At 37.2% G+C, this 288,358-nt stretch overlaps 1 protein-coding gene across 3 annotated transcripts; it reads left to right on the top strand.

Annotated features, from left to right (window-relative positions):
• The first annotated feature begins 177,652 nt into the window (after positions 1–177,652).
• Positions 177,653–287,986, top strand: LOC113544987 (leucine-rich repeat and fibronectin type-III domain-containing protein 2). Of its 3 annotated transcripts, XM_026944082.3 has the most exons (6): positions 177,653–178,080; positions 209,390–209,559; positions 253,447–253,529; positions 278,333–279,728; positions 285,484–285,757; positions 285,960–286,205. In XM_026944082.3, exons 4-6 carry the CDS (start codon positions 278,353–278,355, stop codon positions 286,062–286,064), a joined length of 1,755 nt encoding a protein of 584 aa, XP_026799883.1. In that variant the 5' UTR covers positions 177,653–178,080; positions 209,390–209,559; positions 253,447–253,529; positions 278,333–278,352; the 3' UTR covers positions 286,065–286,205. The 3 variants fall into 3 exon arrangements, with proteins under 3 accessions (XP_026799883.1, XP_026799881.1, XP_026799882.1); XM_026944080.3 differs by having other exon boundaries at positions 285,484–287,986; XM_026944081.3 differs by lacking the exon at positions 209,390–209,559 and having other exon boundaries at positions 285,484–287,986.
• Positions 287,987–288,358: the final 372 nt, after the last annotated feature.

The following is a 288,358-nucleotide window of genomic DNA, read 5'->3' as shown; positions in this document are numbered from 1 at the left end:
AATAACATAAAACATGAAAAATTACAAAAAAGATACTATTATTACATAAGATATTCTTGTATGTTTTTCTCTCATAGCCTCTAGTCTGGTATTGCCTCTATTTGTTCTTATCTTTATTGTTACGTTTTTATTATATTTATTAACTCACTGTCACTTTATTTCACATGACACAGTATGCATCTACCTTACTGACTGACTTACAGGTAAGTGTGTCTTGTTAGTATTTCATGTCTGTATTGTCATATGTAATGTCTGCGATTGTTTGCTGCTATAAAAAACAGTTTTAGTCAGGGATCAATAAAGTACTCTATCTATCTATCTATCTTCTCATCCTCCTGGCCTTCCAATTTCATTTTCCATGTATATTGTTCTTCCTACTATGCTGTGTATTCTTAAGAAGAAATATTCCTCATCTACAGGCTGTGGCTGAGCAAATGATAGTAGTGGAACATGTAGTGGAAATCTACTATTACTCAGTAGTCAACCACTTCTAAGACTTTTTTAATTTATAATATAAATAATATAAATGGCTGGGGTTCACAACAGTCTCAATGACATTCTTAGTCCATGACCTAGTGAACTAGCATAACATTAGTCCGTGTTCTTATGCACAAACTTACACACAGGAGCACAAGTAGGATATGAAAATTTTTTCCAAACTTACAGGATTTTTATGAATACCAAATTTCTTGTCTAAATGCTTCTACGAATGATTTACAAATAAATATATTCATATCCAGCTTGATAAATGAGGCAGAATATTTTTAATGAGGTTAATCTATTTATTACATTTGAATTTTATTCAAATAATACAGTTTAGATGTGGGCATGGATAAACTACATTGGTGCAGAATGTGCAGTGAAAGCTTACTGCGTCGATCTTGTGCCAGTAACAGAATGTCAAGACTGCATTATCCATTTAGAAGATTTAGAGGATGAGTACCTTATCTTGTAAATGAGTAGAATGTAAGTCATTTCCAATTAAATATCCAAGTCTGAATTAATCTGCATTTTATAAAGAGGGCAGTGGTGACTTTTGACTTGTTCTGAGTATAACAGATTCTTGCTTTGATAATTTGTATTTCATAATTACATTAGACATTGAGTGTGTGTGTGTGTGTGTGTGTGTGTGTGCGTGTGTGTGTTTGTGGGAGGGGGGGTTGGGGGGGTTCTGAGCGAGAGCGAGAGAGAGAGAGAGTCTCAAGTCTCAAAGATTATTGCAACTTAACCAAACCTAGTGCGATAATTACAGGTGAAGCTGTGCATTTGCGTAAATGACATTGTAAATGTGGGTCTCACTTGGAAAACATTATTAGCCTAGGTCCAGTGGAAAATTACTACAACAGCAATGAATAGAAGAAAAAATGTTAAAGACTCTGCGTTGTTGGATATTAGTACCATTAGATATTAGATATTAAAATATGACCTTCTAGGACAGTCCGATCAAGTCACTTCCATGTCAGGTTTTATGATGTGTTTGAGATTCTGAGTCAAATACGTTATTTATAATTGATTTTGACTTTTATTAAGTTTTTATTTCTGGCTGGTATAGTCACAATACTTATTCCATTACACTCAAAGATACTTCATTCCTTTTAAACATACCAAACTATTGTTATTGATGAGTAAATCAAACAGCCCAATTAACAGTAACGATGAAAACTAAAGTGTCACTCAGTCACACAGTGCAGTATGTGTGAAGGTGTGAATGTTTCACACCAGGTATTGATATATGTAGCAGGGAATTGTCCTAATGTACTATGAAAATAAGGAAGAGTTATGCACATGACTTAAACTTGGGAGTTACCTTTCAATAGTGCATAAAACAATCAACAGTGATAGAAATTGTGGAGTGAGGAAGCAAATATTTTCTGTGAAATGTAATATGATGTAACATAAAAGTAAGAGAAAACTTTAAAGAAATGAAAAATAATTCAAAAGAATAATACTATGATATATGAATAAGAAGATGGCAACTAATAACAACATGGTTTCCACCTTCATTTTTCTGCACCTTATAAAAAAGCACTTGATCCAGCACATCCTATTAATTTGCATTATGTTTTTTTATATTGTGCTTTGTCAGTTAATTGTGCACACAACCACAAGATGCTAAACTGAGGTCATGAAATCATAATGCAAGTGTGGGATGTTGGATATTTTTCATGATTTCTGTTAGCTATTTTGAGTTTGAATTAATAAAACAATGCTTTTTTGTGCTGTTTATAGGTTTTCCTGCTGTATTTATTAATACATGTAAAAAAAAAAACATAGTGTAGTGTGCACCTCCTTCTTTATGATTCTAAAAAAAACAAGAATATTTAGTCTTGAAAAGTGTTTAATTTATGCATTTTTAATGTCAGACAGTATAACGAAACAATCGCATATTGATTATAAATTTAGTTCATTATTGAGTTAGCTGTTTTTAGTCTAGCCTATATCACTCTAGTTGCTTGTATTAATCAAAATTAGTCCTTATTCTGCTCTGGGTAAGAGTGTCTGCAAAATGACTAAATGCAGATGAAATGTAAATAATAAGACTCATCGCTCCATGATAAATGATGACAAAGCTTCCTTCTCTTTTCTCATGGCAGCAAAATACCACAAGATTCACTGAACTGCATAAATGATGCCACATTATAAACCCCAAGCAATTCAGAAATAAAAAAAATGCCTGTGAGGCATGGTTATGAAAAATGGTTGTATTGAAACAGTTGTGTGTAGCAGAACTGCAGTTGATATCCAGTAGTTATTGTGATCATTTTGATCTCTTGCCAGTGATCATAATCAGCTCACACTGAGCGAGGCTACTTAACAACAAGCCGTGCTGTTTCTGCTCGTCTGAGGTCAGATATGATGTTTTGCTGATGATGAGAATGATGAGCACTGTGATGGACAATTCCTGACAATGGCAGAAAGTAACTGGAGCAATGGCATCTCAGGAACAGCAAATGGAGCACAGATGGACTGTGCCTGGCAGCCACACACTCAATTAGATGCCGCTTTTGGGATGAAGGAAAATGGTTCTCATTCTCATAGTGAAATATAAGAGTTTGAGCATTGAGCGTGTAATTTTTGATACCTGTATGACCATAGCAGCCTAGAGGTATGAATCACTTTACATTGCTACTAAAAAAATGAAGCACCAGGTCATTTTCAGCACTCATCCTGAAAATCTGCTACACTGATGATGAGAAGCAGATGTGTCGTCATAGGCTGATGACAATAATGTGTAGCTTGAGGTTTGCTCTCTATAGCACTGCCAGTTAACACCTTGCCTTGCTGTTATAAACACACTCTTGCACATATGGTGTACCCTTTATGCTGTAAAATTGTTAGTGTTTACCACAGAGATATTACAATAGCCATTTTACCCCTTTTGTGCATAACTTATGTATATTCTTTAGATTTTCTTTCTTTTTTTACTTAAAATGGCATGATATAATTTTGATTCTGTCTAAATATCAAAAATTAAAAAGGAAAGGGATTGTTCAGGAGTTAATAAAAGGCTAAAACAGTAGGTCTGAAATAGTCTGAAATCTGAAATGTCCAAAAATTGTAAAACTCAGACGTAAAATATTTAAGGAAGACAAAAAAAAAACAACAACAACAAAACAACAAAACAACAACAACAACAAAATCTGAACATACAAAATTACACAGTTTGGGACTGTTGCATGAAGCAAAGAGGTAAAAAAAAAAGGTTAAAAAAGTGGACTCTGGCACAATTTTTTTTTTACTTAATTATTTTTTGTTATTTATTTTTTATATTAAGTAGAAAGTTAGTAAAACTTGAGAACAATAAAAAGTCTAGAGAGCTACAGAAGGTGATTTACATCTTATACTTTCCTAAAATATAAAAAGAGCCTTAACTGACTGTCCATGAGTGTGGACACTATGCACGAAAGGGTAAAGGGGTAAAAAATGGCTAACATCATTCTATATATGGCTTGGTAAACATAATAAGTAATAACAAAATCTTTAATGAAGGCAACATAATAATTCCTTTTCTACCTTGTTTGATAGATATTTAATCTTTACTCATGCATTATATATACTGTATATTATATATTACTCTGTGTTTACCAATAAGGTTGAATGCATGCTACATAGGCCTTCTGCAAACATGTTCTGGACAGGTTAAACATACAATATTATGCTTATTATTATAACCACAAATTTTTCCCATCTCGGCTTAAGTGGTTTCCACAGAAAAAAAAAAAAAATCTTCAAATCTCTTGTGAAGTTATTCCCAGGTTAAACATTAAGTGCTGCTAGAGGATGCAGACTAGAGTGAGTGAAGGGCGTGAAAAGCCTTTCTCTCTCTGTGTATGTGTGTGTGTGTGTGTGTGTGTGTGTGTGTGTGTGTGTGTGTGGTAGGAAAGGGGGTTAGAAAGAGCGTCCTGACACTCAAAAGCACTTGGAGTAATTTACATTTACAGGAACCTCTGGGTATTAGCTGCTCTGAAACACACTGTGAGCTTAAGATATACTTTGTCTCCTTTCAGCAAAGCAAACAGTCTCTCTGGAGTATGGAAACTGCCTCGGTTCTCTGGATTTATTTATTTTATTTTGTAGAATAGTAGAGTTTCCTGTAATGCAAGGGAGTTTTGTTGATCACAGTTTAAAAGGATGAATCACTGATTGTTGGAGGTGTGATGTTAAGCTTTGTGCCATAATCCTACACACCAACTCAGCAGGGGAATCTGTCTGTCTGTCTGTCTGTCTGTCTCTGTCTCTCTCATACACACACACACTTACACTTTTTCACACTGAACAGACTTGAACATTGAGAAACACAAGTGTGGCACTCAATATTCTCCTGCCACCTTGCATGTCAGTTTAAACCTGTGATTTATTTATTTATTTTTTTTATCTTCATGCTTCGTAGCCCTCCAACTCAATGTTGTGTGAATTCTGTTGAAGCAACAGCCATGTGACAGGAGCACAAGCTTTGAAACATTGGTCCCAAAACAATGACTACTGACACCTCATAGTAGACTGCTGCTCCATGCATGATTCATGAATGCAATCACAAAACATGGTTACATATTATGGGCTATATTCAGTGAGTTAAATGTGTGTATTGAGATTTTAATACCAAAATTGCACATGTCTGTAATCAGACCTCAGATGTAAATATGGACATAAGTGCTATTCAGGCAGTTGCACAAGAGTTGTGCATGTGGGATGGAGTTTAAGAAAGACATGTGTCTCAGTTACACATGATTCTGACCTTGGACTGTATGAAATACATAAATATGACATGACTAATTAATAATATTGTCCCTTTAAAGTCCACAAAAATGTTTCACATTAAGGATATCAGGTGAAAGCAGCATTTCAATCAGAGACACTGCTTATGGATCAAATTTGTACGGACACAATTATGAACAACCCTTGCTTAAAGGAAATCAAAAACATAGCAGATGAGTATGCTTTCTTTTGAGAGCATCAAATGAACAAAAACATTATTTTATTATATAAAAGTGTAATAAAGAATTGTGCATACACTATGATTTCATGACCTAGATTTAGCATCTCATGGCTACATTTAGTTGCCCACACAATTAACTGTGCACACAATGTTTTTTTTTTTAAGCGAAATAATAGAATGTGCTGGATCAATTGCCATTTTATAAGCTGTCAAATATTATTTGTGGAAGCCATATTATAAATATTATGAATGGGGAGCCCAGGAAATCAACGTAAGCAGCTGTGTAGCCTGTCTTTGAAAACAGGAACCTTAGCACAAGTATGTTTATTGAGTTAAGCTCTGTACAGATTGACATAAATGTCATGGACACAGATACCGTTCTGTGTCAGCTGGAGTTTAATGTTGTTTCAGCTATAAAAAAAGAGTCCTCACTGACCAGCATCCAATTTACAGCATCTCTTTTTGGACTTTAATGCTTGTGATTATTACTTCGCAGTAGTCTGTCTTATTCTCTGTCTCTCCTGCCACTGAGGACTGTAATGAGAGAGATGGGTGACCCACTGTGATGAGCCATGACATTTAGAAAGACTTTACAAGGAAGCTTTTGCATCGTTAGGCACATTTCACAACTGGTGCTATCAATTATGAAATGGCACTGACATCAATTTCAAAGAGATGATATCACACTGTGTGGGAAGTCTCATCATGTTGCATCTTAGCAGCTTTTTTCCTCTTGAGGGTCTCATTGAAAGTCGTTGCTGTTTTCTATAAAGTATTTCTTCTGCCATAAATGGGACACAGACATGTCCGTCTGCACTTTTTCTCTTTCATCACTGACATCTGATCCACAGCTAATCATTGTCTGATCTCTCTGAAATGGTGGAACTGGTAGAGATGGCAACACTGAAACTCAATTATGGCAGAAGATGGAGTTTGCTCTCTTTAAACAGAGTTCTGGTTTAATAACAAACAACAATTTGAAAGGAATCATTTGAAAGGATAGCTATCGCCCTATATGCTACATCCATTGTTAAATGACATTTAAAAAAAAAACTGCTTATTTTTGCCTTAGTTTGTGGAATGTTTTGTCCCTGTGTTGTCCGTTGCAGAGTGCATAATATAATACCAAACATGGCCACAGACCCCTTACATGCATGTTGCCCATTTTACACTATGACAGTGTGAATCAATGGTTTCTCATCCAATGTCAATTTTCAACACCATTTGATATGGTCAGGGATATGTGGTACATTTTTGAGCAGATAGCACTGGTACTAGAAAAGTAGAAAAGTTGTACAGTGAAAATTACAATAGAGTGGTCAGGGACACGTGAAGCTGCAGCACCCAGTACATTTCAATAGAAAAAAAAAAAAAAAAAAAAAAGAAAAATGATAATAATGAGTTCAAATTAAGGCAATGTAATCTTGCTATAGATCTTATCTTGCTTTAGGCTATTTTTTATTTATAGATTTTCTAACTCCGCATTAACTTATCACATTAACATTGTTCTTTTTGTATGCTACAATCACACTTTACTACTGTACTTCCTTACACGTAACTACTGTAGTTACCTACTAGTTTTCACAAACGGTATCATGTCATAAAAGAGAGTTTCGAATCCAGTCAAATCAGCTTTTCTACATATCCACAGTAACTTTTTGGATAGTATAGAGATTCACACTTGAGTTGAAGTTGATCCTGAATGAAAGTCCACTTCTGAAGTCTACATAAACAGGCCTAAGGGGATTTTTTTAAATAAAATTATTGCTACCATACACTACTCATGCATACTATTTGTAACTACCTTTATTAAAACGTGCAGGTGTTATAGACCATGGAGGTTGTTCTTCAATGTAGTCTTCATTGTTGTATAAATAACTTTAACTGCAAACAGTACACAGACTGAATGGAAAAGGTTAGAATTTCTTCCTTTTGTGTAAGCACATGTAATACCATCGGCAATTCGCTACTCAGAGACCACATGTGAACTTTTTATTTGGGCTCGTAGTCAGTCAGTAGCATAAAACATTAAAACTTTTTTTCAAAACAAACTACTTTGCAGCTTTCTAGCTTATACGGAAAGCTTGGCCTTTGTCACGCTTGCTCAGCTCAGTGCTCAGGGAGAAATCTGGATGTTGTTTTATTTCCCACATGGATTCTTGCCAGATAATGTCTTGTCCAATATTCCAAGCAAAAAACATTAAGCAGCCAGAGCAGGTCTGTCACAGCCCAGGCCATCTCTCCTCTTAGCTGGGATTTTCAGTGCTTTTCCACACCAGTCCTCTAACTACTTGCCCAGCTAATAACTCCCCACCTGTTCTACCTGCCAGTCATTGCGAAGTCTTGCCATTCTCACAGAGTGTACTGCCAAACTTTATCCTTTATTCTTTCTCTATAGATGTGTTTTTGTTGGGTTTGTTAATAAACGTCAGCATCTCTGTTCAAGCCCTCACGTTTGTGACTTGCTTATCTATTCAAGATCATATCTGTAAGTCCTGTAATATATTAAAGTATATCCTTCAGTTATAGTGAAGGGTTCTTGATCTACATATTACTTACTTAGGCGGACTTAATTTTTTTTTTCTTGGCCTGTTTTACTTGTTACTTGATAAAAAAAAACCTTTAAAAATGTTGGCATTACTTGAGTTATGTACTGTGTATGTATTGTGTATGTGTATGGTACTGTGTACCAGTGTGTATAGGTCCACTTGACCTGCACTGCATATAAGCTGCACAATTTCTAAAGCTGGTGTGGCTTTTATAACACTTTGGTACTTTCAGAACATTCCTGTATGCTTTAAAAGCTTAGATTCATGTATCTCAGGATCCCTTCATTTGGGGACACAGATAACTGCCGAGCTACACTCCTGAGCTGCCGTTGATCCAGACCTCCCCCCCTTCACTCTGGACCTGTCCACCGGCAATGCTTCATACTGCCACGAAAACGCTTCAGCTGTTTTCCATGGACTACACCAACACACACTGTGCTCACACACACGCACACTACAGTGTAAACCCATATGAGGATGGGTTCTCTGTTGAGCCTGGTTCCTCTCAAGGTTTCTTCCTATCACCATCTCAGGGAGTTTTTCCTTGCCACCGTCGCCCTGCTTGCTCATCAGAGACGGCACACACACACTTCACTTTACTTTTGTTTGTGTAAAGCTGCTTTGAGACAATGACCGTTGTAAAAAGCGCTATACAAATAAAAATGAATTGAATTGAATTGAATAACAAAACCAGGTTTATTGTGGTTTGTGTTTAATTATTGATCCAAATCTACAATTCCCTGTCTTTCACGTTTTGCTTTGATTGAGGGATTTGTAATTGAAAAAAAGGGATTTGTAATTGAAACATCACAGTGACGTGCTGTCACACTGATAATATACCTCTTTACAAACCCCAGTGAAACATGCTATACTTTTGTGTGAAGGAAAAAATATTAGTTTATTAGTATATGGCAGTATATCTTCCAAAAAGGTTTGGTATGAATTTTTGAGGCACTTTCAGTTTTATTACTATTGCTGACAAGAGACTCGTTATTACACACATACAGCAGAAGATTTAATGGTAGCTATAAACAGTTCTTGCTTTTATGAGTAAGAGTTTTGCTGGAAAATCTCTTAAATGCTCAGGTTTTCCTGCACTAAAATGGAAAGTCTTGGGAAATTTGTTGTATTTGTATTCCCTTGGAAATAAATCTAAGACTGTGGTCAGTTTAATGTTTCGTTATTGAAAGTGCATGCATACAAATCAGTAACACAACATGGATTTGTGGATTGTTCATTTTTTTGTTCATAGTAGACAAGTAGGCTTCACAACTAAAAAAAAAAGCACTCCTTTTTGTCTTATGCAAAAAAAGTTTTCATTTGGTATGCAGCTATGATTGAACTTAATCATAAAATCCAATTCACACTGATGAGACACACCTTGATGCTGTAACTATAGTGTGTGCTACTCATTCTTAATCCTGGTACCTGCTGGACTACACACATCAGCCAAGGAGCCAAATCTGGAACATGCAGGTAGGTGAAAAAGAAAAAAACGAACAAACTGAACAAAATAAAGGTCAGCATAAAACTCATAAAACTCTCCAACTTACTACACACAGTCACCCTGTTGTTCAACATGTTGAGCAAAAATAAAGACTTTAACCAGACTGAACACCGTGTCTCATGCCCAAAATTTAGGCCAATGACTCACTGACATTTTTGTTGAGGGTGCAAACACAATGTTCTACATTCGAAACATTGTTCAATGAGAAAAATAATCATATACTCATACTTAATTTCCTTTAGTCTGTATTAATGCACTTAACTAGCTAATTAGCTTGCTGTAAGTTGTTACATTATTTATACCAATTTTAAGGCTAGTCAGTCTGGCTGAGTTAAATAACTTTTATTATTATCCATTTTCACACTTACTTTCAGTCAGCAACCATGCTTTCTGCTCCAGACAAGAAAGAATAGTCACGTTAATCTCAGCCTGTTTTGATGAAATTCTGAAATGACTTTAACCATTCTCCTTCCAGTGTCAGTCATAGACAAATCACTTCACTTCACATGGACATATTCTGTCAAGAATCAGAAGCCTGATTCTGATGGAAGATTATATATATATAATATATATATATATATATATATATAAAGTATTTGAGACTGATATCATACACATACTGTATCAGGAGTATGAAATAAAGTAAAAAAACATGCAAGCAGTCTTGCCATTCTCACTGTGTGAACGGCCAAGATTTAGTCTTTATTCTTTCTCTATAGATATGTTGTTTTTTTGTTTGGTTTTGTTAATAAATGCTTAGCACTTCTATTCAGGCCCTAACATCTGTGGCAGAATCCCTTATCTAATCAAGTTCATATCACATATATATATCTATATGTATCTATCTATCTATCTCTCTCTCTCTCTCTCTCTCTCTCTCTATATATATATATATATATATATATATATATATACACACACACACACACACATACACACTATATACATTATATATGTATATATGTACATACATACATATATATATATATATATATATATATATATATATATACACAATATATACACATATATACATTAAGGTTGAGGTTGGGTTTATGTGCAGTTATAATATTAATTAGCTGCAGGAATCATTATATCAGTGGAGGATCCTCACAAAATAGAAAAAAACAACTTTCATACAGTATCTGGGTGTTTTAGAGAGCAACTAAACCAATTTAGTAGTATTACCAGAGTGCATATATACTGTATATTTACCATTTTTATCTTGTTAATATCAATGCTAAGAGATTCTGTACCGATTGTATTTGTCTTTTACATATACTATTCTCTTAACAAAATAAGTGTGTATAAGATAAGGACGATGATTAGGGCCATACATCATGTATCGCAGTGATATGATCTGGATCATTCTCCATGTCTTAGAGGTACACCAATCCACTACATCTGTGAGCAAGAAAACAGCAGGTGCACTGGCAAGGAATGAATGGCATGGAAACTGTGAGACAGAATGTAAATTAGGAGTCTTGAGATTCCTGGTAAAGCCTCATCTTCTGCTCGACTGATATGCACTGTCCTTTGCTCAGTGAATGATAAGTGGGAACTGTGTGATCATAATGTCATCTCATCTTGACTACCTGCCAGGACGATAGAAGTAACAGTACATCAAAGACTTGACCATACGGTGTCCTCAAGGAGCTTACGTTTGTCTCTCACGTCTCAGCTTTCCGGTCTTTCTTCACTAAATGATCAAATCATAAAGGAGCTTTAGCTGCTGTTAGAAAGACATTTTGCGCATGGGCGTTCATTTTAAAGGGAAGCATCTAATTTCACATGCAAATAATAGAAGACATAATTCTACTGTTGCCTTATGTATGCACTGTGCAAACGAAAGAAATCTTTCCTCCACTACTGATCTTGGTAATCATGATTTATGTTAAGTTTTCATAACTAAGTGGGGAGGAATAACAGGCTGGATGCCAGTGCTGAGTTGAGAATTCTCCATCATTGATCAGAACTATTGTGAAACCATAAACATAGAGTCTCTCAGTGAGTCCATAAATAAGAAATAGGCACAGGTTATAATTAGAACATGGCGCAGACGGAGATACTTAATTTGAGTAATTTAGGAAAGTCTTTTCTTCTACAGAGTCTCCTAAGTGAAGCCTATCTAACACAACAGGAACAATAGGAATTCTAACAATTAAAATTTATGTCATTTAAAGTTTATTTAATTTAATTTCATAGCTACTTACAAGCAGTCTATATTAAACATAGATGTGTAAACATTATGTAAGGAATAAAACACTTGGGGGAGTGTTGTTGTAGCAAACTAAACCACTGTTGTGATGTGGTTGCTTTTACCATCCCAAAGTTGAGTATTTTCCTATTGTAGCACACTGGAAGCGTTTTATTCCTCTTATAACACAGCAATTTACTGACAATTCAAATTTTACATTAATTAAAGAAGGCAACAGTTTATAGACACATTTAATATTATGGAACTCCTGAGGTTACAAGTAATAATTCCAAATTGAGGGGTTTTTCTTTGTTTTTTCCCAGTTGACTGTCAGAATTATTGAATTATAGGTTTTAGTCAAATGCAGCATTAGTTCCTGTTATCTCTTTTGGTACAGCAGCTACAAACAGTCAGGCACAGTCTATTTTAGACACAGTCTTTTAACAGTCACTCTTTATTTTTCCTCTCTTAAAGTTAAAAAGATGACAGAAACCACAGCTTGTCATGTTACCAAGAAACCACAAAGAGCAAACTTCTCTGTCCTGAAGACTCTCCTATACAATTTTAACAATTAAATTCATTTATTATTAGGCTTCAATTATGTGGATTGTCCACCTTACAAGTCCCAATGAATTAATAGTTAGAAAGAAACAATAACGAGCACATTAATATGTGGTTTCTGTTGTGTCCAGCACTATTGTTAGAGCTCCTTTTGTAGAAAATGAATCAGCACCCCCTTATGAATCAGAATTGCACTGTGGTATAAACAGTACATGGACAGATATCACATGTTCTCACTGTTTGTGTTGTTAATGCGACAGCATAACTATCATTAGCGTGCAGCTGTGTAATTGGAGATATGACTGCTGGACTTTGATATGTCTCTCTGGGTTGTACTGTGAATTGATAAGACAACAATGTTCTGACTTCTTCATTAAAACTTTAGGAACTGAAGCATGAAACTGCTGATGAAATGATAGATTCACACCAAGACAGCTGGGAGTATCAAGACAATGCATTTGCTTATATCAACCAATTTGATAATAAATCAAGATTTTTTTTTCATTTTGCATAACTTTGCATTTAGGAGGTTCATTATATTGCCAAAAATGTTCACATGACCAAGTTTCTGTAACAGAAATGTTCATGACGGAGGATTTTAAACGTGAGTATTTGTATTGCCTCACTTAGCTGATAGCTGTAGCTCCCCTGTATACTTTGATGACACTAAAAGTGACTTTTCTGACTTCCTAGGTGATGGAAAGGTTCAGCAAAAATGGACAATGAAATTGTAAAAGTATCTTTTTAAAGATTCACTTTATTATATTGTATTTACATCACAACCTAACCACATATGTCTGCCCATCTGGGAAAGCCTGTTGGGTGTTGGTGCGTCTGAACTCTATAAAACAACCAAATAACATACTTTGACATCTGTAGTTTTAACAAAATATGAATATATTTTACTGAAATGATATGGAAATTATTTTGTTTAGGTTCTAATGGTTAAAAGACATGATACAATGTATTTACAAGAAATTTAGCACACAGAACTGAGTGAATTAATCAGCAATGATTATCTCACCTGTGGTAAAGAGAGTGACAGTGATCAGTCGAGTGAAGAGACGACAATGACGATCATGTTTAAACGCCATGATTGACTTTCACCGTCACTGACGAGGCAGTGACTGAAGTGGATGATCCTGATAATCATAGTGAGAACTCAGTTTCGATTGTAAACGTTCTTTAAATTTTTTTCAGTACTTTTTTTGCCATAAATAAATTAGGTTATAAATGTAGATGTACTGTAAGCAGGGCATCTTTCAGTGAAATTGGATGAAATATAAATAACCACATTGGAATGACATATATACAGTATAACCAGTTGGAAATACTGTTGTGTCTTTTGGGGTGAGAGATTGTGGGAAAATGACTCGGATGATAGTGTTATGTAATAAGCTTGGGTTTCATATACTCACTACCGGTGGATGTGTTTTTATTTTGGAAACTGCTCACTTCAAACTAGAGTCAGAGTCAGAGTCATGCTTCTCAGCAGCTGCATTACAGAATCATTTTAAAACCTGACACTGGGGACTTGAAGTTTAGTGTCTTTTTTGTGACATGGTTTAGTGCAGCTCTGTAAACCCCTATCCTGACTGTCTAGCAGATGAAACAGTGACCCAAAGGAGTGTTACCTTGTCAGTGTGCTGAAACAGACAGAGAGAGAGAAAGAGAGATAGAGAGAGAGAGAGAGACAACAATGTGGGGAGATAAGAAGTTCAGTTTCCTACCAGTGTTGTTGCACTGTACCTGCTGTTCATTGTCTGTGACTGTGACGTGGTGCATCTGCATTGCTGCATGATGTGCTGTCAAAAGGAATGCTGTCAAATCAAACATTACCTTGTGAAGTGCTAGCCAAAATTTCACTGAATGTAATGTTTTTAATGTGTGAAGCATGCATCATATGCCAGTACTGAACTAGCAATTTACTTACTACAGGGCAGTTTTTTTTTCTTTTTTAATGAAAGATTGTATTTCCTCTAGGACAAAAGCTAGCAGCTAGTGAGGCACAGTTTCAGTCCTTTCTGTTGTTCTAACCATCACAAATACAGAAACCAAATAAATTCCCCTGTCTGGCTCACAATGCTTTCATACAAGTCCCAAAAAAGGTTTGTTGCCCCTTATGTTGTGTACATTCATCAGGAGCTACACTCAAGGTTTCCGTAAAGTCGCCTCATAACAGGATGCTCTGGACTTGTAATTGCTTCCCCACAGATTGCTGGTTCACTGAGAAAGTAGGCTAATTGTGTAGGATGGGACCATTTGGTAACCTTGATGAGGTGCAGTTACTGCAAACTTTCTGTTTTTTTCAGAGTAGCCTTTTGCAGTATGTGAAATTTGTTGGAAGTGTCTGAGATGTGACAGGACTAAATATGAAATACATATTATGCACAGTGGCATATTGAAGAGTGCTGCCTATTTCATGACACCAAATATTGTGGAAAATGCTTTTGCATAAATTCAATAACCTGCTGGAGGGCTGGCATGACCACATGTGGCCATGCTGACAGGCAGTCAGTGAGCTCTTAGTGCACTGTCAGTCCACCACTTGACACTTTTCTTATTTACTTTTGCTGTGCCATCTGGCCTGTTTTGCTTCTTACCCATGGAAGAGGATTAGTCACACTCTCCCTTCACACACATGGCAACGATTTTACTCTGGATTAAGAAGAAGCGAGAATAGGGAATACTGTGCTTAGAAATGATCAGAGGGGCTGATTTTTGGGCAGCAGATTTCACAATAATCTATTATGTATAATATTATGAAAGATAAATTTTAGTAAATAATAAACATGTTGTTGTAGCATCCTCATATGTCAGAAAATAGTTTTATTAATCTCCCTACAGCAGGAGAATTCCTTCTTTGCTATCAATTTTTGTTAGTTAAAAAAAAAAAAAACACTATAGCAGCATAAGAGCATGTAATAAATAAATCATGACGCGCTCCCACTCGAAAGTTGCTTATTTCCCAATAATAGGACATCCCAAAGTGTTTTATTTCTTTTATACAACAGCAAATTGCCAAGTTATGTTTAATGTTGAGGAACTTCCATGAAACAGGTTAGTTCCTTTTATATCTTATGTTATATCTTATAGTCATCCTCTCAAAAACCTCTCTTGAAGTTAACAAGACAAAATATGCAGCTTGTCATGTTAGTAGAAAACCACAAATCCCACCATCCTGAAGTTCTTAGTGTGACTTGAAGGAACAGCTTTACCTGTGAGTGTTACAAAGCGCTGACACTGGAGACTCCTTCCAGAAATGGTAAATTAATATCTCCTTGCAAAAAACTTCACCATATCAATAATTACACTGTTTATTTGGAGCATCTGCTATACAAGATCCTGTGTAAGTTGTTACTACACAAACGATAACATATTAGAACAAGTTGTGAGAGCTCCTGAACGGTGCAACAGAAAAGCGTTCCCCCTATCATCCGGAAATCGTGAGTTTGAACTTTAACAGATTCTGCAGCCATCCGTGGCCAGGAGTCTTGCAAAAGAGCAAACCTGGCCTTGCTTTCTGGGAGGGAGGGATGACATACTCTCTCTTCCCTGTCAGTCCCAGAGACACTAGCCAATCATGGGCATCTGTGAGGTCATGTATGCAGAAGAGGGCAGATAACACTTTTCTCCCAGAGTGTGTTACACTGCCCTGTGTATTTGTGAAGGAAATACATGTCAGCCTTTACCCATCCTGGCTGGTAGCTGTTGTATGATAGGGGAGAACTGGCTGGTGAGTGAGAATTGGTTGAGACCAAATTAGGGAGAAAATGGGAGAAAAAACAACCAAACAAATAAAGTGCAGCTGGTGATATAATGACCAATATGAGGACAACAAGATAAAACCATTAAGGCTGATACCATGCTTGGGCTAAGCATAAGATTGATCAGTCAGGGCTAGTTAGATGTGTCCAGATGTTACATGCATGGCTGCTCCCTGTGGTGATGCTAATGAAATATCCTGATACGCTTCTGCTGCGATTCATCTTACCCCCCAGACCTAATGCTCTACCTAAAGATCCTACTTCTGCTCCTCCTGTTATTTTCCTCTAAAGCTATTTACACTTCAACGTCCTGCTGCAGAGGGTCATCTCAGCTGGATACCTTGGAGAACTGCTTTTCTCAAAAACTGCTTATGCTTATGATTCACTTTCCTGCTGCAGCGATTTGGTTTTCCTAGATACCCTGGAGATTTGCACCACCTAGGAACTGATCTCAAAGCTCATAGGCACAGTACGCTCATCTCCGTATACACCCTGTATATTTTCAATGCATGTAATGCATTTCGCCTTTTACATTGTATAAATATGCACTGTAAATAATATAATTCTACTATCTGCTGTCAGCCAGACAGGCATGGGTTCCCTTTTGAGCCTCAAGATTTCTTCCTCGTAATCTCTGGGAGATTTTCCTTGCAACTTTCACCTCTACACATGGATTTCTGTAACAGTTTATACTGTGACAATTTATACTATAAAAAAGTCTTATACAAATACAACTGAAAAGAATTAAATAAAAAAAAAATCAAATATGTCAACATAAAACCAGACATAAATAGAACTACATACAACGAAGAGCATGGAAAAGAAACTGAGGAACAAAATTTCGCCCATCGCCTACTCAAATTATTTCAAATTCCATCTCTATTGTAGTCAAGTACTCTTCTCAGTACTGGGTGTGTTCTGTATATTTCTCGTCTGACAAAGCTTCTCTAAGGAAACAGAAAGGGGATGCTACTGTTGGTCCGTGTAATGATAACAAAATAAAGTGCTATTTTTCTGTAATAGAGAGGTGACACAAGAGGTCATGAAAAGAAATGTTTTGACATTACCTGTTACAGTGAGTTCTCTCTAGCTCAAGAATCCTCTCACCTGCACAGATCAGATAAAAAGTCCATAATACTACTAGCATTAGATGTGATTTAAGGAGTTCGGATGGAATTTTCTATCTACTGCCCTGTAGGGATCAAGTAATATTTGTAATCTCTGGGGTGGCAAAAGCACTAAGATATTCTACTTAAGCAGGTCACAGCAGATGATGAATTACCACGATTCTTCATAGTTTTTTTTTTTTTTTACATTGATGAATTGGATTAGATGCTTTTTTACTGAAATATAAATTAAATGTAAATAAAATTCATGGGAGCCCATTCGATTCAAGTATAGTATACAGTGATTGGATAAATGAGAGAAGTAGAGACCTTCAAGATTTTACTTTGATGGTATAAATAAAAGTTAAGGAGTTAAAAAACTTTTTTCTTGGGAATCTAATCTTGGGAATCTAAGTACAAGTATTCAATTTCAATAAAATTTAAATAAAATAGATGAGAGCCTATTCTATTCAAGTATAGAATGCAGTGATTGGATAGATGAGAGAAGTAGAGACCTTCAAGATTTTACTTTTATTTACTTGGTAAAAATAAACTTTAAGGAGTAAAGAACTTTTTTTTTCTTGTAATTAAGTATAAGTGCAAGTATTCACACAAAAGTAATGTATAAAGATGCAAAAATGATACTAATACTAATACCAGTAGAAATAATGAAGCACAGTTACTCAAGTAACTTTGTAACCTCTGTGTCCATTTCAAGTCAAAATACATAAACTTAAAACTTAAAATACATAAAAAGGTTTGATAAACAAATTATGTTAAAAATTGGCATGCATTTAGCATTCTAGTTGAATTGTTTAATAGCCTAACTATTCTGAGTCTTATGTACTGCATATATTTATTGTTTTATTTTAGGTTTCAGACATTTTAACACATTGATTGTGAGAACAAATATACTCCAAGACTCTAACTTAACTACATTAGAAGCCTTCTCGTTCTCAAAGTTTTGGAGTATTGGAGTTCAGGGAATTTCATGGATTGCACAAGCTAGACTGGTCAATACATGGCCTCTCACTTAATATTTCTGCCTGTAACTCTCAGGTTTTTCCTTTTAGTAGTTCACTGTTTATCACACACACACACTGGATATATGTGATAGTCACAGATGCAGGTTAAACACATGGACTGTATTCCATCCTCATTAGAGATTCTCTTTTACAGGTGTTCTGATTAGACCACCGTGTGATATGAGGAATAACACATTTTATCTTTAAATGCTGAATGTCTGAATCTTCCTAAGTTGCCAAACTGTTTGGACTCCAGTTCCTAAAAGCTTCAATAATATGAAAATAAGAATGAGTTTTGTGCTTTATAGATTTGGCACTCAAACCTTAATTCATTACACACAAGAAAGGACTGCTAATGTGCAGGAAAATTAAAGTTTACTGATCTACAAAACAATAATGCTGTATTAAAAATGGAAGAATGTAATCTGCATACCAAAGCACAAGAAAAAAAAATCAGTAGAGTGAGAAAACAGATACAAATGAGATTTATCAGGTTCTACCACTGACAACATTTTAGTTAATTACCAGGTGTAGTATTTTTGTGAGAGCAGGAAAATCTTTGGTGGACTCTGAACTTTTTTTTAGAGCTTTCATCTGAAAAGTTGTTTAACTTTAATGACAAGGAAGGAAATGTCCATATTATTTACTCCAGTAAATACACAGTAAATGACAACATATTGCATCCTCCAAACATTTCCCCATGTTCCTAGTGTTCTTATCATGTAGAAGAGCAGCAGAGAAGAAAGAGTTGATTGGGTGTTTCTCTGTTATTTTGGATCCCTGATCAAATGTCCTTTCCAAGACTAATCTGGCTATTCTCATTTGTTATGACTAATGATGTTGGGCAGCACAGTTGGATCTAATCCTGATTTCTAATACAAGTGCTAACTTCTGTACTGTTAACCATCAGCTGCAATTAACAGCTGCAAACTCTGGGTTGGTTTCTCACTTTTTAAGTGCTACATAAAAAGAGGAAGGATTTTCATTCCTCTACCAGAGGGCTTTTTTGAGGTTGTTCAGCTAGTTTTCTGAGCACAAGAGAGAGTAAAGAAAAATATCTAACCGGGGAATAGTGGTAACAGTGAGATGTGGGTGGTAGACTGTCTCTCTGGTGACATGTTAGCCTGCCTGATGCCCTAAGGCCACATGACGAGAAAAACTCTACCTTGTTAACAGTCATGTCATCCCATCTTGTTAGAAAGCCATTGCATTGCTTGCACATGCTCTGAACTTATAGTTCGAACCTGACCAGTGGAGACTGAAATGGATTTTTTTTGCTCCATGAGCATGCTCACAGAAGCAGTCTCATCAATTTCATCTGAAATAAGACATCCCTTAAGGCTGAATATTCCAGTTAGCTAAAAATATGAGCCAAATCACAGCAGAGGTACATTTTAAGCATCTAAAATGTGCATGTTAGACATTAATATTAAATGGTAGATTTTTTAGTGTGTGGATGTCTGGACCGCACTTTATAATAAATGTCCTTACTACAGTGTAATTCTTATGCATGTACAAAAAGTAATTATTTGCCAGATATTTCGTCTTATAGTGATAAAAAAATTTTAAAAAAAAAATTATTATTAATAATAATAATAATAATAATAATAATAATAGTATTTGTCTAACAAATAAATTTTATTCACAATTTTAGAGGTATGAATGGTTCTTTATCTGATTTTCTTTTCTTTATCTGAGGTTAAAGCTTCAGTCAAGACTAGATAAACTAACAGAAAATACTCTCATTTAATAAAGCATGTCTGAGGATTAGTGTTGAACTCTAGCAGCAGGGTTGAGCTCTAAAATTTAATGCAGCATTTCAAGAGGACAGGTTTATATTCATGAGAAGCATATGGGGTTATCTCAGGTACTCTCAACTGTGTTAAAAAAAAGCTGCTCAAAGCAAAGTCAAGATGTGTTGGCCTTTAAAATCACTACCCTACAATTTGACATTGCACATCCTAGCACAATCTAATGACTATTCAGAAATGTTTCAACCCATCTCAGACAACAGTTTCATTTTTAGAAGGTTTCTTTGATGACAATGGCTGCATTTTGCTATAAAATAAATAACAGCTTTTAGCACAGAAGTAGCAAATGATCAAAATATGGTTAACTAGTATTAATTGTAATTGCGTGATGACTTTCAAATGATATGCTTTATTGTTATTTTAAAATTAAAAATTTTTTTTTCATCTATAATTTGGGTAACAGATTTGTACCTCGTTAGTCATTAACACAATATCACTGAAAATAAAAAACCAGGGACAGACAAAAATGCTTTACTTTCAGTGGGACACAAAAGGCAATCAACCTTGCATCTTTAAGTCCTCCTGCCTTGCTTTTAAATTTGCAAGCTTATTTTCTTAGTATCCATGCTTATTTTGATTATAGTCCTTTGTGCTTTCATTCCTTCATCCATTCATCCATCTTCAGTAACCACTTTATTTTAGTCAGGGACACAATGGATTCTGTCCCAGGAGCCCAAGGCCGGAATTCACCTTGGGTAAGGACACATTACAAGTACCACACAAACTCACTCACACATCCATTTCCAACTAGGGGCAAATTAGAGTACACCAAGATAAAAAAGGTTAAATATAAAAACTTTAAGATTGCCCTTCTGGGTTAACCCTAAAAGTCGTGATGTATAACTTTACAATGGAGCATTCTCAAGAAGGCAAAACACTACATTAAGAGCCAAGGGTGTGTATAATTTTGAACAGGATGATTGGTATAAATTGCTATTATTTTGTCTTCTGGGAAACATCTTATGTAGCATCTGAAGGGCAGTACTAAACGAAAAAAATAAGATCTTTAAACAAAATAATAATTTACACCAATCATCCTGTACAAAAGTTTACGTCCCCCTGGCTCTTAATGTATTGTGTTGCCTACTTGAGCATCATTGAATGTTTGCACCTTTTGTAATAGTTGTGTGTGAGTCCCTTAGTTGTCCTCAGTGTGAAAAGATGGATCTGGACGTCATATAGCCACTGTTGGAAAGAAGTCAAATATGCAGAAGATGCTGGAACAGCAAAGAATGTGCAGTACCTGGAGTATTTTTCTGAAGAAGAGTGGGCAGTTGAATTCTTTTTAGAAGTGAAGAACTCTTAACTATCCAAAGAAATATGAAATTTGAAAGTCAGAAAGAAGGTTTTGCACTGAATTACATTCAGTAGGCATTTATAAAGCATGTACAGTGCTTTTTTGGCAAATAAGGGGAAGTCTTGTACATAACCACAGTTATCTATCATAGCATTAAATATTGACAATACACAGTATGCATCACTGTCTAGTTATCAAACAGCCATCAATTACATCTCGTACTCTCTCACTGCCTCTTGTATCTATGCCTGTGTCTTTTATTTGTTGCACTGTTGAATTTGATATACTGTGCTGTCAGCAGTTCTTGGTGTCTTCATTCATTCATTCATTTTCAGCAACCATTTTATACTGGTCAGGGTTGTGGTAGATCTGGAGCCTATTCCTGGAACAATAGGCATAAAGAGGGAATATACCAAGAGCAATTTAGAGTAGCCAGGGGCAATTCAGAGTGGCCAATCCACCATGTTTTCAGGAGGTGGTAGGAAACCCACACTGACACCGGGGGAACATGTGAAACTTCACACAGACAGTCGTCTGAGTTCAGGATTGAATCAGGAATCCTGCTACGCGCAGTGCCATCATGTACCCACAATCTAAATTATTATCCTTATTATGGGTATGTTGGAAGGTTCAGGATTGTGTGTTTATACCCCTACCAAAATGAATAACGCATCAGCATCCACTCAGCAAACACAGCAATTTTCAGTACGCATAACCAGTACATCTCCAAATATAATACCCGCTGCCTCTTTTGCACCTCATGTCCTCTATCTCAATCATTAGTGTGAATGGGAAAATAGTTGTTAAAACAACAAGGTTCTATGCTGATTAGGGGATTTGGATCTGTAGCTCTGGTATACTGGGAAAGCTATGAATGGTATTATAAGGATGAAAAATGCTGTAGCTCATATACTGTGGTCCTTCGTCACCAGATCCTAACCTAATTCAACATCTATGGGAGATTTTAGAGTGATGTGCAAGACAGTGCTCTCCACTACCATCATTAAAGCACCACCTGAGGGAATATCTTTGGGAAGAATGGTGTTCATCCATCTAGTACAGTTCCAGAGACATGTAGAATATATGCCAAGGTGTATTTAAGCTCTTCTGGCAGCCCAGCACCTTACTAAGACATTTTATGTTGGTTTTCTTCACAGCTTTTACAATGTTTCTGTCATCAACTGTGGTCGTTTTCCTTGGCCAGTCTGATAGATGTCTGGTTGTTAGTACACCAGTGGTTTCTTTCTTTTTCGGGACATTCCAAATTGTTTTATTAGCTATGCCAAATGTTCTTGCAATGGTTCCCAATTGTCTGTCTTTTCTCAGCTTCAAATTGGCTTGCTTTTCTTTGATAGACAGCTCACTGGTCTTCAGGTTGGTTTATCCTATTTAACAACAAATTGAGTCTTCACAGTGAAACCCAGGGCTCAAACCAAGAATAGACATTCAGAGCTATTAATTAAACAGTGAATCTAAAAGGGCACACCTGGGCAACAAGTAACACCTGTCAGTCACATGTTCCAATATTTTTGATCACTTGAAAAATGGGTGGGTTCAAACAAAAGATGCACAATTGTTTAACACATCTAGATGTAAATAGCAGGAAATGAAAAATGAAATTCTGATTTCATATTTATCTTTTGATCTCAAATCCAAATGAATTTGGTGTATAGAGCAAAAATCAAAGAATTGGTCTTGCTGTTCCAATACTTTCGGTGGGGACTGTATGTTTTCACTAGTGTTGTATATTATTGTTGGAATTTTGTTTTATACTGAAAATGGCATAAAAGAAAACTGTCTTAGGAATGGAGCACTGTAATTGGTTGATTTTTGTGGTGAGAACGCTTGTATTAAGAGCATCACAAAAAATGTATGTCTTGTGCCAGCCTGGATGACTAATAATCTTCTTATACTATATCAGATTGACTCCTAGTTTGCAGGTATTCCTGCATGTTGAAATGCCTTGCATCCAGAAAGTATTTTCTATGCTGCTTAAATGATGCTACCACAGGAAAATCAAACAAACAAACAACAACAACAAAAAAAACCCCAGTAAATCAACGAACCTAATGCCTACCATTTTGCAAACAAAAGTGACGTGCAATTATGCAATTGAGCCACAGTTTGAAAGCAATTCTCTTCAATGTGAATGCAAACCGACAATAATGAGCCCCACCTCTGAATGAACCCAGAATCAGCCCTGAGTGCGGACTTGAGTACTTGGGCCAAATGTAAAAATGCCCTTAGTTTGGTAACATTGTTACATAGCAAAGGTTACATACTGTAACAACAAAGTTAGGTATATTTTCTTTGGCTTTCAAGTGAGGCAAGTTTCATTTTGTGAATTTTTTTTTTAGAATTTCACTTTAATTTCATTAGTTATAAGATCATGCCATGTGGCCTTAAGAACACTGCCCTTACATAAAACATTACCAAAATTATTAAATGCAATAACTGGAACATAACTATGAGTAGTGGAATAAAAATACAATTTATATGTGCCATTGAATGAAGTGGAGCTGATCTCCAGACCTTTTGCAATCAGCTTCTTCTAGCTCTGGCTGTACATAACCCCTGGTAATGTCAAGACCGTATAAAACTAGTTGAGATTGTGGAAATGTATTTTCTTTTTTTGCTCTGACCTGTTGTCATATTTCAGCATATTAGTTTCTGATAAAGTTTTACTTAATCATGAATAATTAATGGATCTCTACCATAACCATTACCATTAACCTTCAAATCTCGAAATCCATGGTCTAATATAACATCACTTAAGGCCTTCCATAGGTCCTGCATTTTGATGAATTCTTTAGCTCCACAACATTGGGACTTTGTCAGTAAGATCACTCACTACAACATATAGTGACTATTGGGAGCTTATTTGAAGGCATCAGTTATTTGAATTCAAAGGCATGGAAGGAGCATCGCACTACCAGAGCTTCAATCAGAGCTGAGCTGAAAGCATGGACGTGTGCTGCATCCTCACAGCTTTATGGCTTTTGGAAGCCTCATTTACAACATGTACTATAAATTCACTTTGAGTTATAGGAGTAATCCCCAACATAAAATCAAAAGACAGCCCAAACATTCAAATACCACAAACAATAACTATAGAAATACACTCTGTAAATACTACTAGGTGTGTCACACTGTAAATGTTGACGCTAATGAAGGCAAATACCATACAGGTGAAACTGACAAGGTGGTAACTATGGTAACAGTTCAGTATTCATGGAATGGTAGCCTCTGGTGGCCATATTTGTGAATGTCAGATGGCGCTGTGACAGAAAGTTTGTTTGTATGGTAGGTTTTAAAAGCTAATCTCTGAGGTAGTCATTCTTATGAACTTCGTGATGACCTGGCATAATCCGTGTACTGTTTATTCCATGAGGAACACAATACTTTAAATGTATTACAGCTAGCGCAATCACTGGTCCTGCTTCTTAAATTTGTTTGGATGCATGCTAAATTAGAATTTGCTATCTGTTTACTGATTCATTTTCCCACCTGATTGGCGGCAATCTGAGTAAGACACATCTCTGAAGAACTCATAAAAGACACTGTGACCTTTGAGATACAAACACATGAAGTAATTTTAGACTAGATTTTAGAGTAATTTTAAAACGCAGCAGTGGTAATTACTTAGTTCTATGTAAGAACACACCAAAGATTTATTAGCTTTATTGGCTTTAATCTGTAGATATTTGTCCATGCTGAAAATCCCAGAGCTGATAAAGCTGTTAGACCATCTTTGCCAGTTGGTAAAATGTCCAGCTTCCTTAATACTTGGTTAAATTGATACTTGGCTAAAATGCTTCCGATTTTCTAATTGCCATACCCTTGCGTGCTTTTCTTTAAAATAACTCGTCTATTGCATTAGTAGCTGTAGAAACTTGACCAGTTCAGTCTGTATTTTGGCAGCTGGTAGCTAATTGTGTTGTTATGTGCTAGTTATGCTGTGTTGTTGGCTGCCCTGATTGCTCTTTAGGAAAGCTTCAGGCTGCTCACCACACACATGTAATGTATGTCCTTATGAGGAAATATAAAATTACTCCAGTCTTATTCAAGCTACACCAACTTCCTAATGAGTTACATATAGGCGACAAAGTCCTGCTGATGACATTTAAAGCTGGAAATGGTTTAGCTCTGACTTATCTTGTTGATCTCCTGAAATAACAATATAGCCCATCATGAGAAATAATCCTGAGAATTAGTCGCAATACTGATGGTGGAAGATCCTTTTGTTACATTGCCGCTAATCTCTGGAATAGTGTTTAAGACAACATGAGGAATGCTAGCTGAATAACTTATCATACTCAGATTTAAAACATACTTGTTTAACGTGACATATTCTCAGAATTATTTTGTTAATACACTATCATATATTATTTAGTTAATTCATTGGAGATTTACATTGGATCCTTAACATCAAAAATACCTTCTTAAGGTTTTTAAACTATCTAATATTAAAATAATATTTTATATATATATATATATATATATATATATATATATATATATATAAATTATGAATTATGAATTATGAATATCATATAAATATCAGAAATGAATAGGCATATTCAAAATATGTATACTTATTTTTTTTTCCTTTTTTTTTCGTCTTTTGCTTATCACTGCTTTGTTGTTTAGTAGTTAGCACAAGGTTGAAGGACATTGTTGAAAACTCTCAAGCTGGAAACAGTACAGGTGCCTTTAGGGTGATTCTCTGACAGGATAACTGTTTATCATAGTCAAGTCAAAACTAATTACACAGCTTAATTCTTCATGTGTGGTGTTTGTGGTGATCAGTTGCTCATTCACAGTTGGTGAGAATACACAGCACTCTACCGTTGTACACAGCTGTGACTGGGTGAACAGATGGTCACAACATGATTTAATTGAATAAAAAAGTGTATAGCCAGAAGGACATATCTTGCCAGCCTTTGGTCAGGGTTCAGATATATCTAACATGTATGTACGTAAAAATCTGTGTATCTAAAAATCTTTTTAATTACAATTAGAATTATCTATCTCATACAATGTTCTGGGTTTTTTTTTGGGGGGGGAGGTTTTCTTTGCGTTTTTTTTTTTTTTTGCAAAATGTTTGTACAAAATGGATTTTATTATTGGACAATGGCAAAATTTGCAGAAGATGCTGGAATAACAGTGTGTACTGTCGGACTGCAAAGCACCATATGCTTTAAATAAAATTATGATGACAGTGAAATGCTGTGGCGTAACATATTATATTTAGTTCCTGATTTTAGTGGGTCAGCACTTTTAAAAGACAAAATTACAGTGCACTGAGGGGCATGTAGCTAGAGAAATGTATTAAACTGCAGATGCATGTGACCTTGCGTTTGTCTTTTCCAAGTGATCCAGATGGTTATATAATTAATAGCTCGTTTTGGTGATTCCATATAGAAGGTAGTGAGACTCACTCTTCAGTATTGATCTCATTATGATGTATAACTATCTAAATTGGGATAATAACCATATTTGTGAGTGTTTACTGAAATGGTTAAGCCACAATAAAGTATATTACAAAAACATAGGCATAGATCTCTGTATGTTAAGGCCATTAATTCAGAACAACAGGGTAATGTTTCAGTTCAGTGTGCAGCTATTGAGCTAATGATGAAGAAGGATATTAACTCCTCTGCCTCCACAGATGGCTTAATAAACTGTAGCCTCTGCTCTCTGAAATAGCCTCACACAGCATATTTCTGACCCCATTTCAAGGGGCATTGGAAAGAAATTCCCCAAAACCATCTTTCCCAAGTCAGTCAACCAAGCCAGTGTTTCCATTTCTCATTCCTTTAACAGAGCCCATTACAAAATGCTTTACAACATGCCATCATACTGACAGTCCTCAGGAATTGGATGATCTGAATCAGCCTGAAAGAGTGTGCACACTCGAGTCAGCAGAAATGGTAGAATTCCTACTTTAAGTATGTGACATATGAGACTAGACTTTCTTTAGGAGCTCCTCTTTCTTAAGAATGCATTCAGAGTCACTTTCTAAAACACGTACTACTGAGATTTATATTGTCTACATGGTCCAGACACCAAGCTTTTTAATGTGTGCTTTCTTTCTTTCTTTCTTTCTTTCTTTCTAGTTTGTTAATATAGATAATGAAGTGTGCACCTCAAGGTAATGGATTGCTGGGATAAATGGATTCTGAGACAGTTTTAGATAGATAATAGACTCTGGAGTCACCATGTGTAAGCAAGATTGAGAGATGAACAGTGACAGCAGGAGTAGTACTGAATTTGTTGTGATTGAACTGTATAGATTTGGATAGACTGAAAGAGGTTAGGAGTACGGAAACTCGGAAGTAATGTGGTCAGGGGAAATAGGTGGGGCACCTGCAATGTATGTTATATGAAACATTTTATTTAAAAAAAAAAAAAAGTAAAACAGCTGAAAATTAAAAGTCATATCATGCACAAGTATGTGCACACCTGACCATCACACCCACATGCTCTTGTTGAACTTCCCTTTGCAAAACCATGGGCATTAAAGTGGTCCCTCTCCTTGCAGCTATAACAGCCTCCACTCTTCTGAGAAGGCTTTCCACTAAATTTTCGAGCATGGCTGTGGGGATTTGTGCCCATTCAGTCACAAGAGCATTAGTGAGGTCGGGCAGTGATGTCAGGTGAAAAGGCCTGGCATGCAATCTGCATTCCAATTCATCGCAAAGGTTTTCTGTGGGGTTGAGGTTTGGCTAGCAACCTTAGTGCCAGTGAGGGGAAATCGCAATTCTATAGCATACAAAGACACTCTAGACAATTGTGTGCCTCCAACTTTGTGGCAACAATTTGGGGAAGGTCCACATATGGGTGTGATAGTCAAGGGCACATACTTTTGGCCATATAGTGTATGTAACAATATGCTTCACACAGCTTACTTGTTCTAACATGTATTCATTTCAGTGTTTCAGAATTTCATTTATCAAATTCATCTCTCCAATATGAACTTTCTTTTCCTCTTTAGTCCATGTAGATTAGTTTAGTTCTTCTGTAGTTTTTGATGGCTCTATAGTTGACTGCTTGTACCATTTTTACAGCAGCTTTTATACACATTAAATACCACATACAGGGAGTGCATTTAGTCCCAGGTGCAGTGATGATCTTAGCCTTAGTAAGAACACACTCTCCTGAGGTCGTGGCAAAATATGGCTTGCGCCCCACAGAGCGAGACACGCTCATGAATATACATGCATGCTAGGTCACATTATAATGTCTTGTTAGAATCTTGGTGCCCTTGTCATCTCAGATACAAGTGTGATTTTTAGTATTATGTAAGGACTTTTAAAGGATTCATATTGCGTTCCCGTATTGAAAAGCAGCTATAGGCCTTTTGTAAAAGGCGTCTTAAGAATGCTGTGTCTGCAGAATTTGCTGAGGCTGTTTTTGTTGCCTCTGCTTCAGTGCAGTTTGGGATGTTTTCCCTTGATGCCTTGTGCACTCTTGAACTCCTTCTGAACTATGGCACTTATTTCACCTGTTCGGTTGGTACACGAGAAAGTGAGAGAGTGACCTGTCTTTCATTCAGTGAAACATCAAGCATCAAACATCAATCATTGTTTCTCTTCATGTAGTAGTGATTTTTTTTCTTCCATGGGCTCTGGCACTGTTTTTCCCGTGTGTTTCTGTTTATCTTGTTATTTGTAAAATAAATACTACTACTACTACTAGTAGAAATGACTTAGTCGTATTACATTTGCGGCCAAAAGTTTACATATATCTAGGCTAAAAACCACACATTTCCTGTGTTAAGTCAAGTAGGGTATCTACTTTTTTTCTATAAAAAATAATTTCAAAATAATAGTTAAGAGACAGATTTATTTTAGCTTTTATTTACTATATCAGATTTTCAGTGGGTCAAAAGTTTAAGTACACTGTCAGTATTTGATGGCATTGTCTTTTAATTGCTTGAACTTGAATCAAACTCTTAAAGTAGCTTCCTTAAGCTTCTCAAAATACTTTTCCAGAGATTTTTAGACATGCTTTTCCAGTTCAGTTCTTAAGTTTTCAGTGGCCACTAAAATACTTTCATTTTGCTGTCTTTAAGCCATTTTGTTACAACTCTGGAGGTATGCTTAGGATCACTGTCCTGTTGGAGGTTACGATAAGGTTTTTAGGTTCTGGCTGATGTCTTGGGGTGATGCTTCAGTCATCCATAGTCATTGGCTACCAGTAGGTATATGGAGTCAGGTTTGTCTGTATTTTTAAACAAAGTCTCAATGTTGTTGACAAGGACGTGACTAGGACATGACTGGAGGCTTTTTTCCACAATTATAGCCAACTAGGAAGTCGAGGAAATAGGTCTTAGCTTATCAGTCGCATTATCAATGTAGAAGAGTAGCAATTGTCTGTTGTATTTTGTGTCTGGAGTTCTTCCACAACTCAGTAGTTTGGTTATAAAGGCTATCTGTCAGCACTTTATCAGATATTTAATTCAGAGTGAAACCTAGGGTTAGTTATTTGGGTGAATTCTCACTGATTGGTTGGAGGGAAGAATGATCATTGCATTAGTTATTGCCAAATAAAAGGCATCAACCACGGGAGTAATGTCTTTATATCAAGAATACAATGTGATCCAGCTGCCAAATTTACACTAAGTATCTCTAAGAAGTTTGGTCTGTTTATTGTCCAGTTTATATTTACATAGCTTAGCATTGCACAGGGTAGAATTCAACATAAGATGTATTTGGGGCAGAATAAATTCCACAAAAAACAATACCCTCATGGATCCCCTCAGGGAGTTTATCCTTGCCCATGTCACCTCAGGCTTGTTCATGGGGGTCTAAGGCTACATTCAGATTTCTCTAAAGCTGCTTTGGGAAAATATCTATTGTTAAAAATACTAGGCAAATCAAAATGAATTGAATTGATACGTATCAATGAACTGAATGATGTTGAAAAAGGGAAGTAAAAATCTTAAAATAACTATAAATAAATAATCACACACTAGAGCTCTCAGTTACTCCAGCTACCATTACTATTGCTACCGACCGGTCATATAGCCATATAGTCAGTCATGTAGTCTTGCATTGCTGAATCTAATTGAGTGATAATTGCATTTCCTGTTTGTCCATTTGTTATACTGTTGCAAAAAATGAAACAGAATTGGATGACTTATTGACAGTCAGGAGTGCAGTACACCAAATTGGATTTGGTATATTACATTTATTAATTAAAGTGTTAAATCCCAGGTGTTGGCTGCAATCTCCACAGACCCAAAGCAGTCTATGCTCTGATGTTCAATGAGCTAGTCCATTGGAAATGCAAAAGAGTTGTACTGGCTCACTTTCACTGCTGTTTCACCTCTGCCACAGGAGCTGTGGGAATAAAGCTGCCACTGCAGAGCAAACCTAATGCTTACACTTTATAAATATTGTAAAATGATATCACACTTCTCAGTTATGATGATTACGATTTGGCACTTCCTTTAAGCATGAATTACACCATAAGCCTGAATGTCGCATTTATCTCCTAGATTGCTATCACTGTGAGCACCTGGTGGGATATTGAGGTGTGAGTGCTGACTGATGACCCTGAAAAAAAAGGGAAATTCAGAGAATAACAGTGATGGGATGCTTATGGCAAGAGAAAGCATTGCTGGAGTAAAGCTATCCATCTCATTCAGTAGGAGGATTTTGCAGTGCATGAAAGGAGAAACCATCTTAGCAGTCTTGAAAAAAAACTTGCATTTCTCAGCAGGAGCCATTCATTTTTTCCCTTGAACTTGCTGGAGTGTAATGTTCATATTCTGATGTCTCCCTCAGTGTCTGTCACTGACGCTCTGACACTCACACACTGGTGTCCAAAGCACTGCAGCTGTGTATTTACTGATATCTCAAGTTACTTCAGAATCTACAAAATGAAGAACAGCTTGCAATTTTTTTAACCAGATAAACAGTTTGAATTATCTTGCAGAAACTAGGAAATCTTTATACTGTAGTATACTACAAATATTTCTTCAGCACTTTTTTTTTTTTTACTATTGTTTTACCACCATATTACCAACAAAGCTTGATCCTGAGCTCAGGTTACTATACAGTATGTTCTCCCCACTTGTTGTCACCCTGCCTTTACATTGGTTTCCTCCTACTATCCAAAAACCATGCAGGTAGGTGGGTTGGCTATGCTAAATTGCCCCTGGGTTTGAATTAATGTGTTAATGGATGTGTGCATGGGGCCTGCGATGGACTGGTGTCCCATCCAGAATGAATTCTCACGCCTTGTGCCCCTGGTCGGGATAAAGTAGTTACTGACATCCCCCACTAAAAACGTTTTGTGTAGTAGTTGTTGGATAGTAGTGAGGAGATGTGGAGGTAGTGGGTGTGGGAACTGTCACTAGTGGAGAAATAGAGACATGGGAATTTATAGTAAGTTACCCAGGAAGAAGGATAAGCTTCAGGTGATGTCTTTCTTCCAAACTGCAGTTATTTCACACTGGAGATATATCTGATAATGTAAGTATCATAAAAGGTTTATAGACTAACACTTAAGCATATCGACTATTTTTCTATACTATATATTAAAATTCATCTGATGCAATATCCAAAAGTACAACATGAGCAACCCAGATCCAGCATGCAGCTGTGCAACTGTTTGTTGTTGTTTTTTTTTTTTATTTCCCCAAGTTTTCCTACATCACCTTACTGTTGGGTTCCCTACACTGGCTTCCTGTAGCTCCAGAACTTAAAACACTGGTGCTTGCTTAAAAAGCAAAAATGGATCTCTGTCCATCTGACTCTGCACCACTTTCCCTTTCAGGCTCTAGTACAGCTCGACTTGACCCACCAACAATCAAGGTACAAGGAAGACATGCATGCTCTTCTCTGTCCAAACTACCTGGCTGTCCAAACAGACAAGCCACTGGCTATCTTAAAAAATGAAGAGCTACCTCATCACCAAACACCTAAATGAGTTTAAAAACCTTCAACTTGTACTGGTTTTGTTGCTACACTAACTCATTATGTGCCTTTCTAAAACAGTTTTACCTTGATGCTTACTTTGTATTAGCGTGAGACTATGTTTTTGACAGAGACTACAAAGCACTTCTATATGTTGCTCTGAATATGTTTGTCTGTGAAAGGCTGCAACATAAACCCACATATTCACAATCTCAGATGTTGTCCCAGATTTACAAAGGCATTATTTGCCAAAGTCTGAATCAGTTTGCCAAGCCCGCAGTCAAACTCCCTTTTTATATTCATTACTTCTGTCTACCATATTTGAAATCATTTTCTATAGCTCAAAGAATGTCTGAGTCAAGCTCCTCACATTCCATACTTTTAATTTGCTGCTGTAAGGTCATTGTGTTATGGAAAGTCTCCTACTTTCAAAGTCTCTGATTAATTAATGTTCGAATTAAACATGCATCCTTCTTCTTCCCCTCACATCAGACTACATCTCACAAATTAGAGCACTCCATAAATCCATAGTTTCTTTGTGCTGAGGTTAAACCATGGCGCATTAGTCATTGTTATAATGATGATAGACATGAGGTCCTCTCAATGGCCTATGCCCCACAGTCTTTTTTTAACAAAACATCTCTTAGTTCTGAGAGTTGCAGCCAGAGTAATCTGCAGCTCTCATGTTGATCTGTGATGAGCTCTGTGATGTTTCCAACCAGAGATGTAGACAACAAAACATGTATTAATTCATTCATTTATCTTCAGTAACCACTTTATTGTAGTCAGTGCTGCAGTGGATCCAGAGCCTAGCCCGGAGGAATACATTTGGATGGGACACCAGTCCATCTTGGGGCACCATGTACACACATTCACACACTCATTCACAACGAGGGGCACTTCAGCATAGCCAGTTGACCTACATGCATGTTTTTTGGAGGAGTGAGAAAACTGGACAACCCAGAGGAAACCCGCATGGTCAAAGGGAGAACTTCACACAGACAATAACTGGAACTCGTGAAGGCTAATGACTCTGTGTGGATTTGCACCAAAGGTCCATCTGGAGTCTTGGTTGAGTCAGCTTGTCCAGAGATCATGGACAGGGCCTTTGTGACACACTGTGCAAAATACTTAAGTAGCTTGCCTAAAAAGCAAAAATGGATGTCTATCCACCTGACTCTGCACCACTTTCCCTTTCAGCCTCGAGCACAGCTCAACTTGACCCACCGTCCCTCAAGGTATAAGGAAGATATGCATGCTCTTCTCTGTCCAAACTACCTGGCTGTCCAAACAGCCGAGTCATGCTTCACACTGACAATAACTGGAACTCCCGTGTGGAATTGCACCAAAGGTCAACTTGTCCAGAGATCATGGACAGGACCTTTAGAGATCGCACTTAAGGTCTGACGTTCTCATGCAGCTTTGTCTTGGTGCAAACATGGCTGAGATCACTCAGTTAGATGCATAAACACGACTCTGAAGTTGATCATAAATCCTAGTAGATGGAAATCTAATGCCCAACTCACAGATGTGTGTGAGTTTCTGTACATAACATGCCTAGATCAATGCATTGTTGTGCATTCATGGAACTTCCTCTAAAGATAAAAGTTTGATTTTGCAATGCAGTTGACACCAAACAAGACCTAGTTGTGGGCAGTGGTAACTCAGTGGTTAAAACATTGGACTACTGATTACTGGACTACTCCTGAGATACCAGTGATCCTGACCCCTTCTGTTCTCCAGACCTGTCTGATCCATCTTGATGCCTTACTTCTGGTTGGAGTTATCATTTGGAAACCATTCGCTTCTGCTGAGGATGGCCCCACATGGACAGCCTAAAGTGACATGAGATTACTGTGGATGGTACCACTTAGAAACCATGAATATGGCATTGGACTTAAATTGATATGAACAGTTTTGCAACGATGGGTAAGGACTACAATTACTTTGATAGCTTAGGACTGCAATTCCCACACAAATAGTTTTGCACTCACGTCTCCATCAGTGAAGAGCTGATAACTTCAACAAAATAGACCTCATGCATACCTGTCAACCCTCTGGTTTTTCCCGGGATTCTCCCGTATTTTACCATTCTATCCCGCTATCATCCCATTTAAATATTTTCCCGTATTTCATCCGGAATTTTAATCTTTCTATAAAAAAAATCCCACTGGGTGTAATTGATATGTTTGCTACATTCGCCTCCGGGAAAGCAGGTGGCAGTATACAGAACATTAGCTGTAACATCTACAGAACTCACTCAAACGGCACCCGCCTATAAAACAAGTAGAAGAAGAATAGCGGTCGAAGAAGAAGAACAGCATCCCGAGGATGGAGGAACGTGAGAGAGATGGCGTTGGAGTATCTGCAAAAAAGGCGAAAACTTTGTGCAAGTATCTTAACAAATGGGAGGAGGCTTACCCGTACTTAACCGAGAGCAACATTGGGCAAAGTCATGCTTTTTGTAAAATATGCTACACAGATTTTAGTGTATCACACGGAGGGAAAAGTGATGTAAGCCAACATGACAAATCTGCAAAGCACAAGTGCGCCCCACATAAAATAGAATGGCATTGGACAACAGTACTGTTTGTGCTTTACTGTCATGTAAAATCAACCACACTGGTCAAGCTCACAAATACACACCTTTTTTAAGGAATGCAAAGTCTGCAACCTATGTGTATAACAAGGAGAGAGCCTCACGACCAATCCTATCCCCCATCCATTCTCTTGTCTAGTGGTGGGGGGGTGGGGGGGTGGTGGTGGTGGGGGAGTGTTGCAGTTGGATTTCCCTTATTTTCAAATCCCAGTGTTGACAGGTATTCTCATGTGTAAACTATAACCAACTTTCGTGGTTACTCAATTGCACTTTTTGACCATATAATTTACAGTTTAGAAGGGAATTATTTATAAGCTCACTATCTGGTGTCACCCAGATGAGGATGTGTTCTGTTTTGAGTCTGCTTCCTCTCAAGGTTTCTTCCTCATATCATCTCAGGGAGTTTTTCCTTGCCACCATTAGGGATAAATTCATAAATTCAGGACATAAATTTTAAATTTATATATTTCTGACAATGTCCATTGTTAAAAGCCCTATACAAATAAAACTGAACTGAATTGGAATTGAATTGGAAGGTTGGAGTTCAAATCCCAGCACTGCCAAGCCCCTTATCCCTCAACTGCTCTGTTGTATAAATGAGATAAATGTAAGTCGCTCTGGATAAGGGTGTCTGCCATAAATGTAAATGTAGTTGTTGAGTTCTCTGTACATCTGAGAAAAAGCGAGGGATTACACATTCGTGGAGCATGCAATTACCACACAGCCAACAAAGTAAATGAAAAAGGAGGTTATGAATGTCTTGAGCAATTTCCTGATTTGATGTGCTTGACAGGAAATGTCTTTGGTAATATAATTCAAGATGTTTGGATAACTTTCTGTCCCATAGTCTTCCTAAAGAGACAGTCTTGTCTTTCCTGGCTCTGCCCCTTCTTGGAGTGTAGTGGCATGGAGCCTTGTTTGTTGTAGATTGCTGGCCATCCGGGTTGTTGGATATCTTGCAGATAACCTCATATGAGCTTCAGCAGGCAGTTTATGACCATCCCAGGCAGGCAGAAAGTAGAGATTATGTAAACAAGAAGCTTTCTTCCAAACCATGTGTCAAGCTTTTTTTGATATGGGTTATGGCTGGATAGGAAAGGACATACTTTGGGGGCAAAGTTCCCACATCGCAAAGATCATTTAGGGTAAGGAGCCAGTTTAACAAACACAGTGGTAAATACAGTCTTCCTAATGATGTCTAAAACCTTGCTAGCTAACAATGATTTCCTCACACAAGTGAATTTTACTCTATGATGCATAGTTTCATGATAGCAAAAAGACATATCAATTCAGTTTGTAATGAGATACCAATTGTCGGAATGTCAGTGATGCCCCTGCACTGCAGTCAGAATGGAATGATGCAATATTTTCCCTTTTCATTTTTGGGGGTAACCTGATTTTAAAGGGCTAGAACATTACTTGTATTCGAGATACATGCAAAACAGATTTTCTTTCCAACAGCATTACAAGAAGCATTAACAAGTAACAATTTTGTGACGGGAGTAACATTAGTCAGTAATGAACGACATGTGCTATGTAAAAAATAAGCCAATATGTGTGGTGGCCTGGGAAAACCTTTGACATGGTAAAACTTTGACATTTTCTTCAATATGATAATGTCAAAGTTTTACCATGTCAAAGGTTTTCCCAGGCCACCACACATATTGGCTTATTTTTTACATAGCACATGTCGTTCATTACTGACTAATGTTACTCCCGTCACAAAATTGTTACTTGTTAATGCTTCTTGTAATGCTGTTGGAAAGAAAATCTGTTTCGCTACTGGGGTAGTAGTGCTTGCTTTGAGTATACACTCAAATCCTCAGGCAAGTCATACGCTCACCTTGTGCTTATGCGTTTGCCTAGATTCTCCTTCAAAATAATTTCCCAGATAACGATTTTGGCATGCCAAGAATTGAAGCAGTGAGATAATTACAATTCGGCAAGATGACGTTGGCAATCAGAGCAACACCAGCTGCACCTGCTCACTTCACATCCGCAACACGACATGGAGAAATAATTCTTTGCCACTCTCAGGACCCCTTCTCTCTCACTGAAGGTTGTGAGTGAAAGCCTCTCTTTGATTTCATGTCAGTAATCAGTTTGCTGTTTTCTCTCTTCAGCGCCTGCTTTACATATCCATGTTTGATGTTTCTGGAGACTCAGCTTGCACAAAGACATGTGTCAGGAGCTCATACATTGATTTGGTGAAAATGCCATATTTGCTGTCTTTATTTATAAGCTGCAGAGACATGCAAAGAAATAAGTTAAAAATGTACCACAAATATGGTTTGAGTAATAAGATGAGGCATTTATTTATTTCTTTATTTATATATTTATACACTGCACAAATAGAAGTCTTCCAAAGACACTGCAGGAGCAGGAGATGAACTTTACAGCTTGAAATTCTGTAATACTCTCTGTTCCGGTCCGAGTTCAGCAGGAGAGCATTAGACTGTAGAATAGCAGGGGTTTAGAAAATAAAGCGTATAACATTCCCATCAATATTCTTGCCTCTCTCATCCCCCATGCTGCAATGAGCTTATTCACTACATGTCATTTTTCAAGCTTTAAATGGTTTATACAGGGTCGGTGGAAGTGTGTGTATGCGTATTAGGAGGGGGCTAATAGACTTGAAAAGGCTTTATTAAGAGAAACCCGTATTTCATAAATGTCTTAAATGTTACATGCAGTGAAAACACAAAGCCTATCTTGTGCACACATTCACATGATTGGCTTTATGTTTGTTGCCTTCAGACAAACATAAATTCAGGAGCTAAGCAATTTTCCCTATCATGTTAATAACTAATGTGATTATTTGCAGATGTATAGTTTAATAGTACCATTTAGGCTGAATATATGTCAGAACAATTGTATCTAGTGTATGATTATGAGCCCTAAACTGAAAATCATTTTGCCCATCTTAAACTGTACTACTCAAGCCTTTACACTTGTATCTTACACATTGAATAAGGCCCCCAGCAGAGTGTCAAGTGATGCCACGATTTTAGACGATAATGTCATTACATAACATACCGTATGTGTGGAAGGTTGTGAAAACCCTTCACATTTTCTCATGTAACTGTGAGGAAATCACAGTTAGCAAGCTAGCAATTAAAAAAAAAAAACTTTTAGACAGACTGACTGGCTTTACAGCCTCATTTGTTATAGCAAAATGAGCTTTAAATAATAAATATGTACTCTGTGTTGAAAACTAAGATATTCAAGACTTTATTATTTCAATATTGATGGCCTGTGCTGTTTACCAGATATGCTACTGCAGTCATGATAGCAAAGAAGACGATTACATTGTCTGTTAAGCCACAGGTTCACAACAGGCTCTCACAAATCTATCTATATGTGTCTCCTTGCATTTACTTCATAAGTCATATCAATTCTCGCTAAGATCCATCATTTCATGAAACTTGGTTCTGACCTTTATTTAAACTGTTTTAACTTTATCTGTGTAAGTAGCTCCACTAGCCCAGAAAAAAAAAACATATTTTTACAGACCCATCTCACTGGAAGAGAAGACAGACAGGGTATTTAACACATCAAACCCTCTCAATTTGTGAGGACCAGATAAGTGGACAGGTGTTGAACTGCAGAGCAAGGATCACATAAAAGCAACATGGAGAAATATGATAAGCTCTTATCTTTGGGTACTTGAGCTTTCCCTATTAAAAGTTCAAATCACAGAGGTGAAGTGGCGACATAAATCACATCTAATTTTAGTGTCATTGCTGTGACATGCTTCTAGAGGTCAGTTAGTAGAGGTACTTTTTGGAATGTCTTGTGAGAATCATAGCTATATGATTGTGGTAGTGGGGGCGTGGTCCAGCGATGGCTGTGAATGGGAGGAGGAATCACAGAGAAGTGGTTAATGAGTGAGTACATCTGTGTATAATGAATAGGATGCTAATATATATCCGGTGTGTCTCGCCACAGAGAGAGCCAGTGCTTAGCAGAAAATGAGAGCTTTTTGCTGAGGCTGTTTGTGCTTTTTTTTTGCGTTCTATTCTGTTTTATTTTCATTTTGAATTGCAAGTACATGTGCTGAAAATCATGGAGCAAAACTAACCAACTAACTAAATAATTACAAATTATTTCTAAATTATATTATAGAATATAGCACTACATGTAAACTATATAGTTAAGATCAGCAACAACACCACATCCCAAAGTGTTTTTTTTATCCTCTTATATGACAGCAATTTGCTATTGATTACACTTTTTATTAATTAAACAGTGACATGACATTCTTCTTTGCACTTATGTTTATAGTTAGTTCATGTTATCACTTACAGCAGCTATAAATATTTATAAGTCATTCTCTCACCAGCCTCTCTTTTTTCTCTCTCTTAACATTAATAAGATAAAAAAAACAGCATCTCATGTTATCAAGGATCCAGAAAGCGCAGAGTCCCCTGTCTTGTTTACTTTCCTCAGATGGAAATTGACTGACTCTTACAAAGCACTGACACTGGAGAATCCTTCATTAATGTTACATAAATGACTCCTTAGAGAAACCTTCAAGTCTACCCTCAAGTCCATGTGAAGGAAAGAGCTGTTACTACAGAAATGATGCCATATTTGAAAGACTGCATTTATATAAACCTGTGTGTTGCCTTACAGTTGCACTACTGTCTGAGCTGTACTATTATAGCAAATTAATCAACGCTTTCTGACCAATCAGAGCTGAAGATTCAACTCTGTTATTTGTTTTAATTCTTGCAAACTGAGATTTGCTAAATCTCAACACTGGAGGTGTGGTTTGAGAGCTTGCCTTATAATTGAACAGTTGAAGTGGTTGTTTGTGAAATGGGTCACTGTACTGCATTACAGAAGAAAAACCTTAAAAAAATTAATCTTCTATCTCTGAACTTACTATTTGGCTTGATGTAAAAGTAAAGACAGCTCCTTTTCCCAATTTAGTCAGAAGAAATTGAGTTGACACAAAGTCAGATTCTCTTGCTGATAAGAATGGACTTGAGCTTTGTGTAAGGACCACACACCTCGTATCTGGTGTTTAAATCTCAGTGCACCTCAAGCTCCAGAAATGTAGACTCTATTAACATGCTTGCTGAGACATGGTGGGATTGAGTCTATTTGATGACTGTTCCTTCACTGCAGATTCAGGATATTCTCCTCAATTGGATGTTTGTATTATAATTTGTATCTTTTACAAAAACAATTCTTACAATATCCATCCATCACTCATATAAAACAACTTCAGATTTGTGTGCCATTAACTGATTCAACTTTTTCTCACATGGCTTGGCAACTGAGCATTTATGTGAGGCCTTCATTCTCCAAAGAACTGGTGTTTATTTATTTAAAATTCAAATGTCACACACTGCCAGTAAAAAATATTATGCTCATTGATCTCCACAGAGTCGTTAAAAAGGTCACTGTCCTCAAATAGATTAGACTCTTTTAGTTCTATCCCTCCTAGCAGTGATCTGTTTATTCATCTATGCACATTTAACCTCATTCAGAAGCACTTTATGAAAGAAAATATTTATTTTGGTATTTTATGCATTTCTACAAATACTGTTTATTTCATATTTCTCCATCCAGAGATGTGAAAGTCGATTCCATTTCAATATCTCACCAACAGCCTAATTTATAAACATTGCATATACACAAAACATGCCATGCAAAGTGTGTCTATCATTTACCATGCACACATCAGGATTTATAAAGAATTATACCACTGTATTTATACCACCAGCTTGATTCTGATTGGTCAGAAGGTGTTGGTTAATTTTCTATAAGAGAAAGGCTTGGACAGTAGTTCTACCTGCAAGGTATATATTAATTCACTCATTATAATACTTTGTTGTTTCTATAGTAACCATATACACTGAAAATTGTATGGTGGACCCTCTGCATATACGTATTTAAAAAAAAATGTGTGTAGTTGTTAATATGGAGAAGTTTTCTGTAAGGGTATACTTATTTAAGATTTAGGGAAGGAGTCCAATATTAGAGATTTATAAAGCCTTAATGAGAGGTGGGGGACTAATAGAGTTTTTGTGGTTTTTAACAATTTCTTGTCTCATTAACATGAGAGAGAGAAAAAAAGAGGCTGCTGAGAGAATGACTGTTTATAGCTGCTTTAATATAAGTCATAACAGGAATAAACATATTTCACGGATGTTCCACCACCTTTAATACAACCATGCATGCTTAAAAGTACAATGTTCTTTAAGAAATTAAAATTTGGAATCCTTGGGAAATTGCATTACACCGCCTAATTGTTGATTATTTTCCTCTAACCGCACTTCCAGTTGTGTATTATTCCTTACTTTGTATTATAACACTATACTATAGACTTTTAACTTGGTTCTTTTGCTCTCATTTTCTTGTCTAGAGCTCTTGATGTTTAGTATCATCTATAGACTCTGAGCTTGTACCTAGTCCTATCGTATTTTCAAATTCGGTTCATGTGGACTCTGTTGACACCTTTAAGGAAATATTAGATACAGATATTATATTAAGATAGATAAAAATCTTTGGACATGTTGAGAAGCAGTTGATAGGCTGCTTCCTGGCAGTCCATAGATGATTTGTAGAGTGTATAAACCAATTTGGAAGTAGAGCTATGCTTCAAAACTCATGCAAGCAAAGACAGTTATGGATATGCATTACCACACTTAGTTGGCTTAGGAAAAAAATAGAGAAAAACATGACAGAAACACAAGCATGTGTATTGTAGAAGACAAGGGAGAAGGTGAGAAACAGGGAGATGAAGAGAGCTAAACAGACAGGCTTTACTATCGGACTCATAATTCTGCCATATTATCATAGACAATCAAGTTTTTTTTAAATATTATTTAACATTTCTGAATATATAATGTATTCGTGTCATGTATTCATTGCTGTTTCAAGTCTACTTATGCTTTCCAAGTTAAAATCACATGTAAATGTTCAGTGTCCTGAGGCTGGGTTAGGAGAGATGAGTAATTTTTCCTTTATGTTGGTTTTTCCTTTAATTTGTCACTTGTCTGGATGTGTCTACATGGTATTTCCCCCAGTAGCTCTGCAGTATGAACGGGAAGCACGCAGAGATGTTTGCAGTGGGAAATCTAATTTATTTTTTTATATTGTTTCAAAGATTGAATTCCACATTCAGTGTCATGCCAAGTAGCTATTTCTCACCACTTCTGGCATTCAATTGACAAAAGATGAAAGGATGAAGACAGAAAGATGGACAGACGGGGCAGCCGATTCTGCTGCCAACGGGACAGTGTTGACTGAGTCATTCTGTCTGCCATGACTGCTTATTTATGCTAGACCTCATGCTCACACAAACTATACATATAACTATCTATATATATATATATATATATATATATATATAGAGAGAGAGAGAGAGAGAGAGAGGGAGAGAGAGAAAGAAAGAGAGAGAGGGGGAGAGATTGTTTAGTTCTTTCCTCTAGCCTTTAAACTGACTTTAAAGTGGCTTTACAGTATTTCTAAAGGTCAACCAATTATCAATGTACAGCAAACCATGATCATTCATCTGACTGTTTACCCTTTAGGAAATAAAATAAACTTCCAGTAAATTAAATAATGCTTCCTTGTGTACACTGTATACCCTTGAGTTGTTAATGTCGTGTGAGAATATACAGGAGGAATCTGAGCAAAAGGATCAATAATAATAATAATAATAATAATAATAATAATATCTAGCAGCCAAATACAACATATAACATTCAAAAATGTTCAAACTTGAGGTATTAAATGAGGTGTGTTTTGGTGTACTCAGTGGAATGACATACTATGTGCATACACATGTATAATGGCTGTCGTACTTACTTTTGGATATTCGTTTTGAGGGTGTGTGCAAGTCATCTCAGTCTCTACTGTTCTCTTATATTTGTATGGAGGCTTATTATGTATATGGCAGCTAGAGTATAGTGATTATTATTACATGTGTATATTGGCTTTACCTATGAGGTAGGTATCTAGTTGTTTCTCGATGTCTTTGAGCTTTCTGATTAAAAAGACTTTAATTACATGTCTATGGGTGCTTGTTTCACAGCTACATTCCTTTTACCTGCATTATTCTCTTTATTTACTAGCAGCAGAAACAGAGAAACTACAACCTAGGCATGAAAATCAAAAGCAGTTTAAATGAAAAAAAAAAATATATATATATATATATATATATATATATATATATATATATATATTATTCAGATTTGCAGTAAGCAAATGTCCACAAATTAGTCTATGCACCATACTTCAAAATCAATAAAAACACTGATCACAGTTAGCTGTTATAATTGCAGTTGCTTCTAGAAGGAGTACAGTGTCCTGTCTGAATCCCATGTACTGTATCTCCTTTGTGTTAATAGCTTAACAAGGCTGTAGAGGTTTGAGGGCCGTTGAGATGTTGTCATAGACGTGTTTCTCTGTTCTATATTCTACATCCTGCCAGCATTATTCCCTGAGGAGGTCACGGTCTTGGCCTCATTTGATCCCTGTTTACCTTTGCCTCGCAGATCCACTTAAATCTGCTCATCTTTATGTTTCAATTTCTATAACTACTCCTAGAGACCTTAGGAAATGATTTCCTATATCCAAATATCTGCTAATTAAAAGCCATCTTATAAAACATTTACATTCAGAGCTTAATGAAACATTATGCTGTTCTTTGTTCATCGATTTTTACAATTTATATGCTGCAGAATAAATGATTCAAGCCCATTGAGGCAGTAATGAGATCAAGTTCATACAGTCCATTAGCATTCATCTCATTTTGATATATGAATGAAGATCTCAAGCCTCTTTATTATTCACAGATTAGCAATTTTCACCCTTGTATTATTTTTAAGCTTGGGTTTTATAACAGATTCCAGGTTGGTTTTCCCTGTAACAGGATTCTGATTCATGTCTCCACTAGAATGAAGTGGAGACATGAAAAGGCCTCTGTCATACCTTGGTAGGATTTCATCGATCATTACTGGGGGATTGCTCTGTGTTTTTGAGTGATTTATATGACAATTAATCACTTATAAAAGACCTGGCATTTTTAAGCCTTTTAAAACCGAGTCCATGTTATTTAAATGCCTGTGCAACTGGTACGAAAGTAGGACACCTTTTTAATTTCACTGTGCTCAATGCAAAGAAAATTCCAGAGCAGGAAGCAGCACTGATCTAGCAAAAAGCTGCTTAAGTTTCCTGTCTCTGGGAATCAACATGACAAAACCATGAATGTGGAACTAATACACTAGAAATGCAGCAGCAAACGCCTTGACTCTTACAGGAAACCTCTGGTCACTGAAATAAATTCTACACAAATGTGAAAGCTTTGTCTCTTTGCTCCTGTGTTTCAGTGCTCATATTTTCTGCAATGTACTTTCAAATAATGAAATGCTATGTACATGTCATATTAATACAATGTTATATGGCAATCATGGTGACCGTGTATGTTCTTCAGGAATTTTGCAATTAATTGTGCTGCAGTAAGATCCCGAATTCACAAAATGTGTTTGATACAAGTATTAAGCGATGGAGCCAATACTGTGCAAACAGATTAAACATAGTAATGAGATGACCTGTCTGAGTTATTTTTTTATATTTAAAAGTATAAAATGAATGTGGGCTACAATCAGAGTAGAGAGGATTTAATATTTGGACTACGAGCAATATCGGCTCCAGCAAGGAGCTGTGTTAAGTTCTATGCCATTAGCTGATAATTTGTTGTAACTGCAATATGTCAAGCTAAAATTTATGCTTTTGTCCTGTAAATACACTAAAAATTGATGGAATGCCATTTAGGCCAATATTAAGTACATAAACATGACATTAATAACCACTCAAAATAGCTAAGTAAGTAGCCCATTAAAAATGTAATAAAATAGCCTACATTCTGTCCATATAGTACAATTTCATGATATTGATTTTGTAACTTGTGGCTTCTTCAGTTGGATGCTCATACTCAAAAATCAAAATTTCCGAGGACAAGAAAATTGACTTAAGCAGCTGTATAACCCATCTCTGCACCTTTTTGGACAAAGTCGTCAACCTTGAATACAACTCTATGTTGATAACCTGAAAGGTTTTTTTAAAGATACCTCTCTGCACACACGTATACACTTGGAAGTCATATATACATATATGTAAGTCAGATGCTGTTTATAAATCACACAAATGCTGGAGATGTCAAATGTTAGAGATGTACAGGAAGTGATGAATGGAATGTGTTAGGACTGAATGATCTGCATAAAGAGGTGCTCTTGGGTTCAGGTGGCAGCCATAAATCACACTGTTTTAGAGTATACTTCCATCTCTTTAAAAAAGAGAGGGCTTTTCACTGTCTCTCTATGTTAGCTTTGCAAAATATTGGACCAAGCATGTACTCGATCTTTCCCTTACTGAGCACTGCCTCTTCCTGAAAGTGCTGCTCTAACGTTCTTCTACTGATTTCAGTGCTTTCTCTCCACTTTGTTCTCAAATGGATACGTACTCTTCATGTCGAGGCCTCTCTGCAGGCACTGTGTAGGAAGCAAGTGCTGAGCTGATGTCTGGTACTTTCTGATAAGAGCAGAACCTGGGTGAGGGGGTGGCTCTAGGACTAAATTAGAGACCTTCCATTGCAGGCTAGGATCTCTCAAAGATGACATTGTAATAGAAAATAGGCTGTAGCTCTAAGTGTAAAAAGGTGACCCAGGTTGTGTCATCTTTAACACACTACAGCAGGGTACACATGAGCTACATGATGTGAATGAATGTTTATTGGCTGAATTACTTTAGCCAATTAATGCCAAAACTGCAGCCCACACAACATCCATTCATGAGGAGAAAATTCATCTCTCAAAGAATTATCTATATATTTTTTATTAATTTCAGCATATAAAGTTCCTTATGACTATTGCAATTGAATAACTATGTGAGGTTTATAACTTACTCAAATTAACAAAGCCTATAAACCCAGGGCAAGAGTCAGATAATAGAGTCAGCTAATAGAGACAGATAATAATGTTAATTGTGAGTAATGTATTCCTAGACTCACTACAGAGTCATTGTAGATCACTAATTAGTCCATGTAGAGCAGTTAACAGTGAGCTTGGGGAAGTTGGGCTGTGGCCATATGTGACCTGGCATTTTCATATCTCCTGATTCTTAAATAATAACTGGCTGAATCTTAAAAATAAGAAGGGGTATTTTCACTCATGGATGAGAATAAACTTTGTTAAACTTGGCCAACTGATACAACAAAAATAACTCCACACAATAGTTGAATACTACAGAAAAATAGAGCTATAACTGAATACAAATACATTATTTGGGTTGAAAAATAATGTGTGTTATTTATTTATTTATTAATAGAATGCCACACGAGCAGTCAGATATATATTTTGGGAATAGGGCATCTATATTTGTAAGAAAATGTTGTGGGCAGTTGCAGACAAATATATTCACGCTGTGGGATTTAAAAAAATTAGAAAAAAACTATTTGAAAATATTAGAAAAAAATGAAGAATAGTCTCATGCACAAAAAAGTGCAGCTTTATAAGGAAATTAGCTGGTAAGTTTTAAGGTTTTAAGTTTCAAGCCACAGTTCTTCAGCAGACTTTCTGACTGTCACACTTGTTTCTTATTTTTGCTGCAAAACCCAGCAGCCTTCATGTTTTCTGTCTAAAAAGTGATCTCTTACATAATATGCTGCTTTCTTTGCTGATATACAAACATTTTTTTCTGTAACATTTAATTTTGTGCTGGGAAACTAATAAAATCTAAAATGTTTTTGTACTGACTCGATAATGATTGAGTAACAAAGTCTGTGCTAAAAAAAATAGGGTAACAAAAATGGCTATATATATATATATATATATATATATATATATATATATCCATACATATGGATATATAACAAATATTTGGGGGACTAATCAGATAGACCATAATCAGTGCATGACAAAACAGTACAGAACAACATCTTAATTACATAGTGATCATCACAGCACCATTAATTAAAATGGTGGCAGACTTGACTGATGACTACATAATTAGTCTACATTATGTGTATATACATAGGTCATTGGTTCAATTAAACAGTGATTACAATCTTTATAATATGTAGCAGCCTGTCTATTTCAAACACAATAAATATACAACTGTATGTTGATCCATTCACTAAAAACAAGCTGAAACAAATGAATAGTTTGAACCACAAAATTGAAATGGCTGCAAATGAAAAAGTTCAGCCAGCTTCACATTGCAATAAAGTTTGTTTCTACAATAAGAGGAGACCTGATCAATGCCAATAAATTTAAAATCAGAAAATGCTGTGAGTGGCTAAAGTGAAATACAACCCAGTTGGGAATAGTGCTGTGGTGTTCATTCAACTGTCTCTGGTACAGCTAATGTATAGAAGATCACATAGGCAAGGAAGTTAGTTTCAGATGAGGTGTGAGACTGGAAGAAAAGACTCAGTCGATTATGCCACAGCAATATTATCCATTCAAGCCAATTAGTTATAAAAATATGCTTGTATTTTTTCTTAATACTGTTTTGAGGACACTTAAAATCATGTGGCCTGAGGCTGTGGTGCTTCTCCTTTTTGGTTGTCTCTCACATGTTTATGTTAAGCATGAGTTGTCTGCCACTCTTCACATCTCTGCTCTTTTATGCTCCAGAGGTTCGGCAGGTGTTTCAAAAAGCTCACTCCTGTGAAGTGATGTACATTGTGGATTGCACACCAATTTGAAATCTATATGAATATTCCACAGGGGTGCCAACAAGAACAACCTGCATTCTGATTTTCTGCTTCTGCTAACCATGGATCAGATTTCCATGGATCAGATTTTTGAAAAATGCTTAATTTTATAATTGTGAAAGGCAAAAAACACAACTTGGCATGCTGTTGTAAGAAAATATTGAACAAAGGGGTGGTATGATGTGGCCTGAAGAAAAGAGTTACTATTACCATTACTGTTACCCATTATTTCCCAATAACTGCAAACATTATAAAACAAAATAAGCTTTACATTCTATAGTTACAAAGCGCTAACATTGGATACACCTCCAATTCGGGGTCTCCTGACAAAATGGTCAACATTTTAATTTTGCACCAGACGGAAGCCAGGAAACCTGTAGCATTTATATGAGGGAGATTCAATTTTCTTTTTTAAGCCTTTAATTTTTTTTTTTTTTTTTTTTTTTTTTTTAGCAGACTGACTATCCATTATGCTGAGACAGACAGAAAAGAACATCAGAAATTCAGAGTAGTGTTATCTGCCCTGAATATCCATTATGTTGAATGAATTCTTTCATGATTTTCGCTGAAAAGGAAGTAACAATGTTGCACATCAATTGAAATGTGAATGTTTACAGACAGATGCTAAAACTGCACAGCAAATAGCACTAAAATGAACAGCATTAAGCTTCTTAACAGCATACAGCATTAAGTTTAATTAGCCTGCTGTTGAGCCTAAGAGCATTCTCATTTTTTTTAAATATCTGCATCCTGTGCTGAAAATGAATCTATCCTCAGAATCTCTCAGTACACCCTCTCAGTTTAGATTTATCCACTTGCTTTGCTATTGAATGCTTTTCTCACTTCCCACTGTAAACTTTACAATTTGGCAGTAATGTTGTTTTTCCATAGGTGGATTATTATTATAAATGTAGAGGTAAATGAGGTGTCTTTTAGTGGAATTGGAAGGAATCTTTAAATGCGATTTTCTCTTTTTTTTTTAACTTAACTTTTGGGAGTAACTAGATTTTATATTTTAAAAGGCTAGAACTTTGCTTGAAAGTTTTCAGAAGTAGTACAAAATGTCTATTTGACCGTGTAAAGGGTTTTCCCAGACTGCCACATAATTACGAAATGTTATTAACATGGATTAAAGCATCAGTATTGTAAGTGCATCAAAAAAGAGTTATTCAAGGACAGTACAGTTACCCCTGACCTCCCCTGTAATGCTAGTGTGACTGAAATCATAAAATGTTGCTGGGTAGTGGGACAATATATAATCTATATTGGTTGTCCTAGTTGATTTGTATAGACAGTAGTGTACTATTGGATATAGAGAGTCTGGTCTCTTTGTGCCAAAAGGTATACAGTACACTGTGAAATATGTGATTAAGTGAGTAATGGAGTGTAAGAAACTCTGCCCATGCTACTGCATCTAAAGTGCTATTCCTCTAAAACAAAGCAAGTGGAAACTTTGATCATTTGCCTCGAGATTTAACATGCACTTTCAGAAATAAGCACCTTAATCTTTGACAGTTCAGATGAACTGGATTACATGGCTGAATTAAGTGAATTAAGTTTGATAACATTAGGTTGATACATAGTATTAGCATTGTTATCTCTAAATGAATTGAATAAGAGGATTAACTTTTATAAGAATCTTACAACCCAAAGAAAATGATGAAGCACAGAAAAGATGGATTTATCTATTTTATCTATGTCAACTTTATCAAATAGTCATCATTGCTTACAGTATGCAATGGTTATCCATGTGGGTGCTCATTCCAAGTCTTATTCCAAAATCACAGCAAAGTTCAAACACTTACTTTAAAAAAATTAAGAATAAAATAAAAAATAAAAATAGGACTCATCTACTGCCCTACAGTACAACTGTCCCAGTATTTCTTCTCAGTACAGCACTTACAGGTTTAAGGATCTATTTATCTGGTTCTCCTGTTGATTATTGTTATATTTTATAGTTAAAATTATATTCATATTCAAAGTGACATGGTGGCACAGTGGGTAGGGTTGCCGCCTAACAGCTCTCTTGGGTCCCTTGGGTTATGTCTGTGTGGAGATTTGCATGTTCTCCCCATGTCCATCTGGGTTTTCTCTCAGGTCTCCGGTTTCCTCCAACCTCCCAAGACCTTCTGGCATGTGGAATACCTACCTTACATTGTCCCTAGGTGTGAATGTGTGTGTGTGTGTGTGTGTGTGTGTGTGCATAATGCACTTGTGATGGACTGGTGTTGTCTGTCGAGTTGTCTGTGCCTTGAACATTCTTCTATGGCATGTTTGACCATTCTTTGCATTTCCCTTGAGTATTGACGATGGATGCCAATACTGTGATTGATAATTTCATGCTTAACGACTTAGATTTTTGGATTGTGATTCAATAAAACTCTACATATGCATCCTAACTCTCCTGCTGAGTCTGGTTCATTACAAAAGTGCTTACTTAATTAATCACCATATATTTATATCTTATTAAATTCATGGATTATTAGAAAAATGCAGTGCCTGCTACACTTATAAAAATTTCAGTGCATATTAGGTTGTTTATGTGCTTCACTTGACTAAGAAAAGATTGTTCATCATGCTTCTGATGTGTTCTTCCTACAATGGCCTGATTTATGAACATCACGTACACATAAAATGGCCATAGCAATGTGTATCATTTTCAATGCATACATCAGGATTTATAAAATGTAAGCTTGGCTCTGAAATGAGTGTGCTGCTACTTTTGACAATGCATACAAGCCAGGCATAATTCTTTTCTCAATATTTGTGAAGCTCTTTCCAATAAAATCAAGAGTGAACTGTGGGCTATTGGTGTTTCAGGACAAGTGATAATGGATGCCTTTGTCATTTTAGTGACAATGCAGTGACAATGGCAGGTAAAGACTAAGTGGGTTCTTTAAGGATGGGATATTTTTGACTGGCTAATATCTTCAATTTTCATCGTGAGCTGCTTTTATATATTTTGATGGGCATTTCTTTGTGGAGAAACCAGTTGCAAATCCTGTCTTAGTTATGCTTATTTGCAGTATGTATTTTTCAGTGGAAACTGGCATTTATTCATCTCTAAGCTGTGTTATACCAGCTGTAAGAGATGGTACAATTAGAAGGTAACCCTGATACACAGGTTTCCTTACATCCGGGGCAAGAGGCCAGGATCAAAAAAGCAATTTGAAGTGACCAAAGTGATCCGCACAATCGACTGCACCCATGTGGCAATTAATACACAGCCAGACAATGAATTTTCTTTATAAAATTATCACTCCATTAGTGTGCTAGTGAACAAATACAGATAACTGACTAATGTGGTAAAATGGGTCAACTTTCCTACACTGTATCTAATAGTGTTATTTAAACTATTCATTCTGATTTACGAATTAGTCCCACCACAGTATTTAGAAATTGATAAAACTGAGCAGTGCAACCCTATTTATATGCAAATTAGATGATGAATAAACTAATTAAGGTTTATGGATGTTCAAGGGAGGAGACAGGATAGGACCTGAAGCTTGTGAATGTGGGCTTTGCTGGCATGTGGTTACACTTGACAGTGTGATGACAACAAAGGTGGAGTAATGCTCAAAGGATTTACACTCTTGCACTCTCTTTCTAAAAAGGCAGAATGTAATTTTTCAAGTTTTCCTACTTTACAAACTCAGCACATAAAGATCAATACTGACATTTCAGGTAAACAGACCAAGGTCAACATCAGGAGAATGCAATATATTATGAGCCAGAAATTAGAGATGAAGTAGAAAATAGAAAATAGAAAATTCAAGGGAATATATATTAGGAAAGAATATTGCTTATAATTGCCCTCCATGTTTTTCAAACTTTCCAGCTTAAAACTCTATAGACCAACTTTTGGGATATGCCTAAGACCATGATGCACCTTCCAATATCTGAAAAACACATTGCTGAATCTTTGATTTGAAATGATTTAAGATTGGTTTGTATTATGATGAACACTATGATGAATATGAAGAGTTTGGCAGATCAATATAAAGACCATGATTCTTTAAATTACTCAGAAAATTACTCTGGGCTCTCATTTATAAAACACACAAATGTGGCATTTGCACAAAGCATGGAATGTGCAAAAGCACCAAGAGTTCAGGTTTATAAAACCTGCATACCTGCCATCTTGCACACAGTTACTAATTACATTTCAGACATTTTTGTAGATGCAAATACCTTCACTACCACTACCGCCATGCATACACAATGACAAGCTTTTTTTTTTTTTCAAAAATTATAGTATGGTGCAGAAACCTTAAAATCTGGTATTTTGCTGGTATTCAAGCTGAACTCCAGTAAACATGAGTTATTGACATTTTCAGTATTAATAAATATAACTAATAAACTAATAAAAATAGATGAATTAATTAAAAACATCAGAGAAGCCAGCCAACATGTCTCATCGCTCTCCCGCTTGAAGTCTGTTCCCAGCACAACTACAGTACTTCTCAGAAAAATGAATCATTAGTTGACTCAGGCCATCTTCCACAAGATTTTTGCATTACAGATACTACATTGCTGGAGTGAAAATGCTTTCCTCTGATATAAGCCAACTTTGGTCTTGCAATATGTGTGCAGTCGTCCTTGCAAATTGCGCCATGTTCACATGATTTGAAACATTGTTGTAGTTTCACTGTGCCATTTGGACTCACTATGCCATTTGGAGTTGCTAAGCAACAAAACCCAGTCAAATATGTGTAAGCATAGTCTAAAAATTACATATCGGTATTTCAGAGCAAGTTTACTTTCTTTACATGTGTGTAAAAACTGTGCATAGCCAACCTGTGATTTGGTCAGAATGCTCACTGCACACACTAAAATATATTAATTGATACATGGTTTATTTGCATATTGCAGGCTTCTGCAACAGCAGTTTTGTAATATTACTGTATGATTAGTGAAAGTGTGTCTTTTTAGAGATTTTGCTAACATACCACTATACTGTTTATGATCAGGTGCAGCAGGAAACAATTTGGTACAGTTCTTATAGCTGCTGGTAAAGATAAGGGCAGCAGGAAGGACCAGGATTCACATGTCTGAGGAACAATATTGATTGTTTATTGTACTGTTTATTGAAATGATACAGATACAGAAAATGGGGAGTAGTGCAATGTCTGCTTCGTAACACAGAGGTACATCGATCAAGGCATAATGGCAAATTAATTACAGCATGCATAAATCTGCATATTAAATAGTCAGGTCATTTTGGGAAATGTTATCATATTTCCATTTGTCAGGCTAGTGTGTAAAAGCCACCTGCACAAGAAATACCTCTGAGGCAATCCAGCAACATACACAAGCATCCTGTGTTAACCATCAATGTTCAATTAGGACAGACAATTATAGCTGCATTTTTTACACTTATTGTAATGGTGCATTTTGGCTGCAACCACAAGGGCTCAAAACAAGTTCTAAATCCTTTTTTTTTCTCATGTGGGCATATAGATCAGTATCCCAGGCACCTGGGACAAGTGGATTTTGTGTCTGGGCTGTCATTTTTTTTATTCATAGTTGCCCAGTGGACAAGCAGATTCAACAAGCACCAAAGCTGTTATTTAGCACAACACACAGTCACCTCGTGGTTTTAAACTATCAGGAGAAAATAAAAATGCCACCCAGACACAAAAAAAATACATTTGTAAATATGATTCAAGGACATAACAAAACAGGTCGGAGCTGAAATTTTGGCCAACAACTTTCTACTTTTTTGGCAAGGGTGCAAACACAATGATCATATACTCGGTCATTTCTCTAAGCGTGTATTAATTAACTTAATTAGCTAACTACCTTGGCCAACAAAAGTACATTATGTTTGCTACTATTTTACAGCCTTTGGTTTCCAGGCAACCAAGACATGGGAGTGAGTAAGCTTATTGTGGTCTAGCTGAAGAATTTTTGATATGTCCTCCCCTGTGTATGTATAATCTAGACACCTCATCACAAAGACACAGAATAGGTTATCACATTTTTTTCCTTTCTTGGCAGGTAAATTGGTGGCTGACTGAACTCGCAGGACGGCGTTGGTTAATGGTTGGTGACATGTTTTGGGAGGATGACAGCTCAAGTGTGAAGGTGAACTCTGGATCTTCCGTGCCTCAAAGGCTTTAACTGCAGGTTGACAACAAAGTAACAATTCCAGAGTGAGTAATTGGGAGAACTGAGAAGATTCCCAGTGGGCTGCTTTTGCTGTTGGTGCGCTGGTGAAGCATTTGTTTAATACAATGATTTGGTGAATGGATCATCATGGACTGTAGGCTGATGTTGCAGCAGTGTGACCTATATAATCAATGTCAGTGGCACACATGCTTGCACACAGCATAATGTTTGTTATTTGTAACAACTGTGCCATAACATTTATTCACACATTTTTAGTTGTAAGGATGTCATGTATTATCCATATTTACACTGGGACTGGTTTAGTGAGAGGCTGGGACAATTTCATATATGCAGGCAATGCTGACTGTTTAAAACTGTGGGCTGACAAAGTGAATGAAAATGACTTGCCAATGCCATCCCTGGCTGTTTCCTGCAAATAAACATATAAACACACTTACAAATTATAAGTGCTACAACTAGGTCTATATTTGTAGTATTTTAGATGAGCAAACCAGAAGCCTGTCCCCAAATGATACATCACTGTTTGTCCTGATTTGCAGTTGGTCAGCTAATGTTTTCTGTAGAGTTTATGGAAAAGTTTATTAGATTTAGCATTGAGTATTTTCTTTCTTGTTGGAAATAAACAGTGGTAGATAGCACAGTAACCAATTTATTCTTAGAACGTGAGCAGTGGGAATCATGTAAATATTTACAAAATGTAAAAAAACTAAGAGTGGATTTATAACAGATTTGACCTTGACTCCTTGGGATGTAGTACTGCTTTGTCACGTTAACATGAACTGCTATGATTCGGTCACAATAACATTAAAATAACTGTCCACAGTTTTCATTTTGTCAGTAGAAGACCAGTCTACTTATTTAAATTTGGAAAATGACGAATGAGCAGAGATAAAGAAAATGAAGATTTTTTTGTTTTACTTTTTTTAAAATTTTTTTTTAGAATGCTCTGCAAGACCTGGTTATCTGGAATGAAGACCCTGAAAGATAGAGACCCAGTCATTTGGAGAACAAGCTTTGAAATTGCAAAAGCCTCCTTAACACTGTGACATACCTGGCAAGACTTTCCTGTGTGTTACACAGGAACTAAACCATTCTGTAATTAGCAGCTGCTTAAAGAAAAAAAAAAGTGTAAACCATGTCTCTCTGGCTTCAAAAAACTCTTTAGCAGACTTGGAAGAAGTGAAATCTTTGCTTCCTTCACACAGTCACACATTCTCCAGCTGTCATTTTGTCTTAATGCTGTTCACTTTCACAAAGTAGTTAAACCTACTGGTGTAGTGTTCCTGGGTCAAGAGGTCTATAAGCTCCAGTTAGCACAGACCTTGCTTCTGCTTCATTTCCTTTACTCTTTGTTCATACGAAGCCTGTTTATCTCCAGTTTTTCCTGGAGATATTAATTTGTGTATCCATTGTCGTTTTGAAAAATCTTGAAACTGTTACTCCCTCTATCCCCAAGTAGAAGACATGCTATTGAAGGATTTACTTTTATTTATGCTGTTACTTAGCAATGTACAGATTATGTCCAGTAAATCATTAAATCATTGCCAGTGTACAGTGTTTTCTTTTGGTTCAAATTACAGGGGGTGGATTTCATTACTCATCAAACCGTAAAATACTACTGGCCTCTTAAGTCAAAATACCCTCAAATATACTTAACACAGGACAGACTTGAATTGAAAAAGATTACAGTTCCAAGTGTAGGGTAATATTGGCTTGTTGTTTAAGGATTTCTCAAAGGTTTTATAGTCAGGAACCCTTTAACAACATTATTATATTATATTATATTATATTATATTATATTATATTATATTAGCTATTTCTTGGAGTTTTTTCCTAAATTTCCACTCATAGAACCCATTTTTATTATAATTGTTATTAAATACAATTATAGACATTTATTTATTATTTATAAGCATAATAACTTTAATAATGCTAGGCTGTGATTTTAACTGCAAATATGATATCTTACCAAGTGAAAATATTTAGTCAAATTTATTTAGTATTTCCTATTATAAGATTATAATAAACCAAATATAGAATTATCAAATCTACTTCTAAACATTTTTTTTTTTTACCAATTTCAAGCTTGAAATATTCTTTTACTAACAGATGATTTTTGTAATGCAAATATAGGCTGAATAATAGTATATTTGATTTGTAATAATCACATAAGAAGAAATATTACATAAATTCATCCATAATAAAGATACATTTACTTGCTATGATACTGTATCATTTTTTTGCAGTGTTCCACCACTGTAACAAAATTAGTAAATCGCAGCACCTTGGCTATGCTTCACAGATCCCTCTTTGATAACCATGGGTTTATGTCTTTGAGCTGTTGATTGGTAGGTTGGAAGGTTCTCTGGGGCATCATCCCACAACCACTGTACATGTGTATATGTATGATAACAATAACATTTTCTTTTTCATATCATTTCATATCAAGTATGTCAACTCTCTAGTATTGAACATACAATAAAAAGCAGAGAAGATTACTGGTTAATTGTTCATGTTCATTTTTGGCACGTGAACAGCTTAATGGGCTGCATTAAGATTATTAAGAGTATACTATCAGAAAAGTTTGCAAACCCTTAAGAGTTCCTTGAGTGTCCCTCAGGAGAGACCCTTTAAGGTTCTGTGTAGAGTGTGAACAGTGTTTTCCTATCAGAAAGGGAGAGAAAAACCCTTTTAGTAGGCTGAAAACCATTAATGATCTAATGAACCCTTAAAGAACAACTGATGACCCTATTTATGGAGAAATGCATTCCTGACAATACTATGGGCATGAAACGAGTCTCACACAATTTCCAAAATCATAACGGAAAAGTCTTGTATATTGTATAACACAAATGTTGGTGTAAATACTGCCTGTGCACATATTTTGTTAAATAATAGCAGCTTATTTTGTTATATACAAGTGACTTATTGGATATCGTTCCTAACAACTTGCCAAGCAAATAGCATCATTAGTACGTAGATGTTCTCTGTTTCTTTGTCAATACATTTTTGTCCTACTTGATGTGGCCCTTTATCTGGGGAAAAAAAATCAATCCTATTGTGGACTGCAAATCACTTCATACTTCATGTAGCTTCAGTGACAGGATAATTAAACAGGGGGGATAAGATGGGTCTAATATACAGATGTTACTTTTACTCACACACCACCTAATCAGTAGTCAGCTTTGTGTTCTCAGCAGTCAGTGTGCACTTGCATCCATGGCCTTAATGCCATTGCTGTTTTCAGATACATTCTACGTGTATAGTATCATTTTGCATCATTAACAACACAAAGTAGTGCAAAGTCACACTATATCTTTGCAGGTGTTCAGTGTGCTTCTGCTGATATCGAACTTTTTTTTTTTTTTTTTTTTTTTAATAAACAGTAATTCTGTTTGAACATGTGGATGGATCCATTCTGGATGTCCCCAAAGGCAGCTGTGATTTCTTCATAGCTTTTTCAGAGCTTAGTCAGATAATTATCCTCAAGTGGCTGCACAAATACCTAGATCTATTTGGGGGAGTAAAAAGTACAAACGTTCATTTTAAAGAAACTTTAATTTCCCAGTTGTAGTAACTGTACAGCAGATCTACCTATACAGAACAGTGATTACACACTAAATTATACTTAATTAAAACATTCTTGCACAATAATCAATCAATTTCCAAATCAGGGTGAAGCAGGTAGGATGAAGGAGTCAGAAGCATCCATTAGAATTTGGAGAAGTATCCTTGCGAAGTCTTGCCAATTTGCAAATAATTCAAGCTACATTTTTTTACTCTATTCCATTGATTTTTTTTCTGTCTTTGGAGATCACATTTCCAGGATTGTTTGCATTAATATATTTTTGGATTTGTCCCCTGCTGACTTTTGCTAAAAGATGTGTTTGAACGCACAAGGTTTTGACCTTGAATATTTAACCTTTGGACTTCATTTATTTCAATTTTATACTCCTGCATCTTTTTAATAAAACCTCTGCACATAGAGCCAAATAATTTCCCAGAGTTCCTTGTATTACAGACACATACATCATCCTACGGTGTTTTTTTTTCTTTCTATATTTTTAATAACTTCTTAAGTAGATTATACAAATCAGAATTCTGAAACTCTGCTGAGCACAGCTCAGTGAAAAAAAAAAAGTAGTTCTAAACTAGCAAGACAGTCATTTAAATAAAAGATCCTGCACATTCACAGTTCTATCCCTCCATATTTGTATGGCCTTTGGGGCTGTCATTTATCTAATGACTAATTGATAAGCTCTAGGGAGTCATACAACATTGAACAATGATATTTTTTTTAAATCACTGTAAAGCAGATGTAGGACAGGCTCCAAGGATTTGTTTAGTGGTTAACTTTAATCAGCTCTGGATGATGGATCTGTGCTTTTGTTAAAAATCTTTTTTGATTGTCATTAGAAAAGCAGGAGTGATAATTTTATAAGATCTGTTTCATGAGCAGTTAGGTGAGTTGGTATTTAGAGGAGTTAGATATGTAAAATTTAATCTAAAATTGCATTAATCCTTGTATTCTTGAAGGTACACTGTCATTGACTGCATCTGTTTTTTTCCTGGTCTATGCCATGAATGACATACAGACATGTCTTTGTAACTTGAATGTTGGTAAATCTAGCATTTGCACTTTTCCTACAACAGTGTAATGCAGTGAACAAAATAAACATCTAAGGCAGGAGTGACCAGAATCCAGTCCCAGGGCCAAATGCAGCCCATGGACAGATGGGCTAATTATATATATATATATATATACATATATATTTATAAGGTCTAAATTGGTCCCCTTTGCAAAAAGTTTGGACACCCCTGATCTAAGGAAGTGTATATTACAGAGAATCTGTTCTGGAAAACAGAATAGTCTTATAGTCTTTTTTTTCTGCTTAAAACGCTTTTGGATTTTTGTAAAACAGCATGGAATTTTATTTCTGCTTGAAATAAAAATGCATATCTGAAAACACTTATATGTACTGATATGTAAGCATACTATGCCTATTTCTTCTCTTATTTCTTATTTCTCTCTTTACATCCTTTAGGAATCGATGATAAATATTCATATTCATACACGAAATTGGGTTTTTATGATAATCATGCAAACATAGCTACTTTTATTCTCCTTTCTTGAAAAGTTGCTGTTTCGGCTGTGGGATGCTTTCCAGTGACAGCTTTGATACTCCACTGCAGGTGACTGTCAGAAACACTTCAGCTATCTGTGGAAAACTAAAACCTCATAACCACAATTCTGCCACTTGTGAGAGAGTGTGTTACAAGACGAAATGTGTTGAGAGGGTTTCATCTTTTCACTGTGGAAAGCATCTGTTTTGTTGAGCTGAGCTGCTCTGTTTTCTCTGAAGCATGCTGTCATGAACCTTGATTTTGTAATGGGCTGAAATCAAAACAACCAATTTTAATAAACAGAGGACTCTTTTTTGGCATCGGACATATCTACCATTCTTTTGTTTTTCTGATCTAAAGTTAGATATCTCAGGTAGCTCAGTATGTGTATCAGCTTCTCTGCATTTTATACTTTTTTTTAACTGAAAACATTTTAAACATGCTTAAAACGGCAACAGCAACACCTAGGCATTTAGAGTTACTTAAAAAATAATTGGCCACATGTCTGAATCTATTTCATGTCAATTTTGCTTCATTAAAAGCCTGCTAATTTAAAGTTTCTGAAACTAATAATATAATGAGACAAGTGTGAAATGAATTTTTAAAAAATGGATGCTAGAGAATACAACCTTGAAAGCAAAGTTAATGAATTAGAGCCCTTGAAAATGGGTTTTTGCTGTCAAGCATAAAATGAAAATATTGTACATACTATTGTACCTTATATGTATGTTGTTACAAATTACAAATAATTTCTGATATATAACTTGCCTATACAAAACTTAAGTGAAACCCACTGGGTTTGTACTGTGGTATTCTGTTCAACAACATAATAGGTACTGATTTAGTACTTATACAAGCTGTCACAATAATTAGTGCATACTTTGCAAGTTGGAAATATAGGTACATAATAACTTATGAAGGAAATTACAAGGTATATGAAAGTATCTGATACCAAGAACTAACCTCATAATGGCATGTACAGTCAAACTGCAAAGGTCTAGTAATAGCTGTAGCTTTATGCAATTATTTACCAAATATTTTGTACTTGTATGGCGGACAGTCCACATATGAAAATGTGTATAGTTGCTATATGGTGAAATTTTCTATAAAGAGATATTTATTTAGCATTTTTGCATTTTTAACCATCAGAGGTACGAAAGGAAAGGGAAAAAAACAGGGAATGCGAGTGCTAAACAGAACGAACTTGTTTCAGACATTCCACAACATTCCAAGTAAGTAGAAATGGATAAAATGTATCATTCTTTAATAAATAAATAAAAAAAAAAGAAGAAGATGGCAAATTGCTGTGGTATACGAAGAATAAATGCTTCAGGATGTGCTGTTATAGATTGGTCGTTGATTATTTTCCTAAAACAGCGTACTCTGATATATTCCTTACAAACTGTATGAGAGGTAACTAAAGCAGAACTACAGTATATTTGGACACGCATTCCTGTCTAATTGTAAAATAAAGCTAATAAATATCAGAGATGTCAGTTTCCTGGTCAGATGTTAGGGTTGCAGTTGCACATGAGTTCCCCAGTATAGTCCATATTTAGGCAATATCCTATTACAGATTTAAATCTTTGAAAGACAGCAAATTTACAGATTAAATGTGATTTAGAATATTTTTTCTTGCTTGCTTGCTCCTTGCTTGCTAAAATATTCGCTTTCTCCCATTCAATATGTTTTTTGTCATATATATAGTCTGTCTGTCTTTACTTCTTAGAGATAATGCGGCTGTAACCACTTCTGTCTCTCAGTAACTGAGTTAAACACACGGTAGATGAAACTTTCAGTGTGTTATTCAGGATAAAATGTGCATTGTTTCACTTTTGTGGCTGATGTCATACCTAGTCAAACTCTTTCTACACCTTTGCATCAGACTCTGTGTTAATGTTGCATTTATTGTAGCACAAAGGACCTTCAAGCACATACCCATGTCTTATTTAATTAGTGTTGAGCCTTTTTACTGTAATCCATTACAACTGGTTGACTCATTCATATGGAAAATAATGCAACATTTTTGCAGCGGTCAGCAGGCAAACAATTTACTGTTGAGACTTTTATCTATCTATCTATCTATCTATCTATCTATCTATCTATCTATCCATTTAGCATTTTATATATACAGTACTGTGCAAAAGTCTTAGACACCCTATTTTTTTAGTACAAACTTTGTTATAGATTTTTATTTTATGACTTCTACATTATTGATTCAGTACAAAAACATTTTAGATTTCCAAACATTAGTTTTCCAGCACAAAATTAAATGTTAAATAAAAACATAAAGAAAGCAGCATATTACATAAGAGACACTTTTCAGACAAAAAAACATAATGAAGGCTGCTGGGTTTTGCTGCAAAAATAAGAAGAAAGTGTGACAAAGTCTCCAGAAGAACTGTGGCTGCTTCTGCAAGATGCGCAGTAACACTTACAGCTCATTTCCTTTTAAAACTGCACACATTGTACCTGAAAACAAACCAGATATTGACTTTGTTTCATTTATTACTGTTTACTGCTCTTTATAGTATTTGAAGGCATCTTTGCTCTACTGCACAGCACTCTGTATATATTTATATGTCATTCCTCCCATGGTCAAATGGAGCCAGTTAACCAAATCTGTGGTAAATGCAGTCAGTCTGCTTAAATATGTCTAAAATCTTGGGAGCTAACTGTGTAATTCTCAAACAAGAAACGTCATCCCTTGATCAAGTTGTTGGATAGCTACATACCATAATGAAGTGGACATGCCTGATCAATTAGTCAATCAATAGTTTGAAATCTTATACTGACTCCCACAATATCTGTGATTCTCCTGCACTGGCACATAATCACAACAGAAAGTTCTTACACACTTTGTAGAGAAGACAGCAAGCAAAGTCATAAAATAAAAATGACCTAGTCTATCAGTCGTTACTAGGCTATGAATAGAGTCTTCTATAAAGATCAGAAGTTTGCATGGTAATACTGTATTTTTAAATCTTGTTTGTTACATATTAATTAAAATTCAAATTATATGAATAAATAACTCTTGCTTTAGACAATCAGTGTCAATGTCTTTCTGTGGAATTAATATGGAATCCTTAAATGTAATTTTTTTCCTTTTCACTTTTGGGGTAACCAGAATTTGAAATGCTATAACTTGAGGTATGTGCAATTAAGACTAGTGTTGTGTAGAGAGTTTGTGTTAGATACACGATCATACATAAGCATTTTAACAGGGTGTCAGAATCAGATAAGCTAAGTCTATTCTGCTTGACTTAAGTTCAAGGCCAACCTATGACTTTTTTTTGTAAAATATTCTAGTAACAAAACATGATTTTTGTGTAAAGTCAGAAATGTTCTACATTTAATAGGCAGTTTATGATCATGGTTTTGATACATTTTTATGAAGCTTTCCAAAGTTGCTTTCTGATAACATGTGAGACTCATGCAGTTAATGGCAACAGATACCCTGGTGGCCTGTAGGCTACTGCTGCCAGATCAGACTTAATTACAATTAGAAACATTCTTGTTCATTTGTCGAATGCTGTTCATTTGATGAACCATTCATTTAGCTGTTAAACTAGTCTCAAGATATACATTTATGATTATATTCATGTAATAAAGTGCAGGATTAAATACATACAATCCCCTCCGAAAGTATTGGAATGGCAAGGCTGATTTTTTTTTTTTTCCATACACTGAAATTATATTTCTGAGATAAATTGTGTGGGAATACAAATAAAGGGTACACATGTTATTGACTGCACCATTTCACTTCATCAGATATCCATATGGTCACTTTTGTGTGCCAGACTTATTAGCAGCAAGACAGGGTCCATAACCTGCTGTAAACCTACTCCATCCCACAATTTTTGTTTATCTAATTATGTGTGTAATTGGTTACCCCATATATATATATATATATATATATATATATATATATATATATATATATATATACATATAGCTCAATAGAATTTACACTGCTTGGTGAAACCATGTAGGCTTTACAGGGCAAAATGTAATATGCTTTTTGTGGTTCTGAATCTACAAATGACAAGGGAGCAAATATATATATATATATATATATATATATATATATATATATATATATATATTTATACATATAGCTCAATAGAATTTACACTGCTTGGTGAAAACATGTAGGCTCAGATTACAATTTCATCAAAAAGTTTTGTTTTTTATAAAAATTGGGTGACACTCCTTCAATGGGCTAGGAGGGATATGCTAAATAAACCATTAGTGAACTTGCTTTCTTTTCTGCAGTCCACCAAATTCTACCTCACATTAATTCCTTAAGGGAAAATATGGCAAAAATATGATTCAGCCTGAGTTTCACCTTAGTTTCACAGTACACTAAGTCATTTTTTTTCAAAGCAACACACATATACTCATATTATAGGAAAACATTTGCATATTAATTTCTGTAATGAAACATTAATTGTATTTAGTAAATTTATACATGACTTACACCAAAGGTGTAAGTGATGGGTGAAGTTACCCTATTTAATTCAGATTCTTTGTTTTTCCTCAGAACTTTTTTGTCTTATCCGCCACTAGACAGGGTGCCTGACGAGCTGCATTCTTGAGGATTCATTCTTGAGTACAAAGCCACAACTTCTTAATGATTTTCTATCTTGGAATATACAGATTTTACCATCAACTTTATTTTAAAGGAATGACTGCACAATACCACACACACACACACACACACACACACACATAAGAGACACCTTTCAGATTTGGGTATTTTAAGAAAGGAGCCATGCTATTTGTTCTGAGATATTTCTCTTCACAGAGCGTCCCACTGGGTCTGTCTGCAGACCTGTCTCAGTTGGAGGTTGAACATGAAACAGAGGTGGGGCTAATTACGTTCACCTGCAGGCTGCCAGACAGCAATCACCAGTTGGAGGGCAATTTTCTAATGAAAAGCCCTGAAAATACAAAGAAAGCCAGAACAATAAATAAACATGTTGATGTTTATAGAGTTTATTATCAAAAAGCTGTTAAATGCATTTGTTCCTTTTTTCATTCATTCATTTCCTTCTACTTTTGCTGATGGGGGTTGTGGTGGCTACAGGCTATGAAGGTCAGTCTGGACTTCTTTATCTCCAAACACACATTCCAGGTCCTACTAGGGGATCCCCAGACATTCACAAGCCAGCCATAACATATAATCTCTCCAGCAGGTCATTGATCTTAACCCAGGGTCTCCATGCCTGAGACATGCTTCATAAAGTTCTAGTGGGAACCAACCAGGAGCATCCAGGAGCAACCAGGAGCAAAGAAAATATCATCATCTGAAATTAACAGGGATGGTACCTCTAGCCCCACATACTGGACACCTCTCCATTCTTGGCTTGAGATCCTGTCCATGAAAACCACAAACAGTAGAGTAGACATGACACCCCCTTGATAGAGTCTGACACCTATCTTTGGACTTTTGGCCAGGAATGTGGACACAACTCTGACTGTGCTCAAACAGAGAGCAGATTGTAGGACGTCATGAGCCAGAAACCTCATACTATTGCAGCACCTCTGAAAATAAATGTTAAGGCCTTATATAAATCCATAAAACATATGTAGACTGCATTAGTGTACCCTCATGATCCCACACAAAGCTGTCCAAGTGAAGGAGAGATTGATAAGTGAATGTTCATTTGGAGTACAAATAGAGTTAATAAAGTTAAATCTAGAGTAGTCTTCTAGAGTAAAAGAGAGGTTTTGTCATTCATAAATGCATCTTGTCTTAGATGACTGTCAGAAGACTCTTTACAGTTTTGGAGGAAACATTTGCTCCCATTTGTCATTTGTAGATTCAGAACCACAAAAAGAATATTAGGACATTTTGCGCTGTAAAGGTTATTCAATGCCTTGGTCATATTTGTGATTCTAGTTTTAAATAGGCTAATTGTGCAATCCTAACCTATAAAGCATTAAACGGTCTCGCTCCGCAGTATTTAAGCGATATGTTAGTACCTTACGTTCCGCCGCGCCTACTTCGCTCAAAGGATGCAGGCTGTCTATCAGTACCACGCATTGCCAAAACCACGGCAGGGGGCAGAGCTTTCTCTTACCAAGCCCCAAAATTATGGAATAGTCTCCCAGTTAATGTACGTGAAGCAGACACGGTCTCAGTGTTTAAGTCGAGGTTGAAGACTTATTTATTTAACCTAGCATTTAGCGACTAGTGTTTTTATCAAAGGAGTAGATCTGGGGGACTCGTGGATGTTGAGTTTTATCTCCACACGGTGACTGTGAGTGTACCTAACCACTTTCCTTCTCCTTCTGCCGAGCTACACTCCTGAGCTGCCGTTGATCCAGACCTCCCCCCCTTCACTCTGGACCTGTCCACCGGCAATGCTTCATACTGCCACGAAAACGCTTCAGCTGTTTTCCATGGACTACACCAACACACATTGTGCTCACACACACGCACACTACAGTGTAAACCCATATGAGGATGGGTTCTCTGTTGAGCCTGGTTCCTCTCAAGGTTTCTTCCTATCACCATCTCAGGGAGTTTTTCCTTGCCACCGTCGCCCTGCTTGCTCATCAGAGACGGCACACACACACACTTCACTTTACTTTTGTTTGTGTAAAGCTGCTTTGAGACAATGACCTTTGTAAAAAGCGCTATACAAATAAAAATGAATTGAACTGAATTGAATTGAATTCTGTCTGGCCTGTCCATGGCAGTTTTTTGAAATAGGGAAATATTAATGTGTGCAAAATTGTTTGGTATAGTTTCACATTGTCCTGTCTAGGCAGCAAATGAAAAAAAAAGTCAGTAGAAAGCAGAAAAAAGATGAACAGCCATTATAGATGACTTGCAGTGAATGGCGTCAGCAGGAGTTCCTCAGTTGGAAAAATAAATCACAGCTATTGACTGAGTGTAGTTGAGACTGATGTTAGAGCACCTAAAATTCAGGTCCAGTTTTGGCTACTGTCGATGCATCCAAACATACAGGGCTTTCATGTAGACTATGAGTGAAAGAAGTGCATCTACCTTGTTGTACAAAGGCTCCAAGAATGTTAGTCATTCTCTCCTCCAGAGTCTTCTCCAGAGTGACTTTCTAAACAAAATGTTTTCAGTTTTGCATATTAAAAGTTTTGCATATTTATGTTTATTGATATTCAGTTTCCTCCAAACTCCCATTAACAAGCCTGTAGGTGGATTAGCTGCTCTAGCCTGCCCCTAGTTATTAATGAGTGTGTGAATATATGTGTGCATGGTTCCATGATATGGACAAAGAATTTTAAATCTTATGCACTTGAAGTCCTGTGTAGTTTCAAAGCATTTTAAACCGAATGTGCTCTAGCACTGTGTTTTTGACATCACCCTCTGTCACATAATATTCAGTGCTTTAAACAAGGGCAAATATAACTTCCATGTTATCTTAATAAAATGTATCATACCCTCCAAAACTGTTTTCATGTATCAATACCAGAAGATGCTTAATGTTTAGTCAGTAATAGACCAGTGACTTCAGAGCATTATTTAGATCTGCTGATCACAAAGGTCATAAAAAGGTAGCAGATGTAGAAAAGTAGGAAGAAGCTAAAAAAGGGAACCTGCAAGCACTCCACACACAGTGACATGAGCACAGGCTTGAATGAAGGTTTCCAACCCTGAAACTGTGAGGTGGCAATGCCACCCCCTGTACCACCATGCCTCTCAGTATGTAGCAAAACCAAGTCAAACTGTTATAGACTTTTAGAATATTAATATTTAGTATTATATTATAAGTAATTAAACTGTTTAAATAACATGCTGTGTGCAATGATGTGGCACTGCCAATACTGCACCACTGCAATTATTTTGAATCCTCAAAGTCACATAAAATGGAGAAGCTAAAGGAACTTTGGAGCATTATAGTAATGATTGCAGAATCTGGCCAGAGCCTAAACAGAAACCTCAAGGCAGACCTTAAGGCTCTAGCATCACTCATTAATCTCCATTGCCAGGATGTGCTAATTGTTTTATTGATTAGGGATTTTGTGGTTCAACCACTGATAAACCCATTAGGCAGGGAGATTTTGGCCTGTGTCCCCCTTTTACCCCCAAAGATCTTGTTCCACAAGCTGGTACACAGTAGATCAAGGGACTTGGGACTACAGACCATGAATCCTAACAAGGAGGAAGTTGATAGAAGGCTGTGTTGCCACAGCCATCAGCACATTTAACAAGTCACTAGGACCAGACATGTGAGAGGAGATAAAAGCCCAGGAGATACTGAAAGCCTATTTGTCATTCAGTCAGTGGCAGTTTTTGTAAAATTGCCACATGAACAGAGCCATTCGTACTGATTTGTTTACTGACCTGGCGTGTGACATCTGTGAAATTGTATTCGACATCTCTGCAATTTTGTGCTACTATCTAGCCATTAGATATAGAGTATAAATCTAACAAAATTATGAATCAGGAAATTGTAGGTTTAGTTAATGTAGTCACTAATACAGCATTAAAACATATTTTTACATGCAGTTGTTAAATTCCCATAATGAAAAGAAACAGCATCATCAGCAATCGACTGAGAACATAACTGAAAAGTTTATTTATCCACAAAGCCATGCAACACAAATGGAAAACCAGGATTCCAGGAAAATAGCAAAACACAGCAAAGAGAGGTGAACAACCTGAAAACACAATCCAACAGGGGTAAATGGCCTGTGGAAAACCTAGCAGAAACTGATGATAGGAATGTAATTAACCTACAGGCCTTTTTGTGAAATTACCCACTGCTAGTAAGATACTGTATTAGTGTGGTCATTTGAAAGTCATAAATGTGTAATAAAATCAGGGAAGACATGAGACCAGGGCCTATTTAGTAGCCTGCAATTTACCAGCTGGTGACATGAATGGGACCTTAGCCTAAGCACTAAGAGAACATATTTGGCACATGGTCTTCCATTTGTCCTGATGTCAGCTGTTGGGTGCTCCAAACTGGACAGTCTTATCTCAACACTGAATTTCCAAAATACTGGGATTAAAATGCAGGTGAAAGAACTTTCAGAGCTGCTCCTGCCATGGTGGAACGTTGGGGAAGCTCTGAAGTTTATTTCTTATGAAAAGTTCGGGCCAGACTCAAAACATTCTTCCTGCTGAAAATGCCAAAAATGAAACAGACCTTTGATACGGTAAGACATTTCTTTGGTTTTGTGTACAAGTTATTTTCTATGCTACAAATAACTTGCCTTAGATGTTGGATATCTTCAGAAAGGAAAATATCTATGCAAGAGATCACTGTATATTTTATCAGAGACATCTACCATAAAAGTGTATTTATAGATACACAATTAGTGACTTTAGTCAGTTTTTCTAAGCACAGTTTGTTGTCTCTCTTTTGCACACCCATTAGTAGTAAAGAACCCCTATTGGACCACTACTGACCAGATGTTATTAGGGTGGCAGTGGCCCATTCTCCGTAGTCAAAGTCAAAGTCTGCTTTATTGTCAATTCTGCCACATGTTCAGCACATACAGAGAATTGAAATTATGTTACTCTCAGACCCTAGGTGCATACAGATAACACACACACACACACACACACACACACACAAAAAAAAACAAAAAAACATCAAAAGTACATCAGTCATATTAATAATATAGTACAACAATAATAAACCAATTTTCTTTTCTCCAAATATCTCATTGATTAATGAAGTTGGAAAACCAAGGGGCATTATTTAATCCATATGGCATTTCCTGATATTCTTAATGAGTTGAGGCAGTGGAAAAGTCTTCTTTAATCTAGATTCCAATAATACCAGCTGCTATAGTCATCTGTCTCTTTCCTTCACTCTTTCTGTCTCTTGCCTCTTAAAAGCTAGATGCAGTGTACGTATATAACGCTCAGCAGTTCTCCCTGGTACAGACCCAAAACCAACTCAGACAGCTGGAAGAAGGATGAACATTCTCCCATTAAAAGACAATAATGCTGACGGAGGAGAAGAGCTAAGTAAAGTAAGAACTTTGCTTAATTTACTGAGCCACAGAAACAGTACATTTAGTCCTTGGTCCTATTTGGTAATTCCCCCTGTGTGTTAGTATGTGTTTATTTATGTTTTTTCTTTCTTTCTAACATTTGTATAAAAGAAATACCAACAGTGATGAATGACCTACGCATGTGGTCAGGTGACTTCCATCATTTCAGTGCTAGTTTTAGCCACAAAATGGCTAAGACTCTATTTCCCAGCAGCCCCACAAATCACATGACTCAAATCACCTGCCTTGTAATCACTTGTGCCTAAGTAGCACACCATTGAAGTTCTCTGTTTTCTGTTTCTTCATTTAGCTTCTGTTTCTTTAACTTGTATTGCCTGTAGTGTATATGTGTTTCTTGCTTTTTGTGTCCATAGCTCTTGTTTTGATATATTTATGATTCTTGCTTCCATTTTGTTTGTTTTTGTTTGTGTTTTGTTTTACTAAACTGCCTGTACTTTCATCAGCCTCCACTACCTGAGAACTTCTCCATATCACTTAATATTTTACCTGTAACCCTTCATGGAACTATATTCTCAAATAAGCAAACAAACAAACAATTATTATTATTATTATTATTATTATTATTATTATTATACACAAGAAGCTAACCCTACAGAGAAAGACTACAAGGTAAAGCTATTATCTTCTCCCTGACTTTAGGATTACTATGGTTACAAATGGATTGAAAGAAGTATTACTTTGGGGGAAAATATATACAATTTCTCACCAATCATCATCACCATCATCATTATTACCTCTCCCATACATTTTAGAAAAATAGTGTTAAACTTTTGAAAATAAAAGAATGCACCTAGATATCCCTGGTTGGTCGTGTTATGATTAGAACCTCCATCTTCTAATAAATCAGCACATATTTCTAGCATCTTTTACAAAACCTTCACATTAGGATTACTTATGTGAGGTAAATATACAGTACTGTGCAAGTCTTAGGCACATGCAAAGAAATGCTGTAGAGCAAAGATGCCTTCAAAAATAATGAAACTAAATGTTTCTACATTAAAAAAAAATACTATAAAGAGCAGTAAACAGTAATAAATGAAACAAAGTCAATATTTGGTGTGACGATCCTTTGCTTTAAAAAAAAATAGTAGTCTCAGGTACAATTGGTGCCGTTTTATAAGGAAATGAGCTGTACGTTTTACTGAGTGTCTTGCAGACGCAGTCACAGTTCTTCTGGAGACTTTGACTGTCGCACTTGCTTCTTATTTTTGCAGCAAAACCCAGCAGCCTTCATTATGTTTTTTTTGTCTGAAAAGTGGTCTCTTATGTAATATGCTGCTTTCTTTACTGACATACAAACATTTTTCTGTAACATTTAATTTTGTGCTGGAAAACTAAAATGTTTTTGTACTGAATCAATAATGTAGAAGTCATAAAGTAAAAATCTATAACAAAGTTTGTACTAAAAAAAATAGGGTGCCTAAGACTTTTGGCTCCTATAAGGTTGGTATATTATATATTGTATATAATATATATTATATATTTTTATATATTATAAGGTCTCAGGGCTCCTGAGTGGCACAACAGAAAAGTGTTTGTCCTAATCACTGGGAAAATATGGGTTTGAATCCAGACGTTGCCACAGACATACATAGCAGGGAGGCCTAGAGAGCAGTACTCTCTGAGTGGGATGGATTTCATTACTCTCTCTCCTGTCAATCACAGCAACAGTAGCCAATCGCAGATGTCTGTATGCAGAAGAGGGTGCTTAGTGCTTTCCTCTGAGTGTGTTCAGCTGTCCTGTGATGCAGCATGTGTAAAAGTTTGAAAATATGCAGTGGCTGGCTTCATAAGTCTTGGAGGAAGCACGCCATGTGATAAGGAAGCACTTGTTAGTGGTTAGAACATTTACCTAATGAGTTTACCTAATTATTAATTCTCAAGTGTGAGTACAACAGTGAATGGTATAATGTTGAATTGTTGCGTACTGTTGTTATGTTTGTTATCTGTAATTAAACAAAATCTTCCTTTCTCTGAGACAGAAAGAAACTTCTCAGAAACATTGATAAACCATCCAATGGGAAGTTCCAAAGATGGGAATGAGAAATAAGACAGCATACACTTTCGGATGTTTTGTGTTGGAGCAGTAGGGAGGGAGAAGTATCTGTGGTGGTGAGGCTCTGAACTCCTCCTCCACCAGCTGCTGAAAGTCAGACGTGTTTGGAATATCAAGCGGAACCAAACTTGGAATTTGTGAGGAGAATGGAGCGCTACTCTCATCAACTTCCAATCATGGCTTTGTTTCAGGCCACTCTTTAATTATTGCAGAAGGCTTCACTTAACAAGCAACATGATCCGGGAAATGAATAATGATGTTAGGAAATAGGACATTCCCAAGGGTGGCTGGTCAATAGTTGATAAGTGTGAAGCATGCTAAAGAGCTTTTGCAGAACATTTCCTGAAAGTCCTGAAGTCCTGATGCTTTAGCAATATAATCTATCTATCTATTTATCTATCTATCTATCTATCTATCTATAAAAAAAGAATGCAGTGGAAAGTAGGCATTAATAATTAAATGTTGTACAAAAGTCTATATGTAATTAATTATTTATTTAATTGCATTATATATTTATATACGTCTGTCAATTATGACCTAAGATACACTTTGAAATAGTGTCAGTTTTACCCATTGTTTTCGTTGTGCATTCTACAATAATTCAGCAATGAGCGACTGGCTTGCCAAGGTGAGATAGTCATTGCCACAGCTAACTGCTCTAACTTGCAAAATACATGCATATAATAGAACTGAATTTAAAATATCACTGAGTTATAAATAAATCTAAAGAGATGTCTTGATCTGTGAGCTCAAGTGTCTTTGTTTCTTTAGGACTAAATCTCATTTTTCATTTGTGAAATGTCTGCAGTATATTTATTTTTATGTAAGTTTATTACTTAGCCCTGTTCCCTTTGCCGCTGTGGTACAGTTGATGCAGAGTAATTACATGTTGCCCTTAGCTGCCAGAAAACTCCACCGTGCTGACTTATGGAGGAAGAACGTAAGGGAAATGCCTTGCTGCCTGACTACTGAGATTAAAGGAAATGAGTTTGATTTCTTTGACAAACACCTACTGACCTTGTGTCAAGTTGTCTTGTCAAGTTAGACTGCATTTGATTTGCCCAGTTATTGAAGAAGGGCCCTCATGAATTAGGATTGGACTTAGATTAGGACTTGTGTTTTGCTATACTTCTCTTGAATAACCCTTTGATAATTGCTTATGCACACTGGGAGGTTTTATGAAAATGTGTAGTTCTCAGCATCACTGCAAGATGGCAGCTTTAGCTTGATTTCTATTTTTCTCATTCATGCAGAATGTTGTCCAGTGAACAACTTGTTAAGAGGATAATCCTCCTTTCACAGTCATTATGCTGAACTGAAATGTATCTCCTCTGTCAGGATAATAGCATACACACATCATTTAGAGACAAGCATTAGTAACTATGGAAAGGGCCTTCCTTCAGCGGCCATGTTAATATTACCAGTATTAATTTACAAACTGACAGATCTGGGTTAATAACCAATTAACTAATTAATTAATGTGTTTCACAAAAGACAGAAACCTTTTTGTTAACTTTATGCTTCAAAAATGTATTGCTGTTTTAAAGCATATGAACATAACTATGGACAAGTGAGACAAGCGTCTTAGTAAGTAATATACAGTATGCGAAAGTTTGGGCTCCCCTAACCAAATTACATATTTTGTTGATTTTTTTTTTTTTCTGTGAAAAGAAGTAAACACAACCTCTGCAGAAAATCTATTAAAACATTTTCTGCAAATGATAATGCACAGTTACTTTATATCTGATGAACATAGAAAAAAAAATAGTAATTGTGGCATGTTACAATTGCCTCTAGTTCTGAGATATTCTTGGGCCATCTTGCATGCACAGAATGTTTAAGATCTTTTTTAGTGATGATTGGAATTTTAGTGATGATCGGATTTTAGTGAAGATTGGATTTTTAGTGATGTTCAGGTTAGCAGACTGTGAGAGCCATTCGAAAAGCTTTAGCTTGCGTTTCATGAAGTAGTTCATGGCGGATTTTGAGGTATGTTTTGGATTATGGTCCTGTTGTAAAAGCCAGTCTCTTTCAGCCTCAGTTTCTTGACTGAATGTGTCACATTTGCTTCCAGAATTTGCTGATATTTACTGGAATCCATTCTTCCATCTGCAAAGTTTCTTGTGCCTCTGGCTGTCACACAACCCCAAAATATAATAGATCCACCCCCATGCTTAACAGTGGGCAAGGTGTTCTTTTCATCAAATGCTACTCTTTTTTCTTCCAAACATACCTTTGGTGATTGTGGCCAAAGAGTTCCATGTTTACTTCATCAATCCACAACGCCTGTTTCCAAAATTCCTCTGGCTTATCTTGATGCCGATTTGCATACGTCAGTGGTTGACATTTGTGCAGAGTTTGCAGGAAAGGTTTCCTTCTGATGACTCTTCCATGCATTGTTTGTACAAGCAAGGCTGCACAGTATAACGGTGCACCATTACTCCTGTGTCAGCTAAATTCCTAATGACAATTCTTGACCTGAGTAAGAAGCCCTAATGAGTCAATCATGGCCTAACAAATTAACCAAGTTCTAAGATTTTACAGTTGGAAGGGTGTCCAAAATTTTTAGCATTTTTAGCACATTAGCATTTACAGAAGATGTTATTTTTAAATATAGTTTCCTGCAGAAGTTGTATTTACTTCTTCTCATTTCAAAAATAAACAAAATATGTGATTTGACCAAGAGGTGCCCAGACTTTTGCATACGACTGTATTCACTTACCGTAAATATGATTTATTACGATAAGTGAATATATTTATTACATACATATCAAGTTTTCATGATATTCCAAATGTTCATTCCATACATTCTATACGTAGTGATTTATACACAGTCTGTCTGTTTTATTAGGAACACATAGGAAAAAACACATAGAAAAAAACACATAGAAAACACATAGGAAAAAATGATCTCAGTGACTTTAACCAAGGCAAGATTTTTGGAAGCAGATGGGCTGGTTTGAGTATTTTAGAAATTGCTGATCTCCTGGGATTTTCACACACAATACAACAGTCTCTTTTACACAGAATGGTATGAAAAACAAAAAGCATCCTGTGTCAGGAGGGTGTTTGGCTGATTAGATACCTGCATGACTATGCAGTTGTACAGGTGTTCCTAACAAAGTGGACAGCGAGTGTATATCAGTGTATGCAAGTCGGGTGGTAATTCTGAAATGCTTATTAGTCTGTAGGCTATTAATAAAGGATGCCATAAAGATAGATATAGTTTTCATGGTTATATTTACTATTTTATATTTTATTTATTACGTGTTGATTAAATGCAAATTAAGTCAATATATAGTATATGCATTTAGACAGGCATTGTGGTGTCTTTCAATAGAGTCAAAATTAAACTTTTAAATGTGATTTTCTCGTTTTTCACTTTCAGTGGTAGCCAGACTTTAAAATGCTATAGGTTTTTTTGTCATTGACATGCATCCATAAGAAAAAAAAATCAGTTCAGGAAAAGATTTAGCCTATAAAAGGAAGAAGCAGATTCAAGGTGCTAAGAAAGCACTCAGACATTCTTGTAAAAGATTGCATGAAATTGTTATGGTAAAATCTGCACCATGAAGGAGAGTGCATTGACCAGCACCTTGCATGAACTTTATTATTGATTTATTCATATTCACCACTGAATCAGAGAGCAGGGCCTAATATTTGTGTTGACTTGCAGCAGTGTGAAGCTGCAAATGTTGAGTTATTAATACCATAACTCTATATGTTCATAAACTCTAACTTGTTGTGAATTGTTAAACTTTTTTTTCCAACCTTCTCCAATGCTATGTATTACAGAGCACAGTTGTGGGTTGATTGTCCTGTCAAGTCCCAGTGGAGTTGGATGATGGACATGACCAATGTCCAGATTGTTTGGGACCAGAGCATCTTTGACAAGCACTAACACAGCCTAACCCTTACTGCAGCAAAATGCCAATTGTGCCAAGGGGAAGAGCCGCTCAGAGGCAATAGGAGAACTCTACTGCACACATGAGGAAATATGCTATATTTTTTTAGTAATTATTAATAACTATTTATCTCTTTACTGAGTTTATTGGAAAATATTTCAGGCTCAGGAAGCTGCGCAAACAGCACAGCACAGCTTCATTCATCTCTAATCCTATGGAGCTTCTCCAGTGACCTGGAGATAAATCGCGTGTTGGACCTTGAGCGACTCTCCAAGGACAGAATTAGATGTGTAGGCAAAACTCAGCACTCATAAAATATGGAACAGGGCTCCCTGCTGGTATGGGCTCAAGGAGGGTTTACCTGTGAGTATGAATGTGCTGTACACATGCCATAATGCAAACGAGAGCACAAATGTGACTGTGCCAAGGCTGTCTCGCAGTGTATGGACAACTGTTGGTGAGTGAGTTGGAGTAGCAGCCAGGGGGTATTGAGAACAGAAGTACTGTGATGGGGCTCTGTAGTCGTTTACTTTTCTCCTCTCTCACCTTCTGAGCTCTGCGGTGATCCGGTGTGAATTACCAGCAGAGAGTAAGGGACTTCTCAAACTCCAGTTCTTGTACTCATTCAAAGCATTTCTCAAGAAATGTGCAGAGAATACCTGTCCCCAAAGGTGCAAGAGACATACTGCAAGATGAGATGTCCAAACCAGTCAATGGAGAATTGGAAACATTAGGAGAAAAAACAAATCAGGTTTCAATCAGCTGTTCTCAGGTCATGATATTTCATGCCAGCTTGACTGGGATCAGGGAATAAACTCTGATCTGCTGTGAGAGGCCTAGAATACAGCACGGAGGCTATTATGCATAAAGAGAGTGTTGTTAGAGCACACCATTTGGGACATGGGCCCAGGCTTAATCAAGCACAGCGTGCACTGCTGAGCAGCAGGAATGGCAAGTAGTCTTGTCAACATCAGGATGAAAGTTTATTTCTCAATTAAGATGCTACTGCATATCATTAATCAAGGCTCTAAGCTTTGCATATCCTTTAGTCTAAAAATGCTAATAAACTAGGATTATGGTGCTAAACTTGCCCATGGATACTAAAGACAATCTTCCGACTCACTGTATACAATGGGTCATGTATGGATAATAATTGAAAAATACATAAATACATCACAGGGTGTAAGAAATAATTGCAAATGTGCTATTTGGCCCCTGCTATTTTTGCATCACAGGTCACATTAATCCCACATATGAAACATGCATAGATTGTAAATATTAATGGTGAAGTCACAGCCAAGCTGTAACCTCCATATCCTTGTTACATTTTAATAAAGTGTTGAAAGATTCTCAGGCAGCAGATTCTAAAAACACACTTCATAAACTTCTCTGTAGTTAAATAGTTAGTATTTAATTGCATTGAGTAGGAATAACATACAGAGTGGAAAAAATCTATATAGTATAATATAATATAATATAATATAAAATAAGAAGAAATCTTTATTTGTCACACATATGTTACAGCACAGTGAAATTCTCATGCTTAACACATGAACTACAGGAAATATTTCAGCAACTGTAAAACACATACTTTCAAGGTTATACATTCTAGATTGATGACAGTGAGCAATTCTCTATTTAAATTTTGGATTTGTTGAAGTCATAATTAAATTTGCTGTGGAAAAAGCCTAGGATTATTTTGCAGGTGGAATTAAATAGGTGAATGAATAAACTTAGGGAAATTCAGGTAGATGGAACATTTTAACATATTAGAGCCATATTACTTAGATGTACTTAACCAAAGAGGAATGGCCCATGGTGGCCTTATCGTTATAAGACATATAAAATCTACAGAAATACAAAGTCTACAGTCTCAGCTGCAGTTTTAGAGATCAGTTGCTTTACACAGGTTCAGGTGTCTCCTGCTCTAGCAAAGGTTTTCAATCTGATAATCTGAAGTAGGTGCCATTCAAGGTCAGTGAATCCTTTGGTCATGACCAAGGTTGTCAATGTTCTTGTTCAACAGGTCAGTTTTTGAGTCAGTGAGTCTTTCGGTCATGACTGAGATTTGCTCCTCTCTTGTTTAGAAGATTACTTTAGCCAGTGAGTTCAATGGGTCCTTTTTAAGCTCATTTGGTTCAAGCTGAATATTTTCAGTGTTTCAGCGTAGACAGTTTTGGGCTGGGTGTGATATGCCACACATACAACATACAAGCATATTATAAAATAATGATTATTAACTAGTTTTACATTACTCACTAGTCTGTTTGTTGCCTATCTTAAATGTAAATGGATATATGATCAAACTACATATTTAGGCAAACCATGCAATTGAACAAATCAGTGAATAAATCAGTTTTATTGACTAGGTATGCCTGAAAACACAAGGAATGTGACCCTGGTTTTCAGTAGCTCTCAAGGCCATACACACAGCACATACATTAATGGCAAACAATAACCAAAAGTAAATCCATAGCAGGGGATGATTATTCAATTTGAGAAATACACTGAATACATTATATGGCCAAAAGTGTGTGGACACCTGACCATCACACTCATATGTGCTTTTTGAACACTGCCTTCCAGATGTAGTCCCCCTTTGCTGTTATAATATCCTTAAGTCTTCTGGGAAGGCTTTCCACTAGATTTTGTAACATGGATGTCGGGATTTGCCCATTCGGCCACTAGAGCATTAGAGAGGTCAGGCACTGATATTGGGCGAGAAGGCCTGGAATGCAGTCAGCAACTCATACCAAAGTTGTTCATTGGGGTTGAGGTCAGGGCTCTGTGCAAGCCACTTGAGTTGTCCACACCAACTTTGGCAAACCATATCTTTATGGAGCTCACTTTGTGCACAGGGGCATTGTCATGCTTGACATGTCTGGACCTCTAAGTTATAATGAAGGGAAAGTGTAATGCAACAGCTTACAAAGACATCCTATACAATTGTATGTTTTGAATACAACTTTGTGGCAACAGTTTGCGGAAGGCCCATAAATGGGTGTTATGATCAGGTTTAGCAGGTGTTGGGGAGAACATTGGCACAGTGGGCAGTATTGCTTCTCACAGCTCCAGGGTACCAGGTTCTATCCTGTGTTTGAGTTATAGTCTATGCAGAGTTTTGCATGTTTTGCCCATGTTCAAGTGCCTTTCCTCTAGTTTCTCTGGTTTCCTTCTAATTCCCAAAAACATGCAGGTTAGTGGATTGGCTACATTAAATTTCCTGTAGGTGTGTGTGACATAGTGAGTGTGTGTAACATGTAAGTTAAAGAACCATACCACAATGTCTTGTTCAAGATAACTTTATTCATTGTTTTCTTTTCACCTTTTTCAGTCACATGGAAGGTGCACATTCCAGAGTGACTGATGTTTGTTAGTTTGGTGTCTTGGTCTCTATAAATAAGAAAAGGTAAATGGAAATTAGCCAAATAATGCTTGTTTGATAATGATGATTCTCTTTGTCTTATCCTTTTCTCTGGAGCGTCCTAGTAGGAGGGGCCGGCCCACAAATAGGAAGCCGTATTTTTCTATCCATGGGAGGGGAGGAGCTTACTAAATGAGAGTGTGGAGAATGTTATTTGAATGTTATCTGGGACGCATGTCTTTTAAAGGAGGAGCCTTACTTATAAAAGCCTAACTGTTTGGTCAAGAGGAGAGGCGGGACAAAACTGAGTCTCAGTTGGACTAGTAGCCAACATTTTCTTTGTCAGTATGTGAAGTGCAAAGTCTTTGTGTAAGTTTTCTTTTGGTTTTGTTTTCTTTGTACTTTATTTTTGTTTTTTTCTCATTTTGTTTGGAATCACGTTGGACGACTTCTGTTCCATTGTTTGGTGCATGCCTGAAAGGACAATTAAAGCAACCTCAAGAGACTTCAGAGTTTTGTGCTTGTTTTTGCTGCCTACTTTGCCACTAAGAACGGCCTCACTACAGTGTGAATGAGTGTGTGAATGTGTGTTTGCATGGTGCCCTGCAATGGATTGGTAACCCATCAGGGGTGAATTCTACCACATTGTGGTCAGTGTTTCCAGGTGGACTCTGACCAATGCAAACCTGACCAGGATAGGACAGCAGTTACTGAAGATGAATGAATGCACAGGTGTTGCTCAATCTAAACTTTAACTGGTCAAATTATTTAACCCAAATGACTCCATTCTCTGAAACCATTCAAAACATTTCAGTATTAGGGTGTCACACACTTACAGGTTACATAGTGTTTTGTATCTAATATTGGAGATTCATGGTGGTTCACCCAAGAAAAATGCTCATAGTCCGGTCGCAATGAGCTTGTGTGGTCCAATAGTAAGACTCAGTGTTCTGTAGATAGTACCAGAAGACTTATTAAAAATGCATGAGAGCCAATTGCTGTGAGAAGTGTTCCTTATGTCTGCAGTTTTCCCATGAACTGTCCTAGCCTGGCAAAACACATGTTCTCTGAAGCTGTATCATTTTGGCGATTAAGTCTGAGAATGTACAAATAGTATAAATAATAGTGTTAATTTGCTTAAGCTTAATATTTATTCAGTCTAAATACTAAAACTGTAATTTTATTGTGTTTTATTGTGTTATAGCTGTTTGAAGTCTTGCTTCTGAAGCATGCATATTGATTTGCCAACACCTTCATTTGCATGTGTTTGTTGAATATTAGAAACTAAGAAATGACCACTGCTACCACTGGGGTATCAGCGCTGATCAATCACAGTGAGTGAAGTCGTGTGAGATTAGAAACCATCATGATTTGACAGGGGGTTGGTGTCCTTCACCTGTGACATACACTGAAGGGGGTGTGTGGTCAATAACAAAGGGGAAGGGCCAGCTGATCAGATAGCATCATAAATCCTCCACTGTGCACTTGATAACTAGAGTGTACTGTTTCACCATGGCCTTCCCTGGTCGAGTGCTCGGTGAATAACAGGGTTAAGGCCCAGCTGAAGTTCAGGTTTATAAGCAGCATTTTTTTTGCAGCTGGCAGAATGTGGTTTTGGCAGCAGACTCCACCTTGCCTTTTAGGCTGGCCTTTTCTCATCAGTTTTTAAAAGAGGAATCTAGGAATAAGAAAGAAGGCACAAACAACTATTAAGCTGCCAACTCAAAGAAAGAATGTTAATCTGCCAATCTAAATCTGCCAATAGGGAAAAAGATGACTGACCTGCCCTGTCTTCTCCTAGGGCTTGAGGGGTCTGTGTGTTTGTATAATTATTTGTTGGTCTACTATCTCAAAAAAACAGTATACTAATACTGAGTTAGTGCAGTACATCTTAATACTGTAGGTGGGACTTGGGTTTTGGCCAAGCTTACTAAGTGGGTAATCCATGTGCCAGGGGTTGTAGCAGTGGACTACATAGATTCAAAGGTCAAGGGGTGATGAACAGGTCCTCCAATTCTGGTAATTGCCAAAGTTGGTGGCCTTAAAGACCTACAGCAGTGAACTTCGTCAGTCCACCTTCCACAACATATTGTTGTGGTATGTATATGCTCAACCCATCTTAGCTAGTTCATCAGGTAGTTTCCTGCCTTAGCTTTCCCTTGCCACACTGTACTAGGGGCCCAGAACCCAGTAGGCTAAGTTTTAATTATAGATTTCTTTATATTTATAGGAGATTCAAGGTCATAAGAAATCCCAGATGTTGCAGCGTGCTACTATGGCTGTGATTACAGTTACAGCACTAAACCTGCTGTTTTGCTCATCCTTCATTTTTTGTTGGCTCATAATATCTTCAATGTGCACTTTCTATTTTGTTTATTTCAATTGACTGTATCTTTATAGTTTGCAGATATTCTATTTTAGTCTCATTGAACAGTCCTCTGTGTCTGTCTTCAAATTGTGCTTTAATGCAGGTTCTTTCCTTTGACGTTATTATTGTTATATTATTATATCCATATTATTATATGTGCTTTTCTTGTTGATGTGTCTGCCAACTGGAATTGTCTGGTACTAATACTTGCTTCCTGATATTAGAGATTTCAGTAGCCAATACAACAGCCAATATTCTCACTGATGAGGAGGGATCTGGTATGGAATGCATGGGGTCTTTACAGTATACATTTCTGTGTAAGTTTTCTAGAGGTGTTTGTGGTTAGTAAATTTTGTTGCCCTCAGCAGGATGAGATGGTGAAATTGTATGGTGTTGTATATTACACAGAAGCATAAAGTAATTTTCTGTCTTGCACCTCTTGCACGCTGATGTCAGATCTGTCCATTGGCAGGTGGGAATATTGCTGAAGGTTGCATGGTTTATTTGTACTGTTGTAAGTAATAGACAATAAGAGTATATTATTTATATAATATTTTAAAGTTATTTCACATCAAATAAAGATAATAAATGAGTGATAATTGACATCTCAGCTTGTTTTCCTTCATTCAACTGAAAGGCTTGGTACGCCACACTGGGCCAGTACCTATTTTACCCTCACTGGCCCAGTGTGGGTTTTCTGTGGGCAGGCCACACTTTAGCATACCCATGCAAATCCTATGTGGGACCACTATGGGCTAGCCCACTTTGGACCAGTACCTATTTTGCCCACATTGGCGCACGGGTTTTCTGTGGGCAGCCTACACTTTGGCATACCCACACAAATCCCATGTGGGACCACTGTGGGCTAACCCACATTGTTCCAATACCTATTTTGCCCAAATTGGCCCAACACAGATTTTTTTGTGGGCAGCCCACACTTTCTTCTTATATGGTAGGATTTGCTTGCAGCCTTGCAGAATGCAGCCTCCCACACAAAATTCACTATTGGAGAAAACACATGTGATTGACAGAAGTTTCAGACGAATTAAAACACAGTCTAGGAGGCAAGGGATTAGGTCTGGCTCTGCGCCCAGCATTTTTTTTTATTTCACAGCAATGTCACAGTTAAGCTAAAAATAGGCTTTTTAACAACACCAAAAACTTCACTAACAGCACATGCATACACCAAGTCTTCACAGTGGTGACAAAAACATAATGGGGAATAAAATCTAACCAGTTTCACAAGAAATAGCAGAGAATCTTAAAATCAGGGGCATGGGGCAGAGAATGACGTATATGCGCTGTCTGAGACTGCACGTCTAAGCCATCATTGCCCTGTCATCCAATGCAACAAGTTCGCCCATCAAACACAAGAGATAGGTTTAAATGCTAATAACTTGCATAATTATTAGATATTAACACAGAAGGGATGAATCCTTAGACTGCAGTACCAGAATCAGAATCCTTTAGGCACCTACTGTTACTGTATATTTACTCTTCATAGTCATGTTAATGAGTTGTTTTAACTTTATCATGTCAGGATATTTATAAGTAGCTGCGTCTCCTGTTTATATTGACAATCATATTAGTAAAAGCCCTATTTAACTAAAACCATCATTCATTCCATTCATTAATTTCTCAGGGACACCCTGGACGGGGTGCCAACCCATTGCAGGGCACAACTGCACACACATTCAAACACTATAGACAATTTGGAAATTCCAATCAGCCTAAAACACATGTCTTTGGACTGGGGGAGGAAACCGGAGTACCCGGAGGAAACCCCCGAAGCACGGTGAGCGCCAAGCACACAGGTCGGAGGCAGGATTAGAACCCCAACCCCGGAGGTGCAACCTAAACCCATCAGTACTGTACATAAATATTTTTGGTTATCTCTCTGTCTCTCTCTCTGTCTTTCTCTCAGCAGGCTTCTGGTCTTCTCTTGGAGAAAAGAATGATTGTCAGACCTCCAACCAGCAGAAGACAGACACGCCTCTTCGCCTGCTCCAACAAGACTGGCCACCAGGAGCCAGTGGATGTGCTGAATTAACAATTAACACTCTCAAGCAACTTTCACAGTCACAAACAGCATCACTGTCATTGACATAACAGGATATCAGTTACAAGGGGTTTTATGGCAGTGGCTCACGTTGACACAAGAATTGCAATAGTAAATTGTAAAACAGGATAAGGATATGCACCCATTTACATTGAAGGAGAAACAACTTCAGATTCCTAGGGATCACTCTCACTGCTAAACTCACATGGACTGAGCACACAGTAGCCATCATCAAAAAGGGCTATCAACGCCTTCATTTCCTCAGGCGATTGATGTCCACTACAGTCCTCACCACTTTCTACAGGTGTGCTGTGGAGTCTGGCCTTACAGGGTGTATTGCATCCTGGTATGGCAGCTGCTCCATACAGGGCAAGTATATACTTGTCCCTATACTTTAATTCCAATATTGAAAGTTTTAGTCATAAGTGAGTTAGCTAGTAGATAAATATGAGTGATTGTGAGTGAGACAGCATGGCCTCTGACTCCATGGAGCACAGGTGGAGGAAGTGCTGTTAGCAGGAGCAGAGACAACATCTACTTGGCCTCCCATATGAACAAAGCTGTCGTGGTGTTTATGGAAAATCAAAGCATCGTTAACACACTGATTGAGAGCTGAATATGGATGAAAGGAGTAATAGTACCAGTTTCCCCTCTATCTGCCTCTGTGATGTGATTAGTTATCACAAACGTGCCTCCATTTATTAAAAATGAAGTGATAATGAAGGAACTGTCCCACTTTCACTTGCCAGTGCAATGAAAATGATTCCACTTGGCTGTAAGAATTCTGCAAGGAAGCGTGTCCTGTCATTTCACAAACAGGTTTTTATGTTTTTTAACAATCAACCACTGAAAGCCTGAGGTGTTTTGAGTTTGGGGACATTGGGAACAAAAAGTTTAGCTGCTCATATAGAGCTGTGATGGTGGGGAGCTCAGGGAGTGGCATGGCCAGGTTACAGCAGCAGCAGCAGCGCAGGGACAGTCAGCAGGAAACCACTTAACCACTTAACCACTTGGTGTTACTTACGTAACACTAATGCCAACACTCGTGTTGATGCTGAAATTAACAACGCTGAAACCAAAGCTGGTGCTAAACTCGATGCTGCTGAAAGCATTAGTGCTAGCTGTGACCCTGGCCTTTACAGCTGCACTGAAGATGATCCTGTAAAAAAGCAGCAAGAACACACTAACACTGAGAAACACTGCTGAAGTGAAGAACAATATAGTTAGCTGAGAATAGAAAGAAAAAAGAAGATGGACCAAGTTGTTGAATTATCAACAATACCAAAAAAACTGCAGTGAAGCAGTGAATGTCGTGATGCAGGAAAGTGAAGGCCCAATGTGTAGTACAGGTGTTATGGATGGAGAACAGCTCACACCCATGGAGGAGGGAAACATAAGCTCAGATGAGCCAAGATTTTCTGATAATAGAAACACCAAACCAACAGCCTGAAGACCTGTGCACCACAGCACAGATAAGCCGGATTTTAGAACTGACAAAATGTAAAAGGAACTACTTCCTGGATAACACAAAATTGGTCGAGTCAGCACAAAATGCTACAAAAAACGCAAAATTTTAAAGTGATTTCACTGAGCAGAAGATTTAGACTAAGAAAATGGACATCATCAGCACGAAAGACTATTCTTTAAACCAGACTATGGATTTTCATTTGGATTCATGGATTAAAATAGGATTAAAACTGAGGGGGTTTGGTGGTTTTTGAGTGGGAGGGTGTGGGTGGGGGGTCTGATGGGTTTTTAAAACATGGAAATATGGAAATATGTGAAAGTGATATATTAAAGTCATCTTAAAAGTCAACATCTCTCTCTTTCTCTCTCTCTCTCTCTATACGCATGAGCTGAGTGTGGAAGGAATGTGTGCAGAGCTCTCTGGCATTTTTCCAACTTTCTACTTTTATTTTACTTTGCTTTAATTAAACAGAGAAAGCTACAGTTATAAGTGAAGTGTACAAGCTGAAACCGTAAAAATCAAGAGCGAATGAATGGGACACCATGGCCTCTGAGGCCAGCGAGGAGACGCTTTTTCTCTTTCTGCCGCAGAGCGGAGCACAGGTGGAAGACATGTTGTTGGCGGTGGGAGAGAAAATCAGGTGTGAAAACTTCTACTTTGCCTCCTGCATGAATAAAGCCGTGGCGGTCTTCCTGAAGAGAAAAAGTGTCGTTAAAACACTGATCAAACTCAGAATACGGTTAAAAGGAGCCCTAGTACAAGTTGTGAGTTCAAAAGTGCCACTATTCCTCAAAAATTAAGTTAGAATGAAGAAGCTGTCTCACTTCAAAAAGTTCACCAGCCCCATGAAAACAATTCTACTTGGCGGCACAATCTTGGCAGTGAAGAAGGTTTTATCTTTCCGAAGACAAGATTTTAAGTTTCTTACCAGCCAAAATGGACCCTGGATAAGATCCTGGACTCACAGCACAGTGACTCAGTGGAGCTAGAGCTTGAAAAGGTCAGTGATGAACACAACAGTTCTGATAACAATGATTCTACAACTTTGACCGACGCTAAAGCTGACAATCCTGCCGAGACCAAGCTTACAGCAGTTAACATCACAGACACTGTAGCTAGTGCTATTGCTAAATCTGAGGCAACTGCAGGTGTTTGCACTGGCAGCAACCCCAACCTCAGTGTCCACACTGAAGCTGTCACTGACACTGAGGTTGGGGTTGCTGCCAGCAGCAAAAGGAGAAACCACAGAAGCAAAAAAAAAAAAAGCAATAAATTTTAAAAAAAATGGATGATGATCATTAGTACAGTTTGATCATACTAATACAGTTAAATTATTGGAAATTAATAATAATAATAATAATAATAAAAGAAGAAGTACTTTAAAAAAACAGCATATATATTTTACAGAGTAATAATAACGGATTAAAGAAAAAGAAAGAATCAGTTGTGACAAAAGCCTAAAATGTAATGTGAAAGATTAAATTTAAAATATAAATATAAATTTAAAAAAAAAATTTAATACAGAAATAAAAATGGCATAATAAGAAATTAATATAACTCTATGTCAACTATGTCATGTCAATATACATATATATATAATTTTTTTTTTTCTGGCAATAGTGAAGATAAAAATTTAATTTTGTTTTTCCACCATTCTGTGTAAACTCTAGAGATTGCTGTGTGTGAAATTCCCAGGAGATTAGCAGTTTCCGAAACACTCAAACCAGCCCTTCTGCCACCAACAACCATGCCACAGTTAAAGTCACATCTTTCTTGATTCTTATGTTTGATGTGAACATTAACTGAAGCTCTTGACCTGTATCTGCATGATTTTTTGCATTGTGCTGCTGCCACATGACTGCCTGATTGGATAACTGCATAAATGAGCAGATGTACAGGTGTTCCTAATAAAGTGGACAGTGAGTGTACACACACACACACACACACACACCCCTCCCTTTAGACCCAGTCAGGTCAGGTAAAGACACCATGGTCTTTCTCTCAAGTTTAGGCCAAGTTTAGACTGGTCTACTGCCAAGGTTAGACTGGTCTACTGCCTGTGGTTGTTCCAAATAATCCCACACATTTTCTATGTGATTGAAGTCTGGTGATTTTGCAAACCACTCAACCTGTCTCAATGTATCGTACTTGAATAAATCACAAACAGGTTTTGTCCAGTGCACCCTACAGTTATGTGTAGGCCATGGGAATAGGGTTGCCACCCATCTTTTATAATACAGAACTGTCCAGTTTTGGAAAAATACAATACTGTGTCCCTTATTGAGTCAGTAATAATATCGATTATTTTTATATTTTTAAACATAATCTATTTTGGGGAAATGTTTTGTTTGAAAAGTGTGTCTGTGGTATCTTTCTTTAAAATAAATGCCACTTGGTTTGACATATTGTTTTCTAATGCAGTGAAATTCATACAGTTGTAAGTGTGGCTTAAGTGTCCACAAACCTTTTGGGGCCACTGTATGTTCTAGAATTATGATGTGGTGATATCACAGCAGTGGTGACTATTACCTTCTAATATGAATAATTCCAATCCGGGTTTTCAGTACGCAAACACAGGAGGGAAGGGAACACACACTACATCTCAATCTGCTGTACACTGCAACTCAGTTTGCTTATCACTGCTACACAATCTGCTACAAACATTGTACTACTCACTAGCAATTTACCTGTGAAAGTATTTTGTGCTATCACATTGTTGGGTAGGTAAAAAGATTATTTTAAAAATATTTATTTGCGCTTTAGAAGAAATGTGGTTTCTGAAATGTGTGTTAGTTAAATGAAATTCAATGCCTATTGTTTGTTTATTAGGGAAACATTTCTAATAAAAAGTTTCGGTACCACTTGATTTTAAGAGCACATATAAGGGGTTAATTATTAAGATCTTGTTATTTTGTTATGTTTAATAAAGCTCTAATTGGACACTTCAGAAGGTTTTTTCACTGTACAACATTTTAGTGTTTTTTCATACATAATGGCATTGTTAAAGAGATATGTGAAAATGACAAATAATTGCATTATTAGTTTATACTTCAGCTTTTGTACAAGTAGGCGATAATAGGTACTTTATTTTATTGTTCATATTAATATGGATTTATTTGACATATAGACTAACTTACTTGTTTAGTGTTCCCACAGTTGACAGCCCGTCTACCCTGTCAGCAGATAACACCATGCTGAACACCAAGAGCTTTTAAAGCATGAAGTGTAGAAGTCACTTAACGCTACCTAGAACCTAAAGGCCTTAGATGGACAGTTAAGACTAATGAGATGTGAATTTGGTTATTAATTCATCCTTAATAGTTTATATAATAAAGAACCTAATGTGCGTTATCACAACTAACTAATTATCTAGATAGATTATAGAATTGATTTTACAATGTTGACATGAAATAAAAATGCACTTTTTTTTTTTTTTTTTTAGTAGGGACCAAATACCAAATACACTTGACTCAGTCTATAAAATCACACTGTACTGTGTTTTACCTGTACATTTTATACATTTCATTATTTTGCCATCACATTTTTGGGTAAGTACAAAAGATTTTTTTTTGCCAGTTGAAGAAAAGCAGTGCATGTTCACAAGGCCATTTTTTAACATTTGGGAGTGACAAATTACTCTCAGGCCCCCAGCCCACACCAATCATATTATTTTATTGTTCAAGAATGAACAGAATTAATACATCACTATCTTGGATGAGGGAATCATCATCCTGTTTTCTTGAAGTGTTTAAAAATGATCTGCAGAAATGATTATACATGATGTATAGTAGTGGTCAAAGAGCTGTCTGGATAGATAGTGCTTTTACAATCAGACATTGCTTTTTTTGTTTTGAAATGTAGCTAGTCATTGGTGAAATTGTACAGTTATTACATGCTGAGAAAAATATAAGACAGTGCAGTTAGAGCATGTCTTAGAAACCAATGTGGTACAGATTTTTAAGAATAATTCATCTGCACATAAAACAGCAGCTGTGTCTGATATATTGTCCCCAAAGCCCAATCTTTATATTTCAGTCTTATATATAATCAGAAGAATTATTAAAAATCTGAGTGGTTGTTGAGTCGTGTTCCTCTCTGATTTATCAAACGCCAAAGGATCCTGTAGAAGAACAGAGCGACAACCATGAACCACAGGCAAGAAGACTGCTACTTCTTCTATAACTCAACATGCACCAGGGTAGTGTAGCCTTTTTTGATATACAAATTTAAAAATTCTTTCAAATGATTGTTGAATTTTTGCCTCTGCTGAAATGCTTCTGCCCTTGAGGGTAATGGAATATTTTTGAACATGTTCTTGTTTTCTTAACAAGGGAGATCGCTGCCGTTTCCGGCACTGCGAAGCCGCAAAGGGTAACAAGACTGTGTGCAAATTCTGGCTGGAGAACCGCTGCTTAAACAAGGATTGCCGATTTCGGCACACAGATATCAAGGTAAGCTGAATGTGACTATAATCATAATTATAAATCATTACTCTGTCCTTTACTTGAATGCATATGGTCCCTTTAAAATGACTATACTATATACTCTACATACTGTCTCTCTCTCTCTCTCTCTCTCTATATATATATATATATATATATATATATATATATATATATATATATATATACATACATACATACACATACACTTATATGTTGCATATACGTAATTTGACCCTAATCAAAGATTAAAACTTTAAAGATAATCTTCATGCACCTTTCTAGGTAAAAGATACACATTAAAGGTACAAAAGGTGTATCCTTTTCCGTTCCTTATCCAGCGACCTGAAATTAACATTTTCAAAGAATTTATTCTTCAGTCTTTAAGGCAGTCAGGTATTATCTCACTAATAACGCATTTTACTGTGTCACAAAGAAAAATTGCAGAGAAATCCCGTGCCACTGGGAAAACCAGCCGGACGGGTGCAGAAAACAGGACTGCGCCTTTAAGCACCAGAAGCCACGAACCATCAGACATCATACTGTTCTCCAGGCCAAAAGTAAAAATCCAAGTGAAGATTAGCTACATGATTAGCAATGTTTCTTCCACGCCCTAAACGCCCTGTATGACCTTCATGAATGTTTGTTTGTAGGCCAGCTTTCTCCTGTGCGAGAGGATGCATCAGGTGCCTCCCTGAGTAAACTACAGGGCACCAGGATAGGTAGTGATTCTTGCATCTCATACAGTAGTAAAAAAACAACTGAAGGAATTCTATCAGTAGTAAATATAGTAGAATTGTAGGAGAAAGCAAGTAAAAGAATTCCATCAGCAGTATTTGAACTTCTCATGTCAGCCTGTATGACTGAAAATCTTAGATGTGAAAGGTTGCTTGTTTGCAGGTATTCCCGCACAATGACTTGCCGGTTTTGGAAGTCTTCTGCGTCAAAGCTAACCTCTGATCCTTCCCCCACACATGTTCAGAATCGGTTCTGGGTGCAGACTTAAGTACTTGGGCCCAGTGTGAAAACACCCTTAACTATCTGCAATGCATTCTCAATATTGCATTTGTGCCCTGCTTTACAGAGTCTCCTACTTCTGAGAAACTGAACGAAAATCCATTTCGTGATGTGAAGCCTGGCCAGAAGAGGAAACCCTCAGGGAGTGTCTGCTCAGCTAATGCTGAGCAACCCAACTGCAAATGTGTTAAGGTGAAATGATGACCTCTACTACATCTTTAATCCTTGAGAGAAGATGCCACTGTTTTTTCTGATTCCTGTTATATTCACCTTAAGAGAGCATAGAAATGAAAACAATTAAAATTGAATAGATAAAATCTTAAGTTGAGATAACTAATAATTGATTTACAGAAAGAAGACATCATTCTGGTCCTAGTTACACAAAGGGCTTTATGTGTGAGGTTTTAAAAAGTGTCTAGGTGACAGTAGCTAAGAAAAAACTCCCTGAGCCACCATGATGAAGAAACCTTAAGAGGAATCTAAGTCAATCTAAGTCAAAAAGGACCCCATCCTTTTCAGGGTGACACCAAATAGTGGGATTATACAGTAAATTATTACTCTAGCATTCACCTAGAAATGTGGATATACTGCTGTACTCAATATGTACCTTTCAAGGTAATAGATAAGTACTAAAGGTACAAACTGTGTATTCTTGAAGATACCACCACAGCAACATGGACTGTACAATACATTCGCTTAACATTTTCCAAAACTTATGCCAATCTTTAAAATATGTCATCTTAAGTGTTATCTCACTAACAACATACTTTACTGTGTCACACAGGAAAACCAGCCAGGCAGTTGCCAAAAACAGGATTCCAACTTTAAGCCTCAGAAGCCACGAATCATCAGACGGCAAACAGTTTTCCAGGCCAAAAGTAAAAATCCAAGTGAAGATTAGCTAAATGTCAATGTTTCTCAGTGTCCTAAATACGCTGTATGATTTTCATGTACATGTGTTTGTAGGTCAGCTTTCTCATGTGAGAGAGCCAATGTCTGGTGCCTCTCTGAGGAACTGACTCTGATAGTTGTTTTTCATGTTACACAGAAATGTTCATTAGATCTAATGTATCTCTTGCACAGATAAAGAGACTGACATCTCTAGCAATGCCATGGAAAAGCTACAGAGCTCCAAGCCAGGTAGTGATTCTTGCGTCTGATAGAAAATAGCAAGTAAAGGAATTCTATCAGTAGTAGAAGTTGTAGAAAGTGTAGTAGAGAGCAAATAAAAGAATTCCATCAGCAGCATTTGATTGTCTCCCATTGGCCTTCATGACTAAAAATCTTAGCCAAGAAAGGGTGCTTGTTTGCAGGTATTCCCGCACAATGACATGCCATGTTTTGAAATTTTGGATCCTTCACCCAGACAAGTAACGAATCGTTCCTGAATACAGACTTAAGTATTTGGGACCAGTTTTAAAGACACTCTTAACTATCTCCAATGCATTCTCAATATTGCATCTGTGCCCTGCTTTACAGAGTTTCCTGCTTCTGAGAAACTGAACGAAAATCCACCAGCTTCTGATGTGAAGCCTGGCCAGAAGTGGGAATGCTCAGGGAGTGTATGCTCAGCTGATTCTGAGCAACCTACCTGCGAACATGTTAAGGTGAAACGTTGAGCTGTACTACATCTTTAATACTTGAGAGAAGATGCTCCTGTTTTCCTGATTCCTGTAATATTCACCTTAAGAGACCAAAGAAACAAAAACAATTGAACCTGAATAGATGTTAGGATTAGATTATTATTAGATATCTAATAATCAATTTACAGAAAGAAAGCGACATCATTCTGGTTCTACTTACACAACAGGCTTGAAGTGTGAGGCTTTAAAAAAATATCTATTTCTATTGGTTCAAGCTGGTACGATGTCCCAAAGCCACTTTGAGCATCAATTAGGGCTGTAGTCAAAACTGTCAACAGACATTGTCACAACTTTACAGAAATCCAGATGTAGATTTAGATTCCTATTAAGCAAAAAGGTGACAGTAGCAAGAAAAAAAACTCCCTGAGACACCATGACGAAAAATCCTTGAGAGGAATCAGAGTCAAAAGGGAACCCGTCCTTTTCAGGGTGACACCAGATAGTGGGATTATAAATTATTGCTCTATCATTTACATGGAAATGTGGATAGACTGCTGTACTCTGTATGCACCTTTCAAGTTAAAATATATGTAATAAAGGTACAAACTGTGCATTTTTGAGGGTACTACTCCAGCATCAAGGACTGTATGTGACAATATGTTAGCTTAACATTTTCCAAAAGTTACATCAATCTTTGAGATAGCTCACTTTGAGTGTTCTCACGAACAACACACTTGACTGTATCACACAGGAAAACCAGCCAGGCAGTTGCAGAAAACAGGATTCCAACTTTAAGCCTAAGAAGCCAGGAATCATCAGACAGCATACTGTTCTCCAGGCCAAAAGTAAAAATACAAGTGAAGATTAGCTAAATGTCAATGTTTTTCAATGCCCTAAATGCCCTGTATGATCTTCATGTATGTGTGTTTGTAGGCCAGCTTTCTCCTGTGCAAGGGGAGGCATCAGGTGCCTCCCTGAGTAAACTACAGAGCACCAGGACAGGTAGTGATTCTTGCATCTCATACGGTAGTAAAAAAAAAAAAAAAAACAATTGAAGGAATTATATCAGTAGTAAATATAGTAGAATTGTAGGAGAAAGCAAGTAAAAGAATTCCATCAGCAGCATTTGAATGTCTCGTGCCGGCCTGCATGACTAAAAATCTTAGACAAGAAAGACTGCACGTTTGCAGGTATTCCCGCACAATGACATGCCATGTTTTGTGCGCATTCTCAATATTGCATTTGTGCCCTGCTTTACAGAGTCCTCTACTTCTGAGAAATTGAACGAAAATCCACCTCCTTCTGATGTGAACCCTGGCCAGAAAAGGGAATGCTCAGGGAGTGTCTGCTCAGCTAACGCTGAGCAACCCCACTACGAATGTGTTAAGGTGAAATGTTGAGCTCTACTACATCTTTAATCCTTTAGAGAAGATGCCCCTGTTTTCCTGATTCCTGTTATATTCAGCTTAATAGAGCATATGAATGAAAACAATTGAACCTTAATAGATCTTAGGCTTAGGCTGAGATAATACTTAATTTACAGAAAGAAGAGGACATCATTCTGGTTCTACTTACACAAAGAGCTTTATGTGTGAGGTTTTAAAAAGTGTCTGTTTCTATTGGTTCAAGATATATTTTAGAATAGTGTTATATAGAATTACATTGTCTCAAAGCCACTTTTGGAGCATCAGGTAGGGCTGTAGTCAAAACTGCCAATAGACATTGTCACAAAGCAGCTTTACAGAAACCCAGATGTAGATTTAGATTCCTATTATGCAAGAAAGCGGCAGTGGCAAGGAAAAACTCCATGAGACACCATGAGGATGAAACTTTGAGAGGAATCAGAGTCAAAATGGGAACCAGTCCTTTTCAGAGTGACACCAAATAGTGGGATTATAAATTATTACTCTACCATTCACATGGAAATGTGGATATTGCTATACTCTGTATGCATCTTTCTAGGTAAAAGATATGTACTAAGGGTACAAACTGTGTATTCTTGAGGGCACCACCCCAGGATCACAGACTGTACAATATGTTAGCTTAACATTTTCCAAAAGTTATGACAATCTTTAAGATATCTCACTTTTAGAGTTATCTCACTAACAACACACTTGACTGTGTCACACAGGAAAACCAGCCAGGCAGTTGCAGAAAACAGGATTCTGACTTTAAGCTTGAGAAACCACAGTCCATCAGAGAGTGTACAGTTCTCCAGGCCAAAAGTAAAAATCCAAGTGAAGATTATCTAAATCTCAATGTTTCTCAGTGTCTTAAATGCCCTGTATGATTTTCATGTACATGTGTTTGTAGGTCAGCTTTCTCATGTGAGAGAGCCAATGTCTGGTGCCTCAGTGAGGAACTGCCTCCGATAGTTGTTTCTCATGTTACACAGAAATGTTTATTAGATCCAGTGTATCTCTTGCACAGATAATGAGACTGACATCTCTAGCAACGCCATGGAAAAGCTACAGAGCTCCAAGCCAGGTAGTGATTCTTGCATCTGATAGAAAAAAGCAAGTAAAATTCTATCAGTAGTAGAAGCTGTAGGAGAGTAGTAGAAAGCAAGTAAAAGAGTAAAAACCTTAGGCAAGAAAGGGTGCTTGTTTGCAGATATTCCCGCACAATTACATGCCATGTTTTGAAATTTTGGATCCTTCCCCCACCCATGTTCAGAATCGGTCCTGGATGCAGACTTAAGTACGTGGGCCGTGTGTGAAAACACCCTTTGCTATCATCAATGCATTCTCAATATTGCATCTGTGCCCTGCATTCCAGAGTCTCCAACTTCTGAGAAATTGAACGAAAATCCACCACCTTCTGATGTGAAGCTTGGCCAGAAGAAAGAATGCTCACGGAGTGTCTGCTCAGCTGATGCTGTGCAACCCCACTATGAATGTGTTAAGGTGAAATGTTGACCTCTACTACATCTTTAATCCTTGAGAGAAAATGCTTCTGTTTTTCTGATTCTTGGTATATTCACCTTAAGAGAGCATACGAACTAAAACAATTGAACCTGAACCTGAACTTGAATATCTGTGATAGGCTGAGGTATATAATATTTAATTTGCAGAAAGATTCCGACTTTAAGCATCAGAAGCCACAGTCCATCAGAGAGTGTACAGTTCCCCAGGACAAAGGTAAAAATTAAATTGACGATTATCTAAATCACAGTGTTTCTCAGTGTCTTAAATGCCCTGTATGATCTTCCTGCACTTGTGTTGTAGGTCAGCTTTCTCTTGTGAGAGAGGAAACGTCTGGTGCCTCTCTGAGGAACTGCCTCTGAAAAATGCTTCTCATGTTACCCAGAAATGTTTATTAGATCCAGTGTGTCTCTCGCACAGATAATGAGACTGACATCTCTATCAATGCCATGGGGAAGCTACAGAGATCCAGGCCAGGTAGTGATTCTTGCATCTAATAGGAAAAAAAGCAAGTAAAGGAATTCTATCGGTAGTAGAAGTTGTACAGGAGTAGTAGAAAGCAAGTAAAAGTGTTCCATCAGCAGCATTTGAATGTCTCGGGTCTGCCTTCATGGCTAAAAATCTAAGACAAGAAAGGCTGCTTGCTTGCAGGTATTCCCGCACAATGACATGCCCTGTTTTGAAATTTTGGATCCTTCCTGCAGACCAAGTGGGCCAAGTGTGAAAATTACCTTAGTTATCTGCAATGCATTCTCAGTGTTGCATTTTGGCCCTGCTTTACAGAGTCTCCTACTTCTGAGACATTGAATGAAAATCCACCACTTTCTAATGTGAAGCCTGGCCAGAAGAGGAAGCGCTCAGGGAGTGTCTGCTCAGCTGATGCTGAGCCACCTCCCTGCAAACGTTTTAAGGTGAAAAGTTGAGCTTTACTATATCTTTAATCCTTGAGAGAAGATGCCTCTCTTTTCCTGATTCCTGTTATAGTCACCTTAAGAGAGCATATGAATGAAAACAATTGAACCTGAACCTGAATATCTGAGATAGTGATATGTAATATTTAATTTACAGAAAGAAGATTCTGACTTTAAGCCTGAGAAGGCACAGTCCTTCAGAGGGTGCATTGTTCTCCGAGCCAGAGGTAAAAATTCAAGTGAAGATCTCAAAGTTTCTCGGTGTCCTAAATGCCCTGTATGATCTTCATGCACATGTGTTTGTAGGTCAGCTTTCTCCTGTGAGAGAGGAAACATTTGGTGTCTCTCTGAGGAACTGACTCTGATAGTTGTTTCTCTTGTTACTCAGAAATGTTTATTAGATCTAATGTATCTCTTGCACAGATGATGAGATCAAGTTCATTATCAAAGCCCTGGAGGAGCTTAAGGTGGAGGACAGTGTGAAGACCCATGTAGAAACAGCTGGTAAGTTGGCACATATATATATTTAAAACATAACTTACGTTATCTTGGAATATCTGTTCCATTCACTAAGGCATAGGTAAACAGTGCTTGTCAGACCGTAAGATTCGATAGAACAACACAGCAGTGAAAGTGGCCCTAAGAAGGAAACCTTTTAATCCTTCACAAAGCCAGCATATATCACTTCTCAGTGTGGTCCACCCTTACATATGTTACTGTTTGCTCTGAGAGTTCAGTATATTTGGTGGAGTGTGAAAGATTTTTCCAGAGAACCAATCCCTGTTCCTTTTGAAAATGGTGGTTTGGAACTCACTTCAACCAAACCCTGACATGTTTGTCATTGTGTGTGGAAGATGTTTCACATATTCCAAAGCTGATCCACATTTAAAAAGGAATTCTTCTATAACAAAGTAAATCTGCAATCTTTCCCCCAGACAAGCCTAGAATCAGTCCTGGGTGCAGAGTCAAGTTTCTGGGTCAAGCGTGAAAACGCCCTTATCTCCAGTTCATTCTCCATGTTTTATCTATTTTGCATTGCATTTGTGCCCTCCTTTACAGGGTCTCCTGCTTCTGAGGACTTGAATCAAAGTCCATCAGCAATGAAGACACTTTCTGAAGCAAGATCATGCAGGAAAAGAAAAGCTGCATGGAGCATCTGCTCAAATGGTGAACCACCCTGCAAGCGTGCTAAGGTGAGGCATTGGGCTCTACTACAAAAGACATGTGCACTCCTATTAGTTAATCAAATTCATTGCTAATAAACTTCCAGTTAAATATTTTCCATCTGCATCCAAGTGAAGCCAAATTGTTTCTCTTCCCCTCTAGTTTCACCATATTTAACCCCAGAAAACCTCCCCATTTTCCTGACTCCTGGACCATCTGCCCTAAGAAGAAAACAAATAAACCTGCATTCTTATATATTCTGGAGGTTTCCACAGTTTCTTCCTGCAGACAAATGCCATCTCACATTGGAAGATGACGTGTGAAAGAAATGGATTAGCATATCTTCAACTATGAATATGACTCCTTTATTATACCTTGCCTAAGTAAAGAGACATCAGATAACCTCAGATAATGCCACACCTGTTTTTCCAGCTTCTTCACCATTTAAATTTTCCAAATTTCTGTCAGTCATAAGGAGATCATTTTGGGTAGGAGAGGACATAGTGGGGAACAAGAAACTGTCAACGTCCAAACATCAGATAATAAAAACTTTTTTTAGCTGTGTTTAAGCTGTAAGGGAAAACATTTCCTAACAACTAATTTATTATCACAAAAATGTATTTGTAAAGGTCCCATCAACTTTCAATTTGAAAATGTGCCCATGGACCGACTGAAAGGGATTGGCGTCCTAGAGACAATGATATTCTAATAAGATACCACCACCATCTTCAACTTGTTCTTAGAACAAGCCATTGATTCCACATGCCAAGAAATCCACAATTGTCCCTATACCCAAAATGACTACCAACTAAGCACTTCAAAGGGCTAGTTAAAGCTTTCATCTGCTCCTCCCTACCAAACGACCTGGACCCACTGCAATTTGCCTACCGGAATAACAGATCCACTGTTGATCCCTGAACATTTGCAAGACAAGGGAGCTGGTGGTCGACTCTGGGAAGAAGTGGTGGAGGATGATCTACAGCACACTCTCAATCAACGGGACCCCTGTGGAGAGAGTCCCACATTTCAAATATCTGGGAGCCTAGATTACAAGTAACTTGGTCTGCATACACCGAGATGGTTATGAAGAAAGTACAACAGTGTGTTTACTATCTCTGCAGCATGAGAAGGTTCAGACTGTCCCTATGAATCCTCACTTTGTTCTACAGGAGCACCATTGAAAGCATCCTGACAGGCAACAGTCAGGATGTGTGATGTTGAAAACACAACTTGTCTGGGTGGCAAAGCTCTGAAAAGGGTGGTGCGATCAGATGAGTGTGCCATTGGTGAACATCTACAAGACCTGCAGGACATCTGCATCTGGCAATGCAGAGAGAAGGCTAGGAGGACAGTCAAGGACTCTAGTCACCCAAACCATGGCTTGTTCTCACTACTGTGCTCAGGCAAACTCTACCGCAGCATGGTAACCACACCAGGAGGAGCTACTTTCCACAAGTGATTAGGGCTCTGAATGGGACCTCCCATCAGGCATAATTTCTTTTATCTGCATTCATGGACATACACACACACACACACAACGCATCAATGAGAACTTGGACTGTTCTAACACATCACTTATTCCATCAGCATAAGTGAATTTGCAATTAAGAATTTCACTGCAAGAAATACACACTTTATAACTCTCTGACTGTGATAAAGAACTTGAATTTGAAGATAGATTCAGGGTCAGAGGTAGTGCAAAGAGATGTATTTGGCAGATGCAATTCAAAACTGTTAAGGCAGGAAAAATGTCTAAACACAATTAGGAATAGCAAACATGGTCAGAGCATAATCCAAAAAATGATCCGAAACGTGTAAACATGACAAGGGTCAAAACACGGCAAGTCCACGGCATATTCAGTCCACAGCACCTTTCAATTCTCAAATGCGATTGGTCAGGAAATTTTCTATAGTCTATATTTATGATGTAGTGCAGTGGTTCTCAACATGGTTTCCATGAAGCATAATCTTATAAATGCACACCATGTCATTTATATTCGTTACTTACTGTACTTATTAAATTATGAATTAATTTTAGATATAATTATTGCTTAACTGCATTCTCACAGGATGTTATAATTTTTAGAGGTTTTTAAATAAAAAAAAAACCTATAATTTTTAGAGGTAGTTATGATTTTTAGAGGAATCTCTATATTTTATAGATAATACATAATAGTACATAATAGGAATCTCTATATTTTATAGATAATACATAATAGTACAGTATTTTCCACAGGAAAAGCTGAAAACAAAACGTATACATTAGCAGCAATGGGTTTTTTTCATTGTTGTTGTTGTTGTTGTCACTTTGTTCAAAGTCAACAGGAACTGCATGCATATTACAGGTCTTCATTCAATATTGGTTAATCTGACTAAATCTTAGCTTTATATAATTACCTCAAAAATGTTCAATGATATCCATATCTGCTGCTCAGGGGATACACCGAGCATGTACAAGCACTTGTGGAATAGACCCACTGTCATAGCAACTACATTTTTGTGAGGATTTCTTATTTTATCCAGTTATACTCCCCTGCTTCCTATTCAGACAGGAAGGTGTTTATATGCTTGTTGGTCCAGAACAAGGGGCCAGTTAGCTAAATCCCACCTAACAGACAACATCCAGTTCCCATGATACATGGTGAGGTTGCACTGTGGTCTCCAGCAAATGTTGCATGACTTGATATAGTTTCTGTGTCTGGAGATTCACATAGACAGAAAAAGGATTTATACTTGGATAAACTTCCTCTGTTTATATTCTCTGTGATTTAGCTGGGGCCAAATATTCTGAGAATAGAAACTCATTGAAGCCCCACAGATACAGTTTGAAGTGCTCATGAAGTTATCCGAAAATATGGTGAAGTGTTTTCAAATAGTTCACAGTAAAAATTGATTCACAAGATCAACAGTCAGGGCATATGTAGAACTCATAAAGATGCCAGTTTTTATTCCATTGACTCCCATTATTTCCTTTTGATTTTGGTGTTGATCATTTGCTGCTGCTGGATTGGGATATCTGCACAATGGTACATCTTTTAAGTTAATTCAACAATACAAATTTACCCATAAAATTGTAACATAACTACACTGGAACAGTTGTGTAGTGTTGGATGAGATTTCCACAGCCTGGGGGTGCACAAAGGTCAGAAGTTCTTTTTTGATGCAATATCTAGAGCACAGGGATTATGTCAAGGCTGAGAAGCACCAGTTTCACCTTTCAACTGTCACCTTCCTAGATTATGTATTGTCACCTAAGAGTTACGCATGGAGAAGCAGAAGGTGCAGGCAGTGCTGAAGTGGCCAGGTCCCTAGACCATCCAAGAGCTACAAAGGTTCCTTGGGTTTGTCAACTACTATTGCTGGATCAGGAACTTCAGCACTATGGCCACAAATCTGACCTCACTGAGTCACACCGACTCACCTGGCCATTGGATGAAGAAGAGTTGTTAACCTTATTGAAGCATTAATTCACCTCAATGCCATTACTGTCAACCAACCCCTTTATGACCCTTTGTTGTGGAAGTGGACACCTCTAAGTTGGAAGTAGGGACAGTGCTGTCACAGTGGTAAGAAGCCCTGGCCATGGACCTCATGCCTGAGGCCATCATCTCCAAATGAGATATCAGTTGGATATCTTCACATCACAGTTCTGCAGGGCTTTCCTTGAGCATTTGGGCATCAAGAGGTTGAACTATGAACTCAGGCAGTATCTTTGCAGCTATGACTGGTGTCTGCAAGACTGGTCTAAATTTCTCCCCTGTACTGAATATGCCTAGAATTCAGCCATACACACTTCATCTCGCCTTCAGTGCTAACTGGGTTACCAGCCAACATAGTTCCCCTGAAAGCCAAAACGAGTAGAGGTACCAGAGGTCAATGATGGGTTTAGATGCAGTGTGGAGGTATAGAAATTTAGAGAGGAATCTCAGATGACAGAAAACTCAAGCCTGAATACATACAAGGAGAGGAGTATAGCTTTCCATTCAAGACATTCAGTTGTGATTTCCATCCAAGAAACTATCATCATGTTATACTGGACAGTTCAAAGTCGTATCCTCAGGGTGACACAAAGATTTCTGTTACCTCATATCCATGTATCCCCATCAGTTTATGTCTCTTGCCTTCGGCCTGTGGTTTCTAGCCCCCTGCAAAATGATATCCCACCATAAACACAACCTCGAGCTTTCCTGGTCAAAGAATCCCTAGTCTATGTTGTAAGAGCCGTCCTGTACTACTGCAGGAGTAGCTTCAGCTTCAGCATCTGGGGGATTGGGAGGGATATGGTACAGAGGAGTGTTCTTGGGTCCCTGCCGAGGATGTAGCACCATGGTCCTAGAGGAACATTGTTTCATTTCACTGTGTACTAACTAGCTGTATATGGTTGAAATGACAAAGCCACTTGACTTGACTTGGATGTTTTGGACTTGGCCCACCTCCTAAAGGCTGAGTTCCACTACCATCACCTAGCTTGCCCAGCATGATGTAGATGAAGTTGTCCAAATACCAAGTCAGTGTTTCTAAGTCTGTTTCTTGCTGATGCCTAATTATTTTCTGCTGATAGTCTAAAGTTAGTCATCATTAGTGTCTCAAATTTGTGTTTGTATGTCTGTATGATGTTGAGATGCTGAGTATCTGTGATTAGTTCTTATCCTATCTTTGTTTATAAAACAAACTGTCACACTAGTGTCTAACATCATACTTAGTGTTGTCTTGTCACACCGAACAATTGTTTTCACTGTTGGCTCCCAAGGTGTGTGTAATTTGATGGTGGTGGCTGATCACATCAATAAAAAGCAAAAATGTATTTTATTAAACTTATATTTTAGTACATTAAATATAGATAGCCATTACACAGACGACATAAGGCAACACAAATATGATTCCATAAGTCTCTACTTAGATTACATGAATTCTCAGAGTGAAAGAGGTATAAAGCTGACAAATTCTCAATATGAGAGACAGGTGACTGACATTTTTGAAAATCTATGCCTCTTTTTTTGGTTTTCTCCTGAGGTTTGCCAAAAAAGCAGGGCCTGTTGTATTGCTGTCACCTGTTCTCCACAGCTGAATAGCCTCTCACCATTTGACTGTAAGGGCTATTAAATTATGGAAATGTGGGCTAGTTTTTTTTTCTTTTTTTTGGCAGTTTGAAGGGGGGGAATTTTGCCTATACTACTTATGAAAAAAAGATAACTTGTTGCATGTATATAATAAATATCCAACCTTACAACATTGTTTAATTGATTGATTGATTGATTGGCCATATACACATTTAAAGTGGGATATTATTTTAAACTAACTTTCACAGTATCGAGATAAAATATGTGGAATATCACCAATTGTGGAATATTTAGTGAATGATGCATCATAAAAATTGGAAGATGGCCTTTTTTTAATAAAGTAAAATAAACTGCCTTATACTGAAGCACACAGAAAGTGATTTGATTACCTCCATAGATTGAAGCTACCTGTATGGTAATCCAAATTTTGGCATATGCTGTTCTTAATTAAGTAGTTGTCAGAAGATTTGCATTATGTATGAATGAGAAGGAAAAGAGTACATGCTAATTACACACACACAAAAAAACAAAGTCTGCTTGAGAAACAACCTCAACCACACTTTATAACCATTTTAAGCAGAAAAGCATAAAACAGCAGAAGACCACATCAGGTTCCACTGCTGTCAGCCAAGTACAGGAATCTGAGGCTACAGTGTTGCACAGGTTCTTGAATTATTTTGTTTCTTTCAAACTAGTGTTATTTCTCTTTTTCCTCAAGATAGAGTCTTTGTTTTTGTTATTGACATGAAATTAAAAAAAGAAATCCTCTGTTCCATCATCCGTAAGCAGGTGAAACCATTGCTAAGAGAAGAAACATATGAAATATGAAGGACTAGACTAAAATATTATTGGATTTGACATATTTGATAGCTCGGAGATCTCAGGAGAGTGCAGGGTTTTTCTTGGATGACTGCTCTCATCTATCTCAGCAGTTCAAATGTGATTTTAAACTGCTCATGTAGAATGGTGAACAAAGGAGAATGTTATTTGAAATGAGCCTGTTTAGCATTGTGCATTAGCATTTTAAGGCTAAGCTTTTTTCTTGTTTTTGCTCAGTAATTTTCTTAGACAGTCTTTTTTTACATTCTGGTTTTGTGAATATACATTGTTTATATCAAATACTAACAAAATAAAACTGGATACATTTGAATGAAATCTGATTAAATTATTTAATCTGAAACACACAGAAATTAGTGTTAATGCATCGTTACATAGAGAACATTGTATTACTAATACAATTAATAAAATCGTCCCAATTATCCTAAAGGCCCACAGCGATCAGTGAAAACTCAGCAAACTACACCTTTCTATAATGTATTCATTCCACCCCTTTTGTTAATTGTATAATTAATTGTCACAAAAATACCAGTAAAATATGATGTTTACATAATCACGTAATAGTGTCACACAGTGTGTAATAGACACAGCCAAAGACATGAACAAGAAAAGCTGCAGGTGATCAACAAAGAGCCTAGAATAGGTGAAGCAACTCAATAACTAAACAAGCAGGGTCAAAACCATAATAGTGTGCACTCGATAGTAAAGCTTGGTAACATCACTAGTAATTACCCAAGGGCAATACTTTGCAAAGGACGGAGTTTTGTAGTTTGTATTATAGTAAGCCAGTGTTTGGGAACAGGTGTGTGTGGTTAGACATATGGTGAGTGACTTAAAATATAGAAAGAGCACACTTGTGCAGTTATCTGTTATACAATTTGTGCTGTCATGACGTTACCAACATGCCATCCAAAATGGAAAACAATAACCTATACCTGTATGCATTCAACAGACATAGTGTACACACTATGTAAAAATTATATATGCATATACCTTTTTGGCTTATGTGACTATATATACATTATAATAAACTAACACTAATATTGGTAGCTACTCCTGAATACTGGTCCACAAGCATTTGTTTACAGTTTCCATACCAGCACCTGTGGTGTCATTTAGCCAGAGATAGAGCTCCAAAGTCAGCTAAAATGCCGGTATTCTGTGGCTTCTTTCTCAGGAACCATAGCTTACAGAGGCACAGGGCTGGGGTTGTTTGAAAGCGACTTCAGAGCTCCATATTTGTCATTGCAATCTGGAATTACCGGGCTATATGTCACTTCACATGTGCAGACAATCCCTGTTTGGTAATGGTGCAGGCTTTTCATGAAAGAACGTGACCATGTAACCACTGCGCTCTCTCTATCTTTTAACTCTATGGGCGAATGACAGCGAGGTGATAGGTCATGTGATGGATGAGCTGATAAGTCTTGTAGTTTGTTATTTGGAGGAGGATTCAGGGAAATAGAGTTCACAGTCTTTTGTAATTAATTATGCGCACATGCTAATGATCAGTGGTGGCTCATCCTTAAGGGCAGGAGTTGTTTTACAAATGTTAATGTTCAAAAAGCCCTTTTATAATTCCATATATTTTAAATTCTGTTGAAATACTAATTACCTCTTCTCAGTGAGAAACAATTTAAATTAAAATGCTGTTATTTGACAGATATAAGTCAATTTTCCATTGATTTTCTCATTTTTTAAATTTTTTAATGTTGGGGCAGGATTTTCTCTGCCCCACGCACACTTTTCAGTGGAGGAGGAGCAGTGGAGAGGGCGGTTAATGACAGGGTTGCCAGATTGGGCTAGTTAAAAAAAAAAACATACCCAGTGGCTGCCAAGATCTTGTTTTATAGAAAATTATCAGAATTAAATCTAATAAATTTAATATTACTTAAAAGTGCAGACAGTGTGTCTATGGTATACAGAACCATTTCAACTGTAATATATATTGCAAAGATTGGGAGAGAGATAGAGGGATTATTGAGTAAATAATGTCTATACAGCAGAAATTACTTGTTTCCCTCTGCAAAGGCTGAGAAAAATAAGAAACCTATGTCCTTTTTTCAGTGCACATTTTTTCGGGTCTTTTGTGTTGTTTTTGAGATGTAATTGGACGGAAGTTTTGTTGTCAATCCTGATTAGTCGTATTACCTCAAAAACATTTGAACAAAGGCACATTTAAAACTGCTGAGCTGCTAGACTGTATGCTAGATGACACTGTGTTGTCGACTCAAGATAGTAGCCTGAAGCATAAGCCAAGTGTGAAAACCTTTCAACTTAATGTCCTGCCCCACCAAAATCTGTGGTCAAGAGCTGCTTCTGCTAATGATACAGATGGCAAACAACCCTAAATATATTAAAACAAAATACTAATATTATTTTTTTGTTGACATAATTAGGAAAACTGGCAATCTGTCCAAAAAAAGGAAACAAACAAAAAAAAAATATTCGTGTCTGTGTGTCAGTTTGGAACACCTTATCTGTTCATTCCATATAAATTCATTTGTTTCATCAATAGTTTGGCTCCATCCCTAAAGATTATCATCAATATTTTCATGAACAGCTCTTCTTCAATACAAAATGATCTGTTTCCTAAAATCACTGTATGCTAGAAAAATTATTTTGTTTGCCAGCAGCGAAGACAGAATCTGTGAAATGGCAGAATATGAATATTTATATTGGTTTATTTGGCTGATAGCACAGTGATCTTATTTATTGTTTGTTAGCTATCTTTGTGTCACCAAGCATCACCTTTAAACATATCATGCTGAATATTTCTCTATTTTTAGTTCCTGACTTTCCAAATAACACATCATTACATAATTATGATTTTTTTAAAATGTATTTACACTATTTCACTCTTAACACAACATTTCAATTGTACTGTAATTGACAACCTGACACGAAGAGGGGATTAAGAGCCTTCTTTGTGACTTACTTGACTATAAGAAAGTCTCATTCATAACACAGTAAACATATAATACATGAGTGGTGGCCTGGGAAAATTTATCATATGGTATAATTTTGACATATAAACTACAGAAAATTCCTGAAATTAAATACGTTTCCTTTTGCTTGTATCTCAACCACAAGTCAAGTTATAGCATTTTGAATTCTTGTTACTCCCTGTAGCAGGTGAGGACGTGGTTTACCAGGAGTCTGCAGTGGGAGGGTGAGGTCTGGGGGACAAGTCTCTCTCTCTCTCTCTCTCCCTCTCTCCCCCCCTCCCTGAGCAGACTTAAATTGAAAATCTTCCTTTTCAGTTATACTGTGCGATCAGCACATGCCTAAATCTAAAAGTCTTGGGTGATCTTACCCTGGGTCCGCTGTGTTTCAGAGCAGTCTACAGCTGACATTAAGAATTGCATTTAAAGATTCCATTCTGACTGCAATGCAGGTTCCTCACAGACATTTTGACAGCTAGTATCTGAACTAAAATGATTAGGCTGATGTCTTTTTTGGCTGTTTGCCAGAATTCAGCCACAGCACCACACACATGATGAGGAAAAGAAATGAGGAAACAAAAGGTTGCATTTTTTATTTCACCCACCAAAACATTTCTGCGTTAATCATTCAGCAATGCCGTAGAGTCAATACCAGTGTGCCACAGGGACACTGAGGAGTAGGGTGATCAGACAGTCTGCTTTGGTGGTTGCCTTCAATGTAATGTAACAGAGAACCTCTCATGAGAATTCTTACCAACCCAACACACACCACATCACACAAGCCATGGTGTCCAATTAGATCGCATGTCAAGTGTTTCAGTGTGGGAGTGCCCTGGCATTAAAGGAAAACTCCAACACAAAAGCACAGTGATGTTGATGGGGCTATTAGCATGAACATTGAAGCTTTGAAACCTGATCTGATTTTGAGGAAAGTGTTTTGAGGAAAGCAATGCTGCACTGGTCTCTTTCAGTAGAGGAGAAGCAAGAGCTAATTACCACTTGTACAAGTAATAGTGGGTAGTCAAATGGCATTGTGGGTAATGTAGAAAGTGAAAATAAATCAACCTGTTGATGAAGTTTAAACAAACAAACAAAAGAAAAAAAAACCCTAAGAATTCCATTACAAAATAAATCTTGAACACCATTGAACCATGGAGACACCCAAGCGATTCCATGACTTTTGACATAAATGGTGCGGAAGATATTTAGATGGCTTTTTTTTAGATGTTTTTTTTTATTTACTGTAGTTTTTCCTAGCATTTTAAGCAACGTCAACTTCAGTTATTTCATTCTATGAAAAATAAGTAATTGGAATATGAAATGAAAGTGCTATGCTTGCTTTCACAATTATTCCATTGAGGACTCCTATTACTGAATGACTGACTTATTGGCTGTGCAGTTGAGGGAAGAAAAACTTTTTGGGTGGATTAATGCGTATTATTGTCCTTTGGCACCTTATGAAATTTTAAGCGTTTTGTATGGTAGCCTATTGTACTTACATATAGTGCTTGGGGACAGGGATTTATCCCCTGACCCTCCAGCTCCCCAGATTACTACAGAGATTCATGTATTAGAGTCTTGACCTCTGAGGCTAAGATGAATTAATCAGCTACTGTATATGTATTAATCATACATACCTTTCTCATGACTGTCACTCAATTAAGCACTGGTAAAATGAATGAAAATGCAACCTTATATAATAATACATTAAAATAGTTAGGGACCTTATGAACACAGGCCATGTACCATCTGGTCTTTTTTTTTTTTTTTTTTTTTTTTCTTTGTAAATGCATAACAAGTTTATAGTAGCCTTATGTTCCCACCTGCCTTCTCTTGTAAAAACTGTAGGAGTTGTCAAAAAAAAAAAAAAAAGTAATTTAAACATTGGTCACAGGGGAGCCTGGAGCTATCCCAGGGAACTCAGGGCACAAGGTGGGGGACACCCTGGATGGGGTTCCAACCCCTCACAGGGTGCAATTGCACACTAGAGACAATTTGGATATGCAAGGCTGGGTGCATCTCTTTGGACTGGGGGAGGAAACCGGAGTACCCAGAGGAAACCCCCAAAGCACAGGGAGAACACAGGGCGGAGTCAGAAATCGAACATTTAACATACATTATCCAAATCTATTGTGTCTTTAAATCTAAATCCAAAGTGACATGTTAACTGCTTTTTTTTTTTTTTTTTTTTTTTTGAGTCATACAGAGTGATCCTGTTTCTGTTATCTACATGTGTGTCCCAGTTTTCTGTTTGGATGTGGCTGGTGTTTTTCATGGCTGCCAAAACACCCCAAGGCCATTATTTTGATCTTACGAATAAGGAAGGAAGAAGATGGCAGCAGCGTTGTTCAAGTTTTCAACATGCACATGTGAGCCATGAACTATTTATCAGTGCAGTGGCGCTCCACTGTGTGTCTTTGTCTTGGTTCTGACAGAATGCAGTCATGTGCTGTAACTGGATTAGTGAGGCAGAAAGCCATCCAAGAAGCAAAGGGAAAAGTGGGCAGACTCGACCATCTCCATAGCAACTGTGTTTTCTAACAGGAGCAATCGAAGGTATGTTGAAAAATAGCATGAAATGGTAATCAAACATAAATCAAAAATGAAATACTGCCTGCTTTGTGTGTATATGTGTAAATAAGAGCAGTTATAGCTTTTGTGCAAATGCCTCCAGATTTTCATAAATGGCATTTCATTCATTTTCGTATGAAAAACAAAAACAAACAAGACTTATTATATACTATAATTGTATTTAACTCTAGCCAGTTAATTCAGTGATATGCATAGGGTGCAGCTGCATCCTTGATGCAAATTAGACAGATAGTTATAGCAACCTTTTTTTTCATGTATATATTTTCTGTTAATCATGATTGCAGTGTGGTTTTGTTATTTACACAACAATATCAGTGTGGCCTTTACTTGCACTGTGAGCAGATATGGGGGAGGGTTACCATTAACAGTTCATAAAAACGGTTATGTAATGATCAAGGTCATTAAACTGAACAGTACTTTATTTTTTTATTTTTGTACTTTTTTTTTCTTCCAAATTTTAGATCTGTATTCAGACGTGAGCAGACATTAATACCAAACTTCCTCATCTTGGTAGTCAGGCTTCATAATTACCTATAGATATAAGTGGTGCTTTAGCTTTTGCACAAAAATGAGCCGGGTCTCATTTAAGTGTAATTCTGACCTTGCTCACTACACAAGCAGGGTTGTTCTTGAGCAATATCCACTCAGAGCAGTAGGTCCAGTGCCACTGTCTGACAATTTGTTCATTTATTTGCAAGACTTTGCCATAAATTAATATGGCAATACAAATACACAGAAAAGCAACTCAATATTAATCTATAAATAAAGATGTGTCTAAATCACACATCTGATACAAGTCCCATCAGAGGTCAAAGTGTTTTGACCTCTAAGCTTCCAGCTTTTGGTTTAACATCTTTAATAGATAATGAGGGCAAACTGTATTCCAGCCAGTTAATGTGAGTGAATTATACAGTATATTCCAGACAAATTTGCAATTAGGGCAAATTAATGTGATTATTACAGCTGTGACTATTTGTCTATATGCTTTATCTGCCTCACGATACATACAGTAGATATAAAAAGTCTACACACCCCTATTAAAATGGCAGATCTATTTCAACCTTTACTGTGATATAGCAACCAACAAATTGCAATTTAAAAAAAAGCAAAGGAAAAAAAAAGAGAAAGAAAAAAAACTTAAAATAACCTGGATGCATAACTGTGCACACCCCTTAACTAATACTTTGTTAAATCACCTTCTATACAGCACTCAGACAAAAATGATCCACATCTGTCAATTTGCAAGGAGATCTCCTGTGCACAGCTCTCTTCAAGTCATTTCACAGGTTTTCAATAGGGTTTAGATCTAGACTCTGACAGGGCCATTCCGAAATATTGATCGTCTTCTTCTGAAGCCATTCCTTTGTTGAGTTAGATAAACTGTCTTGTTTTTGTGCCAAAAAAGATCTTTTAGAATTATGCCCAAAATGTTCTACTTTGGTCTCATCAGACCATTTTGCCACATGGTTTTGCCACATGGTTTGGCAAAATTTAAGTGGGCTTGGATTCATTTATTTATTTAATTTCATTAGTTTTAATTAGTTTTGGTGAGAAAGGGCTTCCATCTTACCACCCTACCCCATAGCCCAGACATGAAGAATACAAGAGATTGTTGTCACATGCAGGGAGTGATCAGTACTTGCCAGATAATCCTTCTGCTCCTTTAATGTTGCTGTAGGTCTCTTGGCAGCCTCCCTGGTAAGGTTTCATCTTGTCCTTTTGTCAATTTTGGAGGCATGTCCTGTTTTTGGTAATGTCACTGTGGTGCCCCATTTTCTCCACCTGTTGATGACGGCCTTCATGGTGTTCCATGGTACATCTATTGTTTAGGAAATTATTTTGTAATTGTAATATTGTAATATTTTGTAAAAAAAAAATCTGATTGATTCCTTTTGTCCATTAGATCCTGTGCATGCTTTTTAAGCTTTATCAGTTGGATGAAACCAAGAAGATGTCAAGAAAAGCCTATAGAAACACAGCTGATCTTTATTTGGAGTTAATCGGAATCACTTCATTGATGACAGCTGTATGATGATTACTTTTGTACATGAGTTTGAATGTGATTGGTTAATTCTGAACACAGTCTCATGCCCAATTATAAAAGGGTGTGCACACTTATGCTGCACCCAGGTAAGTGTTTGTAAGTGTTTTCTTTTTTTTTTTTCCCTAAAGTGTTTCTAATTATTTTCACTTGAATTTTCTTGGTTGCTATATCACATTAAAGTTGGAAAAAGATCTGACATGACTTTTTATATAAAAAGTAGTGTTGTGATCGAGAGAAAAAAAATTGCTATATTGGTTCACATTTTCTATCCTATCATTTGGCTTGTTTACTTTGGAAGGTTTTAATAAAAGCTGAACTTACACTTGTGTCTGTCTGTTTGTCATTCATACTTACATTCATAACAATATCCTTGTTACCTAGTACCACTGTATCAACATGAATGTGCAAATCAACACTAATTACCCAAATGTGAGTAATATATGATTTGCATAATTTTTTTGCTTTGTGAATTAGTAATTGAAAAATTTCACGTAATTCCGCAATGCTGAGACAAAATCTATGAGGCAATTTACGTGCAGTATTTATTGGTGGCTCTTTGCCTTCCAAGGCTTATGATGGCCCTACTCTGGCTTATGTCTAAGATAAGACTTTGTACAAATGAACCACCTGGTTTTCCTCTGAGAAGTAATGGAGAAAGGAGATCGGCTGCCCTAATGATAAATTGAGGTGTTTTAAATGTCTTTACTTGTTCCTTTCGATTGGGTTTGCCCGAAGAGATGCACTTTGCTCTTCTACTTCTTTAAACAGTCTCTTCTGCTGGAAAGATAAGCAGTGCAGGCTGTTTTATTGGCATCATGCGGCGAGGCACACACTCACTGAAGACAATGAAGTGAGTGGAGTGACATTTTTAAATGCTACCCTTTTGTGCACAACAGACTTGATTTGTAACACTGACTGTCATCTGCACCAGAAAGCATGCGGATTTACATAGAATGTGTCACAGTGAGAACAAATGAAAGGAAGATGGTATCTACTATTACAAGTTGGGATTAAAATAAATTTTTACTTATTTTCTAATAAATTGAAAGAAAGCAGAAAACATAAATTGTCTTTTAAATTTACAATCATGAATCCGTATACTACAATGCTGCTGAAACAAATTAAATGTTACTTTATTAGAGCCTGGTTTGAAAATAATAGGCATAGAATTAGAAATTTAGACAGGAAAAAAGAAAGAAAGACCTTATCTTTTACCATTTGAGAGTTTACACACTAATTATAAATTATTCATTCACACAGGAATACACTCTGGATGAGATGCCAGTCCATCGCAGAGCAGCATGCACAAAAACAACCATTATGAGTTATAAACTGTATATGTGTAGGGATGCAACCGAATATGAATACATTTATATACAGATAAAAATAGGAGGATCACAATTTTTTATATAGAAAGCTTAACAGAAGGGGCCACAGGGCATCTGTTTGAGACTAGAGGATGTAACTTGCACATAGGCTTTACCAAAAAAGTCGTGAACAAGAGGATTTTATTTTTACGGTGCTTCATGGGAGCAGTCAGATATAAAGCTTGTGGAACACAAACAGCACTGAGTGATGTATTCTTAGTTTAAATGAGGCTAGCATGTTTATATTTTTGGAAATATAACCAACTAAAACTAGAAAATATCATTAGAAAATATTCAGAGCAGATAAAAAAATAATAATAATAAATGGGGAAGCAGGATTAAAAAAACAGCCCTATCTTGAGTTGAGACTTTTGCAATTATGCAAAAAGACCTTATTGTTTCTGCCACACCCACTTCAGGTTTAAATCCGAGTACACATAGGGATATTTGTTTTTTCATTAAATGTATATGAACGTTTCCAAAACAATGATTATGCACTGATGCAGAATTCCTTCATTAAGCACACATCTACATAATCATCATTCATTTCCTAAAAAACTTGCACGCTGCGAAAATGCATATGATGAAAATAGCTAATGAAAGCACTGCTGCTGCGCTTGCTGAGGCCAAGTCCTACTTTTCCATAACTGAAGTGAAATTGCTGGTACTTTCTTTCCCACAGCTTGGGGCATATTTTGTTTTTATTTCATCACATTTAAACCAGAAAACATGGATAAATAAACCCAGCTAAGTGATATCATGCTGACATTATGATTTATATTTGAGCACAGAATTTCTTGAATTTTTTTGGCCATCTCAAGTGGTATACAGGGCCCAGGGTAGTATTCTTCTCTGGAGTCCAGGCTAAAGGAATGTGCTTGTGTACGGTATATATTTATTTTACATTTTATTTAACATTTATTTAACTAACGTAGTCACATTGAGACAAAAATCTCTTTGTTGGTGCTCCTGAGTGGCGCAACAGAAAAGCATTTGCCCTATCATCCAGAGATCATGAGTTAGAATCACGGCAATGCCACAGCTATCCATGGCATATCCCAGGGTGGGAGGGGTTGCATACTCTCTGCCCTATCAATCAAAGTGACATTAGCCAATAATGGGCATGTGTGAGCTCCTGCATGCAGAAGTGGGTGGGTAGCGCTTTCTGTCGAGTGTGTTATGCCGTCCCCTGACGACGCATAAGCAGCAGTTCTGAAGATGTGGTCAGCTTGCCTTATGTGCTACAGAGAAAGCATGTCATAGCCTTCATCCTCCCTGGTTGGTAGCTGTCGTGTGATAGGGGAAAGCTGGCTGGTGGGTGGGAATTGGCCATGACTTAAATTAGGGAGAAAATCAGGGAAGAAAAATCTCTTTGGCAAGCAATCCCTGGCCAAGAAGGCAGCACAATAGTTCAGACACAAATGTGCATACATTCTGTGTGTATATATATATATATATATATATATATATATATATATATATATATATATATATATATACAGTCAGGTCCATAAATATTGGGACAGTGACACAGTTTTGGTAATTTTGCCTCTGTACACCACCACAGTGGATTTGAAATGAAGCAGTCAAGATGTGACTGAAGCGTAGACTTTCAGCTTTAATTCAAGGGGTTTAACAAAAATATTGCATTAACCGTTTAGGAATTACAGTCATTTTTTACAGAGTTCCTCCATTTTCACAGGCTCAAAAGTAATGGGACAAACTAATATAATCATAAATATTAGGATTATTTTTATTACTTGGAGGTAAATCCTTTGCAGTCAATAACTACCTGAAGTCTGGACCCCATGGACATCACCAAATGCTGAGTTTCCTCCCTTGAGATGATTTGCCAGGTCTTTACTGCAGCGATCTTCAGTTGCTGCTTGTTTGTGGGTCATTCTGCCTTCAGATTTGTCTTCAGTAAGTGAAAAGCAGCTCAGTTGGGTTGAGGTCAGGTGACTGACTCGACCATTTAAGAACATTTAACGTCCAAGCTCTTGGGCTGCTTTCACAGTATGTTTTGGGTTGTTATCCATCTGTACTGTGAAGCGCTGTCCTATCAGTTTTGCAGCATTGGACTGAATCTGAGCAGAAAGTATAGCTCTGTACACTTCAGAATTCATCCTGCTACTTCTATCAACAGTCACATTATCAATAAACACCAGTGACCCAGTTCCATTGGCAGCCAAACATGCCCATGCCATAACACTTCCTCCACATGTTTGACGGATGATGTGGTATGCTTTGGATCATGAGCCCTTCCTTTTCTTCTCCATACTTTTCTCTTCCCATCATTCTGGTACAAGTTAATCTTGCATCAGAACTGGTCAGGCTTTTTTTTAGAGGTTTTTTAGCAAAGTCTAATCTGGCCTTTGTGTTCTTGAGTGTTAGCAGCGGTTTGCATCTTGAGGTAAACCGTCTGTATTTACATTCATGAAGGTGGCTCTTGATTGTAGACTTTGACAATGATAGGCCTACCTTCTCCAGAGTGTTCCTGACTTGGCTACATGTTGTGAAGGGGTTGTTCTTCAATAAGAAAAGAATTCTGCAATCATCCACTTTAGTAGTTTTCTGTGGTCTCCCAGGCCTTTTGGTGTTGCTGAGCCCGCCAGTGCATTCCTTCTTTTTGAGAATGCACCAAATTGTTGATTTGGCCCTCCTAAAGTTTCTGCTATCTCTCTGATAGGTCTGTTTTGGTTTTTCAGCCTAATGATGGCCTCCTTCACTTGCATCAACACCTCTTTGGACGGCATATTGAGAGTTCCCATGAACAGATACCAAATGCAAATTCAACACTTGGAATCAGCTCCAGACCTTTTACCTCCTTAATTTATCATGATATAAGGAGGAAACAGGCCACAGCTGGCCATGAAACTGCTTATCAGTCAATTGTCCCATTACTTTTGAGCCTGTGAAAATGGAGGAACTCTGTAAAAAATGACTGTAATTCCTAAACGGTTAATGCAATATTTTTGTTAAACCCCTTGAATTAAAGCTGAAAGTCTACGCTTCAGTCACATCTTGACTGCTTCATTTCAAATCCACTGTGGTGGTGTACAGAGGCAAAATTACCAAAACTGTGTCACTGTCCCAATATTTATGGACCTGACTGTATATATATATATATATATATATATATATATATATATATATATATATATATATATATATATTTATATACACACACAACGATTGGCCATAACATTAAAACCGCTGACAGGTGATGTGAATAACACTGATTATCTTGTTACAATGGCAGTTGATGTGTTGGAAGCAGGAAAAATGGACAAGCATAAGGATCTGAGTGGATTTGACGAGGGCCAAATTGTGATGGCTAGACTTTTTGTGGGGTGTTCCCGGTATGCAGTGGTTATTATTTACCAAAGTAAGTAGTAAGTAGGAAAGGCAACTGGTGAACCAGTGACAGGCTCATGGGCGCCCAAGGCACATTGATGCGCGTGGGGAGCGAGGGTTATCTCGTCTGATCCAATCCCACAGAAGATCTACTGTAGCACAAATTACTGAAAAAAGTTAATACTGGCTTTGATAGAAAGTTGTCAGTATACACAGTGCATCGCAGCTTGCTGCGTATGGGGCTGCTTAGCCACAGACCAGTCAGAGTGCACATGCTGATGCCTGTCCACCACCAAAAGCACCTACAATGGAATCACAATTTCTTTTACATCATTTGGATGGCTGGGTGCGTGTGCGTTGCTTACCTGGGGAAGAGATGACACCAGGATGCACTAATGGAAGAAGGCAAGGCAGGGGAGGCAGTGTGATGCTCTGGACAATGTTCTGCTGGGAAACCTTGGGTCCTGGCATTCATGTGGATGTTACTTTGACACGTGCCACATAGCTAAACATTGTTTCAGACCAAGTACACCCCTTCATGGCAATGGTATTCCCTAATGGCAGTGGCCTCTTTCAGCAGGATAATGCGCCCTGCCACACTGCAAAAATTATTCAGGAATGGTTTCAGAAACATGAAAAAGAGTTCAAGGTGTTGACTTAGCCTCCAATCCGATCGAGTGGGATGTACTGGACAAACAAGTCCGATCTATGGAGGCCTCACCTCCCAACTTACAGGGCTTAAATAATAAAGTATATAAAATAAAATATAAATAAAATATACTTCACATATAGCCCAGCAGCCTGCATGTGGTTACTGAAATTGTTTTGCTGTTTTTTTATTTGTCCTCTGTGATGAATCTTATGTATGCACTGTTTATAGTTTCTGCTTTCAAAAACAACAGCTCTCTTGTGTCTTTCTTTTTGATTTGCAGATTTTTTATATCTCAACATCCATTTTACATACTCTCACTATAATTTTAGCTGATGCGTAGTTGAAGGTCCCTGGGTGATCATCACATTCATGTCACCAGGTCTTTTTCCAATCTTCAACTGTCCAGTTTTGGTGAGCCTGTTCTTGGCTGACAGGAGTGGTGCTGTTGTAGCCCATCCGCCTCAAGGTTCGACATGTTGTGCCTGCTGAGATACTTTTCTGCTCACCATGTTTGTAAAGAGTGGTTGTTTAAGTTACCACAGCCTTCCTGTCAGCTCAAACCAGTCTGGCCATTCTCCTCTGACCTCTCTCATCAACGAGGCGCTTCCAGAACTCCCACTCACTAGATGTTTTTTGTTCTTCACACCATTCTGTATAAACTCTAGAGACTGTTGTGTGAAAATCTCAGGACATTATCAGTTTCTGAAATACTCAAACCAGCCCATCTTTGAGCAGTGGGTGTATATCTGATACACTCAAATAAGCAATGCCTCAACTTTTAGACTCCAACCCACTAACAGCCTTGTTCTAAACATGCCCACTACAATGCAAAGTGTTATTGCCTCCATCACCCTACTTCCCAGGCATGGCATCCTCCTTAAATGTAAACACATCTCTCCAACACATGATAGGTTGATCCAGAACATTTTACAGTCTATAAAGAATGACAAGTTTGATCATCCTTGAAAGGAACCTTGGAATCCTTCCACAAGACCTGGACCCCATCCTAGAATTTATTTATGGCCTAATTTTCTCACCTGAATGGGACAACAATGCCTAGTGGGACTCTTTGAGAGAAAGAGAGAGGGGGAGATTTATTTTTTTGAAATTAATTTATTTATTATTCATTAGTTGTTTATTTATTTATTTACTCAATTCTTAGTTTGTTATCAGCAAAACTGGGGGAGGAATTAGGATGGGTGTAGGGAATGGGTATATGCATTTATGTATATATTCATTGATTTTCATTATTGACCTGCACAAACATTTGCATTCCCTTTTTGCACTGCTTGATACCTATATCGTCAAAAAAGGATTTACTTTTAAATATCATGTTACTATTGGATGCAATCACCCTTGAAATATAATCCATTCAGCTGTATTGTTTTCCCTTACGTGGCACTGTAAATTACCCTGCACACTCGCTTTAAGCACCAATGACCCTTATAGCTGTTCCAGAATGGACTTAAGATGCATAATTATAGCTTAGGTATACAATTATATGAAGTGATTTCGTTGCATTTTTCACAGGAACATTGACTTTTTATGGTTTATATTTTTCTGGTCATTGGTTATAAACTAAGCGAGCATTTTCTGTCAGAGAAAAAAATGCATACAAGATGTCATGGACCAGTGAAAGGATGCTTATGAATTTGGTCTGTCATTGGGCAAACATTTGCATGAAAAAGAAAACGCCTTTAATGCAAATGTGAAATTGTTATAACAGGAGCCTGCCATTTTAAGCATTTTTTTCTTGAGAGGCAAATCTGAATAACATTTGCTCCATTTGCTGTGCACTGATTGCAGATTTTAATGGTATGCTAAGAGGAGGTGCATTCCTGTTGTTGTTAAAATCTTATTTTCTGGGCCATTGCTTGCTTTGTTTGTTTTCTCTCTGTTGTGCATTAATACAGCAAGTCAGACTGTTCTTTAAGTGAGGTAACGTGTCACGCTGGATCTAGGTTTTTTTTTTCTACACAAATCTGTACCTCCTGCAATTTCTGCAATTCAGCAAGAGCAAATTTCACCCTAGTTTTACTTGAGCTTTTAAATCACTCGTTTTTATCTATGTGAGAGATGTGAGATGTGAGAGATATATTTGAATAATGAACTGTGATTGGCCCATGGCAGCCAAGATGCAGCACAACCTGCATCCCAAAGTACATAAATTTGTAGTAGTCATAAAGTCATAGTGTTACCGTTTCCCATTATTAGGGGCGTAACACAGTGACACTATTTTTATCTGTATGTCTTTAGTGTTACAAATATCTGTATTTGTACTGGAAGTCGATGTGATCTAGACCAGAAGGGGATTTTTTTTTTTTTCCTGAGTAAATGTGAACTCTGCCTACCACTCTGCCCATGAAAAAACTGGTTAAACACTGGGAACATTGCAGATCATAACTGGATTCCACTGCTATAATTCTTCCATTCATCAGCTACATCACTTGAGTTCGTAATTCTTACCCAGATGCACTGTAGAACTTTCTGGAAAACTTTCATCTAATGTGACTGATTAAGCTAGGGATTTATCTTTCAAAACAAAAATGTCGTTGAAAAAAAAAAACCCATCATGAACGATTTAATCATCCAGAACTGTTAAAAAGACAGCAAAATGGCATTTCCACCATTTCTGGGTTAAGGGGAGTAGGAGAGGGTGTAATAATTTGATGTGGATGGTGGATTTTTTTTTAAGTGATTCTGCAGTAATGCACTTGTAAAAAGAAAAAAAAAACAACAGCAAATTTTGATAATCCTTTATCTAATGTTCATGTGGCCGACATTTTCACTGTTGATATTGCTTAGTGTTGAGAAAAAAAAAAAGAAACAAAAAAATTAACAGCACATTTAATCACTTTCTATTTATCATCACCATTAAAATTTTTTGTAAAGTGTTAAATTTGACACTTTGTTGTAGGCGTGTTTAATCTTTGTGGGGTCAAAAACCGAAGGACTATTTTGACTATTTTCAGCCAACATTTTTTGGTGCCATCCCTAATAAATATAGTAAATTGATGTTAAACTTATACTTGTCCAATGTTAGCTACGTTTAACATAGACTGATATACCTGCATTTTAATTCATAGTAATGAACTCAAAACATTTTCCATTTACAATGACAGAAAGCAAGGGATGTGATATTATTAGAGAGTTCCAAACACCCCTGTAAATCATTCCAAATTCACATATCCCATAAATTTATAAGTTTTAAACTTTTATTATGAATTTATATAGTTCTGTAAAGTTGCTTTGTGACAATGGCCATTGTTAAAAGCACTATATAAGTGATACTGATTTGAATTGAATGTCAATTGACTCATCTGCCATTTTATTGGGGGAGAAAAAGACTTCTCTTTTAGGCGTGTTTTTGAATGATAACTCATACTAGTGTTACCTTTCCTGTTCAGGGGAGCCTGTGTTCTCTGAGAGCTTCAGGGCTGGAGCGCACTAAACTTTCTGTCACTCGGGGGTAATTTCCATATTTTTGAGTCTTTTCCCTTCACAATGATGAGTCAGAAGAGAGTGCTGCCAGTCGGTTCTACTTCCACAGACATAAAAAAATGAAGACAAAAAAAGAAAGAGACACCATCTTTCTGCAGCTCAACACACTCACAGCGCCAATCCCAACCCCAAAACACGGTGCAGCTAAAAATTAACCCTTTACTCTGTAATGCTAGCATGCTGCAACGTTTTTGCTGTGCTCCAGTATGGAAATGTAATATCATGTAGGGACGATAATAATTGTTCTAGCACACTACTGGCCACTCAGTTAGAATCTACTACGAAGCTCGGATGCAGTCATGCTGTGAGTCTAAATTGGGTTCTTTTATTATTACACCAGTATGATTTTCCAGGAAAATTTTATCTTAATAGCAACGCAGAATGCTCATTTATGAATGATGAAAAACATGTACAATGAACGTACAAGTTCATAATTCAGTTATTGTTTTTGAGACCCAGCAGAGATAAGCAGCCTGTGGATTGCATGAGCTATGGAGTGGCTTTATAAATAAAAACATATTTCTTTTGTGAATTCCAGGCCAGTTTGTACAGAATTATAGTAGAATTATGGCTTTATTCTGGAGCTCAGTAAAGTAGTGTTTAGGTCAGGCTACTGGAGGAAACCACTGATGATAATAGAATAGTACGCCTTCCTTTTAGGGTCTGTAATTTTATCTGTTTAGAACATATTACCTGCACGAATAATGTATTCATATTTAGTCACAGTTGATGGCATACTTCTCATTAAACATGCTAAACAGAGCTGTCAGTTTGCTTGAGTGCTAACACTGACTCAAAATGACAAAGTGAAAAGTATCTAGAAAAATGTACCATTCCTTCTACCAACTTCTCATGTCACCAAACAGCAGTGCTATCTACTGCTGCTATAGAGTTATCCCTTCTCTTATTATAGAAGCTTCATGAGAATAAAAACTATGACAACTATTGTTCAGCAGCAATGTGACTGTTACCTTTACTGACTATTAAGTGAAAGATTAAAACCTCTCTCATTTAAAAAGAGCTTGCCTTTTAGCTAGTGCACTAACCTTACTAACACCAGCTGTTTTGTGCACACACCGGGATATTGATGTTCTCACTACCTGTGTGAAAAACCACATCAGTTTCAGTGAGAACGTGATTGTTCCCAGGTGACTCTCCAACAACAAGTAATTGATAATAAAAGAAGTAAATACTTCTTAATAAGAAAAAGTGCCTTCCTAGCAGAAGATAAAGAGAAGGCCAGGAGTGTTCAGAAGGAGCTCAAGGTGAAGATAAGAAAAGGAAAAATCAAATACAAATGCAAACTGGAACAGCAGCTCAGAAAAGGGGGTCAGAACAGTTTGAAGAGGGATGAAGAATATAAAAGGATATAAGGCAGAAAGATGGAAGGGCAGAGGTGGAGGGGAGGAAGGAGAGGACAAATGAGTTTAACCTGTTTCTTAACAAGTTCAATGCCCCTCCCCCAGTGCTGCTGCCCGCCTCCCAACCTTCAATGTCCATGTCTGCCCATCAACCTCAAACCCCATTACGTTACCAAGCTACCTACCCTCAACACATCTGCCTCCACTGGCAAAAAAAAAAAAATCCCCTTCTCCACTCAATCTCATGACAGTGAGACCAAGTAAATCGTGGACATGGCCATTATCACACAGAAAACTCAACCATTCTGTCCATCACTGTCTCACAGGTGGGACAGGGGTTGAGGCGCAAGGTTAACAAAGCAGCAGGTTTGAGTAGGCTTCTTCTTCTTCACATAGCCTACGTTCATATGGAGAGATCAGGTGATAATCATGTTCTTTGACTTCTCTAGCACTTTCGACACCATCCAGTCCAACTGCAAGACACCATGACATGCAGTACAAGACGGCCCCAAGGAACTTTTCTGTCACCATTTTTATTCATCCAGTAAATGTCCACTTCCAGAAATACACTAATGACTCTGTGGTAATGGGTTTTATCAGCAGCAATGGCTTGTGACCATAGATTTTGTTAGGGCAGTACATTAATAAGACATAGCCTCCAACAAAATTAATTCAAGAGGCTATCATACATGATGCATGCTATAGGATACTATACAGTAAATTTTTAGATTTAGTGTCCAAAAGTCCAAAATAGACAGTTGAGAGTCAACAGCAAAAAAGTCATCCAGCGTACAGCCTAGCAGCTCATTTTGAGTGATTTTAGAGCTACCTTTTTTCAACTTTGATCAATATGGCAGGTGTGTTCACCAGTTTCAGCAAAATTTCCAGCCCAACTACTACTAAAAGACCTAAACTAGCCCAGAATATTTGGGGATTTAAAAAAGGAGACACATTTTTCTTCTTTTTCTCAGTTTCAGCCTTTTTCCTCAGTCATTAATTTCCATGTACAGACATTATCCACTCCATAACCCCCCTTTCCTGCTCCCAAAGTTTACAATATGTCTTACACTAAAAAAGCCTCTGTACCATGTAGACTTACTCTTAAACTTACTGTCTGCATTATACTTTGCCTTTGTTTGCAGAAATATGTTAGATTTTCTTCTAACTATTTGCTATAAAACAAGATCTTGGCAGCTTCAGAGTATTTCTAAACAGGCACAATTTGGTGTAACAAATGCTAACTAGGCTAGCACTGACCTGTATTTTGCTCCTCCTCCACTAAATGTTCATAGAGTGAGCATGGGGCTATGTGATTCATGCCCCAATGGGCCTCTATTAGCACTTGTTGCAGTTCCTATTTTTACCACTAGGTGCAATGATAAACTTTTTTTTTTTTTTTTAATCATTAGACTTTCAAAAGAGGTAATAAGTATTTCAGCAGAATATAAAATGTATGGAGCTGAATACATGACAATGAGTATAAATAAATGTGTGAATGATTGTGTGAATGTGTGTGCATGGTGCATTGTGATGGAGTGGCATCCCACTTGGGGTGTGTTCCTGCATCACATCCAGTGTTGATAAATGATACTGAAAGAATGATACTCAATCCTTTTTTTGTACTTTACCAGATATTCTGGTGCCATAGACTGGGTTTGTGCTGTAGCTGGCTAATGCTAAAGCATGCTAGCTAAAACACAAGGTCTTGTTGAGGATGAAATTCATCCAGGCATGATGATGTGTGACATCTGACGTGTGTGTTCAAAATTTCAGGAACTCAGAAGCTCAGGGACATCATGTTTTAGAGTGTTTTTTTTCCTCCTCTGATTCAATATGCATTTTTGTCTCCATTTAGGACACAGGATTAAAGCCATATATATATTCTGGGCTAGTTCTGGGCTAGTTGTTTAGGTCTTTTTTTTGTGGTTTTGGAGTAGTTGGGCTGGAAATTTTGCTGAAACTGGTGAACACACCTGCCATATTGATCAAAGTTGAAAAAAGGTAGCTCTAAAACCACTCAAAATGAGCTGCTAGGCTGTATGCTGGATGACTTTTTTGCTGTTGACTCTCAACTGCCTATTTTGGACTTTTGGACAGTAAATCTAAAAATTTACTGTGTATATATATATATATATATATATATATATATATATATATATATATATATATATATATATAAAATTTGGCATATGCTTAGCAGAAAAAAATGCGAAACCAAATGACTGAGAATTCAGAGCAGTCTCTGTGGAGTGTGTGAAAAAAGAAACCCAATTTATTATAAAAATCGATAAGGGAGAACAGTCTGTAGCTATTAACTTTGATTTGAGCAAACATTCAGAAAAAAAATGCAATGCTGGAGGAAAGCAAAGTGAATATATTGGCCTTCATATTTTTCAGAGAAACAGAACTAGTGGTGGCTTTAATCCTGTGTTCAACTCAGTCATACATGTTTACAGAAAAGCAGAATTTTATCAAGATATCCAGTGATGCTCTGCATGTTTAGTTTGCCATGTATCTATCATTTCTGCTGGCAGTCATAAGTAGAGTCATTCATCCATGTGACATGATGCATGGACGTCTGAGAAACTCTGCATGTGATGCACTGAAAGAGTTTTTGAAAGGCAGATTTCTGAATTATGTTCACACCACACATTATGAAAGGTGTCCTATATGGTACATAGACCCGAAGGCACACTAACCCTTGAAAGCTCAAACTACCTTTACAGATTAAAAATGGAGCAGATACTTGTTTTGACATTTTAATGTAGTACTATATATAATTAGACTATTGTAGGGATCTGACCAAATACAACTACATTATTCTGATTGAACAGACAATATGTTCTAAACAGATACATCTACAAATAAAAAAAGAGGAGCACTTGTTTCATTTTTTTTTAGAAAGCTTGCCAGAAAGGTTCACCGAGCATCTGGTTGACACTAGACTTGTACATTGGGACTAGGATGCAGGACGCAACAAAAAGTTGCACAAGCAGGAGGTTTTTACTTTCATATGTGTGAGTAAGTGGTGAGATATAGAGCTCACAGGACAAAGAAAGACCAAATTCATTCACATGTGATGAATTTACAGCTTCCATTCATTCATCCTTAGTAAATGCCTGGTCAGTGTTGCAGTGGTTTCAATTAGGTTATTAGTTTTTGGAAAGAGAGACAAGTACATTTTATAGAATATTAAATTTCATTTGTGGGTCTAGAAAAAAATAATCACTGAATCTGGATACACGTATGGATATTTGGAGCCCTAAAAAGATGAGTTACAACCCTACATTACTGTAAGAATTCTTTTTAAATACTATTTTTTGTTTGTTTGTTTTGCATTTCCTCACAATAGGATCTCATATCCTTTCATACCTTATAGAAAACTGTCTCTCTTTTTTATTTTAGTTATGTGCCATGATAGATTTTAATCAAACTTCCATTAATTGCAGTACAGACTGCTTAAGTTGGCATGTGTGTTCCAGCTTTAAGATGTTATTCCACGATTCCACATCTGCTCAGCTGTCCACGTTTTCCTCCCGAGGTCCCAGTTTCTAACTGCAAGCTATTTTGGTCACTTCCCTTCACAGCAATGTTCGCATTTGTAAATCCCAGATATTTCTGACATGTCAGAAAATAAGTGCTGAATCCCAAGCACACAAGGCAATCTGCTCACATGGCAAGGCTACAAATCAGAATTTTACTATGATTATACAAGCACTAAGAATCCAGCCTAAAGGAAATGACTGTTAAAAGAGGATGTAGAAAAGGAAATAATACTGTAACCTCTCACCATGATCCTGAGAACAAAACATAGTCATATTCTGTCCTATCAGTCTTCTTTTAGTTTGAAGATCATTAGAGTAGATCATTAGGACCTAGAAGCACCTTTCAGTCTAATTAGTCTGTCCTTTATGAAAGGATTGACTTGCACTGGTTATTATATATTCACTACCAAAAATGAAAAAAAAAAAAGAATGAACAAAAGGTGTTGACATTGAAATGACTTGATTGATGAAATGAATGATTATATATATATATATATATATATATATATATATATATATATATATATATATATATATATATATATATAAATATAAATTGTGAATGGCAAGATCTTAAAATAGTATATATATATATATGGTGATTCAAGCAAGATTGATACAAGTGCTACAGAAGAGCAGAAGAGAAGAAATTCAACCGATTAGAAGCAAGTGAAACATAGTTATTGCCTGAATAGAATGAGCAACAACAAACATAACAGTTGCAAGTACCGAGTACTACAAAGGAGTACTACAAACAAATTTTACAGACATGATACCTGATAACACACATGAATAACAACAAAATAATAGCATTAAAATGGAAGTCACATGCCTGGATATAGTCTGGTTATAGACTTAGTGGTGCTATTGTGGTGGCCTTGACTATAGAAAACAAATAGAACACTTACAAATATAATGCCAAAAAAGTAGCTAAACATTTAGAAGTATACAGTTTTCTATTAAAAAAAGGGGGCAAGGCACAACTCACTAAGTACAAGCTGATTCATTTGAGTGCAGGATTAAATTGAAATACAGGACAATAACTGTAAATGTTACAAAACAAAAGATATAATATAGTACAATTCAGTGCAGTGCAAAAATGCAGAGCACAATGGGTCATATAAATACTACAAATTGTTGCAAGCATGCAAAGGATAGCCATTTTACAGAATAAAACATAGTAATCAATGGAAGGTGGTGTTAGTGTTTTAACCCGGAAGGTGATTGTTTTCCAATAACAGCAGGTACTGAAATGTTTTTTTCTTACACCATCTCATACCACCACAACTAGCATTTTTTTAATTAAAAGTATTTCAGTTTATAGTGATCTTAAATTACACAAATCTTAAATAAAAGTCTGCTTAGAGAAAACTTCACCATCTCCACAGTACAAGTTTTTCTTTGTTAAATAGCAGCACAGTTTTATTCCATTTATTATTAGTTTTAGATTATATGGAGCGTCCATACAAGTCCCTGTAAATTAGTTTAACTTACTATAGAAACTGTGATTTATTAGAAGACTGCATTAAAGTAGGCCTATGATTTTTCTTGCAGCTGTAGCATCATCTTGAAACCTGAAGACTTATAGCCATAGCTGTTCTTGGAAGCACAGTCACTGGGGTATTGTGAGTAGAGCAAGGGAGAGCTGCATTAGTTTATCCTAGAGTAGGTTTGTCATTCAAAAGACAATTCCCTGAGTTCCCAGTTTGCTTATATTCCCAGCACAGAGATGTAGTCTCACACACAGACTTGTCCACAAGAAGCAAACCAAATACTGAAGCACCAGTGATGAAACTCAGAGCAGTTGTATAAACAGGGCTTTACCTCATTGAGTTGCACAGGAGTCCCTTGAAAATCCCTTCTTGTTTTTTCCATTACAACTGCTAAATGTTTGTGCACAGCTTCGTAGTAGTTATCGTGCATAATGTTTCTGCAACATCTAGCTGATCTATATATTGAGATATACAATTTATAATAGATTTCTAAGATTGTTTCACATTAATTGTTTTCACCTCAAATTTGCGTTTACATTTATTATTCTTGAATACTTAATGGAAGTCCATAAATCAACAGACCTTTTGTAAGACTAAAAATATTCATTCAAATAGTCCTGTCTATTCTAATGAAGTATCTTTCTATGGACCTCAAATTGGGGTCAGTAAAACAGACCATGCAAACTATCCAGAAGCATACTAATGTGTTTCCAGGCAAATAATTTTATTATTTATTATTTTCATAATTAAGTGCAGGTTAATGAATTCATTACAGAGAAAATAATTATCTACTGGCACCATCTGTAGTTAAATAATAACTGGAACTCCTCTCTCTTTCATATGTTCACTCATACAATTTATTATCTTATTTTTTTAAATATGAATTTCTTAGGTGGAAGCACACCTAAGCTATTTTTATACAACAGGCATTTTATAAAGAGCCAAAAAAAAAAGAGTAAAGGAGACTTCACGTGGGCCTTAGACATTCCATGTGAAGTGTGCTTGGGCCTGTGGTTAAGATTTATCAGTGTTCTGTATCACTTGTCAATCCATCTATTCGGATGGATACAGAAAAATGCTCAAATCATTGATTTTCACCCATCTCGTTATGGTTGAAGGGTTCCTACATTTGACCTTCGTAATATATTCAAAGGCTTTGCAAATCAATACTGGAAGATGTAAGGTTTATGTTAAAGCCTGTGAGATGACAAAAGTTTTATGAGATCTTTACGAATTATATAGATTTAGATAAGCAAGTGAGAGACAACAATGGTGAGAAAAACTCCAGGAGACAACACAAAGAACTAGAACTCAAGAAGAACTAGACTCAAAAATGAATCCATCAGCACTAAGTATGTTGTGACATTCATTGGGAACATATTCTGAATAATGAAGAATAAGAGTCCCGGAATGGGGAGAGGACGGTCTTCATGATTACAGCAGCAGATGTTAGGTATAAATCTACATTATCCAGGCAAGATTATCCACTGAAGCAAGCCTGAGATTTTGGAATAAACTGATTTTGGGAATTGTAAATCTTTAGGGTGTCCATGTGGAACCCTAAGCAGCAGAAGGTGAGGCACAAGTGAAGAAGCTCCATGCAGAAGTTCAGCAATCAGGCAGGTCTGGAGGGTGAGAGGAGCAACAGTAGTCACGTTTACATGGACACTTTTTGTTTCATTTGGAATGAAATCAATCAGATTGATTAATCCGATCGCAGTGTTTACAAGAACGCTGAATAAAGTAATCGGGTTGATATGCGCGTTTACATGACAGAATCTTCTGACATGCGCACAGTGCACGATTACACGTTTCCAGCCGTTCCAACACGCAGATACTAGCAGCCACTCTCTTGCCATTGCTTCTTTTTTTTCGTTTTAAAAAGCGGACTTAACATTTGCCTATTTCAGCTGCTAATTAGAAGACGACGAGCGCGTGATGTTTTGTGCGGTGCTGCGTGTATTTATCAAGCAATTAAAATGCCCCTTCCCGAGCCCAGAACAAGGTGTCTGTGGATGAGGGTCCGAAGCAAGGACCGGTGGGACAACGTCGTCTTGCACCACTTCAGAGACGAGGAGTGGAAGGAGAATTTTAGGATGACACGACAGTCATTTATGACACTATGCTCAATGGTGGAGGGGAACATCTTACCTGGTGAGGCTACGGTCAGAGCCCCAGTACCGCCGACAGCCGTGCGTCATACGTCATTACGTGATTTGTACGTCATTGCACATGCGCAGAACTATCTGGTTTCATTTTCAACCCGATGAAGTGTTTACATGTCCTCTCCATCGGATTAGAAAAGGTTTAAACCACCCCTTACGATCCAAATGAAATTTTAATCGGTTTTGGCCAATTCATTCCGATTGACGTGTTTACATGTGACTTTTTAGATCTGATTGTGCTTCTAGTCCAATTACGATCGGATTATTAGTGTCCATGTAAACGTAGCTACTGTCAGAATCTGGCACCAGCAACACATCAGGCAACAGGAGTAGAGAGAGAGAGAGAGAGAGAGAGAGAGAGAGAGATTATAGGATTATAAGATATGCTGTTATACTACAGTGATTTAAAAGGGTATACATTAGATCATACGAACACCTGATCCCAGCTTGCCATGGTATAGAGACCAAAACACATTTCTTAAACTAAAACTCACTGATTTTTCAATAAATATTAGTGCTTGATATTTAATTGCAACAGGAACGTGTGTCAATCACTGTTATTGAAGATACTCAAACTGTGTCTATCAAATGTTTTCAAAACGTGAAATTGCTAATGGTAAGGTAGACTTTCCTCAGTTTTGCTTAATATTAGTTTTGCCTTTCCATTCTTCAAAACAGTATTTACATAATATAAACAAGATTTATTTTGGTAACACTTTCTATGAAGCTCATATTCATAAATCATTGTACAGTTTCTTTATAATTATGCACTGATCATTATTAGTTCTAAAAGTTATAAGAGCAGTACACCACATGGCATAATGAATAGTGACACTTTGGTTACAACAGGGTTATAATTTAACAAGGAATTATAGCACATTATTAGAGATTTATGAGGCCTTATTAGAGTTTATAAAAATGCTAGGAATCATTACTAACTTACAAAGATTTATATGCATCCTTATGTGTTATAAGGATTTATGAATATAGACTTCACAGAAAGTTCTACCACTAGTTTCAATTTCACGAGGCTACGAAACTCGTAAACATTTAGCAATTTAAATGTTCCAATTAACCACACTTAGTAAAATGTGACATCTTCACTACAAGTACACTGAACTACAAAGACAATTGTCATGATGTTCCAAAGTATGTGAGCCCCAAACGTGTCATAACACAACCTTATGTCAAGAAAAAATGTATGTGAAATATTTTGTGGGTTTTGTGACAAATATATCATCTGTTGTATGTAGCCTCATAAACACTGAAACAGTAAAGTAGTACTGTTTGTGATTTTATCACTTGGATTCATGGTTAATTTCTGAGCCTTTCCATAACTAGCTGTGCCTGTAACTAGCTTGCAGAGGAATTGGCACGAGATTCTTCACACATTTGATCAACACTAAAAAAGGTTGTAAGAACGGAACCCTAATCCTGACAAAATAGCACTGTCCTCTGCAGATGTGTGAAGTGTGTGCCCTTTTCTGGCCAAGCAAAACATGATTAGCTGTGCTCAATAAGGTCTGTGCATCAGCCTCTCTTTATATCTGCTTAGTTCAATTATTAAATCACAGATGATGAGATGCTTCCTGCAGAGTGCTGCCAGGCTCCTGTACAATCCTGGCATGGACACCAGCCACTGGGCACCACTGAGAAAAGTGATCGCTGGGAGGCCCTTATTTGTAAACATCCACAAGAGGTTTGAGGTGCAGTGTCATATTAGTCACTGTGATTGATTGAGAGAGTTACAGGTTGCTGAACCAGAGACATAATCACAGAACAGGAGGCAAAAATAGTTTTTAAGAAAACACAAAATATTAGAAGGCAAAAATATAGAACTAAACCTGAAAAATGAGAGAGATTTGCTTGCAAATCTTCATCCCCTTACCCCCCACCCCCGGCTGTGTTCCAGCCTTATTCGTTCTCATTTTCTTTCAGTGGAGCAGGATGGTTTATAAAGTCTATGGTTGCATAAAATCACATTTCACAGTTGAAACCCTTTCACCCCAAGTGTCCCCAAACTGGCAGGGCTCAGGCTTCAGGTTTTTAAAGGAACTGGGTGAGAGTGCAGATCTTGTATAAGCAAAGTGTCAAGAAATCACAAAACCCCAAACCACCAAAACTGAACTCTAGATAAACTAACTAAATAGGACATTTGAAAATGGACAGAATGCTCAAAGTACTGACTGATTGAAATGGCTAACTGTGGCTTCAGTGGCTCAGTTCTTTAGCAATGTGACATTTAGTATTTCTTAAGAAAACACAGCAGAAAACGCCAAAGAAAATCAAGGAGGAAACAGTATCAAATTTTACAAACGTATGCTAAAATATTGCCATGTCTGTGACGCCCATTTCTTGTCATTCTTGTCATTCTCACTGCGAAATACTGCAAGTTAATTACTTGCCCATATGCTGGTAATAGGAAATAGAAAGACTGAGTTAATAATAATGCCTGGAGAACTCAATCATAAAGACTCTAAAAGGAAGTAAAAGGAACGAAAGTTCAGCTTTCCTTCACATGAACATTTTTAAGAAAATTTTAAATGACTGACTAAGTCATAAGCTATTGTTTTAAAATTGGCATTTCAGTAGTGATGGAAATACCTTTAGGGAGACATGTATGAATATTATTTTTTACAGAGAGTATAAATAAATGCAAATATCAGCTTTGAGGCTGATATGACTGTAAAATTTTATACATACTGTCCCTAAAGCTCACAGACAGCTCGCATAAGACTGTGTACGGTCCTTAAGATTACATCCAGTCAAATACTATTATGATGATACTATTATAACATCCAAAGAGCACATGCCTGCACATGTTTACTAGCTAAAGCATATAAATATTGGGTAAATGGTAATAGATTTCAGTTTCTCCTCCTAAGCTGCTTACAATGCTAAATATAAAGATGAAAATTGAGTAACTACCATCCTAACAATAGCTGCCTATTACAAGACCTTTTAAATGTTATTTATCCTTAATAACATAGCCTTGGGGGCATTCCTGATGCATTCCCATTTACTCTTTACTAGTTTCCTGTAAGAAGTTACCTAGCCTGAGAGGGCGGTGGTATGTCCTCTGTTCACATGGAAGTATGAAATCCTGTTATCTGCCTATTAGGATGTAATTTATAACAAACTTCATAATTATTTGCATCCTTCACAAATCTGAGTAATGAATAAGCAACACGAATGACTGGTATTTTGAAATGCACATGCAGTTTTCTAATTAGTCACTATGCTTGTGCTCTTGGGAGGCAGAAAACAGCCTTACAAGTGGTTATGGCCTTTAGGGTGAGTATGCTGCTGTCACAGTTCCTTCCTCCCTGATCATGTTGTGCTTTCCATGGTGATGACTGCCATTTGCTTGTGTTTTTGTTCCTGTTATAGTCCTGTTTCTTTCCCTGTCTTGTAATTGGTTTGTTTCCCTGATTACATTCACCTGTTTCTTGTTTCCTCTTAATTTGTGTGAGTATTTCTTCCCCTCTTCATTTGCCCATGTCTTCACAATATCTTGTTATTTGACTTGTTTCTAGATTCAAGTCCCTAGTGTCCTTCCTGTTTTTGACCCTTGCCCGTTCCTCTGTTAAGTCTGACTGCCTGTGTTTTGAATCTTGGATTGGTCCCAATATAGAAGCCCATGCCAAGTATACAAACAAGTGTCCTGCCTCTAACCAAATGTTACAACAGCCTTACACACTAAGCCTCTCTGTTCATATTTGTGGCATAGTTATCCATTCTGCTTTTTTCTGTATCTTTCTCAACAGGTCTGAAATGATTCTTTCAATTCTTGTTTAGGGGAAACATTTTCTCTTCTCATAAGAATTGACATTTACATTTTACATTTACATCCTTTGGCTGACACTTTTATTCAAAGCAACTTACAAGTGAAACAGGATACAACTGAGTTGTATTCTTTATCCTTGGACGTTAAGCATCTTGCTCGAGGTCCCAAAAATGGCAGCTTGGTGGTTAGGAGATTTGAGCTCATGATCTTCCAGCTACTACTGCCCCTCATTGTAGCTACCACAGACATCATTGTAGCTTTTTCCTCTTACCATTTATACCCACAGCTAGTGTTAATAACTCTTTCACACTAGCCGTTGTTTACTTTTACTTTCTTTGATATTTATATAGTAGTATTGGTTGAGATGCTTCTGAAAGATGGTCATTCTGCTCTGAAATAGGTCAAAACACAGGGTCAACAAAAGTTCTCCTGCTTCCTCACAGTTTAAGCTTAAAATAACAAGGTAATTAGAATGTACCTTCTAACTTCTATAAGAGAAAGAAGAGCTATAGAGTTTTCCCCAAACTTTTAAGGCTCATTAAGGTTCTGATAAGTGAATATCAGCAGAATATTCAGGTCTCTGCTACATCAAGGTAGAGAATCTATTGTATAGTGATCAAAGCTAGTTTCAATCAAATAGCACAGTGAGATCCTTTTTCATTTAAATGCTCCCTTAGTGTAGAAGTAAGCTTAATGTCTGTCAAGATAACAGAGATGATTTGCAATATTCAAGATGAATATTTTCATTCATTCATTCATTCATTCACTATAACCTCTTTATCCTGGTCAGGTTGGTGGTGGATCCGGAGCCTACCCTGGGAACACTGGGGCAATTTAGAGCAGCCGACTGCTCTAGGGGCAATTTAGAGCAGCCAACATATTTTGGCAGATGGGAGAAAACCAGAGAACCCTGAGGAAACAAGAAGAACATTCATTCATTCATCATCAGTAGTCACTTTATCCTGCTCAGGGTTGTGGTGGATCTGGAGCCTCTCACATGTGTACACATATTCACAAACTCATTCACACCTCAGGGCATGTTGTATACAATGTGTGGAAAACTTGGTGATGAATGGGATGAGGGAACTGAAAAAAGGAAAAGCAAATATATGACAATTTAGGACAAGTGCAAAAATAAACAATGAATACATACATACATACATACATACATATACACACACATATATATACACTCCTGCACAAAATCTTAAGACCGGGGGAAACATTCCAATTATTCGCATTCCGTGCTGGTGGATCATAACCAGGTTGTAAGAACTGCTTCAAAATGTCAAAAGAAGAAAAAGGAGCAAGAGACAAAAAACAGAGATTGGCAATTTATTGAAAACTGCATTTAAACTCAAATAGGCTGTTCATCAGCTGATCAAAAGTTTAAGACCATAGCCCAAAAATACCCACAACAGAACTAAAAGTGTCAAAAAGGACTCAGTAGTGAGTAGCCCCACCGTTCTTGGTGATAACTTCAAACACTCGTTTCGGCATGCTTGATGCAGCTGTTTCCAGGAGGCTGATGGGAACGTTGCTCCATGTGGTGAAGATGGCTTCACGAAGGGCATCCACAGTCTGGAACTGACATCCGTTTTTGTAAACTTCCCTTGCCATCCATCCCCAAACATTCTCAAGGGGATTTAGATCAGGGGAACACGCAGGATGGTCCAGAAGTGCAACGTTATTGTCCTGGAAGAAGTCCTTCATCAGGCAAGCGTTGTGAACTGCAGTGTTGTCCTGTTGAAAGACCCAGTCATTACCACACAGACGAGGGCCCTCAGTCAAGAGGGATGCCTGCTGTCCACATAGCCAGCCGCCGTTTGACGCCCCTGCACTACCTGAAGCTCCATTTTCTCATTGAAGGAAAAAGCACCCCAGATCATGATGGAGCCTCCTCCACTTTGCCGCGTAGAAAACATCTCCAGTGGGATCTCCTTGTCATGCCAGTATCGTTGGAAGCCATCAGGACCATCCAGGTGAAATTTTTTCTCATCCCAGAAAAAAACTTTCCTCCATCTTTCAATGTCCCATGTTTGGTGCTCCCTTGCAAATTCCAAATGGGCAAGTTTGTGGTGTGGGAGGAGACGTGGCTTTCGAAGACGTTTTTTGTTCTTTAAGCCCTTCTCTCACAGATGCTGTCTTATGGTTATTGGGCTGCAGTCAGCATCAGTAAGGGCCTTAATCTGGGTGGAGGATCGGCCTGTGTCTCCACGGACACCCCGTCGGATCCTCCGGCTCAGTGCAGGTGAAATTTTTTTGGGTCTACCACTTGATTTTTTTGTCCCATAACTCTCAGGATCTTTTACGAAATTTAAAATGACTGTCTTACTGCGTCCAACCTCGGCAGCAATGGCGTGTTGCGAGAGCCCTTGCCTGTGCAGCTCAACAATCCTGCAACGTTCAAAAACAGAAAGGCTTTTTGCTTTTGCCATCAGGATATCATGACAGTGTGACTGTCTGAAGGACAATAACATTAAAGCTATATTTTTGCACAGATTTTAAATTTTAAAGGCTATGGTCTTAAACTTTTAATCAGCTGATGACCAGCCTGTTTGAGTTTAAATGCAGTTTTCAATAAATTGCCTACTCTCTATTTTTTGTCTCTTGCTCTTGTTTCTTCTTTTGGCATTTTGACAAAGTACTTACAACCTGGTTATGATCCACCAGTGCGAAGTGTGAATACTTGTAATATTTTCCCTCGTCTTAAGATTTTGTTCAGGAGTGTATATATATATATATATATATATATATATATTAGTATTTAATGTAATCAGTACTTTTTTAAGATCTTGCTATTCACAATTAATTTCATAAGACTTGCTACTTTCCTGCTGCAAGAAAGAGAAGCTAAATAATTTTATTTTTTTCCAAATAATTAAATAACTTGCCCCTTATCATAATTAATACTGAGGTTAGGTTTTTAAAGTTCATTTATTCATCTTCAGGAAATGCTTTATCTTATTCAGCATCATGGTGTATTTGGAGCCAATCCTGGGAACACTGGATGCAATGTGGGAATATACCCTGAATGCCATTGCAGGGCAACACTTTCACATCTAAAGGCAATTTAGCATATAAAATCCACCTACTTGCATGTTTTGGGAGGAAACTGGAGAACCCAGAGGACACCGTACATGCACAGAAATTCCATACAGACAGTAACCCATGCTCAGGACCGAATCAGGGACCTTGCAGCTGTGAGGCGGAAATGATACGTGCAATGACACCCTGCTAGCTACTAAATAGGAAGCATTTTTGCAGCACAGCAGTATACAAGAAACTTCAGAAACAACAGTCAGCAATCAGCAGGAAAAGGAAGGAAGTTTGCTTCAGAGCTTGAATCTCCCAGTGTGCAGTTCTGCAGATCTTTTGTAGCTAGTTCATAAGGTAGAGATTAGGAGAAGTGGGATAAAGCCCTCTGAGTAGGGAGCAATGCTTTTATCACCTAGTCCCTCTGGGGGACACTTCGAGAAAACTAAAATAGGCTTAAAACCATTTTAAAGCTACATGGTTTACCCAGCTGCAAGTTGTACCCAGCTGTAGGTCCACACTAAAAGGGTACTGCTTCAGGCGATCTTTGTTTCATTGTCATGCCTTTTCATCTGAATAACTTCAGACAAGATGCTCTTCGGGGGATTCCAGTCATGCTCGATAATGCGTATCGATTAGGAAAGTTCATGTACTTTTGTCATTATCCCCAGTGGATATGCATATTGCACTGCAAAGATGCAGAGGCAGATGCAGATGTTAGAATGGTTTATATCACAGCCCAGTTGGATGCTCGATTCTGATTGGTCAGATAGCTCCAAACAGCAATCTATGTTGGCACAAAACCTGAAAGTAAATAAAATTTTCACCTTCTTGCAGAGTAATGTCCCAAACCACAAATCCAAGTCAACAAAGCAATGGCTTCAGAAGAAGAAGATGTTTTTGGAATGGCACAGTCAGAGCCCAGATCTAAAAAAAATCTTAATAAAAACCTGAGGAATGACTTGAATAGGGCTGTGCACAGGAAATCCCTTCACAATTTGATAGATCTGGAGCATTTTTGCTTGGAAGAGTGCAATAAAATTCCCAAGTCGAGATGCTCTAAGCTGGTAGATTTTTTACTCCAAACGAATGAGAAAAGGTGCTTTAACAAAGTGTTAGTTAAGGGGTGTGCACACTTGCAGTGCAGTCTGCAATTTTAACAGGGGTGTGTATGCTTTTTACATCCACTGTAAAAACTCATGGTCTAAAAAGTCCAGTTTTTACCCACATCATACACAAATTTAATGACAGAGTGACAGATTTGGTTGATTATGAATACCACCATTTTTGGGAGGCATAAACACATTGTACACTCCTTTCGTAGATCCTCACTGCAAGCAAAATGTAAAGTGACTGCCATGAGAAATGGCTTCTTATTACACTGCCATTCCCTGTGTAATGAGATGCCACTCACTGTCCAGTAGCTCGGTTCCTCACTGATGCACTTTATATGAGGGGAGTCCTTGTAAGCATTTTGAGCACCTCACATAAAAACCTGCTCACAATATAAATATGATAAATATGATATTCAGCAAAAATAGTGTAAAAAAATAATAATAATAGATTTGTTGTAGTTACTGAATAATTTATAGTAGTTCCTAAACAATATACTTTAAGATAAGTGTTCATCTATATTTAAATAATGATTGTTTCTTCTATTGATTATAAAAAAATATATATAGACCCTGGCAGAATCAGTGCTGCAAAGTGTTCATGCTGTCCTTGCATAGGGGTCAGTGAGAGCTGGGGATTTGAAGAGCATGCCATTTATTTCAGACTTTGATTAATCTCTCTTTTTCTCTGATTCAATTACTGTTCAAGGCAGAGGCAGACTACAAAGAGTCCTTTATCAGCTTCTTTAAACCCCTCCATCTCTTGCTATCAATTATATGTAAAAAGAAATAGACAAAAGAAAACGTAAGATTAGGGTTACTAGTGCTGTGAGTAAAAGACTCTTGCTTTTTCTGATAGGCCGTTGCCTCTGGCTTGCTCCTTAGGGATAAATTCACGCATTAAAAACGTGTATGCTGAATGCATTTATTTCTTCAAAGCTGCTTTGTGACAATGTCAGTTGTTAAAAGCACTAGACAAATAAAATTTAATTGAATTGCATTGAAGTGATGAATTAAGTCAAAGGATTACATTGGAAATGTGTAGTTTCAGATTATTACATGTGACATTTAAAGAAACTTAAACAAAAAAGTGATACATGATGCTGTATATAGACTTGCAAATAACAATTTCTACATATTCTAATTATTGTAATTGAGTGAATTATGATAAAATGTACAAACTCTGAGTCCAGTAATATTTTGATTTGCACTGTAAGGGTCATTCCTTTAGAATGGATTATGAAACAGGTCTTTGACTTGATAGCTTAGAGGTATTTTCACTCGACAGTCTTACAGCTCAGGTCGTCTCACAGATCAAAGTTTGCTGAGTATGTGCAAGTAAGGCAGCAAAAGAGACATAGTAAAGGTTTGCAGGTTTTAAAGAGTTCAAAATAAAATGCAGTACAAATGCGATTACAGAATGGAGAAACATTTGACTTTGAGTCTATACACATGCACAGGTCTTATTTTTTAATTCACTGTTTCTCAAATTCAGTCTTTCTGCACAGACAGTTAATATTCTCTCTTTTTCCACACATGCACTTTTTTTCTTGTACCCAAGTCCATTTGCAGGAAGAGTTTGGTAAGTTTAGATGTAAAAATTGTTTTTAACCCAGGAGTTTTTGACCCCGGTCCCAGGAACCGATCACTGGTTGACCCAAAGGACCATTCAGCAATGATCAGATGAACTTGTGACCAATGTGGTCACATTACTTCCTATTTCAATGCTCTGGATGTTATTTATTTATTTATTCTTACTTATTTATTCTAGATAAGTTATGAGTGAACATGTTTGACTGAACATTTTCCCCTCTTATACCATATTTTGCTAATTCTAACTTTTTTAAAGAATTTTTTTATTAACGAACAACACATCATACATTATTTTGTTTATAGATACATTTAATGTTGTGGAACATCCATGAAACAAGTCATGTTACTGAGAAACTGCAACATGCAAAGCCCCCCATTGCAAAGACATTCCTGTGTGAGAAAACTTAAATTTACAGCTTTACCTCTGACTGTTACAAAGCACTGCAGACTACTTTCATAAATGCTTCCATAAATAAACATCTCCTCACATAAAACATCACCATATAAACAATTACAGATATTTTTAATCAGTTTATATATAGTGTCCATCATACGAGTATCGGGGTGAGTTTTTACTATAGAAAAAAGAATGTATTAGGATGAATGCATTAATATAAACCTTGCAGCTGGAATTACATGACTGAGCCATGCTGTTATAGAACAATTAATCAATATCTATCCATTTTCTATCCGCTTATCTTACACAGGTTCACAGCCTATCCCAGGGGACTCGTGACACAGGCTGTACAGGATGCCAATCCATCGCAGGGCACAGTCGCACACATACTACAGACAATTTTGAGATGCCAATCAACCTACAATGCATGTCTTTGGACTGGGGGAAACTTCACGACTGTGTAGCAATGCACAGCTCGAATCGCATCATCAAGTTCGCCGATGACATGACCGTGGTGGGCCTCATCAGCAAGAACGACGAGTCAGCATACAGAGAGGAGGTGCAGCGGCTAACGGACTGGTGCAAAGCCAACAACCTGTCTCTGAATGTGGACAAAACTAAAGAGATGGTTGTTGACTTCAGAAGAGCACAGCATGACCACTCTCCGCTGAACATCGACGGCTCCTCCGTGGAGATCGTCAAGAGCACGAAGTTTCTTGGTGTTCACCTGGCGGAGAACCTCACCTGGTCGCTCAACACCAGCTCCATAACAAAGAAAGCCCAGCAGCGCCTGTACTTTCTGCGAAGGCTGAGGAAAGAACATCTTCCACCCTCCATCCTCACCACGTTCTACAGAGGGACTATCGAGAGCATCCTGAGCAGCTGCATCACTGCCTGGTTTGGGAATTGCACCATTTCGGATCGCAAGACCCTGCAGCGGATAGTGAAGACAGCTGAGAAGATCATCGGGATCTCTCTTCCCTCCATCACAGACATTTACACCTCTCGCTGCATCCGCAAAGCCACCAGCATTGTGGATGATCCCACACACCCCTCACACACACTCTTCACCCTCCTGCCGTCTGGTAAACGGTACCGAAGCATTCGGGCCCTCACAACCAGACTGTGCAACAGTTTCTTCCCTCATGCCATCAGACTCCTAAATACCTAGAACTGGACTGAAGGAACACACACACACACACACATACATATACACACACACATATATACACACACAACTGAACTGGTCCAAAGGAACTCACGCATACATACATACACATATATATACACACAACAGAACATCCTCTATGCACATACACTGCACATGTTTTGCACATGGTTTATTATTGCTGCCACTACTATGTTTACACTGTTTACACTACCTCAGCTGTAATATTTGCACTACTGTCACTTTATCACTTTCAACAGGACTGTGTACTGGTCGGCGTCGTAGTTATGTACTGTCTGTTCTGTCTTGTGCTGTCTGCACATGTTTGCACTTGTGCACTTTACGTTTAATTTATGTAATTTATGTAGTCCCCGTAGTTCTATGTTGTTCTGTGTTGTCTTATGTAGCACCTTGGTCCTGGAGAAACGTTGTTTCGTTTCACTGTGTACTTGTATATGGCTGAAATGACAATAAACTCCACTTGACTTGACTTGACACTTGGAGTACCCGGAGGAAACCCCCGAAGCACAGGCAGAACATGCAAACTCCATGCACACAGGGCAGAGGATGGAAACGACCCCCCAACCCAGGAGGTGTTCTGAATAAAGCCTTAAAAATAAAAATGAATAAAGCCTTAAAAATAAAAATGAATAAGGACAATAAAGAGATGGTGTCTTGCTGTCTTTTTTTTTTATTTCAAATCATGTATAAAATCATCTAATCAGCCTGGTTTGGAAGGAATATTTTTCTATATGTAAAGACCTAACCTGCAGTAATGATATCCTTTTCAAAACAAGACCAGAATCAATCCTAGGTCTGGACCAGATTGTTCATGTCAAGAGTAGAAACACCCAAAATGACCCGTATCTGTCATTATTGTGAACAGACCTCTGTATTGAAAGAAACGACAAAACATTTTGTGTATGTGTGTGTGAAACATTATTTGTAAGGCAGTCCATTATTGCAATGGCAAAATAAACCAACTGGGAACTGGGCTTTTATTGAGAGGATGATTTTCTCGGGAGGCCAGTTGACAGCTCGTCAGAAGATTATGAATAGGGCAAATAGGTGCCCAAACAGCAGATGTGTAGTGTGATTTGGTAAGGCCCCTGGGCATAGTGAGACCACAAACACAATGAAAACAAATGAATTGGTAAGCCCAGGAGGTTTTTTATTTACATTGCGGAAAGGAGGAAGAGTTTAAAGAGAGTGGGAACGCAGTGCGATGCTCTTTTGTTCTGTGTTTTGATGCTTGTGTGGCAAATGGAGAACAGCCCAGTGTCTTCTCCTACTTCCCAGTGGGTGTCTTACTCAATTGTTTTTTTCTTTGCTGGCTGCCGTTTGGGGAAGAATTGATTCAATTAAGTTAATAAAAAAAATGCAGGAGAGATTTTAAATTGAACAGCTCCTTCCATGAATGTTAAATAATCATTCTCCTTATAGAAATCTATCAGAAAGCTATTTTGTTCTTTGATTTTTTTTTCAAATAACGCTTTAAAAGTGTATTGTTAGATTTACATTTACATTTATGGCATTTGGCAGATGCCCTTATCCAGAGCAATTTAGAGAAGTGCTTTGAAGTCTCTATCAATAAATACATCTTGATACTGGTTCATTAGGTCACAGACTAAAAATACTATAAAATTCTGTTGGGGAGGTAATATAGTATGAAGAAAAAAATTTTTTTTTAATTTTTTTTAAATAACAAAATGTATAATATAAAGCAAAAATAACAAAATTTAAGTACTCCATGAAAAGGTAAATCTTTAGTTGTCATCGGAGGACAGCCAGTGACTCAGCTATTCGGACATCTAGTAGAAGTTCTTTTCACCACTTAAGCACCAGAACAGAGAAATGCCTTGATGCATGCCTTCCCTGTACCTTGAGAGATGGGGGATCCAGCTGAGCAGTACTAGAGGATCAGAGGGAGCATGGTGCAGAGCAGGGTTTGACAAGTGCTTTAAGGTAGATGGGTGCTGGTCCATTTTTTCTTTGTAGGCAAGCATCAGTGTTTTAAATCTGATGTGGGGAGCTACAGGAAGCCAGTGAAGGGAGTGTAGCAATGGGGTGGTGTGGGAGAACTTAGGAAGGTTGAAGAAGGTTGACTTAGATGAAAAAGTAAAAATACAAACTTGCATATAAATATGTATAATTAATATGTGATATTCAATGATGCCCAAATTTTATTTTATAATGAAATTCTGAGTTGCCTCTTATTGGCTATTTTCACTTTGGTTAATGGTTTCATTATCCACAATGCCAATCAACTGCCTGCTAATAGTGGCACTGGTGGGAATTAACCCCTGCTTCATCTCTACCTACAGAGAGTCATGCAGTAGCACTTTAGTCAGTTCAGCTCCCTCACCTCCTCATCTGTACACTCTTTTCAAACAGATCAGCTTCCAAAGCTTCAACTTTCATGCTAATACCGCCACCAAAGCAAGCATGCTTGTTATTTCGTACATTGCTAACTAGCCAACCCGAGTCTCCGCCGCAACTGTGTGGTATAGCTGCATTGCATTCTTGAACTTTAAAATCTGAGTCCTTTTGTTGTCTCCACTACATCTACTTTGGATTTCGCAACATTAGTAGGACAGTGAATGTCACTGTAAAAATGGTGTATGATAAAATTAGCTCTGGTTTTAAGGAGCTAACAACAAACAGAACCTGACCATTATCCCTTGAAATCTTAAAATAACTTAGTTAAAAATTCTTCTCCCTTATGATGTCGGAGCGGTAGACAACTGCTAACTTCTTGCAGAATTAATAGAAATATAGCATTAGCCAGCAAATTAGCACCAGAATTGCAAAGCACAGCACAAACATGTCAATATAAACATATTTAACGTGTTTCAGGGTTGACCTTTCCTTTAAATCTGACCATTTATATACTATTTATGCCACATATGATCCAGTCTAGTGGTTCAAATCCAACCGGAAAAGATCAAACACGTTTGTGTTCACAGAGAACAAAGCTGTGTCACATTTAGGCAAAAATTGATTCATGCACTTAACCTCGTTATATGAATGCAACCAAAAATTCTGTGTTCAATATCAAGAATTGGTTATTTAAACATTTCTTGTGAATCGTTTTAAAGTTTTATTTTTCTAGATTTTTATACTTGAAACATAGGAAACATTTTTAGTTATTCATGTACTGTTTTTATGACAATGAAACTAGTTTTTGTCTTTTAATAGTCAATATCATTTGACTCAATTAGTACTACATGCATTATATATCATAGTTTATGTTTTTTCACTCGGTTGAACATTTATTTTTTATTTCTAGTTAATTTGGCATTTTTTTTCCTGAGTGGTACATCTTTATAAGTAAAAAATGAAAAGTCAGCAGTTTCACCACTATGCCACCACAAGCTACAGTGCCTTCTGCTGCATCTCATTAATTTTAATTCCAACTTTTTCAAATAGGTCATTAGTGCTGGTCTCAAAAGTACAGCAGTATAAAACACTTCTACTGAAAATATGACACAGGATTTCACAAGGTGATATGTGAATGATAAAATGCATTAGTTGTACATTTTTAGCATGCATAATTAAAGTTAGTGTCCTTGTCCTCTTCATTTTAACTAGCTAATTGATAAATGGCTGAGTTACTGGTCTGGCTCTTTATAACTGTCAAATTGGTTCAGTAATGAATGCAGAAATGTTGCCCTTGGTTTTCCTCTTCTTTCTGATTAAGCCATTTATTTGTTTCCCCCCTCATTTATGCAGTTGTCTGCTAGGAAGGTGATTTTCGTGCACTCGTACAGTCTTCTCTATTTCATGCCCTTCACGCCAGGAAGATCCCTTGTTTGTTAATCAGGCCATTTTGCTAATGAAAGTATCCAGCAGAACTAATCAAAACATGTGCGTAATTAATCAACCCATAGCAATCTGTAACCTTTAACAAATGCCTGTGACATCTCTTTTCACGCTTAAGCTAAGCCAATTTTTGCTCATTGATAGTACTCAAATGTTAATGCAAAATGAAAGAGGAAAGCTTTTTTTTTTTCAGTGCAATCATGAATTTTATATATATATATATATATATACATATATATATATATATATATATATATATATATATATATATATATATATATATATATATATATGTAATTCATGTGAGTTCACAATGCAAAAGAAACATGGTCGAGAAAAGATGGATCTTGATTGCTGCTATAATCCACAATTTAATGTTAATATTCAACATTCTAGCTAGTATAACATACAGGCCAAGCAGTGAAACTAGTAATATCTTCTTAACTTTAATTAGTATTAGACTAATGTATAAGTCTTATACTAATACCTTTCTTAGGTCTATGTCTAATATTAATATCTTTTTAATTCTAGTTGCATTCTTTTCTGCAAGTCTGCCTGGTTGATTCTCAAAGATTGTCTTGGTCACAGTACACTTCGTTTTTTATTTGCAGTATATCTGCTCTATTTTAAACATATCTGAAACATATGTGGCTCACTCTGAAAATGCCTAACTTGAACACAAGGTATAAAAATAGCATTCTGGGTGTGCCCTAACCTTTTCAAATGTGGTTTCAGGGTGCCTTTTATTCCAGATGGGTCTCCTCTAGGGGCACATTTCTCCTCAAAGGGAAAGGTCAATTCTTTGGAACATCCAGAGTTGCAAAGACACCGGTGTTTTATGAGGCATGCCGGCCAGACAGACAGACACAACTACATAGAGAGAGTGAGTATTGTCCTTCCTGACAGAAAAATATGTGGGCAAAACAATTCAATTTTTTTGTTTGTTTGTTTTTTTAGCAGTATCTCAGAGGCTCAGCAGCTCTGACTGTATTTCTGGCCTCAAGGGGTATTTTAATGCTCATTCTAATACAGTAGTGCTTCAATAGTAACTATATGCAGAGGGACTTGGATGCTTCAGATAAACAGATTTACATACGAATATAATCAAAAGGGTTCACGCTATCATCTGGAGTTTGTGAGTTTAAATCCCAATGATGCTACAGCCATCCATGGCTGGGAGTCCACGAGAGAAAAACTGGCCATGCTCTCTCGATGGGAGGGAAAGCATACACTCCCTTCCCTGTCAATCACAGTGACACTAACCAATCACCTTCCATGTATGCGGAAGAGGGTAGGTAGCACTCTCTCTGACTGTGTTACGCTGCCCTGTGACAAAGCATTACCAGCGGTTTGAAAAGATATGGTTACCAACCCTCCCCAGTTGATAGCTGTGATATGGGGTGAACTGGATTTTGGGTGGGAATTGGCAGGTGACCAAATCGGGTAGAAAATTGGGGGATTGGGGGAGTTTTGTAATTGCAAATCTCTGTGATGAAATTTTCTGTGAGGAGATATTTAATTTTATATTTTTGGAGTCTCCACTGTCAGGGCTTTGTAACAGTTTGAGGTATAGCTGTTCCTTTACACTTTTTTGCCACAGCAAAGTCTTCAAGATGGAGAGTCTAGTGGTTTCTTGGTAATGTGACAAGCTGTGTTTTTTTGTCTTATTAACTTCAAGAGAGAGAAAAAATAGAGGCTGGTGAAGGAACAATGGTTTATAGCTGTCATAACATAAGTGATAACAGGAACTTGTTTTCTGAGTATTCATGTTCCACTTGAATAAACATAATTATAAATGGATATTAAGTATGACACACTTCTGTAATTAAAAAAAATATATATAATTATTGGAAAATTGCTGTGGTATAAGACAAAAAAAATACTTTGAGACCTGCTTCCCATTAGGCCTCATTACACTACCCTTTCACTGGTTATTTTATTATAACGCCACACCTCATCATGTTTTATTTCTTATGTATTGACTCACTAGTTGATTTTTGCTACAAGAGCATGACATACTTTCCTGGCAATTAATGCATGTAAATGTGTTTATATGCAGCTGGGCTCATTAGTTAGACTTATTATCTGATCATACGACATTTCCATGTGATAGCAAATTGCATGTAGAGGTCAGAGTGGCACTTGCCAGCTTGTTGGGTCTATACCTCCCAAAGCGCAGCAGGTTTAATTGGCTTTGCTCCTGCTTGCCCTTTATGAGTTAATGAGGTAAAGCCTGAGCATTGCCTCAGCTGGAGGTTGCCAGCTACAGGCGATGCCACAGTGCCACAGCAGCAAGTCCAGCCTGCAGAAGCCCCTGCTGGATTCATCATTTGGTGCATGCCAATGCTCACTTTGTGTCTGTGTCTATGATTTATTCTGTTTCTGATTTATAAGCCTGACCAGCATGCAGATTCATACACAATTTTAAATACCTTGACCTATAAAGCACAATATCTGATATTCAGTGATCTTGTTCATCCTACAATAATTAAAAGCCCTTTTGACTATACAAAGTTTAATTCAGGTCAATATTGACATCATGAAAGTAGTTCTCCCTGTCCACCCTATTGTAGGCACCTTTTTTTTTATTTTTTATTTTTCCCTGATTGTCTACCTAATTTATTCTTGGCCTCCAATTAGGTCTCTCCTATCACATGACAGCTACCAACCAGAGATGGCAAAGGCTATCACAGCTGACTGCATCTTTTCAAACTGCTTCTCATGTAACATCAGCGGGCAGCATAACATACTCAGAGGAAAGCGCTATCCACCCATTTCACACAGATGCCCCATGATTGGATATGATTGATAGGGGACTGAGTGTATGCCACCCTTCCTTTCCTGAAAGCACAGCCAATTTTGCTGTTTTGGACTCCCAGGCACAGGTGGCTGTGGCATCCTCAGGATACAAACTCCAGACAATACAGCGAATGCTCTTCTGTTGCGCCACTTGGGAGCTCACCTTTGGTTTTTTTGTTTTGTTTTCTTTTCTTTTTATGAAAATTGACGAGACTTCAACAAGTGCTGATCTTTCTTCCTGTGATTACGTTTCCTTTGAAGAAATTATTTAGTCTACAGCACGTACAAGGATATAAAGCACTTACAAAGTACTGCACCCTTATCATTACAGTAGGGTACCTGTTTTTCATGGAAAGGTCATGAGATGCTGTGCTATCTGTACTCTTGTGAATTTATGAGTTGGGCTTGGTCCAAACTATGCAGCTGGAAAAAGTGCCATCTAGTGCAAGACTACACACAACAACACCATATTGTCACAACAATAACACCATATTGTCACAACAATTTGAAACTGTCCTTGAATTAAATGACTATAAGACATAGTCTAAAATTAGTCCTTTCTGTTTTATCTGCAGTGATACACTGCTTTGTTAACATTTACTCCTTCTATATAATAGAAATGTAGATGATATAAATGTCATGTCATATTGCCACTCTCACAGTCTGCCTACAACGCCACTATAATAGTCTGTATTGCCAATGTCATGGCCTACAGTGCCACTCTGATGTCCACATACCCATAGTCTGTATCCTCATTTTGGTGGTCTGCAACACGACTCTAATGCTCCACATTGGTACACTGATGGTCCCCAATACATCCTGTTACCACTCTCATAGTCCATACTGCCACTCTCATGGTCCACTGCACCACTGGTTCTGGCTGTCTACCATACCACTCCCATAGTCTGTACCTCCAATCTGACAATCCATAACACTACTTTGATGCTCCCCAACACCACTCACTAGTCCATATTGCCATCCTCATGATCCGATGGTCCTGAACTGTACTCTGACTGCACCCAATGCCAGTCCTGGTACTGCCACACTAATGCTCCATAACACCACTCTGATGGTTCACAGTGCTACTCTGATGGTCCAAAAATTGCACTGTCACAGTCCACAGTGCCACTCTGATAGTCCAAAACTTTACTCTAACTATCAAGAATTCCATTTTCATGGTCCATACAACTAATATGATGGTTCTCAACACCACTCTCACGGTCCACAGAGCCACTCTAATGGTCCAAAACACCTCTTTGATAGTCCACATCAACACTTGGTCCATACATCCACTCTCATAGTCCACAACATTGTGTACCACCACTTCCAAAGTACATAACACCACAATGACAGTCTGTCCTGTCGCTCTCATGGTCCGTGCAAAGATTCTTCTGGACACTGGGTTTTTGGTTAGACTTGTTTGGAAAGATACATGTACCATAAGTCACCCTGGAAAATAGAACTATGTTGTCAACCCATGTCAACTGCATGCAAGAGTTTCATCAAATCACAATTTTTAGAGGTGATTTATAAGTGAGGTAGAATCCAACCCACATACGCCTAAGCAGTTGAGGGACAAGGGCCTTGATCATGTGCCAACAGTGTCTTTTTGTCAGTTCAGGAATTTTAATTTCAGTGCATTCACTAGAACAGAACATTAACCACTGAGCCACTGCTACATACCTCATTTACTAACTACTCCTTTCTTACGTAAACACCTAATTGGCTCAGCCTAACAAACTGAAGATGTTGCACATACTTTGGTATGGTAATAAATCTTTAACACCATACCCATCCAATCGAATTACGGAGAACACTAGAATGCATTCAGAAATGTTTCCCTTTTCAGTCATTAAGGACCCATTAGCATAAAATTATATGTCTGAGTCTCTGGTATGGAAGAGACTAATAGAAGAAGGCCGGTAGCTGGAGGCATATAAGTGCTGCTCTCCTGCCTTACCATTCTTGCACACAAGTCCCAGTGCCTAACCAGGGGCACCAAATAGGTAGCTGGCCATGTACTCTGACCTTGAACTTCCTTTTGTTTTCAGATGAAGTGTCCAGACAATTCTTATGTTATATTGGCCAATTTAATGATAACTGTACGGTAGATTGCATTCTCTTTTCGTCTTTGTATGTAACAGAACAGAAGTAAGGGATATCTTCTGAAAACCCCATGACATTATGTGATTTTCATCATCAATACTACATTACTATATTGACTAAAATTCCCTTTCCATTCAAATTGCCAGTGGTGGTTTTTATGTATGCTGCAGTTGTTCTTCACTGCATAAATGCATAATAAATCCTCTATGCGTGAGCTTGGGTGATAGCTTTGGGCATATCCAGCTGGACAAGTGCTGCTCTCAACCTTTATGCATTTATACTTGAGCCATGTTTTGAGCCCAACAGCAGTGAGCCTGTCAGAAAATGTCAGAGAATAGAAGTGTTCAGCTAGGGACTGCTTGGAAGTAAGCATTAATTAACAAGACCTGAAATATAGCTGAAAGTATGGAAATAAAATGGAAAATCCCAGCCAACAGTCAAGTGCCACTCAGTCCAAAAAAGCACCATCCTCATCCTCAGGCAAGGTCTGGGATTGCAAAAGTGGTGATTTAGGGTTCTCAGTGAAGAAGTGAACATGAGGGTGAAGAACTTATGTCAGGAATGTTATATTTAAGTTTTGTCACATATACATTTCAGCACAGTGAAATTATTTTCTTCACATATCCCAGCTTGTTTGGAAGCTGGGGTCAGAGCACAGGGTCAGCCATGATATAGCACCCCTGGAGCAAAGAGGGTTAAGGGCCTTGCTCAAGGGCCCAACAGTGTCAGCTTGGCAGTGCTGGGACTTGAACTCCCAACTTTCCAATTAGAGCCTTAACCATTGAGCCACCACTGACATTGAGGTTACCACACTGTAACTAACATGCTTAATACATAGAAAATATAACGTACGAAAGGTATTTTCAAGGCATTCATGTTTTTTGTTACTTTGCTAGTGCTTTCATATGCAGCATTTAGGCAGTTTTGTCTGAATTGTACCACAGTGCACTTGCTCCGTTTAGGAAAATGAGAAGACAGCAATCATATTTGGGCGTAGACCAAAATAACTGGTCTGAGACCATCTTAGCAAGCTCCAAGCAAACTCTAGTGCATTTCAATTGCAGTAAGTAACAGTTCAACCCTGAATTGAGAAAAATACCAGATGTAAACCAAACATGGCAACATTTTTCTGTAAACACCAGACCTTATCTTTTTACCATCACTGTATTTCTGCCCAGTGAATGTGAGTTCATTCACCACAATATTTTACATCTACTGCTACATTTGAATAGTTGCTTTGTTTTAGTATTTTTAGTGGTCTCTTTTTAGAAGTAATATACTGTAGATTTCTGTGCTTCAGTAGGTCTCCAGTTGCAGTGGTATTATGTGAAATTATATAAATTAGCTGTGGAACTGGCTAATGTTAGCTCCCACATGTCAAAAAAGTTTTTAGAAACTTTTTTTTATGGGAAAAAATGGCAATCAGTGGGTTCAGTTTGATAAAAGAGTATCTCTAAATCAAAGTTCAGCCTGAGTTACTAACTACTGCACAGAAACCTTGCAATTTCAACGCTGATGGAATTTCTGAAGTCTACTGTGATTTGATGAAAAGGAAGTCTGAAAGAGGTACTTCAGGAAAGGAAGTGGGAATTGTCCTGAGTGAACATGATGTGCATAGCAAGGCGGATAAAAATGAAGTAAGCCAAGATGTATATGTACTGGGGGAGTAAGTTGTTTTAAATTTCTTATAGATCTCTTTAAATCTTCTTATAGAATTACAAATCACAAACCACTCATTCATGCACTAAAATGCAAAATGGCCACCAGCTGTGTGCTTAAACAGAATAATCAGCATTCAAGAAATTAATTAGCTTATATGCACACTAGCACTAACATTTTTCCCTTCTATCAGAATGTGTTAATTGCAGTTTGCCCTTTTACAGCACATGATGACTTGGTAATTTTGGAGCTACATGACTCCTACCACATAATGACTCAATGTTTAAGTGTTTTGTGTTGTTTTAATCAAGCTCATGTTATTGTACACTCATTCAGTCTAATGGGATTTAATTACAATAATAATGATTTCCCAATTTCCCCAAAATTACAATTGATAATTGATAATTAAAGTACTCACACATAGGCATTTAACAAGAACACACACCTTTTTGTGTCTGTTGATGTTCAAGCTGTTACAAGTGCTTAACTGACCCTTTGCTAAATGCCTCCCCAACAGGAATTTTATCAATTATACGTTTGCGACAGTAGCTAGGTATGGAAACCCATGACAAATAGTCAGGGAGAGTGCAATTTTACCAGTTTTATAAATATCATACACAGGTGGAAAGGTGAGGTGAAATATTGGATTAAATAAAGTCAAAGTTATACCTTTGAAAAATTACACAGCACACAAATGTTTTCTCTAAAGTATGGGGCTAGATAATGAGACATTTCCCCCATTTGGTTACCTGCCAATTCCCACCCACCAGACAGCTCTTCGCTATCATATAACAGCTGTGAACTTGGGAGGGTGAAGGCTAGCTTTCTCTGAGGCATATGAACCCAGCCAACCACATCACTTGAAGGAAAGTGCTATCTACCCTCTTCTGCATACATGAGCTCATGGATGCCTACAATTGGCTAGTGTCACTTTGATTGACGGGGGAGGGCACAGAAAGAGCACAGACAATTTTGCTTCCCTGGCTCCCAGCCATTGTATTGATTTGACCTCACAATTTCCAGATGAGAGGGCGAACGCTTTTCCTATTGCTCTACTCAGGAGCCAATAAAACATTTTAAATAACTTATCTTGCTGCTATTTTTTTTCCATCAATTTTTTCTACCCAAATTGCATGATAGTGTAGAGTCTTTGTGCACTGTCCTATATATTTATTGCCCTATTGTACATTTTACACTCACACTGTTATGTATTTGCACTTCATGTAGTTCTGTATACTGTGCTACAGCATTTTAATGTATGCATCATTATCCTGAAGAAATCATATTTTGTTCCAATGTATATATGGGAGAATGACAATTAAACCCACTTGACACTAAATAACTACCAAGCAAGTCTGGATAGCAAATCAATTCTGTTATTAACACAGTTAAGTTAATATCATGCAAAGAATGAACTTAACTTACTAATTCTAAGAAACTGAAAATGATTACAGCATAATTATAAATTGATGAGAAATTAGAAATCAATGGATGGGAATAAAAATGATATGCTTTTCTACCCTGCAGTGTAAGAGCAATGCTGTTCTTTTGTTTCAGTGTCATCTGCATTGATAGGTTGTTGATGACGTTGCTGTTTTTTTGAGCTGGGACAAGTAGGCTGTAGCTTCAGTTTTCATTTAATAGGAACACCAGTATCCCTGCTCATTCATTCAATTATCAATCATCCAATCTTATGTCAGCATCACAATGCAAGGTCAAGTGACAGATGGGCAGGATTGAGTATTTCAGAAACTGCTAATCTCCTGGGATTTGCACAACAGTCTCTGGAATTTACACAGAATGGTGTGAAAAAAAAAAAAAACATCTAGTAGTTCTGTGAGCAGGAATGCTTTATTGATGTGAGAGGGCAGAGGAAATTGGTCAGACTGATTTGAGCTGACTGGAAGGCTATGGTAAATCAAATAACCACTCTTTACAGCCATGGTGAGAGGAAAAGCATCTCAGAATGCAGAACATGTAGAACCTTGACAAATATTGGGTTCCAATACTGTTAGCCAAGAACAGGAATCTGAAGGTACAGTGGGCACAGGCACACAGAAAATGTACAGTTGAATACAGGAAAAACATCAATTAATTTTAATGAAAAAAATGTAGAATATATAACATCTACGTATTTAGTATAAGACCATATATACAAAGTAATTTGTAAGGAACCGGACCATCACATAATCACTGTTGTTCTGTAAGTCAACACATTAGATAAAATAATGAGGTTAAAGTGCATAGCCTAAGCCCTGATTTGAGGGTAATTAGCCTGCTGTATTTCCTCACATCATTAGTTCAAGCACAGTAGAGGTAGCACCATTTCTAAACTTGATTGATTAGGTGTGACATTGGCAACTGGAGCCTGTTGTTGCTGTCTCTTCTTATGAGGTGCAAAAATGAGAGAATGACAGGAAAGCAGATTATGAGAATGAAAAATCTAAATAAATTAGTTGCAAACCTGGACAAAACATTAGGTGTGTAATAATAAATTGTGATACATGGGAAAAAAACACTTGTGAGCTTAGTAGCAGCAAAGAAACTGACAAACACATCAGTGAATGGAAGAATTGAAGAATTGATAAAGTGGTTAGGGTCGAGACATATAGCCTTATAAAATGTACACTCACTGTCCACTTTATTAGGAACACCTGTACATCTGCACATTAATGCAGTTATCTAATCACCTAATCATATGGCAGCAGTGGTCTGTTTCCAGTCTTCAGCTATGCAGTTTCAGTGAATCTGTGCCCATGATAGCATCCGATTGTTGTTCTTGGCTGAAAGGAGTGGAACCTGATGTGGTCTTCTGCTGTTGTAGCCCATCCACTTCAAGGTTTGATGTGTTGTGCGTTCCGATATAGTTGTAAAAAGTGCTTATTTGAGTTACTATAGACTTCCGGTCAGCTCAGACCAGTTTGGTCATTTTCCTCTGATCTCTCTCTATAACAATGTGTTTCAGCCTGCAGACCCTCTGCACATGGGGTGTTTTTTTGTTTTTCACACCATTCTGTGTAAACCCGAGAGACTGTTGTGTGTGAAAATCCCAGGAGATCAGAAGTTTTTGAAATACTCAAACCAGCCCATCTGACACCAACAACCATGCCATGGATAAAGTCAGTGAGATCACACTTTTTCCCAATTCTGATGTTTGATGTGAAAATTAACTGAAGCTTTTGACCTGCATCTGCATGATTTTTTCCATTGTACTGCTGCCATATGATTGGTTGATTAGATAACTGCATGAATGTGCAGGTCTATGAATGTTCCTAATAAAGTGGACGGTGTGTGTATATTTTTTCACTTTTACATACAAACACCCCATATTCATTAAGGCACCCTATTTTGTTCATGCCAAAGAGAAGGTCCTCCGCAGCACATGTTAATAGGACAGTTTGCATGCTTTCTGGTATATTTTTACATGTATTTTTACACACATAAACTGTTAGTACATCAGGTCTGAGGGTACATTTGTATACTGTGGATGTTAAACATACTGGCTAACGAACAAAGAACAGCCAAAAAATTTTCTCCAGCAATGGCCTATACGATTCCCATGACCAATAAGTAAATATTTGTTCTTTTCAAAGACATGGCTTGGTGTAATACACTACTGCAATGTTCCTGAGGAAAAGAAACTTCAACTTACAATTGGGTCTTTTTTCCAAATTCATTTAATTTTCATATAAATTGCATTTTGTCTATAAATCTTAATATCTTATTCACTCGCATGTTTGGCTCTTACTATACTCTCAGAAATATGGGCCAATATGGAGAAAGAAATGACTTGAAGCAGAGTGGATATTTAAATGGTATTTTCCCTGATTAATTGTTAGTCAGGATGTGAATATGAATGTTAATCAGTGTTTTACCTCAGGCTCATGTTTTCCAACGCAAAACGTATTACCTATTTGTTCTGCTTCTCTTTCGAGAACACCAGGGGCGGTTGGTATAAATGGGTTAGCAGGGTTAAGCCCTCCCCTTGTCATTCAAAGATTAAAACATCAATATAAGGTTTCATTTTTGACATCCACATCAGATTACTTATTGTGAACAAATGTCTAAAGGTGGATTATTTTGTACTTTTGTGGAACCAAGCACTACAGGACCACCAATGATGGCAAGAAAAATCCACAGAATGGTATGAAGAAGTGAGGCTGGGCCTGATCTCAATTTTGGCAGTAACATGTCAACAGCTGTGATATGATGTGATGTGGAATAATCAATGTGAATGAAGTGGGTTATTTACTCTGTCATCCTTTTTTCCCCAACAAATAGGGGAGAATTTGGAGGAGAAAAGTAAAACTAAGGTAACCAAAAGTAAACTAAGGACACAATGTCCAATTAAAGTACAAATTGCACAAAAGGACCAATGACAGAACTGTAGGTTTATTGTTTTTTGGTCAGAGTGAAAGGGTACAGCTTTTCTGTTTACCATGTTTGGTATTTGGAGGAAACAGCAAGAACCCTGCTTTACAGACTTGAAACACTTTTAAATAGAGTTACAAATGCCTATTGCTCTTTAAGTGTGTAATTTCATTGTCAAACTGTTGATAGAAAGTAGATTTTGCAATTTTAGATCCATTCCTCGACCTGATCAGACTACCTGGAGCTTATCCTCAGGGTACAAGTCTGGGATAGATCCGGAAGGCAGGGCTGACGGCCAATCCATGTAAGTGCTGACCGAGGCACAGTACCTGGGGTACCTCATCGGCAAGGGTATCCTGAAACCACCAGAGAGGAAGATTGAGGCAGTAAAATGATACCCCCCCGCCCACCACCAAAAAACAGGTATGTGCCTTTTTGGGGTTGGCGGGTTACTACAGGAGGTTTGTCCCTAACTTATCCTTTCTAGCCTCCCCTCTTTCAGACCTCACCAAGAAAGGCCTCGATGGTTCCTCTTCTCTTTTCAGGTGCAGCATTGATCAGGGGTCCACCATGGCAATGCTGATGGCCTTTCCTGGCACAACATCCACTGGCAGTAGGCTCAGACCTGGGGGATGGGGGATACTGTGACGGCGGACCTACAGCCACGGCCATTCAAACACTTCACGCTCCTCGCGCAACTGCCGCCTGGGTGCTGAAAGTACAGCGCCACTTCAGCACCTGTTGTTGTGGATAGTGCAAGAGCACATGGCTGCAAGGGGGGGTGGCACAACTATGCATGGCTGGTGTCCAATGTGTGCAGTGGCTGCTCCTCACCCTCCCGGAGAAACCAGGACAGTATAAAATGGCACGGCAGGAACAGTAAGGTGAGTGAGTTTGGTCTGTATGGAAGCACTGACCCCTTTCTCTCCCTCTCACACAGAGACTGCAGACACCGACAAAGACCCTACTCCCGACCAGCACCGAGCTGGGCACCCTCACATCCATGGCCGAAGCCTCACCTCGATGCTGTTCAGCCCTGCTCGCTCCACCTAGAGCCAGGATGACTGCGATGCCACAACATTCACCCAGCACTCTGCACCTATCTCATCTCCAGACAGAAAGACAGACAGACGGACAGATAGACAGACAGCCTTTATTGGTCCAAAAGGGGAAATTTGGGAAATTTTATACTTTTATACTTCCCATGTAATTTCACGACAAGTAGTCACTGAAGAGCACCATATTTTATGCTAACAGTCAAACAGTAAAAAGGTAATAACAACATGATCACTATAATTTATAATGATCATTATAAAATGCTATAAACCTTTAAGAACATTTTACAGAATCATCCTAAAAAAAATTCCTATAAATGTGTACTTTTTTTCTTGGAAATTTCACAATGTGTGTGTGTGTGTGTGTGTGTGTGTGAGTGTGTGTGTGTGTGTGTGTGCCTTACATATTGTACATCAACCTGCTCATGGTCACATGACATGGGTATCACATTGACCTTGAAGAAGCCTGAATGTACTATTTCCATATTTAATACTGAATACATTATCATCATCAATGTGTCAATGTGTAAGTAAACTATTCTGTATTATTTTGGTTCTGGGAAGGCATGTTTTGTGTGTCTTCAGCATGACATAGAGGGTAGCATACATAGATGGTGAAGTTAAAGGTATATTTTCTAGAGAGCCATTACCAAAAGTAATTACATCAAACAACATGGCAGCTGTCATGGCAATTCAAGTTGCAATAGTTGAGTTTTGCATTAAATTGTGTATTAAATGGCTGAGAAAATCTGTTTGGAAAACTGTGCTCTGGGCCATAGTGCTTGTCTGTCAGTTTTATAGATACTCTCCAAAAAAATATGGTGGAAATCAGTAAGCGCCAAAAAAAGAAAAACCCATTGTGCTTCGGAAAAAAAACGAAACACTGTAACACCAGAATAAACACTGGCGCTGCTTAGAAGTGGGATGAAGCTGGATGTGGACTGGCCAGCGTTTCTCCTTGATGAGTACGTAAGCTCAATAACTTAGGTAGCCAGGTAAGGCAATGCTTTGGATTAACTATCTTCATAGAAATGTATGTGGTACTAGATAACTGCATCAAACTCTGATGCAGCTAACGATGCTAACAAGCTTACACAGGTAGTGACAGTCTAACAGCAGCTAATCAGAAGGAGCTGAATTTCACATGCTTATTGGCTCTCAAACAGTTGAATGGCCAAGTAGGCAAAAGCATAGGTCAGGCTAAAATGCTAACACCATCAGCCAGCCCACACACAGGAGACACAGGAGTCCATTTAATATGTAACTGTCAGGTATTGGTTGTGGAGGCGGATGCAAATGCAGGTGGTTTTATTGCAGGAAACACAGAAACAAACAAGATGAAAAACAAGAACTATAAACATAAGCTATGAACAATAGGCAAGGACCCTACAGGTGCTAACAGCACGGTATCATCAAAACATGTCTACAAAATGCATTATAAACTGATTTCCTGTTAGTCAATCAATACTCAATGTGCTCTAATGTACAGCCCTCTGGAGAATATGGGAGTGGATCTTTGAGCAAATGGGCGGGAATCAAAGATACAAATTTCATTGTCTATGTAACCACTAAAGACCTAATATTTAACCTTTAACAGTAATGCTAACATGACACTATTGTTGTCACACAGTGTTGACAACTTCAGCAGGTCTGCCATGTCGTGTGTTAGACTTATGATGTAGGGTACAAATAAAGTATTACTACATATAACTTTAATAAATAGAATTGTAAAATAAATGTATGATGAATTTAGATTATAGTGATTTCCATTTGATAGTGCACTGAAATGCTGCACTCAGATATTTGCTATTTTCCTTTTTATAATTTGAACATTCACTGAGGCAGGAAATGAAAGAATACTGATTCACACTCTCACTCCCACACACACACACACACATGCGCGCACACACACATATGCACACACACACACACACACACACACACACACATACACACACACACACACACACAAAACTGTGTTTTTATTATTGCTTTATCAGAGATGTACCTACAGGTCTGAAGCTCTAAACATTCTTCCTGATTTACTTGTAACTGCCATGCCTGAACTAATGTATTCATTAACGTATTTTTCTATTCAGGGCCATGAAAGCTTTATTCTCACAAATTTAATGGTTTATCACATCAAAGGTCATAGGTCAGGATAACAGCCACTCTTCTTTATTTGTAGCCAGGTGGCAATTAACTACCCAGACAGTTTACAGAACAGAAATAGAAGCCATTTTCTATATTTTTGGCAAAACAATCCACAAACATATATAGCTTAAAATCTGTTCTGCTTATTCCATTAGGATTCCCCTAAGGGAGAAGGGAAGAGATTGTGCCAAGTCTCGTTAAATCATACTCTTACATAAATTATACAGAGGACAGAGAATACAGAGTTGCACTAGGATGGTATTTTAGTGGTATTTTAGTGGTATTACCTGCTCACAGTCCAGCATATAAGTTGATATATTGACTATATTGGCAACATAGTCTATGTACACTTTACATTTAATATTTGTAACATACACGTGCTTTGATTTGTAACAAATAAACTTTGAATTCTTATAAAAACATTGATAGTGATAAATAGTGGTAAATGATATGCACTGGCAACCCAAGGTCATGAACCTTACTGAAAAAATGTCAGATAGATAGAAATCTTCATATTTTGTCAGTTTGGACATATCCAGAGCCAGAACTAACACTTACATTCATTAGCAGTGAAGTTTAGTAGGCATTTGGTGTGTTAAAGAAAATGTCAGCCCTGAAACACATGAAATATATTTATACTGAAACATCTGTGATGAGTGATTCTGGTGATAATCTGTGATGCTGTATTTTTTGTTATTACTGTGAGTTAGCGGTTTGTGCCACAATGACATTACAGGGGGATATTGCTAGCCAAGTTACAATGGCATTTAATAGGAGAAAAATCTTCAATGATTTCAAACATATTTGATAATTGGCCTCAAAGTACCATAATGTAGTGCAGATACTGTATATGATGAAGTCACTAGTTAGAGTTACAATATACCAGATATCAAACCTGATGCCGCTGAAGGCAGGATTAGTGTGGAAGTTTAAGCTTTTGAACCATATAAAATGCATTTTGGATGCCATTAAATATCACATATTAATAATCAATATTGATATGCAAGTCTTTCAGGGTTGAGTTTCCGTAATTTCAACAATGTAGGATTGATTACATCAGGTTCTGTTCCTGTTAGCCAAAAACAGGAATCTGAGGCTACAGTGTGCACAGGTTCATGGAAACTGGGTGACTGAAGACAGGAAAAATGTAGCCTGATCTTGATTTGTCCAGTTTCAGTGAGCCTGTGCCCCCTGCATCCTCCGATTCATGTTCTTGGCTGACACACCTAATGTGGTCTTCTGCTGATGTAGCCCATTTGCCTTGAGGTTCAAAGAGTCGTGCATTTTGAAATGCTTTTCTTCTCACCATGGTTGTAACAATTGGTTATTTGAGTTACCATAGCCTCCAGCTCGAACCCGTTTGGCAATTTCCCTCTGACCTCTCTTATCAACATGATGTTTCACTCTAGAGCAGAACTGCCACTAACTGGATGTTTTTTTGTTTGTTTGGTAAACTTTAAAGAATGTTGTGTGTGAACATCCCAAAAGATTAGCACTTTCTGAAACAAGCCCATCTGGCACCAACAACAATGCCACGGTCAAAGTTACTGACATGACATTTTTTCCCCCTTTCTGATGTTTGATGTGAACAATAACTGAAACTCATTTATCTGCATGATTTTATGCACTGTGCTGCTGCCACCTGATAAACTGATTTGATAATTGCATGAATGAGCAGGTGAACAGGTGCTTCTATTAAAGTGGCTGGTGAGTGTAATTTATAATTTATATAAAGTTCCCCAAAAACTCAGGTCCAGACGCTCTGTGTGTGGCAGCTGCTCCATTCTAGCCATTAGTGTCAGTTTGCATTATAGAAAAATACTGAGGATCTGTGAACGCTACACCCTCAGTCTATCTCACTCTCCATGTTCCAGCCTTATCAAGTCACAAAGAACGGTAACACTCGTCCAATCACAGTAAATTACTGTGAATGCACCCATTTTACCATTTCCCCATCAAATATAGCCAATTACCAACCACAGAAATATCCAATGGATTATTCATATTCAGTATTCAGCACACAAGGTATTTTAGGTCAGAGTATATTAGATTTACATGCAGTAGATTCTTGATGGACTGATTGAATTCTTGAATTCAATCTGCCATGCTAGAAGAAATCAGTAAATTGTTTTATTATGTCTTCATTACAATGCTGTGGCTGTTCATAAAGGCCTTTTCCAGCCATATAAAAGATTACCAAAAATGGTGTCATTTATATATTTTATACCACAGTGCTGTTGAATTCTTCAATCTGACTGGTCAGAATGTGATGATGAATTTTCTATAAGAGCATCTCTGCTGACACAGTAGTGTTGGCTGCAAGACATATCACAGGTTAATATTAATATGTTCCTTCTAATATGTCGTTCTATCTTAATTCCCTTGGCCATATATTTGATTATAATTATAAGTGTGTTGTTATCCAACAAATAAAAATGTATATTTGTTGATACAGTGCAATTTTCTGTAAGGAGAAATTGTATGTTTAGTTAACATTTTTGGAAGGAGTCTCCATTGTCAGCACTTTGTAACAATTCCTTTTTCCATCACAGGAAAGTCTTCAGGACAGAAGGCTTCTCTGAGAGTCTAGTGAGGGAATGACTATTTATAGCTGTTGTAATGTAAGTGATAACAGGAACTAACTTGTTTTGCAGACATTGCATACCCACAAAACTAAATATAACTATAAACATAGTTATATTTACTATAAACTACAATTTATAGTTATATAAATATAACTATAAATTGTTAAAAATTGTAATCATTGGCCGATTGCTATATTATAAGAGGAATACAGCACTTGCTGTAATAGGAAAATAATCAACTTTGGGGTGGTGACAGCCCATCACCATTGATTATTTTCCCAAAACAGGCCCATTATGTTTTAATCTTTACTTAACACATACAGTATGTCCATTTTATATAGATAATCACTACTTAACCCACAATCCCAAACCAAGCATTAGTGTTGCTCTTGACTTAGATTTATGTCGAGCTATACATCTTTGAAGGTCAATGGAGCATGCTGGAAGTCTGTGGTTGATATTCCAAACGTTCAGCAGTTACACTGGCGTACTCTACATTATGAAGTCCTCAACCTCCACTCCAGATTCTGCCGCCACTTAAATTACAGTTTTGACTCACTGCAGTACGAGTTCCATTTCATGGTACACTGACTATGTGCAGTGACAGTGTCACTCAAGAACACACAGCATCTTTAGTAGTCTCAGTGCATCCAGGAAGCCTTGAGATGAAAGCATTTTTATCAATGTATTATGGTGAAGAATATGAATATGAAAGTTGACCGGCTTCCTGCTTTCCCTGTGTTTCATTTTAAGTAATATTTTGTGTGTGTGTGTGTGTGTGTGTGTGTGTATGTGTTTGAGTATATGTCTAGCAAACAAAATGATCTGGGAGAGCTTATAGGCTGGGCCTAAAACTTGTATGTACATCACCTTTAAACCAGAACCAACAATGTATGTGAAGTTTGAAACTGTATTGTATTTTAAGTCTGCACTTTTGTGGATCTTCAAGTCAGAATGTTCATACATTTGCCTGTATGCACATTACACTCACTCACTTTCAGTAAGCAGTTTATCCTGGTCAGGGTCATGCTGGATCCGGAAGACTGGGCATGAGAATGGTTATACACTCAGTTCATCACACTCATTTGCACCTATGGGCCATTTGTCTTAGCCAATCTATCTAATGGCATGTTTTTGGGAGATGGGAGGAAACCAGAGAACCCAGCGGAAACCAACATACACATAGGGAAACACGTGAAATTCCACACAGGCAGTCATCCAAGCTCAGAATCAAACCAGGGACCTTACATTGAAATTTAACACAAATATAACACAAAAATAATCCAACATAAACTAGCATACAGGGAAAACAGAAAAACATAATGTCCTAATGTAATCTCCTCTTTCACATGGCCAAAGCATGGGTTCACCGGTGCTTTGATCAGATCACATCATGATCAAACAAAATGCTTATGGCAGTGCTAACATTAAACAGTAGGAGCCTTTGAGGAGATGACTGAATAAAAGGATCTGCCCATGCATACATTAGCATTCTCAGGACATCAGAGCCGTATGCACTGTCTTCGCTGGGAGTCTGTCTGTGCATGCTGCTACTGCTTTTTAAGTATGAGGAAAGTGCTGTAGCTGAGGCACAGAAGAGTCATACAACACTCTGACAAGAGGCTCTGTGTGATTGTCGTCCATTACCCAGATGACCTGGACTAAAGGAGAGGATGCACAGTGACACACCATTGTTCATGCTTTAGCATGCAAATGCTTTCATTTGCATAATTGGCATACATTATCTACCCAAATGGAGTGATTCATACTCTGTAGTTTATCTGTGTTTACCACACAATTTTCAGATTGCTTTGAACTATAAATAGGCAAGTAGCATTTTAGATATATGCACCTGTCACTTCTGCCAAATGTATGAATTTCAGATGATGTTTTATATGACAATAAATAAATCACACTTTGGACGTAATGTCGTTATGGGGGCACTTAAGCTTGTACTAAATGACGCTTGACTGCGGTAGTCACTTCCATTTGTCAAGGCTCTGAAACTGCCCAAAGCTGGCACGCTGCTTAGAGATAAACTGTGGCACCAGTCACAAGTGACAAATAGGTGTAGGAAGTAGATCTGCTGTTTGATTGTTATATTTACATGCTTAGCACTGGCCAGATGTCACTGTGGCATGGCTAGATTGAAACAGTCAGCTTTAGATGACTCAGGCAGTGTAAGGTGTTGGATTATATAGCATTTTTAAAGACTGTGCAGAATGTGTGCAGTCAACACGGATGTTTAAACCCAATAAGGGCATGATGGAGCAAGCATAGATGCCCTCTTCTGTCAACACATATACTGTGCTTCTTCAACAGATTTGATATTGGTTGGTAGTACAGTTGTAGGCAAATATTTTGTGCTTATATATGTGAGACCCAGCAGATATCACTCTGGTTAACTAACTAACTAACTAACTAATTTTATTTATTTAACCGAAATGGCATTTTTATATATTGTTTAATGTTTCCTAGGCTTTTTCAGCTTTTTCATGTTGTTTATAAAGCCAGTTTATCAAAAGAGATGATAAAAACAGTCAGTCTGCCTAAAGATGACAAAAAAAACCTTGCTAGCTAAGTGTGATTTCCTCACACAGTGAATGTCACACTTTAATCACACTTTAATCAAGCTCTCTCTCACACATAGTAGTACTATATATTGTAGAAAAGATCATCACATGAAGGACTGCCACACGTTATTTATTTACCTACCTTATCCTTATACATTGCTTTAACTTTACAAAAGTTGCAAAGATTAAATATAGAATATGAAAACTAGTGATGCTCGTATAACTACAATGATTGCTTTGTTCTTTACATCACTTCCATTCATTACTTTAGCTCATTACAAATGCTTGCATGTTGGAGACAGGGAACACATTGCAACCTGTTAATGAAGTCTTCTATCTGCTAGTGAAGTGTCCTCTTGTCGTATCCTCATGTGTAATCTCATATGTAAAAGTATGCATCTGTTCACTATAAACATCATTAGCAGGTTCTTGTAGACTTTAACCCTACAACCACACTCTTACTTTATTTATTCATGTTACCAGTTCTTTGTGTTCTTTGCAATGTTCCAGAACAGGAAAGTCTTTTTTTTTAGAACGTGTGTAAATTCACACCTTAAGATGTCTTAATAAAGTGTATAAGAGAGAATGCAACACAGTAATTGAGCAACTGTGTGAATTTAGTCCTTTTGCATGTTATATAATACACAAATCTTTAGCAATGGTTCAATAAGCCATAGGACTTAAACATGTGAGTATGGCTTTTGTTTTTTTTTTTGTTTTGTTTTGTTTTTGTTTTGTTTTTTTGGAAATGGCAGTTTTGTTTGTTTGTTTGTTGAAAATGTAATGGGTACCTGGAGTTTTTTAAATCTAAAAATTAGATTATCTAATCAGACATTAGAAGGAAGGTGGAGTTGGGAAAACAACAAGGTATCAAGTGATGATCTACACCCATGCACTGTTGATGGCAGCCTTCTTAATGTGCCTATTTTCCCTCAATTTCATAGAGAGCAGAAGCTCTGCTAAGCCGAGCAAAACTAAATCCATGGTTATATTGAACACATTTATGAGTATGTATGAGCTTGTTCAGTGCATAAACTGCAAGCTTGATTTGTAAAGAAAGTAAAAGGATTGGAAATTTTCAAATTAACCTCAAACCTAATTAAGGTGTTACAGAGATATTCTGGTTAAATTTCCTGGACAGCTTTGACAAACCGCAGCCACGAAATCATTATCATGAGTCTAGTAAAATCTTATTAGTAAAATAATTAACATATTACCTGTTACTTATAAATTTGATATTTTTTGAGTAAAGAATGAAAAATATTTTTTTTTGAATGAGAGACTTTTGGAGTGAAAATAAAAAGAAAGCTTGAAAGCTTAGCTTGTGTACAGGCTACAGTGTCTGACTACTTTTAGAATGTGCAATAAAAAAAAAACCTTTCAGGTGTTCAGAATATTTTACAGTGAATAATTCACCCATACATTTTTCGCATCTCTTATCCTACAGAGGCTCGCGGGGTAGCCTGGAGTCTATCCCAGGGGACACCTTGGATGGGGTGCCAACCCATCACAGGGCACAATCGCACACACATAACAGACATTTTTTTTGGAAATGCCAATCAGCCTCCTACTGGGGGAGGAAACCAGAGTACCAGGAGGAAACCCCTGAAGCACAGGGAGAACATGCAAACTCCACGCACACAGGGGCGGATGCAGGATTCGTACCCCTAAATGCCGGAGATGTTCATGACGTTCATGCCTTTTCACATGAAGAACAACAACAACGTGTACTAGAATAATTTACAACAAAAAGAACTAATAAATAACTGTACTCAAAGAAAAATAAAACACATAAGTAAGAAAGGGCCCAGCTTCTTGGACAATACTCAGTGATAGAGGAGGATAAAGGAGGCTGGGATAAAGGAGGATGTTTCTCTCTCTCTCTTTCTCTCTCTCTCTCTCTCTCTCTCTCCATAGACTCTCAAACATGATGTGTTCTTAATTATTTCTTCCCCTTGTCCTAGTGTTTGTTTTCTAAGTGTAGGTTTTACATTTGTATTAGTTTGTATTCTTCCTCTGTGCAAGATCTCATTACATAATAAGAATAACAAAGTCTTAATGGTCTTCCAAAGTGGGAGGTGGGGGCGAGCCTAAAGAAATAGATCAAACAATTAGCCATGAGGGGGAAAAATCAGTGTAATAAACGTACCTGTATGACTTTTGGGTACAAAGTCTGTGGATATGGTCTTTTGGTTTTCTGCACTAGAAGAGGACTCAGAAGATCATGTTATTTAAGTTTCTGGGTAATTTCGCCATGTATACTGCATCCCAAACAGTATCTTTTTTCATTTATAAATGAATTCTTCTTCAACTCAGATCTTGTTATTACTGTATGGAACCTGCTAACATTTTCCTTGCAGTAATCTACATAATAATCTATATTACTAATTACTATTACATACCAAAATAATTGTGCCAGCATTTCCACTTTGGTTAACATTCACATATATCCGTGTCCTGGTAAAATACCTGAACATTTACAGGTAAAACTGTGAAAATGATCTGTAACATTGGCAATGAGTTGTCTTGAAGAAGATCTGAAACACAGTTATTGAAAAAGTTATATGAGATCATATGGAGAAAGAACCATTCGTACCCAGCTGTCAATTTCATGTGCATTGATTATAAAATTGCAAATCAAAAAACAGCCTTCCTGCATATTACTGATTATAAGAGCCTTTTAGACTTAAAATCGTACATTCTAATCTACATCTGTAAGTGCTATATATTTTTTTTCTTTTAGCTGTGACAGCATACAATCAGCTGATGACACTGACTGTGATGGTGCAAATCATCAGGCGCTAAAGGCAGCTCAGAACAAGATGTGGACTAATCAGAAAAGAGAATGTCAGTCTTTGATGTAAAGACCTTTTTTCACTGCTTTGAACTCCACGTCTTGCAAAGAAATTCATGAAAGGCAAAGAATCAGTTACATCATATTGCACGGTGATGTATACTTGCCAAAATATCCAACAAATGAGATGGAATTAAACTTCAAGGGAACTAATATTTAATATTGTTGAGCTGGAATATTGATGTCTCCCACATATTCTTGCCAAACCATTGACTGACTGAACCCCATTGATGAAACGTGCATAAATCCACAACCATATTTCAACAAATGAATCTATCAGTTAATTAAGGATGAAACGGTAATGTTCAGATGTATTATTATTTAAATAGTATGGACGAACTGTCAAAATTTAATTAGCTCATACTTCATAACTAGTCTGTTCTTTAAATTTAAAGCCTTTAAGAGATATTGGGCTTTACCCTTTTGGATGAAACCTTGTAGGTATTATGCACTATGAATTGTGCAATCCTACAGCAAAGAGTTTCTGTATCGCAGATGGAGCCCCTTTAGGAAGTGACAAACCCTTAACTATTCAAAGAGTCCTCCACAAATTTTTTTTTCTAAGAGTATAGGAGCGGGGATGTTGACCATTCTTTCAAACCTTCTCTGCTCCTGATTTCCAAGCATCAGGTTGACTCAGAGACAACATGTTGGCCCTGGAGAGCAGGAGCAAACAAAGTTTGTACTTGTCAACTCGCAGTGCTCGCCAAACAGAAAGACTGTCATGAGCAGAAGCTTCTCTTTGCACTCGCTTTTCAGGTCTGTGCTTATAAATGCAATTGATTCACAGCTCATTGTGCTTTCTTTTTATTGACCAGTCACATTGATACTGTTTAGCGATCATTACACAGGTAATCTTGCTCACAGTTAAAGATATTATTTAAATGACACACACTGTTTTGCTGTGGTTAGTATGGCAGACTTGTTCCAAAAAAAAGTACTATTTACAGCAATTCAATATGCATTTCAATATGAATTTTGAAGTCAAGGCTTTGGGTTGAGCATTTTCAAATCATGCTATTTAATAAAAATCTAACTGGTTTAAAAGGAAACAATGTATTGTTATTAAGATGCATTTTTTTAAACAATTGCTGAATTGTTTTTGCTGTTTTGACATGTAATGGAGCCAAAGTGTCAGCACTGTCAAAAGGAGTAATTTATTCACCAGAGGCAGAGAAGTGAAGACTTAAACATTATCACTCTCCAATTGGCAACAATATCCCCTGCCTGTCCAACTATCACTCCTTATCTGACATGCATGTAATTTCTGCAGGATTTTTAAAGGAAAACTATGAAGTACTACTACAGTGATAGTAACAGATTGAGAGAGAGGGAGACAGAGAGAGAAACAGAAAGACACAGAGAGAGAGATTGAAAGTCAGAGCAACATGCATACATGTTGAATGGTGATTGGAGTGGTGACTCAGTAGTTAAGGTTCTGTGCCAGAGAGAGACAGAAAGCTGAAGCAACTTGCATACATACTGAAAGGGTATTGGAGTGATGGCTCCATGATTCTGAGCTACTGACTGGCAGATTTTCAGTTCAAATTCCAGAAGTACCACTGAACCACTTTCGAGACCTTGAGCAAGACCCTTAAAGTGCCCATGAAATCAAAAATGGCATTTCCGAGCCTGTCGTGTATGTACCTTGGAGCTATTGAAATAGATATGCTAGTTTATCTAAGAAAAGTTATGTCTCACCCCCATAAATATGAATACTATAGTAACAGCTAATTAGAATTCAACATGGACCTTAGCGCCATTTTTGTTTTGCAGCTTTGTGCATGTTATTACCTTTCCAAATTATCCCTTAATTAAAAAATAAAATAAAATAAGAATAATTAGAGTTTGTGTGTCTGTACAAGGTTATTCATTGATTCATTCATTTTCAGTACCGGCTTTATTCTGTTCAGGGTCACAGTGAATCCAGAACCTATCCTGGAAACATTTGGTACACTCACATTCATAAATAGTGCCCCCAGTGGCCAATTCTTGCCAAGAACACTAAAGAAACCTCAGATGAACACACTGTTCAAGTTCCCTGATAGTGCCTCAGTGCTAACCTTGTGAAATGCCTGCTGAAAGCTGATTGGCTGATGGCAGATGTTTTTTTTTTCCAGTCATCCTTTGAAATCCACTTACATTTTAGAACAAAGATGCAGTACACCAAATTTCATCTAGATGAAGTTTACAGTTCCTGAATAAACAGCTGTGTAAATCACCCCTATTGATGGATGCACTCAGTTGTGCGTATGGAGGCCATATTGCTTATTAATCTCAACATAGTGATAAGTGTTGAGGTTCAGACTCTGCCGAGTATTTTGACACCAGTGAAGATACAGCAAAAATGGAAAAAAATCTCAAAAGTAGATCTCGAATATTATGAAAAGTATCCTAAATTTGAGTATGTGGGGCTAAATGGTCCAAATTCAAGGAATCAGAAGAAAAAAAATGGTCTCTAAGACCTGTTGGACATAAAATGTTTCACTATAGCACCACCGTTAGGCAATAGTAGCACATCTATATGGCGTGTGGTCATGCCTAGTGTTAAAAGCACTACATGAAATAAAATTTTGAATTTTATTTAATTAACAGAAAGAAGAGAAGAAAAAACCTTAAGGAAATTAAAAGAGTTCCAAGCACTAGTGTCCCCTTTGTAATAAGAAAAACTTGCCCTATCAAAAAAATAAATAAATAAATAAAGCAAGGGAAAAAAACTGGCTAGGGGCTTGTTTGTTTTTGGTCGCCTCTTTTGTCCTGGTCAAGGCAACTGTGAGCGCATCAAAGTGAAAAAGCATCAACTGAAGCTATTGTTCCTGCCAGAAGCCATTTGAGATGTGACTCTAATCCCTTGCAATTAGATACTGCAGATTCATCTTCAAAAGATTCATTTCCCCCTACCATGAATAAGATCCTTGATGACATTTAATGCACTTATAATTCGCTTTGAAATTGCCCTTTCAAACCAGCACGCATGTAAAGTGGGTTTATTGATTACAACTTAACAGGAAGCTGATCTGCACTTAAAATGGGCAATTAAATGGTTGGTAATTATATATTGATTGGAAGCTGAGGCGTTTGTCAAAGGGCTGGCTGTTTAATCCATGTCGGGGGAAAGGGAGGGATGAGGAGAGGAAGCGCTTGTCATGCACTCCGCAAAATCCCTTCTGTGATCAGAAAGCAAATGCAGTGCATGGCCCCCACCAACCTCCTCCTCCTCCTCCTCCTCCTCCATCTTCCATATCACACTGCAGAGGCACAGTAGCACTATCTTCTCTCCCTTTAGACACCATGAAACCTTGTGATTTTTTTTTTTTTTTTTCATTTTTGTTTCCATTACATAGCTGCATGAAGGAAAGCAGGGTGTGATTACAGAGTTAGTATAATTGGAACAAGGATGTCTCCCCCCTGTATTTCTGGGATGATGATGCAGTAGGATGTGTGCAGATGCATCTCTCGGGTGAATATATTGATTAATCTGTCGCTTGAAACCTCCAACTATCAGAGTTGTCAGGACAGTGCCTCAGTAGCCAATTACATACGGTACAGCTTTCTCTTGCCTATAGCGATAGTACACAGTTTGACATACATAGTTAAGTAAATGATTTATTTATGTTCATGAATGACCTCATCAATAAATATAAGAATCTTACAATTTCAAGAATTTCAAGAAATCCAGAGGTAATTACAAACTGTTAAAAATCTACAGTGTCCTTTAAATCGTATAGTGACGCTAATAGGAATGCCCAGGCACTTTGGATAGTTAAGGGTCCTCAGGTCTTTCTCAGAAAACTTTAAAGGTTGTGGATTTTGGTGATATATATATATATATATATATATATATATATATATATATATATATATATATATATTGGGTCTAAGGGTCTATAATATATATATATATATATATATATATATATATATATATATATATATATATATATATATATATATATATATATATATATATGTATATACACAGAGAGAATGAGAGAGAGTTCTTTTCTCCTTATTCCTTGAATTACATTAAAGATACATTATTGCACTAAAACCTGGCTTGACTATAATGATAGTCCAGTTATAACAGTGCCTATGTATTGTCTTAGCTGACAAAGCATGTTAAAGGGGCTGATATGCAAAGTGCTTATGTGGAAATAATGTGGCCATGCTGGGTTGAAACAAGGATAAGAAGCACATTATACATGATGAATGACTCTACAATTTCTTTTCTTTTTCATGACCTTTAAGGACATACAATTTAGCCTGGCATGTGCATATTTTCAGTGGTATCTCACTGTCCTTATTTGAGTACAGTGATTATACAGGAGTTTAAACTTTTGGTCCTACATAATTGTAAGGGCATATTACTGCTTTAGTTTATTTCATTATGCCATGCTATGTCAGAATTAATTATTACAGTGATTAATCTGTCACACTGTAGAAAGAAACACAAAATTATAGAAATAGAAAAGACAGAAGACATCACAGAATGGTACTGAGTGGGAATCGATTTAGCATAATGATATCGGCTACAGAATTTTACTGGCACTATACATGTTCCTGATTTCTAAACATGATAAGAAATAATGAATGATACATTGCCTAGTCTTTTTCCAACAGTTTTGGTAATCCTGTGCCCACTGTAGCCTCAGATTCCTGTTCTTGGCTGACAAGAATGTAGCCCATCCACCTTAAGCTTTCACGTGTTGTGCATTCTGAGATGCTTTTCTGTTTATCACCGTTGCAAAGAGTGAGAGATATTTGAGTTACCGTAGCCTTTCTGTCAGCTCAAATCAGTCTGGCTGTTCTTCTCTCATCAATAAGGCCTGTTTTGCTAGCAGAACGGCCACTCACTAGATTTTTTCCCCCCGCACCAGTCTATGTAAACTCCAGAGACTGTGGTGTGTGAAAATCCCAGGAGATCAGCAGTTTCTGAAATATTCAAACCAGCCCATCTGGCACCAACAAGCATGCCTCAGTCGAAGTCACTGAGATCACATTTTTTCCACATTCTGATGTTTGATATGAAAATTAACTGAAGCTCCTGACCTGTATCTGCATGATTTTGTGCACTGTGCTGTTGCATGATTGGCTGATTGGATAATTGCATTAATGAGAAGGTGTACATATTTTACTATTAAAGTGGCCAGTGACTCCACATAAAAGTAATTGCAGTTGCATCTCCAAAGAAAGTACCAATTACATGTTGTGCACACAAACAAGCAACATGGACAAGTGCTCACATCCTACCCTATCCTCACATCATGCACATATATCAGTTACTGCATAAATTCTTAGTTATTGCAGAAGATACAGTATATTGAAGTTATTGTGCAGATTCTTAGTTTTTACACACATTTGTAGTTATTACACATTTTGTAGTTATTGTTCTACTTTCTTATACTTTAGTTATTGTTATACTTTCTTTCTGTTCACCTTGCTTTGTATTCAAAAGAGACAAGGCACAATCACATGCTTGAAACACTTGATGTTTAAAATAAATAAACTGGAAGCATGAGTGGTGCTGTCTATCTCTTTTTTAGTGAATGTGTGTGTTCCTGTGTGTACAGCATGCTTATAGTTCAACAGTGCTTTGCTATAATTCATGTCCATTCAGAGGATCAAAAGTCTAGCGATAGAAAATGTATTGATTACATGCTCATTCCATTTTCCAATATATTACCAGTATATGGCTTCCTGTATACATCTTTGTGTGTTTTAAAGAAATGCATAGAACTGAATAGACATATTTTATTAGCATGTGATTTGACAATTGATATGATTGGAGGAAAACTTAATAGATCAGTGATAAATAATAATGTAATAAATCATCAGTATTATGGTACACGTGGGAGAGTGTGTAATGGAGCCCTGATAAACTGACTGAGTTGTGACCAGTATCCACTACTGCCAATTTTTCTGGTCAATGCTGCCATAGATTTACTACAATGTTTGTGAAGGCATGCTATTATGATGCTAACATATGTTTCAAAACAGAATTGCATTTTTCACTATATAAAAATGTTTACATATCTGAATTTCTATACTCGTACTTCAGGCTCCTCTGCTTAGCACCATTTGCAAGGTCATTCAGCACATTCTGAGGACACACTGCGGACACGCTTTGCTGTTGATTGCAGTGTAAAGAGCTCATTTGACTCATCCCTCAAGCTGATTTTTAATGGCCTTGAGTTAAGGAGACTAAGGCAAAACCTTTTCTTTTGGCTGCATTACGTATTTAATATTCTTTAGCCTTCTTACTGAAAAGTGTTCTAGTTTCTTGCAGTCATGTTTCTCATTGAAAATGTTTCTTCATTCATCTTCAGTATCTGCTTTATCCTGATCAGGCTCAAGGTGGAACCAGAGCCTAGCCCGGGAACACAGGTTGGAATACACCTTGTTTGGGTTGCCTGTACATCATCAGGCAACATGCCTTCATTCACACGTAGAATAATTTATCTTAACCAATAACTACCACCACCTACCTGCATGTTTTTGGAAGATGGGAGGAAACTGGAAAACCAGGAAGACAAAACTCAATGCAGGTGGTAAACCATGCTCATGCTCAAACCAGAAACCCTGGCCTTCTGAGGTAACAGCACTTCCCACTGCACCAACATGCCACCATCATGTATATTCTGGCTCATTTAAATGTTTCCTTTGTTTTCAAATGTCCACTAGATGTTATGAACAACTTTAGGCAAGAGGGTGCTCAGCAGGCATATCTTACCCACATACTTAATCAGAAAATACGCCAAAACCACCTTTTTCTTTGAAGTTCTTAAAATAGTGTGTCATATTCTTTACAAATACAGGAGGCTTATTATTGCTTGAGGTGTTAAATGCATGAGAAGTTCATAAGCTGCTTTTTTTAAACCTTTCAAAATTGTACTCCCTTCACAATGGTCTGGGGTGAAGGTTGAAGTTATATAGTATTACTATGAAGTAAGGAAAATGAGTATATATAACTTTTTTCATCTATTTTCATCTATTATTTTCATCTAAATCAATTTGTGGTGTACTAAATAGATTTTTCTCAATTATGTTGCTTCCCAATGCTTACTTTTACCCCATGTAATAAACAAGCTATTTTTAGTGTCATTGTTAATTACACAGTAACATTATTGGCTGATTGTACTTGGCAGTGGGGAAAAAACAAAATCCTTGGTATTCTCAGTCACTCTGGACTCTTCTGTCTAATAGTTTCCAATCACACAGGGGAGGAATTAAGGTACGTTCACACATACGGTGACCGGAGTTCATTCATTTTCAATGAAAGCTGGCAACTTCCGATGACCTGAGCAACAGCGACTGTTGGTTGCAATGCGATGCAACAAAGTTGAGAAAAGTTTAACTTTATGCACATTTGGAGAAACTTGGTGCAGCAACTAACAATGGAACTGAAGACAGTAGACCACATGTGATCCATGGCTTTAAACATGCTAAGGCCATAAGCTAAGCTAAGCTAATTGATGCTTGCGCTTTTGCCGCAGATAGGTTGCCACAGTGGCAAAGAGCACACATTGTTTCTCCTTCATCTATGCATCTCCTTCATCTCACATATATATTATGCATATATACACTGGTGAACTTTATATACTGTAGCATTGCGAGCCACGCACTCTCTTGCTGTCCAAAAAACTGGTGGTGCTGAACCGGCACTGTCCGTTCAGCAGTCATGTGAGGAGCTCTGTGTGCCTTTTGTGTGCAGGCTACTGGCTGGCCATCACAGTCACGGGGGCCCCAAGCAGGCAGAAGGGGAGGACCCAGCACTGCCAGTGGCTGCTGGATGTCGAGAATGCGGTCTATGGCTTGACTTCCGGGCTCAGGGCTACCTGCCAGTACCCTCTCGTGAGGTCCAGTGTGGAGATGAACCTGGCCCTCCCCAGCCGCTCCACCAGGTTGTCGATCCTAGGAAGGGGGTAGCTGTATTACTCAGATACCTGGTTGAGCTGCTGGAAGTCATTGTGCAGCCGGATGCTTCAATTGGGCATGGGCACCACAACTATGGGGCTGGACCAGGGGCTGGTGGACTCCTCAATGATGCTGGTGGTGCTGAACCGGGGCTGTCCGTTCAGCACCATGACGGCAGCCATGTGAGGAGTCCTGTGTGCCTTTTGTGCACAGGCTGCTGGCCCGCCATCACAATACAAATGCTCTCCCTCCAGAATGTTTAATTTTGGCAAGAAAGAAAACTAGTTTGTTGCCTATGTTAGTTGCCACACCCACTGACAAATGTTACTATGGCAACCAGTATTAGGAATGCCTACTGACAACTTCATAGTACAGTGACTGGAGACTTGCAGTGATAAAATCGCTATATGTGTGACTGTAGCTTTAGAAAGAAAACAAACAGCATTATATGATTACAACCCGTGTTTGTCGATAGCTATGGCTATCTGTGGCTTTGTCATTATCTGATCTGTGGCTCTGTCATTAAGAATAAACAGTGACTATGATTAATAATGATTCATTCTTTATGGGATTATTTGTTTGAATTAGAATTGAAAAATGCTTAAGGCCTGGTCTTCGGATTCACTAAAGGAAATCAATTAAGTCTCATACTGTCGTGGAATTTCCACCTGACAAGTCTCATTAATGTTCTGTAATGTTTCAGTGTTCCTGTTTTGTCCTACCTGCCATTTTGTCCCAAATGTGAAAATGTCTTTTTGGTGTTCTCACTACAATTATTCAGCCATTAAAATATTAATAAATTTTTTCAAAAAAAAAAAAAAATGAATTAAGTAAGTAATTAAAGAAGGTTCCAGATATTATGGTGTGAGTGTAGTGTTTTACCCATAAATGACAACAATACAAAATAAAGCAGGTTTGCTATGTTTAGTGTTCCTGTGCCCTAAATGTGATGATTTACAGTATGTAGATCTGATACAAACCCTAAATTAGCTAAATACACTACAGTACACAGCCAAATTGTACCAGGTTATATTTGTTAAACCTTACTGTCTAGAATTTAGCCTAATTTTGGTCTCCATCTGCCTGATTGGAGATTGTAACAGTGGATGTGCCTAGGTTTATGGTATCAACATCTGTTTTACCTCCTGCTGTTTGTATTGAGGTCAATTTCTGTATTAGTCCAAATGGAAAAGAAACAAATAAAACCCAATTAATCCAGCCTGCCATATGTTGCACATACTTATAGCACAGCAGTGTTAGATTCTCAAATCTGATTGGTCAGAATGTTGATTAATATTGCCAATGTGCTTTTACTGAAACATCAGGCACTGATGTTTCTTGTACATGTATGCACAGATACAGTACACTGAGGGTCTCAACAAAAGAAAGTGTCATAATTTTTCAGCATAAATAGCACATCTCCCATATAGACAGCTTAAAAAGCATTTTTACAACATACTGCACTCTGAATTGAACTGCCAGTATTTTCATTTTACCCTTGAAGTACTGGCTGACTTCACTGTTCATTCATTCATAAAACATTTGTTCTGGTTTGACCTCACTTGTCATGAAAGCCTGGTAAAATATGTGGATCAATCACATTGGTGCATGCTTAGATGCCCCTAAATAGTCTGAGTGGAAACAGTGTGGTCTCGACTACAGGTGCTGTCAACTGTTTGCTGTGTTTCTAGATCTTTCTTTGGTGTGTCGCCTACGTGAATGCAGTGATCAATGCCATGGAGGGTGAAATAAAGGGGAGCCGAGGCACCTCACTCTGTCTCCCGCTGTCTGAATCGATTACACTCTGAGGGTAGACTGAACAAAGCCTTTCTGTGAACCCTATCAGAGAAACAGCAGAAAGGCAAACACACATTCCCACCCAGTTAATGAAAAAAAAAAAAGACAAAGGAAGTATTTAACAAGGATTGATTTGTTATAAGGATAACATTCAATTGTGCAATATATTAGTGGCTGTCTGCATGGTTAGAGTACTGGTGCTGAGACCACCTCAGAGTTGGTTAGTTTGGTGAGGTCAATTGTACAAGGTTCATAATGTGAAGTGAAACAAACTAGTCTGCATTTACATTTAAAATCCCTGAACACTGGGCCTCATTTATCAAGCTGGATTTGAATGAATTTTTAGTAAATTGTTCACAGGAGAATATAAAGAAGAAAAGTTGTAAACAGGGGCTCAAGTGGTGCAACAGAGAAGCATTCTCCCTATAATTGGGAGATTGCAAGAATCCCGACAATGCCACAGTTATCCAAGGCTGGGAGTCCAAGAAAGCAAAATTGGCTGTGTTGTCAGGGTGGGAGGGGCATACTCTCTCTCTCTCTCTCTCTCTCTCTCTCTCTCTCTCTCTCTCTCTCTTGCTCTCCCTCCCCTTGTCATTCACAGCAACACAAGCCAATTGTGGGCAAATGTAAGCTCATGTATGTAGAAGAGGGTGAGTAACACTCTCCGAGTGTTATTTCTATGCATGAACTAACACTCCCTGACATACAAAACCAACCTGATATCATGAGGCAGCTGTATGAATTCAAGCTAAAAAGGCCAGTGTGGGTCAATTTTGTTTGATTTCATGTAAGAAAACCCAATCCCTAATCTTAATGTTACCCTTCTGTCTTGCAAATATCATGTTATCCATAGACAATTTCCCCCAGAGCACCAGAGGGCATGCTCAACTCACACTTTCTGAAATTCTTCCTTTGTTGTCTGCCCCACTTCCTTCCTTGGTTGTGCACACCTGTTTTGTGTTCCCCTATTTAATTACCCTGTTTAAGTTCTGTGTTTTCCCTCCTTAATTGCCAAGCATTATGCTGTCTTTACTGTTAGGTTGTAGTTGCACTGTGTGTAGCTTTTGTTTCATGTTGAGTTTTCTTTGCCTTGCCTTGCCTGAGTCTAGTCCTTGTTTTTGTTGTTCTAGTTTTCTGGGTTTTTTCCAGTCTTTTTGTTTATTAGTTGTTTACCTATTAAAGAGACTGCAGTTGTATTCGAATCCCTGGATTTTGTGACAGCACACTTTTACAAAATTGCAAGTGCAAGACCATTTTGAGATTAATTGTACATAAGCACTGCAGTTAACTCCTTAAACCCCAACAACTAATGGGGGGTCCAGACATTTCTCATTCCCATATGTACATAGTGTGACCTTAGTATTATATAATTCTATCTTCCATTCATGCCTTAGCCAGATAGAACCTGATTTTATGACGATCATGATACATTTCCTATTACTTGCACTGCTGATACTGAATGATTTATGGTATTGTGCTTTAACATTCATTCCTCTCCTTTATCTTGGTCACTGCACCCGAGAAGACTAGGCACAAGGCAGGATACACTCTGAATGGTCTGCTAGTCCCTTACAGGGAACCACACACATACAAACACATGTACAACTGCTTTATCTTTGGTAGTTGCACTCAAGAACAATAGATTCAAGGCAGGATACACATTGGATGGGATTGCAAGGCATCCCCAATCACACACACACACACACATGATATAGTGATCTGTTTTAGGAGAGGTGAGGAAACCAGAGAACTTGGAGGAAGAACACAGAAAAAATACAGGCTCAAACCCTGGAGACGGGAGGCACCAACACTGCTGTAGTGTCATGTATGAATAACTCAATCCTACTCTCCCAGAAAAAAGGTATACTAGACTATACCTTTCCTTTTGTACCTGTATCACCTGGAAATGTGGATATGGTGTACCTTTAAAATGATTTAAGGTACAAAATTGGATCATAATTATATTTGAGAGTAAAGCTTTAAAAGGTAATGTACTTTACCTTTCTCTGTATAGAAAAATCCAAGGTACAAAAGGATTACAGTAAGGTTGGAATTTCACCTGCTGAGGCCTGTGATGTCACCTGCAACATGAAACATCTTGCCTATTACTAGGTAAGTTACAATAATTTCAATATTGCACAATATTTTGCAATACTCCAGATATTGCCCAAAAATGTACCAATTATTTGTCATGGAGGCTTACTTTAAATTGCATATCCATTCATGGCTTCGCAGTTTAACATTGAAAAAACGTTTCTTTTTTTTGTTAATTGGTCTGGATTATAAACAAGCACTCTTTGGAGGGTTTGTATTTATTCAATATTGGGAATAAAGTCAGTTGTACTATAAATTGTAGGATTTTTTTTTCTTTTGCATTTATATTAGTTTAGCTTTTTTACACAGGGTATCTCAAATGTCCAGGAGAAAATAGCACAGGAGAAAAAAACAAAACAAATAGTTGTATTTATAGATTTCTCAGTATTTTCTCTTTGACTTACTGTATACTGAGTACAGTCATTTGGATTCATTCCTCCTTGCTAAGATATATCATGGTCTGTAAAAATATAATAATATACAGTACATCAACCCTATGATGTTGCAGTGAGCCGTAGGTAATCACAGCCGTTCTGATATTCAGTATAACCGCACAACTGCGAGTGTGATATTGTTTTTATACAACAGTTCTATAAACAAGAAATTAATATCAAGTAAGTGACATTTCGGACACAATATGGCCAAATGTTCTGTTTATTGTTACAACATTTCGGACACAATATGGCCAAATGTTCTGTTTATTGCTACAACATTTCGGACACAATATGGCCAAATGTTCTGTTTATTTTTGCTCCTCTAGTGGAAATAGATTCCGAAGAAGCCACACTCATGTAATAGTAAGTCGGCTAGCTGCTAGCTAGCTCACACTGATTTGTACATTCCTGTTAGCAGTGCTTCTAAATGAGCTTTCATATTTTAAGTCAAAAGTTATATTCCTGAAAAGTATCATTTGCCAGGTCCACTGTTGATGTCTATAACACTACTGTAGTAACTGTTTCAAACTAGGAAGTGGAAATTTATGTTTAGAACACTGACAAGTGGAGTGATACACACGGTGAAACGTGGAAATATAGGCACCCATGGAACGCCGCTAGACCAATCAAATTAGTGGACCAGGACTAACTGTTAGATAAAAATCAAATATGAGATTATACAGCCTGTTTTTAGATGCATTTACACATTTTAAGCTTTACATTTTCTTATTTTATTGGCAGTTTGTCTTCTTTGCTTCAAATATTTCTTCTTTCTAGAAATACATGCTTAAAATTAAGGGGGGAAAAAAATCAGCCAATAGAACAAGACTGTTTCAAGCTTGAAATTAGTTTTAAAAAAAGTCCAGAAATAGGCTTAACAATCAAATATTTGGTTTATTGCAATCATGTAATAGGAAAAAAAATCTATATAACTTGACTATATTCAGGTATCGACTATATTCAGCATTCGAGTATCCCATGAATACAGCCATGCATCCAAGCCAGATTACACCTACACACCTACAGATCTACAGGCATTAACACACCTACACTCATGCATATCTACAGCCCTATACACATACACACACACCTACATTAGCACACCTACACATCTACACATACGGTCTCATGATTGCAAAGGAGCAAGAATTCTCACGAGCGTTTCCCATGAGATTAGGGGGCGGGGTTCGCACCCTGAGCATTTTTTTTTTTAATACAGCTCCATAATTCGACAGTTTTTCCCCTCCTTTCTGGTCGACACACCTGCCTCACATGCCTGGTCTACCTCGCCTGTGCCATCTAGAGATTGCTTGAAGTCCTGCTTGCAGCGCGCGTGACACGCTCCTCCGTGCCGCGCGCTGCGCATCAAACTCGTCGCTCAGCCTTGAACCTTAGTTCTCAAACGGGACTTCCATCCTCAACGCGGATTCCTTGTGAGATCTGTGGCTCCGTGGCTCATATGACCATGCATTTGGAATTAAACCTGGAATATCTGGCTGAACTTGTGAATGCACCAGGATATTTTGCAGCTTAAATCTGACAGTGAGGTCGATTTTCAGTCCTGAGACTAAGCAGCTGAGTGCATTGCATTGTGCGGTAAAGGAGAGAGAGAGAGAGACAGAGAAAAAGAGAGAGAGAGAGAGAGAGAGAGAGAGAGAGCAGGAGAAGGACGTAGTTTTTTTTCGCATTGTCGGTTTCGGGGGAATGAAATGGATGATGGTGCAGAAAGACAGAGTTTTAAAGCGCATCCGTGCGAATGAAGCTTAATGAAGCAGAATGGACACATTTCCACTCATCAAGGTAAGAACCATGCATCATAACAAAGCATTAGAGAAACATCCCGACTGCTCAGATCATTTAGAGATAGCCATGTGGAAGGCATCTGGGATTCTGGGTTAACGCCAGATCTCTAAGCAGATCTGTAGCCTGCGTTTGTAACAAAAAAAGTTGTCAATGCACTGTTAAATGAGAGAGGCAGACATGTGTACTGTACTTAAGGATTATCATAGATGCATTGCACTTTGGAGATTTAAGTCTCCATCCCGAGTGGAGCTCAGGCACCATGTCATTAGTGTATTATTATTATTATTATTATTATTTAATTTTTTATTTATTTATTTTTTAAGTGCGTTAAAAAGCCTATCTCAACATGCCAAGCTAATTCATTTACATTAGAAGGATGTATTGCAGTATACACTAATGTCATACACAGGCTGAGCATCTTGTAACAAATGAGCATAATGTAGGCTAAACCTCATGCATACAGAGGCAGATGGCTCGTTAAACTTATATGACTGGTGTAGATCTGCAGTTTGTAGAAAGAGCAGTGGTGACATGATGTGAGTAATGTGAGTTCTTTAAAAAAAAAAAAAAAAAAACTATAGGTGTGTATATATATATATATATATTTGTATAATGCTTCACCATCTCAGTGGAATATTCACTGGCAAAAGAGTATGTGCATCTGTTACATGCTGCACCATTTTATTTTAGGGAGTGGTGTGTGTGTGTGTGTGTGTATGTGTGTGTGAGAGAGAGTGAGTGAGTGAGAGAGAGAGAGAGAGAGACTTTTAAAGGGTGCTTTGTTTTCCACTATGTATACTTATGTTTTATTAAAAAAAAAAAAAAGCTAGGAGTACCTAGCTTGTGTTGAATTTACACAATAAATATCTCAGATATATGAATATCTCAGAGGAAAGCAATGTAAATCCAAAACAAACATGTTTTGTATTTTTTCTGCTGCCTGGAAAAGCAGGATGTATGAAGGTCTATAAAAAGGCATTATGTTTCAGCACCATGTACAGCGTTAACACGTTGCATGCTCTTCCTCCCCGAAGAATTCATTACTATTTTTCTGGTCTATGAGCTCCTGGGATAAATATTTCTTACCACTGTTGATAGGTAACAACCTGGCATACTTGTCATACCATATTATTATTATGAGAGTTTTTTTTTTTTTTTTCAACAATACTATTTATTAATCATTCTGCATTATGTAACCCTACGGTTAGTCCCTCTGGAGGACTCCTTAAAGGTTCTATGTAGAGACCTACAACGGAGGGTTTCTCTTTTTCCCCTACCTCAGAATGTTTCAGTACAAACACTTGTAGAAGCTAATAGTTCTGTCTATCTAAACACTTACACAGGACCCTTTTAATTCTAAGGCCAAGAGTTCACATTAGATACAGTATATACACACTTGGAAGAAAAGAGTACTTTTCCTTGTCACTTGAAGGGCACATCTTTCATACCTGTAATGTATTTTACTTGGACAGGTGCATAAAGTGTACTTTTAAGATATTACTCTAAAGTACATCCTGAAGTGAACCTTAAATCAGTTTTAATGTTACCATATAAAAGATACACTATATTGCTGAAAGTTTGTGGACACCTGACCATCACACCCATGTGCTTGTTGAACATCCCATTCCAGATTTAGTCCCCCCTTTGCTGTTATAATAACCTCCACTCTTCTGGGAAGGCTTTCCACTACATTTCTGAGCGTGGCTGTGGGGAATTGTCCATTCAGCCACAAGAGAATGAGAGAATTCGGGCACTAATGTTGGGCAATAACGCCTGTCACGCAGTCAGTGTTCCAATTCATCCCAAGAGTGATCAACGTGGTTGAGGTTGGGGCTCTGTGTAGGCCACGCAACTTCTCCCACATCTGTCATGCTCCCACATCTGTCCCACAGTGTAGTCATGCTGGAACAGGTTTGGGCTATGCCCTTTAGTTCCAGTGAAGGGAAATCTTAAAGCCATTCCAGGCAAGTCTATGCTTCTGACATTATGGCAACAGTTTGGGGAAGGCCCACATATGGACGTGAAGGTCAGATGTTCACCTATTTTTGGACATATAGTATACATACTACAGTTATGAGTGTAGACGCAACAAGGAATGGTACAATTTACTACTTTTACTTCTGAAAGTGTAGAAGCTATTTTTTACATTCCTTGAAGAAAAAGCGCAATGAGGGTTATTCATAGGTGCTTTGGATAGTAGCTTTCTAAAGAAGTTCTACTCATGACCTTTTCTAATAAAGAAAATCTCTGAGTGTTTTTGACTTTTCACTGAACTCTGAATTGAAGCTGTATTAACTTAGCCATGTCGAAAATCTTTGCGCTCCTACAACGAAAAGGCCTTCAAGGACCTTGATATCACTTCAAGGACCCTTGGTATCACAGCTTATTGTTAACATACTCATCTTAAAGCATGATACTGAGTAAATAGAATGAATCAATCAGTAAGTACTGCAACACTAATAGGAATGGCATTTAGTATTGACAGATTTAATGGTTTGTCCTGGGAGTTTAATGCTGTCAAATCAAGAAGCAGTGGTTTGAATGTAGATATAGTTCTTATCTCAATACTAATGAAATGTTTTACTTCATTTTCTTTTATGAATAACCTTCTGTTTTAGATGGTTATATAAGTCTAGAAAGAACTGCCAATCTAAATACAAAGTGAAACAATATGTTACCTCTGGCCAACATTATTGGGACCTCTGAGCGTGCACACTGACAAACACACACCTGAAGAACTGATGGCCTAATTTGTGTATGTGGCATCGCTGCCATGGCCTGTAGGACATGTTGCTTAATGAACTTAGAACTGAAGCTTTTTTACCCACTGGACCCAATTTACAGAGAATGCTAGTGAGAATTGTGGTCTTTCCAAACAAAATGTCAAAAAATGTCTGGAGTAAAAATTTCACCACAAATATCAGTTTTCATATCATCTTGCTACTGATAAAAATTAGACGTCTAATAGCGTAGAGTGAATTAGTTCTATAGTGAAGCCCAAGATCCAAGTTAAAAATTTTTTACATTTACAATTAAATTTAAACCATTGGTAGATGCCCTGATCCAGCGCCACTTAAGAATATTATGACAAAGCAATAAAAGCTAACATCTCACCATTCAGTTATGTATTTATGTACCTGGACCTTGTCAAATTTTCACTGAATACGACTGCTCTATGGTACAGTGTTTCAACTGTCAGAATCTGGAACAAAGTCCTGCATCTTTGAGCAGTGAGTAAAGATAATTTCTTTTAAATTCATATTTAACAGTCTGACATTTTGCCATTACATGTACAGAGCACATCGGGGGATCCCACAATGGGGGGTCTGCACATTCCTCTACATCGCTTTTCTCTCCTAATAGGAACTCCACTCAAGTGTTGAAAGCTAATGAACGTTCAATAAATCTTTCCTTGTCATCATGCCAAGGTCAGACAGAATGGAAGATATGATCAGTATGAACTAGAGATGTAGTGTGACAGCTGAAGCAATGCTCATGTTGGGGGGAAAATGGCACCATGTTTTGTGCTCTTTATGTGCATCTTTGCATCTATTATAATTAATAATTTTCTTGGAGTATTACTACGTTCTCTGTAGGATTCATCTCTATTCATTGCACAACCACAATGGAAAATACTGAAAACTGAAATTATGTAATATTGCTCAATCACGCCAAGATAAATTACAAAAGGAATCCCTGCTCCTCTTTCATGGTCAGAGATTTGCTGAGCAATTAATTTATGTCATGTAAAGCCCATGCAGATTTTGACAGGCTTTTGTTAATGGACTAAAACTTAAAAAAAAAAAAAAAAAAAAAATTGTGAAATTTGCAGTGACAATTATGGTGGTAGTACTGTGATCATTTCCTGTAATCATTTCCTCTTATGCTAGAATTCACGATCAGATGAAATTGGGCCTCAGATATCAAACTGGATATGAATAGATTTATTCATAAGTAGTTTACACAAGAAATTTGGTATTCATGAAAATCCAGTTTCTTTGAAAAAGCATTACTAAGATCCCTTCAGTCTGAGTAAATTTGCATGTAAGAAAACTTACTAATTTGAGGTTCGATTGAATGGTTTCAAATCATATACTTGGTGTTGAGTTACTACAGTTTTATATACAGATTTATTTTCCTTGAGTTTAAATAGCTCATGTACTAGCACTGGCTGAGCTGTATCATTGGAAGATTAAATTTCGTGCACTCCATCCTGAGGAAGTGCTGTTTTGCCTTTTAGTTTAAGTTTTAGTCATTTTGTCAATTTGTAGAAGTGTAAATCGGCTGTGCCGTGAACATTGCTGATTGCCATTTATCAACATACGAAGAAAAACAAAAGTTGTTGCTCAGACCTTTGTGTATCTGGAGGGAATTTTTAATTTGAAAACATTTACATAAAACTTTGTGTAAGGTGACGTCCACTGAGCGAGGCTCCTCCAGCACTTGTGCTCTGTCTTCTTGTCTGAGGTCAGATATGATGATTTACTGATGATGAGATTGTTGAGGATGAGCATTGGCATTCCTGACAATGGCAGAAAGTAACTGGAGCAATGACACCTCAGGGACAGTGAATGCAGCACAGATGGACTGTGCCTGGCAGCCACACACTGAATTAGATGCCCCTTTTGGGATGAAGGAAAATGGTTCTCAATCTCACTGTGAAATATGAGAATCTGACCATTAGCATGTAATTTCGGCACAGCGACCCAGACAGATGAACCACATTACACTTGTACTTAAGAATGAGGTGCAGTCTCATTTTTTAAACATTCTTCCTGAAGATACCACTGCATTCACTGAAGAGGAGAAGCAGACTATGGCTTTAGGCTCTCATTTTACGGCACTGTCAATCATCCAGTGGTATGAGAGACGATGACTTTCATGTTCAGCATGAGATGCTTGAATAATACATGCATTATATAAGTGTGCTCTTTTAAGTAGAAGGCTTGAACGTGTTCTGGTCAATATATGCAAACAATATTCATGTATTCAATTTCTTAATGCATTTTGCTTTGTTTGTTTTGTGAACGCTAGTGTCAATCCCAAGTGAGTATATTCCGAATCCAGTGCCCTACATTACAGCCTGTGTTGTTACAGAAGTTGTTTAAATCATGGAGTCAATTAAAAGAGTCAGTTCTAAATTTGATTTGTTATAAAATTAATACTGTATCCTTCATAACATCCTCTAGATATTATGTTGATTATTCAGTGTATCATCCTTTGGACTTGAAAGTGATAGACTAGGCCTTTAATTAATGTTTGACACAATTTTTTTAATGAGCTGCGCATTTTGCGGGCAAAAAGATGTATAATATGATGTTCATGTTAAACATCTTTTTGACTATGACCGTTCACTGTAATGATCAAAAGCTCCTTATCTAATCTTGTCCAAAAGAGGATGGGTTTCCCTTTGAATCTAGTACCTCTTCCTTTTTCCGTCTCAGAAAATTTTCCTAGCCGCCCTCGCCTCTGACTTGTTAGGGATGTAGATCTATCTTTGGATTTCTGTAAAGCTGTGTCAGTGTGACAATATATCTATTACTAAAAACTCTATATAAATAAAATTGTATTAAATTCTGTTCTGTTAATACAACCCCTTAAACTCCTCTTACATTCCTAACTCTTATAACTGCATATCTTTCCTATAAGTGTTACAGTAGTTGCTGAATAATTCAAAATAGTTACTGAATAATATTCTGCAGAATGAATAAGCTGGGAGTTTAGTAAGGCTTAGAAACAGCGAAGGTTTCCCATATTGGCTTACAATCTTTCCACAGTGAAAGCCTGAGACATTGAGCCTGGCTATTCAGACCACACAGGCTTATTTGTAATCGATTTAAACCCTTTCCCCTCAGTGAGAACAGTGTGGGCTGCCTTTCTAGATATGCTTTATTAGTTAATTACATCCAGCTGGCAGAGGCTCCTTATGGAGTCACGCTGGCATTGGGGTAGGCGAGTTTTCACACTGAAAAGCTCTCAGTTTCGTGATATATGGAGTAAAGTGGTAACAGAATGAGATATTTGCTTACCACAGCTGTTTCTCTGTATTCACGTGAGATTAGTCAGGCTTGAAAAATTAAAAAAATATTCTGCATCTTTCATCAGTGACACATGGTTACCTGCATGGTTAATGGCTATACAGCATGTATTCATTTATTCATGGTGATGGTCACAGTGGATCTGGAGCCGATTATGGTAACGCTACTCTAAAAGTACGAGGTGTGGATACACCTTGGAAGGCAGTCCAGTCCGTTGCAGGGCACAATGCACACACATTCACACCTAGGGGACATTTAGAGTTGCTAATTCAGCTAGAGAGACAGTGATGTGCCAGTGATGACATTTACAGTCTCACAGTGCCTTGCCTTGATAAAGCACTCATTTAGAGTCTCATTAAAAAAATTTAGGTATTTGATGAACTGCTTGTCTATTATTTTTCTTATATTTCATTGTGAATAATAGGTAAACTGTAATACAATGAAAAAAAATACAAAAAATACAAAAAAAAAAAAATATGTGTCCAAAAAAAAAAAAAAAAACCCCCAAAACCTTGACTGACAGTGTATATATGAGAGACAACATGACTGAACTGTTCTTTTACAACATGACTAGAACTAAAAAAAAAAGTACAAACAGCAGCAGTGCATACAGGATAGTTAAGACATCAGCACCTTTGTAGACATCTTGCTTATTAGAACACTGTGTTCAGGAGCAGCAGGCCCTTAGGAAAGTGTTAAAAACCAGTCTTGCTTCATGGAGGCAGAATGAAGGGCTACTTGTACAGTGGAGAGGCGATAACATTCAGGATTGGCTGGGGATGTGGGCTCTGTGAGGAAGCTGTAATTTAGAAGGGATCTCAGCCTTATCAGCTGGCGTCCTGGTGTTGGGGGGAAAAAAAACGCTTAGAAAAAAGAGAAAGAACCCCAGGGATGAGTCATTTTGCAAAGGAAACTCGACTGGTCTCCAGGAGAAATCTCTTGTTAATCACAGGGTAACACCAAGTACTGCTGGAAGATGCTGAATAGAGAGTGTGGAAGGTCAGAACAGTATGTATATATGTGTATGTGTGTTGGAGCAATAAGACATCAATGCATTCAAAAGAACATGAAGTCACTGATGACCTGATATATGCCATCGGGTATTAGCTGTACTGAAACACACACACACACACACACATCTATATCTATATATACATACATACATTGGCATTATGCAATTATTATACCAATCACGTGGCACAATGCAAGTTAATGTTTTTACATCCAAAGACCAATCGTCAACTGTTCAGTTTTGGGGAACCTGCTCCATGTAGCCTCAGATTCCTGTTCTTGGCTGACTAGAGTGGAATCCCATGTGTCTTCTGCTGTTGTAGCCCATCTGCCTCAAGGTTCAAAATGTTGTGCATTCTGAGAAGCATTTCTGCTCACCACAGTCGTATAGAGTGTTCATCTGAGTTATCGTCACCTTATTATCAGCTCAAACCAGGCCATTCTCCTTTAGCCCTGCATTAACAAGGCATTTCCACCCACAGAACTGACATTCACTGGATGTTTTATGCTTTTGCACCATTCTTTGTAAACCATAGAGACTGCTGTACATGAAAATCCCAAGAGATCATCGGTTAATAATTTGCATATTCATCAATCATTTGCATATTCATGATTATTTGCATATCAAAACGTTACATGAAGAAAGAAGTTTTTTTTTTAAGATACTCAGAATACAATAGCGTTTTTAACTTGAGTAGAAAATAATAGATTAGAACCAATTTCTTGTAGAAAGAAGTCATTTTTTGGTCATGATGCAGCAAACCAACTATTTACATATTTACAAAGCAGAATCAAATCAACTATTTACGTATGTACTTATGTTTACTATAATTTCTATCAGGAACAAAGACAAAACAATCATTGGTAGTGAGTCGTCAGTATATAGACACGAAGGAAATGGTTACAGAAGGAATAACTCACTTTTATTTCCTTGTTAATATCGCCAGGAAGAGGGTTTTAAAAGAAGAACATAGAATTTCACAGGTGGGGAAAAACAGTAGTGATCAGTGATTGATTACTGGGAACAATATTGATGTGATCAGTGATTGGTTGATGATTTAGTGGGAACACTGATGATCACTGAGTTTTGTGTTAATGACCAACATTAATATATTTCCTTTTGTCTACTTTGGTCCTTCATAGGCTAGGATTGCTGATGAAGTGATTAATACAAATTATATCCGTTTTTACTTTAGCATCTGCAAATTATTGGTGGTTCTGCAGTAGGGAAATGTGTTGCCCAGCTTCATTCACTTTACAGATCCCTTCAAAACATTCAAGAATGCTTGAAGTCAGATTTTCCTAGGGCACTTCAACATTGATCATCAATATTGCAACACTCTCAGCATGTCTATGTGCATATGCTATCTTTTCCTGTTCGTATTGTGCTCTTTCATGCTGAGATGATTGATCTCCGACGTTCCTCATGTTTAGACACAAAAAGACACTCCATAATATTGCTAATTTTGGTGATTTTCACAGCTCATAGCAGTTGTATTTGTGACCATGACAAAACATATTGGCAGAAAATATTTGGCTGTGTTGTCTCTCTTGTGTGTTTATTTTCACTTTGTATGAATAAATTCTCATTACACGTGGAAAGAGAGTTCACAAATTCTAATCCTATTTCATCTATGTAGTTAACGGTGTATAGGTTTTGTCATTAAATGTGGTTGAAGGAGTTTTACTTCCCGGGTTTTGTGTACAGAATTGAGGAAACAACATATGCCTAGACAACTATGAAAGCGAAACAAACAGGGTTAAGGAGTTTAGAAACCATGGCTGCATGTGCACCAGCTTTGCAACATGTTCTGTATTAAGAGAAATAAATCCATAGCCTTTGCAGTTTTGCACTACTATGGTAGAAACAGGATTTAAAAATCCACACTGTTTTCTGTGGTTTGTCATTTATAGCCTACTGGTAAAACTCCCACTACTTCCTGGCCTCTAAAATTATACATTTACAAGGTTTTCTGTCTTCTCTCACTAGTGTGGGATTGATGAGCGTGTTTGAGTCAGATAGACAAGCACAAAGCAGAGTTTTGACAGCGTGGGAATAATCCCTGGATGAGCTGATGTCACAGTTCTCAGCTCACTAACCCAACTCCCATCCAACTCCCAATGTTTTTGTAAAATATGCTATTAACAGAACATTACATTTGTTTGAAGTCAAATTATCAAAATAAGCAATAATAAAGTTTAAAATCACAGTTTTTCATGGAAAAAGTTTTTTTTTTCATGAATTTTGGTGGAGTTGCTCTTTAATTTAATGCCAGTCTATAATATAGACATTTGCTCAGCTTGGACTAGAAAGTAATGACAAGGAACAGAATGCAATCACAGAGATTCAGGAGCATTTGTTAGCATGTAGCCTGTCCGAGCCAGCTTATATGACTATGGCACAGAGCCTGGAAGGATATTTCTCCTGAGATAGAGTAGGGAAGAGTGCTAATACACAGTTTGAAAAGATGAATCACTGTGGGGATCGAAAAATATTGCGTTTTATTCTTTTCTGCTGATTTATTTTCATATATAGGATGCCTGATGCCTTATTATACCTGGCAAAAGCCTGTATAAATGCCTATGAGTAGTTATTACTAGATTAGTAGTTATTATTAGTATTAGTAGTTATTATACACTTTAGAAAGCATGAACCTGTGACTTTATAACGTCAGTCTACATAATGCATTATAATATTGTTCATAAGGGCATTACACTATAGCAGAGCTCTTGTATAGTATCTGCTCCATAAGTTACAAAGAAATGCCTGCTATTGTGAATTGCACTATTTTTATATTAATCAAACTAAAATGTTTGATTAATATAAAAATATTACACTGTATTTGTCACTGTAAGATATCATAGATGTTACGTAGAATGTCATAAAATGTATTTCTACTGCACAGTGATTTTCTAATTAAGCCTCTTAGATAATGCTAAGATTTGTGTTGCTTTAGAAATTAACTATCAGAGCTGTAGATGGCTTTTTAAACATCACTTTGATAGACAGTAGGATAGTTTTTGTGCGTCTTAAGACTGACTGGCATTAGAAAGTGTAGAGTCCTCGACATTTATCTCTCTTAATGTATTCAGTAGCAGTAGTAATAAACATAAATCTGTCTAATTGCCTGTCAACGAATAAGAGGAAATTAATTTTGCAGTGTTTTTTTTGTGTGAAAATTAAAGGATCAGTGTTCAAAATACACAAACACGCTTTAAATTGGTTTTATATTACCGTGGATATGAAAAGTCTCCACACCCCTGTTGTGATGTTGTTGTCATGTAAAAAAAAAAAAAAGAAACCAACATAAATCATGTCAGAACATTTTCCACCCTCAATGTGAAATTACAATATATAAAAACTAAGTGAAAAACAATAAGAACCATTTTAGGGAAAGATAGGAAAATAAAAAAAACTTACAATAACATGGTTGCATAAGTGTGCACACCCCTAAACTAATACATTGTTGAAGCACCTTTTGATTATATTACACCACTCAATCTTTTTGGGTAAAAGTTTTGACTTCTTGACTTGGCAATATATTCCCAATCTTTCTTGCAAATACATTCTAGATCCATCAAATTGTAAGGGCATCTCCTGTGCACAGCTCGCGTCAGGTCACCCCACAGATTTTTAGTTGGATTCAGGTCTGGGTTCTGGCTAGGCCATTCAGAAACATTGATCTTCTTTTGGTTAAGCCATTCCTTTGTTGATTTGGATGTATGTTTTGGGTCACTGTTGTGCTAAAAGGGGAAATTCCTTTTCATCTTCAGCTTACTAGCAGACACTTGAAGGTTTTGCACTAAAATCAACTGGTATTTGTAGCTATTCATGATTCCCTCCACCTTGATAAACGCCCCAGTTCTGGCTGAAGAAAAGCAGTCCTAAAGCATGATGCTGCCACCACCATGCTGCACTGTGGTGTTCTTTTGGTGATGTGCTTTTTTTGCACCAAACATACCTTTTGGAATTCTAGAATTATTATTCCCTTTGGAATTGGTCTGATCAGACCATAACACATTTTGCCAAATAGTTTGGGGTGATTTAGTTGTACTTGGATGTTTTTTAGTGAGAAAGGGCTTCCGTCTAGCCACCCTACCCCATAGCCCAGACATGTGAAGAATACGAGAGAATGTTGCCACATGCAGAGAGTAATCAGTACTTGTCAGATATTCCTGCAGCTCCTTTAATGTTGTCGTTGGTCTCTTGGCAGCCTCCCTGTTAAGTTGTTGTCTTGTCCTTTTATAAACCTTGGAGGGACGTCCTGTTCTTGGTGATGTCACTGTGGGGTTCCATTTTCTCTATTTGTTGATGATGGCCTTCACAGTGTTCCAGGGTACATCTAATGTTTTGGAAATACTTTTATACCCCTCTCTTGATCGATTCCTTTCAACAGTGGGACCCTGTACAGGCTTTGTAAGCTCTTTAACCATGACTTCAAAAGTCAGATGAAACCAAGATGTGAAGAAAATCCTACAGAAACAGCTGATCTTTATTTGGGTTTAATCAGAATAATTTAATTGATGACAGCTGTATGATAATTACTTTTGAACATGAGATTGAATATGATTGCTTCATTCGGAACACAGCCACATCCCCAATTATAAAAGGGTGTGCACACTTATGCACGCAGGTTGTTGTAAGTTTTTTTTTTTAAATTTTTCCTGTTTTTCCCTAAATTTTTCTGATTGTTTTTCACTTAATTTTTACATGTTGTAATTTCACATTGAGGGTGGAAAAAGGTCTGACATGATTTATCTTGGTTTCATTTTTTTTTAATATAAAAAAAACCCTGCCATTTTAACAGGGGTGTGTAGACTTTTTATATCCACTGTATTTATTCTCTAATGCAGTGGCTCTCTTTTTTATAGTCAGGGATCCCTTTACTTGTTAAATATAATAAATAATACTTGTTGAAAAAAATAAATAAACTGTCAGTACAGATTTATTTTACAAAAACAGAAAAAAAATCTATTAAAATATTATAAATGCATATTATAATATTTTGGGAGTATTTATTTATTTATATCTATAGAACAGTTTTTTAAATTAAAATGGTTATAAATATTTTTGACAATGCTATGCGTCACGGACCGATGAGGGGCTCTGGCCTCTTGCGCTTTTATTGGTTATATAGCAATGCTACTCTGTGAGTTAAAGACCTGCCTCCACACGAACTTCAGCAAAATCACATTACAGAGGTGTGATATGAGCCATGACATCAGCACTCACTCTGTCTCTCTAACATAAACGCTTATCCTGCCTGATACTAGTATATTATAAGAATTATAGACTTGTACTCATACAGACATATACAGTGAAAAACACAAGCGGCCCTCAATATTCTCCAGCCTTCTTGCATGTCTCATTTCAAAACTGCGTTTTTTTTCCACCTGTATACTCCACAGTCCTGTGTGAGTTCTGTTGAAATGACAGCCATGTGACAGCAGCACAAGCTCTGAAACGTCAGTCCAACACCAACAACTGCTGACGTCTGACGTTCACTGTGGCTCCATGCATGACTCATTGATGCTATTGGAAAAAGTCAGGGCTTTCAGCTGAGGAAAAAATGCAAACATGGACAACATTATATATAGGTTTTTAACCAACTTACCATTTTAGAAGAGTGTCCTTGACAAATAATTACTGTTCTGTGTCAACTATAACAGTATTTTGAGTTTGAGCTTGTTGCAGATATGAACCACAAAGACGTCTCACATCTTTGCATTCAATTTACAGCCTCTTTGGATTTTTCTGGCATGTTTGAGATTACTACTTGTTGTGGTAGCATCTTTGTTTCCGCTTCTCCTGCAAGTGAAAACTATAATGAGAGAGATGTGTGACCTGCTTTGATCAGCCATGACATTCAGAAAAGATTTCACACGGAAGCTCTTGTGTCTTCACAACTGGCGCTATCAATTATGAAATGGCTACGCCATTGATTTCAAAGAGATGGTATAATGAAAAAAAAAATGAACCTCTCCATTTTCTCGAGAGTGGTTCTTGTGCTGCACCACAACAGCAAAATCAATTGGACACAGACGTGCCCTTCCTCGCTTTAGTCACTGACATCTGATCCTCAGTGAGTCAGTGATCCTCTTATGCCTATGAAGTGGTTTAGCTTGTAGGGACAACAATGTTGAAACTTAGTTACAAGTTAATGGCGATATGTTTATCCTTCTTTATACCCTTGCACTGTTGAATTCTCGAGTCTGATTGGTCAGAAGGTGTTGATTTATTTTCTGTAGCAGCTCAGTCAATAGTTCCGGCTGCAAGGTGTATATTAATGTGCTTGTTCTAATACATTATTGTTTCTATAGTAACAACTTTGTAACAGTCAAAGGTAAAGTTGCACATTTTCCAACACTGGAAAGATTTCAAAACAGATGGCTTAGTGGCTTATCGTTAAGCTGCGTTTTTTTAAGCTTCAAGAGAGAGAAAAAAGATTGGTGAGGGAACAACTGCTTATAGATGTTGTTTCATAAGTTATACTGATGTTCCACAACATTAAATGTAACTATACATGGATAAAATGTATGACATCATTCTTTAATTAATAAGATACTATAGCTAATTACTAGCAATTTATTGTGGTATAAGAAGAATAAAACACTTCACAACACGCTTTTATAGGAAAATATTCAACTTCAGGGTGGTGACATTAACTCGGCTTTGTGTCCGGCCACACCACACCACCCCACTGCTGATTCGTTTCCTGTAACTGTTGTGTATTATTCCTTTAATTCTGAAAGAAAGGAGCTGTAGCTAAAGATACAGTGTATTTCTGCCCTTCACATGTCAGTGTCCATGTGTTATTCTTTTAGCACATATTTTTTCTGATGTTTATGAAATGCGTAGGTACTGTCAGTGTCTTAAACATTCAGCAAGGGGATTGTGCATGTGGGTAGAGAGCAAGAGAACTGCCAGAAGACATCCCGCACATATGGTGACTACCGTGCAGCTTCATGACAACTCAGAAACAGCCGCTCGTTCTAGAACCATGTAGTTTTATGTAATATTCTAACGTGCCTGGTAAAAAAAAAAAAATAATAAAAAAATATAACACAACTGCTATGAGCAACTGGTGGTAGCATTATTACCTTGTGCTAAATTACCTTGTAGAAAAACTTGTGATAATTGGCTATTAGGTTATCTTCAAAGAAATATCAAAGAGGAATAAGTGAAGACAAAGTGAAAGCACACCACCTGTACACTATTTATTCACAGTTAAAGAAAAAAAAGACATCAGCTCATGTTCCTTACAGTGAGATATCACTGTTTCCATTGACTACAAGCATGGAATATTTGTTTTTTAGGTTACATGAGACCCCCCTGAGTCCCTAATGTTGCAGTTCTTACCAGGCGTGTCCAATTTTAAATATTATCACAGTTGGTGTTTTCCGAAGAGGCCCTTAACCTATAACCTTGTCTCTGCAAGAAAGGAGTTTGAGATCAAAAGATGAATATGAGATGATAGATCAGAATTCCAGCATTCATTTCCTGATATTTACAGCTAGATGTGTTAAACAACTTAGGACATGGCACCTTTGTTGGCAGACCATTCGATTGACTACTTAATATTTGGTTGCACATCCCTTGCTTGCAGTAACTGCATCAAGCTAGCGACCCACTGGCATCACTAAACCCGTTCCAGAAGCAGCCATGCAAGCCCAAGCCATGACATGACCTTCACCGTGCTTGACTGATGAGCTTGTATGTTTTGGATCATAAGCAGATCCTTTCTTTCTCCACACGTTGGCCTTTCCATCACTTTGGTAAAGGTTAGTCTTGGTTCCAGAACTTTGGTGGCTCATCTCTGTATTTCTTTGCGAATTCCAATCTGGCCTTCTGATTCTTACTGCTGATGAGTGGTTTGTATCTTATGGTACAGCTTCAGTATTTCTGCTCCCAAAATCAAACAATGGATTGTGATACCTTCACCCCTGCCCTGTGGAGGTTGTTGGTGATGTCACTGACTGTTGTTTTTGGGTTTTTCTTCACAGCTCTCACAGTGTTTCTTTCATCAACTGCTGTTGTTTTCCTTGGCTGACCTGTTTTGATATCTGGTTGTTAGCACACCTATGGTTTCTTTCTTTAAAAGGATATTCCAAATTGTTGTATTGGCTATGCCCAATGCTTATGCAATGGCTTTAATTGATTTTTCCTCTTTTCCCAGTTTCAAAATGGCTTGCTTTCCTCCCACAGACAGCTCTCTAGTCTTCATGTACGTTTATCCTTTTTAACAACAGATGCAGTCTTTACAGGGGAAACCCAGGGCTCAAACCAAGAGTAGACATTCAGAGCTATTAATTGTATAAACAATTAATCTAACAGGGCACTAGACTTTTTATTAGTCTATGTAGACATTGTTTGAATGCTCCAGCATTGTTTATGCGCATATGAATCCTGACAGCATGTGTAAATTAATCGTAAATTGATTGTCTGATGTGCAAATTACTCATAAGCAGCAATTAGAAGCGTTAAATGATGTAATTTATTTTTCATTCAAATGTTCATTTCTATAATAATACTATACTACATGAATCATTAAACTTTTAGAAGACTAGATCACCCTCTTTAACACAAGTTAAAAGAGAATAAATTAGGGACTAATTTATTATATATTATAATATATATGCAATACTCCTCTTCCTCATTTTCCTCCTCCTCCTATGTCTTTAGCTGCTTTTTAAAATTACGTAGAACCTTTAAAGAGTTTCGTTACAGGGACAAATTTTAAAAAACTCTTTAGATCCTTAAGTTACAGTGCTATCCTAACCAGATTTACAGTTCTTCACTATCACCCAGTCAGGCTACCTGCTTACACATTCTTAAAGGCAAAGCAGTTAGTGGACAGAGCTGTGGAATGGTTCAACAGACTGAACAATCAATAGGAGATGTGAAAAGGAGTGCATTTTAGACTGTGCTTGGATCCAGGTATGTGTCAACAGATCAGGATATTGCCCGGAGATAGCTACAATCTGGCAAGCTGCACCCCTGCTACCTGCAATGTTGATTTAACAGCGCTAAATAATACAGCAGCCTGCTGTGTTCTGGGACATGTGTCCCTAAAACAATAGTGCCATTGCACTGTAACTGCTTTGTACATCATTGCATTACACTTTAATGAGGCCTAAGGCTTTTAATCCTGCATTATTTGGGGGTTTAGCATATTTATATGGTTCCGTGTTGCTGGTAACACAGTTCTACTCACACCTCCCTAATGACACTAAGGATGTGATTGTCTGTATCTGTTTAGTGCTCCAAATATCTGTTCCTGTATTTGGATTTAAACTTGAGGTGAGCATTTTTTAAAGTATTAAATATGAGCCCTGCCACTATGCCCCCAGAAACACTGGAAGACACTCCTGCAGTTATTATTTTTGTTTGCACCTGTCTGTAATATCGTATAACAAATTTGGTTAGCTTCCAAAATATAAACAAACTAGTAGCCTGGTTTAAACCTCCTCAAGCCAAACCAGGCAGTTACTAAGGATTTTGTAAATGCATGGCTCACCATCACACGTTCACGTGGTCTTTCTTTGTCCCGCAAGTTTCATATCTGAAGCTCTGGCATGAAAGTAACCTTTCGAATCTTTATTTGTATTTGTTTTGAACACATCTGTTCATTCTGAATAATGTATTCATATTCAGTTACATCCTTTCTCTCCACATGCTCCAAAATAAAGGTAAATAAACTACTTTTCCTTGTCACTGGTGTGGTATCATAAAGATACATCTTTTGTTTCTTTAGTATGTATCTTTCACGTTGGAAATGAATATAGTTTACCTTTAAAAATAATTAAACATACATAATTGGACCTTTAGGACCACATTGTATACCCTATAGTATACCGTAACACTATGATTGGACGGAATGATATTTAGCCTGTACCTTTAAAACTTTGCTCTAAAAGCTAATTAACGCTTCACCACATTCACTTTCACAGTTAAAAAATTGAACTAATAGAATTATTTTTAAGAGCCTACCTTACCAAGACACATTAGTTGATTCAATTTGAGGAATTTGTAATTGCTACATTACAATGATAATATACCTCATTACATACCCAAGTAAAACATGCTGGAAATTTGTGTGAAGGTATTATATCTTAATGCTTTCAATTTTATCACAGTTACCATCATGGGACTCATTATTACACACATAAAGCCATTTTAATGATATCAATAAAACTATCCCACTTCTAAGAGTGAGTAGAGTTTAGATGGAAAATCTCTCCTGAATTGACTAATTTGTATTGGTCTCTGCTCTTTGAAAATATTTTCAAATCTGCAGTCAATTGGCAGCATTTAAAAGCTTCCCTATTGTGAACACATGCATAATTGAGTTTGAATAAATTATAGATTAATAAAGCCCCTGCGCACACTGTTCATGTTTGCGTGTAAAGCCGAGGATTCATCCTGCTCTGGTTGTAGGCTCAGGATGATTTGAGCATGACGACAAGAGTTCATCTTAAAAGAGTATTATTCTTATCCGCAGTTAATGGCAGCTTCATCTCTACATGCTTGCTTCTAGTCGCCTGAACTGCGGCTTCATCTCTGTATGTGCTCCAATCCAAATCAGGCTATTAAACAGTCTTTAAGAGCAATTATTTTCTGTCTGTTGAGCTGTTTGTTCACTCCTGCTGCCTGATGTGATACTGGTGCCAGATTCTGACACACTTCTATTGCCGTGACTCGTCCCAACCTCCACACCTGCCTGATTCATCTTGGAACATCTGCATTTGTGACTCAATTTCTGTTGCTGTGGATGGTCCTACATTTGCGGATTTGCACTTCCCAAAAACATCTTTGCTTCAGTACACCTGCTTACTGTAGACATGTGCCTAAAAACTGCTGCTGTAATCACAAATACTGTCCAATGCTCATCTCAGGATTCTCATTCTCAGTATGCTCATACTGAACATTCTTTCAACACTCTTAGTACTATTTGACTTTATAGTACACAGATGTAGAAGAGTAATGGTTTATTGGTTTCCTTTTGAGCCCGGTTCCTCTCAAGCGTTCTTCATGTCATGACAGAATTTTTTTTTACTTTGCCATTGTTTGCTTACTCATTAGAAATCTAAATCTTAATCCGAATGAGGTTTATTATTAAAAGTGCCATACAAATAAAATTGAATTGAATTCAATAATAGACTAATTTCATTTTGTTTATCTCTTCCTTTGCTACAGTTATGGAGGTGATAAGGTTCTAGGCCTAGCAGTCAACCTAATTGGCTATGACAGAGGGAGAAGGTGGCCATTTTCCAAATTGCTAACAATTACTTATTCATTTATTGATAACATGTCATACTCTTCATTTATAGTTATATTTAATGTCATGAAACATCTATGAGACAAGTTAGTTATCACTTGTGTTATAACCACTATAAACACCAATCTCTTGTTTTTTCTGTCTCTTGAAGTTAATAAGATGAAACCTGAAAGTACAAACACATTTGTCCTGAAGTCCTTCCCATGGCAGAAAACTTACAGAAGGCTTTCTCTTTACAGAAAGCCTTACCATACCAATGAGTAGATGTTTTCCTTTGTTAAAATAACAGCCATTTTAAATCCATTTATTATTGGCTTTGGATTATGTGGATCATCTTCCACGCAGGTTAATCAGCTGTTTCAGCTGGATTCAGCTTCTGTTGTAGAAGACTAATAAACACTTCCTGACCAATCAGATTTGAGTATTCAACAAGGCTGTGGTATAATGTGTTTTACACTTTGTGGTCCTACTGAAGTTTCAGATAAATTACAGTGTCTAAGTTGCAAGCAGGGCAATTCACATTGAAGCTGTAGATAAACATTTGTATTACTTGCCTGCCATGGCATTTATAAGCAGAGCAATGCAGCGGTAGCTGACACATGTAGTGTAAATGGAATAATTTCTACATGGCTGCTATTCTTCTTTTTAACAAATGGAGGTTCTTGTTTTTTTTTTTTCCCTCCGTATAATAAATGCAGCCTTGCTGTTTGTTTAAATTGTGGATTTAACTTGGCAATGTTGTGAGGAGAGCCCCAAGGCACTGTAGCGTGCATTTAGGTTAAACTTATTCTCAGCAGAGCTTAAGCGCATAATATGTAGGGAAAGTTCAAGTGATGTTTTCCTAGAGGAAAATGCAACAGAACAACAAACTCATTCATATTCAGATGCCGTAAATGCACAGGATACACATGGCTGGTTTAGAAGCGCAAGTGAATATCTATTTTTTTTATTTCTCCATCATCAACTTCAGTAAAAATGTGTGCATCTACCCTTTGCTTATTATTTAATTCTAACATTGATACTCAAATTCTGTATAAATGCAAGGCAATTTATTTGCGGGTCATAAAAACATAGTCCTGTTGTTACACCTCTTCATACTATAGGGCCAGATGGGAAATACCAGATTGCCACCGGCCTCAGCTGAAGTCACTGTGAGACGCATTGCCGGCAGCTACAACTGGTGAATAGAGATAATTTAATGAAACGTTATGAGAGCACTTTACACTCCTTAAAAAGATTGCCTCTGCTTCTATAGTTGCTGGGCTTAGCTCTATTTGGTGAAGCTCTAGAAAAGTGGGTGCATCATATTTGAAAAACAAGACATCCTTAGTAAATAGAGATATCTAATAAGAATGCCGGAGCATGGAAGAAGGCCTTGAGTGAGAGGAGGGGACAAGCTGAGGGATTTAAAGCATGGATTAGAGGTTCCCTGCCACCAGGATGCCACAGTCAGTGGCTTGCTAATGACCTGGTTAGCCTTGAATTTCCGCACCCGAGTCCTCTGTTGATGAGTGCAAGTGGAGCGGGCCAGCAGGTTGGCATGAAGCTTTGGAGAATGTGACTTGTTATTGAGTTGTCAGACATGGCAAAGTTGGCTAGAAACAGATCCTCGCTATGAAGACTATTAGAAGAGAGGTCTCACAGCAAGGCCATCAGTGGAGCAAAGCTCAAAATCAGATTAATTAGCACTAGGCACATGACTTGTGGCTCATAAGCAGGGATGGTAGAAACCTCTTGTACTGACCTGCAACTCTCTAACACTTTTTTGTCTCTCATACGTTAGAATAATTGGTAAAAAGGTTGTCCATCATCTTTACAAATACACTGAGTCGTTATTTACCTCTGGGTATTGGAATGGTTGCATGTGGGCAGTATCTTTGAAAGACTGGAGCGATTTACAGGTATCTGTGGGTGGATAGTTAGGAAGCAGGAGAGTTATATTGTTTAATCAAACTGATTACATAAGCTGTGTTGCTTATTAGCTATGACTCTTCACACACAAATGCTTTCAAAGTAGTCACTGGTGTTTATTTATTTATTTATTGTTGAGTTATTTGCATGGGTTTACTCTAAGTCCATATACACATACAGCATATTAAATCTTAGCTAACTGGTGGGTGGGAATTGGCCAAGACTAAATTAGGGAGGAAATCAGGGTGGTTTGCAACGCTACATAGCATACATAGACAAATTACCCTCAAGGAGTAACACAGAACAGGTGGACACAATCAGGTAGCAAACCAATGACAGGATGGGGGTGGAAACAGGACCAAAACAGAAAGCAAAATATAAGCAAATTGCTCTTGACATCATGGAAACTGCAAAGTGAAAGGTGAATCTGTCACAGTGACTGTGTGAGAAAACCACTCTTAGCTAGCAAGGTTTTAGACATCTTTAGGTAGATGTTTTTTATCGCCACATTTGTAAAACGGGCTCCATAACCAACATTATCTCTGCAGGAAGACAGCCTAGGCAAGATTAAAAAAGTAAATAAAAAATATTTTGATGTTGTTTTGGTGAAATATATTTTGACTGCCACATATACTGTAAATTAAGCTTCACGAGTAACCTATTTTAAGCTTCTCAAAACCCAGTATTTTAATTAATATGGATTTAGCACTGCTTCCTTCCTTCCTACTTTTCTCTTATGACACTGCGAATTCATTTAAAGAGATTCAACCCTCATTTGCTAGTTTTTCTCTTCCATTCAACATCTATCATTTGTATTGTTAAAGTGGAGCATGCTGAGTCAGTAATACAGTACCTAATGATTTGTATTACATACTTTCAGTGAAACTGTATTAAGGACAAAGTGAGTTACATAGGGAGCCGATGGCAATGGCGTGTGTTAAGCCATTAAACTAAGGCAAGTCAAGTCTGTTCTGTTGTAATGGCTTAGGGTAATGGCATGGGGTAATATTGTAATATGACATGCAGAACATTAAAATATCAGATACATTCCATTAAAAGTCCATTTCATGCAAATGTTAAAGTCAGGCATTGAAGCCGTAAAAGGCTTGACTATGTTTTAAATAGAACAACAGGTCTTTCACTAAATGACAGAGTGCATTATGAGTCATGACTTGGGAAATGAGGGAAATTATATAATTGTTTATTTGCATCTGTAGTCTGATTACTGTTCTCTTCTGTAATTAAAGGATGGTAGGTATCTGCTGGTTTATTATATACCCTAGTATACTGTGTGTGTGCCATAATATATTATATAACATGACTTTTCATACAGTTCCCATCAAGGCAACAAAGATGACCTCAAATTTAGTTTTATTATCTTTGACATTTACCAGACATTTGATAAATAAAGTCTTAGAAATTGCAATTATATAACCTTTGTGTTCCTGCTACAACAGTTTTAATTGTAAACTAGTACAAAAATGCAAGTGTCAGTTTTCCAAATAAGGTGCACACATTATTTAACAAAAGCATATTGACATTATAATGGCCTCAACAAATAAAAAAATAAAAAGTGGTTGATTGGAGAACAGTAGAACTTGCACTTCAAAGGTGGTTACAATAGGGAATTAATCAAGAAGTGCTGCTCACTGCTTTCTATACGCTTGACCATGCATGGTGAGAGTGGGCCAACCTGCTAGACATACCCGTCTCCATTTCTAATCTCTGCTAACATTATCCCTTTGGGTTTACAGAAGCATTATTTTACAGTCCTAATTTGTTTGGTAGAGTTTTTGATTTTTGAGGTCATGCTACAACTCAATAGACCATACCCGCTGACTTCAGTTTGACTGTGTAAAAGCACACAAGCTTAGCAAAAGCACACAAGCTACTCAACGCAAAGTCTTGCGAAGGCCCGTAACCTGAGAGAGAGAAAGCATGACATAGCTGGCAGAGTTTGCAAGACACACACTCACACACACACACACACACACTCACACACTCACACACACGCACACTATTATATTGTTATATTACACTGTTTTGGAATTGTTAATAAAGACTTTCTGCACATGGACCCTACCCAACCTCTCTTGGTTCAGTCTTTTAAAATATGTATATACAGTATGTCTTGCTAGGCTGATATAACTCTATCTAGAACTAGTAAACTTGATTATACCCAACTAAAGTAACTAAAATGAATTTACTTTTATTACAAAGTGTAATAACTATGCTCACTGGAATAACATTATTAAATCTGCCCATTTTTTTCTATGAAGAAACTGCTGCATGTTAGAGACACAGCTGAAGCTGCACTTCCTTTTGAAATATAGAAATACAGAAATATCTGAGAAGGAGAAAGGCTTTGGGAAGCCATTGGTGATGGTAATGTGCGCTTTTAAAGTGACCTGATGTACCATTTAAGTAGGAATTAAAACCTGGTGGGGGAAAGGCTAAATTCTTCAGAATTCATTGAATTGAATTTCAGTTGACTACACCTTTTGTCGTATTTGTCAACTATATCTAATATTAACAATAAGAATGTGACTAAGTTATGAGTAAAAATATGTTTTCATCCAAAGACCCTAACTAAAATTAGGGCTATGTTTTAAATTCTATGACAAAAATATGCAAATTGCATGAAACAGATATTTAGGTTACATACACGACTGTCTGATCTTATTTCTTATTCTGATTATCTTCATCTTAAGAAGAGTGCCTTAATCCACTAAACCTGTAAAACAAACAAAACAGCAAATCCTAGAAGTAATACTTTACAACTGGTTTGGAATAACTGGCGTAAAATCTGTTAGACAGGATGTAAAGTAGTAGTCTGGATTTAAGCTTCCATCTTCAGTATTTACCTGTGAGGGAAACGGGGTCTAATGAGGGTGAATAAGTAGGCATATCTGTGCTCAGCGTAATCCGTCCTGAGAGAGAGAAAAAAAAAGCCGCGCCTGCTGCTCGAATGAGCTTTGCTCTGCTTTGCTCAGTGAATGATGAGTGGGGGCTGTGTGATTATAAAGACATCTTGTCTTGACTACCTGCCAGAAAGGTAGGAGGTGTATGGTACATCACAGCCTTGACCATACGGTGTCCTAAAGGAGCTTACATGTGTTGCTTCCAGCAAATGAGCTTCTTGGTGTTCCTTCCCTAAACGATCAGATCATAAAGTAGCTTTAGGTGCTGATATGCTGTTAGAATGACATTTTGCACATGGAAAGTGTAAAGGTACACTAAAAACATAATCCTTTACATTGTCACTATGCCAGAAATCTTTCTATATGTAGTATTTGCATACATAAGCTCTGCCAAGGCAGGTCATGGTAATTATGGTTTATGTCAGGGTTTTTTTTTTATTTTATTTTTTTTTATAACTTGCTGGATTCAGGAGGAGGCGTAGGAGGCAGAATGCAAGTGTTCTGTGTATTTATTAGAGCTTTGCCACAGTTTTTTATGCTTCCGCCAATGACTGGTAGAGCCATTATTTTTTTGGTTTGTCCATCCATCCATCCATCCATCCAAGTGGTTGAATGTTTGTGGGCAATCATGATGTCTATCATACACAGGTTAAGTCTATCATACGTCACAAGAAATATTTGGCTCAGAATGCCTTTTTAGAACTTAGTTTACAAGAGTAGCCTACTTGAACAAGAGCATTTATTTGAAATCCATGATTTCATGATTGGCAGGTTCATTCATCCCCGCATTGTAGGCAGACACGCCCCTCAATTGGCAAGCCACTGGCGAAGGGAATGAGGGAGATTTTCTTGCCACAAGCTGTGGACCATCTCGTTTTGGTCTGAGAGGTCTCTAGAAACTAATAATCAAAATAATTTAACTAAAATAACTTGACACTTTTAATTTTGACACTTAAGTACAGTAAAAAGCAGGTACTTTTGTACTTTAACTCAAGTAGAAATGTAAATAGAAGACTTCTCGAGTAGCATGTTATGAAAGGTATCTCTAATTTCACTCAAGTACAGGATTTCTGTTCTTGGTCCACCACTGCAACTTAATAACTAACTATTTTAACTTAAAGTATCTCATTATTTTGACATATTTTCTCATTATTTCAACATAGTTTGTTAAAAATTATCAATAAGACTAATTTATTGAATATTAGCTTAGAGTTTTTATTCCACATGCTGTTTCCCAGATAGTAAATAATCCAGGTGTTGCGTTATTGGAACACATTTGACAAATTTGTGTCATCTTCATGATTTATGACGTTATGATTGGTAATGTGCTTAAAGCATTCAGATACAGTACTTCAAATTCAGTACTGTCAAAATCCACTATGACCATTATTGAATATGTCAGTTTAAGTGTTCAGAGTCAAAATAATCTATCGAAATAACGAGATAATAATTAAAAATAATGAGGTATTAAGTTGAAATAACAAAATAATATATGTTGGAATAATGAGTTTAAGTGGAAATAATGAGATATTAGGTCAAAATAATGAGATATTAGGTCAAAATAATGACATAGCACCTCATCATCTTTCTTCCGTAGGAAAATGGTACAGGTGATAATGAAAAGGTGGTTCCAGGACCAATATCTCACAAAGAACCAATAGGAATTCTAACAAGTCTGACAGATACCACTGGATTTTATCAGTGTAGACAGATGAAAAGCTGCAAATGCCAATCCTGCCTCTCATTCTACCACTGGAAGCTTTCAAATGAGGTGGCTTGTGTGAATTTCTAGCCCATGCTTAAAGCAGAGATGCCACAAGGCTAGTCACCCAAAATCTCTTGATATGATGAAAGCTTTAAGGATGCTTTGCATGCCACAGCACCAGACGTGTGCTCTGAATGGTGCACAATGCAGTTGTATCATAATGTGCACAGATTGCAGACATAGTGTATTGATATATTGAAGATCGCTTTTATTTTAGCTTGTATCGCTCTTATTTTTATTCCAAGGCTTTGTTCACCTGGACTTGTGTAGAATGAAATGTGCACAATTGCCAGTTGATTTAGCTGTGAGGTCATCTACTTTGGAGCTTTTCAGTCAATCCGCTCCAACACATACTGTCTTAGGCTCAAGTGGATAAGTTTTCTGACCCTGTTTGACCTTTAGCTGGATCTTCTGTTGGTGACTGACATAGAGTATTAGCAGCAGAGATGTACAGAGCAGTGAACAGAGGATTTAATCTCAATCTAGTATTGACCTGTACTAGCAGAAAGCAGCCCCTAAGGAAACAATGCTATTTTTACGCCGTTATATCACGGTCTAATGGAGCATTTTGTTGCAATGCAAACTCATAGATCATAACAAATGAGGCAAAATGGCACCAAGTAATCGCACAAGCAATAAAACAAGGACTCCATTTAGCAAAAATTGAGTTGAGCTGAATTGTTTGTGCTCATTTGTTTGGATAACTGAAATATCACTGCCTCTCTAGAGGGAGTCTAGGAACTATGATAATTGTGAGAAAGTTCAGTGTGGGTCTGGATGGTTATAGCAAATAACTAACTAAATAAATAAATGCTTCTAACGGCATCATCTTTTATAAAATATATGTCTGTCTTCTTGGCTCACTGCTCATTAAGTGCTGTTACAGGAAAAAAAAAATCAAAAATAGGGTAGTTTGATTTATTATGACCAGATTTATTGTTACCAGCCTGAAGTTGATTGTTTTCCAATAACATCCTGCCCCAATGTGTTTTTTTCAGTTTATACCACAGCAATTTACCTTTTTTTTTTTTAATTTAATGAAAAATACTTCATACTTTTCATCCATTTATAGTTACATTCAATGTCGATCCTTCCCCAGATTCTCTTTTTTCTCTCTCTTTTGAAGTTATTAAGAAAAACGCATGTGGTGATGTTCCAGAAAACCAGAAAGTACAGCGTCCTATGGGCTGAAGACTATCCCTTGGCACAGAACTTGCTGTCTGTTAACTGACGCTGGAGACTCCTTCCATAATGTTAAATAAACGACTCCTTAAAGAAAAACCTCACCATATAGGTGATTAGATGTTTTTTTCTAGCAAAGTGTTTTAAATGTGTTTATTATTAGACTTATATATATATAAAGTTACAGATTATATGTAGATAATTGTGGCATGTCTGCTATACAAGTCACTATGCATGAGTTTCGTATAGAAACCATACCATATTGAAAGAAGGGCATTAATACAATCCAGATTTACTGTTATAGAAAATTAATCAACATTTTTTTAACAATCAGAATTAAGCATTCAATAGCACTGTGGTATAAAGAATGTAATACCATTGTATAGGTATCTTTGTGCCTAGGCATTTACAAGAAATTACTCCTTTAGCTGGTAGAATAATAGATCATTGCAGTGATCAAGGCTGCATTTGAGAAAGCAGACGTTATGAATAAACCAAGTCAGGTACCTCAAGATCTGTATTTTTCCCATTCTCATGACAAAGGTTGCTCAAAACCTTGGCAACTTGCAATCTGAAATAAAATCATAAAATCATAAAAAAAGTGCCTGCAGTATTTAGGGAGATGAGAGTCTAATCACATTCAATCAATATCAGAAATGGCGTGCCCTTTTATCAAACATCTTGCTGAGGTGGAGGCTCAACTTATCCATCATGCTTTATATACAGTATATGCAAATTTAGTGGATTGCCCTTTTTTCTCTCTAAAATCTCCAGTGTTGTAGCTTTTTATAGCTTAAAATATTGTGAAGGTCTTACATCTCAGCAAAGTAGTATGCCAGGGCGGTAGAAAATTGCTGTCATTGAAGCCCATTTTTTGCACATTTTCACCATTTTCCTGGAATATATTTCAGCTATTATTCATTCTTAAATAGCTATTATTTAGAATATTATATACCTGCCATTTATATAGGTGGTTATTATCAGAGACAGCCCTGTCAGCATTTTTGCCAAGCCTTTCCACTTTCTTTTGCTCATGTTGCCAGCTCCACAAATTAATGTGATTAGGACTATCTGACATGTGGTTAACTAAATGGAAGGTGGTGTTTTGGAACCTTCAAAACCACAGATGTGGAACCTAGGCAATTCAAACAGGGATTCAGGGTTGAATATAAGATGTTTCTTGCCCTCTGTTTTGAATTAATAAATATAAAATATGTCCTGTGAATAACATTATTATTATTATTATTATTATTTTATTTATTTTTTGATTTATTTTTTCCCTTGCATATTATATAGTACTGATGGTGCGTATCCAAATTTAATATTTTAATAATACACTCACCATCCACTTTATTAGGAACACCAGTACACCTACACATTCATGTAGTTATCTAATCAGCCAATTATGTGGCAGCAGTGCAATGCAAAAACTCATGTAGATACAAGTCAAGAGCTTCAGTTAATGTTCACATCAAACATCAGAATTAAGTGTGATCTCACTGACTTTGATGTTGGCATGATTGTTGGTGCAACAGGCTCCCAAACTGGACAGGTGAAGACTGGAACAAGACCAGTTTTTTTTTTTTCTTCTAATTTTTAACTGTCCAGTTTGGGTGAGTCTGTGCCTCAAATTCTTGTTCTTGGCTGACGGGAGTGGAACCCATTGTGGTCTTCTGCTGTTTTAGCCCATCCACCCCAAGGTTTGATGTTTTGTGCCTGCTGAGATGCTTTTTCTGCTCACCACAGTTGAAAAGAGTGATTATATGAGCTCCTATATCCTTCCTGGCAACTCGAACCAATCTGTCCATTTTCCTCTGACCTCTCTTATCAACAAGGAGTTTCCACCCACAAAACTGCTGCTCGCTGTTCTTTTTTATTTTTTGCACCATTCTGTGTAAACCCCAGAGACTGTTGTGTGTGAAAATCTCAGGAGATCAGCAGTTTCTGAAATAGTCAAACCAGCTCTTCTGGTACCAACAACCATGCCAAGATCAAAGTCACAGAGATCACACTTTTTCTTCATTCTGATGTTTGATTTAACATTAACTGAAGCTATTGACCTGTATCTGCATGATTTTATGCATTGTGCTGCTGCCACATGATTGGCTGATTAGATAAGTTCATGAATGTACAGGTGTACTGGAGTTCCTAATAAAGAGAACAGTGAGTGTATATTCAAATAATATATTTACTTAAATATTCAGCTTCATTGTCCTCATATGAATTTTTAATTTTAGAAGCAGCTGTAGGCTCAAGTGCCCATGTGTCTTGTCCATGGGTCAAAGCTGTTTGGCAGGAAGCATACTCATGTGACTGCTGAGCCCTTTCTTTTTAAAAAGGTAGAAATACTCTCAAATGGTGTCAGAAGATTGTTTTTCATCCTCCAGCGCTACATAAATACAGATAGACAGACACAAATGAATAATTTATTTGTATTATGAAATAAAATACACTAAAAAGAAACTGAATTTCCATTTCTGCCTTACTATGCAAAAACACAAACACGTAAACCCAATCCCCGAACAAAATGACACTCTACAGCTAATGAAACAAATAAACACAAATAGCAAAACTAGAAGAATCTAGCAAAGAAAGTCAAAGGGAGAGAAGAAAATCAAAGTCTGAAAATACAAGTGCGTGGTTCACAAACAATAACCTCAATCAGAATTTTAACAACTACCAACAATTTTAACAACTAGCAACCAATTTGCAGACAACATAAATAGCCACCCAATGATAATGATGATGATGATGATGATAATGAGTGACAAAGTGGTGGACTGGAGTGCCAGAATGGAACTGGAATGGACTGGACATCTGGAAAACCTGAAATGGGCTCAACACATAACACACCTTATCAACAAACAGATACACACTGGATGACACATAAATCCTTTGCAGAGTATCATACACATTCACACCTATGGCAGTGTAATGTATTCAGTGCACCTACTTGCATGTTTTTGAGAATTTGGAGAAAACTGGAGAACCTGGAGGAAATTCCACACAGACAGCGACCCAAGCTCAGATTCGAACTGGGAACACTGAAGCTGTGAAGCGGCAATGCTACCTGCTGTACTACCATGCTGCCACAAGTTGCTAATGTGTAGGTTAATCAGTATAGTGCACTACAATTAGCCTCTCCTTAACTCATGCCACTTCATTTGATGCAGGAAAGATGCTGTCAAGATGAAGAAGATGGTGGGCCTGATAATTATTTTTACTTCAAATACTTCATAGGCTTTGATTACATTTAATTTCATGAGTGTCAACATTCATAAGTTAGAACACAACATATTCATAATTGGACAAGTGTTATTATCATTGGTCTTAAGGTGACAGCAGAACACTCATGGCTCCCATCCATGTACATTAACTGATAAATCTCTGAGCCAACTGTTTGTTCACCCAGCTCATTATTATTATTATTAGCAAACAAGTGCAATTCTGGTAGAGAAAAGTCCTCCACTTCAAATGATCTCTCAGTACCACTATTGATGTTGTCTTTGATGTTGGCATGATTGTTGGTGCAACAGGCTCCCAAACTGGACAGGTGAAGACTGGAAAAAGACCAGGTATTTTTTTTTTTTTCTTCTAATTTTTAACTGTCCGGTTTGGGTGAGTCTGTGCCCATGATAGCCTCAAATTCTTGTTCTTGGCTAACGGGAGTGGAACCCAATGTGATCTTCTGCTATTTTAGCCCATCCACCCCAAGGTTCGAGGTTTTGTGCCTGCTGAGATGCTTTTTCTGCTCACCACAGTTGAAAAGAGTGATTATATGAGCTCCTATATCCTTCCTGGCAACTCGAACCAATCTGGCCATTTTCCTCTGACCTCTCTTATCAACAAGGAGTTTCCACCCACAAAACTGCTGCTCGCTGTTCTTTTTTATTTTTTGCACCATTCTGTGTAAACCCCAGAGACTGTTGTGTGTGAAAATCCCAGGAGATCAGCAGGTTCTGAAATAGTCAAACCAGCTCTTCTGGTACCAACAACCATGCCAAGATCAAAGTCACAGAGATCACACTTTTTCTTCATTCTGATGTTTGATTTGAACATTAACTGAAGCTATTGACCTGTATCTGCATGATTTTATGCATTGTGCTGCTGCCACATGATTGGCTGATTAGATAAGTTCATGAATGTAGAGGTGTACTGGAGTTCCTAATAAAGAGAACAGAGAGTGTATATTCAAATAATATATAGCACTGATAGTCTGTATGCATAATTTGGGTAATGAGATACCTGACCTGTGTTTATCATATTCACAAATCACGACCTATAAAGACAACAAAAAAATCTACAATAGCTAGGATATTCTGGATCAAGTGCTATTTTATAAGCTGCCAAATAATGAGGGTGTACGTATTGTTAAATTACACCAAAGTTACAGTGATTAATGTGGTAATTACAACTAGGACTATTCATGCAGCAATATATTGCCAATGTACTAGACTCCTGTTGGAAGTTTATTTCAATGCTTGCCATCTGCTCATTCATGTATCATCATATTAGTCTTTTTTTTTTCAGTTTTTTATGGTACATCTTATTGTATTTGACAGCAAAGAAAAAGGCTGTTTCCTTCAATGATTTGGATAAATGTTCTCTTTCCCTCTTGAAGAGTTGATGATATCATGGCTGACAGTTTTGGCGTTCTTGTATACTTTCTCTGTTCCTAAGCAAAGAAACAGGGTTTTTCAGCAAAGATACTGAATGACAAACTAGTAGTGAGGCCACGTTGGACACAATAATACCAGTAATTCGATCATATGTGTGTGTGTATATATATATATATATATATATATCACCCAGCTATATAATACCAATTCCAAGGCCTTGAGGGTGGGGTAGTGGAGGAAAATGATTTTTCTGAAGAATCAATATGGATGACACTGTTATAAAGCAAGACAAAGAGAGAGAGAGAGAGAGAGAGAGAGAGAGAAGCATACTGTATATTCACCACCACTAGATGTGTTATTAGTCAAAAAAAACCATTGCAGCATTACTTTAGTCATTGGGAACCCTCTGAAATTTGAATTAAGAAATCAATTTGACACTATTTGCATGAAGCACAGCATTCATATTTATTTGCAACTAAAGTTTCAATTTGTGATTATGTGAGTAATTATTTTTCCATTTTAAGTAATGCAGCTCTGTCAACTTCAATCCAAATGTAGTTGCCTTTTTGCTGTCTTTCAGGTGAAAAAGTGACCCAATGAAGTGGAGTATAACCTTGTCAGTGTGCCAAAATAGAAGTCACCTTGGCTCGCTCTTCCAAGAGCAGAAGGAGAGAAAGAGAGAGAGAGAGAGACGGAGGGAGAGATAGAGCGACGCCTCTGATTGTTTGTTCACAGTAGGGAGGCAGGGAGGTCAGTAAACAAACCATGCTGCATTTCTGCTGCTGCTATTTGTCAGGTCCTGTACTGTAAGTGTGGCTTGCTGCATCTTCATTGCTACCTGCTGTCTAACCAGTTATTTCTTTGTTGAGTGCTAGTCAAAATGTGACTTCAAATTTCATTTAAGACGGGAGTTATTTCTTGCCGTCTCCATCACAAATGCTGGATCTAAATAATACTCCCAAGCCAACTGGAAATAAAGACTTGCATGTTCTTAATAAGGATGGTGCTCGTATAGCTGTTTATGCAATGTACATTGTGGACTTTCAGCAGGAACTGCCCTCAAGGTTTCTGTAAACTTAAGTCGACTCACAATAATGCTGTAGCGCTTGTAATTTCTTCCCTATGGATTGCTGGCTCATTGAGAAAGCAGGTTAATTGTGTAGGATAGGAAAAGCCATTGTGTGACCTTGATGAGGTGGTGCAAACTTTCTCTCTTTTTTTCATCAGGTTACTCTTCAGCATGTTGCTGTTGCATAATAAAATGAGTTGGATAGTATCCAAAATTTGAAGGGGATATAGTGAAGTGGAGTGAAATACATACTAACACATTAAGGGTACAAACATGCCTACAGTAATTATTGAAATGTGGTGTCCTTGGCAAGAGCAACATGACATGAAAAACAGTTTTCATATATATATATATACTGTATATATATATATATATATATATATATATATATATATATATATATATATATATATATTTGTCTTACCATGTGCATCATTGCAAAATGCAGTTGGCTTCAGGCCTAAAAACTGTGCTTTGTTTATGTGAATAGTAATTACACCCCAAAACATTTTCTTAATTTAAAAATGGAAATGAATTGTTTTGTAAGAATAAATAGCATTACTCCAGTTGAAAGTTATGACATCTATCCAGACTATTAAAAAGTGCCCACTTGGTTCAACTCTGTAAAGCAGTATTACCACCCTTTGGTGATGACAAACTTCACCCATCCTCATGCTGTTTTTTCTTGTTTGATAGAGTTTAGATTGTTGCTGCCTACATAAAAAAGCTCTGGCTGATCTGGGGGACAGATACAGTGACTGTACTGCATATACAACGACCACAAACATATCTCTGGGGTAGGAGCGGTGTGAAATTTGGGGGATTGAATTCATGGCATTATGAATACTAATGAATGTTGGGATAAGAATAATGAGATAGTCATCAAGGTAATGTTAATAGTGCTATTACTATACATATCATTGTTATTCTGCTAATGTGCAGAAAGATTTACTGTATCTATCTGTGCTATTACTATATCAACAATTCATTTTTGGACATTTATCACTGTAACTCATAAACAATGTAATAAATACCAAAAACAGTCCTGAGATAAGGACAACACGGTTTGCACCATTCCACTGACTATGAGCCAGTCTTCAATAAATCTCCAATAGCTGCATGTAATCCCTCAACCAGAGGCTCAAACTGATAAATCTCTGAGCCAACTGTTTGTTCACCCAACTCATTATTATCATTAGCAAACAAGTGCAATTCTGGTAGAGAAAAGTCCTCCACTTCAAATGATCTCTCACTACCGCTATTGATGTTGTCTGGTATGAGCATAAAGCTTTATTCATGTGACTTGCTAATGTTGCGAGACTCTCCTTGTCACACTTCCTGTTACTCATGTCACATACTGTGTGCCACCTGAGCACACACACTTTTTTCAAATTTGCACAGAGGACAGGGAAAACAAAAATTAAACTGTAATTACTCTTTAAGTAGTCAGGGAATAATCTCAACTTTTCATCAAAGAAGACAAGTCACTTAAATGCCAATTTTGCTTTATTCTCATCTACAGCAGTGTCCATTATATAATAATTAGAAGTCATTAGCCAGTGACCTGCTGCTACACTGGCATAACCACATGTGGCCACATTGACAGGCAGTCAGTGAGCTCTAAAGCTCTTAGTACGCCTGGCTGTCCACCACTTGACACTTTTCTTAGTAATTTCTACTCTGCCATCTGCCATGGTTCACATCTTACCCCTGAGAGAGGATTAGTTACACACTCCTGTCCCAGACATGGCAACGCTTTTACTCTGGAACTTGAAGGGGGAGGAATACTGTAGTCAGAAATGATCAGAGAGACTGATATTGGCTTCACCTAGCACATGTGCATGAAGTATATTCAATTAATCCTGCATGTCAGCGATTCTCATAAAATCTTCAGATAATATTGTAATATATAGTAGTGCACAGTGTTTGAGATAAAATGCATAATCCAAAGCAGCTAATTGACCAGTAACTTGTGAATATTAAAGCCATTAAATTTAACATCAGCATAAATGCAATAATTAAATAACAATTGTGCTGAATGCCATATTGAATAGTCTTAGATAATCCAGAACTTGATATTTTTTGTAAACTATGAATAAATACCAATAGGACATTATTGCAGTCATCATCATGGAGAGTTACTATTCATGGTCAATTGTGACATAATGATTGGCAAATACTGAATTAACCAAATAAAGTATTTTTAATTTCCTTTTGCCACAAAACCAAATATTGGCACAATTTTAAAATGACAAAAATGATGCAGTGCGCACAAGGAAAAATAGAGCTTCAGAAAACATGAAAAAGGAAATTGATAAGAATATACCAGTCAGTTCTCACAATGCACAAGCATATACCCATCTCTGGGAGCAAAGCATAGTCATTATGTACAGCTTCACCAAAGTATTCATCTAAAATTCTGATCCTTTTTGCTATTTTGGACTGTTGTCGTGTTGCATCAAGCCACAGGTAAGCCACATACAGTAAGACTGAGAGGGTTTTAACGCTCCATGTATGGAAATATTCATTTTGTTCAATGCAGCAAAAAAAAAAAAAAAATCCAAGTGACCTAATACAAGTTCTGTTGGGAAAACAAAGATTAAGGAGACTGAAATGTCTGGATGACGGGTGTAGTGTACTGGCATGGTAGATGCTGTTCCTGAAGTTGGATCACCTTGTCCTACCCTGGGTCTTTGGCGTGCCCTGAATGTATGCTGTCACAAGAATTCTTCAATGAGCATGGGTATGATTCAAATCGTCACATGGCCACAATCAGGCAGATGGTACACCAGGACACAAGAAGGACTGAAATCTGGTAGGCCAGGCTGCTCTTAACATCTAATGGACCATGCAGTTAAGGTCTAGGTTTCAGTTCCTGAGAGGAGGGAGAGATAGGTTTAGCAATGATACGTGGAATGCATGAGATATTCTATAGGAAGGGGGCCATTAGAAGTTTGTAAATTAGTCCCACCATCTTATCTATATATACAAAAGGGTGTTATTTGTGCCACAGTTCAGCATATAGCCTCTGTCATCTCATGGCATGTTGTAACTGGAATTGAGTTGCTTCCACATTTCCTGGCTGCTATGTATCCAGTTGTCTACTGAAGGCCCACCTGGCCAAGGGGAAAATGGGAGGCTGGTAGCCTAATACACTCTGGAATTAGGACACTCCTTTCAGGCTTGGTTAGTGAGTGTGAAATTAAAAAGGGCCCAGCAGGTCCAATGAAGATTTAAGTAATTGGGGTTTGCATATCCGAAGGTTTAGTAGTCACTTAGCATGAGAAATGGGTGTGCACACCCTTAAACCAACATTTCCACTCCTCTAGGTTCAGGATTTTTGAACATTAGAATTTCTCTCAGTCAGAACTACTTTTTGCATGAGTAATATGTGCAGAAAATAAGTTTGGCTGGTCTACCGTAGTGTGTGACAGTACAGCTCCAACCTTAAGAGTCTACTTAAAAGGCCAGAGAGCATGAGATCAGAATGTCTTCTAATGAGAGTACAGGTAAACAGTTCCTTTAGAGCACAGGGAGCACTTAATACTATGCCATCCAATTTGAGAGTTTTAGGCTTACCTTTCTGTAGCAAGGTGAATGGAGAGGTGACAGAGTGAAATCCTTGTGCAAATCACCAGGAAAAGCTGGTTATGCCGAGAAGCCTGTGAAGTTGTCCTATCATGCAGGACTGGGCCAATTAGTCCCAGATTCACCTTTTTTCTAATACATCTGTATACTCTTTGTCTTGAACTGTCCCCAGAGCACAGGGGATGACCCTGCCGTTACTTGATGGTCAGAAAAGGTGAATGTGGAACTAAGTGGAGGGATAGGTCTTTTGGCTAGTGAGGTTTCATGTGGCCCTAGAGTCAGTCCAAGACAACCAAGACAAACTGACTAACACCGTGAATTTTCTATTACTGGAACAATGATGGCACTTGTCTGTTGTGGTGAATCCGCAGCTCTGAAAGCACTCTTTCATACTGCAGTGGTTACAACTGAATTCACTGCTAATGAATGTTTTATGTGGACTAGTCCTATGCATCTCCTACACCTCAGCCGATAACCTTATCTCACCTCCATTGCTTCATGCTCATTGTTTGCAAAAAAGCATTTATAGGTGGAAGTCTGAAGTCTACCAGGTCTCACTGAGAGCTGAATGAATTGTCAGAGTGTGAGCAGATCTACAGATATAAGCTCTACTTACAGCATTTCACTGAGGTGTCTGCTTTGCTGTAAGCAGTTTTTGGCTTGGGTTTGTTCATCCCACTTTCTGTAACCAGGTGCAGCAGCTTATTATATAATCTGTGGCTCCTTGCCTTGGTGATAGCAGTTGTTTGCTTGTATGTTTCCCTAAGGAGCCATGATCGAAGACCTTGAGAAACAACTGCTCAAATTGCTGCAAGGATAATTTCAGGGCAGATTGTAGGTCATGTGGAACATGACCATGCCAAATGTGAGTGCTCTTTCACTAAGGAGGGCCTTGTCCTCATCAGTCTAGTAGGTCCAAGTTAAAATCTTCAATTGAGGTCACAGATTGCAGTTTGTGAACCTCTGCTGGATTCACTGTGAAGTTTCCTATTACAAGCAAGGCAGGGTTGGGAGAATCCATGTGGAGTAATGGCAATAAGCAACAGGTGATTAGTAACTATAACAGTAACAGAATTCTGGAGACTGAGATATCAGGTGGACTGTGGTGCTGTGGTACTCTGGAATGTAGAAATGATGTGCAGAGTGTTTTACTACTTAAGAGTAAATCAGACTTTTATTTAAGCTGTAAGGTATGACTGATGCAATGAAGGAGTCATCCCAAAAAAAAAGGAAGAAGGGAAAAAAGTCCAAGTCAACCCAAAGCTGCAAACTGTATTTCATCAGTCTGACACAATCAGTAACACTTTGTTTGAAGGATACTTATACTGTACCTTCATAACACACTCATAAGCATGGAATACATATTTTATAAAGCAATACTAGAGGATCTATGGACTTACATCAAAACAGTTGAGATGGCATAAAATGTTTTTATGAAGTATATTACTTTATCTTTTCATGAAAGAGAAAAAAGATGAAGCCTCAATTATGGGTATACTAAAAGCACATTTATGAAGTTTTGAGACGTCTGTGAAGTGTCTGCCTCTCATCTGTCCTTTTAAGAGGTAGATCTAATGTATCTGCTTCTTGTAGGAAATTGGATTGAATGCTCTTCTGCTTATCCATGTGATTTAACTATGAAGCTTCATTCCAATACAACTTCACATTTATTTATGAGGCACATGTCCTCCTGAGACCCAGAAGAAAAACGGTTTTGATATTTAGAAATTTTTTAGACAGTTAGTATTGTGGTTGAAAGAAAAGTTACGGCAAAAAAAATTCAAAAATGTTATTTAAGTATTTTTATCATCTGTCCCTGGACATTAGGTCTTGTTTGATCATAGAACGTAATGATATTGTATTCATTTTCATGTGGGTTTCTGTTAAAATTTCTTTTTTTTTCATGAACATTAAAAACAGTTAGATGAAGGAAACACATCTGAGCACTAAAACATCATTTCAAGAAATAACATCTTATAGTGGAGCTTTTTGATTAAATTGCATTCTGCACACTTGAGAGTTACCTAAAGCTGGGTTGTTATGTCTCGTCACACGAAACTCACAACAGATCATGCATGGTACATGCAATGAAGCATGAAACAGGAAGCAGTTTTTTTGTCTTGAAACACACAAAAACATGTTACATTTAATACACTTGATGAATGTTTTCTTTTTGCATCCTTCTCTCCTGCATCATGATGCATGTACTGCCTCCGGCCATTTTTGGAAAAAGGAATGCCCGGTATTTTTTAACATCATCACTTGGCCATGGTTCCTCTTCTTTATTGGAATGTACTCTTCATCATCAGTGCTCATCACAACCATCATCATCATCAATGCCTGTTGACCTTGACCACCCTGTGCCTGAGCACTCATGTCTTGAAAAGTTGATAATTCTTTTACAGACGTGCGCAATAAAACACTGCTATGGCACAAACTGTTATGCTGAACATGCTGTCCATGATTCCTGCTTGAATTTGAAACTATTTTCTTTTGACTGATTCACTGATCACTTTTATTATGGGTATAATAGGCTTTATAATAATGCCTTACTCTGCATGTATACACTAGGGACGTAACCAAATACAAGTACATTATTCATATTGAATAGATAATGTAGTTTAAATGGATACAAATACAGATATGATTAGGAGGCGCACTGTTTCTTTCAGCTTTTCCTAGCTTGCCAGATCTACAGAGCATCCAGCTGCCAGATTTACAGAGCATCCGGTTGAGACTAGAGGTGTGCATCGGGACTGGGATGCCAAGGAAAGCCAAACAAAGAGCATGTTGCGCAATACATGATATGCTGATATGCATGATATGGCATTTCATAGTGTTTTCTAGTTTTTCTGGGGGATAGTAATAGGGTTCGTTAAAAAAAAAAAAAAAAAAGAAAACAACTTCCGGTTTAGGCCATGCCTACCTAAAATCCAAATACTGTTACCGATACAAATATTCGGAGCACTAAACAGATACAGATCTGTATCAGTATACTCCTCCTTATACACTGCGTATATACACCAATCAGCCATAACATTAAAACCACCTGCCTAATAGCTCTGACCCGTCAAGGCATGGACTCCACGGGACCTCTGAAGGTGTGCAGTGGTATCTGGCACAAAGACGTTAGCATCAGATCCTTTAAGTCCTGTAAGTTGCGAGGTGGGGCCTCCATGAATCAGAATTTTTTGTCCAGCACGTCTCAGAAATGTTCGATCGGATTGAGATCTGGGGAACTTGGAGGCCAAGTCAACACCTTGAAATCTTTGTCATGTTCCTCAAATCATTCCTGAACAATTTTTGCAGTGTGGCAGGCTGCATTATACTGCTGAAAGAGGCCACTGCCATTAGGGAATAACGTTGCCATGAAGGGGTGTACTTGACCAGGCCACCTTTTTCCATTGCTCCATGGTCCAGTTCTGATGCTCACATGCCCATTGTAGGCGCAGTGGACAGAGGTCAGCATGGGGACTCTGACAGGTCTGCAGCTACGCAGCCCCATATGCAGCAAGCTGTCATGCACTGTGTGTTCTGACACCATTCTATCATAACCAGCATTTAATTTTTCAGCAGATTGTGCTACAGTAGCTCTTCTGTGTGATCGGACCAGATGGACTAGCCTTCTCTACCCACACACGTCAGTGAGCCTTGGGCACCCATGACCCTGTCACCAGTTCAGTGGTTGTCCTTCCTTGGACCACTTTTGGTAGGTACTAACCACTGCATACCGGGAACACCCAAAAAGACCTGCTGTTTTGGAGATGCTCTGACTCAGTCGTCTAGCAATCACAATTTGACTCTTGTCAAAGTCACTCAGATCCTTATGCTTGCCCATTTTTCCTGCTTCCAACACATCCACTTCAAGAGCTGACTGTTCACTTGCTAATATATCCCACCCTTTGACAGGTGCCATTTTAGTGATAATCAATGTTATGCGTCATTGGTTTTAATGTTATGGCTGATCAGTGTATGTCCTTATATAACGAGTATACAGACACACACACACACACACACACACACACACATTTTCTGTATAAAAGCCCTCACTGTATTCACACATTCCACGCAAGATGCTCAGAAAGAAAAAAATTAGGCAAAGCTTTTTAGGCAGACAAAACCATTGAGCAAAAATAACAATCATTGGAAAAGATGATGTCAAACATGGCATGTGTGAGTATTGATCAAAACGATTGCCACAAAAAAGGAACACACATAAAACCAGGACTCCCATAAAGCAAGAAAAATGTCACCATTATGAATTTTTTCAGTTGCACTCTGCTGGACAGTTTTGTCTCTGCATGTAACTCATCTTTCCATTGAGATCAATTTGAGTGTAATTTATTTTAAAGAACCAATGTTAATTTCAATTAACATACAGCAGAATATGTAGAAATAAAGTTGGTTTATTTTTGAGAGTTCACTTCAAGTCACAAAGGGTTGTCATGAGCATCAGGTAGGAATTTATTCTGAAATTTCATGGTTGTTTGCTGAAGGTATGCTAGTACAGTATGAGCAATGTAGACTATGGTAGGCAAATAAGGCCCGCAGGCCAAATCCAACCTGCATAACAAGATTATTCAGCCCATCATTGAAAAAGGCAACTTTCCATTTCCAATCTATGCTTCAAAATTCTGGATGTGAAATTACATTCATTTAAATGGAAATCATCACATAAAGCATATACCAATGAAAAGCACTGACATACCTGCTGAAATTGTCTGTAAGTAACAATTTCTGACCCCTGGTTTTGACATTTTCACATCACTTATTAAAAAGCAGTAACGTTGTTGAACTGTGGTTTATTTTACTTGAAGGCAAGTATTACTTCAAAAGGAGGCAGTTTTCACAAATTCTCTCCTGTAAAAAAAATGCCTCTGGCTCCTGCCCTGAGGGAAATAATTTGTATCATCTTTATTATTGGAGTGATGCAGTATGTCTTTCCCTAAAATGTATGTATTACCTACAATGGTCCCAGGGAAATGTGACAGGTAGATTCTTTTATCATTTCCTGTTTATGCAGGGTTAATTGAACATATATGGCCTTTGTTATTACTTTTGACACTCTAACCAATGGCCAATGGATGTGCTAGCTTGGCTCTACCTAGACACCAAGAGAAAAAAGAAAAAAAAAAAAAAACACTTTATGATTTTAGTTTTGGTTGTTTCCAAGTAATGGTAAACTATGGACTCTCATATTCTCTTACAGAAAAGTCATACAAACTTCACATGAATAATCACACATGAAATTCACAAATTTTTAGACAAGTGTTGTTCCACACATTTTTCATGTGATAGACTTCCACATATAGGGCATTTAGTTCAGGTGAATCTCTCTCAAGGGTTACCGTTACCAGCAGTCAGTGATCAATCTCATGGAAATATGACGAAAACTATACATTTAAACAAATAAGACCGCCAAGATTTTAGCACTGTCAAGACACTGGTAGATAAAGTTGAATGAGTTTGACCTGCTTTTGTTATTCTTCATAAACATACAGAAAGAGTTTAGAAGATACTAGATAAAAAAACGAGATTGTCATATACATTTATCACAGAAATGTTAACTTTGGAAGAACAGATTCTAGGTTATTAAGTTTCTTTATCTAATAAACTGATACCTCAGTGTATATGGAATTGTAGTAATATACACTCAGTTGCATATTTAATCAGTTTGGCAAGTATAGGAACCTAATAAACAAATAGAAAGTAACAAATAGAAAAGCTATAAATAGAAAAGCTCAACTGGTAAACTCTATAAATATAGATATTGCTGTCCTCAGAAATTCTTTTTAGAAACAAAAGATACATTTGTAAGACCTTTGTTTGACATAGCTCTTGTCTCATTTCTTATTAACCTGTCAGATTCACAGATTGGTTGCTACAGAATGATTAAATATGTTCCATGTTTCCATGTGATTTTATTGTATTACAATGGTTGCTCACGAAGAGATTGAAAAAAAGAGCAGGATAGCGCATTAAAAAAGTTCAGGGCGTGTCTGAAAAGCTTCTGTACCACTGGGATGGAGAGTTTGTTTTATGTTTATGCTGCTATACTTTTATTGGAAATTGAGGATTGCTTAAAACATTTTCTCTTTCAGCTTGTAACTGTTCACTATGTAAGAAATAAGACACAACAAGGCATGCTATTATAGGAAGATAGCATCCTATGTTACTTTTACAACCCTGAAGTTGATTATTCCCCAATAGCAGCATGTCCTGGATTGTTTTATTCCACTTATAGCACAGCAATTTGCCAATGTTTCCTTTTTTTACTGAAAAATCACCACATCATAGATTTGATCCATTTGTAATTATATTTAATGTTCTCAAGTGTCCGTGAAAGAAGTTAGTTCCTGTTATCACTTACGTTATAGCAAGTATGAACAGTTCTCTCACCACCCCTTCCCTTACTTGATATTAATAAGACAAAAAATATATATAAATAAGGCGACCATGTTACAGAGAAACTTGAAACTTACTTACTGCTGACATTGGAGACTCCTTTCATTGATATTCACATCATATCAATGATTACAAATTTTTATTTTTTTAAATAACAGCATGTTTCTATTCCATTTAATATTCGTTTTGGATTATGTGGAGCATCCACTGTACAAGCCCCTGTGCAAGTTGTTACTACAGAAATTATAATGCATTACAACAAGTGCATTAGAAACCTGTGATTTGCCTTGTGGTTAGAACTACAGTCTGAGCACCTGGTATTGAAAATTAATCAACATCCTCAAATCAAATTTGAGAATTCAAAAGCACTGTGGTAAAGACAAATTAGCTTTAAACATGATTCCATTCAATACGCAATACCCCGACAAACCTAGCAGGCCCAGTACCACTACACAAATCTTTCTTTGTGTATTATATATCCCTGATGATCAGTTAAGTCCATTTGAACACTGACTGCCCACTTAATTGTACTGCAGAAGACGAAACCCACACACCAATTACTCGAAGTGTAGAGGAAAGAGTATCAGGGGAACTGATCCCATTGCCGCTCAGGTTTGTTGAAGCTGATGATAGATGGGCTGTGGTGAACTGCTCTATTCCAACTCTATCACTGTGTGTGTTATCCTGATGGATGAGTAAGCATTTCAATCTGAAAAGCTCTACAGCAGTAGAAACCTTTCCTGGCATCAACCAGACCACATTATAGAACAGACTTACCTTCAGGAACAGACAGAGCTGAACTACTAAAAGCAAATATATATATTTTTTTTAGCCGTTGGACAAACTATCACGTCATTTCAATTTATGGCTTATATAAATTTAAATGACGTGATAGTTTGTCCAACAGCTCTGGGTGATATATATGTGTGTGTGTATATATATATATACACACACACACAAACACACCACACACACACACACACACACACACACACGTATATATATATATATATATATATATATATATATATATATATATATATTTTTTTTTGCTTTTAGTAGTTCAGCTCTGTCTGTTCCTGAAGGTAAGTCTATCACTTCATTGTGCATAGAAACGGAAACGCAGCCCAAATTATTAATGTAAACACAGTTCCACCACCAGCAGCAGCTTGTGACCATACATTTCGGTTAGGAAGGGCAGCATTACTTTGTGTACATAATGACATAGCCTCAAAAAAAAATAAGTCTACATGCTATAGGCTACTATCTAGTGAATTTTTAGCATAACCCTGTAATAGGCAGTTGAGAGTCAACAACATAAAAGCATCCAGCATAGAGTCCATCAGCTTGGGTGGTTTTATATGTACGTTTTCCAACTGTCTTGAAAAACATCTCAAAAAACACCCACAAGACCTGATACTAGCAAAGGAAAAGGAGATATTTTCTTCTTTTTCTAAACGTTTTTCAGTGTGTGAAATACTTGTTTTGGGACATAATCCGTAATTCATAATCCCCCTTTCCCTCTCCCAATCTTTGCGATATATCTTACAAGACAAATGATTATGTGCATTATAGACCCAGTGTATACACTTACCGGTTGGTTTTTTAAAAAAATTCGATTTCATTCTGATTATTTGCTATAAAACAACATCGTAGTGTCTGCTGAGTGTTTTTAAATGAGCCCAATCTGGCAACCCAGTTATAACCCACTATAAACCACTATAATGGAAGCTAAGTGGGGCATTGTGCGCATTGCCTTTGATCTAGAAATCAACAGAACACCGGCTTATATCTGTCAAATAGCGACGCTTTTTAAAATCATTGGTCACTCAAGAGAGGTAATTAGAATTTAAACATAGTTTGCATGGAGTTGTGAATGAGGACTTTATGAAGATTAACATTTGTTAAATAGCTGTAATACATAAATGGTGGGACTTAATTTAAATAGTGCCTAAGGTCGCTTTGCAATTTTGGAAAAAGAAACACACGAAGACTCAAAATAACTGCTTTTTTAACTCCATTTCTTCCGAATTTGGTCGTTTGCCAGTTCCCAACTACTATCAGAAAGGGAGGAGACTAATACATCGCATTGAATCTTTTCAAACTGCTGCTCATGCTACATCACAGGGCAGCTGAACACTGTCATGACAGCGCTATCTGCCCTCTTCCACATACATGAGCTGACAGACACCCATGATTGGTTAGTCATTTTGATTGACAGGGGAGAGAGAGTGATGCGATCCAGAAAGCAGCAATTTTGCAGTCTTTGACATCATCGGGAATCGATCTCCTAATGATAAGTCAAACTATTTCTCTTGCACCACTTGGGAGTCTTGCTGTTAGTATGACATCCAAATTAGTTTTGAAACAACATACATAAACATTCACAAATTAGATTGCAGACACTTTTTTTTTGGTGGTACAAAACAAGTGAAAAATGTTTGCAAGAATTCTGAAGACAGTGTGTCAAAACAATAAAATGGATTTACAGCTTGGTCCACATAGAGTGCTGCTGTGCTAACTGTGTGAAGAAAAAGAGAACTTGGTAGTGACAAATGCTAATTAATAAAAAAAAAAGAAAGAAAAAACAAAAAACTGTCACACATCAGCACTTTTATGGATATAAAAAAGAATGGGTTTATTTGAATGTGTTTATAAATGCAGTATATGGTTTGATAGGGTTTTTGAAGCAGCCAGTAGGTGTAGGAGTATCCATTTCAGATTACAGCAAATCAACATGAATTTACTGTCCACTTTTCATGGACTTATTGTAAAATGTGGGGTTCACATGTGTATGGTAGGATTGGGTGTATGTGTGTGTGTGTGTGTGTGTGTGTGTGGGTGTGTGTGAGAGAGAGACATACAGAGAAAGTGAGATTGAAAAAAAAAAAAACTATAGAAATTATATTACCTCTCAGATATAGTGAGCAGCACCACAATTATTTCTCAACTGAATGTGATTGACGGCAGCATAAAGAAATGAAACAAAAACAGTTTCAAGACAGCATGCCTAGGAGAAAAAGAAAATCGCTGGGAGATTTAGCATGCTACATTTAAGCTCTAATTATTTCCTTTCAATTAGGTTTCTGTGTATTGAAATTATTGAAATTAGGTTTCTTGTACTGAAAGTATCCACCCAACACCTACATCAGGAATATCAGTGCAGCAGCTGCGTACTTCAATGTTGTCCATATGCCTGAAAAGACATTTACTCTACGCCATGGCGACCACTTTTTCCCTCACAGAGTCACTGAATGTTTTCAGATGCAAATGATGCCCACGTTAGGGGTATTGTAGAACGTAACGTAGGTGTTTTTTTTTGTTTTTCAGGAAATGGCTCTCTGTTGAGTCTTTGTCCTCGATATCTCAAATCAATGAAATTCATCACCACTGAATAATGTTCAAAAACTGCATGATTCATTGGGCTTTTGTGTTCTCACACTCAGTTCTGAACCACATCCACAGAATAGACATCCTGATTCTCTTTCACAGGTGTTCTGATTATACACTACTTTTTTTTTTTCCAGGAGAAAAGCTACCGTATGAAGTGGGAATTAACACCACTGACCTTTAACTGATGGTTTTAAGCTTCCCGACTGCACAATGGCCCTCATTTCTCCAAAGCGTGACAGAATAATAATCATCCCTGTGTTTCAGAGAATGTTCAGTGGTGTTACTGAGTGATTTGCAGACTCAAACCTTACCAGCACACAAGTAAGGACAGCTAATAACGTGCAGGACTATTCCATTTTAATGGTGATGAAAATGTGTTAAAAAATAGAAGAATCTAATTTGCATACAAAAGCTTGCCTTTGCACTGTTTTCTTTAGGAAGTTTCAGCAGACTGAGTAAGAGAAGACTAGACTAATTGAATTAAGTTCAATTAATTTAATTTAAATCAAATTAATCAGGTTTCTACCACTGACATAACGTGGCAGAGGAAAGACTGCGCTGCTTTCAATGTGTGTGAAAAGAGGGTGAATGAAATACGAATGAATGGTGTGAAATTAACTTCATCAGGACTTGAATGAAGTGTAAAAATTTCGGCTTTTTTAGGCTCAAAGAAATATCTTGCGCTGTATAGTGCTTTCATATGAACAGCTGTTCTGCAATTTTAATGACATGAGAGAAAATGTACATATCATTTACTCCCACATTTGAAATACATGGTGAAATACTGAATGGTTCTCCAAACATCTAGTGCTGTCACTGGTGCTGTTATCATATAATGCCTAATTAGCAGAGATGGAAGATTTGATCGTCTCTCTGATCAAATGTCCTTTCCAAGACTAATCTGGCTATTCTCATTTGTTATGACTAATGATGTTGGGCAGTATTTTTGGATGTAATCCCGATTTCTAATGCAAGTGCTAACTTCTGTACTGTTACACTATTCCAAACTCTAGGTTGGTTTCTCACATAAACAGAGGAAGCATTTTTCTTTCCTCTACCAGAGGGCTTTTTTGAGGTTGTGTTCAACTGGTTTTCTGAGTTCAGGAGAGAGTAAAGAAAAATATCTACCTGGGAATAGTGGTAACAGTGAGATGTAGGTGGTAGACTCTCTCTCTCTCTGGTGTCATGTTAGCTTGCCTGATGCCCTAAGGCCACATGATGCAAAAAACTCTACCTTGTTAACAGTCATGTCATCCCACCTTGTTAGAAAGCCATTGCATTTTATTTTTCTTCATTTCAGTGAATATACACACAGGATCAGGAATTTCAGTTGCAACAATTTAATTTGAAATTCACTTAGGTTAGCACTAGGAAAAAAAGAGCCAAATCCCATCCTAGGTCATGTCACTCCATAAGTTAGCATTGGTTTGTAATGTTAGGATATTTAGGACACAATGTTTACACCACTTTGTATTAACTGTGATTCACATGTGTGTACAGAATGTTACAAGTTAACTACCTGTACTGTCTTTATTTACCTGTATTTACTTTGTGTAGTTACTGAGATAATTACATAGTGTATGTGTTACAAGGAAATTGTAATAGCAGTTCTGCATATTGTGCAATTAAGAAGGTAAGACGCAGACTGGTAACTGCATTTAATAGTATTATTCTCACTTTTGGGGATCATATCCACATCTACAGGCACATTATCAAACCTATCTATCATCATTAATTGAATATAATTCTTTATACCACGGTGCTTTTGAAGTCTCTAATCTGATTGGTCAGAAGGTGTGCACAGCTCAGACAATAGATTCAAATGTAACATGAACAATAGGTTTCTATTAATGTGCTTGCTCCAATATGGAGCAAGTTTCTATAGTAACCGCTCATACACAGGAACTTGTGATTTTAAAAACAGATTTAAAAAAAACATGTTGTTTAACAAAGAAAAATGTATAATCATTAATGTGGTGAAGTTTTTTTGTTAGGTGACATTTATTTAACATTTGTATAAGGAGTCCTCGGTTTCAGCGCTTTGTCATAGTGCTTTAAAAAGTTTCTCAGCATGGGAAAGTCTCTTCAGGACAGAGGAGTTTACGCTTCCTGGTTTCTTGGGAAAATGAGAAGTTATAGGGTTTTTTGAGGGAGTGAGAAAGAGAGAAGGGGATGATGGTGAGGGAATGACTGTTTATTGCGGCTGTAACATAAGTGCTAAGTGAACCCTTAACTTCAAAGCTTTAAAATGTGCGGCGTTCATGAATAAATTAAACATTGCTATCTTTGGCAAATCATTATGTAAGCGAAAAAAAATAAAAAATACTCCAGACTCTGCAGTTATATGAAAATAATCCACTTTGGGGTGGTAACCTTAATCATCACATCACCAATCAGACTGTTGTGTTCTATTCCTTACAGATGAATTACTAGAAAATCATGATAAGCAAATTTAACAGGATAAACAACCCTTAATCTATTAATAAAAAGGTTTAAAAGTACATTTAATCTGGATTGTTAAGCACCTGCTGAGCTGGCATTCGTAATCCTCTCTGGAACATTCCAGATGTATGAAAAAAAAATATCTAGTGGTTGTGCTGTGCACGATCTTTAGATTAACAGTAGGCTTGCCTTAGCTGAGTGAAGTGCTTGAGAATAGCTATTCTTCGAAAGGAGATCAGAAAGATGCACCAGAGCTAAATCATTTACAGCATTAAACATCATAAGGACTTTATAATCAATGCCAAACCTAATTTGAAGTCAACATAGCTTAGATGAGACTGATGTAATATGCACTGGCTTTCTCTTCCTGGTAGTGAGGTTGCTGCATTCTGAACTAGCTGAACTCTCCTGAAGCCAGACAGCAACATGATACAGTAGTCCAGTCTAGGTTATAAACACATTGGTACTGTTTTCCACTAAAATTCCTGTAACTGACATTATTTAAAACAATGTTAAAATAATGCTAACTATTGCAGTTACGGGAAGCTTATTGTAAGGCAATACCAAAATATGTAATAGTTTTTCAGCATTGGGTGGGATTAGTATATGTCTCACCCTGTCTATGTTTCTCAGTATGCAGTTTTAGAAATGTTACTTACACGGGAATCAAATGATAAGCAAAAAAAAAAAAAATCAATAAACCACGGTCTAAGTTTACATCATAGCTTCACATAATAGCCATCAATCCCTAGGGTAAAACTGGTAACTTTATTCTAACCAGCCTTAGTACCTTTTTGATCAGAATGTAGAAGAATGATGTTTTTAGGACAATGACAAAGCTTTTATGTTTGTACAAACTCATCCTTTGTGCGTAGCTCTGTTGCTGAATGTACCTAAACTGTTAATTATAGCTGTGAATCATCATGGCAGAAGCTGACAATATATTTGTTAATTAAATTAGCAAGAGGCTGGATATAAATGGAGAAAAATAGGAGGCCTAAAACAGAACCTTGTGGGACTCCATATAGCATTTGAACAATCTCCATTAACATAACAACAAAAACAACAAAACAATAATAATAATAATAATAATAATAATAATAATAATAAAATACAATCTTTGACTATTTAGCTGCTCTCTCTCTCTCTCTCTCACACACACACACACACACACACACACTGTCACTCTCTTTGCATGCACCTATATTTGCTCTGCAGTCATGAGCTATTGGTGTTGTTTACTGCAATAGCCACAATCTAAAGAACTATTATGCTTATTACGTGGAGTGTTTTAGAGGGTTCAGGAACCTGTAATTCCAGACTGTGTGTTTCCATCACTGCTGAATGAATAATGCATCAGGATCCACTCAGCTAATCTGGCAGGGTTGAGTACAGGTAATCAGTGTGGGACAAAACATAGTAGGAAACCACTTGCTGACCCTTTCTGTCCAGCACAACCTCTACCTAATAAAGTGAATAGTGAAAGCAGTGTTGGAACAACAAGCCCTTTATACCAGCCGGAGAACACAGCTTTGCCTATCAGAGAATAGATGTGCTATCATTTGCCAATTTCATACACATCTGACAATTCCCAAATGTTTACGTATACACACCAATAACTTGGGGTATCACATATACTGTATCTTAATGTGTCAATCTTATTAGTCGCTAAACAGATGGATGTTTCTGAGGCTGAGATGCCTGTATCATGCCAAAAGCAGGTGCAGCCTTGTTATTTTCAGCTGAAACTGGTTTTAGGCTAAGCTCACTGATGTGAAAATGTCTGCTAATCAGCGAATCAGTGTAACTCCACCAATACCCATCATCTCAGCTCATTAAACTTGTACACTTTCAAAACATACAAGGTTTTAAATCTATGCAAAACTCAACATGGAAAGACAGACCAATCTTTTGGCAGCAGTCGTTCTTATCTTTTTTTTTTTTTTTTTTTAAGTGGAATCATAAGTCGTGTTCATAGATTCATGATTATTATGGATGGTGGAACTCAATGGATTTGTTCTGGTCATTTTTTTTCAGGGTCCCTGTAATATATCTGCTTCGGTGAGATTGCAATTAAATAATTCCCTTAGCTGTTAGCTGGACCTGAATAAGTATTACTGTGTATTACTGTGTAAAATGCATTATTCAGTGAGACAAAGCTGATCTCTGACATTTATAATTTAGTTCCAGCTCTTTCTAGTCATATTTTATCCTTGTTAACAGCAAGACTGTCCAAACGACGTCTGAAAGTGAAACCATTTTTCTGCTAAACCATTAATGAGCTCATTTCAGCATAATGTTTATTAAAATCTCATGATAAATAAATTATTAATTCCCTCCAGTCTCACTTGACATCCCCAGTATCTGTATGACAACCATCACCATCATTCATCAAACCTCTAAATAGTCAGTGGCTTCATTGGCTAATAATGACATGATAACATACAGTATTCCTTGTCAAACATGTCAGTCAATACACCATAAGCAAAGGTGGACAAATGGCTCCTGATTGGCCAGGACAAGCGTATAGTTTTAGCGCTGTTAGTTATTTTATTCGTAGCTGCCCAGCAGAGAAGTAGATTCAGCAACGAAAAGAGATAAAACCCTACACTTTATTGAAAGGAGAAGAAACTAAACTTTAGTGTGTGGTTTGGTATGTACAGTGTTTAAACTTAATGTGCTTCATGGTGATGCACCACGATGCTGTAACTATAGTGTGCTATTGTTCCTAATTTCATCACCTTCTACACTACACACATTGACATACACACATTGACTGACTACACACATTGCCTGGTTGATGTTAGAATGACTTTTACTAGGTGGATTATTCAGTATGGACAGATGACAGATGATCTTTTTTTTTTAGGACCAATTCAGAAGCTCCTCCTCTTGTATTTCCAAGCACTAATCTAATGTCATTTTGTTTTGAGTGCTGTCATGTACTTTGTTCATTATGACGAGTTTTTCTTTAGGTTTTGGCCCTGTCTTTTCCTCCGTCTTGTCAGTCATGTGTTACCAAATTGTGTCCACATGTTCTATGTTAAACCTTTGATTAATTTATCGCGGAATATCCCGGAATGGGGTCGTGGGGTAATATTCAATTTTACAGGTGCTCCTCTGTGACTTTATTACCATCCGGATCAGACATGTCGGTGTTTTTCTCCATTCTCCTCTGAGAAAATTACAGGCCGAGTTACCTACTGTTTTTCACCAAACTCAGTGGTCGTCTAATAATTTATTCCCGTGGATGCACATACCCGTGATTTTTCTATCCAGTTGTGGCCTCGCGATGTTTGACTGCTGCTACTTGCCGTATCGAGTGCGCCTATCAGTGACACTGTCCCAGATATTAAACACTTCCTGAGTCATAAAACAAAAATGGATGCTTCTCATATACTTTGTGATTATTGTTGTATTGTATTTTCAAATTGTCTACTCCAGTGTGTCTACAACCGGTCGGACATCTTGATGTGAATGGAGCGTGATCGTATGACCACTTGACACAAACATCTGGATTCATAGAGAACCAAACCCGCTAGAAACTCCTGTAGTAATTTTATTGCTGTCTGGATGTGAGATTTTTATTATTGATGAGACGTGTAAAAAAAATTATTAATGATGTCCCTTTCATAAACTAATCCAATCCAAATAGGGCTTTTGTCTATTTATGTTCCGTTGTTTCTGTCCGTCTGTGCAAATTCTTATAGTTCATTTCTGGACCGTTAATTTCCGTGCATTGTTTATCATTTTCCCAGTTCTTCGTTTCTAGGTGTACTTCCTCATTTTGACCCTCAACTGTTTTCACAGATTTCTAATTTATGGATTAGAGTTTTAGTTTAGTGTAGTTTTAATGCTATCTGCCTGTTTTTTGACACACACTCTGACTATGATATCCGGATTTTCCACAATAAATACCATGTCGAGTTTATGCACTTGCTTCCTGCCCCCAATCACAACAGGTTACAACAGATACTGTATGTAGAAATGCTGATGAAGCTGCTATGGGAAAAAAAAACCCAGCACAAATCTGACAGATATGGTAATTCTCCTGCTAGCACAACATGAATCATCTTGCAGGTAAACCTGCTGAGAGAAAGTAAACATACTAGCCAGACTTGAATATCTTTACATGCAAGGCCACATCTCAAAGCTGAAATGTTGGCCTGCAACATGCTAACCTATTGTTGAGGCTATGGTTTGGGTGACTGGAGTTTTTTGTTTGTTTGCCATAGTGCGTATATTATTGCATAATATCGTACATTATTACGTTACATTAACTACCACATTTTAGTCTAGTTTAGTCCAGGCAACCAAAACACGGGCTTAGAAAGCACTGAGTTTTTTAAACTTCTGATTCGTCCTCCCCTAATAAGGTGACTATTAAGAGCTTACATGAAGTAATGGATTATTTGAATTCAGAGGCACAGAAGGAGCTTTGCAGTGCCAGAGCTTCAATCAGAGCCGAGCTGAAAGCACGAACGTGTATTACTTCCTCACAGCTTTATGGATTTTAGATGGCTCATTTGCACCCATGGTACAATATGTAAATTCACTTTGATTTAATGGAATGAAATCAAGCTGCGTCATTATGTTTATATCAAGAGACTGGCTTGTGCGTCTTTCCACCAGCCTCAAAGCTGGGCAGATTTGCCTTTGTAAAAGTTTGTTTGTGCAGTAGTTTTAGTAGGATATTCTCTGAGGTAGCCATTCTTATTACCTTCTTGATGAGCAGACATAATGTGCACACAGTTTATTCCATGAGGAGCACAAGGCTTAAAATATATTAGAGCTATCCAAATGAGTGATTCTACATCTTGATTTAATTGAATGCAAGATTTTGTCTTTTTTGATTAATTCTCTTTAGTGTTTGGTGGAAACGTGAACAAATCTCTCTGCATACACACTCTAAGGCTTTGTAAAAGACCTGACATTTGAGGCAGATAGACATGAAATAAACTTAGTTAAGCAGAAAGTAGTATCTAATGTACAGTATAGTGTAATTAAAAGATGTTATTTAAAAACAAAGCAAATTTGTAGAGCTTATATTCATTGAGAACTTTTCTTAAGGTATGATACTATGTGTAGAAACTAAAATTTTTGACATGTCAATCATTTTGCAATTTTTTCCATTAATTATTTAACATGTCTTCTCTTAAACTATAGTAATAAAACTACCAAACTACCAAAACAACGCGAAACAACTACCAAATATATGTATGTGTATGTATATATATATATATATATATATATATATATATATACACACTATATATACACTACAGTATTTTCTTGATTAAACAATAAAGAAATTATTTTCCAACACACTTTTCTGTTAAAGTCTTTTGACTTTTCATAGCACAAATATTTTATTTCTAACAACATTAGAAGACTAGAATTTTTTTTGTTTGTATGGAAATGTATGCAATTAATTAGACAAAGCCTCACTTGCATTAATAAATGTAAATTTTTTTTTTATAAGGTTCCAATTAAAACAAATATGTGTAAGAATTTCAGCACTCAGCTGGCAAAGATTCATTGTGATGGCTATTTTTTTTTTTTAATTATCCTATTCACCTGTATTGTCCACCCTATCCTGAGTGTCCCCTGCCTAGTGCCCCAAGTCCCCTGGGATAGGCTCCAGGCTCCCCCGCGACCCTGTGTAGGATAAACGGTACAGAAGATGGATGGATGGATGGATGGATGGATCTATAGTGTCTTGCTTTAAATGATAGACAGGTGACAAAGGAAAACTCTGTTTTTTTTGCTGGCGTGGTTTGGGTCCACTTCAAATCAGCACAAAGTCTTGATTCTGACTCGTCTCCTTTATCCTATGATGAAACATTTTTATCCTGATGGGCATAGCCTCTTCCAGAATGACTCCGCCCCCATCTAAGGCACACTGGAAAAAAAAAAAAGCTGATTGAATTTACTTAATTCAAATGCATACATCGGTTCCACATGATTGAACTGAGTTACATTAACACAATTTGTTTTCATACATCCAACATAATCACGTATTTTTAAAACCCTGGATAAAATCAAACTCCATGCTCTCACCCAAACAGAGGATCAAACTCAGGTCACTGGCATTCTGCAACAGCGACACTGCTGCTGTACCATTCTATTGCACATTTTAAATCATGTTAATTTAATACTGTAGTTATAGTTCCCATCAGTGTCAACGTCCTCACGAGATTTCATAATGTAATTGGTTTATGTTAACACTATATGAATTGATCACGCTCACTGAACATAATTCAATCTAGTAAATAGAATCTTGTTTAAATTAAGTTTAGTATAAGCAGTGAAATCACGTTTTGATGAGAAATGTAATATTTTTATGTAAACTATACATAGTATGTTCTCTTAAATCTGATCGACCATGTATTCCCTTTTTTCCGGGCACACTGAATGGTTTGTCTTTCCATTTCTCCACCCTTTTTTGCACCGACTTCCCACTTTTTGCATAACTCCCCTTCAGATGAATATGCATGAGGAACAGAAGTGCACTGCATACTCCAATTGTGCTTTTTAGCTTATATGCCAATTTTGTACATAGCATGCAAGGGATGTGTGCAGAATGTGGCCTAATTACGGCTAAAAATGAAGGCAAGCAGCTTTGTACATCTGGTCTTTTATGTTGTTTTGTCTTTAATTAATCAGCCATCTCATGGAAATAATGTTAAGTGAAGATAAGTAGGAAGATTTCCTTAAAATTCTAATTTATGAAACAACTGAAGAAGAATAAAGCAGATAAAATAGGATGTTCATATTTTTTTACTGATTGTTATTCAGAATTATTTAGTAATTCCCATTTGGGATTATTCATGTTGATAAAACAGCAAGCTGGCAACAATTCTTGGTGTCGATTCTGTTTCACATTTCATGGCGACTCAGAGTGACATAAGAGAGCGTAATGAATAGGCAATAATTAGTCATTGATCTTATAAAGTCAAATATGATTAAATATAAGAAAAGGCACTTGGGATGGTAAATCCATAAAAAATATACTACTTAAATAGTATTTTTTATGCCTATGAGTACTTTCATTTACCTGTATAACATTAATTCAGATCGACAGGGTAATGTTTCAGTTCAGTGTGCAGCTATTGAGCTGATGATGAAGAAGGATATTAACTCCTCTGCCTCCACAGATGGCTTAATAAACTGTAGCCTCTGCTCTCTGAAATAGCCTCACACAGCATATTTCTGACCCCATTTAAAGGGGCATTGGAAAGAAATTCCCCCAAAGCCATCTTTCCCAAGTCAGTCAACCAAGCCAGTGTTTCCATTTCTCATTCCTTTAACAGAGCCCATTACAAAATGCTTTACAACATGCCATCATACTGACAGTCCTCAGGAATTGGATGATATGAATCAGCCTGAAAGAGTGTGCACACTCGAGTCAGCAGAAATGGTAGAATTCCTACTTTAAGTATGTGAGATATGAGATTAGACTTTCTTTAGGAGCCCTTCTTGTTTAGGAAACAGGTCACTAATGGGAATTATTGTCTCTACATGACCCAGGAAAGAAAACCAACAAGACACTCAAGCAATTTCTGTGTACTTGCTTGCTTGTGTTTACTTCTTTGTGTTTCTTCTTCTTCTTCTTCTTCTTCTTCTTCTTCTTCTTCACAACAACAACAACAACAACAACAATAACAACAACCACAATAAAAAATAAAATACTATACTAATATATAGTATATATTCTATATACTATACTATAATAAAATACTACTACTACTACTAATAATAATAATTATAATAATAATGCTTATTATTATTATTATTATTATTATTATTATTATTAACTACAAGATAACCAAACAGGACTAATTTCCTAAAGTTTAGTACATTGAATGGAATATGTAATCAGCCACACTTTCCATTTTACACTTTCCAGCCACGGGTTCCAATAAGGTGTTTTTTTTTTTTTTTTTTTTTTTTTTTTTTGTCTTGTTTTCTTGTGGAGGTTTTTTATGGGCATGCCCCAAGTCTTTTTTTATGGCCTGAAACTGAAGGGTTTATTTGTTTATTTTAATTTTATTTCTTTGTTTGTTTCTTCTTCTTCTTCTGCCTGAACCAGAAGTCTTTTTTTCTGCCCTAAAACTGAACATGTTTTTTTTTAATGTATTGTTTGTTTGTTTCTCTGCTTGTTGTTTGTTTGTTGTTGTTGTTGTTGTTCTTCTTCTTCTTTTTCTTCTATTCTCCTTTTATTTTATGTCATTATTATGATTTTTTTTATCTAGTTTCTTATGGGTATGGCCCAAATCAGAAGTCTTTTTTATTGATTAAAGGCCTGAATTAAGTTTTTTTCGTTAGTGTTTGTTTATTTGTTTGTTTGTTCTTCTTCTTATTATTACATTTATTTATTTAAGTTTTACTTGGTGGAGTTCAGGGGCAGTACAATGACTATATTCACCAACTTGAATATTGTTATATGCATACACAAGCCAACAAACAAATAAATAAGCCACGTTATGAGGGCAAATATAACGGTGCGGGGTTCAGGACCAAGAAGAATTCCAGGTTAGCAATAAATATAATACAGTGTGCAAGCAAAGGTAATGGATCGCTGAGATAACTTGATTTTGGGACAGTTGAAGATAGATAATAGACTCTGGGCTCACCGTGTGTGAGCCAGATTGAGAGATGAAAAGTGACAGCAGGAGTAGTACTGAGTTTGTTGTGGTTGTACTGTAAGGATTTGGATAGACTGAATGAGGTTAGGGATACGGAAACTCAAGAAATATCCGTTAGGGGAAAGTGGGACATCTGCAAGTTATGGTATTCAAGGCTTGTTTATTTGCTTAATGTGGGCTACATGAATATTCTGTGTTGTATATACTCTATGAATGTAATTATTTCAGTAATTGCCATGACCTCAGTGGATAAATATGAACATTACATATCACATAGAACGATTACTGGATGTATGGGGAAATCATGGTAAGATGGACTGTGCACTGCAAAAAAAAAGTGAAAATATCTTGAATATAGTCAAATGGATCAGGTATTTCTATTATAAAATTACAATAAACCAAATATAAGATCATTAAACTTATTTCTGGACATTATTACTCATGTCAAGCTTGTAGTTTTCTTATTCTATTGGCAGAAAAAAAAACTTTGCTTCTTTTTAGAAATAAATGCTTAAAATGAGTAAAATTATCTGCCAATAGAACAAGACTATTTCAAGCTTGAAATGAGTACAAATAGCTTGACATATGTTTAAGAATCTTATATTTGGTATATTGTAATCTTATAATAGGAAATATTAGATATATTTGACTATATTCAAGGTATTTCGACTTGATGTCATTTTTTGCAGTGTGTACGAGTGCATCTTGTGCAAAAAGATTCAATTAAAATGATTTGTTGAAACAAATCATTTCCATGACCCTTCTAAACAATAAATAATGAAGCGAGTAAGTAGTGCACACTTTGTTTCAGAAATTCTTTGTTGTGTTATTTCTGTGAATGCAAAAATAGCAGTGGCACCCCGGCACATTAACCTATAAATGGAGGTCAAATTTAAGTACGAGTTCCATCGAGTATGAATCATATGATAATAATACCTATAGAAATAATGCATTGTATGCAAGAGGTGGAAAATCCAATTCCATTCAGCTGGTTTAGCCTGTAATTCTGCTCTACAGTACACTGTAACCTACATTAAAATGTGGGTTTGAGATCACTGGTGTAGCCTAGAGAGAAAAAAAAGGGAAAAAAGAACAAATACCTCACACAACAAGCATTCATGCATTTCATACTAGGTGATATTTATTTAGCCTAATGTTTACGCGGTTACACACAATGCTGCTGAATTCTCTAAGCGGATTGTTCAGCGGGTGTTGATTAATTTACTATAAGAGCAGTTCTGACAGTAGTTCCAGCTACAAGGCAAATCTTATTTTATATGACTGTGGTTGTTCTAATATCTTATCGTTTCCATAGTAACAAATTACACAGGAACTTCTATGACAGTTTAAAAAATGTGCATAATAGTTGATAATAGTTGGTAAAGTTTTCTATGATGGTACATTTAGTTATTATTTTATAGAGTCTCCATTGTCAGCACTTTGTAATAGTCAGAGGTAAAGCTTGAACTTTTAGTTTTCAGATATGGGAAAGCCTTCAGGGCAGAGAACCTTGAGTTTTGTGGTGTTTCTGTAACATAACAAGCTATATTTTTTGGTCTAATTAACATCAAAAGAGAGAGAGAGAGAGAGAGAGAGAGAGAGAAGGAAAGGCTGGTGAAGAAATGACTGTTTATAGCTGCAATAACGTAAGCGATAACAAGATCTAACTTGCTAGCATTCAACATACTGCAACTATAAATGGATAAAAGGTATGATGTGTCATTGTTTAGTAAATAAAAAATGTAATTGTAATTAAAGTAAAGCCAATTTTACATAAAATGACATAATATATAGTCATACGTGTCAGTGATTGTGCAACAGGAAAAATAAAATAAAATTTGTTGTACTGACATCGGCACTGATGTCACCGTAGTGTGTAATGACTAGAACCTTGGCACTTGCAACCTCACTTTCCATCTTTCTATCTTTCTTTGAACTTCTTTTTTTGTAACAATTGGACAGCCAGTGGCACTTTATCTTGATTCACTAATCGCTCTCATTTCAGCCAGACTTCATCTTGATTCACAGTGTGTCAGTCTCCAGGAGATTCTGCCAAAGCTAGCTTGCTCTCTACAGAACAAGATGCTGTCATGAATATGCATATATGTTGAGTCATCTAAATGCCTCTTAGAATATTGATGTCCTTTTCATCTTAGATATGCTTATGCTCGCTAATGTCATGCGCGCAATTTTAAACGATTCAAATTCCTTCTGCGTTCTGAAAAGCAGCCGCAGGCCTTTTGTAAACAGCCATTATAACAGTGCTGCTTGTGACCTTTCGGGTCAATCTTCAGGATTCTGTTCAGGCTGTTTTTGTCGCTTCAATTGATTCTGGAGACATGTCTATTTTAGGATGTTTTCCATCGATGCCCTCTGCATTCTTGAACTCCTTCTGAACTGTGGCACCTACTTAATCTGTTTGATCAATACAAGGGAGTGAAGTGACCTGTGTTTTCATTCAAGAGACAAGCAAGTCTAAAATCACAATCTTTCCTTGTGTGTGTGGAAATAAAACATACATTTATCTACCCGAGAGTTAAATACTGATCAATAATTAATCGTTTATACTACTTAAACTAATCATTAGTATGATTAATGCTTTTTGTATGCATAAGTGGACTTTGGTGTGTGTGTGTGTGTGTGTGTGTGCTTTGACATGGAAGGGTGTTGAGTAGTAATGGACTTCGTTATGTGTAGCTTGATGTGGAAGGATGCTAGGTGAGGGCTTGCGAGCTTGTATAACTGTCTCTGCAGCCAGTATATAAACCGCTTTCCTGTCTTGGTGCGGAGAGATGGGTGGAGGTATACTGGCCATAAAATTGCAATAAAGCTCAAATTATATGGCATAGATCTGGTCTTTGGAAATATTGATTTATAAAATTTTTTCCACTGAGCTTGTTTAACCATTTTTCCACTTTTTCAGCGTTATTCATAATTTTTTTTTTACAGCCCCTAAACCCTTAAATTTACTCCGATATTTGCATTTCCTAAGAAAAAGGGAGTAAGTATAATAATTTAATAATATGAGATTATTAATAATATGTGAGTGGTAGAATTGTATGACTTGTTGGCCATCACGAGAGCAGCAACCACAAACTAGATTTGGTTTATTACATTTATTTATGAATGGTACAATCCAAAGTTTGGGCCACAAATCCCTTAGGGCAAAAGCAATTTTGCTGTGATTTTGACTGAAGTAGTTTACTGGAAGATTGAGAGGACTGTACTGGCTCACTTTTAGTGCTATTTCACCTCTGCCACAGCAGCTGTGTGGATAAAGCTGCCACTACAGAGGAAATCTAAAGCTTCCCTTCGACTTAATGAGAAAATATGGTAGCATGGTATAACACTAATACTCTGAGTTCCTCTAAGTATTAATTAGCCGGCAAGCCTGTTTGGCACTTTTATTGCCTAGATTGCGATCAATGTGAGCACCTGGTGAGATATTGAGTTGGAGTTCAGATTGATGACCCAGAGAATAATGGTGAAACTGGGAGAATAAGCTAGAATTGTGAAGCGTACAGCATGAGAAAGCAGTGCGGCAGTAAAGCTATCTGTCTAACTCACTATAAGGACATTGCAATGAATGAAAGGGAAAACTATTTCAATAGAGTGTTGGGAAAACATGGCTTTCCCAGGATGCCTTTTTTTAATCTTGCTGGAGGGCCATGTTGATTGTCTGATATGTTTCAGTTTGAAATCTGTGACTTTTCCCCCCTCCATTTGCCCTTTCGCTCACTGGTGTCTAAAGCGTTGCAGCTCTCAAGGCAGTACAATACAGAATAAAGAATGTAACATCACTATTAAAACTTAAACTCCCCATGCGTCCATTACATAGGAGATAGATTCCTGTCTCAGCCTTCTGAATTGTAGTATCATCTTTCATACTTGGGGTTCTACTTGATTGAGTGTGTCATGCTGTATTTTTCCTGTTTCCAGGATTGTGCTTTTCTGTCCTGGGACTGACATCTTTTCTTAAATCTGTAGAAATAACTGGAAGACTTACCTATGAATTTTCTTTTCCCATTCTATCAGTTCCTCCAGCTTCTCACATTCCCTTTCTTGGCTGGAGTCATCACTTGAGATTACCCAAGAAAGTAAGAAGGGAATAGTAGTTGTAGCATTATTTAGCTTGTATACCAGGGTTGAATACAAATGTGTTATTTTCTGAATGAACATAAAATGTGTTCTAAATGGATTTCAATACAAATACAAATTGAAGGCATATTATTCTTTTTGTGTCTTTTTTGCTCACGTGATAGATTTTTTTCTGTCATGCAGGCATGAGCAAGTGGTCAGATATGAAGCAAATAGGATAAAGATGATGTTCATGAACATGCACTGCATGGTGCATTTACAGCATTCATTCATTCATCCTTAGTAACTGCTTGGTCAGGGTCATGGTGGTTTAAATACAGCTACTAGTTTGTTTGTATTTTGGGAAATAGAACCAAAATAGAACTAAATTTGTTAGAAAATACTGCATTGTGTAGTTGAGGTTATGAAGTGGAGTGATATAGCCGAGGTTGAGGAACCATCAGAGCCAGAACTGACAGACCATGTTGACATATATATATATATATATATATATATATATATATATATATATATATATATATATATATATTACTAGTTTAGGTCATGGCCACTTTGGGTTTAAATCAAAATAGAGATACAGATGTGAGTAGTGGTATTGTGTTACACCCCAACTGTATACAGAGCAATATAGTCATACCCATATTGTTCTGTAAATAGTACATATTGTTGCCCCCTGAAGAATGTTATCTATAACACAAAAATTAGCCCTCCAGAGATATTCTTTTAATGTTCCAGCCCATAGAGTAAATCCTTGAAACCTCGCCTCCCTGTTGTGTTCCACCTAGAGCTTGCCAAAGGAAACTTAGAAACTTTGGCATTTTTGATGTCAAATGAAAAATTATCCTTGGAAGTTTGGGGTAAATTCCTCAAAAGTAGACCATGTCACATTCATGATATGGGTATCTTAAGAAGACATGTCTCCTAGGTGTAGTCGATTGGGATGTAAATTGGACAACTGATCAATCAGAGACCTAATAACAAAAAAGTAGAAACAGGAAACTCAGTTTACTGATACTTCTTGTCACCCAACACTAGAAGTCTGTGCAGGCCATTTCCATCTGTGATCTAGCAGTTGGATTTTCATCATTGTTTTTGACTCTAATGCTGACTGATCTTGTTTCAGTCTCACTTAGACTCTACAAGATCAGGAGGCTTCTTTAAAGCTTCTGGACACTCAGCACAATCTCTGATGGAACCTGTTCGCACACTTTCCCTGTATTCTCCAGACAAGCCTGCTCAGCTGACACCAAAGCTGGATTAAGTCATAGACTGATAAGACTGTTCACATAGACTGTGTGTACCTGAAGCGGAATATCAATCTGAAGTTAACATTCAGTTTAGGCTATAGCTAATCAATCAGGCCTGGGAACACTTACTAACTGCTCTCTTTGAGGGGAACAGATTAAAAAGCTGCTGTGAAATGGTGAAAATGGTTAACCATATAGCTGTGGCAGTGGGGGGCAGCTGGGGCAGTGGGTGAACCATATGGCAGGGGCAGTGGTAGCTCAATGATAGAGGCATTGGCCTACTGGGCCAATAAATTTTGTTCGTAAATAATGTTATTATTAAACGAATTCACACATGACAGAACAAGTAAATAATGTGGAGGGCGTTAGGATATGTCATCCAGGGTAAACTGATTTGACTTCTTCACTTGTCTCTCATTTACTTATATTACAGTCTTACTCTAAAATGGATTAGGTTCTCTCTCTCTGCCTCTCTCTCTCTTCTTTTCAATCTGCAAAAATGTTTAAGAATGAAAAAATATATATAAAGAGGTTTTAAGAAATGTACTCTGGACTTTAAAGCACTTTTAGCAATGATTGCAGACCTAATTCTTCTTGGGTCTACAAGTTTGATGCATTTGGGAGCGCTCTCACAACCCTTTCTGCAGAACCTCTCAAGTTCTGTCAGGTTACCGCTGACACATGCTATTTTCTAGTCTCTCCAGCGATTCATTTGGGTTCAAGCCCGGGCTGTGACTGGGTCATTCAAGGACATTTACAGATTTTATTTTACTGAAGTCATTCCTGCCATATAAGTTGTGTGATTCAGGTAATTGCTGTGTTTGAAGGTGAACATTTGCAGGAGTTTGATTTCGGTTTCATCACCCCGTTGAATCATGCTTCTAATGGCCTGAGAGTGTTTTAGGTGCCGGTTGGCAAACTCCAAGCAATCCTTCACACGCCTTTGACTGACTCTGTTATAAAGCCCTGATTGGTGGAGTGCTGCAGAAATGGTTGTCCTTCTGGGAGGATCTCTCATCTGAACACCTTATGTCTGGTGTCCCATCCATCCCCTGTGTGCTCGGGGATGTTGGGCCAGCTCTAGGAAGAGTCCCGATGGTTCTGAACTTCTTGCACTTAAAAATGATGAAAGCCATGTGTTGGAAGAAAGCCAGTGTAAAGCCAATGTTGCTAAATTTATGTTTCCCCAGTTGGTGTATAGTCACAATCTATGTACATTTGTCAGGCTACCTTATACTGCTAGTTATCCAATTTCCCCATATACCATATTTCTTCGCCAGGGGTTAGTCAGTCCTGGGCCCCTGGGCAGGAACCTACACAGGGACCTCCTCTCCACCCAATCACTCATGATCCAATGCATGGAACCCTGACTGCCCCACCACAACCCAACACATGCCAAAAAAAATTCATACTTTACTATGTTACGCATTCATGACATTTGTGTAGCCCTGGTGCTATGCAGAAGGCAGCCTTACCTTAGGCAGCTGTTTTTTTTCCCCTTGCTTTTCTTCTCATAAACTCATCCACCAAATTGCCAAATTCCAGCTCTTTAACAAGCTCTGACTGATTGGCCACCAGTGACAGCATGCTGAGTCTTCTTTAGCCCATTTTATTTTGGAGTTTGTTTGTAATTTGACCCATTAGGCTTTTCTTTTCATTGGTACACAGTGTTTTTTATCTGCTTATCTAGCTGTATTCAAAACAGTTAGGACCTAACTGACTGTTCATTACTGGTTACAAATTCAGACCCACACACCAACAACATTTAAGAATTGATTTCAAATTATGTGACTTCACATTCATTGGATCGGGTTCTGCGCATGATGTTGTGTGTGACAGATAAAGATCTAATCATTACAGTTAAAATGTATATATTCTTCATCCTTACATATTCTGTATTATATCAGAGCTCCGCTTTTGTCTTATTCAGCTTTGGTGTGTTTATTCGTGTTCACAAAGGTGTTCTTCGCACTTTTGATTATTCCTACAAATATCCTGCACTTGTTTGTAGTCACTTGATGGAAATTCATTTTTGCTGCATTGTCAAATTTAACAGCTCTGTGCTTGGATTGCATTCTGTCTCACCTGTATATAGCTTTGGATAAAAGCTCCTGCCGATCAAGTAAAAGTAAATATAAAAGTAATACACTTCACTGTTTCTCAAGGAGCATGTGCTTACACTGAAAGATCTTTTTCAGCATTGCACCTTCTGCCTGCACACTTGTCCAAACTCACCTTCAAATAATTTCCGAGCTAAAAACTCAGATAGCCATTATGGCACGCCAAGAAATCAATCTATGAGATAATTACAATTCATCAAGACGACACTGGCAATCAGCGGATCACCAGCTGCACCTGCTCACTGCACATCCGCAGCATGGCGTGGAGAAATAATTCTTGGAGATTCATAGAGAGGCTTCTTCTCTCTCATTAAAAGGTGTGAGTGGAAGCCTCTCTTTGATTTCACATTTAGAATCAGTTTATTGTTTTCTCAATTCAGCAATTGCTTTACATATCCATGTTTGATATTTCAGTATAGGAAGTTATAGTAGCATACACAATTCCATGTGTCAGGGGCTAATATATTAAACATGTCAAGATTTTGCCATTTGCTCTGTCTTGATCTGTAAGGTGCAGTGAGACTAAGGTGGAATTCTCTGGAGTGATTTAAGACAGTGCTAAGACATTATAAAGATGCATCACAAATATGGTTTGAGTAATAAAATGAGGCATTTTTTTATATATTTATACACTGCACAAATAGAAGTTTTTCCAAAGGCACTGCAGGAGAAAGAGACGAACTATACAGCTTGAAATTCTGTAATACTCTCTGTTCTGGTTCGAGTTCAGCAGGAGAGCATTAGACTGCGGAATAGCAGGGGCTTAGAAAATAAAGCGCTCAGTGTTCCCATCAATATTCTTGCCTCTCTCATCCCCCATGCTGGAATGAGCTTATTCACTGCACATTTTTCATTTTTCAAGCATTAAATGGTTTACACAGAGTTGGAGGAAATGTGTGTGTGTGTATGTGTGTTAGGAGGGTGCTAATAGACTTAAAACTATTGTGAGGTTGTCTTGAGAGAAAGTATACGTCTTAAATGTCAGCAAAACGTTACAAAAGCACAAAGCCTACTAGCACTTTCAATGATTGCGTATTTGTTGCCTGCAAGCACACAGTAATCCAGGAGCTAGGCAATTTTCTCTAATGCATTAATAGCTAACAGGATTAGTTGAAGGTGTAAATTTTACCAGTGCAGACTGAATATACGCTATGTTGGCAGTTTATTATGTACATCTATGTAGTGCACCAGCATATTCATCCATTCAGCTTAAGTCACTGCTTTATCTTGGCCATGGTCACGTTAGATCCAGGGCGAATACACACACACACACACACACACACACACATTTATTCAGATCTAGGGCAATTTAGAGTCACCAGTCCACCTACATGCATGTTTTTGGGAGATGGTAGGAACCCAGAGGAAACCCAAACTCAGAATGAAACTGGGGAACTTGTGACATGGCAAAGCTATCTGCTGCAACACCATGCAGCCCCACCAGCATATTAATTAATTAATTATGTTTTAACCTAGGGTTTTATTTAAAAAATCCACATTTAAAAAGTATCATCCCAGTGTGTAGTGGGGGTCAAAACAGAGGCAAGCTGAGTTAAACAATGATAAACCATTGTCAGAAATGAGAGTCTAATGCTAGGAAGTATTTAGAAAGAGAGAAATCAAGGCTAGGAATGAACTAAATAGACAAATCAATCAGTACTAAACACAGAACAGGTGAACACAATAAGGTTAAAAAAAATCAATGACAAGACAGGGGCAGAGACAGAACAAGAACTGTGTTTGTTGGCATAGGTGACGTGAAGGTAGGAATCATGACGGAATGTGCAATTACCACAGACATGAATTTTCTCATTTTATCTCGCATTCAAAATAAGAGCAAAAAACATATTTACTCAAAACACAAAAGTTTTCAGATGGAAAAATTTGTGTGTGTCAGAATTTGCTGTATGAATTTACATTATTGCTCTAGTGTTAGAAAGTTGGGTGACTCTGAATACTACTTCTCCGAAGAGTCTCTGTTAACTAAAACTAACTGCTTACAAACCACTGATTGCAACTGCCAAAGTACTTGTTGTTCCAAAATTCAGTTGACATACACTATATAGCAAGTATATGGACACCTGACCATCACGCCCATTTGTGGTTCTTCCCCAAACTGATGCCACAAAGTTGGAAGCACACAGAAATTCTCTAGGATGTCTTTGTATGTTGTAGTATTATGAAATCCCTTCGCTGGAACTAACGGGCACAAACCAATTCCAGCATGATAATTCCAAAGCGAGCTCCATAAAGACACGGTTTGCCAAGATTAGTGTGGAAGAACTTGAATGACCTGCACAGAGCCCTGACTTCAACCCCACTGAATACCTTTGGGATGAAATGGAAAGCTAGAAAAAAAAGAAAAATGAATAAATATTTATTAAGAAAATTAGATTTGGATTCTTATTCTTTTCATTTGCAACATTTACTTTTGAATTGTGATACCTAATAGTTTGAAAAAAAAAATGGTGCAAATGGAACTCCATTGCAGTACAAGAAGAATAACAGTAACATCACTTTCTTTATCCTTTATAGTGAAAGCATAGGATATTACTTGCTCTCCAACAATTTTCAATCATAAAATTACTAAGAATTTGCATGGAACAAGTTGTATGAAAGTTACAGATGGTAAAGTTTGGGGTAAGGGGCTGTGCCAAAGGTCAGAGTTCCTATTAATATGAGATAATATAATAATTAATATCTCAATACATATTGGACATGAAGTAATGATGTTAATATATATATATATATATATATATATATATATATATATATATATATAGTATATTAACAAGATAATCAAGATAACACATAACAGACAGACAGCAAAATAAATCTTAGACAAAAAGGTCAGCCTCAAAGCCATTCTTGTCTGTCCTTATATATGTACCAAAGCTGAAATCTCCTCTCTGTTGAGAATGCTAAAGCCCTGCTAGAACACTTGCTAGTAGGGCCTAATGATACATGTACTATCTTTTTGGTTTCAGCTAACGTTTATGATTCCATAGCAACATTTCCACCAATTATAGAACTACATGGAGCTCAGCTACAATGTGTTTACATCTCAGGAAATGTTTGATTTATTCATGACAACCACATTGTCTTGCTTTATCAGCTACTGTATTTTCTGGTTGCTCTCTTTCAAATGATGCAGTTCACATTGTGGAACCTTTGCATTAAAAAGCCAGTCAAACATTCTGCAGTTGCCTCAACAAGTAATCAATCCCACTTTGTGTATTGTAGGGGTTCTCAAACATTTTTGGACAAGGCCCATTTTAATGTCTTCTCTCTCTTATTTTTACACATTTAATAATGCCTTTATGAGTAGCTGTCTGCAGGAGAGTACCAACAATTGCTGCTGTAGGCACTCTGCATCTAATACTTCTCTACTGAACTGTCAGTGTCACGTGATGCAGAGAGGGGGGTTATGGGTAAGTGTGGCATGCAGAAGCTCACTGACAGGCTGATGTGCAATCATCCTTTTGGACGATCCTTTTGGACGATCCTAACAGCACATTATATGTATCTATGGTGTTAAAGGATGTCTCTTTCCTGAAAGTATGTCCCTTTAAACCTAATGTAGTACATATTCAAAGCTTTTATTTAACAAATATGTTTATGGTCTACTCTACATTTGATTTTTGTACTTAGGGAAATTTTAAAGGCTCTTGAAGTCTGAAACAATTATGTATGTATGTATGTATGTATGTTGTCAACCAGAAATTGAATGCAGGCGTGAGCGAGTGGTCAAACAAAGTCCGAGGGTCAAACAAGTCCACATTAAGTAACATCTCTGCATGATGCGTTTACACCATTCATTCATCCTTAGTGACTGCCTGGTCAGAGTTATGGTGGTTTAAATTAAGCTACTACTGTTTATATTTTGGGAAATAGAACCGACTAAATTCATTACAAAATATTGTGGGCAGCTATAAACAAAACAAACAGGGTTGAGACCGCATGTTGAGACCAATTATGAACTCGAGTGATGTAGCTGAGGTCGAAGAACTGTCAGAGCCAGAATTCACACACTATGCGGAAAGTGCTGCCATTTCTACCTTAGCCTACACCCACTTTAGGTTTAAATTTGAATACTTGCATCAACTTGAATTTGAATACTTGAATACTTTTTAATAGATTTTTGGAGCATTAAACAGATAGTGGCATTGCATTCCACCTCCTGGTATGTATGTGTGTACGTATGTAAATATTTTAATACAAAATAATTTACAAGTGAGGCGGAATCCAATGTAAGCTAAATGATGTTAAAGGAGCTGACAGATACAAGTGCTTTATGTTTCTGAAAACTGACCCCAGACTGCATTTTCCATTGCTAAATAACAACACTCATTTCTTATTAGGCTTAAATCATATGAACCTTCACCATACAAGTCCTTGGGAATGAGTTCTTACAGTTGAAACGATAACATCCAAGAACAATAATACTGTAATTTTCCTTGCAGTTGACACTATGTCATAGGTGTGCCAGAAGGTAGTAAATGACAAATAGTGACAGACATGTTTTTGACCAAACTGTGGTTTGCTGATGGCAGATGAAGCCATTCAATAAAAAACATAACTCAAAGCTCGCAGTTAGTGTTTATGTTTGACATACATTTGGACAACAAAAATGTATATAATAATACTGCATGAAGATTACATTCTATAGGCAATGCTATGTCATTTCTGCCAATGCAAACAACTGTATATGATACGATATGATATGACATATGGTTCAACTGTTGGCTCGGACCATGCAATCTGATTGGTTGAAACACATTCTAGCCACACTGTTACATCTAACAATGGCACATTTTTTACACCAAATCTGGATCATTCTGGTGTAAAAAATGTGCCATTGTTAGATGTAACAGTGTGGAATGTAATCTTCATGCAGTATTATTATATACATTTTTGTTGTCCAAATGGATCAAAGATTTAACAATTGACGAATAACTGATGGATTCTGTCTTTTTCTATCCATGGTGCTACTGCAGAGTTGGTAAATAACATTTGGTTTGGATGAAAGTAACTCGTTTATCTCCAAATTCCATCTTGACCAGGTATAATCCCTGACCACTGCCGAAAGTATATCTTTTTAGGTAGCTCTTCTAAGACAGAGGAACCTTTTTTAGAGGCATGCCTTATTGGAAGAGGAGATCAATAGGGCTCTTAGCACACAGAATTGTGTGGACCAGAAATATGGACAGGCCTTGGGCCAAAGAGCAAGGACCACATAATGACAACACGGAGAAATATGATAAGCTGTTATCTGTGGGCACTTGTGTCCTTCCTGCTGGAAAATGTGATTACAAATGTCCACAGGGCAAATCAAAAAGGTGAATTAGCAGGGAAAAGACAGCAAATACATTTTGTGCAAGACAATGTCATAGTAGTCACATGCTCCTAGAAGACAGACTTGTTTCTTGAGTCTTGTGAGAAAAGAACTGATAGGAGTTATAGGGAATATCTTGTTTTTGGGCAGCACTCAAAATTTGTAGTCATGGCTACATGGCTAGTTGTTGTCTGATTGACACATTGTAGTGTTACTACTGATGTTCTCCAGAACCACCCGAATGTCATGTAGTGGAGGAATAATAATAATAATAATAATAACCAAAAGTGAGAATATGATATGGACTGACGACTTCCTTGGTGTTTTGAGTGTCAGCTGATAATGCAACCAAAGATGCTGGTGATTTCACAATTGGAGTGGAAGATTAAATACTGGGTCTAAGAAAACATACATTTTACCATTCTAAAATATGTTACCCCTTCTCAGTACACAGTCTCACTGACTGCATTTTGCTCTTAAGCATGTAGCAGGGTTGAGAAGGATGTGCTTTTAGCATAAAATGAACAAATACAAAAAAGCACTTAACTAGCATCCCTGATAATCGCTTGAGGACATTAAGGGCTTCTAAATGATTTACTTAAAGTGATTTTTTTAATTAATTTACTTTCAATCTGTAATTTGGTTAACAAGGTTAGACTTTCAATGTGAACTCACCAGTCAATATTATTGAAAATAAAGAAAAAAGAATGAGAGAACATACGTTTCTTCTTCCCTTGATCTTCAGGAAATTCATCTTATGCAACTTCCTTTTGAACATGTGCCTTGGTGGAATATTACAAATATTTCATGGGGTGAATATATTCTGAACAGGGTTGAGTGAAGGTTTTGGGACAATAAAATGTAAATTTTTTTGTAATCTACATATAATTGATGATTGGAAAAGGATGTTTCGGGCAATGTTTAATGGACACACATTTTAATAAGTATATATTAAAACAGTGGCAAATCATGGTTATAGTGGGTTTTCTAAGTGCTGCGATAAGTTTTATTAATGTTTTGAGTTACTGAAATAGGGTGGTGAAGATACCCTAGGCAATTGAGGTCAGATAAACAGAGCAGCTTGCTTCATAGAACAAAATTACTACACCCTGTTTCTCAATTCAGTCAGAAGAATTTGACAGAGTAAACACTAAGACTGGCTTAGGTTCTCTCACTAATAAGAATGAGCTTGCTTTTTGTTGCACAGCCATGCAGTTTCTATTTTGTCTATTTAAATATCAGCGCACAGCATCCCCCAGAAGAGCTGACCCTAATAATACGGCTCCTTTGACATTGTGAAAGCCTGTTTGCTCATTGTAGCAAAGGGACTGTGCCTTCACTACAGAGTCACAGTGTTCTCGTTTTTCTTTTTATAAGACATATGCCTAGCTATTATTACATTCCTTCATAATATATCCAAGTGACACAGTTCTGTTGAATGCCGTTAGGTTTTATCACAATGTTTTATGCGACGTTAATTGATGCTATTTCTTTCTTAGTTCCTTCAAGGTTTTGGAAACTCATCACTTATCTCAAGTCTCCTTTGCCAGTGTTTGTTGATCTTAAATACAAATGTCACGGAATGCCATTGAAAACATTTTTGCACTCATTCATCTCTACAGGGTATTTGAAAAGGTCAAGGTTCCTGATTAGATTTTGCTCTATTTTCCCTCTTACCACTGATCTGTTTATTAAACCATGCATATTCGACTTCCATTCAGGTTATGTTTTTTTATTATTCCATTTTCATTTGGACAAATGTATTCGATTAACAGAGACGTTAAACAGATTCAGAGCTGGGAAAGTCTTTTTCATTTCAAGAGCTATTTATAACCACCCATCTCATATTGACAGCAGGAATAAGGGAAGGGGATATTGAAATCGAAATTTAATTCAGACATGTAGGTGCAAACCAGGGCACGAAAGTTAAGAGAAAATTAAGAGAAGTATGACCTGTTGAGCTTGAGGACATGGCTGGTATGACTTTCCTTATATGGCAGATAAGACATCTGGTTGTTGACGAGATTACTTTTAATTTAAAAAAGGCAATTACATGATATCATTTTATATTTTATAATATTGTATGCATAGATTAATAATGACATGATCATTTGTTTGTAACTGTTAATTATGTATTATATTAATTATGTTAATTATTAAGTCATTAATGAATAATAGATTAATTAATCACTTAAAAATTAACATAAGTGATATAATATAATACATAATTAACAGTTACAAACAAATGATCATGTCATCATTAATCTATGCATACACTATTAATTAATCATTTAATAATAGTTAACAAATAATTAGGTACTTACAATTTAAACATGCCACAGCTCTGTTTAATGCATAATTCTGATTGGTCAGAAGGTGTTGATTAATTTTTAAATTGATCAATGAAACAGCTGTAACATTCAGCTGTGATAGAATGGATGACTTGTTTGCTTTCCCATTTCTCAGTAAAATGACAAGCTGTTATATATTTATAGTTATATATTTTTTAAGCATCTAACTCTCTTGAAAAAGAGAGTCTGGTGAGGGACTGTTTATAGCCATTAGAGCATAACTTATGTTAACTAGAAATTGAGAAGATTTTGATATCATTCTCTAATAAGTACATTAATTTAGTATTGGTGTGGTATAAGAGGAATAAAACACTTTTCTGCCTGCTGTTATTGAAAAATAATGAACTTCTGAGTGACAATTGCATCACACTACCAAGTCATGTTTTATTCCTCACTTAACAAGTGTGTGTAACTGACATTTCATGTAGTTGCTTGGGTGAAATCATTATTACAATATATAATTTTCCTGTACCCTTACAGTATATTCCTTTAATATAGAGCTGTAAAACATTAGGTGATATTATAAACATAATTTTCAGTATTCCTTGTTTATCAAAAAAAAACTTCTATTGAACAAATAAAAATATGTCAGTAATATTTAAATTTTGAGCAGTATGAATTACATTACCTGTGTGCAGTGGTTTATATTTTACATCAATATACATTTCAAGAAAAAGAAAGAAAAAAACACATGTTGAGTGGGAGATGAGTGGGTTCTTTAGCTGCCATTAAAAGGTGGAGTAGATACTCTTCCCTTAATGACTGATTTAAAGAAAAATGTTTGCTTAACTATTAAGTCCCAGGACCTGTCCGTAGGTCCAGGCTTACATTCCTCACACTAGTAACTACATACTTTTTTGTTACTCTCGCTGTGGTTGCTGAATAATTCATATTATCATTGAATAATGTGCTTTAATATTAATAGCTGAATAATAAGACAGGATCTTAAGTGGTTAAATATGAGAATGGTACTGCTGATGACAGATGGCTGATACTTCTGCCTTTCACATGTTTTATCTTTATCCTGATAGCCCAAATATGAGTCTAATATGGTGTGGGTAGCTATAAATGGATAATCATCACGTTCCTCTGTGGACCTTATTGTTGGTAAGCTGTGATGTGAGTGCTGTGCCCTAGAATTGACTATTTCTGTGAGGAAATGAGAAGGTTTTGTTGCAGTATATTAGACGTGTGCCCCACTTAGCTGGTGAGAGCATGCATACTTTAGGCTCAATGTCGAGAACGAGGTATGGTAATGTGTGTGTGTGTGTGTGTGTGTGTGTATGTGGAGGAAGAGGGGAGATGAAATGCAAAATAGGAAGAAAATGAGAGAAGGACTGTGTGTTTCATGAGAGACAGAGAGATGGAGAGAGATAAATAGCTACAGGATATTACTGAGCTCTGCGTTATTATTCGGCCTCATCATCACAGACACTCAACTTTTTTCTGCCCTCCTATAATATACACATTGCTTTGGAGTGGGGGTGAATTTGTTTGGGCAGCTGCGACAAGTGATCACGCCGAATGCTGAAGATCATAGATTATACTCTGAAAGTAAATGTTCTTGCAAATATAAAGAGGAAGGTCAGCTCAGAGTGGATCTTTTTTTTTTTTGCTATGGCTATATGCCTTATCCTGTAGTCATGTATGTGATGCTCTGTCAGGCTGATTTGAATATTTCAGAAACTGCTGCTCTCCTGTATCTTTTCCCATACAACAGTCTCTAGATTTCATGCATGGTGCAGAAAACGAAAGAAAAAAAACCATCCGGTTAGTGGCAATTCTATGGGCAGTAAGCCTTGTTGATGAGAGAGGTCAGAGGAGAATGGCCAGCCTGGGTTGAGCTGATAGGAAGGCTACAGCATCTCAAATAATCACTCTTTACAACTGTGGTGAGCAGAAAAGCATCTCAGAATGTACAACACATCGATACCTTCAGGTGGATGGGCTTCTACAGCAGAACACCACATCAGGTTCCACTCCTGTCAGCCAAGAACCTTTTGTACAAAGGAGTTAACATGATCAAAATTTGCTTACATTTACGTAGTGACCTAGATATTGTGCAACATCTTAAATATTGAATAGTCAAGATGTTTCACATTTCCTTTTTCGCTTTAGAATTTTCAAAATTCTAAAACTTTCTGTTCTTTTTTTTTTTTTTTTTTTTCAGTTTTAAAATGGAAAAAAAATCCCAGGTTTTCAGTGTGATCTTAGACTTCTAGACCCCACTGTATATAACAAATCTACTCACATTTAATTAAAATTAGAATAAGAATATATTAAAGAATGTTAGAATATACTAAACATTTGAAACGCAACTAATGAAAGTTGTCTTGAAGTACATTTACTTACATGGGAATTATATTTTACTTACTTCCTGACATTTTTGTCCAAGATTTGTTATTTTTCAACCATGTTCTTTGCTGTACTCCAATGTTCTGACTGCAGGCAAAGCTTGAACCTGTGAAAGTTCAGTGTCTCTAAGTTGTTTTAGGAGGAATTATTCATATTATATAGCTGTGATACAATTCAGGAGTGTTTTTGTTTTCTCATTCAATCATATCATGGATTTTTTTTTTTTTTTTCAAAAAAGTACCTAAATCAAGCAACACACAAAACAAATCAGGGCATTTTTGTTATCTGTGTCTGCAACTCTCTAACTTTCCACATTTCTGAGCATTGCTTAGCCCTTTGTGTTTGTTTGCTTCATTGGATTTAATACAACCATAAAAAACCTTGCTCTTGCATCTATGACAATTCTAAAGTTTTGTGCAAACTAATAATCCCAATACAGCAGAGGGGGTGGAGTAAACAAGTGCTACACACAACAATATATCCCCCAAAAAGTTACACAGTTACACAACAGTGCTATTAAATTGTCTTTTCTGATTCATCAGAAGGTGTTGATTCAGCAGCTGTGACAGCAGCTCTGACTGTTTCACCAACATTCCATACCAGTATGTAACTATAAATGGATAAAGATTTGGATGTATCATTCTGTAATAAATAAAAACTTTAATTGTTGGCAATTGCTGTGGTGTAAAAGGAAAAAAACATATTGGGACCTTCTGTTATAGGATAATAATGAACTTTGTAATAGTAAAGGCATCACACCACCCCAAAATTGATTATATTCCTACAACAGCACATTCCACAGTGTTTTATTCATTGCTTATATAAGGCTGTAGTAAGAATACTGTACGTACAATGTGATTGAATAGGTGTTTGTGCATGGAGTGCATTTGTGTTAACTTTTAAATACAAAAGCTAGCATTGCACTTTCATTAATCATAAAGTAAAACTAATTTCTTCACTCAGTATTTGATATTACATGTTGATAATTTACAATGTGGGTGCAAGGATTGAGTAGCAAATGCATAATCTTCTAAATCGAGCTGTGCAAGCTGTGTGTGCCACACTTCGGTGAGGAGATCATGAATGTAGTCCGTACGAATATTAAATTTGGGTTATTGGTCTGTTAGGAGATTGTGTAGAAAGGAAGCAATAACAGGGGTGCTGATATATCTATCACTCTAGTTGTGTTGAAACCATGTGTATAATGAATCAGAAATGATGATCACTGTGAGAAAAGCATCAGTGTACAATCAACTATGAGTCCCAAAATGCGGGGCTTGTGGGCAGCTTGGTGTTTAATAAGCTGAAGCTGTGGTAGGCTTTACAACTGCTAATAAACCCAGGGTTGTTTAATTAATGTTTAAGAAAGGAGTGTTAAGGAGGCCTTCTAAAGAACAAACCTAATATATTATCCAAAGATACTCAGTTTAATGGGTTTAGTGTTGAAATCGAGAAAACCATCATGGCCATGATGATCTCTACTCTTCTTTGGATCTGTTTTATCATTTCTGTATATATTTATTTCCTTTTCTCTTGCCCTTTCCATTTAAATGTTTCTGCTTATACATATATTTTTTTTATTGCAGGTGAGACACTGAGGTGTAAAATTAAACAGCTTTGGCTTTAAGAAGCTAAAACAGACCTTGTGGAAGAAACCTACACTCTCTAGGTAAGATGCATTTACTGTATGTTAAATTGTTATTGTTATTGTCATGTTAATAGTGTAATGCACATATACAGAACACCTGTACACTGTCAAGAACATGCTGAAAAGAAACCAGATATAATCAGAGAAGTGGTCATAGTATCAGAACTGAAGTTGGTCCTCAGGGAAACAGGTGGTAAACTGAATGGTGCCAGTATATTACATGTTTTTCCCAATCTGTTACCAAAACTGTTCAGTTTGGGTCAGTCTGTGCCCACTGTAGCCTCAGATTCCAGTTCTTGGCAGAGAGGAGGGAAATCTGATGTGATTATAGCTCATCTGCCTCAAGGTTCAACCAACGTAGTAAAGAGTGCTTATTTGAGTTACAGTAGCATTCCTGTCATTGTCTGGCCATTCTCCTCTGATCTCTCTAATCAACAAGGCGAGGCGTTTCCACTCACAGAACCGCCGCTCACTGGATGTTTTTTGTTTTTCACACCATTCTGTGTAAACTCTAGAGAGCCAGGAGATCAGAAGTTTCTGAAATACTCAAACCAGCCCATCTGACACCAACCACCGTGCCACAGTTAAAGTCTCAGAGATCACATTTTTCCACATTCTGATTTTTACATTTTTACATTTACATTTTTTGATGTGAACATTAACTGAAGCTCTTCAAGTGCATGATTCTAATATATATATATATATATATATATATATATATATATATATATATATATATATACAGTTGAGGTCAAAAGTTTACATCCCCCTTTCCGAATCTGCAAAATGTTCATTATTTTACCATAATAAGAGGGATCATACAAAATGCATGCATTAAGAGCCGGGGGGTGAAAACTTTTTGAATTTGAAGATCAGGGTAAATTTAACTTATTTTGTCTTCTGGGAAACATGTAACTATCTTCTGTAGCCTCTGAAGGGAAGTACTAAGTGAAAAAATACAATATTTAGGCAAAATAAGAAAAATGTACACATCTCCATTCTGTTCAAAAGTTTTCACCCCCCGGCTCTTAATGCATGGTTTTTCCTTCTGGAGCATCTGTGAGCGTTTGAACCCTCTGTAATAGTTGCATATGAGTCCCTCAGTTGTCCTCAGTGTGAAAAGATCTCAAAATCATACAATCATTGTTGGAAAGGGTTCAAATACACAAAAATGCTGGAAAACCAAAGAATTTGTGGGACCTGAAGGATTTTTCTGAAGAACAGCAGGCAGTTTAACTGTTCAGGACAAACAAGGGACTCAGGAACAACTATCAGTAAACAAAAAAACACAGCTGTGGATCATTCAGGTAACAACACAGTATTAAGAATCAAGGGGATGTAAACTTTTAAACAGGGTCATTTTTATAAATTCATCTATTATTTTCTCTTGTAGACTATATGTAAACATCTTTTATGTGAAATATCTTATTCAGGTCAGCACTAAATAAACAATAACATGCATTTTGTATGATCCCTCTTATTTTGGTAAAATAATGAACATTTTGCAGATTCTGAAAGGGGGATGTAAACTTTTGACCTCAACTGTATATATATATATGTGTGTGTGTGTGTGTGTGTGTGTGTGTGTGTGTGTGTATATATACTGATCAGCCATAACATTAAAACCACTCTGGAGCAGGTCTTGTGGGGAACACCCCACATGACCTGCTGTTTCGGAGATTCTCTGTCCCAGTCGTCTAGCCATCACAATTTGGCCCTTGTCAAAGTCACTCAGTTCCTTACCCATTTTTCCTGCTTCTAACACATCAGCTTTGAGAACTGACAATAGTTGCCTAATATATCCCACTATATGTCCCATAATATAATATTATGGCTGTTCAGTGTGTTCAGTGTATATATATATATATATATATGTATATCTATATATGTATATATAGCACCTTTGAGGTAAAACATGCAGAGACAAATGCAAGTGAAATAGTCACCAAAGTCTAAATAAAACTATGGTAAGCTCTCCAAGATGCTTAAAATAACCTACCAGTCGATTCACTTGTAAAACTGCACTGCAAAGAGAAATGATGCCATTTTAAAAGGCATTGTGTGGTCACAGAAAATATAGATATGTTTTAGTTTTTCCACTGTAATTTATTTGATAACTAAAAAACTTGTCATATGGTTCTATTGCAGGCATCTTTTTTATTTGTATATGCCTAAGACTTTTGCACACTACCTTTATTCTCACCAATAGCTCTGCAGTACAACCTGGAAGCACACAGAGATGTTTGCGATGGGAAATCTAATTTATTTTTCATATATACTGAAAGATTGAGTTCTGCATACAGTATCATGGCACATAGCTATTTCACACCACATCACAAAAGATGAAAGAAGTGTGGTGATGAGTGAGACGTGTGAGAATATGTGCAGGAGGAGTCGTCAGGCGCAGGGGCAGCTGAATCTGCTGCCAACAAGAACAATGCAGACAGTTGAATGAGTCATTCTGTCTGCTGTCACTGCGTTTTTTTGTGTTTTTTTTTACTGCTGCTCATGCAATATGACATCAGACAACACAGTCTGAACAGTAAATTAAAAGCACTTAGCTGTGATTCACAGTTTGGGTTACTGCAAGCAAGCAAACAAATGTAGTTAGTTACATATTCAATTACTGATGTTTAGGAATTTATTCGAATATTCATCATATTAATCGAGTGTAAATGTAAGCAGATGATAAACAAAATATCAATTTCATGCATCGTGGTATTAGTTGACCATTTAAAAACACACAAGCCAACATATTTGTTAAAAATGAAAGAAAAAAATTATTATGAAATCTTTTTACAAAAAAAAAAAAAAAGCACAAAAGAAAACAAAGAGATTAAATCCCCTAATCATTCTTATTTCTGAGAACAACTTTTCCATAAAATCTCTCACATTGTCTGTATTTATAATGTTGTTTTATAAGCTGAAAGAGAGAATGGCTATGAGGAAAGGTGGCTCACTGAGGATAGATAGATAGATAGATAGATAGATAGATAGCAAGGCAGCATGCAGAGCTGCTTAGCCAAAAATAGATGGTTGTTTCGTTTAGTTCTGGTCTGCAATGCAATGTCCTTATGTGCATTTGATAGTCATTATTTATGAAAACCTATGAACATGCTAGGAGTGGCAGCAGCGGTATCAGTGTTACAAGTTTAGCAGTAGATTATATATCCGCTGCTCAGGGAAACAGAGGTTGCTGTAGAATGATTTTGGAGGAGTCCAGAGGGAGGGAGTTGTGAAATTTGTCACAGCCAGACACAAAAGGAATGAGAACCACAGGAGGAAGGAACTTGATTGGGTAAAAAAAAAAAAGATAGATGGTAATAGACAGAAATTCATTTTTATCTGTATTTTGAGAAGTCAGTGGTGAGATTAGTGTGAACGTTTGTCTATATATGTAGCTACTGTATGATGGCTTCATCCAAAAACTGTGGTGTTTGGTATTCAACTGATGTTTGACAGAAATATCTCTAAAGTCTGTCCATCTTTACACTGTGAATTAAAGACAAATTCAGGGATTTGGCAAGACATTTTATTTCGCTTTGATATTCACACAATTCTCATTTTTTCAAATGTTCTCTCTTGCTGCACTCAAATAATTTAGACAATGCATCAACCATTTACAGCTATTGGCTATTTTATTAAGAGCTGTAGTCTGAAAAGAAACAGTCACCATGATTTTATAGACTCTCCTACCAAACCTGCTTCCTGTTTTCTCCTAATCACTTGCTTTATTTATTCTGCTCATTAAGGCACACGCTTTCTGAGGTTTTTCTGTCTTTTCTGTGCAGAGCTCTGAGCTATATTTTTGATTTGTTCCCTGGTTTTGACCTGCTTGCTCTTTGCTGTTTCTGGTTCTGTTTTTGGTTCTGTTTTTTCCCCTCAAGTTGTCCTGTTTGTCTGTTTATTTGATCTTCTGCCTGTTTTTGACTACAATTTTGCCTGTCGATTTGGATTTTAAATAAACATTAAACAGGCACTTCTACTTACCACCTACCTCTGATTTCTAACACTTTAATACAGAAGCTCTTTGGGTAAGAATAGACAGATAGATAGATCCATTTTCCTTTTTTTAATCCTCTTCCATTAGTTTCTTTTGAGGCATAAGGGTAACTTATTAAAAAGGGACCTAGTTTAAACTTAAAGCAGCTAATTATTTTTCCCATCTGCTCATTATACACATCATATGACTTGACTTAGTCATGTTTTTTTTTTTATTTTTTTTAGAAATTTAAGTAACTCTCACTGATTGTTAGTTATTTGAAAATGTTACATTATGATGAATGGGCAAATACATACAGTAAAGGAACCCTTAATATTTCTTTTTATTCACACTACTACAAATATGAACTCTTAAACACCTATATACAGTATAAAACATAACCCCAAATAGCACAATGCAGGACTCATCAAGGGTTGTAACATGTAGCTGGTTTGCTCCTGACCCACCTTTTCTGTGCCTACACTGGTCATTATTTTCTCAAAGGCTTCAGTCTAGAGCAGGAAGAGTGACTCTGGGTTTGCCATCGCCAGGTTGTGGCACAAAATTTGCTTTAGTGTACTGTTCTTTTTAAGCCAGCCATAGTCTTTGCTATATGTTGTGTGATGTTGGAAGTATGGAGCAGTCTGTTGATTTGGGCCTGCTACTCCAAGACAACACTCTTCAGCTCTTCACCCAGCAAGGTTCTTTCTGCTGATTTACTTTCTATTCTTTCAGAAGTTTCACATGAAAAGTCTGGTGTAGGTCACTTCTCTTTGGAATGTGTATCTGTTGGTTGATTGAACTAGTCATCTTGGCTAATTTCACAAGGCTTATGCTCATGAGATGGTAAGAAAAGAAGCACTTTTTGCCACTGATATTGCTTTTTGGCCTTGAGAGTTTGGTGCTTTTGGTGGAGTGTGAAAGCTGTTTGTGAGCCAGGGAGTGGTCCAGAGAATAGATCCCTGGTTCTTTTAAAAACACTGGTCTGGGACTTGCTTCAACTGAACCGTAGCGCAGTCCGCCTCAGGTGTAGAAGCTGTCTGATCACAGTGCTGTATCCTGAGTAACATGATTTGTTCAACATGTCGTATTACCTCCTGTTTCAAGTTTTGTGATGGCAGGAAAAGGGTGCTATGGGCTTGTTGATATATAAAACCAGACTTTCACAGAATTGGACAACTGTAATTGGCTCACCTTTTCTTCTACTTAGTGTGTCACAAAAAATATATATATATATATCTTATATTGGCCGTATACAAGAAAAGCTCCTTGTTTGTACATGATCCTGGACGAAAACAAGGAAAATTGTAATGCTACAGCATACAAAGACATCCTATGCAATTGCATAATTTTCAACCTCCTTGCATTTGAGCTATAAAATGGGGGGAGGGGGGTGTGTGTGTGTGTGTGTGTGTGTGTGTGTGTGTGTGCATGGACACTTCTATGTTAAGTCTTTTGTTAGTAAAAATCTAGCAAGCTACCTGTGATGAGTGATGTTTACCTCCTCAAAACAGCAAAATATATAGTCAATGTAATAGATTTAACAAGCTAATATGCATGTGTTGATTGATCTAAAGCAAATACTAGTATATACAACATAACTCATTTAAAAGTAAAGAAATGCTACTTTGTTCACTGCCATGTGTGGAACTTGGGGTTGAAGAGACCATCCTGATTTTGTGAGTAGGAATTCCAAGTTGAGGGGGTGTTTTCTTAGTTTTTTCCTAGACAGAGGTCAGGTTATGTGTTTCCAATTTACTAGTTTTAGTCAAACATAGGATTACTCTTCCTTCCAATGGCGATGGCTAATGAAAATTCGTGCTCATCGTGTTTCTAGTTTCTATACCCATGAGACTTTTGGATGCCATCTGGAATCTGCAGCATTATTACTTCCAAATCCTTCCATCACCACTCTCACTTCCCTTCTCTTACTTTATTATTTTCCTGTATAGCCTAGAATTGAGTAAGTAGATAGATCAGGATCTCTTTTGGTGTGAGTCTCTAGAATATTAGCATCTTTTGGCATTCCATGTCAGTGTCTCACAGTGTGGATAAACTCTGAAATTTATTCCCAGCAACCTGCCTCATGTTAAGATACACATCCCTCATGGCACTCTGGGTCCAATTAGCCTTTATTGTTTGCTGATCCAAACACCACTGCCACCAACTGTCATGGGCTAGTCACATATCCCAGACCAAAACAGCAGAAATCTGCTGAGGTTATTGAGCAGGGTGTTTCTGTAGTTGCACAGGACACATCCAGTGGCAGACTAAAAAGGGAGCATGTGTTAAAGCACTGTGAGGATTTGTTAAGCTCATGATAATAACTGGCATTGAGTTGTTTTTGATTCTTTTTTGATTTGTTCTCAGTCAGAGCAAGGACAACATTTTATATCCCAAGATTGCTGTAAGAATAAATATTCCATTACCGCTGTGTTTATGTATTCATTTAAATGATACAAAATTTAATTATAATTTTCTGATAGCTGATGGGAAGTGATTGATTGTTCGGTTCTGTGTAATAAAAAAAAATACCATAAAAATAATATTAAATATGTTTAATTCACACAGTACCATTCGTGAAAAGCACACATGCATTCAGTCATTGTTTCATCCTCAGTAAGTGATTTATCCTGAATAGGATCATGGTGAATCCATGGGACACAGGGCATGAGGAGGAAATACATCCTACACCTGTGTACCTACCAACATGTTTTTAGGGGAAGGGAGGAAATTGGAGAACCCAGAGGAAACCCACATGGACACAGTGAGACAACAATGCTACCCGCTGCACCATTATGCTGCCCTGTTGTGCAAGAATGCCCAAGAGAATTATGAGAAACAGAATCATTTATATGTTCTCTGTTTAATATTTTTAGAACTTAGTAGCCAAATCTAAAGCTAAACAATGGAAAATGATCATAAATACCTCAGAGGTGTACCTGGTATAATGTGGTACCACATAAATGAAGCAGTGAGTTGAAAGTCGCTCATACTGTGATCATCAGTAGATCAACACATTAGTTGTTCTATGAGCATAAGGAGAAGTAAAACCATACATGCATGTAGCAGCATCAAGAAAATCATCAGACCATGAATATGTATTTATAAAAATCAATAATACAGTATTGTGTCAGATTTGCAATAAGCAAATACTCATAAATCATATACAAATACATCTCACAGGAAAAAAAAAAAATCAAAGAGGCTTCTCAAAGGAGAGAAATGTACCGGCCTGTCATCCATGTATTCCCTCTGTGTTGAATGGTATAACAGGGCTGTAGAGGTTTGAGAGCCGTTGAGATAGTGTTGTCAGATACGTGTCTGTCTTTACTGTACATCCTGCCAATCTTATTCCCTGAGGAGGTCACAGTCTTGGCCCCATTTGTTCCTTGTTCACCTTCGTCTCACAAATCCACCCAAATCTGTTCATGTTCATGTTTCCACTAATGTAAAGACCTATATCCAAATATCTGCTAAGCAAAGTCTATCTTATATAACATTTATATTCGGAGCTTAATGAAGCATTATGTTGTTCTTTGTTAATCGAATTTTTTTACAGTTTATATGCCGCAGAATAAATGGTTCAATGCTATTGAGGCAGTAATGAGATCAAGTTCATTCAGTCAATTAGCATTCATCTCATTTTGATATATGAATGAAAATCTAAAGCCTTTTATTGTCTGTAGATCAGCAGTTTTCACCCTTGATTTATTTTTGCGCTTTTAATTTTTTTAGGGCCAATCACAGGCTTTTGTTTACCCTGTAACAAGATTCTGATTCAGGAGAACGGAGAGGAGCAATAAAAGGGCTCCTGTCATACCTCAGTAGGATTTCATAAATCATTACTAGGAGATTGTGCTGTTTTTGAGTGATAAATATTTCACGTGATAATTAATCACAGAGAAGACCTGTCATTTTTACTCCCTTTAAAATGAACTCCAGTTAGTGAAAGGCCTGCGGTAGGAACCCTTGTAAAAGTAGGACACCTCTGATGTTTTTTTTTTTTTTTTTCCACTGCATTGCACACAATGCAAAAAAAATCCCCAAGAGAAGCAGCAGTGATCTAGCAAAAGCTGCATAAGTTTTCTATCCCTGGGAATCGGTATGACAAAACCATCGGCGTGGAACTAATACTCTAGAAACGCGGCAGCAGCCGCTGCATCTCTTAGAAAGAAGCTATATTTGCTGCCACTGATTTCCACCAAAACAAGAAATATTCATATGGGGACACAAAAAAGTGAGGCAAAAGTTGAAATTTGCTTTCTAATGAAAATACAATACGTTAGCTTTGCCTCTTTGTCCCAGGTGTGTGTCAGTATACTCAATTTCTTTGCAGGTTTTCTTTCAGATTTCTTTTTTCCATATACACATGTAATGTCACGTAAAGTTTAATACTATTTATCCAAAACTAGTATTGAACTCACCTTTCAGAGAAATGTTTAGTTTTAGCTTAACGCGATAAGCACTTGAGTTTGAAAAGTTTGTGCCCCACTATAATACAGCTACAAATTAACATATATGTTAATTAATGTGGAATCTCATGTTTGTACATCTTTTTCCCTAAGTTATGAAAAATATCCTTTTCAATTGTATCCCAATCTCGTGTTTGTACATCTTTTCCCCAAAGTTATGAAAAATATCCTTTTTAATTGTGTCCCACAACATTCACTCAGCCCTACTACCCTACTAACACATTCATATCTATGAAATATTGTGAAACTAGTGAAACAGCTGGTTCACTGAAGGGGAAAGGACAGGGGGGTTAAAATGCTTTTGTGTTTACTTTCCCTTTGCAAGGACTTTATCTAGGTGAACTTTGACCTAAGCATTTGTGAGACTTAGTGTTGTGAGACAATAGAAATCAAGCAGGCAGAGCTGTTGTCTCAATTTGGGAAAAAAAAAATTAAAAAACAAAAATTGAGGAGCTGCTAATAATTATATAGCAGTCACACTGGAGCTTTGCCTTGCTGTTTTCTTGCTGCTGCTTGCCTCACATCTGAAAAGAAAACAAGAAAAAATAGCCATATTTTCCAACACAATACCTTAATGTTTTTGTGATAAAATTCTGTTTTTTTTCTTTGCATGCTAGGATTTTCTTGTTAGCAATGTTGCCACCTTTGTCATTCCATGCAAACGTCTTTCCTCGCTATTTCTTTAACCTTTTAAGACTCTACAGTCTTGTAGTTCCTCCATTTTTTCTACCTCATGTGTTCTGGCAGTGGTAAGTGCCTTCATGTGTGAGAATGGGCGCTCAGGCTGCTGAGAACATGCTGGAATGGCTTGGCAGGGAGGATGTTTGTGAAATGAAATTTTGAGTGCATTGCTTCCCTCCGATGTAAAAGCTAGTTAAAATGAGTTAGACAGTGAGTCTTGACTTCAGGTCTCTCGCTCCCTCCCTCTCTTTCTTTCTCTCTGTCTCTCTCTCTCTCCGTCGCACAGATGCTCAAGGTGTCGAATGTTAGAGACATACAGGGAATGATGAATGGAAAGTGTTAGGACTGGCTGATTTGCATCTTTACTGTCTGTAAAAAGGTGCTCTTGGGTTCAGGTGGCAGCCATAAATCACACTGTTTTAGAGTAGTCTCTTTAAACAAGAGAGGTCTTTTCACTGTCTCTCTGTGTTAGCTTTGCAAAATAATGGACCAAACCTGTCCTCCATCTTTCCCTTACTGCATACTGCCTCTTCCTCTGAGTGCTGTTCTGCTGAATTCACCCCTCTCAGGAAGCTTTATTTACTCTCTATCTGCTTTGCTCTTATGAGGCGGCAATCCCTTCATGTTGAGGCCTGTCTGCAGGCACTGTGTAGGATGTCGGAGCCCAGATGATGTCTGGCACTTTTCGATAAGAGCAGAACCAAGGCCTCTGTTTAAAGGAGGAGGAAGGGGGGAGAACAGTGGGCAACCACATCAGGAACTTTTTTGTATGGTGGGCTAGTATCTATGGTGATCCCATTCAGACCTTGGTATTAATTTCCATCTCGGGTGATTGGATTACATGTGGACGTTGCTAAGCGGTGAGGTCATGAGGGCAAATGTGTCTTGTTATCCGATCTCTCACACCACTTGTGGAGGAGCTCTAGGACACTTGGCCACTTTACATTTGTAGAGTGGACAGCAAAAATTCATGTTTAGGGGTGGCTGGTGTAAATGGGATAGCAGGGCTATGTCCTTCTAGTCTTTCAAAAATTAAAATCATTAAAATTTAAAATTAAAAGTAAGATCATAAGCTGCTTTGTACTGCCCAGCCACACTGTTGATATACATACCAGACTTGAGCTTTCTTCATATACACTATATGTGGACACTAAAGTATGTGGACACCTGACCATCACACCCACAGGTAATTGTTGAACATCCCATTCCAAAACCATGGCATGAATATGGAGTTGGTCGTCCCCCTTAGAGAGCTATGACAGCCTCCACTCTGCTGGGAAAGCGTTCCACTAGATTTTGGAACATGGCTCTGTCCAGACCACTCGAGGCTCTGGCTCTGTCCGGGCCACTCGAGTTCTTCCACATCAGCCTTGGCAAACTCTGTCTTTATGGACCTCAATTTGTGTGCAGCCTTAGTGACAGTGAAGGGAACTAAAGACATTTTAGACAATTGCCTGCCTCCAGCTTTGTGGCAACAGTTTGGGGAAGACAGACATATGGATGTGATAGACAGGTGTCTACATACTTTTAGCCATATGATGTATTATATTACCTGCATTATTACGATATGTATGCTTCTTGTTACTGTTCTTAACATGAATTCTGCTCATTTACTGCATGATTGTTGGCTATTTGGATCACTTATAGACCCCCGAATGAGACATGTCACTCTGACATCAGACGCGCCTCCTGGTTGCACAAACTTAGTGGGAGATTACAATGATTTTTATGCGCAGGCCAAAATTTGTTTTCTAAAATGTCCCATTGTGCTGTTGGGTGTAAAATCTGGAAAAGTGTTCTTAAAAACATTTTTTACTGCATACTATCAAATCAGACACCTTCCCAAGTCAACAGAAGATGATTGTAGTTACAGGAAATTAGCAGAGATAATTGGTCTGAGGAGCTCCATTTTTGCAGTGTCCATTCCATCTCAACCAAATAACTAACTATCATATCAGGGAACTAATTAAGATTTTAACAGGCTTAGCTTGCTAGTTAGCTAACATGCCTAAATTTATATTGATTTAACAAACCTGTGTACCTCACCTAAAATCTGAATGAAGAAATCAGCTATCTAAGGCTAGAGAGCTAGGCCAGATTTTTACTCAGATGTTACATATAATGGACACGTTTGTTGTAATTGTTAAACAGGACACTGAGCCATAAGGATCATCTAGAGTACATTTTAGCATTTTAGCTAATGTAAGTCCAATTCCTAAATAAGATTCTTCAGTCTGATTATAAAAGAGATGGACATGCACCCTGGTTGCAAAAAGACTTGAGTTGCTAGGCTACTCGAGTCTTTTTGCAGCCAGGTTGCATGTCCATCTCTTTTTGTTTAAAAACACTGAAGTAGTCTACTCAGTCTCACAGCAATGTCACATATATGTAATAAAATGAGATTTGTTTTTGCACCTTGATGAAAAAAAACTATTTTCGGAAATAGTATATGTTTAATACTACTTCTTTAAGATGTACTGGAGGTCCCTGGAGGACTAGTGGTTAGGCCACAGCGCTCTCACTGCTGCGGCCCAGGGAACCACCCCAGGCCACTGGGGTTGCGTGCAACAGTGTGCTCTCAGTGCCGGTCCCAAGCCTGGATAAAACTGGGGATTCGGCATAAAAACTGTGCCAAATCAAATATGCGGACCAATGATCCGTGGTGGCGACCCTTAACGGGAGCAGCCGAAAGATTAACAACGACATTAAGAAGGAATGTATGATGTTACATTTGAATATTACAATGCATTTTGCAATGATGGTCTTGATGTTTACTTGATGGCCTTGATGTAGATGAAAATTTTAAAATAGTATATATGGTTTAGAGAAAAATGATTTTGAGTTTGGCAGCACATATTGAGCTGTTGAAAGGCTTTGTTAAAGTATAAGACAAAATTGCATTATTAAAGCTGTTGAGCATACTAAATGGCCAGAAACCATGCAGCAAAGAAATCTCTAGACTTGAGCTTGAAACTCCTGTCTGCTGGATACAAAATGCAAAACTACAATAAAGGTCCACTGTTATCAAAATATACAGGTTTATAGCTCTTTGCACTGTGGTCAACCCACTGACTAAATGGAACTCATATTTTATTTCAGTTTTTACTTTTCTCTCTTTTGTATGTGTTATGTGTGGTTTGTTTAATTGTTGAAAGCATGTGGAGTTTGATAAGCTGAGGAAAGTTCTGCAAAGACAGATGACCGCATGAGTATGGCTTTCTCAAGTCCAATGGTTTAATTAAAAATGCTGTCTGATGGCTAAATAAAGGCTCTACATTATTTGAGTGTTGGTATTAGCTGGTATTTTTGTATGGTTTTGAAGTGACATCAGGCTACTTTCAGCAGGTTTGGCAACCCTGCTACCGACCAAATTCATAATTGGTCACTGAAGACATCTGAGACACGTGAAAATACCAGGTGTGAACGGTTATCTGGTTAAACACTGGGTTGCATGCTGGGAAAGAGTGCTTCTTGAGTGATTTATTTATTATAACTGTGACTAGGAGTCTCACTGAATGTACTTAATACTAAAAACACATACTCCATCATCGCTAAGAGAATATAAGGATGTCATGGAAAAAGAATAATTTGGTGACATAATAATTTCAGGATGTCAATACATAGCATTACCATTGCTGAGCTCTTTGTGTAAGGTTTATAAATTAGTCATCGTTTAACTAAGGGCATGATCCCAGAGAATGAGCAGTAACCGAATAAAGGCTGATAATTGTGGTAATTATAGGTAATGGGTTCCTAGACAGGCACAGTACAGGGGCATTGTGGGTCTCTGATCTGTCCATGTAGAGGAGCGTGCAGTGAGTTCTGGGAGTTCAGGCCGTTTGTGCGTGCGTGTGTGTGTGTGTGTGTGTGTGTGTGTGTGTGAGAGAGAGACCTGCCATTCATCTTCTGTTTTGAGGTTCGTCAAGTCATGTCAACTGGTTCTATTATACTTTTCATTATTAAAGTCTGTGGTCAGTATTTGGGCTAGGGTGAGCTGATAAATAAATAAAATGTCACCTAACTGAGTAATGGATTGACATCACGCTTTAGTTACAGTAGATATAAAAAGTCTAAACACCCATGCTAAAATTGCAGGTTTTTGTGATGTGAAAAAAACAAAACCAAGATAAGTGAAAAACAAATAGAAGGAAAACACTTACAATTAGCTGGTTGAATGAGTGTGCACCCCCTCTTATAATGGGGCATTTGATTGTGCTCAGAATTAAATAGCAACATTCAAACACAAATTTAAAAGTAAAACAGATTTAAAAAAAATATATATATATATATATATATATATATAATATTCAGCCATGCAAATTAATAAAATACAGTATAAATGCTTAGAGATTGTGAGCTACCAAAGTAGTAATTTTCAGTTTGTCATTACAAAAATATATACAACGAAAAAGAATAACAAAAAACTTGAGCTACTCTTATAATAAAAATAAAGTTAATATAATTGTAACAGGTCTTCCTTATTCAGATATCACAGGCAAATTGTAAACATGCTCAGGCTCAGCTGATGAAATATATGGTTAAAAAAAGCGGTCATACATTCTACCCATGCGACCGAACGTTCACACTGAACGTATGAAAGTTTTTGCAATTAGATTTGTGGTACGCAAAAGGGTTTTTTTTTCTTGCTATAATACTGGTTTGCAAATGAATGGCCTCCCTGAGTTTGTAAGAGAAAAACTTCAGTAATGAGTGCATAGCTCTGTGTCTTGGTAAGATTCCTCATACAAAGCTCATTACAGTGTTTTGCTCAAACTTCACAAATTTGTTCCCACTCCTGTGTCCAAATTACTTCAGCCTCATTGAGCTTATCACCCAAAGAAAACAATACCCACAGTGAAGCATGGTATCATGCTATGGGCTGCTTCTCTTCAGAGAGGACTGGGGCTCTGGTCTAGTTAGAGGGAATCATGGATCGCTCCAAATACCAGTCTATTTTGGTACAAAACCTGCAGGCCTCTGTTAGACAGTTGAAGATGAAGAAAAAAAATCACCTTCCAGCACGATAACGATCCAAAGTACAAATCCAAGTCAACAAAGGAATGGCTTCAGAAGAAGAAGATCAAAGTTTTGGAATGGCCCAGTCAGAGCCCAGATCTAAACCCTGTTGAAAACCTGTGGAATGACTTGAAGAGGGCTGTGCGCAGAAGATCACCTTGCAATTTGATAGATGTGGAGCGTTTTTTTGGAAGGAAGGGTGGAATAAAATGACCAAATCAAGATGTGCTAAGTTGGTAGTTTTTATTAGCCAAAAATATAAGAAAAGGGTGCTTTTACAGCGTGTTAGTTAAGGTCTGTGCACACTCATGCAACCAGGCTATTGTAAGTTTTTTCTTTTTTCCTTTTGCCCTAAAATGCATGTTTTCTTTCACTTGAATTTTGTTGGCTGCTATATCACATTAAAAGTGGAAAAATGCTCTGACATGATTAATCTTTGTTTCACCTGCACAAAAACCTGCAATTTTAACCGTGATGCGTAGACTGTTTAAATCGACTGTATGAATGTGTGTGTATGTGTTTTGCTTTGGATGTTGAATTGTCTAATTGCTGAAAAGCAAATGCTGGAACGATGTTGCAATTTAATAGAATTGTGAACCACACACATCCAGACACTCACATAACAAAAAAAGAAAAAAAAAACAAAAACAAGGCAGCAGATAAGAAGAATGTAGACGCAACATAAGCTGCAAGCCATCGGTTGATTAACCTGCTGTTGAACAGAGGCGCAATCTAATTTTTTAAACTTCTGCATCCTATGGTAAAAATTAATTTGTGCACCATGAGTGATCCATCCTCTCAGTGTTGCCTCTCCATATTATATCTGTCCCACTGGGTTTTATTTGGCCTGGAAGGGCTTTCTTGAGTTACAGATAAGGAAAAGCGAGATGTCTTCCACACATTCATTATAGAAAGAAGATTGAGCGCATGTTTGTGTGTGCGAGAGTTGAAGTGATTAGCAGCAGAAAATAGCAGGGCAGCTGTGGGGGGAATAGAGGTGGGAGTGGAAGCTGGACAGCATGAGGGGCTTTTAATAAAGCTGACCTTTCTATGGTGGGCTTGTTATGAAAAAAATGCTGCTTGGGGGATAAAATGAAAGGCAAAGTGGAATGAAAACATTTGAATCCTAGCCTTAAATGAGCTGGTAGAATATTGACCATGGAATTTATCTAAGCCTGGGGTGTTGTTCCCTAAATGAGACTGAAAGGAGTTAATCTCAGTTAATCACTGAAAGCTAGCTGGTTATGTCGGTGGATCAATAGATGTGATCTATCTAACATTTTCCAACAATATCTACCAATAAAGGTTTATCATCTAACAACGTATCTAGTAAAGCATATTTCTTTAATGTTAGTTAGCTAGTTTTCTTTTTTCTTTCCTTTTTCAGTTCTTCTACCGTAGCTAATTTTATTTGGAAGTTGCTTTTCTACATTCCCTACTAATTTCAGATGATGCTTTGTATTCCAGTAGAAATCTGAGCTGTAGTTTTCCCTGTCTGAAACCAATTCCTTTTTTACACTAGCAGTCTTGAATTATCATGATAGCTTATTGGCCAGCAGTAGCATGAATGGGGGGGTTGGGGTAGGGGGGCTCAACAAATAATGAATTCTTTAGCTAGCCCACTGAGCAACTGAGCAAATAAAAGCTAGCCCACTGGGCAACATGCTTGCCAAGTGCCATGTTTTGTTTACCCAGAAACCTGACTGGCAATGCTCAAAAGTGATAGCTAACGTAATGTGATAACACATTATCCTTGCATGACATGTAAGATATTTGAGTCAAGCTATTTGAGTCTAGCTTCTTTATGCCAAGAAGTGACTGCATGTAGTAAGCAGAAGAGTTATATGACAGCTTTACGCTGCACTTTCCTTTTCCTGGTTTCGTGAGTATTTCAACATACCTGTATTTCTTCTTTCTTTTTCTGGTTGTTGAAACTACTTGTCCATGGGACAACTGCAATTAAAAAACTAATAGCTCAGATATGAAATCTGCTTGTACTGAGGCATGCAATGGATATAAATAGTCTACGCACGCCTGTTAAAATGTCAGGTTTTTGTGATGTAAAAAAAATTAAACCAAGATAAATCATGTCAGATCTTTTTCCACCTTTAATGTGAAATTGCAAAGTATACAAATAAAGTGAAAAACAATCAGAAACTTTATTTAGGGAAAAAAGTTGAATAAGTATGCACACCCTTAAACTAATACAACTAAACTATCATCTTGGCACATCTTGACTTGGTGATATTTTCCCACTCTTTTTTTGCAAAAACATTCTAGATCCATCAACTTGTGAGGGCATCTCCTGGGTACAGCCCGCTTCAGGTCACCTCACAGATTTTTAGTTGGATTCAGGTCTGGGCTCTGGCAAGGTCAATCAGAAACATTGATCTTCTTTTGGTTAAGCCATTCCTTTGTTGATTTGGATGTATGCTTCGGGTCATTGTTGTACCAAAAGGTGAAATTCCTTTTCATCTTCAGCTTACTAGCAGACACTTGAAGGTTTTGCACTAAAATCGACTGGTATTTGTAGCTATTCATGATTCCCTCCACCTTAATAAACGCCCCAGTTGTGGCTGAAGAAAAGCAGTCCTAAAGCATGATGCTGCCACCACCATGCTGCACTGTGGTGTTCTTTTGGTGATGTGCTTTTTTTGCACCAAACATACCTTTTGGAATTATGGAATTATTAAACCTTTGGAATTGGTCTGATCAGACCATAACACATTTTGCCACATGGTTTGGGGTGATTTAGTTGAGCTTGGATGTTTTTGGTGAGAAAGGGCTTCCATCTAGCCACCCTACCCCATAGCCCAGACATGTGAAGAATCCGAGAGAATGTTGTCACATGCAGAGAGTAATCAGTACTTGTCCGATGTTTCTGCAGCTGCTTTAATGTAGCTGTTGGTCTCTTGGCAGCCTCCCTGGTAAGTTTTTGTCTTGTCCTTTTGTCCTGTTCTTGGTGATGTGACTGTGGTGCCCCATTTTCTCTATTTGTTGATGATGGCCTTTACAGTGTTCCATGGTACATCTAATGTTTTGGAAATTCTTTTATACCCCTCTCTTGATCGAATTCCTTTCAACAAATGAGATAATGTACAGGCTTTGTCAGATATTTGTGGACCATGGCTTCAGCAATCGGATGAAAACAAGAAGATTTGAAGCAAATTCTACAGAAACAGCTGATCTTTATTTGGGATTATTTAATCAGAATAATTTCATTGATGATAGCTGTATGAGAATTACTTTTGAACGTGAGATTGAATGTGATTGGTTGATTCTGAACACAGCCCACCAGTGGTGTGCACACTTATGCAACCAGGTTATTGTAACTTTTTTATTTTTGCCATTTTTGCCTAAAATGTTTCTGATTGTTTTTCTCTTAATTTTTATATGTTGTATTTTTTTACATCACAAAAACCTTCCATTTTAACAGGGGTATGTAGCTTTTTTATATCCATTGTATGTCGTAAATGGCATGTTTTATATCCCAATATATTTAGGTGATTATTAATTCATTAATTAATTCATGTCTGTGAGGTGTTTTCTCTTCAACGGCTTGAGTTGTACACACCATTAAAAAAAACATGCAGTCTCAATGCTGCCAGATTAATTCTTAATGCACTGCTTAACCTAACTGTAGCTTGGAATACTAATAAGCACATAAACCGTGCAGGCAAAGATACAGAAATACTAATTCTGTAAAATGTATATTTTAAAAAAAGATCTCTAACACCTTCAGGATATTTCTCAAATATTCAGCCATGGAAATGAATAAAATATACATGCTTGGAACTATGCTTGGAAGCTTGTGAAGTACTCAAGTAATTTTCAGTTTGTCATTGCAAAAACACATACAGTAAATAAAATAATAAGAAACAAATTGGGCTACTCATATTAAAATAAAGTTCATTTAATTGTTACAGATCTTGTTACAGATACCACAAGCAAAACGTAAATATGCTCCAGCTCTGCTGATGAAATATATGGCTAAAAAAACGGTCATACCTTCTACACATGTGGCCGAACGTTCACAATAAATTTATGAAAGGTTTTGAAATTAGATTTGTGGTATACACGTTTTTTTTTTTCTTTCTACAATACTGGTTTGCAAATGAATGGTCTCTAAAAGTTTGTGAGAGAAAAACTTCGATAATGAGTGCATAGCTCTGTCTTGGTAAGATTTCCCATACAAAGCTAATTACAGTGGTTCGCTCAAACTTCAAAAATTAGTTCCCGTTTCCACAGCTCCTCTGTCCAAATTACTTCAGCTAAAGTTCTAAGCCTCATTGAGCGTTTTGTCTGCAATTAAGCCAGTGATCATTTGATGGAAACATTTGATCACTTGCCTCTAAATTTGCTTAGGTGAAGAGATTTGAAGTCAATCAAATAGAAACTCACTAATCTACTCCTCATCAAATCCTGGGTTTCTTAGGCTGTGTTTAATGTGTGTAGGAGAAGATTAAACTTGTTGGTATTGGCCTGATAAATATGATCAACACTGTTATCTCTACATGTCTGTAAAGTGGATTATCTGCATTATCTTATAAACCATCAATATCTTATCAATATCTTATAAACCATAAGATGCAAGTCTGCACAGAATATCTAAGAAAATGTGAATTGTTTTTCTTCTTCCACATTGCCAAGCAAAACAGCTTCATCTTTTTTTTAATAATAGTCATTATCTAGTATGTAATCAAAGCATCAGAGCAAGCAGTTAATGGCTATTCAAATGGGTATTCAAGTGTTCACTGTTGTGTCACCAGTTTTGTCCTTTATGCAATTGTTAGGCTAAAGTCATTGCATACTTCAAAATCTGAGGTGGAAAACACCAGGTTGCCGCTTTACTTTACCCTTGTAAACTCAAGCACCTCCTTAAATGGAAAGAAGTAGATGTATATAATGACAGTAAAGTCAGAAATAAAACATGACATCATGTCCTGTTATTGCCTAAAAATCAATGATGGGGTGGTGTGATGTGCCCCGGCGCGAAGTGGAGTTCCCGTTACCACCAGGAAGTTAATTATTTTCCAAGAAGCACACATCCTGAAGCAGTTTTATTCCTCTAATAGCACAGCAATCTGCCAACTATTTTTAAAAAGTAATGTAAGAACAATCAATTTTCAATCGATTTATCATTACGTTAAAAGTTATGGAACTTTTGCTATACAAGTTCCTATTATCACTTACACTATAGCAGCTACTGGATAAACCGCCTCGATTTTTTTCTTTTTCTTGAAGTTAATACGACAAAATAAATGCAGCTTGTTACAGAGAAACCTCAAAGCCTTCCATCCTGAAGACTTTCCCATGTTGGAAAACGTAAAAACTTCCACTGATACCCTTGACTGTTACAAAATACTGACTCTAGAGATTCCTTCTATAAATGCTAAATAAATATCTCCTTACAGAATACTCGATATGTATATGATACCATATCAACATTTAAATTTTTTTACATCTGTTTATGTGGAGCATCCACCGTACAAGGCCCTGTGTAAGATCCTTCTGTAGAAATGATCATTTATTAAAATGAGTGCCTTAATATAAAACTGTGCTTTGCATTCAGTCCAGTCAGAATTGAAAATTCAAAGTTATAATAAGAATAAACTCTGGGGATCCAATATAAATCTGACCTACTTGCCTGCATTACCACCAACCCATTCCCCATTCTATCATGCCCTGTGCTTTAGTGCTGCAAGTATTGGATCTCATTATCCAGCTTGCACATGGGTAAAGTTCAGCCATGGACACACTGTATCCCCTACGGTGTGTCTTCTCCAAGGTTTTTGTTGATGGATGCGGCAAAAAGAACTGTAGTGCTTACTAAGGACTACAGAAAGAAAACTGGTAGATATTTTTTTTCAAGCAATGCATTTCTGTGGAGTGATTGATGAGCTGCTTATTCTTGACCTGGGGATTTGATCTTGTGGCCTGCTTATAATCTTTGCTCTACTGTACCTCAGTCCCAGCAGTTTGTATCTTAAGGTTCTGCAAATTTGGTCACGTAGACAATAATGTTCATTCGGATATTTTCCCTTCTGCCAATCCCATTAATTTGTTCTTAATTGCTGCATTCCATGCTTGATTTGACCTTACCCTGCTTGCTTCTTACCCATATATTATCAAGCTGAAAATTAATTACCTGATGGATTACAGGATTACACCTTTGTCAATGAGATGACGATAACAATGGCTCCGATCCACAAGATAAATGGTCGGCTACATATTTTCACTCTCTCCCTTTCAAAATCTGTGCTCTTAATATTTCTAGTATTCAATTCTTTTCTTCATTATTTCTTCAGCAGTATTGCAAGCTCTGTTTAGAAGTATGAGGCACATAGTAATTCGCCTATGTAATCCAAGACCTTGCATCAAAATAACAAAAATATTGGCATTATATTGTTAGGGTCCCTGGAGGATTAGTGGTTGGGCCATGGTGCTTTCAGCACTGCAGCCTGGGTTTGACTCCAGGCCAAGGGAACCAACCCCAGCTACTGGGTTTGCACACAACAGTGCTCTCCCAGTGCCGATCCCTAACCGGAATAAAATTGGGGAGGGTTGCGTCAAGAAGGTCATCCAGCGTTAAAAACCTGTGCCAAATCAAATAATGACCAATGATCTGCTGTGGCGACCCCTAACGGGAGCAGACGAAAGTAGAAGAAGAAGAACAACAAGATTTTTGGCATTATTTTGTTAATTTGAAAGAGAGAATTGGGAGCATGATAAATTAGATCCCACATATTCTTTTTAATTTGATGATTTTTGTTTCATATCTTGTGGCTACATTAAGTTATGCGTGCACCAGATATATTGATAAAACAAAATAATAGGATATGCTGAATCAAATGCTATTTTCTAAGCTTCACAATAATGATAGTGGAAAAAAAATATTACCAAATTTGCAATATTTTACAACTAGGACTATATTGGCAATATACAAGCCATCTTCTCAGTCATATACAGTATCAGCATATTTGTCTTTTTAAAAAAATTTTCAATTTTAAATTGTCTGTTGCTCTTATGTTACACCATGTTACATGTGACTGCAGCGCTTTTGGCCTTCACGACAGCTAAACTAAAAAAGAAAGCGATAAGTTCAATGTACCCATCATCTTTGTTAATCTCCTTCAAGAGACTATGGATCTTTATACGTTCTTGTTTCACAGCACCTTTGCCAAATTAGATGTGCTTATTCTATTTGATCATCTACAACCCCAAGCTCTGCTCAGATAGACATGTAGACTGAAATGCGCACATGCTTAGCTTTTAAAAACAAGGAATTCAGCATTTTCAAACTGCTGTAGTTTGTGAAGTATGCCTTTGATAGCTGTGCCATGAGTTGATTGGATTGGGATAAACACTGACAGGCAGTTATGAGGGAATATCTAATGCAGTAAAGGAGACTGGGAGGCACGGACCTGCTAAAGGGCATGCTTTTGCTGCATTCAACCTAATCAAGTTTCAGCTGTCAAAAATGACTTATATCCTGAGCTGTAAGCACGCTCCCAATGATTTTACACAACAGGAAGGAGTCTGAGTTCAGAGTGAAATGCAGGCTAATGCAATTGAATACAGTAACTATAGATCATAATATAGAGTTATTAAAAATGATGAACTTTCTAAAAATGTTTTAAAAAATTCATATTGTATTGCGTACATTTTTAGTCTGTTTCAGCCTAGACTGTTTAATACATTTTTCCTTTTCTTTTTTCCTGTTTGCCCCTGTGGGCTTCTCTTCTGTTTGTGTCAGAGCAGGGCTCATCCTCTCTTGCACGTTTTCATTTCTCAAGTTCCCTTAGTGCGCACAGCATTACTGACATGTCAAAACACAAAGATCAGAGAGAGAGAGGAGCAGACAACTTTTTTGCAGTGTTTCTTAGATGCTCAGTTTGCGAGAATAAATTGTGTGAGTCACTCAGGCTGTTTGAAATCATGTGTCTGTCACGGTAACTGACGCATCTTGTCAAGCTGCACAATAGCATTTGATCTGTGGTGTGCGGAAAGGGTCACAGTGTGCAAGTAAAAGGTACAATTATGCCTTGAATATCCTTGACTATCAAATAAAGATTGATAGAATGCCATAGTAATGAAGAATGGATGTCAGTATAGCTTGCTGCTACGTTGTTGATAGTTGAGAAATAAAAAGTCAAAGCATTGTAAAGCACCAACCATAATGTAATTCAACTCAATTTTATTTGTAGAGCACTTTAACAATAGACATTGACACAAAGCAGTGTTACAGAAATCTGAATGCAGATTTAGATCCTGAATGAGCAAGACTGATGCGTCAGTGGAATGAAAAGCTTCCTGAGATGACATGAGGAAGAAGCTTTGAGAGGAACCAGACTCTTTTGTGGGAAACTAGATAGTGGAATTGTAAATCCTTACAGTATACAGTTCCTATTGAAGCATCCATAAAAAGCAATGCTAAAGTGTTTTTAGTCAACTTTCCCTGTACTGTACGAGTCTCTATTCCTTCCTTAAGTAGACACGTTAATATCTAATATCTACCAATGAGGAGGAAGTGATTAATTTTATTGGTGGGGCCATGCTCTGTTCATGTACTTCTTTGTCTCAGTGTTTCCATAAATATAGACTACAATTATTATAATCTTAACACTATTTAATTTCAAAGGCGGACCTTATTATAATTTAAAATGCCTTAAAAATCTAATTACTGGTGTAACTTCTTCAAGATACTCTTGTATGACTAAGAACCTTTACAGACAGTGTGTCTCTTTCAATCTTTTTTGCCTTGTAGTAACTTTATTATGACCATTGATGAATCCCGAGCAAGAGCAGCTGTGCCACATCAATACCCTGAAGGCAGGTTGAAATTTTTCTACTTTCCCTTCGATTTGTGTGCCATGACCACAAGACCAAGCTGCCAATTCAGGAGCTTGGGTGAGCAACACCCACAGTCCTGAGGGGTGAACCGTGCCGAGTTGAAATGTGTGAGCAAAATGAGTAACGTTCACCCTGGTAGTCACAGGAGGTGTGCACTAAATGAATGTGTATATCAGAAGGTTCTAGGACAGGAATTGGCTGTTTTTTTTTAGGATAGTATTCTATTTTCGTACTTTCTGAAAGGACATCGTTTGACATGTCACAGCATAACCATGTGAATTCTCTTGGCAGCGAAATGTAGCTCTGGCATAAACATGTGACTGCACACAGTGATTGTGTAAAATGTAACATTAAAAAAGACCCACTGGAAACCTTTCATCTATTGTGTCTTTCAATTTATTTGTTTTCACTCTGTCAGATTTGATTATGTAGTCTTGGTAATCACAAATGCTGCTTCACAGTATTTCTCCAGCATTGTTTATTCCCTTGGTTTTAGGCCAATTATAGTCTAGTTACACATATGTAATTCTGTAGCAATAGAATTAAACTTGCACTGTGGGATATTCCTCTTTTTTCAATATGAGAAATACTTATATTTTAGTACCCCCCACCCCCCGCCCCCAAAATAGCTCATTTCTGCATACTATTTCAATCCATATAGTCTGAATCTCAGCATCTATTTCACTGCAGCATCAGTGTAACTTCAAGATGGCACACACAAAATGTCACTCATAATTATGAGTTATTGGAAACCCACTGTATGCATTCAAAATGTGATAGGTGATGGCTGTGGTATCAAGATTAATGCCTTTTTCTCCACTGGGATTTAAGAGTCATCAGAGCAGTCCCCCTGCATCTTCAATCCTGCTTGCTATTAAAAAATCATTCCAGAGGAAAGCTGATTAAAATTGATTTAGGGTTTGGGCATAACTGGATTTAATGATAAAAATGTCCAGGGGAATCACTGGATGTTATCTAAAGGTGAGACTGCCCATCTATTTTCTTAATGTAAAGAGATGATGGGAGGATGGGTGTGGAGATTGCTTGTTATTCACAAGAAGATACAGATAGTAACAACCTCAAACTCCTCTGACACCTCCAACTCCCTGACAGGTTTCATTCTGCAGCAGTTTTCCAATATTCAGATACTGGAGAATGAAGAATGAAGTGTTGAAATCATCCAAAAAAGAGAGAGGTCTGAAAGGTGGAATGCCAGGGTTCTTGTGTACCAAATAGCATTAAGTATGGCACAATATGATTAAAATGATCACATCAGAATCACTGGCTGAAATTTAAGACAAAAGCTTGCGTTTTTTTTTTTGTCTTTTTTTGTCTAAAGCGTCTAGATCTCTTCCCGATCGCTCATCAAATTTGTAAAATATAACAAAAATGTCTATCTCTCCTTACCAGTGAACTGTTAACTACGGGGACCCCTCAGGATTATCTTAAATTATAATGTAAATATAGTTAAAATCCATAAAACATGTAATGATACATTACTGAAATGGTTGAGGAAATATTGTCAGTGATTCATCATCTTTTCAACAAAACTCACCCACCACCCAGTGAATCATCCAACATGGGTCATATATGATGAAAATGACACCTCTATGACGTATTCTTTGTTTCCCACTGTGAAAAAAGAGAAAGATGTATGCACATGCACCGTATTATACATAAGCTTGATTGATTTGATCCTTCTCTGTAGAGTGCTATCCCTGGCTTTAACAGGCAGGCTCTGCAGAGGTATTGACCCAAAATGTAATTGCTGTGTTTGTAAGGGCAACCTGACCTGTTTTTTCTTCTTGCCTTTTCAGGCCTTTGTACATGATCTACCATGGCCAAAGTGTTCTGCAGCCTCCTGCTTCTGGGAAGTACGGTGATGACAGCCACTGCATGCCCCAAGTACTGTGTCTGCCAGAACCTGTCTGAGTCTCTAGGAACCCTGTGTCCTTCTAAAGGCCTGCTCTTTGTCCCACCCGACATTGACCGTCGGACTGTCGAGCTGCGGCTGGGGGGGAACTACATTATCAGGATTACACAGCAGGATTTTGTCAACATGACAAGTCTTGTGGACTTGACACTTTCCCGGAACACCATAAGCTCTATCCAGCCTTTCTCTTTTGTGGATCTTGAGACTCTACGCTCACTCCATCTGGACACCAACCGCCTAACTGAGCTTGGCCCGGATGCTCTGAGAGGTCTGGTCAACTTGCAGCACCTCATTCTGAATAACAACCAGCTGGGCCACATCTCCAAAGAGTCCTTTGATGACCTGCTGCTAACACTGGAGGATTTGGACCTGTCCTACAACAACCTGCAGAGTGTACCCTGGGAGGCCATCCGCAAGATGCTCAGCTTGCACCAGCTCAGCCTTGACCACAACCTCATCAGCCACATTTCTGAGGGAACTTTCACAGACTTGGACAAGTTGGCCAGGCTTGACCTCACATCAAACCGGCTCCAGAAGCTTCCACCAGATCCCATATTTGCACGATCTCAGACCAATGTGGTGCTGAGTACACCGTACGCTCCTGTGCTGTCTCTTAGTTTCAGTGGAAACCCACTTCATTGTAATTGTGAGATTTTGTGGTTGCGACGGCTCGAGCGTGAGGATGACATGGAGACTTGTGCATCTCCTCCTAATCTAAAGGGGCGGTACTTTTGGTATGTGCGTGAGGAGGAGTTTGTTTGTGAGCCACCTTTGATTACTCAGCATACACATAAACTTCTGGTGCTTGAAGGCCAGACGGCCAGCCTACGCTGCAAGGCAGTGGGTGACCCCATGCCTTACATACACTGGGTGGGTCCTGATGACCGACTTATCAGTAATTCATCACGAGCCACTATTTACGAGAATGGAACCCTGGACATCATGGTCACAACCCCCAAGGATTATGGCACTTTCACTTGCATCGCCTCCAATGCTGCAGGAGAATCCACAGCCTCAATTGAACTCTCTATCATTCAGCTGCCTCATCTCAGCAATGGCACGAACCGTACCTCACAGCCTAAGTCCAGGCTGTCTGACATCACCAGCTCCACAAAAACCAGCAAAGGGGAGACCAAACCCCAGCCAGAACAGGTGGTATCTGTGTCAGAGGTCACATCTGTCTCTGCCTTGGTCAAGTGGACAGTGAGCAAAACAGCTCCCAAGGTGAAAATGTACCAGCTCCAGTACAACTGCTCAGATGATGAGGTCCTGATTTACAGGTAACCATTCAAAGTGTCTTTGCCCTCATATGACTTGTGAATACTAATCAGATTGGAAATAATTCCTCCACATCTGTCTTCCATTCACACCTTCCATTCTAACTTAGGCTAAAAAGCTGTATATTTGAATATAATATACTATTATTGTTATTATATTGCTGAAAAGACTGAAAAGTTCCTGAAATTAAAATAGTATAAATCCAATAAGGATAAGTCAGTAAAATATCCTAATTAAGATATATGCTTAAGTGCAAATCATTCCCATTTTCTTGCAGCTATTTTCTGCTTTTACCACTAACAATGAATGATCTGTAATTCTCAAAACAGTATTATGCATAATGTAATTATAGGTCTTCAACAGCTGAACATTTTATTCGGTATCCTCAATCCTATATTCATAATTCTTACCCTACATTCACACACTTGTACTTTGTCTCTTTTGCACTGTCCAAAGTTTCTTTAGTTCCACTGAGAAACAGCTGAATGTATAGCCTACAGTTCACTATACAATGTATACACAGACATTAAAAAATACATATTTAACATAATTTTACATAATTTTAGAATCTATGCTACTTCCTTTTTTTTTCCTGTAATATCTCTGAGAGGTCATATATGACAGGATAAGAGGATACCATTGTTATAAGTTTATCTTCTGTTTTTGTCAGGTAATGGGAACTAATTGTAGGTAGGAACTAAAGTTGTGAGTGCATATGCATAGGATTGCTCGTAAGAAATCATTCAAGCCAATTGTTTGCATTTGTTGATTATCATATGCATTTTCATAGAATAGAAAAAAAAAATGTTCAAATATTGCCTGCTACTCTGTACCTTTGGTGCTTGTGTCTGAAATCATGGCTGTGTGTCACTCGTACATACAGAATGAAGGGTCATCTGTAGTTATGTCACTTGCTACTGTGAACATAAGGTCAGTAGTTGTTACTAAATTAGGAACAACTGCTGCTGATTGCGTTCAGTTTTGGCCTATGATAATAATTATCTTCTTAATTCATTTATCACTGTGAAGAATGATTTAGATCTCTGGCTCAGACAAGTGTTTTTTTTTTTCCGTCAAAGCTGATATTCTGTTTTTGTAATGACACATCATCTAATTATGTCCTTATATTATCGACTTATCCTTTTCTAAATTAGTCACCTCCACTGGCAATCTGTCACCTTTCAACAGTGTACTCTTGTCTAATCTATATTTACCTGGTGGAGTGGTAGTGGGTGGTGGAGGACGTTTACTGTCAGTGTTATGTAAATCACAGGGTCTACTGTATGAGAACTGTGTGGGAATAGCAAAAGCTGAGATCCTGCTACTGTGAAGTGTAAATACATTGACTTATGTCTCAGTCATAAACTTCAGGGAATATATCAGTGAATCGTTTTATCTATTCTTTATGATATAATTGTCCCTGTGTCGAAGATATAGGCTATATATTAGTAACTGCAATAGAGCCAAAGAATATGTTGTTTTCTTTTTTACCAGCTGTTACGCATCTGTTCCATCCAGTCTGCAGGGAAAAATACAGGCATCTCTGTTTTTATTTGCATATTTCAGTTTGTCAGCTTGTGTTTGTAGCATTCTGCAGTATGAAGTTAACTGGTTTACTCATGCTAATTACATATGCTCATTCCTTTCTGTGTATGATTAATTGCTAGTTGGTCTTTTCTTTACCCAAGAATAATGAAGGCAACTAGTCTGTCAGTTTGTTATCCGACAGGCTGTTTTAATATCTTAATGCTATAGTGATACAGAATTACTGCAAACAAATAGCTCTTTTTTTTCCAAAAGAGTGTTTTTTATTCTGTTGATTGCTGGGTGAGGTGAAGAAGTACACAAATTTGACAGAAAAATGTCATACAAATATAGTGAAGCAGCTTACAATTTACTTGGAAAATATTAAAGCAATTTTTAAAGCAATTTAAAAATAAAATTATTTATTTATTTATTTATTTATTTATTAGAGTACAAAATGGTACAGTACAGTGCCTTGAAAAAGTAGTCTCTTAGTGAAGAGACTGTTCACAGAACAACTCAAGTCAAGGTAGCATTCCTAACACATCAGGGATCCAATCATAGAGAAGCTGACAGCAAGTACCATGCAAAAAATGATATCTTAGCAAAATATGAACATATTGAATATAGGCCAATTTAACAATATTTTTCTCTTTATTAGATTGTTTTTAAACAAATATAAGATTATGAACCCTATTTCCAGATATGCATACTAATTTCTTGTTTGAACTGTTCTTATTCTATTGGCAGATCATTTTGCTTACTCAAAGCATTCTTTTCTGGAAAGAAGCAAAATTATCTTGCCAGTAGAATAAGTAAATTAGAGTACAGCAAATAAATTAGTACGTATGTCTAGAAATAGGTGTAATGGTCTTTGTTTTGGTATTTGATATATAATAATCTCATAATGAGAAATATTAGATAACATTTATTCAAGTTATTTAAGTTGCTATAATGCCTTTTTTTTCTTTTTTTTTTGTAGTGCATAGTAGTGTATGATCAGTGCATGTGTACACTTTGCAGAAAAACAGTTTCTGTATAAAAGGAATGGATTATAAGACTACAAGTCAGGCATTTTTATGTCAGCTCTTTCCTCAGGGAGTAGTAGTACTATTATAGCAAGATGATATGTGCCATAAAATATTTCACAACTTTATCATAAATGTAATTATGATATGTAACGGTCATGCTGACTTCTGACTTCACTCTGGCTTTTATATATACATATATATATATATATATATATATATATATATATATATATATATATATATATAATCAGTATAGAGATGTGTTATATAGTGGATATTTGAATATATAATGTAATATAATTTATACTGTTATCTAACAGACTACAATTCAGTATATTGCCAAATTAAATGTTTAGGTTAATTTTACAATATTGAAATATGCCTAAATTTTGTAGCATTACCTCATCTACCACATTATACATTTATATATTCAAATGCAGGCCTTAATTATTTATGGCATTAAATTTGTGGCACGAGAACTCAGAACAAGGGCAAACCAGTATAAAATCCAAGATATGGATAAATTTATCTAGGGTAAAAATATAACTTTTAAGTCAGTATATTATACAGTTCATTCACAAAATTATACACTGTGTTAGTTTTAAACTATCTCCTCTCAATGCATGGTGTAGGACCAACTTTACACCCTGGCCTTACAGTGGTGGCTCAAGCAAATTCTAAAAAACGTGGATGAATACCTATAGATTGTTCACAATTTTGATTTTTTTAAAGTAGACAGTACCGTTAGACGGTAGGTTTCTGTTGTTTTGAATTTTTTACTGAGAAAATTAGTGTCTGGTTAAAAAATTAATACAAATCTTAGGTTGTGACAATTTTGGGGGATGAACACTTTTTCAAGGCATTATTATTCTCCTTTAGAGTCTAATAGTAATGCTTTTCATGGGGTACCATAGTTCTGTACTATGGACCATTTACATAACAGCCACAGAGATATGAATCACTAATACTCCACACTACAAGCTATACCACACAAATCTCAAATAATATCACAAAACTCAAAAGAAGCATATGTTTTTAGACAATTGAACAAAATTTTTGTCCCACGGATTTAGCCTGTGGGGGTGTTGGGTATACATAAATAAATAAATAAATAAATGATGCTACAGTATGGAACTCTTATAAAAAAGAAAACTTAAAAGGTCCTTCAAAGGTTCTGTATTATACAGCATCTTCTCCAGTGATAGAATTGTGAGTTTGGATGAATAATGGACTTCCATAGAATGGGACTATAGCACAGTCAATGTGTCACACTGCAGTTCTTCTGCTGATATGGCTGTAGTGCGTTGTTGAAGGAAGGATAAATCACACTCACACTTCCATGGGCCTGAAAAATATAGAAGTTTTACAGACCATGCAGTTGGAGGCTCAGTTCCCTGGCAGTTCCTGTGCAAACCTGATAACACTTGCCCAAAAAAAAAACTTTCCTAACAAGTCCTGTATGTTAGTTATTTATTTATTTATTTAGAGAAAAATGTATGTTGCATGTTTGTCTTAATATGGGACATTTCTACCTGAATGTGCTAAAAACAGGGCAGTCTTAATGAGAATCTATTAATTTTTCCCAAAAAGTCACTTAGGGAACAGCAATTGTTTACGTAAATTAATACGACTGAAGGGCAGGTACTAAATTTGTGGAAAAGCATTACCAGCATTTGAAGCCAAAATTGTATAATATTTAACAATGGGGATTATGCCTTAGCATTTCAATATTCACACTTCTATTGTCAATAGCAGTTAAACAGAACACTTTTCTTGGTCATTTCATATTTTGAGCAATTATTTGAAGTGTCTTACCACTATTAATTGATGCATTATGTGTAGCAAGCTTCAGTTTATTCCAGTGGGATATCTGAACTCACCAAAGCTGACAGTTAACACATGCAAAATCCTCATTTAAATATTGTTTTATCTCTCTGTTTTTCACCTGACAGCATTCATGCAATTATTCTTTGTAAATCACTTTCAACACCCAAGTAACTGCGTGCACAGTCCATCTATCCGACTGTGCACACAAATTAGTGCTTATTATTTTTTTTAATCTTTGTAAATCAGGGCCTAATTTTAACTGGAACTTCAAACACTACCAACAGTACATAAGTCAGACTACACATGCATGTAGTTAGTTCTGCTTTTCATTCTTCCTTTTATCAGTTCGCCTTGTAGTCTGAGTAAAATCACAGATCCACCTGGAAAATGAGGCAAAAATGCATTCATGTAATTGTTTTGTTTGTGTGGAGAGCTCTCAGAAGGGCATAGTTGTCTAATCTTTTATGCTTTAATTAAAAATCTGTTTATATTTCACCCGCCAGGAGTCTTATAGAGAGAGAGAGAGAGAGAGAGAGAATTACCTTTATGTTTTATTTAGCCTGAATTGCTCTGCAATTCTCCAGTTTTATTCATTTAATTCTATGAAACTCAAAGAGTACACAAAAGAGTGCTGGCAGATGCCACTGGTTCTTCATCACAGTTCATGATATAAGCAAGAGGCAATAACAGAACTGTAAATAGCATCAAAATGCATAGTTCAAGACACAAAATAGTCAGCTTGGCAGACATGATGCTTTACAATAATGAGTCTCAGTTTGCTTTAGAGGGCCAGTGGCATATTCCATTTCACTGCAGAGCAACCACTTTGAATGCAGATGTTATGCCATGCTAATGTATGTATAATGTGTAAAGTATCACTTTATTATTTAATTGGGGGTAAATGACCTAAAAAAAGAAAAAGTATTTGTTTCTTCGTTTGTTTTATAAATTTTTAATAATTTAAGGCTTTTTTTTTTTTGCTACTGGGTTAAATGACCTATATATGGCTTTTTATTTTGTAATTCTGGGGCTATATTAACCTTTGCAGACGTAAAAAGAAAGTAGTTAAAGAAAATATTATTATTATATTGAACCTAGTTATTAACGTTTTTTCATTGGACATATTTGAGGACCTCTTGCCTTTAGTGCTGCAGTGAATAATTCTTTGTTAATTCTTTCAACTGTACGTTTTAATTAAACAATTAAATTAACAATAAAATTTGCATCATATTTGCAATTAGCTTTGATATCGGCTGTTTTGTTTAGTTACTTGAGGTTATTTGCAATATCAAAAAAATTGCATATCCTTTGGTTTAGCCTCTTTACCTCAAAGCCTGATATTAAAGCTTTGTTCTTTTTTTATTCTTGTTTGTAGGATGATACCGTTTGCCAGCAGAGCCTTTGTGGTCAACAACCTGATGCCAGGGATGCAGTATGACCTGTGTGTGCTAGCCATCTGGGACGACACAGCCACCACCCTCACCGCCACCAACATAGTGGGCTGCGTTCAGTTTGTGACTCGTGACGACTACCCTCGCTGCCAGTCTCTTCACAGGCAGTTCCTGGGGGGAACTATGATCTTGGTGATCGGCGGCGTGATCGTTGCGACTCTCCTGGTCTTCATTGTCATCCTCATGGTGCGCTACAAAGTGAGTAGCTCTTCCCAAGTCGCCAAGCTTGTATCAGTGAGCAACACTTACTCTCAAACCAATGGTGGAATGCAGGCAGCACAGTTGGTCAATGGGGCTCCTCCACCTCCGGCCCCCAAAGCCGTAGTTGTGATGCATGATGAGGTTGTAGAGTTTAAGTGTGGCTCTTTGCAAAGCAGCCTCTCTTCCACTTCCTCAACAGACTCGATTGGCAGCGAGAAGGTGGGGCGTTACGACCCGTGCGCGGAGTCCAGCACCGGACCTCACAGATGGAAGCACGCTCCAGCTAAAACAAGGGCAAATCTAGACCACCTGCTTGGAGCTTTTGCCTCTCTGGACATAAAAGCTCCAGCCAGGGATCCAGGTAATCGTTCCTCCACAGGGGCCATCATGGCAGCCATGGACGTTCTTTCAGACAAGGAGCCACTGCTGGGCCGTGGAGACTCCAGGCTGGGCCGCTTGCTCAAGCTGCCGCTGGAGAGCAAGCCCAAGCGCAGTCACTCCTTTGACATGGGTGATGTTGGTGCTTCGCAGTGCCTTAGCTACCCACAGCGTATCAGCAACATCTGGACTAAAAGGAGCCTGTCAGTGAATGGCATGCTGCTGCAGTGCGACGAGAGTGAGGGGGAAGGAGATAAAGGGACACTCGACAGCTCTGAATGGGTCATGGAAAGTACAGTCTGATTAATGGCCAAGACTTCTGACTCGTCTTTTGTCAGAAAAGGCCAGAGTTTTGGCATCTATCCTGTTTGGATAAGAGCAAATGGGCTGACTTTTCAAATGAAGAAGGACTCCTAGGACCAAATTGAAAGGATATGTACTGCATGAATTCCCATGTTAATGATTTTGTCCTTCTGTCCATTTGATCAAAATACAAACTCCAGGTTGACATTGTGAGCATATGAATGAGGGAAGTGGCAACAGCAAGGGCTGGCCCTCATCACTGAAGCCTGAACCTGAGGCACTCGCTGACTGCCTTTGCAATTTGAGAACAGATGTGGATTCATATCCAATCATGAATGATGTATGAGAATCTCAGAGAAAATAAGACTTTTTTTCTTTCTCAAACCAAGTGGATGTGCACAAATGACACAAAAGACTAAATGCACACATTTGATTAAAATACATTTGTATGAAAAAAGACGTGAAAAAATAAAATGTGAATGTATTAAAAAAAAAACAGTATTTTTACTTTTTTGTCAAATCACTTTTTTGTTTTTGCATTTTTCCCCATTTTTCTTTCTTTCTTTTTTTTTTTTTTTAAAAATAAATCAGATAACCAATGACTGGCTGACTTACTGGTCTATGGCTAGTATTTTTGTATTATTGGCCATACACAGTTTCAAAAGTCAAATGAATATTAAAATAGCATGCTTATGCTATCGGGGGAATGATCTATGTCATCACTGAATGCTGTAACAGGAATAATAAATGAAAATTTTTTACAGGGTTATTTCATTATGAAGCAAAAACAAAACATCAATAACTTCTAAGCTCTGACTCTTTTTCCTTCAAATTCTCTAATGGATTACTGGAAAATAAAGGATTTGTTTTGCCATTGGCTTGACCTAAGGCACAGATTTGTTGATATTGGCTACTCTGGTTTATGTTTTTGCTTTCAGTTCATCATTCTGTCTAATTCTTGCAAATAAAGTCTGGCATTGATTTCTGTGGAATTTCTAACATTTTATATGAAAGGCATAGAAATAAACAGTTTCTGCCACTGATAAGTTGTAAATGTGATGAGAAGAAGTTACCATTTCAGACCATATGTATTTTTTCTTATTTGGAAAACATTTATTTTTATATGTGCATAGATTTATTGGTTTATTGCCTTTAATACATACCGTCATCCAATAATTATTTCAGATTATTTAAATGAAATAAGTGAACAATTAATCACACATACCTCCATTTCAATTATGTTTTTATGTAATAATTTTTCTTACTGCCTTTGTGTAATACTTTTTTTTTGTTACTGCTTTTGGTGATGATTATTGATTATTTCAATTAATTTTTGTACAACTATGTATGAAAGCAAGGTGTACAGTGATACTTTTATTTTCCTGGTCAGTGTCAGTAAGAAGGTGCATCAATGTATGTATGTGACGTTACATAGACAGATTTTTCCTTTGGGTTGTAAAAATGAAGAAAAAAAAAGAGTCTTCTGTGAAATATTTCTGTGATTAAAAGCTTTTGTTACAAAATATATATATATATAAACATGAATTCATAAAGCCATGCATTGCACTTTCTTTCGTCTTTTCTTATTCAGTACTCAGATTAAGTTGGTGTCTTTATTAAGTCCACACAGTTGATGGCTCTCAGTGGCTGTGTTTAAAGCTGCAGGAAATTCTCATTTGTCCCACAGTACAGATGCCAAGGCCTAACAGACAAGATTAAGACTGTAATTTAAGCAAGACTAAATATTTCCAGTACATTGCTCTCTAACTATTAAAGCACTCATGGGGCAAGCCTAAGTCAGAATTTGTTTAAAGGATGCATTAATAAAGCATTAAATACATAGCACATGGACAGAACAACTTCTTTTGGGTGATTACATGGTTGAGGTGCCATTTGTCGCCTACTGATATTTCATTT

This window comes from Pangasianodon hypophthalmus, chromosome 10, assembly GCF_027358585.1.
Source record: "Pangasianodon hypophthalmus isolate fPanHyp1 chromosome 10, fPanHyp1.pri, whole genome shotgun sequence".
NCBI classification, from domain to species: domain Eukaryota; kingdom Metazoa; phylum Chordata; class Actinopteri; order Siluriformes; family Pangasiidae; genus Pangasianodon; species Pangasianodon hypophthalmus.
This window is presented reverse-complemented; position numbering and strand designations above follow the sequence as displayed.

Excerpts from the sequence above, each read along its gene's own strand:
- LOC113544987 (XM_026944081.3), top strand. The coding sequence starts at position 278,353 with ATGGCCAAAGTGTTCTGCAGCCTCCTGCTTCTGGGAAGTACGGTGATG. Across the intron at positions 279,729-285,483 it reads GATGAGGTCCTGATTTACAG|GATGATACCGTTTGCCAGCA; the intron begins GTAACCATTCAA and ends TCTTGTTTGTAG.